Source organism: Parambassis ranga, chromosome 16 (assembly GCF_900634625.1).
Source record: "Parambassis ranga chromosome 16, fParRan2.1, whole genome shotgun sequence".
Lineage (NCBI taxonomy): Eukaryota > Metazoa > Chordata > Actinopteri > Ambassidae > Parambassis > Parambassis ranga.
The window spans coordinates 17,154,671-17,438,159 of NC_041036.1; the positions used below are offsets into that span (position 1 = coordinate 17,154,671).

Genomic DNA, 283,489 nt, shown 5'->3' on the forward strand with positions numbered 1-283,489 from the left:
TAACCATCTTTTTACAAGCCATTAAACCGAAGGACATTACCACACGGCACAGTCCCTTAACGAGGACTGACATATGCAAGGGAGGCAGTTAGCACCTAACATTAAGACCCAGCAGCCTACTGATGAGATGGGACATTGTCCATGGGGGAGGTATCAGCGTTAATTAGAGGATAATCGGCCGTGTGCTATATCTCCCCTCGCCACAATAACCACCACTCTCTCCCCCCATCCTGAAGATGATATGGTAAAGAAAAAAAGGAAAGATGGTATAGTTCATTTGTAGACAGTGTAATTTGCTGCTGTTATTACGGTAGAGACTGGTACTCCCACTCACTGCAGGAAGGGAAAAGAACCAGCTGGCAATACCAACAAGAGGGTGCATCGTGCCAGGATATGTCGTAGAAAAGGCAGTACATTAATCAGTTTCCTGCTGCATTCCACGCCAGTCCTTCTTGGATTCCTTACATCAGGAAGGAAAGGGGATTTTATGAGAAACACAACAGCAGTTCTTCCGTTGTTCACGCACAGTATTACACAAAATCTCATACCTATACACATACATAAACATAATATAAGTGAGGACAAATATAGTTAGCAACCCTAAAAAGCACTTTTTACAGTGATTGACAGTGAGGGTAACACACTGCTAAAGCAGTGGACTGGTCATATATGATGTAAGCAGGGCACAAAGGGCAAAGGTTCCCAGGCCATCTACTCTGGCCTGCAGGGCATCCGGGGGCAGTGAGAGAGACAGAATCAGGCTAAGCATCCCACGTGCTCCACAGTTTGGCCGATAGCACTTTATGTCACAATGGAGAAACAAAAGAGGAGCACATGCTAGAACGCACACCGTTAGCACATATGTGCAAGACAGCATGTGAAGTGTTGGGGAAGGAAGTTTGTGAGAGAAAAGGACACATGAAAGTGGCCAGACAGCAGGAATCAGAACGCATGGCATTGTCAGAACATGCTGGAATAGTACAGTACATGAGGACTTCTCATCCAAAAATTATATTGACTTCTCCCCTCTAAACCAATGGGCTTTTAATCGAAATCACCGGTGTTAACTGGACCAGGATAACATGCTGCTCCCCCTTTAACACTTTGCCTCTGGGGCACAGTGATGTACGGTGCTGGACAGGCCAGAATCATGCCTTCCAGCAGAGCTGGCCAATCAGGTTGAATTATACTCTCTGGGCGCCAGAGCGACATGTCAGGGGATATTCGGGTTGGACACAGCGAAGCTTCGTTCGTGTGGTCAGTCAGTACCCTGGAGACAAATGCCTCAGCCATCTCTTTGTATAGCCACAGGTAATAGATGGGTGCTGGGGATGAGAGTGAACAACTGTGAAATTTAACGTCTGATGTTATCTGTACTTTGATTGGATTTATCACATGATCACTTTTTATTATGTGTGAAACCTTGAGGTATAGTGCTCCAAAAAAAAACACTTTTACACATACACATACATATCTTAGTTTAATTCCAGTTGTCTGCATCCACTATGTGTTTATTTACAGAACAGAAACTTTTCCCATGCTGATTTCCTACGTGTTTGAAAAATGTTTTAATGTATAAGAAACATGCATTCAAGGTCTTCCCAGTGGAGTACATAACAGGCTTTGTGTGTGGAACAAAAATGGATGGAAAATCAAGTGTATTAAAAATAAAGGCTCCGATTCAGCCATGCCGATTACTCACTGTTTTATCCACGCACATTCCAGGAAACAGAAAAAGAGGCGAAAATAGCGGAAAGGCATGGTAATTAAGTGAGACTAAAAGTCAACGATAAGCAGTGATTAATATTTGATTAAAGCCAGAGGAATTTCCTTTCAAAGTAATTAGGCGTTTATTAATCCGATTTGTAACCACAGAATTGTTGCAGAATATACAGAATGCCAAAATGGAATTGGCTCGACACCATAACAATCAAAGAAATTTTTCACCACTGTGCCATTTCTCAGCATCTCATTCAGCAGCGAGACTGCCGACAGATCAGAGGAAGACAACTCCAACAGAAAGGTCTGACCACGTCTATCAGCTAAGCACCAACTTTTCACACCAAGGTTTTTAGTTTTCACACAGCACAATAGAGCATCAGGCTGGGGACTGAATGACATCCTGTAGCACCTTGAAGCAGACAAAAACAGACAGACAGAATCCATGGATTCTGAGAGAGAAGGAACAAGGACATGTACACATTATGTGCCTCAACACATTATGTAGAGCTCGAAAAATCTAAGAGACTTTAGAGGACATTCATTAATACTTCCAAAGAAATGTTAATGGATTTCTTCTAGCGTCAGGTGACTGGACATATATAACAGCTAGTGGCAAATGGTTGAATCTATTGATGATTCAACTTGGTAAATTATTAACTTAACTACCTACGATCAGTTGATGACTAACCTAACATTAAGTCTGTGGATGTAAGATGAAACAATGACATGATTACCTGATAAGAAGTCACTGTGACAGTGCAGACAGAGCGCTGTGATCTGGACACACGCACACGTCTGCTAATATCAGTGATTGTTGGACTGGGGGTGGCTCTAGTAGCATGTACACTGAAAGTGACTACTCTTAACAGTTTATCAATCATGATACACAAGTGTCAGCCTTGAGTAGGGAGAAGCCTATATTGGACCTTTAAACCAGCCGAGCAAGCAGTATCGTAGACAAACAACTAACAATCACATATGGAAGAAAGTTTTAGTTAGTTAGTAGTTAAAGTCTATTAAATGGTCCTGAGATCTAGTGTATTCACTTCCTGGGATGTATGCTTTTGCCCTGTCAAACACTAACTTCACCATACTAAATCATTCAAAAACACCATGAAAATGAAAACATTGGCAGAAACTTACAATAATTTGACACAATAATAGCTGTGATATATAAATATTGATACAGTGCAGACAGTGGACACAGGAAGTGCACTACAGAGGCTAACCTGTAAAGAGATAGAGAGCCTATAGCCCAGTTTTTCCTCTTTTGCCCTTTAATCCCTCTTTGCCTATTGTAATATGTGTGTGTGTATGAGCGTCGTCTGTGTGTGGTTGCACAATGCGGTCATGAGGCCTGACAGGGCACTCCGGGGGGCACGAACCAGTGCCATGTCCATCCGCTTCTTTCTCCACAATGCCACACCACGTCCTGACAGGGTCCCGCTACCTCCTTCTGCGTAATTTAACACTACTTTCCCAAGCTCCCTGAACAAGTGAAGGCCAGACACACTAGGACATGTTAAACACTGCTCATATGTCTTGTCGAGTCTACTCTGAGATATTCACTGCCTGACCCTTTATGTTCTCTTACTTTAAACGGCTTTCAGCTGATGGTGGTATACTGATTCCAGGAACTGTTTCCACACAATTGTCTCCTGTAAACTGATAATAAATGTATGTTTAACCTTATGTTTAACCAACTTTCTCAATTTAAGCTCAGTGGGAATAATTTGGTGCTAAAGTTTCTATTTCTTCCCTCAATTGATTCTCTAGTCATATACTATCTCAGGCCCTTTTTTCTTCCTACCTTTGACAGTTTCTGTAAAACAACCTGATCCTCAGCCTAAGCCTTCTGTCTCTGCTTCCCTGCCTGGCCTCCATCTCCAAGCTCCCTCTCCCCATGGCTCTCTCATCTCTCTGCCCTGTTTGACAGCTTCATCTGATCCACAGGACTTTCAGCTAGTATATTTGGCATTCTGCCCTACCCACAGGACTCTAAATCCCACAGTTCATCCTCTTAGGGCAACCTTCCTCAGCTTCCTCCTCCCACTGGCTCGCAATGTGTGGCAAAGAGCTATCGTTTCACTCCTGACTAGAGCACAGGTAAGGCTCTCAGGGGTTAGCTCGTCTGTTCTCACAATCCTGTAATACTGAACACACAGAGTAGAGGCAGAGACTGCATCCAGGAAATGTTGCATCTTCATGTAAAGCGACGGAAAGCTTTCCATGGCGTCTTCATGTGACTCATGCAGTGCTGTGTCTATTCATAAAGGAACTGTGGCTTGTCAGGAACAAAATCCATCTGGACTTTGTTGGCACAGACAGGAATATACTTGGTGCACCAAATGAGTTCACTTTGTTTGCAAGTCTAAACTATGAGTTTTCATAAAGCCATGAGCAAGAATTTAACTTGAAAGTTTTTGCTATTTAGACACTGACAAAGTGTTTAATATTTCTGACAGAAATGTCTTCTTTGTAAAAGTTTTCAAAAGCTGAACTTCAATTATCAATAAAATCAGAAGAAAAATCAGAAATGGTGTTATGCCAAACACATTTGTTAAAGAAACATCTACTATCAACAAGAGGAACGAGTAGCATTGGCAGAGTGTATTCTAATGTGTATTAAACATGACGGGAACTGATACAGGCCTCAAATCAAAGACACTTTTTATATATAATGAATACATTGCTAGAACATGGGTTTAAGCATAAGTATTTAACATCATAGCCAGAAAAGGTTGTGTCAGGCATGTGTTGTGACATTAATTACTTTCTGGCAGTCTCAAATCAGGAATTGAGTCAAGTTTGTTTTTATACTCCAAAATCTCAGAATCAGAGGGCTGCAAAAACAGCTTAGCATTACTGGCCCTGGAGAATCTTTCAACACAAAAATCCAATATAAAATAATATACCAGGAATCCAGAAATCTTAAAGACAACACAGACCTATGTCTAAAGAAGCAATGATACAAAGATCTGTCAATACAGAATAACACATAAATAAGGGTATACATTCATATTCATGAACAGAACTTTTCATAAACTTTAAAACTTCCTACATTATCTGCAGGAGGCAGCAAAAGCATGAGCACTGATGCATCAACAGCAGGGATAACATTACCAGGACTCATATAGGGCTGACCAACTCCTCCCCCTTCTGGTCAGCCACACATACCCCTGATTCCATCTAAAATCTCACAGACACACTCTCTCCATCTTCTCACGTTTAAACGCAACCACCCCCCACCTCCCACAACCACCCCTTATTTAGCCAGACAGCATGGGTCCCTGCTGCCCCTAAGCCCCTGTTAAAACCACTCCTCACCTCCCATGTCACTAGGCCATGTCTGTCATTTTGAATCCACCCATCCTTTCCCGCTCTTGCACAGAAGGCCAAGAGGTTAATAGGGACCGAAACAATAGTCCAGCCAGACACAACAAACAATGGCCCGTGGGAGCAGTTTGCCTATGGGCTGCATCGTCTCCCACCATCCCCTGCATGTTTCTCCATCTGCTTTTCCCCCTCTTTATCTGCATCTTTCCCTCTTCCTCTTTCCCTCTATCCCTCGCTTAGTCTGACAGTACCTGTCAATACCCTTATCTCCTGGACAGTCATTTATACCTATTTGCAAGGTTAATTGCCATTTCATTGGCTGCTATTTATATTTTAAAAAGGCTTGTTAGGAGACTAATAAAGTGACTGTGAAGATGCTGCAGAAAGGTAATTACCACATACTGTTAACAGTCGGGTGGTGTAAAGTGAAGAGGATGTCGCATTGTCATTTCAGTGGCAGAGTTGAGCATAATTGTTTCTCTCTGCTAGTGCTGGAAGGGTGATAGGAAAGGAAAAAAGCTGTTAAATATCCAGTTAGACAGGTGCGTGAATCAATGTGGAGGGAAGCACACGGCCCTGGTCGTGCAGTGTTTTTTATGTGATGTGCCTGTACATGCATGTTACACTACTCCACTGTAAATGCCTTTTTACCCTTATTTGATTTTAAAATACAGTAACAAAAGTACAGCAGAGAAATATCAGTGTACCACAACAATTATAACACCAATTATTGAATAGCTTATTGCAATAATTGACAAATTATAGCATTGTAGCATAATCAGTGTGACTGTACTTCATGCCGCAGTGTACTGCCATTATAGTTAAATTGAGATAAATCGTGTTAAATCAGTGTGTTTTATGCATTTGTCACTGTGTTTGTTAATTACAATTTTGTTAATCCCAAAGGAAATCTTTGTGCTAGAGGACTTTTAAAGAGCAAATTACAAATTCCTAAAACCAAATATCTACTATTAACAAATATATAGTGTTTATGGTGTAATGTGCAGAACAGTGCAGATGCTAGATGAATAGATAGCTAGATAGACAGACAGTCCCAACAGCGTGCTTAATCTAAAAGAGCAGCTGAGTACAGTTGTTAAGTAACAATGGTAGAAATGACCTCCAGTGGCGTTCTGTGGTGCTCCTCTGTAGTCTGCTGCTTGTTTATAAAAGTTCCTTATCATGGTTCTACCAGAAAGCACGTCATTAACTTAGCTGTTGTCACACTAAATGAACACAGAAACAAACAGCTGAAAAAACACGCAGATGATTTACAGACACAAGTCAGTTGTTTTCAGAACGAAAAAAAAAATGTCTATACCTTCCTTTTTATATGTAAGACTCAAAAAGGGGCTGCCAGAGACAATGACATATTAAATGTAATGCCTTTTGCGCATTAGCAGCAGCCCTCTTCCTTCATCTTTTCCATTTTTTTTTTTTTTTACGATGACTTCACTGCTTTCACATTATAGGACCAGACAGAGCCCAGACGTAGACAGTATGAGAACAGCAAAACACAGAGAGGGGAGAGGTGAGAGAAGGAAGATGGAGACGAATACAATGAACTGGCTTAACAGTCTGAGGCTTCTCAAATCCATCTATGCGGTCATACTAAGGCAGAGAAAGAGTCAACTCTTTGCCTTCTGTTTGCTCAGCAACCCAACCCGGCAGGGAGGCAACAGCGGGAGAAAAGGGGCAAACGTGGGGCGGATGGGATGGGAGGCTGGGGTAGGGATACAGACGGGGGTGATGGAGGTCACATTGCTGGCTTCATTCTTTATATTTTGTGAGCTCTGCTATTCCAAGTACCCACATCCACTCTTACACAAAACTAAGGCTAGTCTTTGGAGTCATCCTGAGTCTGTGTGGCCTAATTAGTCAGACCAGTTTTCACCAATTGGATGCTGCTTGGTTTTGAAGTTCACAACTATGGCAGCAAACAGAACACAAAACTAGAGCCAAATACAATACAGAAAGAGATGAGGACCCATACTCTTTTCCTGTGTTTTTGTTAAAAGGCACATGTCACATGATGATTGTTCTCCATATTTGATGTTTCTGTGAGCTCTCCTGGGTATGGAATCATGATAGTAAATTTCATTTTTGGAAAGAGCAGCTGTGTGGGGTCACGGTAAATGGTCTAGTGTGTGCATTCAGATAAAAATTGGTTGAAACTGTCCCCATGTCTGCGGGATCCCACATTTTTTAAAAATTGGTTAAGGTCTGAAAATCATCTAACCAGTGTGTAAATAGCCTTACTCTGCACCGGCTAACCCTTCAAAAGGCACATATACCAACAAATCTATGGAAATCCCCAGAGAGAAGGGATCGGGGGGGTGTCCCCTCCAAACAAGTCCCCCCAATCTCCCCACCACCCCCTCAACTTGTTTTGCTCTCCCCATCCTGTTTTGTCAGAGTCAGCAACAAAACGGACGGTCAAGAAAGAAGGTAGGGAGAAAAAAAGGGGAAAAAAGACTATCGATTAGCCTTCAGAGCTCCACGTGGGCCACTTTCATCGATTAGGAATGAGAGAGCAGCAAAGCACCAGCCATGTTCCTTCCCTCTCTCTCTCCCTCCCTCTGTCTCTCCAGGGTCCTTTGTCCATGAAGAGAGCGATATAATGGCCCTTTGAGAGGGAGTGAAGGAGAGAGGCAGGAGATGGAGGAGAGGCAAGGGACGAGATGGAGAAGGAGGGGGGAATGAGGAAGACGAGGAGGAGTTGGTGGGTGATGGCTGTGGCGTCTAGAGAAGGATAGGAGCGTTCAGGCCTTGCGGCATGGGGGGAAGTGTACAGAGGGATCGAAGGGGGAGGGAGGAGGGGGGAGGTAAAGAAAGACACCAAGGCGAGAAGAGAAAGTCTCAATGACAAAAGGTCGGGGCAGCTGGGCTTAGGGCGACAGGGACCAAAGGGAGCAGCGGGATAATCTGCTAAAGCCCAGAAAGGAGAGATTCAGCATGCGCGCCACCCTCGTAGGGCCTAAGAGCAAATTTGCACATAAATAAGGAGCCAACTTTGCTTTGAACGGGAGGTCGAGGGGGAAAGCGTCAGAAAGGGAGAGAGAGTCAGAGATACAGACTGAAGTGCTGGAGCCACAGCTGCCTGCTGGCTGGTCGCAACCGGACCTAGACAAAGTTCAGCATTTCAAGCTCCGCAAGGGAAGGTTTTTTTTTCCCCTTATGTTTGAAAAAAGTAAGCAAAGATATTTATCATTTATTCCCCCCCTCCACCTTGTATTTTCTTCCTTTCCTTAGCTCCTGGCCCTGAGCTTTCTTAGTTCGGCCCTCAAAGACTCCTCTGTCTTCTGAGTCGACATCCGTGGACTCAGGGGACAAGTGTGTGTGTTTTTGAGGGCTGCAGGCTTTGTTGTGACTGCAAAGCACCTCTGAGATGCCAAGCTATTAACGATGACATACAAGCACATTGCAGAAATTCAGTCATTCAAACACATATGAAAAACAGAAAAATATGTTACACACACAAAGTGTACAAACACTAACCTATATGTACAAATTATTCATTTTATTTTATTTATCTGGAGTAGCTTAAAATCAGTATCCCTAATGTTGATTCAACACTAAACATTTGACCACCTAACCTTTAGCTACACTCCGTCTTCGTGATTCAGAACAGATTTAAAAGATCAAAAACCACACCTGTCAATGCAATGATACAAGTTAAACTTACACATCATCAACAGATCAGAACAGAATGGATAGTTGCTCAGATCCTTTAAGATCCATGCACAAATCACCTGTTACTGTTTCATTCACGAAATTCGTTTAATGTGTTAATATGTGTATATATGCAATAGTTAAATTGTGATTTTGTTTTTCCATCAGGTATGCTGTGTCTAAGGTGGTGTTTCTGAGGGAGGAGTTCCATACAGAGAAGAGTGATTCAGGAATGAGTTGAGCCAGCCCATGTACTTATCGATCAGCCTTGGAAGTTATGAACTAGCTGTCATTTCCCTTTCATGAACAGCTCAATAGGTATTGACTTTAGATGAAAAGCGCGTGCAAGTACCGCCAGCCTTAAGGACAGGACAAAAAGAAAAAACAAGGAAACCCTGTGAGGACAGCATATGGGACCCTTGACATGCACGGCCATCAGTGCACACAGATGGACACACAAAGACTGACCTCAGACAATAAATCTGCACCCATGCACTGTACTTCAGTAGCTTATGCACAGCCGAGCCTGACACGGATACAGAGGCAAACACTGAAACCCCCTGTAAACACACAACACATCCATTGGCACATACATCTGACTAAGTGGCCTAGTGCGGTTTGAGATGTGATGAGATCACAGTCAGAACACATTGTCATGTGGAGGGGGAACAGGAGGGGAGATAAAGACTAGGATTTGGAAAGGAAGGCTAAGAAGGGGGAGCTTGGTGGACGGAGGTGTGTAGATGAGCGGCACTGTGGGAGAGCAGGGGATTTATGGCGGTGGCGTGTGTCCATGTCACTGTGCAGACCCTGGGTTGTTGTGTGTGCAGTTGGTGGACATTGACAGGCATGTGTCGCCTACTGAGCACCATCCAGATCACAGACGCCCTACAAGGCGCAGATGAAGGGAGGGCTTTGGGCCTCCCTAATCCCTGCTCATCCGTGTTCCATGTTCCGCAGCTCTCGACCATGCTTAGCAGAATTTCACGGTGGAGTCTTGCCGCAAACCTAAAACCAGTGTGCAACACTAAAGGGATAAGGCCAAGAGGCAATAGGATGAGCAACCTTTTGTCACTCACCAACACTTCTTGGTCTTGTTCAGCAATAGTGAATCTTTTTCTAGTCTTAGATCTCAGCCTGCTGTATAAACTTTTGTGTTTTATTTCATATCCTTTTTCCAATCTCACTTCTGTTCACTAACACTGTGTATAGCAACAAGACAGCTATTTGAGCAAGGATGAGGCACAGACACACGGGTGGGGGGTGGGAGGAGAATTTTTTTTAAAAAAAATCAAAAAACAAAGAAGAAATAAAGGATGGAAGGTAGATAGCAACCTCAAGCAATCTACTTTGCTCAGCAGGAACGCCCACAGAAAAAGAACCAAGGTTTGAACTGCTGCCATCTGATGCCATCCCTTTCCCTGAGACACAGGCACATTGCTGCTGCGGGCGCAAAGGGAGCAAATCCACACCAGAACTAAGTCTCACTGAAGAATGGCAAAGCAGGAAGACAACAACTAAGCACGTTAGTTTCACCTCCACGAATATGTATGTGTGTTGGCAGGGGAATGAAAGATGAGTGGCCTTTTGCAAAACCTAGACAATTACAACAGAGCAACACTGTTGTGTGCCACACAAATAACGCCTCCCTGAGAATCGCTGGTGAAGGGAAGCAAATGTGAAGGCTGCCATTGGTTTTTTTTTGTGACTAAAAGAAGAATACTGGTATTTACTGTATGTTATCTCAAAACCCAAACACATTAGGGGCTATTCAACACATAGAGGGGTTGAATCTTACAGCCCATTCATACTGCGCATTTTCATCATTCTGTTTGTTTTTAGGGCAAATTATCCTCTTTAGATTAGTTTTGATTCTAAGCAGTCTGAGAATCTGTATGATGAAATATTTCACGACAGTTGAAATCTTATAATGAATAAGATTTAAATTGTTGAGTTTCAAATTGTCCATGTATGTACACAGCAGAGGTATACAAGATGAATCCAAATCAGGCTGATCTCACACAGAACACTTCCCCTTTGTTGTTTTGTACGCCTGAAGTTACCTCCCTGTAGCCTACTTACACATCCTAATTACAAGATAGATAGGCCTATCCTAGCAATATAGTGTGATCGCTGGCCTGTCTCCTCCTCTGTGCTTAGGCATACAGCTGACTGCTGAGCAGTTTACTTCAGCTTTGATAGCAACAGCATCAACAGCAGGACCTAATGGGGTGCATGACCGAGAGATCTGAGCTCAGGCCTTCCATATGCATCTCCCCACTGCATCACAAATCTCATGCAGTATTACCATGGGCCTAGGAGAGAGGGGTAAGCCACGCTACGCTAGCAATGTTCAGTCACGTAACATCACAGTAAATGGGATTTTTTTTCAAATTTGTGTGTGTGCCTGTATATGTGGTGTGCTTAGCCTCTTTGGTTTTGTAATTTGCAGGGACTGTGAGGAAGCTCCACTAGTGTGTGTGTGTTTGAATTTCTTGTGAGTGAATGCGGGTCTGTGTGTGGAATATCATTATGCGTATGCGTGTTTGTAACCGCCTCTCTGCAAGTACATGGTGAGATGTTGTTTACTGCCTCTTCAGTGGCTAGACTGCATGACGGCATCCAACACCGTGGGGGTAAAATAGCGAATGGGTGAGGGGAGACAGCGCCAGGGTTATATAGCGGCTAACTGGGGAGCTGTTTAGTTTTATGTTAATTGAAGGGGCTTACACAGAACTCTATTGACAGTTAACATGCCCTTCAAGGTGTTCTTTGTGGTTCAGCACTTCTGTCAAGACAGAGGCAGTCATTTTGCTTCACCTTTATTTATATGCTTGACTACTCAGAACATTATGGAACACTGTGGGGCCCAGTAATAGATGTGGAAGGGGGGCAGGTGTGTGTATGGGAGGTCAGATGCCTCGCAGACGACCCAACCAGGTGTCTGGGCCCTTCATGACTCATCCAATAGGGATGGCTGTCCACAGCAGGGTAACTAGGGCTAAAGGAAGAATAGAAAATAAAGAATGAATCACAATAGTTTTTTTCCCCAGACATTATGCAAACTGGACAAGGCAAGAAGAGTTTTTTTAAGGTTGTACATCTTGAAAGGATGACAATTGAAATGGAACCTTTTTTGACCTCTGCAACAATCATCATACATGTTCTCCTAGATACAAATAACACAAGCCAGATTTCACATCCATGTTTGAAGCAAAGAAGTATGTGTCATTTGAATTCATGAACACACTTGAAGACTGTTTTGATAAGTGGGGTGTGAGTGTCACTGCCATTTCATGTCTAATTGGTTGGGCGTACATCTCTAGACAAGACCAGACAGGGTTTCCTACTCCAAGATCAGAGGGCTCAAACAGCAGCCCAGTCTTCCATCACACCACCAAGGTCACCTGTCACTTAGCAGCCCTCGACCACTGTGCATGTTTGATTTGGTTGACACATTAACAGACAACTGTGACATTTAGTTGTGGATGCGAAGAAGACTATGCCCTTTAAACTCGATCTTCACACTCAACAACCCTGTGATTCTGCCAAAGCAGCAACAGGCCGTGTTTTAAAAGTGTAATCACCAATTAGTAGGTGATTAAAAATGCATTGAAATCAATTAGTATTTAACATAAGGTGAAGTTAAACCATACCGCAGTAGCCACTGTTGCTGTACCACCACTCTACACCCTATTAATCAAATACACGCAAAACTCATTATGCAACCACTAAATTAGCGTCAGCACTTCTGTGCTAAATGGAAACAACGGGGCTTTGATACAACAGACAATGTCATTTTCAGTCAATAAAACAAAAAGACCCCCCAATAAGGACAGTGATAAAGTACAACAGGAAAGAATGAAGTCATTATGTTAATATTAGCTTGGTTGAGAAATGTCAAGCTTGTGAGAGGTGCTACATGTCTACAGCTAATCATTTAGGTTAATTGAGGTTTCCGGATAGCTAGGTCTTGTAGATTCCCCCATCTTGCCTTCATGTGACTGGTCCCCCACAATGTCTCAATGTGCCAAGAGTGAAAGGGAGGTACCCACCCTAATTATGTAAACCACTATTATCACAGTATGACCTACAACTAATTGGAGCAAATACCACTTGATGTTAAACGTTAAGGTAGCCAAGGTTAAATATTTTTCGCTCAGCCCTCCCTTACATATATGAATAAATGGATCGCTATCACTGACTTTAGTTTTGTGAATGAACAGTAAAGTTGTCGATGGGACTACAAAATCCCTCTAATCACTGGGCCTCTACAGAGTCTATTTTGCTACCACCTTGTTCACTTATCTGCTCAGGTTGGCAGATCAATGACAGAGAGGTCAAAACAGCTGTCTGTGCAACCCTAAGGTGGCTGACCAGTGGGCCTTACATACATTCCACTGTGGCACTGGGCTCTGAATACATACACAAAGCTGCTCATCTGCAATAAAGATGATTTAGCACTGTAACTCTACCTGCCCGCCACCAGTCTCAGGTTTGTGTGCCTTTTGATTAATCATGGGCCACAAGGGATTTATTGTATGGGGGATATTTGCCTCAGCGATTTAATAATGGTAGAGGAGGAACACAATTAATCAGAGGGGGTCCTACTCATGCCCCCTTTCTAAAAAACTTGTAGAATTAATGACTATGAATATGTATATTTATTTGTTTGCAGCGTACAGTATGTGCATCTGATTTGCAATAGTGCATATAGTGCTCAATAGTGCTGTGTGAACAATGTAGTCCATTGTGTGCTTTGAATATAGAGCTATCTCATGGGTGGCCAGATATCCCTGTAGTTGCATGGGTGAGTGGAACTGCTCATTATTGTGTTCGGATTCAGGATCTACGGGTCCATCTGATATCTCAACTTTGTCTCTGTATACATATACATATAAACAAACAGCTTCTTCCACTGTTCTACAAATATGCTCACAGGCTCATGCAGGTATGGGAACCTCCCTCCTGCTCTAGTAATCATGTACGAACAGCCTGGCACTATAGAAAAATAATGATGTGCCGTCCTGTTGGCTCATTTATCAGCATGTTTTACAACAGGCGCCGGGTGGAAGTAATTAAACTCTGCCATCATTACAATGAGCCAGGCCCCCCTCTTAATAGACACCCAATGAGACACTAGAGGCTTGCCTGGTAATTGTAGCTCCAACTATTTCTATCTCTCTTTCAGTGTGTGTGTGTGTCTACAATCCCCTTGTTTCATGTGTGGTTTTAATTAGTGAAGAAACAGAGCTGATAAGCAATTGAGAAAAAGAGAATGAGCAAGAGAATTAGAGAAAGAAGGTTATAGGTTTGTGCTCCCAAGTGTAATTTTGACCACCTTTAACAATGGACACGTAAAATGAATCCATTAAGTGGAAAATGTGGATTGCAAGTTGACACAAAGAACTGTATCAGGAAACCAACAGTCAGCATGTGCCATATACATGTCAATGAATACTGTATATAACCCTATCCTGCTCTGACAAACAGATGAAGACATAAAAGAGGAGAAAAAGAGTTTGTAATTTCTGTCATTCGATAAACAGATAAATATCTTCCAAAGATAATCCTGCACTTACAAGATTTCTGCAATAATCTAATATAAGCGCAAATTGATCTTCTCTGGGGACCAAGCAATTGCAGAGCAATATAGAATGCATATACTCAGCACAATGTGAACTCTCCTCTACTTTTACGGCAGCATTCTCTCTCTCCCAGGCTTACAATACCTTTAAAGAATACTTTCTTGTGTAACACAGAAACCCTGCTAATACAATAAAGAACATTTCTTCGGTTCCCAAGACCAAATTGAATAACCCAGGCAAGTTGGATTGAGATATTTTAAGCTCCTGTCGTACTGAAACAACGATTGGTACTTTTCTCAAGGATACAACAGCTATTAAGATGCCTGATTGGAGAATTACATCAGATCACTTGCCAGCTCACTATACACATTGGTTGCTTTACCATACCTGCACCATTTAGTATCACTTACAGCTCTAATGGTACAATTACCCTTCACCACCAGCACTAATAGGGCTCTAAGAAAACCTTTTGACGTAGGGCTGATGTTATGACCCTCGTACATACCCCTTCAAACCCCCATCTAGCTCTCACTCCAATGTCTGCACTCAGCTCCTCCAAAGCCCCTGATCGCTGGGGGATATCGATTAGGCCCATGACCCCAACTTCTACCCCCAACTCTCTAACTCCAACCCTCCTCCTACTTATTAGGCCCCTTCCTTTACTATGCTCTCTCCTCCCACCCTAATCCCATGATAATCAAATAGGGCCAGACTGACTCTTCAGCGCTGTACCAATTAGCTGGTGAGCAGGTCTGGCGCTAGTGATAGTGGTACCAGCAGAGGCGGCAGACACAGTAGTATCCAGGGAGGCTGTAAACATCCATTAGCGGTTAACCGTCCCTACTCATTTTTCCTTCCCATAGCTCTCTCATTAGTGCAGTGAGCCCTGACAGGTAAACAGCACTAATGGGAATGGCCTATCAATAAACTTGTGTGTTAACAGGAAGTACTAGCAAGGGTGTCTAACATACATACCAACAGCAGTAAAAAGGGAAGACGGGGGAATTCTCTGATATAAACAGCGATAAACACAGGGAGGCAGTACATTGTTAGTGATAGATGTTGCGTTGCAGACTCTGATTGTGTAGTTGGGTTTTTTTTCTTAAGTGTGGTGTGGCTGTTGCAAAAAAACCTAAGCAAGAGATGTAGAAGCAATTTTGGCCAAAAAAAGATCAGAGAGATCATATTATAAAAAATGATCAAATATCTATTCAAACTCACTTTGAAGTGACTGTGGCTACCAGGTGCTTCCATGACTATGTTTTTGTGGGTAGTGTGAGCTGCACAAAGTGTAACATTCCTTTGGTTGATGCTTATATTTCTCACATGAAAGAGTGAGAGAAAACTGCAAAGGCGAAACAGAGAGATTTAAAAGAAATAAAGACAGAAAGAGAGAATGAGGGTAGGAAGAAAGGCTAAGGGGGCTAGGGAGAGATGAGAGAGAGATGTTATTTATGTTTGGAGCAGGTTCACTCTGAGTTCACCTTACCATGAGACGTCCCCAAGCGGTGACAACCACACGGCTGCTGATCTGTGTGTCTGTGTGTGTGTGTGAGAGAGCTCATGTAACCGTTTGTGCATTTCTTTTCTTTTTTTAACATAAACATGTGTGCATGGGAGTGTGTGCATATGTGTGCCTGAACTGAGGGTCAACCACTGAGCAGTAACATTTCATACACAGTGGACACAGCGCATGGGGTGGATGCACTACATGGTGTACTGTGTGTGCCCTGTGTGTGTGTCAGGGGCCCATTACTATGGCCGTGGAGCACTAAATCAGCAGTGCTACTGCAGTGGATAAAGCCAATGATACACGGATTACATCCACACTCAGTCTCCGCTGCCCACATTTATCCACAGCCAGACAGATAAAGAGACGGTGCGTGCATGTGTGTGTCTCTGGGTGTGTGCAGAACTTGCCCTGTGCCTATAGGCACTGTCTATGGGTTTGTTCATTTTGTATATATACTTTAGAATACAGCTGTGTTCATCCATGTCTGTCATGCCAGGCACCACACACATTGTTGTGATTTTGATTTAAGTGTGTGTGTTATATTTGAGTGAGAGATATAGAAAAGCAGATTTACAGAGAGGGAGAGACATTTAGAGCAAGAGTTAACTGCCATTATCAAGCAGGACCCTGTTTGAGCAGTGTCTGTAGCCTTGGGTTGTATGGACTCTAATCCAACCCCAACCCGCTCCAATAAACAGCACCTTATCCGTGTCTTTCTGAGCCCACATTTACTACATCAACTCCTACAGAAACCTACTGGCACAGCACTAATTTTGTGTATAAACACTTGTATAAACATTTTTTTCAGCTTACCATGGGGGAAAACTGTCATAGCTCCCGTGCAGGACAGATCCGGTAATTCTGAAATTAAAAATGAAATCAAGAGATTACTAAAAAAATGTAGGTGACAGTGTTGACAAAGTTGGCAAAACATTTTTAATAATTTTGCAGTTTTTGTGTATAATGTCCAGGTCCAAGTGCAACACCATTCTTCTACACCATTCCAAGCTCCAGCGTCCTCCAGCACCACTCCTGCCTTAGACCTCCTCTGGTTTAATTACACAGGCTGACCTCCCACAGGTCGCCTGAGTAAAGGCCCCCTAAAGATCAATATTCATTCTTTTAGATCTGTCATCCACTTTTGACACTATCGACCATGTTCTCTCTCTGCTCTCCCCCTCTCTCTTCCTTATTCATCTATTTACCTCACCCCTTTTCCAGCCCCTACATCAGTGTTGAATTGAACCTGTTCTCACATGTATGAAGAAATTTGGATTTTCCTCTGCATGCCTACTGCTGTAATAAGACATTTCAGCTGCACAAAGCAAAACAATAAAGTAATAAATAATTATTCTTTTTAAATTTGTCATCACACCATGTAACACAAAAACTAGATTTTAGTTCAACATTTTTATTTTTATGCCACGCAACTTGTTACAAATTATGTATTTTTATTCTTTTGACATAAGCAGTTTGGGGTTAGAGGGTAAACGTCTAGCACCCTGAGCTAATTCAAATACTAGCCTCTCCACCTGTAGTGCATCGCTAGTTTTGGCCAGGCCTACTGGCCTCATATTCTCCACAGCAGTATTATTGTAGATAAGCACCACGTGGCTAATGAACAGAGAGGGGGTTTGTTGAAGGTCAGCCTCTTCATTTAAGGGCCCTCCAATGAGCTGGCCCATTCTGCATGGTTAAATGCATCATCATAATAATGCCAAGGACCTACCGTTTTAAAACTCTTGCATCTTTTTTTTCTCCCCCCAACTCCCCCAACCACCTAACATTGCCTGGCATACTTCACTTTACGTCTCCGGTATTCCCCTTCATCTGAATTATGTTGATTTTCCTGTTTCTTTCTGAAAGGCTTTTAAAGGTCTTGGCAATTATCCCTTTGTGGATGTGCTTAGAGAAGGATGCTGTCCATCCAACGTCTGCTGATGATAGGGAAACATGATTTAACACAATCAGAGATGCAAAGTAAGTCTGGATAAGGGTGCTGATGTGACCGGGTGCCAAGGCTGGCCAAGGTCATGTTCATCTGCATGATTAAGGGAGATGAATTCTGCCCTGACCTCTAGATTATGCCTGAACAAAATACTGGAGTGTGTATGAGTTTGTCTATGTGTGTCAATGGCTGGTCAAATGATCATGTGTCTCTTTCATGACCTAAACCTTTTGATAATCCAAACATTTCCAAACATTTAGAGAGTTCTCTTACTTGTATTTTTAAGTTACATGTTGTCTACTTTGCTCTCCTTTACACTAAACCGCTGGATATGGTGAGGTGTGGACAGTCTGTTCACTTTTCTTCTCCACTCTCTTCCTTCTTTTGGTGGATAAAGGGGAGATAATTGTGCTCTCTGCTCTCTACTGTCCCCTCCTGGTGGCACTAGGCAGCTTATGTTCACAAACTGGCACCTGCCCATTAAACTCCAAATGCAGAGAAACGTGTTGAGAAGGCCCCTGCACTTGCATCAAAATGTAAACAATACAACAATACAACTGTGTGTTGCTAAATGCTGCTTCTTCTAAGATAAGAAGAAAAATATTAGAAATGTCTTTGTCACTTTGGTCAAAGGTCTCAGTGCAGGAAATTTCACTGCAAGAACCCAGAGTTTAGTTGCATTAATAGGAAGTGGGAAGAAAATCCGGTGTGCTAAACTTATATTGTCTTTTGATTATCAGAAGTGAACTGTTTATTTTTTTTACCGTGTGCTATTTTAATCTACCCACTTTATTGTCCTTCAAATAATGACATGTGAGTACCATACTGCAGATTTTTGTTGAAAGCATTCATTTAAAGGATATTTTGTGTCTGCAATCAGGAAGGGTGGCAGTGCCCCCTTTTGCAGAGTACTGTATATTAAGGCACAGTTTCTCTTCTGCAAGGTATATATTAAATGAAGGCTACAATTCTCTTGTCATCATTGCTGTTTCTTCCAGGTACCCACTTCTTTTTTCTCTAAGTTTCCAAACCAGCCCCAGTATGCCAGCTGATTGGGGAAGCAGCCAGTACCCTTCTAAACACCCATAAAAATTAATACTAATATAGTATTGTTACCAGGGCCACAGTAGACAAAAGGATAGGCTAATGGGAAAAAAGGTTGATGAATAACAGAAAAAGAGAGGAAAAGTAGATGGCTTTCATTCCTTCCTCCCAGAGATGTATACCGGTCATTCAAAACCCCAGTGGACGGTGGCTGGAGAAAGGAGGAAGCAAGGAGCAAAGGCAGGTGATGGGAAAGGAGGAGAACCCTCCACAGCACAGGGCCAAATGTCAATCATCTCCTCAGGTGGGCTTCACAGACACACACACACATGTGTATACCATGCAGCATTAATATCTTGGGGAATTAAAAATACACTAGCAAAGAGCTGAAAGCGGTGCGAGAGAGAAAAAGAGAGACAGTGATGGCAAAAGAGGGAAAAGGAAAAAAAAAAAGAAGAAGCAGGGGAACAAACGGGACAAAGGGGATGTGCAGGGGATGCAAAGGTCGGAAAAAGAATTCAAAAAGCCCAAAGTAGATTCAGTGAAAGTCATTACCTACCACAAATTACCTGGGCAACAAGCTTAAAATAAATAAATAAATCAGTTTATATCAACAACAGAGGGGAGCGGGGTAGACTGGGGATATGCAGGCAAATTGCTGGTGTATATGTGTGTGCGTGTTTGGGGGGAGAGGATGAAAAGGAGGCAAAGGGGGGGCAGTGGCAGGAGAAGGATAAAAAATCGATGGACAAACAAGTGAGAGGGTGCTCGCAAAAGGAAGCCAAAGGGGGGGAAATTAAGCATTTAAAGAAATTCTGTTTTGGTGGTTGTGGAGGAAGATGAGAAAAAGGAGAGGTGGGGGAGGAGGTGGGAAGCCGAGAAGCACAAAAGCGCCTGAGGTAGAGGGGTGTGAGTGTGGCAGAGACAGGCGGCCCACAATGCCCTGCAGCTCGATAGGGTTGAGTGACCACATCAGGTCTTGAGGCAAGCGGCGAGACATGGGCAAAACCCAATGGCTTTAAGTCAAGAGGATTAGATTCAGGGTCTCTCTCTCTCTCTTTCTATAACCCCCCTTTTTTTTCTTCTCGCACTCTTTTCATGTGTATTAGCTGGACTGCCCCAGTGCAGTCCATCCAATCAGTAAAGAGAAGGACCAAAGTATTACTAATAGTCTGGTTTTAATGTTTCAAGTGGTAAACCGGAGAGTTGGCCCCGTATGCTCGGCACCAAGGTAAACAGGTCAATAGTATTGATCCTAATTCTGACTCTCTCACCTCTCTCTCTTCACACACACACACAGCTTCTCAGCTCAGAAACATGGAATGCATTAGAGGCTTTCTGCATTGCACCGAAGTTGAGGATGGTGAGTTGACACATACACACCGAGAAGAATGCAAACACACACACACACACCTTTTTTCAATATTCACACATATAAAACAGTAAACACGACCTAATACTGAAACCCCACAGGCCTCAACACACTTAAAAAACAAATAGGTACACAAAAACACATACTGACTTCCTGATATTGTTATGTCTAATTTCACTCTGTCAAACAATACAATAAAGTATGTGGTAGGTGGCAGTCTTTGCAGGAGCTGCTGCACCCAAACACGAGGGCACAGTAAATCATTTGAATACAGATTCCTATTGTCCTTCTTATGTCAATAAAACTCAGCAGTGCTAAGGAACTAGCGTGGTCAGCAACATTATGGGACCAATTAGCATTTTCTTCTTTCTTCTGCTGGTTGATCTATTTAAACAAGCCTGGGGGGTCTGCTGTACTTACTGTAATTAAAGCAAAAGGAGCGACTCTTGCTTGAGAGAACGAACACATAAAGGCTTCCTCACTAGGGGGACCTCCAAACTGCACAAAGTATCCCAGAGTGGTTTTATACAGAGAGATACAAGGGGCTGTACAAAAGGTAAATGTTGTGAGAATGCTGTGGTTTGTGAGTTTGGAACCAATGGGACCCACATTTGTTACTCAATATGGCCATCCTCATCGAAAAATACCCTGAATGATACTTACTTAACCCCCTAGCAACTCCAGGAGCAAAGCAAAGTTGCTGAAGCTGCAATCAAGCCTTGGCAAAAGAAAATTCCTCTTCGGCATTGCATAAAGATTTTGAATGGTGATAATGAAAGAATCTGCAATAAATAAAGAATATTGTCTCTTCACAGTTTTTATACTAATCCACAATACTGGGTCAAATAAAAAGTATTAAAAAAGCAAGTTTTGGTATATGTAGGTTTCATTGGTGAATATGAAACCTTCACTGATACTGCTCAAACTCTTCTAGCTTTGGGCCATGTTAGCAGAATCACTGAGGCATTAAAAGCACAGCAACGACAAGCAATGTAATTCAGCCCTTGTGCTCAAGATTATGACACTTAGCATGGATTGAATAACCCTTATTAAGGCATTCATTTAAGCTAACATGAGATAAATTATAGGCTGTCATGACACAGATACCCTGGCTGTTTAGACAAGAGCTGACACTAAGGAAGTGCATGATTTAGCCTGATTGATGCAACAATTTCTCTAATGTGACGTTATCTGATCTGATGGATATTATTATATCACGAGTCTATAATTATTTTCTGAGAAGTGTTATTTTAGAATGAATTGTCCACAAACTTCATTTTTTTTCCATAATCATTAAATCATGCCATGTCATTTACGGAAAAACACATGCAAGGAACGTCTTGAGACCAAAAAAAGAATCTTTTCCTAATGGCTCGATGCTCTTAGTCTTCCACGTTACAGCTCTGTTCCTGCCCAGGAAGCCTGGCAATAAGTGGCAGCACCCTTCAAGCAAAAGAACACGCCAATGCTATTTCTACACAACAGATATGCACAGAAATATAGATCATTTGTTTGGCTATTATACTTCTGTACTAGTTTATACTGTCATAGTTGACAAATCATAATGTTTTGACAATAGAAGTCAAACTTGTCATTCAATCAGCTTGTGACATTTCTGTAAATACCTGTGTACAATGTTGACTATCTTTATGTGTCAACATGAGGAATTATGAGTATGCGTATATACAAGCTGTGTGTTTTTGTGATTGTACAAGCCCTAAGGACAAACGCTGCCTGAAGTTGTGTAGGTGACAGCGAGCCATCCTGCCAGATCAAAACCTGTCAGCCATGCAAGCCCAGCCCCATCCACATCCCCAATGTTTCTCCTCCTCTTTATCTTCCTTGTTTCCAGCCTCAAACAAGCACCAGCACTTATCAGCCAGACAAATAATTGGGAAGTCTGCCGCCTGCAATACACTGGTCCTCACCTCAGTCCACCCGGGTTGCGTCAGCAATGTCAGCTCCCATAAGGACCAATGCTGCATGCCAGAGCACAAGTCTAACTATCTCTATCATGCATATACTCCATGCATCTTTCCACGTTTTTTTTTTTCACTCAGTCTAAATCAATAACATATCTAGCTGTCCATCTATCTCATAAGAATAAAACTTTATATTACACAGTAACTGCTTTACATAAGCATTTCTTTCTCCCCTCTTTCTTGGCAAGATAAAGTAGGAGAGAGGGCAACATGGATCTTCTCCCTTTAGAGAGGGATGTGTAGTGGACAGCATTGGTGATACTCTGTGCAGCTTCAGTACATTGTCACTGTCATGTCACAAGGCCACTTGAGCATCTCGTGTGGACAAGGTAGCTGGCAAGCAAGGAGACAGAGAGATAGGTCCAAGGGGCCAGCGGGAGTTGATGCTGATGTTGCACCGCTGTTGTAGTGGATATGTAGTGGCATGTGTGCAATGTGTGTTTGTGTGCATGTGTGTTCCTACACTGAGGAGCCATGACAGGGACAGCGGTTCAGCTGTCATTTTGGGTGCTACGATGCGATTGGCCGGGGCTGACAGGTCAGAGGGGTCTATGTCCAACAGAGCAGCGTGTAGGTGCTTCTGTGTGTGCTCTGAAGTGAACGCAAGGGAATCACCTCCCAAACGTCACAATCACTGAGCTGTGTCGCTCTACCTCTCCACATAAACCTGACATGCTGTGACCGTACCCAGCCCTCTGGTATTTGCGTGTAATAACCTTTTATTGATACACAGGGGAGAGTGGCATAATGTAAAAACAGTTGTTACACACTGAAATCCAGTCTATTTACCTATGAAACCCAGGGGTAACAGGCTGCATATCACCAACTATAGCTACACAAAAGCCTCTAGGCAGTGTGAACTATATGGCCCTTGATTTATACTTTATTTATACTCAGTGATGTCCTATAGGACCCTTAGATGGTCACAATGAACCTTACATAGTTGACTCTTGCATAAGCGAGGGCAGTTACTAAACCTCTGACCCATTTCTGAATACATTACAAACCTAACTACTACTCCCACGCACGTGTCCCCTAATGTCAGGATACCATTTTGCCCTTGAGCCACTCTCAGCCTAAGCTTTCCCAGTGCAAGTCCAGGCAGCCACAACTGCCTCCTGCAATGCACGAGGTGACATTGAGAGGCCCTCGAGTCTCTGCGGATTTGGGGTATCCATCCAGCTGCTCGCACACAAATAAATAATGCAATGGCCGGCTAATGCAGTGGGCCCTGACGCAGTGGCTGACGTTGCCTGCAGCTACCTTTGGGCTGGAAAATAATTACCATGCAAAAGAGGGGGGAAAAGGCCCCCATACATAGTGTAATGGGCTAAAATGGGGTGATACAATGCAGCTGCCCTCCACACTTCGGCGGCTCTCTCCTGTTCTTTCTTTTTCTCCATCTCAGACACCCTCGAACTCTCTCTCTCCCTCTCTCCCTCTCTCTTTTACAATAAACAGCAACCAGTGCCTGGCCAAGCAGTGCTGTCCATTCCTCTACAGAGCTCAAATACATGAGCACCTGTTAGTAACACCAGACTGTTGATGAATCTGGGTTTTTCACTGAAACAATGTCACCTGTATTGTAGTCAAGTCTATTTAAAGTAAGGAGGAGGGTATTTACAGAAATATGATACTTCTCAGGCATTAGATAAAAGCTTTACAGTATTAAGTCAAAGAATTCTCAAGAAATTTCAAGAAAATTGTGAAAATGCTCCTTCTTTAGAGATCCCGGCAAAAACAAAAATGTACCAGCTGTACAACAAGGACAAGAGTCTTGTTTTCATACAACCATACAAACTTGAGCAGTGTGTAGTATTCCAATTAGGCTTTGGCATTGACATTGGCCTCAGTTTACAGTGGGGCAAACAGACGGGTCGGTATGTTGACTAATCCAGTGCAGGCACAGACATGCTGATCATAAATAGAGGGCTGATCAATGATCTGCTGTTTACATAGGCCTGACAGTGTTTACTGAGACACCTTTAAACACAACCCTCCTCCACATTCGCCTATCAGCATAGATACAGGTCCTGACTCAAAGGTTTATTTATACTGCCCCGCAAAACAGACTTTACTGCACAGTTACTGATGCATGAATGAAATGGTAAACGCAAATCATCTTCTATTGTAAATACAAAGTCACAGTGAATAGGTTTTTCCAAAGTTGCATTGCTTCTCTTTTGTTCTGGGTGTGGATTTAGAACAAAAAAACAAATGGAGGGTTGAAAATCACTGATTTTTTTGTTTGCTTTTGTTTTTGGTTTTCTTGTTTGTTTGTTTTTACAGTAGACAGAATTGGCCCTGATTTGGCCCTTGAAACTGAGATAAATTTGTTCCAGGTATGACACTATGACACACACAAGAGGAATTGCAATATAGAAAACTGTAACTGTTATTTGGCCTGCTTAACGACAGAAACGCTATTGCTTTTACACAAAAATATGAAGCATTCAATGTCCAACTGCTCATATTGTCCTTCACACTTCACACACGTCTTTAACCCTCCCATTCAGTTAAAAATGGTGGGATGGGGGTGAGTGCCATGGAGACGGCTGGGCATCCTGGGATTGGGGCATGCCGCCTGCCACCAGGTCCTCTTCACTCTAGGGGTCTGTCAGTCAAAGCAGAAAACTTCCCTTTGAAGCCCTATTAACTCTCTGGAGTGTCTCCCTGCCTAAACCACAGCCTCCCACCACCTACCCCCTATACCTCCATCTCCCTCACCCTCCAATGTGCTCCCCTTCCCTCCCTCTGTTGCTTCTTCCCTTCCCCTTGTGACCTCTACTTGAAATCCGCTACTGCCAAATGTCCTCAAAAGTTATCCCCTTATCCCCCCTTATCTCTGTCTCAAGCTATGCAATCCAAAAATTAAACTGGGGGAAAAAGAGTGGCACAGAAAGAGCTTAGTTTCACTTTTGCAAACCAAATAAGGTTTAAAATGGTAAGGCGTCATGAGAGAGTAACTCTTAAGCCCTGAGACAGACACGCAGGGTGGTTCCCTACGGCTCACTTGGTTCAGTTGTGAGTGACACTGACTGCTATGGCGTATTTTCCCATCCAAAAAAAAAAAAAAAAAAAAAAAAAAAAAAGCCGTGGAGAAAAATGAAACTGCATAAAAAATTCTGGTGCACAGCACTTGATAATTGCTGATCAAGTCATAATTTTCATGCAGATTAGGTACCAGCAACAGTATTTGGTGTTATCAATTAGGACATTGTTGGTTTTATAAATAAAAAAAAAAAGATAAATTTGACTTATCAGCAGCACTGCTTACAGTAGACGCCAAGGTGTGAGAGTGATGTGCTAAGTGCTGATGTTTAAGAAAATGCTTTGAAGGCACATGTATCATAGAGTGCAGCTCTCATACCAGAGCATTAGACTTGCTGATGTCTTGTTTAAAAAGTGATGAAATGTGTATTAGATTTGTTGTTACTCAAACAGCTGTGTTCACACCTCACACTGACTTGTTAGTGTTACCAGTGGATTTCAGATAAGTGCTCACTGACTTCCTTGTTAGCCACACTAAACAACATAATGTATGTGTGAAGGCATGTGTGTCCATGTGTGCACATGTGATCTGAGTCCATCCACGGAAGTGCATTAGAGTATAGTGTGTCACACTTCTGAAGGAATTAATTGAGAAAGAGAGAGACTGATAGCTCAAGCCTGGAGCTGCTGAATATGAAGTCTGCGGCTTAAAGAAAAGTCAGGAGGGACAAAGATAAAGGTGGAAAACTCAACAGTTTTCTCTCAGATGCCTTAAACCTTGTTCATTGAGATGGAACAAACTGAGGCATTATTTTCTCTTACCTCAACAAACCAAGACTGACCAATTAACCAAAACTAGCTGCTAATTATTCGGACTTTAATTAATACCCCCGGCATACCCACTGACATTACCACATTCCTAGAAATCCTCAGTACATCAGATCGGCTTAGGAGTGTTTGACTTTTACTGACATCAACCTCTGGTGCAACTTTAAAATCTTATGTCTATCAGTGATGTCATCCACATCCATAATCGATTTGGGGGTCTAAGATGGACACCTAGGCCATTAGAAAAATGACAAGCATCCATCAACCAGCAGTCTCTATGGGGTAGTGAGTCACATGAAACACATAGTGAGGCATCGTACATTTAACCCTGGGAGTCCATTTGACTGCACAGCTTCTCTTTCTCTGCTCCACTGTGACTGTGCCGAGGTGTCGCCCCCTCATTGCCGACACGTGGCTGGCAGGCCGGCTCATGGCCACGGGGTCTGCTCCTTTGAATAACGGCAGGTTAAGACATAATCATCCTCAGCGAAGAGAAGATTCACTTTGACCTCATCACCTCTCTCCCCTCATTCACAAGCCCTGAGAGAGATGAAGGCAGAGACAGAGACAACGAGAAAGAGAAAGAAAGACGAAGAGAGATAGAGCAAATTACAGTGTGAACCCAGAGGCCAAAAAGAGACAGAGGGAGCAGATGAGGGTGAGGATAGTTAGTCCTTGCCTTTGATGCTTAACTCTCGTCGACAGCGCAAAGACTGAGAATCATAGAGATGTGCACAGAAAAACCTCTCTGTGGGTTGCCTCGCTACAACCCCAAGGCTGCACAATCATTCTCACATGTTAATGGGCTGCCATTTGGCTCCTAAATCAACCGAGGGCAGGAGCAAAGCACAAGACAAATATCCAATTCATTATATGAAGCCAGTGAAGTTAAATTATGAAAACATTAAGAATGACATCTGTAAAACTTTCCTATAATAAATAGACATTTCATGAGGCGAGATGTGCATGCATCTAGCCGCATGAAGTAGTGCATTCATAAAAACACACACTCATACTCATGCATGTGGCATAAAGGAGTACACAGTAGGGAGTGCCACAGCAATTGATGAAGAAAATTCTTCTCATGTACCCCGTCCCAGTTTTAGACTTCAAATTCACTCTCTCAGTTGCTCTCTCTCATGCCCCATCTCTCCCTCTCATTCTTTCTCTCCCTCTCTGGTCCACTAACCCAGTTTAAAAGCAAGCAGCCAGACACCTCCTCCTGCAGTGTGTCTGGGACAGTAGACAGCTCCTAGTAGAACTAGGCTTCTAATGAATACATACAGACCAATGTGAGTGTATGTGTGTGCATTTATGAGTGTGCACTCATGTTCACTGTTTGAGACCTCAGTTTACACACACATTTAATTAACTGCTAACTGAAACATACATACAACATGTGATACAAACATAGTTGTAGTAAAGATAACTCCTTATAACACCAATCATTTGTGTTACTGACTGCTCTGTGGATTCAAACTGTGGACTACTAAGTACTGCTAAACTAATCTAAAGGATCTCTGCATTCACAGGAGGGACCAGGGTTGTAGATGATGCCAACACAATTGCTAATTGTTAAGGAGTATTAACATTCCTCTGATCCAAGTCCTCACCATTCACTCATGAATACACACCAGCTAAGCAACACTTAGAATTCAAAAGACTTGACATGACATTTTATGTTTTAATTGTCCGCAAGCAGGAGGTCAATCACCCTCAAAACCTTGCAGCTTGTTGGTGTTTGGTTATTATAGGTAAACGCAGCCACGGACCTGATGGAGTGAACAGGCACACGTGTGGTAATTAATTTTTAAATTAATTGGTTTTTATGCTTTTATTAATTTCCTCAGCTCTCTCCCTCTCTCTGTCTTTGGTTTCATCAGCAGTCTGTCAACAGTCTTCATAGCCACACTCAATCTTTTATCACCTCAGTAACACCTCAATCAAATCCCTATCAGTCACTCATCAGCACCCAACTCCGGCCAAGTTGTACACACAAACAGATTCAGATGATGAATGAAAAATGCAGACACATTTTACATTCACATACACCTTTGTTGTAACTAAAGACCCATCAGCCCATCAATAAATCTTGTGATTATATAATCATCAGCCTAATTAGAGTAATACGATTAGTTCCTGTTTTGACAAGGTGGAGACAGAAAGCAGCTGATGATTCATGGTGCAGACATTTAAACACACTCAATGTTTGTTCCTTTTACAATTCTATCTGATCAGTTTTACTAGTTATGAGTAATGAATGCTTTATTCTTGCACAGGAGTGCTTAGGACTGACATATAAAACTGTACAGGAATATCCTAATAAGACTAAAGATCGCCATATTCTTACTCATAAGTATCACAGAATTTAATGACAGCTAAACTGATGGTAACTTGTTCATAACTTTCCTATTTTTTGCCAGTTCAACCGATTGATGCACTCCCTCTTTATTTCAGTATGTAAATACATCTTACAGATTTAAGGGCGTTCACTCGTCTCTCTCCAGTTCCCACCTTCCCTCCTCCCTTCCTTTCACTGCTCCCTCTGTCTCAACATGTACTAGACACAGTGCCTCCCCTTGTATGCAGCCCCACCCTTGTCCAGCTCACAGCTCCAGCCAGCATCCACCAGCCCTGTTTTGTCATCATTAAACCTTCCCTGCTTGCCCTGCTTTCCTTGATATATGTCACCTGCATGGGGTTGCCACTGCCAGCAGTGGAGGGGTTAACTCTATTTTGTCCAGAACCCCATGCCTGTGTGTGTGTGTGAATATGCGAGTGTGTGATTGTGCGGGTGTACCAGTCCGCTTTGTGTACATGTCCACATAGGCATGTATTGCTGTCCGTGTCGGCCTGTTTGTTCACTTGTGTATGTGTGTATGTGTCCATGCAGGACCCTGGTCTGCTCAGTGTGTGTGTGTGTATGTAAAGGAGAAATTTGCCTGTCCTTGCCTAAGTGAATGGCTAGGATTAAGCTGACAGCCCACCTTAGTGATGGCGAAATAATTGGTTGTTCAGCTCTGTCCTTGTCAGAGCGCTGACAGTTCTGCAGATGTCCTGTGCGGTTCTCCAAAGGTTAGGCTCAGCTGGGGCCGCCATTCATTAATCATTCCGCTCTGACAGTGCACCGAGCAGCCTGCAGCTGCCACCCCGTCCCCCTCAATTTCTGTCACCGCCTTGCACCAACACCACCAATACCCCCCCCCCCCCCATCCCCCTCCTAGGTCTCCCTCCACCCCCATGTGTGTGTATGTGTTTGTGTTCCTCATCGTACACACAAACAAGTATGCTTAAACATAAATTTGCATGAAAAGTCAAGGGATGTATACAAGCAACAGCATGCCCCGTACATGAGATTGTGAACTGGACAAGCAGTAAGGTAAGGAGGTAAACAAAGCGCACAACCTAAGGAATAAGTCTTCTCAGCTAATGATCTAACTTGCTCTTTTTTTCAAATGCATTGCTCACCACAGCAGCCAGAAAATGACCGTCTCTTGTGTGTGCATGTAAGCATGAAAATCCTTCTGTAAATCCAGGCACGTATGTCGTTCTCATAGCTTTTCCTGACGTCACAAACACAATATACAGTCAAGAACTACATTAACCAGTATTTACCCTTATCGGCCATTAACTAAGTAATTCATCATGGATAATGACATGCTGCTGAAGCAAATCTGCCTTTGAAATGTCCAGAATAAGATGCAATGGCAACTGATGTTTTATGAAATATAAATAAGGGCCATGTTTTTAACATGCATGTCAACTTATTCAATTTCAAAGGCCCAGCTGAAAATTACTATTACAATCTTGGCGAGGTCAGACACACACTCGAAAATTACCTCTCATATGCACTAACAGTTCTGACCGTGTCAGCAACATTGTTCTGACCCCTTTCCCTTGCTCACTATCTAACGACCCTCTCAACCTATTTTGTACCTCGTTCCAACCCATTCTCCTCCGCCTCCACAACTCTCTCAGGAGTGGTGTTTCCATCATGGCCTTCAGTATAGCGGGGTCTGAGTGGAAAGGGGGGAGGTGACTGAAAAGAAAATGGAAGAAGGCACAGAGAGCATAGTGTATAGAGGTGTCCACTGGGCACTAAGTGGTGAGAAGAACTGAGGTAAATCTCCCATTATGGTCTACCTTCTCCTCAGCATTGAATAACACCTAGCAGGAGTGGCCAGCTACCATGAAGAAAACTCAGTGTGGTCAAAACCGCCATGTTTATCAAAAATGGGCATAGTGTTAAGAGTTATGTGTAGCACCATAAAATATGTTCACTACAGACTGCACACAAATATGCTAGTTAAGCCTATGTTTAGCATGCTAAGGAGACAATGTATATCAATGCACATAAAACAATCCGGCTCTTCAGAAGCTTTATATAAAACATGTACATAGCAGGTAATGTCCAAGAGCCTGTTAAATGTGGGATTTGTGACAGTTTTCTATGGTTAGGCAGCAGAAGGTCAGCTCAATAAATGAAAGAAAAAACAGGTCCAGTTGCAGCCTTGCCTATTTAATGCCCATTTATTTCTTAGAGAAACACCAAAGAGGAAATGGCTTAAGAACAAGGTCTCCTTTAGAACCATGGCCTTTAAATAAACACAGGGTGTTTACACTTACACTTTAACCTGGAGATATTCAAATCAATTATTACCATAGGCCACTTGCATAAATCTGAATGTAAATATTTCTGTTTAGTTTAAATAACAAGATCATTCAGGAGCCCATATTGACCCTCAGCCTACACATCTGTCTATTCTTTGAATAGCAATTGTAGCCCAGGATAGGGAGCTACGTGCTGACATCAGCAGAGAGAGGAGTGGTGTTAGAAAGAAGAGGCAGGGTGCCCTGTTGTGCAACTCTGAGGAAATTCCCTCTCTCTCTATCAAAACAGTTTTTCCCCCCCTGGAGACAAAGGCTACTGTGACTGTACGCACATGCACAACAGCACAGATGTAAATATAAATGTCTGTCAGTGAATAGGAAGAAAACAGTACAGTGACAGCAGACTGCCTCTCCCCAAAAAGTTCATTTATAAGAGATGATGTTGGTTATACTGTTGGCCTGCTGGATATGAGAGGAATGGAGATTTATAGCATTAATATTCTATACATTATGATCATGCCAATGGGTGATATTCTGGCAATTACACTAATGAACTCTCAGCACAGTGCCCCATGTTAACATCACAGCTTGAGGGTGGACAATCTTTCAAGCTCTAATCTACTATATCTACCCATGCCTACAATCCTGTATCAATTCACATCAGTCATTGGTTAGCGGGATACACTAAAAACCCCTGTGCAGGTGCAAAGACATCTGAAACTGGAAGACATATCACCTCGACCAATAATGGGCATGCAAAAACGACGAATTCTTCTTGAATTCAAAAGGAAACGTATAGTGGAGAGTGTCTTTGATTTGCCCCTCGGAGATTACCTATGTATCATAACTGTATGTAGATCATCCATACCCACTCTACCCCAACCCCCATCACCACCCCCACCACCACCCCATGACTCCAGTTTGAAATAGGAGCAGAAAGGGGAGGCACATACAGTAGATGACGAGCTCCAGTCACGTGGTAAAGCCCAGGGAGGATCTCATCAGCCTGTATGTAGATGCGTATGCTGAGTGAGTGATTGCCCATGGCTGGAAATTGGTGTAGAGGGTTTCACGGGGGAATTGGAGGGACGGGTTTTCTCTCAGTCTCTCTCTCTCTCTCTTTCTCTTTCTCTGTCATACACACAGCACACAGCAGCAAACACACACTTCCAGAGAAATGCACAGAAATACACACTTATTGGAAAACACCCACTGCAAGACATGCACACACAGTGTGCTCACACACAAATCTCCCTATATGCACATGCACACTGAGCCAGGATGATTAAGGTCCTATGCAGAACAGATTCTGAGTGGTACTGTGCCGTGGTTGCCTGTTTTCCCTGCTGAATACAAGCCACTAGCTCAGTATTCTCCAATGGGGAAGAAACCCGTCATCACAAATGCAAGATCAGGGGTAATTACGCTGTAATATGCCACATGAAATATTTCTTTGTAGCAGGAATGGGATTCCCTTTACTTCAAATTTAGAAAAGATATATTCCACACAGCCTGGCTGCTATTTTTTGCCACCATGTATTTAAATTTGCTACTTGTATTTTTAGAACAATTTAAACTGCTCATTTGCAAATGTTTTACATCTCTGCAACCTTCCTGTGTCATCACTGTCATCCAGTCCTGCTGGCACGTGAGATCAATCCTACTTCAGTATTGATCAATGATTCCGATCAGGTGAGATTATAGGTATTGCAGAGATATCAATGCAATGATGGATGATTGATAATACAACCCACGGCAAATCGATCAGTGGGATATTGCTGATAAGACTCTAGCTGTACAGTGTTGCATGGCAATTTGCATTTACTGCAGCAGACTCTGAACATATCATCCAATTTTTACATTTGGTTTATGTTAAAACTACAAAACAAAGATGCACCATTGTACTTGTTTGGTTTTGTTGAATACTGCACAACACAGTTGTATATTATATTCAGACAGCATTTGAGGGAGTATTACCAGCATTTTTTTCATCCCAGATAAGCCTACATATTTGATTCCTCAAACCTATGCATCTCTGCCGCCACGTATTGTGACCATTGGTCCATCACGCCTACCCTTGGTGGATTAGGGCAAGGGGTGATTTGTTACCCTTTTGGGAAGCTGTCTTGGACGCTCATTTTCCCCTGCTGCATATTCTGCCCCTCTGCTGCCATGCCCCTCATCACAACCCCCCACCCCGCCTTTTTGATGAATAGCCAGGTGCATGAAGGGGAGCAGCCGATCTCACCACCAAGGTTACCGTAACCTGGGCCCCACATCTGGGGGCTACCTGCCTCCAATTAGCACTGCAGAGAGAGAAAGTAAGAGAGGCAGGAGGAGGGTGGAGGTCTGTTGTAGTAGGGAGAAGGAATAGTCCAAGGATCTTCCTTTATAGGCTTTAAATCTGCATGGCAATTTCTGGAGACTGGTGTTGGATAGGTTCCCGATTACTCCTCCTCCCCTCTCTCCCTGTCTCCCCCGGCAGCAGGTTGATGTCTCCTTGCCTAGTTTTTGTCACTGATCACCCAGCCCCTATATGCCCTGATTACTGGTTGAGCAGCAATATGGATTGCTCTGAAGGACAGGGGGGACTTATGCCAATGAATCTTTTTTCTGCTTTGGAGCACACAACGGGCTGGATTTCAGAAGAGAAATTTTAAATACATATTTGTCGAATCATTGGATAAATTGGAGATTGGTTTATCAGCACATTTGAGCAATATCTACACACAGACATTTGAGTGTGGGAACAGGGCCATTACTGTTAATGAGCTGTGTAAATGCAGAGAGAGCATTCATAATATATCTATTCTGATACATAATACATGGTAAAAAGTTAGAATACCTACACCAAGCCACTTCATAAGAATCCACATGTACTGTGTAAAATCTCAAAGAACATTTATTCACCAATTATGAGCTACAATTCTGACACTTCTCATGCCCTCCTGCAGCCATCTTCAATAACCAGTGAACCCCTTTTGCACTCCACGCCACCCCTACCTGCTTTCTCCTCTTTCTCACAGCCACTGGGTCCACAGCGCCTAACCACAAGTGGCCAACAAATAACCCTCATATTACAAAAAATATAATCCATATCTAGAACAGGAGACTGAAAAGATTCTAACTCTGACACTATCTCAGGCTCCCGCTTTTGTGTGCCTTTATATTTGCACACAAAGCCTGAACGCAGCAGTTTTCCTTCTCTTTGTGCGGATGTCGGGTTTTCAACATAGTCCAGCACCACTAGAGAACATCGCCCAGCGATTAGAGCCTGAGGTACAAGAGGGCCACTTCACCTTCACCAAGATTAGAATGAAACAAAGACTGAATTCTTCATATTGTGCCAAGAATGGTTACAGACAGGAGAAGAGAAAGCCAAATACAGACATGCTGAAGAGCTGACTGGGGTGACTTGGCAAGATTTTATTTTTTAAAAGAGATCACGAATAAGGCAAACAACTCAGTGAAATCTTTCGAATTTCACTGCAAAATGTTTTGTCTTCTTGTGTTTAATACCTTCCATCTACCAGACTGTAACTTCAGCATACAGATCACACTGCTACACCTATGGCCTTTGTTGCCGTCGGCCAGTATTGTAGATTCAAAGCACTCAGCCAACAGGGTCAAGGCCTTGCTGTGTGGAGAGGTGAAGGCAACATGACCCGCCTCTGCCTATTCCACTGCTCTCCACCGCAGCCCGCCTCCTCCTGCTGCTCAGCTCCATCATATTTACTCCTGTGTGTCTGTAACTGTATATGTACATGTCCATGTTCCAGTTTCTTTCTCACATCTTTTGCTTGCTCAGTCAACAGGCTCTTGGTTGCCTACCACTGGCTGCTAATTGCTGCTGACATTATTTGGTCTCTCGCTGCTTAGTTTAGGACAAACCCCTCATTCATGTGCTGCGGACAGCTCGTTAGGGCCGACCCCCACCTTCTACATCCCTCTCTCTCTCTCTCTCTCCCTCTTTTACTGACCTCCTTAATTAACTGGTAAGGCGCTGCTGGGAAATTTGCACACAAAGGCCTGGTGTCTAGCCTGTTAGCCTCCCACTACCCAAACACCCCTTTCCACCTCCATTTCCTCCCTCCTCCTCCACATCCTCAACCTGCTACTGTCTTCATCCTGGCCCCAAACAGAGGTCATTGTACAGTTGCAGAAAAACAACGATGAAATGAGTCCACACACAAACAGCATTCACACACATTGACCAATTCTTTCATTCCTTCCTTGAAGACTGCCAGCCCGTTTTTGCCTTTCTCTTCTTTCCTTTTCTGTGTTAATAGTGGGCCTCATTAGAAAGGCTTGTTTGGAAGTAGTTCACTAGTGATACTCTCTGAAGTTCTCTCTGTTTGGCTGCTTTCTCTATTTAGCTTTATTGCTAGAATTCCAGTTCTATCTTGCTTATTCGTCATGCTCTTTCCTCCCTACACTCCTCCCTCTCCTTTTCAGGAAGCCCTCTGAGGCTTCAGCTGTTTTTTTGTGGTCCCCGTGGAGGGCTCCCAAAGAGCAGTTAGCTGCCTGTCAGCAATGAGGCCCAATAAGGGGCCAGCTGAAGAATGCTTGGGGCAAAAGAAGTGTAAACAGGTGGAGCCTCTCTATTATACGGGACCCCTCTACACTCTCTCACTCCACCTTCAATTGTCTTTTTCTATGTAGCCGTCAACACACACACACACACAGTAATGTGCATTCCACCACCAGCAACTGCCACTTTGTGTGCTACTGTTAGAAAGTCAGGTCTGTGCACAGTATCCCACATCTTCCCAGAAAGCCTCTTTTCACCTAAATATTTTGTTATTGTTTCTATCCTTGGGCTCCACGTGTGATGGAGTGCATGGATAAATGTGCGTGTGGAGCAGGATTTGATGGCATGCCAAGACCCATTTCATACTCATTTTCTGGTTGCTCCTTCTTCTCTCACAACTGCTTTTCACTCTTAATTTGCCATTCAATTCTTTATATCTTTATTGTTTATTTATTGCTTATTTATGCTCATCATACTGGACCTTTCTTTCTGTGGTAACCAAATTCTTTAAATATTTTCTATCTCTCCTCACTCTGTCAATTGTTTACACATCCATGCATCGTAATTTCTCTCTCTGCAGTTTTGTGTGACGTGCACTCATATTTGCTTGCCCAAACTACTGATGATGGAATCCTTTACGGCAGGGGTAACAGTAAAAGAAAGAAAAAGAAAAAACTAACTTCTGTTCGCCTGGGGAGTACTCTGCAGTCCATCTGTTGAAATTGCTCCACATATTGTGACCTAGATAAAGAAAAAAACTTCACTCTTATAGGTAGCACTGGCTTTGTTGTTTGACACTTGTCTATTCATTTTACTGGTCTAGTTGTCTCAAAATAGAAGATGTTTGCATAATTTTCACCTTTACATATGATTTCAATACATTGGTATTAGAAGGATGAGCTGCTATAAACCTAAATCAAATTACATTACAATTTTTTTATTATTATTATTATTTACAGGCTACTTTTTATGTATTGAAGGTTTACATTTAAATGTTTCACAATGAAAAAAGACTAACATAACCAAAAAGTATATTACATTCTAGAGACGTGTACTCAAGCAGTCAACCTCTGACTAGCCTAGATTGTATTGCCATCTTTATTCATTCAGAAATGTGTTGCTATCCTTTTTTTCCTCTTTTCATGGTTTTCCAAGGACCCCCATCATTGTCAAAAGAAGATGCGCAGGGTTTTTGTAATTGACGTGAGGATAGAGAAGTGGGGTGAAAGGTTAAAAGAGATATCCTTTGCCTGAATAAGACAGTAAAATTGACTGCAGGAGTGTCTTTCAGAAACTCTAGCCTGACCTTGAAGGAGGACCAGTAGGAGGTTCCTATTCTCTTATGGACCGAAGATGGTAGGTTAAGTGGGCTGTCATGGCCACACAATTCCACATACACATACTGTAAATGCACACACAATTAGAAACACTGCTGAGAGGCTCCTATTGTGCACTTCTCTGACAATATTATGTTTGGGCAAGAAGAACATTCATTTGCCTTCTTTGAAGGAAAGTGCACTTCTCGGCCATCTTCAGCCCACTTGAGCTAGAATTGAAGTGGAGCCCCACCCTCCTCTTAATCCTTCCCACCACCACAAACCCACACATTGTCTCTACAGCTTCCCCAAATTGGGGCCACCCCCATGTCCCATGCACTCTAAACGGAGGAGGGCATCAATGATACAAGCAAGGCAAGCTCTTAGGTAGGGTACTGCAAGATGGACTAACACACCTGTTCCATTTTCTACTATTGTCAATAGTGGGGTAAAAACCTATTGACAGATTAAGGTATAGTGAAAAGTGACAAGTCAAGAAAAAAGAATGATCAGAATGATTGTGACTTTCTCCTGTGGGGGACTAATAAAGGATTATCTTATCTTATCTTATCTAAATAAAAACAAAAAAACATAGTCATCTACTCTCTCTCTTCTGTACATGTAAATTTAACAGTCTGTCTCCCTTATGAAGATGTCAGTCTGGCCTATGCAGTCCTTTAAGCTAATTGCCACAATTATACTACAAGACATGCCCCTGGCTCCCCTTGAATCAAAAAGTACTTCCCGAGGCCACGCAAAGGCATCACCTCAAAGAAGGAAGAACAGGAGACATGGTCATAAGCACGGCGCCCTATGCCGCCTTCTCTTTGTCAGTCGCCATGTACCAACATTAAATTTTAAGTGTGAATGTGATTATAGCATGGCATTCATTTTTAATGGGCTTTGCCTCTATGTGTTTTAGCATGCAGCAAGGCCCAGCAAACGGCTGACTCAGACTCTTTTTCTGCTGATGGCGCATATATTTCGCATATATACATGCACTGCTTATTCCTCCTTCTCATCGAACCCTCATAGTCTTACTTTTCCTATTGCTCCTCTCCTTCATCTCCATCCCTTTATCATTCTGGTGATAGGAGATGGGCCAAGGGGACTGAGGGCGAGGCAGTGCCTTGGAGGTCTAACTATCCAATACGGTTGGCCAATGCTCTGTGTGTGTGTGTGTGTGTGTGTGTGTGTGTGTGTGTGTGTGTGTGTGTGTGTGTGTGTGTGTGTGTGTGTGTGTGTGTGTGAGAGAGAAAAACATCATGACTATGTTATCCTACACAGAAATTAACTAGTAAGAAAGTCCAGCACCTAAACTATTAATGACCAAGGTTGCAAGCAAAAGTTAACTTGGCCATATAAGTGAAAATATATTTGTGAAAACTATTCATTTTGATTCTCTTCTTTTCTCTATTCTCTAATAATCTGTCACCATCTAAATCTTGGCACACTATCTGACCCGACGTGCCCTTCACCCAATCTGTCAAAGAAAAGATGAAGCCTGACTTGAGGATAGATGTGGGGTCTGTAATGAGTATCCCTCCCTCATATAAAATAACCACAGAGACTGTAAAAACATGTTACATATACTCCTACACAGACTTAATAATGTCTGTAGAAAAAAAGAAAAAAGAAATAAAGGAAGAGTTCACGTGAATCACAGAGGGAGCGATAAGGCTTTGAAATTAAAACAGATATATAGCCAGTCCAGTATGGAAATCAATAACATATTATTAACTGAGAGGCCACCAAGATAGATAGGTGAGGCCTAAATGCATATATATTCATAATAACAATATTGAGATATATTATAAATAAAAAGAAAAAGGGGAGTAAATACCAAGCTGGCTTTTATTAGCTGCCAGTCTCCCTGCCAATATGTGCCGTGACTCTGCTGTCCAAAACGGTAACTGTCCAACGCCGGATCAAATTAGAGAGACTGACAGGCAATAAGAAATTGGTGAAGTTAAACGTGATTCCCACAGTCACGCACCCGGAGCTCTTTAAATATTAGAGCGAAGGTGTCACAGGGTAGCAGAGGAGGGGGTTGAGGTTGCATGGAACGGGGGAGACAGAGCTGAGGTAACTCCTGATAAAGTTTTATTAAAGCCATGTGCATTTTTTGTCCCGCTTTTCTCCCTCCATCCACCCCTTCCCTCCACACATTCTTTGCCCCTAGATTCTGATAAGCCTTGACAATGACACTGGCATACCAAGGACATACAAACAGCTCACTGTCACTCAGGTTCTCTTTGTGTGCTGTGTCCACATTGAATGTCATGGCTGACTAGCATAGCAGGAAAATTCATTGACTTGGTAAAATTCATACAATAGATTTTAAATCAAAAGACAGTTAAACAATACAATTAACTGTAGAAATGTTTAAAGAGCAAACATAAAAAGAACATGGAAAAGAAGTGGTGGGAGCAAAGACAATACATAAAGGTCTGAGGTTTAGAAGCTAGATGTGAGAGGCTTTCGCCGTCACTAACATGGCAGTCTAAGTCCTCCTGTCATAGTTATTTCAAATTCATTCAAGCCCCAGCCAATAAATCAGGAAGGTTGGGATCTAAAATGGCACAATTAGGTCTTTAAGAAAAAATGTAACCCTTTTAAAATTACCCCTAAATGACCCTTTAACCCTTTAACCCTAATATAAATTGTTTTATATACAAGACTAAAACTAAATTTGACCATTTTACAATGGAAATCTTCGGCATTATGGGTAATTCAATTCAATTCAATTTTATTGGCATAGCTTTACAGGTGCTTTACAGAAACCCAGAGCCTGACCCACGAGCAAGCAGACAGTGGCAAGAAAAACTCCCTTTTAACAGGAAGAAACCTTGAGCAGGACCCGGCTTGTAGGGGGAGAACCTTCCTGCTGACAGCCGGTCAAGCAGAGGAGGAGAAGAAGAGGATCGATAGGATACAGTCCTTCCTCATTGTATTAGTTTCAGCCAAGGAGGTGGTTACTTGGTGAGGAATTGCTAGAAATAATGTTAGAATCATCTGCCAGGATAGTTAGAATCACAGCAGTAATCAATCATGTATCCCCTGCTCACACTCACTCTTTCCCACCGGTTCTATCAGTCCTCACATCCGTCTTTAATGACTTTTAGCACAGGGCCACACATGGAGAACCAGCACGCATTTTTTTGAAGACCAAGACAAAATCCACTCCACACCCAGATGCAGTTTGACTGCTGCTGCCTGTGCCGCACAGTTTGTTTTCAAATGAATAGCTGAGAAAACTCGGTGGCCTTTTGCCCAGCATATATGCCAGACCCCCCCGCCCACACACACTACTACGCCTGCTATACTTCCCAGCAGGTCCATCATTCCCATTCTGTCTTTCACTCTCTTCCTCTTTCTGACTGGCTCTTTGAACCAAGCATGGGGCCCGGTGCCATTGTAAGACATGCCTTCTTCCTTCCCAAGTTTTGTCTGTATGTTCTTCAGCCCTATTGAGGGCTCCCCAACCCCTTTTCCAGTGTACAGCTCCTTTGTAACCTCCAAAAAGGCCGTCATCTTGCAGTTGTTTTCGTTGAGCCCCCACCGCCAGCCCCCCACCCCCCCCCCCCCCCCCCCCCCCACTCCTTTTCTCCTCTCCCTCCCTTTGGAAAATGACAGGAAGTGGATGCAGATGTCAGACCCACCTGAGCTCATTGCTCATTCTCTTATTCTCTCTCCCACAGTCTCTCTTTTTTTCCAACAGACAATCACGGCTGGACAACTTTCTGCATCACACACTGAACAGATTGCCATACTGAACTTCACAGTGGAGCAGAATGCTTTTTTGTTGTATCCCTGCCTCACTGTATAAACCTGATGCAATTACATCTAGGCAGGTACATGTTCTGTCTTCAGGTCAAGACTGGCAAAACAGGGGGAAATACTTTTGTGAAGTGACACATTTGATTATTGGATGAAGTGGTAAAGTTAAGATCAAGGTCAAAACAGATCCTTTTACAAAAGACATGCTCACCAAAATAGTCATTTCTGCAATAACCCACTCTGCAATTTCTTGGTAAAAGATTTACATAAACTTATTTACACAACCGCGTTGTGCAGTGCTAGCTATGTAAACAATGCAGTTACCTTAAAAATGCAATAATTACTGTCATTTTCCTGCAGAGGGCAGTCTGTGAAGATCTCAGAAATCATCGCAAGTAAAGAAGAAGAGAAGACGCCCACAGCAGGGACATTACTGGATGGAAAAAGGAAAAAAGCACAAAACTAGCCTCTCTGTTAGGATTATTCCATGTTGGCTTGGAACTGTCACGCAACCACAAAGCTTCCTCAAAGCACATCAGTGTGTGTGTGTGTGTGTTTGTATGTACATGCAGGAAATATCTATTGCTTGGCACCACACAGTCTTTGGCATCTTCCTGTGAGGAGTACCGGACAGTACCTGTACTGCCCCAGGGATCAGAGCAAGAGGGCATGCTGCCTGGTGCAGACACATGATGGGCGTCTGGCTGCTGTCACGTTGCCCGCTGCCCAGGCAGGGCACAGGAGGGAAAGGGTGCTGGCACGGGGCTCCGACAACTGGTAAAGTTGGCACTGGGGGCACATAGCATTCTTTCACATGCCACTGTGGCATTCAGGCTGGGCCATTTTTTGGCAGGAACCCCTGGCTCCTGCTTCTGTTGTAGTTTCAGGCAGTCCCTGGTTCCCTGAACTGCAAATGAGCCTGGAATTTAGCAGGCCATCTTTTAGCAATGTGTTGCCATGACTTCTAATGGAGGGTAGGACTGAAGGGTCAACAAGACTTTTGTGTTACACAGATTTAATTGAAGGGCAGAGTCAACAGAATTGTACTGCTAATTGGCATCTCTGGACCACTATAGACTACAACTCCCAAAGAGACTGGCAGTAGATATGAGCCGTGAGTGTTAAAACAGGACTGAAGAATGAACCTGATCTTGTTCCCTTGAATACAAAGACAGACAAGCTACAAGTAGTGTGGGAAACCTCCACTTTTAAGCACCAGTAAGCTGCATTCAATATGGCAATCTCTATTATTATGTAAACATAGTCATGACAAGAGGAAAATTATTTATATCTAGTGTTTGTTACTATGACTAAGAATTTGACCACCCTCTAAATAAATTCATATTTGTGCCACTTTTCACACCTGAGCTTTCCCATGAGACACTGCTGTAACAGTAAGAACTGGGCTGTCTGTGATGTAAAATAAATACTGGTAGAGGATAGCAAGAGGGGGTGGGAGCCGCAGAATGCCAAGGATGGGTGCGAGGGAGAGGGGTGTTTTTGAAAAACTGAAAGGAGGAGAGGAAGATTGTGTACATTTGTGTGTATCAGAAAAAAAGAGAGAGTGAGAAACAGCAAAGAGAAAGACAGAGCGCATATTGTGTGTGTTTGTGTGCAAGCTCACATGTGTGTACTAGTACAGAGATGGATCACCTGTGCTTGTATCTTCTCCGTGGCCATGCCTAGCAGCACATCAGCGGCAGCCTCCATTTACATTAGGGAGATTTAAGCTGTCTCAGGCAATGGTGACAAGTCAAGGTGTTTCACTTTAATTACACTGGGCAAGGTCACCCCCTAGCAGGCTCACCCTCGCACAGGAGAAGGAGGAGGACGGCTATACGGGTAGGTGATGCGGGGGTGGAGGTGTGGGGTGTTGGGTGCCTGTATTTACATTCTCATTTTCAGCACCCCACCTAAACCACCAATCCTTTAATACACTGCTACCGACACACCGTGTAAAGGATGCTTTATGTGTGCACACACAGCTACGCACAGCAGACACATATAAGAAAAAAAAGGTTGCAATGGATTTAGAGAGAGAAATATCCTTAAGATAATATACATCAGCACACACACACACACACACACACACACACACACACACACACACACACACAGAGTACATCTACAATAAATTTTTCAACACTCACACAAAAAAAATACAAGCAAACATTCCCTAGCAAGCTTGTTTGTTCCAAATAATCCCAAGTGACAAAATAAACAGCACGGTGTATGAGGTTATAGCCTTAATGGGCCATACGCCATTGAGGTGACATAGTGTATTACACACCCTTAACGTGACACCTACTGCGCACTGCACTTTGAGCCAGGTCTCCCTTCCTTTATTTTCTCTTCAGCTCCCCACTCAAGCTTGTGTGTCCCAGGGCAATGGTGTTGTACAGTGGAACTGACAGATTAGGAGTACACAGAGTGCATTTATGGTGTGAGTTATCCCTGTCCTGAGACGCCCACAGATCCTGGCCACGAGGGAGGAAGAACCACACCATAAGGATGTCAGCTTTAGAGTTTCACTTTTCATTTCTTAATCTAGGATTATTTGAGATTAAATAATTGTACTAAACAATTTTTTTAAATTAAGTGGATATTTTGAAAAGTTGGCAAAATAATCAAAATGCTATTTTAGAAAACACACTCCCTAAGCCTCTACTGGTAAGTCCATTCATGCTCTTAATGCTCTACTGATATGTGTGTACAAGTGTTTTTTGTACAGATTTGATGTTGGGCTGTCAGTTACAAGAAGCCTTACCTTTCTTATCAGCATCACAGCTTTACCCGTGAAAACTGCAGTCATTTAAAAAATAGAAGGAGCAGGAGGGTGGGAGGGAAAGAGAGAAAGGGGGAAAAAAGAGAGAGGTGGTAGAAAAAAAAAAAGAAGGAAGGAAGTGCCTTCGGGGGAAGTTATTAAAGAAGGTGCAAGCTGGCTGGCTTGGCAGCAGTTCAAAGGGGTGGATCCCCTTGCCTCCCTGCACCCAAATGGCAGTTGCTGGCACCACTGCTAAACACACAATGCCTTGTGGCAAAACTGTGTCTTTCATTGACAGATGAGTGGGGAAAGGCAAGGAAAGGAAGGAAGGAGGGAGGAGGGAACACAAAATGCTGCTATTTGCTCTATTTTTTTAAGGTGGGGGGAAAAAAGATTTAACCTGAAAGAGGTATAGTGAGGGGCAGAACTCCCCTCTCTCTCTCACTCACACACACAAACAACAAAATGTGTAGAAGCATGAGTGCAAGTGTGATGAGAAAGTAGAGCTAACACTCTCTCAAGAGACATAAATAATTACAAATATAACAAAACAATTCAGTTAGTAACGGTTCATATTCATCATGGGTTACAAAAAAAATCTGATAAGCTTGAATGTGTTAAACTGTACTGAGGCTTTCTTCATGACATTCAATTTACTGAACAGATGTTAAAAAAAATTTCCCCTCTTCCACTAGGTTGGCCTCCATACTTCCTCACAGGCACAAGGTTAACAGATTTTATTGGCTACAGGCCCTTGAGCTTCGATCAATGCTGCTGGTCAATAGTTCTTATTAATAAATGGGTTTCAAGGGATTTATTTTATTCACCAGAATGCCAAACATTGCTGTTAAATCATGCCATTAAGCAGGCATTGCAACCAGCACATGGGCCTATACTGATACAGAGCTTTGGTTTTGGGGAAGATGAAGAAGCACACCTTTAAAAGAACAGGTGTAATCATCTACAACAGTCAATAAAAGACAAAGAGGTACATTTGTGGCCACACGGACACACACACACACACCTGCACTCGCAGTTTCACCATTTCCCTTACATGGCCATACAAATATGTGTATGCACCGACAGTTAGATTTATGCATAGATATATAATAAGCAGCATATATGCTAGCCCTGACCCTGCAGGGCAAGAGCAAGGCCAAATAGATGCATCTGAAAAGTCTAAACTCTAAAAGCATTAATAACCTGTCCTATTGACCACTGAAGGAGACACAGTCAGAAGGATGGCTGAATGCAAGAGGGGACTGGAGGTGTGTGGTTTACTGGCCACTGCACTAAAGTCGTGCCTTTACCTAAGACATGATAGGATATGACATTATAGCACACAAAATTAAAAAATTAATGTGTGTTTCTAGAAAAAAAATACTTGCTGAGGAAACTATATATATATATATATATATATATATATATATATATATATATATATATATATATATATATATATATATATATGTGTGTGTTGTTTTCCTTGTGGGTTATACGTCTTGCAGGATGCAGAGACCGCTTTTGTTTTTGCAGGTAGATGAAAAGATAAATACACCACCACACTAGAAACTAAAATGGGTTAACAGAACATGAGGCTACACTATCTGTTCTCCTGATATAAATCCGTTTAAAGATCACAGGGTAACAGGATACACATTATAGCTGTCACGCAGAAAAACATATGACAGCAGGCAACATACAACAGATTCACAAGATAATGGTACAGTATCTTTACTTTAGTTGGCCTCACACAACAATGTCTGCTGTCTTTGATTCTATTCAATATTTCTGGTTAACGTCTCTGGGAGACTGAACTAACCGACACAAAGGCACAAAGATTTTGCCCTTTGAGTGTTGATAGTGACTGCATATCCTCTCCCAGTCTGTGTGAAACAGAGACCGTTGTCAAGCTGTGGCCAACTCAGTCACGCTGCCACTGAACTCCAAACAATGACCTGAATGTAATGACAGATGACACATAAAGAGTGGATGCAGCACAGACGAGAACCAAACTCCATCTGTTACATGTGCACATACAGCACATTTTCTTTAATTTAGAAATGTATTTTTTTGATGTTGGTTTGGTGATGAATTAGTAAGTGAGGAGAAAAATCAACTACATAACACAGACAATAAAACAATATTACCAAAGGTGAGAAAAATGTGGAAGTATAAGTATCTTGAAATAAATGTAACAAAAGCTAATGGATACTTTTCTTAAGAAATGTAATAAAATGTGTCTCACAGATATAACCATCATGTCTGTATTATATTAGTTAGTAAGTCTGCATGTCAGCACATATAAAAAGTTGGTGAGGATAGCCCTTTTTGGAGGTACACATGCAGTTTAATATTTGAAAATCTTGTACAGCTGCTGTAACAACATTCTTAAAACTTTCATGCCCGGTCAATATTAAGTGCACCAGGTGCAGTGTGTTGAACTGATAATTTAACTGTGTACAGAGGCAGTGAAGACAACAAAGCTTGACATACAGAAGACATAACACATTAATTCTACCTCCACATACTCTATACTGCTGGAAAACAACAAACATATGACAAAGTTATGATAATTATCCACAAGTCCGTCAATCCCACTGTTTTCCTGCCATTGCTGGAAATTATAAAGTCACACAGATGATCCAGCACTACATACATGTGAGCCTTTACAGCCTGTGCAAACACAACTGACTTTGTAAGAACCACTCACCTGACAATGAGTCAATCCATTGCAACCTGCAACAAACTTTGATGATCGATTTATTGTATTAGATAAAACCTGAAAAGCCATAATACTATTGTGCAATGGTAATATAACACCTTAACTGTTTTCTCCTCATAATTGTTTGATACTGCCTTTTCTGAAGGACTTACACAAAAGACTTTTGAGAGTAACAAAAAAATATTTGTGAACATTTGTATGTGTGTATATAAATGTACACATGCATTTGTGTAGGTCCTACCCTGAAAGACCTGTCATGGGTGAGGAATTTTTGCCAAATCGGGCGAGATGAGAAGCTTTCTACGAGCACAGCTGCTGGCACAGGAGGCTGAGAGGGAGGGGAACAGTGGCTGTTTTAAATGTATTTTCTACAACACTTCCTCAATTAAGGGCCCTTTTTACACATAGCACTCTGCTAATAACATAATGGCGAGTAGAATGTCATTGAGTGGTGTAATGTACCTAAATCCTTCACCAGCAATTTTAATGCTTTCATAATTGGAGCCTACTTTGGAACATAGTGGCACATGGGAGGCAGCGGTGGAAAGGCAGAGAGGAATGATTTGTAAAGTTGTCAGCAATGGAAATAATAACTAGCCTTGGTGCTAATGTAGGGCTCTTTGCAAAAGGGAAGAAAAAAAACAAGCTGCTAATTGAGTTTGCCTGAAAAAAGACATTTAAAACTCATCATTTCATTTTACGGTCCTTTTTGTGGCACATTGTGTTTAGAAAGAGAAAGGGGAACACTAGTGGCGTTTCACATCCATTTGGAGGTTAATGGTCAAGTTTCAGGCTTTTAAATGTGGTAAAAACTACACTGAAAGGATTTACTTTAATTAATTGCAAAGTGTGATTTTTTTTCCCCAACGCTCATGAACTCTTGCCATTCAAAACTTACCTACAGAAATCCTTCCACTTATGCAAGATAAATAACAGTTTTGGTCTTTTTTGAGTAATTCGATCATTTCACCAAAACATTTGGTGTGTAGTTACAGATATTTTTGAATAATCAACATATTATTTCCTACTAAATGAGTTCTGAAATCTATCTAAATTGCTTTCTGCTTAGACTTTTGCATTTTAAACCTCCCAGTCGTTATCTCTCTTTTTCCTTTGTTTTCTAGAAGGAAAAAGCAATAGACTGCCTCTGATTTGTGAGTCCATCCTGAGACAATACATTAACTTCCACTACAATGACCCCCTAGCCCTGTCTAAACACAGGCCCTAATGACTCATGGTTGGTGGGCACACTCCTTGGTTATAGGGCTCCGCAGGCTGTGGCCAGGGCAAAGAAAGGACACTAGGTAACAGGATTGAGTGGACTCCACACAGACATTAGTACCCTTGCTTCTGGGTTGTATTGCATCAATGTCAATGGGTAAAAACATGTCCTCTATCTTCAAAAACCACACCCTGAGGGATGAGGAAAGCACCTGCAGACCCCTTATCTATCAAAAGATAATGGCCAAAGTCAAATCAGTCTTTCTCTGAAAGCACTCAGCTGTTGTGTTGCAGCAGGATGTGGCAAGTTGTACAAATTAACCGTGGCCCCTGTTACTCATGGATAAGCTATTGTCCTGAAAGAGCACTACATCCTTTTTAGCGATCTCTGCTTTTTCCACTAAAAAAAAAAAAAAACAGGAAGTCTACAGCACAGATATCCCCCTCAAAAAATGAAACGAGGAAAAGGGAGCTCGAGGTGAGGGAGCAAGGAAATCATTTACGGTAGCATGATAAAGTGTCTGTTTCTCCAAGGCACAAACAACTTAACAGGTGCCTTGTAAGAGAGAGTTGTCCTATAATCGTAAAAGCTTTTCTGATCATTTAACCTGCACATCCACTCAATCAGCAGTGAAAGCAGACCCACAAGCAGCTCGTGCAGTAGCCACACTGCACAAAAGAAAGTCTATTACACAAAAGGTTAATAGCTCAGCGACAAAGGCTGAGACATACAGCACACAGCAACCTAGTCTGTATATACTAAAATACGGTCTTTTATCATTCTTTTATAATTCTTTTATAATGATGCACACTGAAAAGCCACATATCTCAGTCCTTAAAAATGAACTTTAAACTATTGTGAAGTTTGATTTTGCTGCAGACTTCTGCTCCCTTTGTCCCTTTGTACTAAATGGTCTTAAATCAAAATTTATATGGTTGATTTATCCTTAGTCAAAGAAGCAAAGTGACACATTAAATAGAAATAGGAGGAGTTGTAGGAGTTCTGACAGATGAGCCTGATGGCCCTGAGAATAGCACAGAACCTCACCAGCTGGTAGTGGACCTGGCGCCAACTGCCCATCTAGGTTGGCAGCTTGCTCTAACATGCCAGTCGAGACCTGTGAGGGCTCGGCTCACGACCAGTGTAATGCCAGAGGGTATCAGATGCCAAACCTTCACAGTCTGCTCTCAGATGGAGCAAGTGAGGCATTAAATCTAATGAGAAGGAATTAAAAGTCATTCAAGATAGAAGTAATAAGAAATAATAGAAAAATAAGCAGTTTTACTAGAATAAGTATAAGATTTATAAAAAAAATGTCTTTTCCCATTTAGGAAGAAAATTATTTCTAGTAATAGTTTCTAAAAGAAAAGAGAGTTACGTTCGCAGTAAAACTATTATGACCTTTAGAGTAATAAGTAATTACATTAAATAATTTTTAGTGCTACCAAGGAAAGAAATGTCAAGACTGAGGTGAACAAATTAGCCCTAATTAAAGGATACTTCATAAGTCAAGTTAACATAAGTTAATACACATCAATTTCACATTTGTAGACTCACTGTACTGCAAGACCGACATAGACACACACAGGCAGCAAATCCAGTGCGCCTCGAAAAGATAGACAGATCAAGAATATCAGGAGTAGAGAACCGCAGCTCAAAAAAGAGAATGAAAGATCCACAGACATGTCAGTCATGGCAATGAACACTGACAAGCCAACTCTGTGGATAATGTTTCTGTCACTGAAGCACTCTAATCACAGTGTTCTTAGTCAAAACCAATCCCCTCGTATCTGAACACTGACGAAGTGCAAGGATGTTTATAGCAAACAGCTGAAAGAAACATAAAAAGAGGGTGTCAAGACAGGCAGGCCCACTCACGTCTCTGCCATTGTCACCAGCTGTGGGTAGAAATGCAGGGGAGAAGACAGAACGAGAGAGTTTGTGAGTGAACACCAGAAAGAAAGAGAGAAGCTAAAAGATGCCAGTTTTAAACACACCCAAGCAGGTAGTGCCTGTCAGAACACATTGCCATCCTCTAATTGGGTCATTTTTGATACCCCCTACCACACGGTGCCAGCGTATTGATAGGGAGGTGTGAGGATGCCAAGAGCCTGCGAGGCCTCACTGGCACCGAATCAAAGCAGGCACAAACGCTGCCCGCAGACAATCTGGCAAGCCCGAGCACACACAGGCGCAAGAACATCCAAAAACATGGCCCCACAGCTCCCGCCTGTACCACCAGGGCGTAATTGGTACATGGGCATTCCAGAGCATTTTCAAAGGAGGGAACTTAATCCACATGTGTACTATGAAATTGGCTATTTTGTACCCAGCTCTCCCCCCTCTCTTTTGCTCTCCCTCTTGCCCTCCCCCAGTTTGCAACCCTACCGCTGATGTAGGAATACAGTATGTCTTGTTTCGCTCACATCCTCTCCATCAACTATCAACTGCAGCTTCGTCTTTCTCTCTGAAATTGCCCCAGGTTTGACCACGACATCTTAGGCTGTGAAGGCGGACAAGGATGCCTAATCTTCACTCGGTGCTCAGCTTGACAAGATTTCACTCGTCTCGAGTTTGTTTGTGGTTGCGTTTGAGCCTGTATGTGTGCATGTTTGTATGTTTGTCTGCACTGTAAATATGCAGATCTGGGGAGCCTTAAACAAATTAGATTTGTTCATCATGTGCTTGCTCATAAAGCTGTGGAGTTGGGTTTAAGGGTGTGGGTTGTGGACTGATGCTTACAGTAGGATGTGGGTGAGCCAAAGCAAGCACATCCCACTCCTCTTTTTAGACTTAGAATCTTAAAATCTGAATACTCCCAAACAGGAACATCCTCTCGTGTGTTCTGTACATTCCTACATTGAAGAGCAGTGTCTCATCTCCTCTTCCTTTGTGTGGTGGAGTGTGCCTTCCAGCCAGGCTGGCACTGACTGGCACACAGAGTAAACCGACTCCAGCTGCTTTCTGACCAAGGGGAACTTGTTTAATTAACCACGCTCTGGTTCCAATGAAAAGGTTGGTTTTGCCTCCAGCTGTTGACCAGTCTGTGGCACCCCAGGGCCCTGATGGAGACTGGTATATCACCCCTGGTCCGGTCCGATCCACGTTTTGCAGACAAAGATGGACTCTGCCTGTCATGCCAGAATGTATCACGCCTGAGTCCTCCTTCATAAATTAAACATGAGATCTGGAGGAGTTCTTTTAAAAAAGGAAAAAGACCCAGAGGATGTTTCTCTGCTCAGATTCACCCACGCTGTTTTTCTTTCCTTTTTTTTTCTTCTTATGACTCGGACTCACTCAGACATGGAAAAAAGGGAAGAATGGGGAGAAGGTATAAACAGGTGCAGAGGTGAATTAGAAAACAGTGCCCTCAATGACTTTCTGAAGAGTGCGTTTGTGAATACTTGTGTGTGGGTAATCCATGGTGGCCTGAAAGAACATTTCAAAGAGCCTTCTGATGCTTGTCTGGCCCTTTCCATGTGCTTTTGGGGACACACTCATATGTACGAAATAAACTCAGCTTTGAAGCATTACTCATTCTAGGTGTTAAGACTCCAGCTCCAGAGCAGTTGGACGAGTAAATGTAGAGTTTCACCTTGAAATTCTTACTCTGGTATTATGACCACCATGCCCAAATTTGGAATATAAATTATATTATACATTTGAAATTAAACTCAGACTTTAAATGCATAATTTAACATTAAATAGCACACAAACAAAGCATTGTGAGTAACATGGACTAAACATGCAGACAAGTGGCTAAACTGACATGTACCCTGGCAATGACATGCATGTAACTTACTTCAAAAAATGATCTGGCTTGAAAGTAGCTGCCACTAAATGCCCCAGTGTTATTCAGATACTTTTTTAGACATAATTTCCACTTCGTTCTGCTTCTGGTAAGTGCAGAATCTTACAGTGCTAATTGTTCTGTCAGAAGGTTTCTATTCTGTTCCCACCCCTGTCCTAAATAAATTCAGGCATTACAAAAGAAGGCGAATGCGACACTCTGAAAGGTAATGTCACCACCCAGCCATCCTGGAAGTCTTTCTAAATCAAGTGAGAGCCAGAGTGCCACCCAGAGAGCTCATTTCACCAGCATCTGGCTGACAGGTCGTACCATCGTCAAGCACAATTGTCACCCTTACAAGTTGTCATGCTTCTTGTGTCCTTGATGCTGTGATAATGCACACTGGAAGGGTTTCATGTCATCACCTGCACTCCTCAACTCATCACGTGTGAACACAGAAATGAAACAAAGCCCATTATCACCCAAGAATGGGCTGCGTCTTTATATATATTTAACATTTATTTCAAACATCTGCAGAACTGCTGCAAACAGTGCTGTGACTTTTAATGATCCATGAATCTAAGCCAGACTGGCTTTTTCTCCTCTACCCGATTGCCCAGCTCACACAGCTTCCAATCCTCATCCCTGATCCTCCCATGTCATTTTTTTTTTCTGTGAGTCCATGGCAGAGTCCACGGGAGCCCCATTTGCCGTGACATATGGTGAACAAGGCAGGCACTGCGAGCGAGTGGCCCTGTCTGAAGCTGTGACTTAGTGTCGTCCCTCAGTGCCTCTGGCAGCACAGGGACAGAGGGATGAAGGGGATGGAGGCAGAGGGAGAGGGAGGTACAGACACAGAAAAAGGGTGGGAGTTGGGGCAGAGGGGGGATTCAAGCCAGAGTTTTTGCCCTGGAGACACACTGGCAGTCCTAAGATTAGAGGGGTAATCAATCTCAGCGTGGAGCCGGCCAATCCCACCGCCCCACGGCCTGGCAACCTGGCCTCTGCAGGTGGGGGCAGGGCTGTGGGGAGCAAAGGAACACTGATGGGGGGACAGAGAGGAGAAAGAGATGAGGGGAAAGAATATGCTTTATTAAGAGTCATTTGTCCTTTAACAAGCCTTGGTGGTGGACAGGTGATGAAGCATAGCACCGCAAACACATATGATTACTGTCAACGTTGTTTACAGGCTTAGCTGCTTCTGTCACCTCACTAGGGAAACCTTGTTTTGGGTGCCCTGAGCTGTGCCAGACCACTCTTGGACTGGAAGTGAAGCCCTAACTGTGACCAAAACAAGCAACACCACTGCATCAAGTACCATTCAATCAGATAAAACTTAAATACAATTTAAAACGAATTTAAAGAAAAATATACTGTAAATTATCATTTACAAGAATATCTAAAAGATGTCTTTTGGAACACAGTGTGCAAACAAGCACAATAACAAGTAACATCACGTCATTTGTTAAAAACTACAGCCCAGCAGCCGCCTGCAGTCACCGTTTTCTTTCATGCTTAAGCAGAACATCAGACTGCAGAACTACAGTATAAGTGCTTTAAGGAGTGGAATAAGTGTTGGATGGCTTTAACAGCAAAAACTTGATAAAACCCTTGCAGATCTATGTGCAAGGCAACATGATTTAGTTCTACTAATAAGGCCGAGGAGAAAACAGTGCATTTATTTTGAAGGAATGAACAAACATGAAAGAAATCCTCCTTCAGTATGTACAATGCCCTTCCTAAGTTTGTGAGCCCTTAAGAATTTTCTCTATTTCTGTATAAATACAACCTAAAACATCAGCCGTTTTTCACAAGACTCCTGAACCCAATCAAACAAATGAGACTGAAATATTGAATGAGTGGCAGGAGTACATGAACATCGTTTGCTTTTACTACTTGTTGTAATCCCCTGCGATGCAATAGCAACTAAATGCTCCTGATAACTGCAGCTCAGTTGTATTTCAGTACAGATCAGCTTCAGCTCTGAGATGTTGGTGGGCTTCCTCGCATGATCTGCTTGTTTCCACAGCCTTTCTCCATGCTCTGCCATGCACACCATCGTTGTTTAGGATTGTCCTGATGGTGAATTCATACACATCAAGATTAGCCAATGTGAGAGAGGCCTTTAGTTGTTTAGAGGTTACCCTTGGTTACTTTATGTCTTGTCTATAGAGTAATCTTTGTTGATAGACCGCTCCTAGGAAGGGAACTGTTTTTATTTTAATTTTAAGAAATCCACTTTGATCATGACATGATACACTTCCACAAACATATGTGGTGGATATCAGACTTTGATAGATCATTGTTGTTAATGTAAAACAGGACACTCCCTGATTACAATAAAAATGACATACCGAACATTTTTAGTTTCATTTGTTTGATTGGGTTCTCTGTTTTACTTTCAGGAGTTGTTTTGGGTCATATTTACACCGTAACATAGAAAATTCTAAAGGCTTACAAACTTTTGAACAGCACTTTACAAAATGTGCTGCATCACAAACAAGATAGACACATTTGACTTTAAGCAGTCAAAGTTAAGATCATAGCATTTATATGTGAATGTGAGTCTACAGAGCATAGCTTTAGCTAACGAGCCACATAGGGCTGCTAGATAGTTTGAAATGTTCACCTTTACTAATTACCGTCCATGTGTCCCAATCCAGAGAATGCATGCAAATCAATTAAAGTCCTCAAAGTGCTCAGCAGAGATGAAGTAGAGAAACAGACGCAATATAATGCAACAATAAGAAGAGTGCTAAAGGTGTAAAAGGAGATGAAAAATGAAAGTAACAGAAGAAAACATCCTCACGAGGCCTTTTACAGATAAATGAAATAATTAGACACAACTCCCCAGTGGCTTTACCATTTTATTTTATTTCTAGGGAAATAATTAGAGTTTTTTTTTTTTCCCGAAAGCTTCTGTTTTTTCATGTTTAATCTTTAATCAGAGCAGAACATTTCCCTTTGGGCAGCAAGGTGCTTTATGGTAAGATATAATATTGTGTAGTTATTCAGGGTTGCTCTGCATCATGAGGAGGCAAGCATCATGTATCAACCAGTGTAAATGCCACTCTGCTTTAACCCTCTATTGCATTTATATATGTAACAAAGCAGGTAGTGCTGCAGTAGAAGTGCTTGTTTTAATTGGACCAAGAGGTCTGCACTGAGTCCCATCTGTGGTATGGTAGGGACTTAATTATAAGCAAACATGGCTACCTATCGATACACCACAAGACCACAGCAAGAAAGAGGGTTAAGAATAATCTTGACGCCCCGCGGGTCATCGCACACTGTAAACAACATGGATTTATCCAAAAACAAAACAGAGAAGAAACAGAACATAACAAGTTGTATGAAATCAATATGAGCCAAAGCAAGAATCAAAGGGAAAAATCAGACTAAATTGGACTTTTTGTTGTGCTTGGTCAAATATATTGCAGCTAGAGATGAACCTCAGGAGAGAATGGCAATAACAGAGTAACACTTAAGGAAAGACAGAAGACCCACATAGTCAATTCAGGTCCTTATGACCCTGCACTGTGGACAAACGCATAGATTTGAGGCACACTCTTACATGCCTCTCATGAGCCCATAAAGCCATTTTAAAGTGGAGACAACCATAAGTGCTAAGCCAAGAGATTGAGGGAGAAATTCAATGTCTCAGCGTGTTGTTCCCCTGCAGTTGTGGTCCACAACATCTAAGGCTAGCAGCTTGGCTCATCTGTGATCCATGCTTCCAGGCACTTGCATTAATTGAGCTCGTAATTGAATAGTTGTCTTCATTAGTTCCAGTCGCCTGCTTGCGAGTCTCAGTTACGGATTACTGGGGAAACGTTCTAAGAAAGCTTATAAGAAAACATTCTTCTCCTTCTTTTCCCCATTACCGTGTGGTCATGTCACTGATGAGAAACAACTGTCACTCACCTCTGACACAATGTGTCTTCCCCTAGCAACCATAGCTTTTCAAGACACCAAAGAGATACAGAACAGCAAGAGGAGCTTGTTGAAAAGAAACAATCGACCAAAGTCATTAATATTCTTGTGGAGGATCAGGCAGCAATACAAAAGCATTACCTGCTGGAGGGCTCTTCTAGCAAATGCACCACCCCAGCCAACTCAACATTAGTCTCATCATCAAATCTAAAAAATAATTCACAATATGGAACATAAATACATAACATTTGTGATTTGAATTCAACGACAACATTTTACACCTATTATACACCTACTGATGCCACCTACTGAAAGAGGCACATGAAAAATGATCCAAATATAATAGAGGCATGGGCCAAATTCTGGCAAGAAAATTCCATCCAGTTTGATTGAGAGGGAAAAACAGGTACACAAATAAACAGCATGCTGAGAGACGGGCCAGACATCAGAACTGTGATGTGCTTGAGGTCGTGCTGCATGGTAGAGAAGATAAAGGGAAATTAAAGGAAAGGTCCCTGACCCTTTCCGATAGCTCTAAATGCCTTGCAATTTTCCACAGGAGACGAAAATCCTCCTCCACAAATGAAGGGCTGCGTCTGACCTCTTCCAAGAGCGCAGGAAGTTTAAGAGAGGTTGACAAAAAAAAAGAAAGACTCAAAGAGAGGCGAAATGGTAATTTGACTTGCGAACAGACATTTCTAACCCCTTTAAGGTGCATTTTAATAAATCCTCAGCAATTTGCATCCCCTGCGCTCAGCCAATTATTATGGCATGCGTCAGATTGAGGCAACATCTATAGAAAGTCTGACACTGTCAAACAGGCAAACAAAATGAAGCCTAAAAAGGTGGCGTCACGGCAAGCAGGCCCAGCTCTCACGCAAAGACTTAAGGACAGTTGTTCCCCTCATTAGAGCATCATTTGGCAATAATTATCTTTAAGTGCTCTCAAACATCTTGGAGGTGAAACAAACTGTGCAGAGCTCAGAGAAAAATTATGACAGGTAACTAGAAAAAGCAACAAAAGTGGCTGTCACACATGTAGTACATTGACTGTCAGAGAAAATCAACATCCCCATGGTACTGGCACTGAATGACATACTAAACAAATTTAATCAAGTGAAATTAAGGTGCAATTTGGGTAGAAGTGCGGCTGGTGATCAAGACACACTTTAAATATCTTCCACAATCTGCCACAGACACCTCACATATGTCTACCTTAGAGCACAGACACCTTTCTCCTCTCACCAAAACGGATTCACCCATTTCCTGGTACCTAACAGCTTCACAAATAGGAAGTGACTGTGCCGCCCTGGAACAAACAACGCCCGAAAGCATCAAAAATTGATCTTATATGAATATTCAACAAGGGAGCACAAGAAACTGAATTTCTCATTTTCACCTTCTTCCTTTCCACCATTACAGCTTTTTCTCTAACTGCATAATTAATGTGTGAACAGCAAAGTGTGAATTTGTTTGTATTGCAAAATAAAAAATAGTAGGAAATTATAAAAGGCAACTCTATTCTTTTGTACACTTAGAAACATTAGCGTAATCAGAGATGAAGGAGGAGTGGATAATCCACTGTGGCTGAAATTAAAGGATGCATACTTCTCACAATTCTTTACCTTTATTATCTAAAATACATCACATCTAAATCTCTCTGTTAGGATGTGTGTATCAGCAGCACACACACACACACACACCCCAACATTACCCTCTCTGCTTGTTAATGGGGACAGCTCATAAAAATGCCGAAGTGAAAAATCTCCAGCCCATTGCTCAGAGTTGTTCCCCTGACATCGGTGGTTGATCCTGCAATTTTTCCCACCTTTTGGGGTTTTTAGCCTCACTCATTGACATGCTATTAAAATGCAGGTGTACCATTTGCCTCCAAGTATACAACTGGGTATACGCACATAAAACAGAAGAGAAAGCCTGGTGGTGGTGGTGGTGGTGAAGAATTTGCAAGCTGATGTTTTTTCCCCCCAAAGGTGCACAGATACCCTAAGGAATAGCTTTACTGGCCTAGAATAATCTGTCAAAATCTGATAAATTCAGAGATTAATCGAGAAACTTTTTGCATTTGTGATTCCTCCCCATATGTGTGTTTTCTGCGACTGTGTGTGGTGTGTCTGAAGTGGAGGAAGTTAGTATGCTGAAGGTAAGTCAGTAGGCCAGCAGGTAAAGTAGCAGAGAGAGAGTGAAGTAATCAGGCTGTCCATATCCTAGTAGCACAGAAAGCACACAGCCCTCCAATTGTTCATTTACCTAATGATCCACAGAGCAGCAAGAGGCAGGCATCCATGTTTGAATGGAAGACCTCTGCCTTAACCTCTTGCAGAGGGTAGCATTACTAATGACATTGTGTCAGTCTTACTGATAAGTTTGAGTCATTTGTAAACTTTTTTTGTCATTTGGCTTTGCTAATATTTATTTAATAATAAAACTTAAAACATAGTCTCTGCACTAATCTACCACAATGGCAATTAACACCCTGTTACTCTTTAGCAGCAAGGTTTACAGAATATCAAATTCCAAAATACCTTATGATCCCAACTCTCAATGTCTCTCTCCTCACTTGTGTTGACAAGAAATTCTCTGTAAATAATTCTGGGAGGGGTAGAAGAAAAAATAAAAAAAAAAACTTTCACCCACCCCACGTTTAGGCAAATATCAGGACAGCCGTGGAGGCGAGGTGGCCCTAGGTGGCCATTAGGATGCAGCAAGCAGCGTTTCCATGCAGACACCATCTCCACATGGAAAGGTCACCTCTCTCCCTTCGTGGGTAAATACACAGACATATACAAATGTGGTTGCGTGCTAAAATGGCTCACCTTAAGAAGGCATTAGGCTCTCTTCCACTGAACTTTACATCTCTTTCTTCCATTATCTCAACCAATGGCATTTCAACCTCTTCAAAAGAAGTGCACTGCTCCTAAACTGCGCAAAGCCATTAAGTCTGTATCTTCAAAAAAACAAGTCCAATTTATTGAGTAAAATTGGTAGCACATGGGTGTATGTGATTGCATGATAGCCACTGGTATATGATTTCCAGCAAGTAGACCATTGTATTTCACAACATTTTATTGAAATTTTAAAATTACATGCACACAGGCTATTGAGTTGTCTGTTATTGTCATTATGCTGTAAAGCAACAGGGAGTGATGCTGATTGACCAACAGTTCATTCTGTTCGACTTGAGATGTGACTCAGTGCTGTTAGTGCACTTTTTCCCCTTTAAGTCCTGTGCGCTTTAGGTTGACTATAAGGCCTTTAGCATCCAACCTGCCAACTGGGCCCTGCGAGCATTAGTGCTGTCAAGTTGAATCTAGCCAGGTGACTAACCCATGCCGTCAGTGCCCCGCATCTGCTGCCAACACACCTGAGCTGGGGCACACTTTCTACTCTAGCTCCAGGCATAACTAGGCCTCTAGTCAACACAACATTGTGCAGAGGACTAACAGAGTTAGGTCATACAACGGGAGGTCTAGTTTTAAAGAAGACAGGTAGGGAGTGGAATATTTTAGAGAAAGGATTGGCATCTCTTCTTGTTTTGGGATAATTTGTCTGTTTTTGTTTGTATCCTGTAATAAATGTATATTAAAGTGAGACTCATTTACAACCCTTGCACTGATTCACTTGGTGTTTTTTTTTTTTTGTCCAAACTTCCGTCCTGGGCTATTGTTCTGGTTCTTTTATAAATATTTATTTATTTAGTATTTATACTGGAGGAATATTATTTTATCTTCAAAATCTCACCCCTTCATCTTTCCGCTTTTATCCTTTGGCTGCGATCCTTTCCCCCTTTTGTCACCGATGTCTTTTCCTTTTTCCCTTTTGTTGTCTCAATCTCACCATCTCTCACAGTCCCGGGGGATGACCATCTTACCCCTGGCACCAGATCCACAAGAGCCCCACCACTGCTGCACTACAAGCAACTCTTAGCTCCATACGCTGCGCCGACTCTTGTTCCCGCGGTGCAGTTTCCCAAAGGGAATTCCCAGCAGAGACAATGGGCAGCTTATCAGGGTAAACAACAGCCTCAACCATGCCATCTTGCCACAAAGGCACAGACAGGGAAAAGGGAAGAAGAAGTGCAAATATAACACAACATTGTGCCGCAGCAGAAAAAACAACACACCACACATAAAGCCGATGCATCCCTCTCAGTGCTTTAGACACTTGGAATCAATGGCAACACAATCACACACAATATGTAATTGTGGCTCCAGCTGCCTGTTTGATTTAGTCAAACAATTCCTTTAGTTTGCTTGAAAAATCAATAAAAACTAATTTTCAGTATCACCAAAAGGTAGAAAGAAAGACTCATCAAGAAAATGCAATGAGTTATAGCACAGTTGGATCTCAAGTGCAGTAAAAAAAAAAAAAAAAAAAAAAAAAAAAAAAAAAAAAAGTCAGGCTGTCTGATGTCACGATTATGTCAAAGTGTTTGTGAGAGGGGCTGATATAAAAGGATGGTTTGGTCCTGAAATTCATATCCACTTACTGCCAGAGCAGGCCTGTATACCTCTCCAAGTAATGGCTGTTTACAAGATAAAAGAAGAGGAAAAATAGCCACTTTTCCCTGCTCAGACATGAAATCCTCTTATGAAATTAGGCTGATAAAAGGGCCTTGTGACGTCGGCCATTTTTCCCCACGTCAAGAAAACCTTGCGTGTGAGCATTATTAATGGCATCCTTGTGGCATGTCATTTTTCTACATCTCCAAAGCGCTCCTCACAACAACAGCAGAGGGCTGGGCCTGTTAGGCGGTTTGTCAGAACACCACTAGAGTCACCACGCAGCCCTGTCAAGTTCCCTGAAGCAGGCAGAACCTGGGAAGAGCCACAAAACACACTTTGCTGCGTGCATAAGAGCCAAGGGTTAATTTTTGTTGGTTCCCGGTTGCCTTCAGAGAAGGTAGGGTGGAAAAATGAACCGAGGCTGAAACAAATAGCAGCATCGGGAGATACGTGTGGCCTTCACTTAAACAGAGCCATAAATCAGCCGACTGACACAAGAGAGAGGGAGGGAGAGAGTGAGAGAAAGAGCAAAACCAAGAGTGAGAAAACATCAGCATAACATTACCGACGTTTAGCCACAACAATCTACCAGACCAATCACGATGCGCATACACTTCTTTTTACTATATATTTTTATTTTATTTTCATGTTTGTAGGACTACAAGCAGGTCATGTTTCCCCTTATGTATGTGGCCATGCTGACCCTCTACCCTGTGTCCAATACTGAAAAAAGAGAAGCAACTGTAAACCATAGAAAAACTACATATGTGCACATAAGTCTGTTCGTTATGGTACAAGTATGTGCATCTTCTTGTATTGTTTGTGTGCGCTCACCTGGCTGTGCATTTGAGCACCTTCCTCTACACAAGCGAGAAATAACAAGCCTCTTTGGAGCCGCAAAGCAGGAGGTGAACATGAATGTGGATCATATAGTGAGCATTATCTTGCTGTGATGCTTTTAATGAAGTCCTGTGTGTTTAAACTTGCACATGAAAAAAAAAAACATCCCACACCATGTAAGGCTCTAGCATACCAGGCCATAAGGTTTGCCCAGTTGCTAATACATGCTGGATCTGTCCATATAAGCCCAGGTAGGAGCAGAATCTCGGGGATATCGTATGCACAGTCGTGCGTGTTCCAGCTGCGACCCACCCTGTGTCCCTCATTTTGTCCTGACTTGTGAGGGATTACCGCAGTGTGGGCTTGTGCTGAGCTGGCAAAATAGAAAGGGATAAGAGAAGGAGAGGAAGCTATACCAGGCTGAACGTGCTTGTGTTTTACATACAGGGCAAGTCTCAAAGAAAACCTGTAGCGGTTTGATTGGATCCTGCTGTCAATGTAGCATATGCAGATACAAAGAAAAGAATTGTGAGACAGAGAAGAGGGATGATTTAAGAAACATGTAACGCATCTGGTTCAGATAAAGTTGGAGACTTCAAACAGGATAGTCACAGGTTTTTCAACTGTATGCTTTGAAAGTGAGCCTAATATTACATCTTCAGTAACAGAAAAAGGAGATTTGGTGTGTTTGTGTGATATAGCAAAGCATGCAATTGCCTTCTGGATTTCCACAGTTTAGGCGCAAAGTATGTGCAAATTATTTCATTCACCTGACACCAAAGAACAGCGGTCGCCTGGCACTTTCAGAGAAAATTAAATTAAGCGCCCAGAAAATGTTAGAGGAAAACTTGGAGGATATAGAATGGATTTATGGCTTTAAATCTGATGGAGCTTGATACTAATGCGGTATAAATCCTTGCCTTTCATTATAGTATTATATGAAATGCATTGGAATGGAGCGATGGATCCTATTTGACATTCCGTTACCAGAGCAGTTGTGCACAGCTTCACACTTAAGCCCTTTAAAGCTAATACATAAATGTAACATTACATATAGCTGCAGAGCTCAACAGCAGTTTTTTTTCTGACTGAATCAGCAAACACATAAAATTATTCTCCCAAATGGTTTAATTACTCAAACAGATTGAGGAGCGTAATGATGTTTTGCCTCTCCAATGGCAACAATGCTGCTAATCGGCTCAGCTATTATTCTGACAATGAAAATGAATCATAAGATGCCTGTTCCTTTTTTACAATATGTTAATGTTGCACACTGTAGTCAGCTGGGCTTGCAGAACAATTTAGAGGCAAGCGCTGTGCAATGAAATGTGTTCCTAGAACTGTCACATGTGAAACCAAGATCAAAGAATGGCTGCCACAATCTGTCTTTTTTTATAATTTGAGGAGTTGTTGGAAAGGGCAAGAGAAAGGATTCTGTTTGTATTTTTTACTTCACAATCAGACTAATTTACATAGTCTAAATTATGAAGACTAAAAATAAAAATACTGATTACAAGACTCTTTTTAGAGGACAGGATTTTATGTTGGCTTTTAAGCATCAAGCAAAAACTCCAAGCTGAACACAAAGAGTCATTCTTCAGTGCAGGTTATCATTAAAGCACCCAATTCCTAATTTGTCTAGGGTGGGCCACTAAGGGAAAACTGGGCTCTTAACAGCTGATTTGCCTGTACTGCAGGTGGTGGGTGTTAGATGGGGTCCATTTTGTCCCATGTTGTTTGGTGTGGGGGGACGCCACAGATGCATTGTGCCCTATGGCGTGGCTGTGGCGGCAGCACGTATGGGCTCATTGTGCTGCGATTATGTAGGATGAGCACGCTGCCTGCTAATCCGCCTGTGGGAGGGTGCATGCCTGTGAATTATTGCACTTTGGGAGAGAAAAAGGGAAGGAAGAGAGAGAGTGAGGGAGACGAGGAGCAGAAGAAGAGGAGGAGGAGGAGGAGCAAGAAACACTGGGAGTGAGAGGGAGAGAGAGAGAGAGAGAAGCCCCCTTGGCTGTGATTATGAAATGGTCTGTCACAGATTAAGGCTACAGGGATGCAGGCCATGATGAGCCAGAGCCTCCCACAGACACACTGGCTAGTCAGGCTGCTTCATTGAGCTTACCTGGGGTTATACACGCCTCGCATCCATCGATGGATGTACAGCGCGCACACACACTATGAGGGAGGAGAGGGAGGAGGGGAAGGGTAGAGGAAATGAGAGGGAGGGAGAGATTGAAAATCAGAGGAGAAAGCGTGAAAACAAACATGCTCCAAATAGGCTTGCAATTGAGAGAGAAGGGAAGAAAAAGAAAGAGATGGAGAGAGAACTGTGCCCAAGGAAAAACACAAGAAAATAAAAGGTAAAAGGGAAAGAGGGAGCTCGAGAAGGCTGGCAGCCACAAAAGGCAGTGACTAAAATAAGACCTGTGTGGCTATTGTCTGTTTGCAGGAGGGCTTTGGTGATAAAAAGCCCACGCTATTTGTCTTTCTCTTGCCTTGCCCTCCTCGAGAGCACAGATACCTGCAGATGTTTTTTTTCAACCACAGATACAGTGTGTCATCAGAGAACTGAGTGCACCATGTGTTCACAAAGTGGAGAACTGGGTGTCTTCTGCAGGTTTGTATAATTATGCTGGGACTCTTTATCCTAAGTATCTATTATTTTCACGCCTGGCAGCTTCAGCGGTGTGGAGCATTGTGAGAAGGGTCAGAAATACTCAACTCTTCACTGACTGATTGACAACTACAGCCTGCACAGTTCTGTCCAATCACACGCTTCACTGTCAGGTTGATTCTTCCCTCGGCTTCAAATGGCAAAGAAAAGCTGTTGCCAGAGTTTGTTACAGCAGAAACATCCACATTTGACTGGCAGGCCAGCCTTCTTTCAGGACAGACGCAGCCAATCAGCTTAATTAGCCCTATGGTATTTCCAGGTTTTGTATCTACAAGGCTGGGATTTGTGAGTAAGGATTTAAGTTTCAGCCTTTTGTTTAAAGATTCACTGGGGTTTCTCAGACAGGAAGAGACATACATCAGACAAGCACTGGTAGGAGTTTCATCCAGGTGTAGTCAGGGTTTTTTCTTCCAGCTGTGGAGTCTACTTATGTGCTATGTAGAGGCCAGAAATGAGTCATAAGCCTGCCTACAACAATGCCTGTCTCACACAGCGTGATCTTACAGGAGTATGTATCCTTCAAACAAACTCTTAATCAGTTCTTTAAACAAAGTTTGGATTGGTAAAAAAAAATGTAACTTGTAATCCAGCAAGCTTCTTCACATCACATGATTGAAACTCCAGCACATTTTTTGTGCCTTCCAAGCGTCGACCTGAGAGTCTGTGGTGTCGGATCACATGTCATGTGTTTACTTGCTTTATTCTGTTCATAGAGTTGTGTTCCATTTGAAAGGAGAAAGCAAAATATTACACCGGGAACTCAATTCTAAATGGTGCAAACGTTTCTGCAGAGCACTGTGATGTAAATACTACTCCTTACCCCTCAGACCATGTTAGATGGGGATGGGATAACCCTTAGAAAGTGGTGAGTTATTACAACAGCTCGGCCTGACATGGCTGTGACAACACAAGCTGATGCCAGATAATTGCCCTTGTGCTCACCACTTAATGAACATAATTACCACATTCTTCTGCGTTCACCCCGTGATTAATTGTTACAACATTTCTTTGTTGGGTTCCGACAAATTACCCCTTGTACCACCATTGCCATTTTCACATCAGGCAATCATAAAGTACGCAAGCAGGCACTCATAAAGACAGCCTACAGCCACTTGAGAGCCATATTGGAATTACTGGAGGAGGCAAGGGGAAGTTAAGGACTCACCAATCAGTCAATTATAATTACTGTAGAAAAGGTTTTTTAAGCTGTCATTTCATCAGGAGAGGTGTTGGGGGGGGGAGGTCTTATAGACACTGTATCCGGCAAAAGCAAAATGTGTCAGTTATCAGAAATGAAGCACCATATCCAAGCACACACACAAATGATATTAAAGGCAGGTTCTAAATAACTACAAATGCTTCAGCAATCATTGGAGCGCACACACATCACTTTGAGCTCCATGACACCTGTCAACGCAAACTAAAACATGTCCATACAAGTCAAACGGAATAAGTTCTAATCCAATTCTCAGCCTCATGTTTGGGGGCAATTAGCTTGGGCATATTTCACAGACGACCTAATTGAGAAGCTGTCACCCAGTTAAGCAAGGCTTGTCTTAAGAGCATTTGCTTAATAAGCCATGGCCTAATGCAATAAGGTGCCTATTCCCAATCAGCCATGACAAAGTTTAATTTATGCCAGGCCAAATGAGCAAGAGGAGAAGGAGTCTAGGGGCCACGTAATGATTAGGACCATTGGAAAGTAAGAAAAGAAAAAGAGAACCAGTTTGAATTATGAACACCTGTGAGGCCTCTTGGTAAGGGGAATGTGCTTCTTTTAATGGCTTTGCATCCCCATGCACATATATTTGTGTATTTATACACACAAACACAGTTTCATGTTCAGACACATACAGACACATGTATACAGTACACACAACCCACAACGCTTCGGCATGATTGATTCAGCGGAGCATCAGATCGCTCACTGTGACAAATAGCTAGCTGACAGCCGAACACAAAAAAAGCCCACACCCTAACACATAACCTGTGAGGGGAGTGGGGGCAAGGGAGGGGGCTGACCCAGCACAGCGGTCTCCATCATACCTTCTTTTTTGCTTTCTTTCTCACAAGCCACTTTCTCCCTCTGTCTGAATCACTTTTTCTTCCTCACTCTCCGCTCTGTCTCGTTTTCGGCTTGTCTTTTTTTACTTCCATTTTTTTCTATCCTTCTACTTCTGCATCCTCGTCAGTATCTCTGTGAGGTATTCTGTTCCTCCCTCTATCTCTCTCTCCCTCTCCTTCACAGGGAGTGATAGATTCCCCCTCAGTTCATTTATCCTGGAAGCGGAGGAGACGGCAGTGTGATGTGATCCATCTCGCCGGCGATGGAGGGAGCGCGGCGTCCCTGATCACAGGCCCTATCAATCTCACTCATAGGGGCCGGATCAGCGCTGCTGTCAGATAGCAGACACACATGGCCTGTTTGAACGGCTAGGACTTCCTACTGTACCTAGTGCACTAGAGCACTCACCGGGGATCTGACTGTAGCTACGGCAGGGAGATCCACAGAGGGGATGTTGCCATTTCTGAACTCCAGGGGAGGAAAAGACTTATTTCCTACTACAGAGGAAGCTGGCTGGACAGCAACAGGGTTGGAAAATATTGGAAATGGCAACTTGAAAAAATTAAATAATCAAAACAAGTAACCAATATCTTAATTTAGAATCAAACATTTTCAACTATTAGACATTAACTATTCATTATATGAATCTTCAAGTTTACATTAGTGCTACAGCCCGCATCAAACAAATAACAATCAAATTAGAATCATTTGAGATGATAATATCATTAATGATCAATTGATAAAATAACATTGCACATCACACATCAAAGGATTATCCCCAAAAAAAGCATTTTAGGGTGGATAACAATTTCTCCAAGTAATGAATATAACACTGAGATAACTGTTGATGATTTAAAATTTACATTTTTAACCTAAAAACAGATTAAATTAAACATACATATATGAAACAAATAGAAGAACTGCTCAGCAATTACATTTATTGTTTATCATAACACTATCACTTTGAGTTTTGTCAAACATGGACAACACTGCCATGTAAAAAGCTGCATTTTGACACGCCGGGCCATATTTCCTAATGTACTTGCCATACACTGTATCAAAACACATCAAACTCTCCTTGACACTCAAGTACACAAAATCACCCTCGCTCGTGACATAAACCACTCTTTACACACACTCCCCTTTACGCACTCTGACACCCCTCAAAAAACACTTCCCTGCTGACGTGTAACACTCTCATGCACTCATCCTCAGACACTTCATAACCTGACATGCATCACCCCTGACATGCACACACATGCACACATCCACACACATCAAAAGCAGTGGGCTGTAAAGTGCTGTCCCTATCCACCCCAGACAACGTCGACCAATCAAATTAGGCCTGATCAAAACATGCCATTCAAAGCCAGGGCTGGGGTGGGAGGAGGGCGTGCAGGGGTGCGGAGCCAATGCTCTCACCTTGGGAGCAATTAGCATGACCAGAGAGAGAGTGAGAGACAGAGACAGAGACTGGGAGAGAGAGAAACTGGAAGAGGGGGTCTGAGCAGAATAAAGAAAGAGGCAATGCAAAAGCACCCCCCCCCCTCTCTAGATCTGCAAATAGGGGATAGAGCCCTCTGAGGGCTCACTCAGCACAAGGCCCTGGTCTTACCAACCTCCTCCTCCTTCACAGCCTCTCAAACCAAGCTTCTCTAAGTCCCCTGCCACCTCTAAGAGTTCCCAAGGTCTTCCCCCTGAGGAAGCTAAGACCTCATCTCTGTGTCTTTTTCAAACTTGCTCTCATTAAATCCTATATGTCACGTTTGATTTTGTAGATCATTAGGTTCCATAAGGTTGCTATATGTCTGAAGTAAAATAAAAAAAAAACATCACGGTGAGTTTTTTGCGATTATGGAGCTGTTTTGATCATTTCAAATACAGGGTAAATTAGCCAGGAGTCCAGTACTGAGTCTAAACTCTCTCGATGCAAACCCCCTCTTCTGCATTTACATCAATTGTCCTGTAACATGTGAAAACATCAATTTAACTAATCTACTTTAATGTTAAACAACAACGGCATTAAACGTTGAGATCTGTTTCAACACCTCCCGTTTCTTGTTAAAGGCTGCAGCACTGTTGTTATCATTTGCCCACTGTGTTTACACAACTATATATTCCTCCTGCATAAGAACGGCACTCCTGACACTCTACCCGAATCCCTGCAGCTCCCTCCGATCTACCTGGGAATCTAATTTCAATTGACTACCAGACAGAGGAGGTTTGAGGTTACAACCATACAGTAAAAAGGCTGGGCAGGGATGCCTAAGAGGGGTGCGCAGGTTCAAATTGTTTTCTATAAGTCACCTCTACGGGGGATTTGTGTTTATCCCTGGCCATTGATTTGTTGCTGGGGTTCATTGGTAAGTGGGGGGGAGACGGAGAGGTAAGGTAGGCCAAATGGGGGAATCCAAGAGAAGCTGACAGGGGGGGTGTTCGTCCTTCTGTCAGATCCACAGAGAGGTGAGGTGAAGGAGGTGCAGAGTGAAACCATGTTGTATATAAGGGTTTTATGTACACTGTAGTTTATGGGATTGCATGTTGAAAGTATATATAAGTACTAAAATATTTAAGATGCATTATTAAGAAGAAAAAAAATGTCAGCCATGTATAAGGATGACTGTAAGATGGACATTTGTGCAGCTTTTGTAGGTTTGTACAAGAATAAAGAAACATTTATCTTAATAATATTAAATCAATATTGTAAAGTACAGTAAATATAAATATTTAGGTTTGAATAAAAACCTGCAAGTAAAACCATGAGTTACAATGTGAGTTTCAGTTTATACATGTGCGAACATGACACTGCTTTGAACAAACAACAAATAAAAAAACACCACCAATGAACTACGCCTAATACATAAACAACTTTACGTGTGCCATTTTCTGTGCCTTTTTCCTTTTTCAGCTTTTACCTAGATCTCCTAAATCTTCCACACAAGTTTAAACCTGTGTCTCTGTGTTTTATAATATTCATGCACGTATGCACCTACAAACATCGTGCTCTCATTATGTTATGCTAAACACTATGGCATCAATCCGACACAGTGGTATTATTTTCTTCTTTTCTTAATGTCTATTCTGGTTTTGTCTTTCTGGTACAATAGGATATTCCTGATGGGGGGATTTCCATTTCCATGCATTGTTCTAGCAAGCTCTTGTGATTCTGCATCTGTTGTTCTCATCTCATAATGCTGCTTTGGAACTCACCCCATGACTCGCCTGTTTCAGTTTCACTTAGTGGCTTAATTACCGCTGAGCGTCTTTAATGCAAACGATAAGAGACAAATGGAAAACAAATACAATCAAGACACTGTCTTATTAACCTGGTTGTCAGATCCTCCCCAGCACCTCTTCTGGTAGACAATACGCTGTCTCTATGTGTGTGTTATGGATATGACGATGCACTGATGTGAAGCAAGTGTAAATACAGGTTTGCATATGCACACAGTGTAACTGCGCCTTGTAATAAGGAAAAGGTAGGGATATGAGGACTACAATGCAAAGTGTTGTTAGGTCAATCAGCAAAGCAAAGAGAAGAGCACCCAAATGCACTTTGGTGGAAGGTGTAGTCTAGTCTGTAGTCCGTATTTTGTGTAAAAATAAATAAAATACCAAATGTTCTGAAATAAATGCCTCTCATATAAGGTTCATCATATAAACAATGTGTACACATGAAGCGTTCTACACTCTTATTTGACTTTAAAGATTATTTATTAATTAAAAAAATCCATAGATTATTTAGTTTTAACCTTTATATTAAATTCCACTGTACAACTTCATTTTATAAACCTATTCCTGAGTAAAATCAAGTGTAGCATTATCGAAAATTAGATCTAAATATCAACATTCAAACCCAACTGAGTGGTGAACCATTTATGGATGTGTTTTGGTAGATGCTTGATCAGTCATGCATGTTGTGGATTTCGACTAGTGTGTATTCATTTGTGTTTGTATAGTTTGGGGAGCAAGCCTCAGCTTGACAGTCATCTTGAGGGGCCTGCTTGCTATACCCATAAACAAGACGGGTCCAAATTAGCCGCTAAGAAAGCCTGTGGCCTTGAGTGGTGCTGTCCTACCCCCCAGCTACATTATTGAGCAATGCTAATGATCCAAGCTCTACTCATTTACTCTCTCTTCAACAGCGTTTCACTGGCTCTCAAATCAGTTTTAGCTCAGCTGACGTTGCAGCAAGCTTTACCATTTTTGATTTCACCCCACTTCTTTTTTGGGGGGGAAAAAAAAGCCCAGAAAAAACACATACCCAGTGGGAGCGGGACTCTTCACTCTGACTATTGCTGACTGACTCTCTCTCTCAAGGTTTTGGTAAGCGCTGCTGCTCCTCCAGGTTTTAATAAGCAGTGGAGAAGAGGGTTTGTGTGTGTGTGTGTGTCGTTTGTGTGCATGCATGGCTGTTTGTACGTGTGCCAGTTTGAACAGCGAGCCAGTAACGAGACATACACCCTGTCTACCAGCACCACAACCAACACTGTTTACTCTAGCAAATCCTGTACGAGGCCGCGGTGCTCCGAAGAGAGCTTTGCTCCTGTTAATTGGTCATTAAAAGTAGTGGTTTGTGGGCCTCACTAAATCTTTAAACAGGCCATGAAATAATAAAAGGGGAGGTTTGTCACCGCTGTTAGCTCCCCAGAGCAGGCAGTGAGGGAGACAGGGAGAAGAAAGAAGAGCAGGACTAGGCTTTTGATCATTATCTGCAGAATTAGCATGACTGATAATAATTGCTCTGTTCATTTCAGACCTTGTAAATACATTGTGGATGTGGGGCTGCACGTCGGCAGATGAAAGGAGGTTGTCATTGATGTGTGAGGGGGTAGAAAGAGGTGAGCTGGAGGGGAAGATTGTGGCAGTAATCATGATTAGTGAGAAAAATACAAAAGTCTTGTTAGACACAGGTTCAGGCAGCGTTAGCTTGTTGTTCTTCACAGAATCTACTGTAATGCATATGTTTGACGCTGAGTACTTAGTGGAGATGTGTGCAGCTCAATTGTTAAGATTCATTTCAGTGACAGGAAATGTCACTGCGCATGCTCAATGAGAATACCCTCCTCTTAACAGCAATGATATCAAAGTCCGTTTAAAAAGTGAGACCAGCAGGATGGAGACAACAGGTGTCAAAGGCACACATGAACACACAATCGCTTGCTCACACACACACAACCATACTGTGTATTGTATCTTTCAAATCCCTCCAAAGCCCTGTGAGAGTAATGATTCTGTTATACTTGCATGGCTTCTCATATATTGATTTGGACCAAGAGGAGGCCCCTCCCGAAGGGGCCCCATTTCTCGGCTCCCCACCCGGTTCCCATTGTGCCTGTGTGTGCAAAATACCACCAGTTGGTGTGTCCCAACAGGCTGTGTGTGTGTGTGTGTAGATGGATAGACGAAAGAAATAAAGAGCGGACTCTGGATCTTCCTGACATCTTTAAGAGAATCAACTAATCCCCTCACAACTTTGTACAAGCACACACACAAACCAGAAAGTGCACATACATGTACACACAACATATGACTGTGCACACCATCATTGTTTGGGTATCAGTTCAAGCCGTCAATAATGGCTCAGTGGACCGTGAAGGGACAAGCATGACCCAGACTGCCCATGTTGTGGAGTATATAGATGGGAGTGTGTGTGTGTGTGTGTAAGGTACTATACAATCATGCACGTGCACCAAAAGACACACACATAGATTAAGAAAGCCTGATCGCTGACCTACATGACCTTTCCCTCCTTGCACCCTCCTTCTGTCTGTGACAGCTCTGAGTGTGTGTGTGTGCGTGTGTTGCACTATCCCCCCACGTCTCAGCCCTCTCCTCACTCGTCCACCGAAACCTCCCATTGTTTCCTCACCTCCCCTTCATTGTCTCAGCTGAGAATGGAGGGATGAACAGCCGGTAAAAGAAGGATGCTGATGCAGAAAACTGTCTGCTGGAAGGTTCATCAAACATAGTGTGGCAAAAAAAGGGTTTGCTGATGTGTTTTTGCCAACACTCAACTTAGAAAAGTGAGATTGCAACAGTGGGTAAAATCCATTTGGGAGCAAATTACCTGCATCACTACTATTCATTTTTTTCCTTTTAATTGAAAACAAATTCACACTTTATTTAATTAGGAATTAGCATAACTCCTTTGCCTTTTTATTTAATGCACACAGACCTTGAGTAATTTTCATGTTTTAAGCCGCTTCACTCTCACAAGTTTTACATTTTCAGCCCTGAAAGTGTTGATAAAACGGCAGACATCCTTAATTTATTTTTGGCTTAATCATACAAATTTTCTGTCTCTTGTTTTTATTGTAGCCCCTACTATACTGTCACCCATCACCCATTGTATTTTAACATCTTTTTATTGCAATACAGTGTAAATGCATGTCACTTAAAAATAACAAAGCTTCAATTTATCTTATTGCAACTTTGGCTGCTGTATTATTAGTGGTATGAACACATGCAGGTAAAACATGATTCTACCACAGAACATCTGTTTGACCTGTGAAGTAATATTTTAAAATTGAGCCTGTAAATTCTCATGACAGCTAACTAGGTTTTGGCTGCCATCTACAGGCTGCTGCGTGTATTACCTTCACAACATGTACATATGATTTCAAACCCCTACAGCTAAACATGGTGATTGTTCCTTCATGAAAATTAGACATCCCCACCCCTAATCTCTTTTAATTTCATTCAAGGATTTATAGAAGCCACAACCCTTACATTACACATAATCATTAAGGGTGGCATCTGTTTACATAAATACTAATCATCAGTTCAAATTCTTTTAGATTTATACATCTTAATCATTTTCCTCCAAAGCATGAATGTTAATGTCTAAGAAATGAACAGCAGAACAGTTGCTCTATAAATATATGGCATGCTGAAAGCGAAAATAATCACAGTTGTTATAGCATTTGCAGAGATATTCACAGAAATAATTACTGTGTTTCCTGGTACCTTTCAAACCAATTCAGCAAAGTTTACAGTTGGAACAGCTTTGGACATGTTTTTTTTTTTTTACATACAAATCTATCTGGAGCATTAGATACAGTGAAGAGAAGTGTGCTCCAAATCATGCTCTGAACCCTCGGGGAGTTGGGGTATTAAATAAGACCTACATTTGGAGCATTAGTGGAATTCAATATGTGCAATGTAATTATTCTGCTCAATAAGCCACTGGAGGAGGATATTCCATTTACTACAAGCTCTAAAGCAGGTAGCTATTCAGGTGCTATTTTATGTTCACACAGTATAAGACAATTTGCTATAGAAAAGTACACATACATTTTTAACAGTTTTGCTTGGTAAAGTTTATGCACTTTACTCTGGGTGAAGTTAAAGTAATAACCGATAAAGTATGGTATGTTCAATTTTATGTCATTGACGGATTTACTGACACCGATTGCTAAGGTTTCGGCTGTTGGTTGGACAAAACAAGCAAAATCAAGTCAAAAGAGAGTTACAGGCATTTTCACAAACAACAAATGGAATATAAAAAGGAATGTGGCAAACATGTCATTGTGATTCAAAGGATCAAAGCATCACTATAGCTCATCTGCAGCATCACCAACCCAAAACATGAAGAGCCCAAGTTAGAAAAGAGTGGGAGAGGGAGGGAGAGAGAGACAGAGAGGAGGGTTTTTTTTTGGGGGGGGGGGGGGAGTGGGGGTGTGGGGGGGGGGGGGGTGTTCCATGCTGTCCCAGTTGCCTAAAGTGATTCTCTCAATAATGTATTAGAGTACTTGTTTATTATTTACTGTTTACACAGCTCAAGTCATGCTGCTTTTGTGGAGTGACACTCTCACCCACACCGTCTGCGCAGAACAGGCGAAACAACAAGCAGCGCACAGACAAGCTCTGTCCCGCCAGCCGAAGCAGGCAGCCAACCAACCAAACCAGGCAGCCACCCGCTCCACGCCACGCTCAGTTGATGCAAAGGCACTGGACTGAGAAATAAAAGACATCTCGGTTCATAGGAGCCGTTGTACATGCATCCTGACGTTGTCAAAGAAAAACACACACATGCACAGAGGGGGGGGCTGGAAAAGGGTGGGGGGACAGGGTGGTGGTGAGGGCTCTGGGTGGGGGGGGGCGATATCAATATTTATGCAGACACCTTACTGGTCACCACCTCACTCATCTGTTTCTTCATTTTCGCTTTAAGTGGTGTTGTGTGAATTAAAGAAGAGTGCAAAACAGTGAATCCTGCATGATAACAGGTACACAGGGTTCTGTATCTATACACAAAGAGAGGGTGAGAAAGAGACTCATGAGAGTATAATTTTTTTAAAGAGTTAAGTCGGGCAAAATTAGTTAAAATAACTTTTACTTTGTTGCACATCTGAAAACAGCATCATTTAAAAGTCCTAAAACCCCACCAACACCACTAAACAAAAAACTTTTTACAACATAAAAGTTCATGTTTTCACTTCCATTTATGAAAAACTTTAAATTATGATCTGCTTAAAATCATTACCATGATCCCATTTGTGAAGTTTATAGGATCTGATAGATGAGAAATCACACAAGTAATTAAAAGCACTAGGGCACTAACGACGCATCATGTTTAATTACCTGCCTCAAATAAATAACTATGTCAAATATACAGTAGAACCTCTAATTATCTTTTCATACATTCATTGCTGGCACAGCCTTCTCCTCACAGCGCATGGAAACGGACTATCCACACCAATATAAGTCTGGTACTTGCAAATAACAATGTCTATCTGTGGTCATAGCAGACAGCAATTATATTGTCTAGTGCAAACATTAAAGTCGATCAGTTCCCAGGCCAGTTTTTAAGAAAAAAAGAATGTGGAAGTAGGTATTTGTGCACAAACACGCACTTACTGTACCCCAAAAACAAAAACAACCACATGCACTCTCACACACATACAGCATTTTCAAAGTCATAAAACGAGGGGACTTCAAATGCTGCTATTTGTTTGGGGCCTGTTGTCGTGGGAATAGGCAGAGCGACTGTGCTGGTTCATTAGAATTCCTTTCAAGTTGTGGAGTGCGGCCTCCCTATGTTCCTCTCCCCATATTCCCTGACCCCAACGCATCTCCATGGGGCTGAGGTAGGGCGGGGCAAAGGGAGAGGAGGGGGAAGTCGGGGTTGGAAGTAAAGCGTAGTACATTGCACAGAAAACGCACACAAACACACTTTTGGATGTAAACATACAATGAGATACAAAACACAGCCTGTTTTAGAAAGACATACCAGAAACTGTTCTCGAATGCTTGAACTGGATGTAAAGCCTCAATAACTTGAAGAGCCACAAACACATACTCACACTCCTTTTAATGCAGATAAACAAACATACAACTCACAGCTCTCCTCCCAAACGGTGTCACCTCGCTGCATCACCCTCTCAGGGATGCAGGGGGGAGGTTCGCCTCAGCAGGCATAGCTCAACACTCGGTCACAGGAGAGACGGCGATGTTGTGTTTTTGCCACCAGAGATGGTGGCAGGGAAATTGTTTGTGTAACGCACCTGGATCTTTCTGGCACACTAATAATTAGTCCTCTCATCTGCTGCAAGAGCAGCTTAATGTTGCCCTAAAAGTCCTCAAAATTATAATACATTTTGATGAATCTGCTTGTGATGGTGATAGAATGTGAGTAACTTTTCAAAAATTACCTGCATGTGTATTAAGATTTTGGCTAATGGGAAAAAAAAAAACATTGCTGACGCTTGATCAAAATCTATTTTAAATTTATCCATTGAGATCATTTAATCTATTTACAATGCAAACTCTTTTAACACTGCATGTGTAGACAATTTCCAAAAGGGGAAAGATTAGGAGCTACTGGCAGATCACATAAGAGGGAATATAATGTAGTATAGGATGTAAGTGAAATAGTGAAAAGTAAAATACTAAAAGCATCACAGATTATAATTGAACTTCAGAGCCTCTTATGGTCCTTGGTAAAACAGAAAAAAGGCACAAAGCCATAAATTAAAACTGGAGGATGTTATTTTTAAAATTATTTTAAGAGAATTCAACACTATCAGAATATTACAAATATTTTTTTTTTCTATTACAAGGTTTTCTTTTTGCATCGTTGTCCAGTTTGCCGAATGAAAATGGTTTGGACACCCCCACACACATTTGGACTGAGGTCACTTTGGCAGGCTGGGCTCCCGGACGAGACCCCAGCGGGTGCCAGACTGCAGGGAGAGGGACGCAGAGCTGCTGCCCGTCACAGCCCAGTGGTCACCTGACGGGCCCCAAGGCCTGCCAGACTGACACCACCCCCGGCCAGGCAGGAGGCATAGAAAGGGCAGGGGAGGAGGCCAGGAAAGGGGTGCATGGAGGTGGAGGCTGGCATAGGGGACAATCAGTATCCAATGCATTTATCTATTTCATATACTGAGGTAGCAGTGGAGGTGAAACTGAGACAAAAGGGACAGTCAATTGAATGCTACGGTGCCCACTACTGGTGAAGGGGTAAGGGCAAAAGACAGCAGTTACTCGGCATATAATAGAGAGCAATACACAACAACCTTTGCATCTGGGTGAAAAAAACTGTAACTGATAAAAAAAAATATCTGCAAGAAAAACTACAGAACAAGATAGAGGAGAGAAAAGATGAAGGAGAATGAAAAACTAGTTGTGTGTGTCCCAGCATGTGTCTGAGGCTCACATGGAGGAGGGAGGAGGGCAACACTCAGAGAGTCTCTCAGGCGTGTCCACAGCATGAGCCAAGTACCTCTACAACGTTCAAATACACACACACACACACACACACACCTGCTCTCTTTTTCACCTCACACATACACAAATGCTTAGAGTTTATGGCACTGACACACACTCAATCCTTTAACCCGTATAGCTGATCCAGGAGGAGACAGGACTTCCTCTAAAATAGTTTTCCTCATTCCACAGGTCCCACTGGTGAGTAAACACAAAGACGGCTCTGATGTGTTCTAAAGCTGTTATGTGCTAATGTAAACCTGACAGTTTTCACATTCACAGGAATGCTTATCCAAGTTAGCATTGCACACTGCTTTTAATATACAGAATATCTTGTACTGGAGGATGGAATATCACACAGGGGAAATTCAATATATATATATATAGACATGTAATGTGTAAATTCATGAGTGCAACTTTTAATGTATAGTCTTCTATGTGCACATAATAAACGCATGCACACACGCATGCACACACAAAAACCAGCAGTCATCCTTGCACATGGAATGAAAAAGTATCAGATGAGGAGAGCAGATTAAATCTTGTCAAAGAGCGATCTATGTTCTACAACAGAGTGTACACTGTAACTTTGCAATTAAATAGTAAACGAATCAATGTTTGTATATGTTTGTGTGTGCATGTGTGTGTTGGGGGGCCTCTGGGGCCCATCCTAATGAGCTATCTGTGTGCATTTCTAACAAGAGCTTGGTGCAGCGCCCACGGCACTGTCATCCTGGGCCGCGGCTGACCTTGCTCGGCTGCTAGGCTGTGTCGTTTGCTATATTTATGGCACCACCACCACCTTGCTGTGTGTTTGTGTGTGTCTGTGAGTGTGAGAGTGTAAATTCACCAGTGTGTGCATTCCAGGAGGGTGGGAGTGGAAGGGGGGGGGGTTTCACTCAGGAAGCAAATACTGTGTATATCAGCATAATGAATCAAGTGGCAGAGAAAGAAAGAGAGAGAGAGAAAAGGAGAGAACATAGAGGGAGGGTGGAATGAAGGAATGGATGGAGAAAGCCATTTTCCCTCTGCTGTTTTCTTTCCTCCGGCAACCAACCCCTGCGGTGTCTATTCCCTCTATTCGCTTTATTTCCTTTTTCACCCCTACATTCCTTTTTCTTTGCTTGGCTTTATCTGATTGCTGTCAGCACACAGCATTAACTAATCCATTCAGACTTTGCAACTTATTTGATGACCCCTCTTTTTCTGCACTGGACATACAGCACCCCGTCCCCCCCCCCCCCCCCCAGAGCACAACAGTATACCCAAAACAAAATATAAGCTTGTAGCATGCATCAATTCATGTTAAACTACTGTGCATGCAGCTCTGTGAGTCTAGCACCAACCAAGCCAGCTGAATCACCCATGGAATAATAATAATGCATGTGCATGGAATCATCTGGACCCCCTGTTCATTTCTGGACAGGAGAGACAGGCAACATGTGCATGAGTGCGTGCACACACACGCACGCACACACACACACACAGATACATACACGGCTTCAATATGCAAAGCTCCCCTGTTCTGGGTTAGGGGAAAGGGGCTTGCTGCTGTGAATACTCATCTGAGCCTGGCAGAGGGAGCTGTGTGTATCCCCCCATAACCTCAGGGCGAGGGGCAGGGGAAGGCACTCTATTTGTGTGGGACACACATACACAAGTAAAAATACACATCTGAAAACACTTTGCCATACACATGGACACAAACCGAGAAGTCAGACACATACATGCTCATACGCCAACACACACACATTCGCACATGCAGGCGATAAGCAAAGAGAGCACTATGGGGAGGGGTGCCGTGACCAAAAGTAAAGTTTTAATTCGGTCCTCGGGGACACTGCTTACTCATCCAACTCCCCCAAGGACCGACTTCCTCTGAAATCTATTCAAATCACATCTCTCCTCCGCCTTTTATTGCATTTCTCATATCCCCCCATCACAAAGTGACAAATCACCACACACTTCACAGAACCAACATCACTTTCTCTCCATTTTAGGGGACAGATAGATTTGGGGGATTTTTACTTTTAAACTGATTACAGAAACTCACTCCCTACTGGTATTTCCATTATTTTTCAGTGAGTGTGACTGTACATGACTTGGACTGAAGATACCTTTAGCTGACAAAAAAAAAACATGTCGTTAAAACACCTGGAGTATTTTAAGGAGGAATGATTATTTATCCTACAAATATGTGGCTGAAACTCTCCCTACTATGCACAGGCTCTCATAATATGTGGTATTTGTCGAACCACTACTGTCAAAGAAGCTCACACACTTTCTCTCCCCCTTAAATGCACATCAGACACTAATTTCATTGCACACTCCTTCCTGGACATGCAAACACACAAGTGTAGGAACACACTCTGCTACTCAAGTCCCACATTTCCTGCTAGTGTTTTCCCCTCCATTCTCAATAAAGCAGGTGATGAGAGCGTCGAGGTCTAATTAGTTTATGCAGACGTATGAAGCTGGTGGGACAGGCAGTATTGTTATTATTTCTCTGCCAGCCCACTGCAGATGTGCACACACACAACAACAGTGACACTTACAACGTCGCCTGCCGCATCCCCGACCACGCTCATCGAAGATGGTTGAGGGGGGTGAAATGGTGGGGCGGGTGAGACTGAATGAGTAAGGGGGTGCCAGCATGAGGAGAGCCGGTGTGCGAGCAGGAGAAGAGAGGGAGAGCGCCACTTGATATATTCGTAATGTTCCTTAATATTTTCATTTTGATGTAATTTGTGGCCCCGGTTTTTTAAATATCCGCTCTGTAATAATGTTTAATTTCAAGGGTCAGTCTGCCAAGGAGTATATTAAAGCTGATAAAACTCATTTTCCACAGGCCCAATATCGCGCCCAGATCAGGTTAGGAGGCCAGCCTCCCTGAATATTTCATCTTTTATCATGCCGATAATGGGAAGATGACAGAGGCGCATTATTACAATGAGAGAATTGCTCATTTTCCTGACGGGGAGGGCTGCCTGGCTGCTTGGCTGCCTGCTTCCCTGACTGCCTGCATCAATGACTGGCTGGGGCTGCCGAGAGCCGAGGGCTCCACAGAGTGTTTGTCGCAATAAAAGCAATTCTTCCCCAGGAGAGGAGAGGTGACGAGTGGAGAGGAGGTGCAGGGAGGAGATGGAGGTAGAGGTAAGAAAGAAAGTGAGAGAGAGAAAAGCAACTTTCTTGAACCACCTCACTTATTTGATTGCGATGAATAATAAATGTGTGGGCTTGGCGTTGGGGGAAAGATGAGGGTGAGCAGTGGAGCAACAGCATCATATGTGTGTGTGCGTGTATATGTGTGCTGGTGATGATGTGGCACGGAAGGGGGCTAGGTGATAATCACAGATTTGAAGAGGGTCCCCATTCTGAATTAACCCATTTAATTGAGCTATTAGGAAAGAACAAAGCTGGGGCTATGGGGTGAGACGGGGGTGCAGGTTGGAGGGGGTTCCAACTGATCAGCAGCCTTGGGAATGAAACCTGCCTTGCACGCAAATCACTGACTGGACTGTCTCTGGCGCCAGAGTGACTAAATAAATGGACCCAATCAAGGCTGTTCTGGGGACCACCTGTGTCCCGTACAGGTCAGAACCATTAGACCCACATTAGAGAGCCATGATAGACGCAGGCGCCACTCCAGCCACCCCAATAATGAGGATAATAAGAGTACCATAATGGCATATTTATAGGCTGGCAAAGAAAAGACTGGCTGCTCTGTTTTACTTGATTCAGAGAGGCAGGGAAGAAAAGGGGAGTGTGACTCATAAACAGGTGACAGTGAAAGGCTATATGACATTAAGAACTGCACAATATCTCAGCCTGTAATTTTAATTATCAACACTTAATCCTTTACATAAAAATAACCTGTAATGAAAGAAGCAGCAAACAAGTATAACTAGGGGTGATCAGAATACAATTACTCGCAAGAGACCTAGTTATGAAACATCTACATTTCCACGACATGCACTGTGAGAAAGATCTGTCACACACCAGGTGGGCCTAACTTGGCATTTAATATGTTAATCTGTAATCTCTCCATGCAACTATTCTAGTACAGGAACAGCAATGAAGAAAAATTATCCTGTTGTCTTGTTCTCTAGTAGTCTAACCTTAAGAGTTTTCACTGCGCCGCAGAATGAAAGCAGGGAAGCAAAAAATAAATCATTTTCAAATCTTGATTAACTTCAAAACTACTAATTGGTTAAAGTACTCCTGTGTAGTTTAATGTTTTGAAATTGAATTAAAAAAGGAGCTCGGACTAGTGAATATGTTATGTTGGAAGGACAGTCTGCCAATGATGTATGTGCAACATCCTATTCCCCGTCTATGAGAAACAACTAAATAAACAACCAATACAATTATTCTATTATTTCTTTAGTTTGAACAGCTCATTTCCTCTTCCCCTCTTGGTTGCCAATTGTGCTCACTCTCTGGTTTTCATTCTCACTTCCCATTACCCAGCATTTCTGCAATCAAAAACATGTTTTCAGCATGTTTTTAATTCCTCATTAATATACCTAAAGCTGTATAATAGCAGCAAATATCCACTGTTTCGGGTGTTTCAAATTATAACCTAATAGATGTAGTGCTGTGAGTGTGTGTCTGTGGCTACTTGTTCAGATAATCAAAATGCCTGCTAAATAGAGGACCCCAAGAAATTGTTCTTGTTCCTCTGATAGGTGTGTCCCAGGGTATACTGTATAAGCTACTGGTATTGTAAGTAATATAATAAACTACAGTTTTTCAGGTGGTGGAATACTTCTCAAGCACAACCCACTCTTCCTTAGCCACCCTCCAAAAAGGTGCCAGACACTTTGGGTGCATCCCTGTAGAGAGGAAGAGGAAGTGATGAGGACCCAAAAGGGCAACAGAGGTCACCAGTGACCAGCATGACTGCCAGCAACCCCAGGGTAGGGTAGGATGGAGTCAATGTGTCTGGACCCCCGCCCCAATCAAACACACAAAAATCTGCCACTGTGTTGGGAGGGGTGAGGGTAAGGTGGCGGGCTGGGCCTAGGGTGGGGGTTAAGGGGAGTGGGTGATGGTGGGTACCAGACTGGGGCACCTCGGGGGACTTTTAGGGAGGAAGAGCCATGCACCATGTCTCCTGCTACCAACCGTTGTTCCCTCATTTGATTGTGAATCCATGAATAATGCATAGCGGATGGGAGTAGTGGGGGGGTGAGGGTGGGGAGGGGGACCTCAACCTTAAAGGGGCCCTGCCACAGTGGGAGTCATTACCGATGAACAACCACACTGATGAGCCAGAGAGAGAGGGATGGGAAGAGAAAACGAGAGAGAGAGAGAGAGAGAGAGAGAGAGAGAGTAATGGAGGATGAATGGAAGAGCAAAACAAACAAGAAACAAAAAAACAGAAAGAGGGATGCCCATAAAATCAGGCTTCTCAAACCTTATAAACATGCCGCTTATTGGCTGTTTTTCCCCTCCTCCGTTTCATCAATGTAGATGTTTTCACTCTGGATAATACTTAAAACCTTCTTCCTTTTGTTGTGGATCTTTTTATTAATTTTTATCTGTACACAGGCGTGTGGGCAGGAGTGCTTGTACAGAAGAAACTTGACTAGAAAACTGTTAAATACTGAGATGAAGCTGATACACAACTGGAGAGGGATGTTTATCACATATTAATGTTTGGTTGAAAGTCTTGATCTCCATCATCGATTAAGCATACAACACGCAATCGACATTTTCTTCCCCGAGACTATTTGAAAAAGTAGTTCACAAATATGATAAACAATTTCTATTCCTGAAATTTAAATCTGAGGACTGAACTGCTTGAAAGCAGTTTGAGAACATTAGCTTTGGCTCTTATAAAAATGATTTGTATATAGAATATGTAATATGAACTTAGTAAAAACACTGACCCACAGGCAGACGGCACAGTATACCCACATAAGAAGATGACAAGTGAAAAATAAAACAACAACACAGAACACAACAGACAGACTCATACTTGAAAATCCACAGAAACAGAATTTATCTGTGCATATGCACATTGGGGAGGGGGGGGCTAAGCAGAGCCATCCAGCAGTATTGCTGCTTCTAGCAATGTGTGTGTGTGTGTCTGTGGTGCAGGTGTGAATGTTATCTTGTGTGTGTTTGAGTCGTTCCCGCGGCAGCAGCTAAGGCACTGTAGCAGCACTAGGTGTTATCACTCATTCTGATTCCGTATTACAGCATGACGGATGGGCCCCCGCGGGCCGGCGAGCGTCGCCACACGCTTATTACCGCAGCTCTTAAGTGGGAGTTGATTTAGCTTAAATAGGTTGTTTCATAAGGAGAAGACACCGGCGCTGTCACCACTGCTCTGCTCCTCGCTACAGCAAACCACCGCTCTAATTGAATAATGCTTTCTCTACATACCTATTAGGGTGCTTAGGTACATAGTGTGCCCCAATAATTGCTTATACAACCTGGCTAATTTGGCCTTCACCCTCTGTGTGTACACGCACCCACAACCTCCCTCTCCCTAGTGTGTAATATTCATGTCTCTAATATAATTCACAGTATGTGTTCTTCATGTCTGTTAGTGTTTTACAGTATTCTGTTTGAAGATTGTTGCTATTGCTCAAGTGAATTAGAAAAAAAACAAAACAAATAATCTTATATTTTAGTCATAAATTCTGATTTGATACTGCATATCTAATTTGATATTCCTTTAACCTGAATCCAAAGGAATCACTGGATTCTGAATGCTATAAAAGTGCAAATAGACCTACACTCTAAAGGATTAGTGTTTCATTAGCATATCACAGGGACATATTTGAGCATGCATGTTCCAATAATACCGTGGTGCCATGGTGTTTAAGCATGGAGGTGGTTACAATGGGAGGAGGCTTGGATAAAAGCATTTCGATTAACGAAACGTTGATCCATTTCCCCGTCTCTGTTGGCTTTAAGAGATTATTGCTGATGTAACAGTTCAATGGCATGTGAATTGTGTGCAACTGTGGAATGGAACCTGTGCCAACTTTCTGTAAGTGAACAAGGCTCCGTGGATTTTTGCCAGCGACAACATACTCCCGGGGAAGCTAAAGTTGGCCGTCAATCATGAGCCCTCAAATGGAAAACACCCTCTTCTCTCTAGCCTCCATCTTACTCAGTTTGTCAGACAAACACACAGATATTCACTCACATGCAAGCTAACAAACATACATACAGAATCAAAATGAGGGGAAATACAGGGGGGAGCAAGGGGAAAGTTTGACCAGATACCAGAATGTCTTGATTAAGCCACAGCAGCTGTACTAAATTATAAACTAGGATTTCAAGACATCATGAACAGCATGGGAATTTCAACAGCTCCCCTGCCTTGGGTTAAAAGGGGTATCAGGTTAGAATTTGATTTGCACCACTGGACAGAATTACAAATACTACATGTAGGAGGTATCTGTTAGACATGCTGTATAAGCACCCAAAACCATCCTTACTACAATCCAGGAATGCAATATTATTTTCAAATATATTTAATTAAGAGAGTTTTGGTGCATGAAAACAAAGAGATTACATCACACTGAATGTGGCGTGTTTATCTTTGATTCCAACTTTCAAAAGGCCAGGCCTCAACAGTAAAGAGTAACTGGCTGCAAGCACATCTGCTGCTGTTTTGACAGGATGGGGATGGTAGTGGTGTGATTACGATGTTCTGTACTGTTCCTATTATTACTAGACAGGTGGAAGCATTGTTATCAAGCGAGAAGATGTGATGCTTCTATTATACTATATATATATATATATATATATATATATATATATATATATATATATATATATATATATATATATATATATATATATATATATATATATACTATATTACACGAGCACAGTCACAACAGTTGTTTCAGTCCCATAGCATCATCATCATCATTATAGCCATATTCAAGGAAGACAGTGTCAAATATGGAGTCTAGAACTGGCAATAACATGCATTAAGTACCCCGCGTACAGACCACTACTCCTTTTTTGTTGTTGTCTATGGTGTAAAAAAAACACAGATGTTGAAGTTACCAGATTTGCTTAGTCTATCTGTTGAAAGGTTTAGTTATGTGTGAATTACAAATAGATAACAGACACACTTGAATGGTATAAGCTCTAAAACAGAATGTCATATTATATATGATATATAATATACACGCATCTATACACTTTTGTAGTCACAACATGCTCCTGATAATAAGAAACAAGCAGAGAGGTGCACATTCACACACAAATATTTAGAACAAACTATAGACAAAGTAAACATTTGTGTGGCACACGTGCTCACACATACACACATAAACCCTGTGGGTGCTTTCATATGCCACTCTCCCATGCGTGCTTGCTGTGCCCTCTGGTTGGTGGTGATTGATGATGGCCATGGCAAGGCAGATCATTTGGGTGGCCCCATCTACACAGGACGTAAATCAAATCAGCTTTGCTAATGATTCTCAAATGCTCATCTGGCTGCTGCGGCCAGAACCCTATCGTATCTTCACAGAGGGACAAAAGAAACATCAATAAGTCCTGGAATGATTTTATTTGACCATCCGTTCCAGGGATTGACGCCTAATTCCTCAAAGATTACTGGGTGAAAGAGAGGCACCTCTGTCTAGGAAGAATCAAAGCATCATCGTATGAGGCGATTTACAGCTGATGCACGTGTGATGTGTGGGCCTGTGTGTGAAGCTTTATGTATATGCATGCATTTGGATATGATGCAAGGTGAAGTAACGTTGTAGAATAGGGAGAAGATTGCTTCATTGCAATCTCAGCTCTCATCTCAAACGTGATAAAGCAATCAAACAGGTCTCATTGCAATTGAAGAGAAATAAAACTCAAGAATGAAAACATCAGCCTCCAGACTATTCATACCATCACTGAAACAGTCTTTGGGTCCAAATCTGTTGATGGCAATCATGTGATGGATAACCCTGGCAGGCGAGAGGACCTCAGCCCTCAGGCCTCTGGGGTGACCCATTACAACTTTTCATTAAAACGTCTGTCCGATGCGCCGCCTTGATTTGTCCATAATTTATGATGCCATTACAAGCTAATTAGTGCCAGGATCCCCCTGCCCTGCTCAGCATGCCAGGCCCTTGGCAGTTAGAAGAGGGCACAAACTGCTTGCATTAGCTGCACAAGTACGAGCAAAAGCTACTGTCAAAAGTCAAGCCTCAGTTTCCCTTTTAATTCTGTAGTCACAAGGTCCCAACACTGACACAACACAAACTGAAATCCCCATTGGCAGTGCTTTTATATTAATTAATTAATTAATTACTTAATTTGGATTTGAAGATAAGCTGGCATTAAGTTTAAACTATTTTTGTAAGACGTCATAATCAACTGTCCTTAACAAAATTTAAATTTAGATTCTTCTCCTGTCTTTTATCAGTTATTTGACCTCTGGCAGCGAGACATTGTAAACTTCAAAATGTGGATCATCTGCATACAGAACAAATGTTTAACAGCAGCCTAGTGGAGCAGAGAGTGACTGTCCTCAGCAGCTTGTCTATAAGATTGGAGAAGAGGGGGGTCTCATCAAAGCCAGTGCACCCATGCATGAAAGTCAATCCACTGCTTGTGTGTGTTTTATTTATTCATTAGTGACACGCGGCTTGAAAAGGAAGAAGAAAAAAGGCAAGAAAGTTCCATTCAAATAAGCATGCCATCCCCGGAGCAGAAGAAAGGAGGAAGGGGGAGAGATAATGTGTGTGTGTGTGTGTGCGCACACACATGTGCCTGTAAAACAGGGTGCAGGAGGAAAGGAAGATGAGGGAAGAGTGGGATGACTTCTTTTAATTTGGGGAACCCCTCGGGGGAAATCGAGCCCATGAACACACAATTATGACAGTCATCAGTGAACCGCGCACGTGAGGAAGTGGGGCGTTGAGTGTAAAAAGAAAATATCAGGGTGGAGAAGGAGGAAATGAGTATTATTATCTCAAGTCTCAGCCACCCCACCCCCACTGATAATCAGTCAAATATACATGCACGTCTACAAGCAGGCACACACGTCCATGTGCTTCATTTTGGAAATGATAAATGTAACTAATACACAGGTAATCTATTACAATTAACTGACAGTTTAAAGAGTGGGGGATGGGCAACACTATCATCATTGGCCAATTATCATCTTATTATGGGTGTTAAGTGGCCTTATATTAGGGTCAATGCCCCTCATTTCATGGGAGAAAATAATTGTTAACCTCTGTAATAATGATACACAGAAACAATTTAACACACCCCAGGGGGGATCTCTAAAGCCTCGTACACACAAAACTATGTCAGCACATTAGCCAAAAGTTGAGATGGCTACATGATTTAAAGCTGGGGGCACACTACAAGATTTTTTGCCAGAGTTTACCCACAACCCCTGGGTGGGCAAAGGGTGCTCCATTGTGCACTCGTTGGGGACAGTCAGCATGGGTAGCTCCGTTAGTGTGTGAGGGGAACAGACCCAACCCGACCTCAGTCGCAGTCAAACATGTTTGAATTTTTTTGAGCCGGATTTCATCCATGTTTGTCGTCCACTTCCTTTTCTTTTAGTTTGTTGCCAGTCGGAAGTTGTGTAGCTTTAGTTTCAGGCTAACCACGTCAATGTGAATCTGAAGTTATCTTCTGCCTCCAACTAATCAGACAAAGTTTATATTTTCCATTGTTAACACTGTTGTTATTAAGTTGAAAATCATAAATATTGCCCAAAAACACACTCAAACTCGTTGTTATGTCTTCTTCAGTTGTACAACCTCGTGTAACTGCATTTACTTGATCTACTACACTTTTAAAACCATGTACTAACCCACATGTTTAATTAATCTAACACAAGATACAGACAGAAAATAATGTAAAGAACCAAATGACTTTGAGTTGGACATTCACAAGTGCTGACAATACAAAAAGTTAAAAGTAAGATTAAGCACAATGCTGTTAAGGTAATCACATTTTTGTGAGTCAAGGATTTGACAAATTATAAAGTCTGAGATTTGGCAGCATCTTTAGAAGTTGATTTCGTTTTAATATTGTATGTGATGAAAATAAAAAAAATCCTCTAAGGGTATCTGAAGCGCTGAACCTCCCCTAAACAGCCCACAGGAAGAGACAAGAGACTCTGGAAAGTGTGTTTTCCAATAACTTTTTCTTTCGAGTCAGGTGAAACCAAATCCATTTAGTGTGTAGATAACAGTCAATCTTATATGAATGGCTCTGCTAAGTCAACCTGGGGTATATGATTTTAGGAAATCGCTATTTGCAAATAACTTTCAATTTCTTTCCGGCTTAAATCAAGTTTTTCAGGATATTCTCTTTGTGGTATATTGCATCTGGCTGAGTGGCCTTTATTGTACTGGCTCTCAGGTGGGCTTTTATATAGGAAGGCTGGACTCCGGGGTCCTGTGTCGCCTCTGGCTTATATTGAGACAGACACCGGAGTGACGATCTTCCCCAATAGCCTGACTCCCTCATTCAGCGAATACTCTAAGTGAGTTACCTGTCTAGGAGGGTGGCTTAGATAGAATGAAACACTCACTTGTCACTTTTATTAACCCTCTTATACCCCCTTTTCCTCCCCCTTCTCAACACCTCCCACAAACCCCCACAACCATACACTATCGTTCGAACCCTCTCTTCTCACCCAACAAAATCCCCATTTTTCTTTTCTTTTCTTCCCTACATTAACCCACAAGTCTCCCTATCACACCCCCTCAAGCCAAAGTCATCTCCATTTTGCATAATGCTCCATTTAAACTGATAGCATTGACATGAGCAGAGTGAGATGGAGAGAATAGGAAAGTCATGAAGCTTTGTCCTCCCTCACTTTCATGCACTCTGTCAGTGTCCCTCTGCGGCTAGCTGTGACCCGTGCTGGCAGTTATCATCTACAAGGTCGCAGTTGGTCCCTTGTCCCATGAGCCGGATACAAACTCTTCCTAATGCAGTCCCCAAACAGGCCCACCACTGACTGAACCACCACTCCTCTTTAGCTGACAATGTACGTATGAACACACACACACAGTCCCCTGCCCATCCATCTGCTAAGCTCCACACCCATCAGCTCATGTCTTGTGCTAGTAGAGTGCACTTCCTGAAAGCAGGAGATCCAATGTAAGGCAGGAAGTCCCATGCCATCAGTGTGATACTGATTCTTAACATTATGAATGTGTACTTTACTTGTGGGTTATTTCAACATAGTACAGTAAATAAGCCTAACATTCCAAACTCCAGGGTAAAACAGTTTTTAAACAACATCATTTCCAATTTGATCAATACAGAAAATGCCACTATTGCATGTTTTCAAACAGTAACTGTCACTCATTTTATACAATGTCAATATTCCTACAGACAAATGCTCTGCAACCTTATCCAAAGGAAACTAGCGACTAGCCAGCAACTCCCCCAGCTGTCCTTACTGTGCACTAAAATGGGCAAAACTGTCCTATAAAGAGCAAGATGACCATTCAGACAGGAGACAAGATTCATATTTCTACAATTTTTGTCTTTTCTTGTGAAATACGGCATGCTGCAACCCCACAAAAGAGTTCTGAAGACAAGTGTGTACACATTAAGCTAACTAAATACTGTTAAAAAATTCAAGACTTCCTCCTGGTCTGATTGCTACAGACTACTGACTCAACTGTTCCAGTTATGTTGATTTAAGATGAATGCCTTTATCATTAAATATTAAGCTTTGTGTAACTTGGACTGGATGATGGCACGCGCCAATAAAAATATGCAAACACAAACTAGATTTTGGATGCATAAGCTTTTCTCCAATTTGTAAATAGAGAAAATACAATGTTGATCCTAAATCAATCAGTCACAGTAGCTGTCAACATTCATTCTGATTATGTATCACATATTACCAAGAAATGTAGTAAAAATCAAAAAAAGACACTGGGACAGAAAACAATGAAAGAGGCAAGCACTGTCGACATCTCTATCTATCTTTCCTTGTGTGACACATTCTTAAATATTCCAATCGAGAAGTGGGCAGACACACAACACAACCTCATGAATTCAAATGCTGGATGCCCGGAATGCCAATAGTTTCAGTCTTTCCTGCTGCTACCAATTTATATTTTCCATATGGGTCCTTAAATGGCAAATGGAAGTCAGTCTGTGCCCTTTTTTCCCCTCCATGCTACCCCCCATGGGACAATGGCGGTCAGAAGTCAAGGAAATTCTGATTCCTTAGCACAGCACACCAAGGGCACCTAAACACAAACCAAACAGCTCCCACAATGCTTCAGTGTTGGCAAACCTGAGCTCCCTCCCTCAGAGATCTGCTAGTATTCTAAATGGTAATTATTACACACATACATACACAGCACCTGGATGGTACAGATGAAATGCAAAAGACAAAGAGGAGAAAGGGAGGAGTTCTGGAAGAGGCAGGAAAGAAAATAAGTAGTAAGGGGAAACATGAAGAAAGGGAGACAAGAAAAAAAGAGAGAAACTAAAAGAAAAAAGTAAAGTGTATGTAAATGCAGAGTCAGAGAGTTCAGGAGGAGAGAGCAGGTTTAATGTGCTGGGCTGACCTGGGGGCCGGGGGGGCTGAGTGTCCAGGGGCCAGTGTGGGACTGTGGCCAGATCTCTGTGGTTATCATTATGTTGAGGGGGAGGTCTTCTCCATCCTTTCCTCAATCCCTCCCTCGCTTCCACCGCAGACTCCATTTCTCTCCTAGGGCAAAGGTGAGGCGGCCTGGGGAGCAGAGGAAGGTGAAGGGTAACACAGGGCAAGCTTGGGGTCGGTGGCTGTCGTTAGCGACGCAACTTGACCTGCTCACCCATAACTTCCAAGTTTTACTACAAGTTTTTTTTGTCATGCAATATCTTGTTCTCTCAGCACTGCCAGACCAGGCTGAAATGGATAAAATGTCCCCCTTAGAATTTTAATAGGTCAAATGTTTCAAATGCAAGGGAGCTTGGTGAAAAAGGCTGCAAAGTCAATCTTTCAATGAAATTCATAGAAATGACAATTCTGGATTTAATTTAATTAATTGAGGTGAATATTGTATATATATTTATGTGTTTTTGCATCATTGAAAGTATGCAGTAAGACACAGTACTGTTGTATCCCCTATGTATCTGCTGTCTGCAAATCTGTGGAAGGACTAAACGGTATTTTGTCATTTATGGGTCAAGTCACTTATAGCACATTTAAAACACAACATAATGTTTTTAAATAGAGCCCAAAAAACATTTTCAAGTGTGATATGAGATCATACAAGGACCTTAACACCTTAGATCTATGAGATCAAACACACGCACACCTGTCTAAAACACATGGCACTTTCTACAGATTACAAATCATCCAGTTTACAAAAGCTTCGCTCCACAAAGCGTGTTTTTTTCAGAGACATGAGGCCATCGGCGCAAAGGAGAGCCCTAGGCTCTTTCATTGTCAAGCTCTTTCTTTTCTTCTCTTTGTCACCAACAACACTATCCTCTTTATCAGTGCAATTACAGCACAAACAGACTCATCATTGGCCCAACTGTCCTCTCCTATCACCTTTATTTCCACAAGCAACCTAATTAGTCCTAAAGAGAGAAAAGCCAATAAGCAGAGGAGAGTAGAGAGGTACAGAGAGAGAAAAGACCAGCTATCATGTCGATTTGTGTGGGTCTGAAACCACAATTGTATGCGTTTGTGTGTGTGTGTGTGTGTTGGGGTGTATTTTTTTTCCACTCTGTTTTTCCATTTCTTTTTGTTGTTGTTGTCCTCACTCTTTCTATCTCCTTTTTTCCATAGAAAGAAAGCCTTCAAAGGAGCGATTGTGCAGAGCGGCTGAAGTGGTCTGTTGGTAAGCGGACAGCAGAGCAACACAACAAACATGGCTAGGACTAATCAGGGCCTGGGCTAATGTAAACAATGTCATTTTTTGCCCTTAATGAGCCAATTTTCCGCAGATACGAGAGGGCTAACAATTGGGGCAGCGCCTTTGATGTGATTCATCTGAAGGTTTGTTTGTGATCGCTTGGCACTTTTTGTTGGAAGCCCTGCGCCCAGCTGCTTTCATCTACCCCTGAAAAGAGAGAGCCACGACTCACTTGGGTACTGAGGGAGGAGGGAATAAAAATAATAATTTTCTTTCCCCCCTCCCTGTTTTTTTAAAGACAGCCTCCCCTTTTTATCATAAACTAGTGCTAATCAGCTGACCAGCCCCCTCCTTCTTCTCTCCCTCTCCTTTAGCCCACACACACCCACACACCTTTCTGAACATTCATACATGTACAAGAGTAAAGCAGCATCATCCATGCAGGATTATAAAAAAAACAAAAAAAAAAAAAAAAAAAAAAAACGACCATGGTTCATGCCGGGTGTCTATAGTGATCAAATAGCGAACTCATTAAAAGGCGCCCCGGTGAGAGCAGTGGACACTGACAGGGCCTTCATTAACATGGTGCTGACAAAAGGTGAGGCAGACCAAAGAGGCAGCCGGCGGGCCAGGTGTGTGTGCCGCGGCACCTTTCAAGATGGCACCATAGCCAGCGGCAGGCAGGCTGGTATGTACACCCCTTCAAACCACATACTGACCAAGAACAAGCTGCTTCCGGTGTAGAGAAATAAAGACGGACACAGACAAATAAATAGTATTCAGTGTGCACTAAAGCTTCTACATTTCCTGTGCGCAGGACATTCAAGTCAAGTCATTCCTGAAATTCAGCAATGATCCATTTCACAAAGCCTTGAACAGTTCCTAGATCAGTGCTGATTACCATAATAAACTCTTCAAAGTTCAGTCAAAGGCCACAAGCACAAACAAATAACAAAAACAAAACAGGAAAGAGGAGCAAGAGAGGAATATTGATGTAATGAAGGTAGTCAAAGGTAGTGACCACAGGCACTACATCGCCCCATGTCCAGGCCTATTGCAATCAATCACTGGAGCTGAAGTGAAGTCAACTCCAGGCTAGTCAGTCAGCCAGACCCCACAACCCCAGACCATATACATATAAACCAACACATACACACCTCCGCCTGCCTCTCTGGCCATGAGTCAGGGGCCCTCTGGGGCCAAACACACACACTCCCACACATACACGCACAGTGCACCTGCTGGGCCCTGCAGTTACCAGCTGTCAAACCCACGTGTTCTGTGCCGTCTGTTTTGAGAGAGAGAGAGAGAGAGAGAGAGTGTACAAGCCTTTGCTGGAGCAGACATACAGGAGCAAAATATGTAGGCCTTCAAGGGCATTTAATTGCATTCAACAAATGTGTAAAGGAAAGCAACTCGGTCAATAACAGTTACATACATTAAATGAACTTCATTATAACATGAAACATATCACACAAATATTAAAATAATTTACTAAGCAAACAACCAAATCAGACACTATAGGATATGATCGGCTGCTTTTCTTAAATCTGGGAGTTATTTGGAGATGTTTCGTAAGTAACCACTAGTATTGTTTTTCCCTTTTTAGAAAATTATGTCATGTATAATTTGTGCAAACTGCATGAAAAACTTTCCATTTCACCATTACTTAAGCTAACAATTGATGGGTTTAGCAACAATAAATTCAACCATTAACCCAGCAAACAGATAGTTCTGGTGTTAAAAAAAAGACACATTACAGCATTTACCTCTAGGCCATGACCTTAATCCTGAGCTCCCTCCCCACCTCTGTAAGGAACAGAGTGATAGGAGGCTGGGTTCAGGCAACAATGAAAAACGTGTCTGTTTTGGGGGAACAAAAAAAATCAATAATGTGTTGTGATGTGAAACCGATTCCCACTGGATTCCACTGTGTTCTGTGCAAGCCTATTCTCTGTGTGGCCCTGAGGTAAATAGTGTACTTTGTTACAGTGTGTAGCAGTAAGCCTTGGAGACCCATGCAGCGATTAAGCCGTACTGGAGCACATTAGCTCAGGCCATGTCATGGCAGACTGAAACAGGCCTGGCATGGAAAGGAGAAGGATGAAGAAATGGGTACACCAGAGGGATGTCGATGAAAAAGGGGATCAAAAGAGAATCAAATGGAAAAAACAGAGCAGTGACAAAAAGAGACAGCGAAGCTAAGATAGAAAAAACTGTAAAAAAACTGAGTCAGAGAGATGACATCCTTCTGTGGCTTCATGTCATGAGGTTTGTGCATCGTTATACAAGATTTTATCCCTACATGGATGCATTTTCACATCCAGAGAAAGACACGACGTATAGCAAACTCAAGACACTTCATGGTGTCACAGCTGACAGTAAAGAGAAATTCAGTAGGAGGGCTAGCAGGAGTGATGGCAAGGTGGAGAAGGATGGAGGGTGGAAAAGAGAAACAAGACAGGGGTGGAGAGAGTGACAAATACTCTGCTGATGACTATTTACAGGCTATTCGCCCCCCTCACCCAGAAATCCAGGACGTCAAACCCCCGTTCTCATTTTCTCCCCTTTATTTATCCCTTTCCTTTGGTGCTATACACTAGTGTGGAAGTGCTGGTAGGAAGGGCAAGATGAGCAACCCGAGGTCTGACGAGCAAAGTGGGGCTGGTAATGGAAGAGAGAACATAGAAACATACAGGAGCTGATTGTAGCAATTCCTTCCTCAATATACGACGGGGAAAAAAATCTCTGACCACCATCCTGAACTCCCAACCCCCCTCTCTTGTTTTGTCCCCCTTTGCCCCCTGTCACCCACCTCTTGCCTCCATCACTCCCTCTCATAAACCAACCCTCGTTTCTTTCACTCTCTCCTTTCTCTCCTCTGCCTCAGCCCACCCCTCCACCCCCCTTGTCTCTCCAGGAGGCAGTTGTCAATCAAGTGCGTCTCCCACAATCCCTCTGGAGCTCATTGTGCCCGCGGTCGCTGGCGGAGGCAGGCGTTGCGAGGCGGCGGAGAGCCGCAGATGGAGGGAGCGCTGTCAATCATTGTCACTAATTATTAATTTCTGTCACTCAGGCCCCCGTGGCAGCCATGTAGCGGGGGCCTCTCACTCTCTGTCTCTTCTCACTCCCCCCTCCTTCTCCATCCTCCTCCTCTCCACTCATTCAGTGAGTTGGCCTGTCCCTCCCATGTTCAGTCCCTCTCTGTCTCCCTTGTCCCTCGTTAAAGTGTCTACCTCTCCTTCAGCTCTTGCATTCAGGTCACCTGATGTTTCCATTCCTCCTTCCTCCCTTCCTCATGCTGCCGCCTGTGCTCTCTCTCACCCCCATTCCCCCACTTCTCTCAACACTCCCAGGGTGAGTTGATTTGGTATGCCACCCTGGCCACAAAAAGTTCAACCTTTCATTATGTGGTGCACGTGCACTCAGAACTGCCCCGTCTCCCCTCCTCTCCTCTCACATCACCAGGTCAGTCCCCTTGACTCTCTGCTCCCTTTTAATTGTATTCTGCCCTCCACCCTGCTCAGACTCTCACCCCCCCCCCTCTGACCCTCACACAACAGATGATGTCCAACTCCTTCAATTTCTCAAGATCTGCAAGACATTAAAAGAAGAAGCTAAGCTGTTTCCTTCATGACTTTTTCAAGCTCGGACTCGGCAGGTCTTTGCTGAGGTTCTGATTTGACTCGGTGAACTTCATGTTTTCAATTTGCACACTGCTGCTTTGCCTGTGATGGTGGCTAATGAGGGAGGCCTGACCCGCATGTAGTTGTCACTGAGGATGGGGCCGGTCCACTAAGTTAAGGGTTCTGATCCACTCCTACCATCACCTCATTACCAAAGGTAGTAGGGGTTGGAGGCAAATAAGAGAGAGACAGAAAGTGATGGAGAGAGCAAGTGAGGAAGTTGGTGATTAGGAGTATGAGCGTGCACACACACACACACACACACACACACACACACACACACACACACACACACACAGCCATTAATGAAAAAAAGCACTGGATAGACACCTTAATATTCTCATACCATACCCACACACACACACACACACACCAATTGTGTGTGTGTACACCCACCTACTTCACATCATTATGCATACACTGAGGTGAAGACATTTTATACACAGTATGTAAACATATATTCATACTGCAGTATGCCCACAGACACATGTTAAGTCACAGACAAGAAGAGGCAAACACATACCAGACATGAGGCTACACTAATATCATTAACATACAATTCACACAGGAGTGCTTTCTGGTCATTTCATCTAGATTTAAATAAGCACAAACATGAATGATATGACTAAGGTGTACTCATTACAAGCTAAGAGGTTCTTATGACATGCTCCCAAACTTTGTTCAAACCCCAAGTTTTGAATAAGCTGGCTTTATTTTTAAAAGTATACAAAATGATGGTCAAGATATTTTGAATTATTCACAATATATATATCAAAGATGCAAATTTAGGTTGCTCAAGTTAAAAAAAAGACCTTTTAAAAGCTTGTGTTTGAATATTTCTGTTCTGCAATGTAAGCTTTATTTTGATTGGATCACATAGGTTATTTTATCACAGTTAAGGGGAAAAAGGAAAACTTAAAGCAGCCACCACATGTTCTCCCTCCACTCTCCTCCAGGATTACTATTCACAACAGACCTGCGCGTCTCTAATGAGGGGCTGAGGAAGGGGCTAGCTGGACACCACTGATCCTTCACCACCCTCCCATCACTTCATCTGTACCTCTCTCTCTCTCACACACACACTCCATCCATCCACACACACCTCTGCCCCCACAAGCCCTTGCAAGCCCCACAGTCCTGCTCTGCATACAGCTTTAATGCCCTGTACCCCTAACCTTCTGCTTCCCTGCACCCACCAGGTCCTCCTTCTTCTCTGGCTGCATCCTTACCTCCACCTCCTCTCTTTCCTGTCGCTCTCTTTTCCTTGGCACCTGTCACTTTTCCCCTGTATTCCAATCTCAGTTGTTTTTCCCCCCTTTCTCTTCCTCCGTCTCCTCTTTTTCATCTACCCCTAACTGTCACCCTGTTTTTTTCTTCCTATCTGATTGTCTCTTTACTCCTTCTATCTATACATCCCTCTCTCTGTCTGTCACCACCTCCTTTCCTCTACCTTCCTGTGTGTGTGTGTGTGTCAGCATTCAGCACCTCAGTGGAGACAGGGTTTATTGGGGTAATGCATTTATCACTGCTGCAACCCAGAGCCTCACCTCCTTCTTTGAGCCAGTGAGTAATGAAAATAGGATCACTTCTGACAACACTCTGCAACACACACTTAGACGCACACAAATGCACTCCCGCACACACACAGCACTAATACACATATTTGTGCTTGTTCCAACAAAAATCATTTAAACACAGACACAGATAAACACCAATGCAAGACAGAAAATAACCAAACTATGCAGAGCTTTGTGCACAAACTCAGAGATACACTCAGTATCAATTTGACAAAAACTAGTTTCTAACATGTAGTATCCTAATATGGCCTTTTTTATATCACTCATTTGTTTTTGAGAAATTGCAGTGATCACTCTGTAGTCTGGATCTAAGCAACTAATTATCAGCGTTTATTTAATTACACATGAATGAAAGGCACAATCCATGGAAAGCTGTAAATATTAAGAACTGCCTAAATATCAGTGATGAGAAATATTTAAATATGCTCTGAAATTCCCTAGAGTTTACACTGGCTTCTTGACTTCAAAGATGTGTTTAATATTGATTTCTTAATCATCCCTTTCAAGGGCAAAATAAAACAAAACATACTCTATACTCTCAAAACAATGATGATCTGATCTAATACTGGACACAGGTCCTTGAAAAAACTCTTACACTGTGCCCCATTTTCTCTGTGAATGATTCTTATAAACCCACGCTGCAACACTGTCAGCACAAATTAAATCATTTAAGTACAAAAGATCTAATCAAATACGAATACCTTTATAAAAAACACAACAGCTGCATTTTACCTGGTTATTTCACTGCATCATTTGACCACACATTTGAGTTGAAATAACGTCTTTATCTACAAATTTGTCGTGGGATCGAAAAGCAACATGTCCAACTATTTCAGCCATGGTTTTCCTCGGGAGAAAGAAATCAGGTAAGGATCAAGTGTTAATGGCCAGGGGTGCCTGTCTAATCCCATTTGGTCTGGTAGTGTTGTGGAGGTTGGGGGGGGGGGTTTCACCAGTTTAAAACGATACCATCACCACAGGTATTCCAACTAGGCTCAGATTGCCCTTGACAGAACAAAACATCGCCGCAGCAAATGACTCAAGCACCTCCCACTACATCAAACTCAAAAGGACAAGGTCAGATCAGCAGTGACGTAAAGTTTAATCTTAGAAAACAAACTTCTCTTCACACTGCACTCTTAGGAGCAGTGTATCTTAGTGGGGGAAAGCGTCGCTAATACACCTAGTAGTGCGTGGAGAGCCTAAGTCAAAGGACTGCTGACTAATGTGCCGAAATGGTTGAAAATACTCTGTGGTATTGCAGATGGCAGAGGTATTTGTTATTCATATGGCCCTCAAGGTGCATCCACAAGGCTTGCGTGAAAGTGTGTGTCTCGCACGTGTGCACGTCTATGTGTATGCTTTTGTGTGTGTGTGTGCGTCTCGTGCTGTATCCGCAGTGCTGAGGATGCCATTAATGCTTGCTGCTGATCGCCCTCCCACATTTAAATAACAATAGTGCAGTCAGAGAAAGCATCGGTGTGAATCCAACCCGCAAAACACCCAGGAGCTGAAGGCCCCACTCCTGCTGTGTGTGTGTGAGTGTGAGAGAGTATGTGTGTGCAAGTTTAGGTGCTCTGGCTTGTGTTCATACATACATGCGAGTCTGAGAAAAGATACCAAGGGACTGGGAAAGGGAGCGAGAGAGAGACAGAGAGACAGTCAGGCTGCAGAGGAGTCTAAATACACCTCATCACTGTGTTGTGCAGCTATGAGAAGTCCAGGAAGCTTCCCCAGCACGCTTAGCATGTCCTGGTGGCCCTCGTTCCCTCAGTGAATAAAATGAACACAGCAGCACCAAAGCCAGAGATGGACAGAGGGTTACAGTCTTGGTTTTTCCACCTGTGAACTATTAAACATTTCCTGCAGGGTGACTGAGGGCGTTACATCAAGAACAGCAAGTGTAAGATAAATTAAATCACTGTTATTGTCACAAATCAGCAGCACAAGAATGAGGATGATCAAATTACACACAAACTTGAGCTGCTTCATCCCAACAACAAACAAACAAGCAACACAAGAGCAATCAAATGAATTAGCTAACACTTTTGCAAAAGGCCACTTCAAAAAGTAAATTAGTCCCACGTTGTAAACATAGAGCTTGGTTATTTGAAAAAAAACATTAAAGAGAGAAGCATAACTCGCTGCAGCCTGCTGGTGAAGCTAACATGTAATTTATCTCAAATTAAAGCACCGACAAAAAAAGGAAAATTAAAAAAACTCACCGGTTGTTGAAGCTTTTCAGCCGCAGCTCGGACGAGTTCGCTGGGTTTTCAGCCACCAGTTGTAGACCAGGTAACTATATTTAACAATATTTGTAAACAGCAGGACACCTTACGTCCTCTGTCCTGCGTAGTCGGTCAAGTGGTTATTTAGCGACTGAATAAATATTTCATGGTAAATAACCGAGTTTTTAAACAACTACTGAATCAACAAACGACAAACTTTTACTCCAACACACCTGTTAGCGTGCAGAGTAACTGCGGCTGCGCAACATCCAAGATGGCGGACGATTGGTGGATCATTTCTGTTTTTCAAAATAAAAGCAAATATTTGATCGTATTTCTGCCCACAATTCAAATTAAACGGTAAATAATAACCAATAAATTGTACTAACTAACTTGCGAAATTTGAAACAAGGTAAAAACGTTAATATCACGAAATGAATTATTATTATTATTATTATTATTATTATTATTATTATTATTATTATTATTATTATTATAGACCAACCAAACTTTTGGCTTTAAAAATAAGAATAAAATAAATAGAATTAGTTGATGTTTTTTATCAGTCTAATTTAAAATTTGTTCAGCTTCTAAATACAGAAAATAAAATGCCAACCACTCTTTTTAAATTCAGGATAAGCTGAATTATTGTATTATTGTGTATTTGGTCTATGCCAATCCTACAATGCTGTGCATGTCTTATTTATATATTTATATTCTCAGACTAACTTAATGTGTGTGACCATGTTTGCCTTCCCCATTACATCTAAATCATAAACCTCCTTTTTCTCTGACCTTTAGATTAAAGCGATGCAAGGTGCATTGATTTAATCTAAAGGTGACATATCCATCATGCCTCTGCACTTCATACAATACAGCCGACTCATTGTTTGTGTGGAGCAGAGGATGCAAGAAATGTTTACACCCACTCACATGGAGCATTTTTAGCATTTACAACACAACCTGTTGTAAACCTTTGAGTCACAGAAAAAAGAAATGCAAAATAAAACTCTAATATTTTCATGATGTCGCTTTGTTGGCAGCCAGCCAATAGTTTAAGACTTCTTTCTTCTCTCTGCATGAATCTTCTTTTACTCATCTTGTGATGTACCACAAATTGATGCCTAACAGTCACAAGAGCAAAGCACACATGACAAGTAGAGAAAAGAAGTAAAGAGCGGGGAAGCAAAGTAAAAGTGGGATGCCACGGGTGTAGATAAGTTGAGAGGTTCCGCAGGCAGAGACAAAAAGAGTGAGAGGCTGAGTCTAATAAGAACCAGGAGACGGCGTGCTGGTGTCTTGTGGCGCCATTTGAATACGGGGCAGCAGCAGCTGGAGTCTGTGTCGAACAGCTCTGCACTTCACACAGCATCACCATCAGGAGAGCATAGCACTGGTAGTACTCTGCTGGAGTCTTGCGATGCTTCACACACCAGCCTGTATTAGTGTGTGTGTGTGTGTGTGTGTGTGGGAATGACTTGGAGCTCTGTGGTTCTCATTACTCAGCCACTATAATGTGCTCGCCTTTCTAGCTCACCGTATTGGTGTTGGTGTTCCCACTGTTGGCTTACAAAAAAGGAAAGGACCAGTCTCACCTCTTCTGAATGCATTAGCACACATCACATTTTCAATCTGGACCTCAGCACAGGATCCCAAACAGGTCTACTGAATAGTAACTCAGGCTATGTATGCAAGCGTATATATGTGTGTGTGTGTGTGTGTGAGGGAGCGAGAGAGAGTTTAAAAATACCCATACTCCTGGTCGGTGTTATGAGAAACTGCCAGGGCAGACAGTGGGGTCATTAGCAAGACTGCCAGAAAGGAAGGAGGAAGCAGGTAAGGGAAGAAGGAAGTTAGGGAAAGTGGGAGGAAAGTCAGAAATTACAAGTTTCCAAAGTTTTTTTTCTGACATAAGTGTGCTCACATAGTCCAAAGACAAATATAATCCTCTGACCTGTCACTCTGTCTCTCTCAGCCACCTCCACACTCTGACATCTTGTTTCTTTGATCATCTGCCCCCTGCAACGTCCACTGATTCCTTGATGTTCATAAAGGTATGCCTTCTGTTCATTTTGGTATCCGTGTCTATTGCTGGTGCTGCACAGGGCCATTTTCCTACTTGTACTCACTGTGGAAGAAACCATCGTTGTGTGTGCATACATTTCAACCATGTATCACCACCATCTTTCTCCAATCCTACCTATGGTGTTGTCTATTAGAGACCAGATTTTAAATCCCTGCCACAGCTCTTTATGTGTGTAGATCTTTGAAAGCAGTGAGTCTTTATGACCAACCAAAAACAGAAGTAGGTCATCAACCTGTTCTGGGCACTATAAAAACTAGGACTCCTAATACACTTAATACAGGTACAACAGCAAGACAAAACGTCACCACAACGTCACAACTGTCTGGTTTCTTCTCTAACACTAATGAGCAAGTGAGGAAGATGGAGAGAGAGAGAGCAAGAGAGCGAGAGTACCCTGATTAGTCTGCCAGCATCAGTGTCAGACACTCAGCGGGGCATCCACAGCTCTCTGTGTGTGTTATGTGTATATTCAAACACTTGTATGGATGCCAGTCTGTGCTGTGTGTGTGTGTGTGTTTCATGCTATCCCTCTCTTCCTCACTTTATCTTCTCCCTCTCTCCCTCTCTCCCTCTCTCTCTCTCTCTAAGCTCCAAGAACTCTGATCCTTGCATTCGTTCAGTCTGGCAAATGACTGCAGGGGCTGACAATCCACTGTCAGCATGCACCGCCACAGTCAATAACGCTGTCCCATGTCACCGCACTACACTGGTTAAAGCTCACATTTCTTATCCCTCCCAAAAACTGCTGCTTAACAGCCCTACTCTGCTTTTTGCCAATCCTGCTAAAAGCGTCACCAAATCCCCCTTCTTGCACCCCTCCCTTTCCAAAAATAAAAAAAGAAAAGAAAGAAACCCCACCCTGACACGTTTTTTGGTTGTCCAAATGACCAGAACATCCTTGGTTGGAGTGAACGCTGCATAATCTAAGTCTAAGAGGAGCACCCAGAGAAATTTGGAACTAAATGTGATGTGCTTTTTTACGATGCCCCTGAATTCTAAGTAAGTGATGGGTGACTGATCCGGCTGTCTTGCTGTAACAAAACGAGGTCGTAGGCTATACTCAAATACACACGTGAATTGCATACGCGCACGCATGCAGCAAAGGTGCAGTGGAGCTCAGAGTGTTACCAAGAAATTGTAGTCACCACGGTAATCCACTTCTCCTCTATCGTGTTCCATTAACCTCACACACATGCTCCTTCTCTCAGCCCACCCAGGCCCTACACACACACACAAACAGAGACACACACAGACACACACAGACACACACAGACGTGGACGTCTGTCAGTGTCAGGGCCTGTGTTGTCCAGCTCCATTGTATCTGCATGAGGCTGAGATAATGGCATCTGTCGCTGCTCCTTTTGTCAGCGCTGTCCCCGGCCTCTGCTCACTGCTGGTCCCCATTAGCTGGCTGCTGGCCTGCTGGCCTCTTCGCTCCACGCTCTGCTGCCTGACCAGAAAATACAGGAGACGGCTGTCCCTTCCTCTAACTCCCACTTTCGTTATCGTTTTCCCCTCCTCTCTTGTCCCTATCCAGCTCATTTTACCACTGCAAACTGAAGATATGTAAAAACCTAATGGCAGGTTCTAAGAGAAACCATAAAGCAGTATGTTAGTAGGACAAATTATTTGTTCTGACACCATAATATCACAAAAAAGTTCCTTTTTTTGATTGTTTAAGCAAGCAGATAAGTTGACACTGAGGCATACTCACATCAAAAACGACATCACGAAGCCAAATTGCACTTCATTGACGCAACAAATCTTTACTTATCCATGTAATTATGTTTATTCCACTAGGCAGGAATGATGCTCTCTCTATGTAAAACCACAGACATACAGTATAGAGGCAGGCATTAGCAATCAGCAAAATAAGAAAGAAAGAAAAAACAGGAATGTTTTCAAAATTTCAATATTGTGCATCACTGTTATGTCATTTTGTGAACACATATCTTTACCCTTGGGCTTTTTACTCAGTATTTGCATTTGTACGTTTAACTCATGCATCACACTTACAATCCAACTTCTAATATTTTATGCAGTGTGCAACTTTATAAGAAAAGCAGTAGTGCTACCCATGCTTCTGACCCCTCTGTGTAGTACACCAATAGCCCCAACCTGCCTCGTCTGTGCTGCATAATTGCACTCACCGGAGCAGCATTATAACAAATGTAGTCTGTACTACATCTGACACCTATCTGAGATGTCTTACTTAGTTACGTCATTCTCCCCTCATCTCTCATAAGCACGGCTAATAAAATGTAAAGATGAGAGATAGCAAAGCCGCTGACTGAGTTTCATTAAGGACCCTAATAGCAATATCACGGCTGTAATGATACTAAGAGATCTAAGATGAAGGGGCTGGCTGGCGTGCGGAAGTGAGCGTGACATCACGGGCTAAAAGTATGTTCTGCTTGCTCTATTTCATTATTGGTTAAGCCTCCTTAATATGGGACAGCAGTGTTAAAGTTGATAAAGTATGGCAATTTCAGCAGTGCTAAATTGCAGTTGTACATCATGCAACTTGCTCTCTGCTGCTTTCTAAACTTCCATGTGTGTGTAAATAGATAGATAGATAGATAGATAGATGTGATGTTGATCTCCATGTTGCCAGCACTGTGAAGCAGAAAGATTGTCAAAAGAGGAGCTGAAACAGCAGACAACAGCCCCATCTACAGATGATAATAAGTCACTGTGTTATTAAGTGGACATGAATTGATGCAGTTGATTCAGCGTAGTTTAGATGTGATTCTTGAAGAGAATTTTTTACGTTTCTAATCAGCTTTCCTGGGGTTACTAGAGCTGACTTTTTAGGTGAATCAACAATCAAGTCAAAACAGTAAACAATGCTATAAGATGCATTGTTTTTTTTATACTGTAACTGTAATTTGAGCTGCTAACACCGCAGACACTTTAACAGCCAGACAATTGTGTACCCAAGTGCCATTTTTTTTACTAAAAAAAACGATTTTCTTGGCAATTGGCACAAATAAGTATATTATATATATTTTTTTGAAACCTTTATTAGTCCCACAATGGGGAAATTGCTTAAGGCAGCCCAGCAAAGAGCACCATACACCAGTAAGTACACTGGAGGCTATACGGGTAAAGTGTCTTGCCCAAGGACACACAACAGTGACTAGGGAGGAGTTGGGATCGAACCACCAACCTACCGGTTACTGGACAACCCTGATTGACTCAGTTTCTCATTTTTCTGCTGCTGAGACACTTGCATTTCCCAGCATGAAATCTATAGTGGATCTTATTTTTCTCATCTCACCTCAAAAAACATTACAGTACTTTAACATGTCTATTTGATTGACTTCATTATGGGCTGAGGTCTGACAAGAACAGCCCCAAATGACCTTCAAAAACATCATAAACATGACCTCGGACCCTTCTCTGAATATGAAATGACTTGCACATCAACAAACCATCAGGTTGACAGGCCTAACCTATCTGCCATTAGCCCGTTGAGGTATCACACTTTGCTTTAATTCACCATCTTTCAGAGTGTCACACTTTATATTCCTTGGCATGGGTAGGCTACATGCGGATGCATAATTTATTTCAAATTAGCGCCTATTTGAGTAAGCATCAAAGCAAGGCAGCTAAGGTTGGAGGAGAGCTTAAGGAACCGCAGGGAAACCATCGGCAGGATTAATGCGGGAGATTTTTATAAGAAATTACTGGCTTAATGAAGTGGATAAAAAAGCTGTCAGTGTTTTATTGCATCTAAATTGTGTGGAAGTGGTGTTTAGCTGTCTCGCCTACTCCCCACATAATGGGTCGTGACAGTAGCTGTGAGGCTTATTTAACTTAACTGGTGAATAACTTGCATGGCGAAGCTATTCACAGAGTTGTTTTTATATGCACTAAACCAGGAAGGGGGTATTTTCTTTCCCCACCTCTTCTCAGTTGGTATAATGCAATCCGAACAACAGCCAACTGAAAAAAACGACAATTAACATTTCAGAAAAACACTACAGACTGTAACCAAATTAACAAAGGTCATTCGGATTGATAAAACGTACTTATAAATTTGGACAGCGAGTACAGTGGTCAAATTTCTATTGTGCTTTTATACTCAACAAACAAAGCTCAAACTGTCAGTGTCACTACAATCAGTGCTGACGTTTTTACTTCAACAGGCTGTATAATTCACCATACAAGTTCAGCAGCTGATGCAAGTATGGAAGTGGTTACTAGGATTGAAAACACACACACACACACACACAAATAAATCTATGTGGCACTTAAGCAGTCCTGCAGTGCCATCTTGTGTTTGCTTTGCAGAACATCAGCAACAGCGTGCTTCTTACTGCTGAACCAAATACTACAGAGACAAAAGTAAAATTCAAATCTTCATTTATTTCACACAGTATAGCATCACAATACATGAAATCAATCATCCGTCACAGTTGTGATATGCAACAATGAAGTGGTGACTTATATTCAGGATTCTGATCTTTTTTTTTTGGGCCCGTTTCAAGAAGCAGGTAAGCTGGATAACTTTGCTGAATGAAACCAAGATCACTCAGGAATGTTATCTAGATAGCATAATCCTGGGTCAAGCTACTGGTCTCATCCCAGATACAACAAACAGGCATGAACATTGTATGTGTCACTGTACTAGCAAGAATTAAGTTTGGTCTTTTTCCTCTCAATTTTAATTTCACTCTTACCTCTAAATACAATCAGCAGTGAGGACAGGACAAGTTAACAACACACTGATGTATGCATGCTTGGAATGAGTTGTTTTTTTTGGCGATTCCTGAATCAAACTAAATTAACATTGGTTCATTTTGGGTATGGCTAAAACTCTTTGTAGAAATGCATGCACGTTTGCAACCAGTTTATGATATAATTTGAAAATCTTATAGCAGTCAATCTCAAACTCTCTGTCCTGCACCTCAACCTAACTTTCCTGCAGTTTTAATCACGGCAAAATTTAACTGGCTCCGATTCATATAATCATTTTGGCAGTGCTTTTGCAAAGACCATTTTGTAAATTTCCCAACACAGCTCACTTTACACATCCCATCATAAAACCTGAATTTCAGTAAAGCACACTCAGGAAGTTACTTTAGCTGATTGAGAAGAGTTTAATTATGCTAAGCAGCTGTTATTGAGAAGTAGAACATAAACTCTTTCTGTAAAAGTCCTTCACTAACACAGGCATGGAGCACAGTCTGCGACCTGATCAGAACCTTTCATACACACTCACTCATACAGACATAGATACCAACATACACACCTAGATGAACAGCACAATCCCTTTTCAGTCTGCTCACAAAACCTTGTTTTCCCTTCACGAGTGAAACCAAAAAGCGAGTTTTGGGCAGCATTCAGGTAGGGTGAGGTGAATGGTGGTGAGAGAAAGCTTGCGCTCTTGTCAAGCTTTATCTACATAAGGCCATCTCTGAACAGTTGTGGATTAAGATGAGCAGTCCACCATCTTTTTCAGCACAGAAGTGGTCGGGATGGGTTCATCACTAAGCTGTAAGCTGATGTCACAGTTTGTCCACATCCAGAGGTTATGACGACGGTTATTTTTTTCCTTCTCACATTGTTTAGAGGAACCAGCAGCTGATAACTCACAGCCTTTGACTGCTTTAAGAAATCCAGAGACAGATCCACAGTGGTCCAGTTCCTCACAGCCAACACAGTGCTTTGCATTCACCTGAATTTTCCTTGCCTTACCTTTCCTCTGTGCTCCAGTGCTGCTCCCACACTCTCTTGGCTCGAGGTATCTCTCAGTGCATTGAGTGCTGGGAGCAAGGGATTGTGACTTGTGCACCAGTGAGCCTCAGTTTAGTAGTCTCTTCTCTACAAGCTCCCTGGCCCCTCTCTATCTTTCCTCTACCCTCTTTTTGCATCTTTTTATTTTCATTTTGCATCAGTGTTTAGACGGTGTTACGTGGTGTGCCGTTGAGTGTGACGGCCTTGGAGCAGGGCGAGCCCACTGCCTTGGGGCCCACTGGACGCTGGGTGGAAACGCCGACCTCAAATACTTCATGGATGGCCTTCCGGAAACAGTGGAAGTTGTAGTCTATTAATCCTGTGAAGATAAAGAACAAATAAAGTACTGATCAAAAAAACGTCTGACATTATCTGATCAATCGTGTCGATGAGTCCACGACTATATTCAAGACCAGGGAAGGTCATGTCACCTGCCATTGTAATTGCCTTGAAAAATGTGCGAAATTAAACCACCACAATTTGCACACAGATTTATTTGACAGCTCACCTTTTCGCTCGAAGCTTTCCTCTCGCAGGATGCAGACAAGGGCCAGGAACTTGGTGACCTCTTTCAGGTACAGCACAGTGGTGTTGTTAAGCTTGATGATGGCCATGGACTCCTTATCATAGGCACTGCCGCTGCCATCCTCCCTCAGACTAGTGCAGCACAACACAAAAACATTTTTTTTTTTGGGGTGGGGGATATGGGAAATTATTTGCAGCTCGTCTATGAGTCCATTAATTATGCGTAAATTAAGTTATGCTTCAATGAAAGCACCAACACATGGGTGAACTCTACATCTTACAACATTAAGAAATTACAGAAGTTAATGTTTTGGTGTTTATTATGCAGATTTATTCAGAAGGTTAATTCAAAAATTCGACTATAAACAGTATTGACAATGTTCTTATTTTTTTCAAATCCATTATTATAAAAGTTTATCAGCAGAGAGCACTCTCATTAATCAATCTCTGACCTCTCTGCTACTTTACTAATGTACAAACTCACCCGTAGATGCAGGAGACGTCGATAACCACATCAATCATATCGCAGCACAGTTCGTAGGACTGCATGTCTACAGGAGAGCTGTCTGTGGCGATGTAGATCTTACTGACCACATCAAACAGAAAGGCCTTCTCGATCCCTGAATTCTGTTAGTGACAAAAAGGGAAAAAAATGGGTGTTAGAAAACAGTGGATGCTTGATATTAACACCCTAGAGCAGGGCTGTGAGCCTGGGCTAAATTCATTCCAACTGAGATCCTATTAGAGCTACAACCAATAATATAATATGTATGTTGTTTTTTTCACTAATTCAGTTGTGAGGTCTAAATTAGACGTCACCTGAGGAAGAGCTGTAGTGGGTGGAAACATATACATCCTGAATAAAAGAAAAGGGAGCTCTGATTCGGTTAGCATCAAAGTTTGTTTTTGTTTCCCCACTGAGGTTTTGTGGAAGACTGAAAGGCTGACATCCTTCCTGCATGTTTTGTTTCCATTAACTTTCTCAACAATAGACGACCACCGTTAATGTAAAATGGTGTCTTGACCTATGGGAGGTTGCTTGACAAAAATCCTCTTGGCACATTTGATCAGTTTGCTTGTTCTTATATGGGGTGTGGACACACACACAAGCAACAGCAACTGTGCTTCTGCTACAGGTGTAATTATTAAAAAAAAACTTCAAAATGTTCATCATAAAACATAACATCCACACTAAGACTCAACAGGACCACAGAAATACACAGAATACAATGCAAACAAGGGAACATGGAGGGCCGGAGCGTTGGAGGAACTACTAATAATTATGTGAGTTTAGAGCCAGGAGCATCTCACATCGTGTAAAAGGCTTATTCACAAGGAACTGGTTGGTGTTTACTTACAGAAATGAAGATGTTTAGGAGGTTCTCCAGGGTGGGGAGCTGTGGGATGAGTTTCTGCACTACTTTACTGAAGGCCTCAAAGATGGAGTGGTCATAAATACTCGTCAAGTAAAAGCTGAATGGGACAGACAAAAAGGGAAGTGAATGTATGGTTTACTTGTAGGAACCATTTCTCACTTCCTCAAAATGCATATGAAACCAGGTAACAGATGCAGTCACCAGATCACATGACAAACATGCAAGGCTGCAAAAAGGAGTTCTGGGTGAAAGCGTGATTAAGCGTGATTTAGACATAAAAGTTCAAAGATAAAGCAAAATGTTAACTTGGCACAAAAACTATCTCCCAATGACTGCTGTAAAATGGTGCACATGACTTATGGACTTTGGTTTCTGTGATACATAAATAAAAGGTCAGTGTCTGAGGAAGGAGTGGTTTGAGCCAAATGGATCTGTCTGCATACACTTGGCAAAGGATCAACTCTACAATACATCACAGGGAAGAAAGAACCAGAGAGCCACAGGCGGAGAGCAAAAAAAAAAAAAAAAAAAAAAAAAAGGCCTCACGGCTACACTATATATCCAGAGCCGCTCGGGCTGTCTAACCGGAATAAACAACAATCTCACCCCACATAAAACAGTCCAGCATGTGCCAACCTTACAGCAAAGCTGCTGCAGAGCCAGGACAGACTGTTTAATGTGCTACACAGCACGTTTAGACTTTCTACACTGCGTGTCAGAGCAAAGGTTGTGATTAAAATTAAAACATTAAAAAGTGTATATTAATTAATTTTTTACTGGTGCTGCTTTTATTCTTTTAAGAAATGTAATTGTATTTATGTTAGCTGCAACTAACACTTCAAAATCCTCAGTTTGATACTCATGGTGCTTTGTTCAGATTATATATTGCAGCAGGACTGCCTGTACTTCCCTCAGAAATTCTTGAACCAATAAAAGTGAACTTTATTTCTGCTGACCTGAAGCTGTTCGCAGTTTCTTCATTAGGAGGACAAAGAGGAATCTCACAGGAACTCTATGACTATGCAGACTATTTAGCAGACTCAACACAGAACGTAAACAGCATCAATAATAACCTTTGCTGTTTCACAAACACATTTCCTACTGCAGCTGCTGAAAAAACAAAAACAAAACAGAATGAGCCATGTTGGCCCAAAAAAGGTCATGTGTGTAAAGGCCCAAGAAATTGTTGTGAAGTCCAACTTTAAAGTTAAGGACTGAAAATTGGAGGTCTGTGTCTGCGTTTTTGTAAGATTTGCATAACTCTGTGGTGCAAAACAATAGCACCTTTGTGTGTGTTTCCCATGTATAACGGATATGTGTTGTAAGTCATAATGTAGTAGCAGCGTGCAGCTTCACTGGACACTGACTGTTGATCCATCTCTCTGCTGCAGTGTGTCAGTGTGTGCTCATATTTAGCAAAGAAACTCTTTTTCTTCCCAGTTTTCTCAGCTCAGTATTATGAAATAAATGTCCTTAAAGCTGACAATCATTGAACATTACCGGCAGGCTTCTGTGACAAAAAGCTGACTGGATGATATACAACACTGCAATCAGTTGGGTGGATCACACAAGCTTTCACTATTGATCCTTTAACATGAATTGGGATAAGTTCTTTTCTTTGTCCAAGAGAGCTTAAACTTTACTGCTGATCTTTGTTCTGCTTCATTCATCTTTGAGGGAAAGCTTTTGATGAACTGATGCAAGATCTTGTGATTGCTCCATTGATGCTGCACAACCATGGGGTATTTTATGAATCGGCACCAATTGGCAGAAGATAGAATCATGATTTACATACAGGTAAACAAAAGCACACCTAAGGTATTCTACAACATGTACCTGAGATGTAGCTTCTCTAAGCTAGCATCTGCCAGATCATCGTTGGCTCTCTGATGGATGTCTCTCTGGGTTTCAATCTTGTGATCATCTGATAATCCGTCCACTTTGTGAATGAACACCTCAAAGTTGATCTCTGGATTGACCCTGTAGGCCCGCGACACAGTGAGGTGCAGCCTGCCCAGAGCCTCCACATAATCATCCTACAACAAGGAAAATGACGCATTAAGAGACTATTCAGACAATAAATATTTGAAACTTAAATTCTACTGAACTCGTTAGAAGAAGACAAAACAATTAACACTATTTATATTTACCTCAACAGCTTTACCATTAAATGGGGTGAAGCTGCTCTTCCTGTCAAAGGAATTACAGTGGAGAGACTCCTCTGTCAGCTGAGCCCAAAGCTATCATGAGTAACTGCTCGAGGGCAGATGGAGGTGTACATTCTCATCAGTTTGAAACCAGGCATGAGGAAATGAACCTCTGCACCGTTCCAAAACAGCAGGAGGAAAACAGCACTCCTCTCATAACCCTCTGTAATCAGCTGCTAAAACAAATTGAATCTGATGTACTTTGAGCACAAACAAACTATGCAATCACATCAGCTGTGGCTTATGTTTTAGTTGAGATTACTTCTTGAAAGCACTTAAAAGTCATGTGCTAGCACTGGCATAAAAGCCACAGCATGTAATTGTCTTTTATCTGAGCCACTCTGGCTGTTCATCATAGAGTTCATTCTGGAAGGGCTGAAATGGGATTCTGCTTTGGCTTACATTAACAGTGAGAAGTGCAAAAGGTTTTTCTTTATGTCTGATGCTCCACTTTAATATATGATAGTATGAGAGTGCTTCAGTATATTCCTTTAAATCACCTGAGCATCAATGACAAATATTAGAGCTCCAGTTCCTCTGAAGATCATCTCGTAGTCAAAGGTGGGGTCAAAAAAGTCGACCTGGCCCGGAAAGTCCCAGATCTGGAAGTTGACAAAGGAGCTGCTAGAGATGTCGTCCTTGTAGATCTTGTTGGTGCTCTCCAGGAACAAGGTTTCATTGGGGGACATTTTGTGAAACACCACCTGAAATTAGAATTGTGATCATATTTTAGAAGAATAAATGCAGCCTTCATGCAGGGGACACTGACGTTATACCACAGACAAGACAATCAATCAACATTTTCTGTCATGCAGGAGGAATTGTATGGACTGCAGGCTGAACTCTCAAGATGGTAAAAGCTCAGATTGACCAAGTTATTTGATCCGTTTCAGGGTGTATTTTAAATAGCTCACATACAACTAAATATTTGAAAACAAAAAAAAGCCAAATTACTGTTGTTATCATTAAACAGATCATTTCAACAGTTTTATGATGTATGCCGCCACAGCCGAGGCATCATCCGGATGTCACATGTACAAACAAGTGGAAAAATTACCAAACACTGCAGACTCACTCATCTAATGTCACACACTCTACTCAGCATTTCTTCAGCTGTAAGCCACAGACAGAAAAAGCCTCAGCTGTAACAAGAAACTGTAGTTTTCTGGTAATCAGAGTGCCTGTATAATGAGTACTGTGGGATTTAGAAAATGAGATTCAGTGGTTGATGATATAGCATCGTTTGCCATGCTTCTGACTTCCAATCAATGTGTAGGCTGCTGAGTTCAGGGGCCGATGCACCAGCAAAAAGCCAAATCACATGTTCTTCAGGCCAAACTGGAGGCTTAATAGGGCAGTATTAATCTTGGACTCGAGGGTGTGTGTGGATTAAAGCAGTACACTTCAAGCACAGAAAATAGCTAGTCGTTTATTGCCTCTGTTTCCCCAGGCTGTGTGTGTAAGACAGGCTCTTGGCAAATCACGCTATACTTGAGCGTGATTTTACACATAAATAATACAATATCACTGAATGCATTTAATCTATTATTTAACCTCAGTGCCAGTCTGAAGTGGCAGGTTCGAAGAATATATTATGAACATACCTAGTTACAGGACCACCGATAGAAAAAGTTGTAGTTAGTCAAATAAAGACACCTACAAACCAACTTTAAAATCAGGGTGTCCTGCTGTTTTTGAACAGCTACACTACTTTTGGTTGAGCGAATGCAAAACTTTTAATGATTATGTTTTGATTTTCTCCTACCAAAATGCTCGGGCCCTAAAGGGGCACATAAGCACCCCACAGGAGGAGTTAGTCAGGATTAACAGGGGCCCAACTTCTCTTTTACCCTAGCCCTCACCTGCTAACTAGTTAATCCGGCCCTAGCTGGTGAGCACAGTAAAAGAGGATGTTGACCAAACTGCATGTGCTGCATGATTAAAAGTGTTATGACTTGCAGAATGAAAGGTGTGGTCGGGTTGCTGTCATGTGAAAGCCACACATCAGACAGGCTCTATGCATCACAGCTGAGTGGAACTAAGATACGTTTATCATGTTGTAGCTACACAGTCACATGCTGCATGTCCACATATCAGTGAGGATGCACCGAGCGTCCAGCTGGTTAATAATTCACTGCTGCAGTTACACACATGTTAGCTAACACTGACAGCTAAGTGGTCATTAGCCTTTAATTGCAATTCACCCACTCTCCCAATAGCCAGGCATTTAATTTTCTAGTTGATAGCCATCATCACTTGCAACATGCTAAGCAAACCAACTAGCTAGCTAGCTGTTTGGGCTAATGTCCCGTGGACTGGCGTTGAAGCAGAGGAAGGCGGCGCTCGCCACGAAAGGCTAACAGTGTACAGGCTGCCCTACCTTCTGTATCGAGGATTTGCCACTTCTCCTCAAACCCATGAGCAGAATTCTCGGTTTGCTGTCGGAGGACGCCGGGCTATCCTCGATGTCGGCCTCTTCTTCACCATAACCGAAATCTTTGGGGAACGAGTCCGCAACCCCGTAGCTGTCAGCCAGCTGTTCTACCTCGTACTGAATCGACATTTTGACCTAAACGTCGGTCGGTTCCCCGGTTCCCCCCCTTAGTAGTCGGTCACCACACCCGTGTTTGTTCCGTACGACGGGTACGCACCGCAAACTAACGTCACACGATGAAAATAGTTTGTCAATAATGGCCAAGCTACTTGGAAACACAGAGCGTGATCCCACACATTTCCTTAGGATTTCCTCTTGCTTGAAAAAAACTCGCCTGTTGACCCCGCCCCTTAGTTCTGATTCGCTGCTCTGAAGGCATGTCGAAAATGGATTGGCCAGACAGTCTGTCACTCTTCTGAGGTTTGCCACTGTCACCTGACTAGTACTCAGACTTGTTTTGTGACCTATCACCCAAATGCAAAGCAAACAGTTTCAACAACATTTTAAAATATGAAGTATTTATATCAATAAAATAAATTCTGTTTGTTGTGACATGTGAACACTTAATGAAGCTTGTTAAAAACGAACCAAAGAGAAAGTGGACAACAATGGTCGTTAATACGGGACACCAGCAGATGGCGGTAGACAACTACTCCGATAACGCTGTGACGTTCACTGTCATCATAAAATGTGGGAATTGAGTTAGAGAACTGCCCAACTGTGTCATTTCCACGATGAACGCGCTAGGGAGAGCAGTAAAATTTACATAATAATAATAATAAATTTAATAATAAATTTGCCTCAAGCTTGCGATTTGTAATTTAGATTTATTTTGTGAAAATACCAATGTAATTTGCAAAGCACAATCTTACTTTCACAAGGAACACCTGAAGGCAGCATCAATCAGAGGCGCCGGTGCTTGAGGAAGGTGATAAACGAAAGTTAACTTGTTGGACCGCACCGGCAGTTTATCGGCTTCTCAAAATCAGGCTCCTTGTCATCAAGCGGGCCACACACGTACAAACAGCTAACTTCAAGAAAACATTTTTACAACCCACATTATTATGACGCATCACAGAGTAAGTGCTTTGTTTTGTTGTCGTTTAATATTGTGAAGATGTTCCTGGAGATGCTAAGCTAATATTAGCAAGCTAGGAGGCTACAAGCGCTCCAAGTTGAAATGTTAGTTAAACTGCTGCCTTTTGACTAACTATGTACATTTCAACTGTGTAATAAAGGTAACTAGACCTCATAGATGTCAATGTTGTTATTATTTTGTTATAAAAAACATTTTTTTCTTCTCACAGGGTCCAGACTCCAAGAGGGAACAGTTTCGGAGATACTTGGAGAAAGCTGGTGTTGTTGACACTCTGACTAGTGGTATGGTGGATTTTATCTATATTTATTTATGTAAACAATTCAGAAATGTTCTATATATTATGGCAGACTACCTTTAGGGCAAGGTGAACTGGTACTAGAGCTTTACTAATAACATCTTATCAGTTTTCTATATAAAACTGCCTTTCTAAATAATACAGTTCACCTATCGTGTCAAGCTTAATTGCAGTGCATACTTTACATTTAACTTTGGAGATACCAAAACAATAAGTAAGCAGTATGTGACCAAGCAATTTACTGAAATTCTATTTGTTTCTCTCCCTTGGATTTCAGTTCTTGTGACTTTGTATGAACAACCTGAAAAGCCCAGCAATGCTCTGGAGTATCCTTTCCAATACACAGTCTGGAGAAGTTGGTTAAATTAGCAGTGAATTACTTTAAAATCACTTTAAAATGAGAGCAATATGCAGACCCAATTCTTTAACTGGCTACTTCTAGATTTGTCAAGCAGCACCTTGATGCTGTTGGCAAGACATCTGCAGACACGGAGGCTCTGCAGCAGGAGCTGATTGACCTGAGACAGAGGTGTGTGCGTCTAACCGAGGAAAATAAAGAACTCAAAAGAAGGGTAAGACGTTTGGTGGCTCCCATCACAAAAGTTGTGTGTATATTTTGTCTTAGAACTTTAGTGAAAATGTGTATGATTTAAAGTTCTTACACACCCTCACATTCATGCAGATGCAGATCTGGTGTGTAGCAAAACTTATATTAAAGTGCTAAACATTCACTTTAGTGTTTGTTTTCTGCTCATGTAACACAAATACAGGTATACACAAATAAATGGATATATACTCACATGCTACTATTTAATCCTGAAACTAAATCCTGCACACCACACAGTAAGGACTATGTTGCCAGTTTACTCCACAAGGGAGCGCTTTTCCCCCAGTTCTATTCATTTTCTATACAACTAGCATTAACCGGCTTTAGCACAGTAGATGTTTGGCTTTATTTATAATAAATACACAACAAAAACATGTTGGCAGATTTCACCCACACCTCATTTACTGGGTTACAAACACTGTTCTTTATGTGAAAGCTTTGAGCTGTGTGGGTCTGTCTGATGTTTGTAATGTCTTTGTTGTTGTGACAGTCTGACACAGATGTACTTTCCTTTCTGTCTCTCTAGCTGCAGCAATATGAACCAGCGTTAAAGGATGGAAGCACAGCTGACTAGACACCCCAACAATGCTGTGTCTATATTTCTGTCACTTTCAATTTAGTGACAGCCCTTTGGACATTGTCTAACTATTTTGCATATGTATGTTTTTTTGTGTATTCTTTAGTTTAGACTTCACACCAGAATGTCTCCCCTACGTGGCTAGAGGAGTGGATGTGTTTCAAGTTTCTTTTTTATATACAGCTAACTTTATTTTTCCACAATCTTGGCTTAAAGTGGGACAAAGATGCACTTTATTTTATTTATTTCCACCACAGCTGTAAATGAAAGTTACTCCCAAAATAAAGCACAATCTTGTAATTATTGTTGTATGACTGATTGAACTGATTTGACACAAGCCCTTATGTTGGAATGATAGAGGATATTGATACTGTGCCCTCCTCCGGCTTGTTCCAGCTGTTTGCTGTCGTTACTTGGCACACATAGCTTTGAAAGAAAGAAGAGCACATTTTCTTCCATATTTAATCATTTTTATTGATCTCTTTGGGGACAAACAGAACGTTCACACGGGATGGAAGACAGTTTTGTTGTTGACAGATGCAGTAGTTATTGATATGCTCAGAAATCAGTGACAGTGATGGTGAGACATGACACATTTTTTTCAATATATAGCTGTAACAGAGATGACTTCCCTCCATTCAGGTAAAAAGTATCGTGTCTAATTTATTTAGAAGTTGCCCTTGCGATGGGGCAGACAGTTTGCAGCAGTCTGAGGTGTGATTGCATCTATAAGTTAAAAATGACAAACCAGGCCTCACACCTATAGCATGTGTGGCTATGTTGCAATAAGCTAACAGTGAAAGTTTAGACGTGCAGGTCTGGTGCTCGCCTGCCGCTTGCGTTACTTGCCATTGACGTTTTGCAGCTGGAGGATGGTGGTCTCTGGATGTTCCTGGATCCTGAGCTGGAGTCCTCCATTGACTCTGGTGTGGATGGCCGATTTTGTTGTTGAGCAATTGATTTTGAATGCATTTGGATGCAGGAAGGTCCACCACTGGATTTGGAACCTCCATATGAATCCGTGTCAGAGCTCCTACCTTCCAACACTGTGGAGCATTTGGAGGAGCCGTGAGCCTTCCACGGCCTTCTTGATACACTCACTGGCAGCGTGGGGAAGGAGGAAGGATGAGGTGCTTTCTGTGGGCATTTGGATGAATCTGGACTCTCTATTTCACTGCTGTCATCCCTCTTACTGAGTTGATGAAGATGCATTAAGTCCTCAGCCTCCTGCTTTGCATTAATCGGGGAGCCACAGCCTGGTAAACAGGGCTCATTTGTAGTCAAGGTGCTGTCCGGAGGGTTTTGAGCCGAATGTCTAGACTCATCCAAATCCTGCTGAGTGTCCAGCTGGCCCTGAAGAGGTAAAGAAGTTGCAGGTTTGATAAGGCCTGGGTGGAAAGGTGTGCCCTGGACCCTCTCCAAGTAGTTGTAGTCGTTCGTGACAGAGACCAGCGTTGGTTTCCTGGTGCTTATTTGCACAACAGATTCCTTTTTACCTCTGTTGGCAATGTAGTCATCAATATCATCTCTGTCATCTCTTAAGTGAGGGTAGAAGTCCAGGATGCCTTTTTTAATCTTTTTGAAGCCCAGATGCAGGATCTCCAAGATGTTTAGGAAGAGGGAAATGGCAGCAATGCACTGCATAAACGCCATGAAGACACTTTTTTCGGTTGGCCTGGAAACATAACAGTCTACAGCATTGGGGCATGGGTCCCGCTCACACTTGAAGAGGGGGTAGAGGTGAAAACCATAAAGGAGGTACTGGCCTGTCATGAAGGCCACTTCAACCACAGAGCGGGTGATGATGTGAGCCACATAGGTTCGCAGCAGAGAGCCCCTCAGGGGAGCTTTGTTTAGCTTTCCCTGATCTACCTGTTTCATTTCCCGCTCAATCCTCTTCCTGGCTTCTGCCAACTCCACGTCCACCAGCTCCAGCTCTTTACGTAGGAGAGCTTTCTTCTTTTGCCGTGCCTTCTCCATTGCCCGGAGCCTGTACAGAGCGTGGCCCATGTAAACCAGTGAGGGTGAAGACACAAAGATGACTTGCAGCACCCAGTATCGAATCAGGGAGATTGGAAAAGCCAGATCATAGCACACATTCCTACATCCAGGCTGTTCAGTGTTGCATACAAAATCTGACTGCTCATCGTTCCACACATCCTCCGCCGCCACTCCGAGGACCAGCATCCGGAAAATGAACAGGATGGTGAGCCAGATTTTGCCAACCATAGTGGAATGGATATGCACCTCCTCCAAAATCCCCCCAAGAAAGTTCCAGTCTCCCATCTTCACTCTGCCATTGTGACTAATAGAAAGTCATTAAGAGAGAGAGATAGAGAACATTACACTGCAGTCATACAGTTATGAGCACAAAGACAAAACGAAAAGCCCTGTAATAAACTAACAATATGAAGAATATATTTCAGCAGTGATGATAGTAAAACTGTCAGTACCTCTCAACAGGAAAAATGAAAACAAATCAAGGAGAAAACATGTGAAGTAAAAGAGCTCCGTCACATATTTGCAGGACGACACATTAGAAGTAGACCTCTGCAGGATATCCAGACATATGTTCCCTGGACTGCTCAGCTATCCAGTTTTGTCTTAATAAAACCATTCCCCTCCACCACGCCATTATATATATACCAGGACAGCCTGTTGTGGAGTGTAGTCCATTTACCTTGCAGCGGCATGGATGGACTGCCGGTGATGACTTAAATCTCCTCGGGTCATGCAGTCCTGACACGGTCACCAAACCAAAAAGTTTTAAAAATCGTTAATGCCCTCCACGAATCCCTGCACATCACCTAAACTCTAATGACCCGCCTCTGTAGCACGGCTGCCAGAAATTAAGTGGGAACAACACAGCAACTGAGGGAAGGGTGCCAACACTGACCAAAGGAAGTCAATAGCAGCGGCCTGACTGATGCATTTAGATCATGGCCTCAGAGCGATGCAGTCTCTACACACATATTGACTTTAAACTCTGCGGGCCAGCTTTTTCACACATCACTATTTCAGGCATCCAACAGCAAAGATGGCAAACAGAAATAAACATAAGTCAGATGTGCTCAAATTGTTGATGCTTTGATTTGTTTCAGCTTTGTGAGCACCAATTACTCAAATCAGTTTATGTCTAAACAGAACACACAATAGTCGAGTTAGAATCCACACATTATCAATGTCAGCACACACAGGCCCCGTGCAATCAATAGTTTTTGACCATATTCAAGTAATCAATGAGTCATTGTGTCCGACTTGTTACTCTGCTGCTCCTCCCTCCATATAATTAAGTTTACATGCTCCTGACACATTATTTTATCCCATTCACAGCACATCTTACAATGGATAAATGCACTGCTGCCACGTTCACTCTATTTTTTAAATGTGTTTAAATTGCCTGAACTTTTACCAATCTCTACATGGGATGTTTGGATAGGAGCAGAGAGCAAATAAAACCATCCTCTTTATTTCTTCCTTCCTTATTTCTACCCGCACTGAGATCAAAAATGTGCTTTTGAAGAGGGCACCGACTAAGACAAGGACAAAAATATGAAGCTACCCTCAAACCATCTGACCTGAAATCTCTTCCCTGCCCAGCAGAGCAGGATTGATTCAATCGAGTCTGGTACAAACACATTACGGGTGCAGACGGTCACATTGGGGTAACATATTGGGAAAATCCCAATTCCATTTCCACCCCTTCTAAACCATGACAGTCAATATTTATTTGAGCACCAGCCCCTATATTCACAACACATGGTTCACCAGTTTCACCAGCTGATCTGTCATCAGTAAATTAGGGGGTTGTACTGTTATTTTCAATATTTTAATATTCAAAGATTTCCATGTGTCTATTCCATTTATCCCAGGTTGTAAGTGGAGTGATTATTTAATACCATAATGTGAAGCTATAGAACTACAGATCAGACTCAAATCGACAAAACACATTTTAAAAAATACATCAACATTTATTGCTTTTTGTCATAGATTCAATGGTAGTCTCAGATAAATTACGAACACATTTTTTAAAAAATAGAAAATGGTTCTGAATTACAACTATCCCAAAAATATTAAAACATTTTCTTTAGACTTAAACAACCAAAATGTAAGACTATTATAAGACTATAACTTAATTTTTTTTAAGAAAGGCACACAGCCACGATCCATATTGACCACTAAGTTACAGTAGATGGTGTAGCCACCAGCTGAAATGAGTCACATCCTGTTAGCAGGCTGCATATCGCGGCATCACGCCACAGCCTGGTGGTAATGAGCTCTGGAAGAATGGTACTACTTTGTCAGTGTTTTCATACAAACAATATCTGAAAATATGTAACAAATGTGTAGTGTTTTAATGTGGCTTTATCTGTTTTAAGGCACGTTTTGTGAATACTAGAAGACCATCAGAGTTGATGACTCAATAGAAAATAACAGAGGAGGTTCTTCTGCGAAACATTAACACTATTATTTCCTAAAATACACCCAGTGTTCAGTAACTTCCTGTCCAAAAGACAACAGGAAAGACAGTCTCTGAGTTAAGACATATGAGGGACTCCTCATTTTGAAGGCACGTTTTGCATCTGCAATGCTACACAATAACAGTAGGAGGCGCCCTGCCGCTAGCCCTTTAAAAAAAACAAACAAACAAACAAACATCTGAGTCAAGAGAAAATAAACTTTGTGTCCCTGAAAAGCAACTTTGCCCTGAAAGACATTGGTAAAACTGAAAAAGCTGAGTGAGTGCAGCTTCCTGCACTCTACGGTGCTGGAGATAGGAAGACGTTAAACAGCACTGCAAAGACCACAAACACGAAATAGCCCACTATACAAATCCAGAAACGAGGGTCTCTGAGCAGCTTCTTGTTGTAGGCGCTGAAGAAGACGTAGCCTACGGTCATCCCGGCCACAATTCCTCCAAAATGAGCCACAAAGGACACCTAAGAGGAGACATGGTGCTGTCAGTTAAACTGGAACAAAGACCCTCAACCGCCGCCTTGAAATGTGAGTCAACAAAAAACAAAAACAGGCAAGACCAGTTTAACAACCACAAGAGAAAATGTGGGGGAGGGGAATAAAAAACCAGGGTTTTAGAATCTAATAATTACAAAAACACTGCTTCCAGGCTTTAAATCTGAATCTGCAGGACTGGGTCAGCATTTAAACATACTGAATAATGGAAGAGCAAGCTGTATGGATAGCTAACAGCACAGAGAGGTATGCATCTACCTGATCTATCAAGTCCCAGCAAGAGCTACTGATCTTGTCTGTAGCCACAAGCAAATAAAGGTCATCAGTGCTCTCAGGTTGGGGGAGGTTAGCTGGATAAGGAGGAGTGGCTCCAGGCCCTTATTTTCATTTTCTGAAAAGCTTTGGTTGATTTTTCCAAGAAAGAAAAGTCGTACCTGTAAACCTTGCTCGTGTTTGATAAATCGTCTGTAAATGGCAAATCCAAAATCGGCGCCAACTGGAAGAGAAGGACGGAAGTAAATTTAACCCTTCCTTTAGCAAAAGAGCCAAAACCCTAACAGTAGAAGAACCTACCGATGATCACTATGACGAGGATACGAAACACTCCGAGGAGAGGGATCATCTCTCGGAAATTCTGCAAATGGAAAACAGTTGTACCGATTTAGCAACATCTTACAAAAAAGCTATATATTTATCTGACAAATTCAACAGGTCCAACTTCCAAAAACACATGTCTGATGAGTTTATTGACCACAAAGCTACTGAGTTATAATCAGTCTGTTTCCAAATTTTCGAAACCTGTCTCTTTGCTGTTTACTAAAGCAGCAAAGTAAACAGATGGCACTTACCACCACTGCATTCATGAAATACCCTCCCATTAGGGCGTAAACGCCCCCAGAGGCCCCCACCAAGGCACTGAGAGGATCAAAGATGGAGCTGGCCAAAGAGCCTGAGGGGGAAACAGCCACAGCTTCAGCACAAACAGGAAAAACCGGCACCAAGACCAGTCAGCTGTCCAGATGCAGCACGTTCAACAACACTAATCATCTGTTTTAAAGGGAGACGCTGGGTGTTGACGCTCACCTGCGAGGACGCCGGCGAGATAAACCATTCCCACTTCAAATCCTTTGTGGACCAGTTCTAATGGGATGCCCAGCAGCAGCTGCATCAACAGGTTGCCCACGATGTGCTCCACACTAGAAAGAGAGAGGCGAAATATATACAAGATGTGCAGGATGATGGACAAAATAACAGACACGCTTAGCCTGCAGCACAGCAGTAAATACATGTGTTGATTAAATGTGATGGCTTTGATAGCCGCACTGTAAGACGTGTAAGAAACTGCTTTAAGAAAGCTAACAATGGCTGCTACCATTGCTAACGACATCCATATCTGCCCATCTTCACAAGGACAAAACAAACCACTGCTAAGCTACGTTAGCATGCCAGCTGATGTCAATTGTTGCTGTTTTTTTTAGGATTATTCATTAAAATGTTTCATGCTGCATACTCACAGATAGTTTAGCCTCTTATTTACGGTAAGTTAGTTGGGATGTCCCGATCCGATCACATGATCGGAAATCGGGCCCGATTACGTGATTTCAGACTCGATCAGAATCGGACATTACCTCCTGATCAGGACTCGGATATATATTTATTAGGGCTCTCAAAGTAAACGCCTTCTGTGCAGGGTGGCCCTGTGTCCTGTAGTGTAGGGGTATGGGTAGGGCAAGAGGTCCTGGTTCGAAACCTTGATGAGCTGCAGCGTGGCGCTTTGGACACACACACACAGACAGGTTTTGCTGCAAGTGAGTTGCTATTTGCCTTTATAGAGAATCGGATTGGGACATGGTATCGGCAGATACTCAAAATCAAACGACTCGGACTCGAGGGCTAAAAAACCTGATCGGGACATCCCTATAAGTTAGCTTAGCTCTTATCCAATGGGCTGACCCACAGAATGTCAGTGTATTACACCATATTCTGTGTGAGCCATCAGAGGGGAGCTGCTGTAGACATTTACCATGTGCACGCTGAGATTGTTTGTGTAATTACTCCACACTGCCAGAAGGGGGAGACTACAATTCTGCACTGTAGCTTTAATAGAATGTCAGAACAAACGCAGACACAGATACAGTAATGTTAAAGAGAGAACAATGTCTGTATGTGGGAATGATTCAGAGCATGTGCTCATTATAATTAACAATGTCACTCATATGTGTTCGACCAGTTCACTGTTAGTGGTTTCTGGTCTTTCTATTGGTTACACAACTACAAAACATCACAGAGCGTCATTCCTAAATGATCCTGCAGAGTGTCTTTCAGTTAGTGCTGACTGTGTCTGTGGTTCTTTGCTAATGCAGTTTTCCTGTGTGGTCATAACGTCCTGTGTTCTCTGACATGTGACTGTGCTTGACACTTGCAGTGTTTTTACAGATGTTCCAGCATTTCTTAAAATGACTTCCACATATAATTCAAGGCTAATTCTTTGGCTTCATATGACTCATGAAGTAATAGTCTATGGTCACAATCTACCGACGCTAAAATGACCACAAAGTCACAGCATCCATAGAAAAGCCACAATGATCATGAGCTTTACTGCAGGGCCGTGATGCTGCTCTGTGGGATTTTTTTGTTGTTTACACTGACTGGAGCTCTTCTCTTATAATTAAGCCCCGCCCATGCTTACCCAGCGTGAACAAACATGTAGGAGAAAAAACGCCAGGCTTCCTCCCTAGATTCAGGCTTGTAGGTTAGAGGGCTTCTCCAGATGCCTTCATCCAGGGTCACCCACTGCTTCTGAGGCTTCCACACAGCATAGTAGATAAACACTGCCAGCTGACGAGAAAGACACAAATATTTCATTCAAATATACATATATCAGGGTACACCTCCCAATCCAAAACAGCTGTGAAAACAATAATGGGAGGAGCAGTGTGGATCCCATCCCCCAGTGTGATCATTCCATACCAGCCTGTAAAGGACTGTATGTTTGGATCTGTGAGAGGATAAAGCAACAACACACAGTAAAGGGGCTGGGTGAGAGTATTCACAGACATTCAGACTGTTACTGACAGCAGACATCTGTGGCAGCAAAGAGTGAGCTGTTCATGGTGAGTGATAAGAAAGAGAACAGTGACAGCCTTCTTTGTATGACTTTATAGCAGATATCTATAAAATGTTAGCTTTCTGTCCCTTTAAGGTATTCATATATACTCAATACAGCGAGCCATCAGGGAGACCAAACCACCTGAAAGGCTCCTCATGTGATCAGACTAGATCAGGTTGGATCTAATGTTCCTGCTTCAAGAAGTGACAGCTCATTAGCTGCCTAATTTGTCTCACCTACCGATGGGTGCCATGGAAACAAGATAATCAATTCCCTCCACCTGACAGAGTGCAACTTATTGGTAACAAAGGCCTTCCTTCAGCTAATACTAAACACAGTGAGTAGCTATTTCAGCCTGTCTTGCAGTGCTAAGACACTTTGTAAGCAGGACCACCACCTTTTCTATAAGATACTATATGTGTATTTATCTCAATCTCACAGTGAAAGGCTTCATGTTTACACACTCAGCAACAGTATCCTAACAGTCAGCGTCCCCTGAATGTGGTCTAACCCTAAAGCTACTCCTTATTATAATGTGGTTTTGGCTGCCTGTACTCCATGAATCAGGACATTCAGAGGAGGCGGCACAGAAAGACATGAACACTCACAAAGGCTGCTCAGTGTGGAACTGCACATTTTCTATCTACCAGTAATAATACCCGTTTGTCAATATTAAACGATATCACATCCAATCTTCCACGACTTCCTTTCAAATGCTGCTCTACTAAATACAATTACAGTAAATCTATACAGTAATTAACACCACGGTGGAAATACGACAAAAGTAGGCTGAGTGATTTATAATTAGCAGCAGAGGATCCATACCGACTGCCCCGGTCCCCCCTGACCCTATGTGTGTCATCATGAGTGCAGGGCAGACCTACCTCTCCGATACTGATGAGGATGATGAAGATAGGGGGCGGGCAGCAGTTGGCTCGCTCTAGGTAGTCTTCGCGTACGTCCTCTGGAAGCATCCACCTGGAGACAGAGTGCTGGAACTTCTCACAACAGCCAATCTTCCTCCTGCTGCCGTCCAGCTGCTCCTCTTCGCTCCTCAATGGCCGCCCGTCTCTGTCCACGGGAAGCGGCTCCTGCTGCTCCAGGTCAATGTCGTCCATCACTGCGGTTGCAGTCCTAAGGAGCAGAGTGTGTGAGGATATTCACCGTGAGATGACATACACAGCAGGCAAAGGGTTAATAACTTCTGTATGAGGTAGCTGCACTGGTCTGAAACCATTTTATGATCATTTTATTATTAACATACTGCTTTAAATATACTAAAATCAATTGTCTTTTCCATTTCTTCTTCTTATCAACTGTAGGAGCAAGACACAAACATGTGTCATACTCATACTTGTGTCACACGAATATGTGTGTGTGCTGACGGTGTCATTTTAGGACATCTATGTGGTCATTGTTAGTCTCATTGTCTCATCTTTTACATCACAATAGTAGTTCAGCATCTATCTGTGTCCCCTTGCATCACTTTGTGGTGGTTTATCATCAATAACGTAACATGGTTTGACTACACAATACAATAATGCAGCATTCGTTTCTATTATGTCTTGCATCATTTGGGACATTTCACTGTTTATGGTAAATTTGTTCTTATTTTTAGGTGCCTGCAGAGCTTCTGATCCAGCAGGTCCCTGGAGCCTGCACTAACATCACATTCCCTGTAATAATCCATTCATGGTAGTAATCTATCTGTCAGAGTCTGAGTGGGAGGTACAGTGTGTGTGTGTGTCTGTGTGTGTGTGTGCCACCCTTAATGTTTACAACGTACCTCCAACAGGCTGGATAGTGTTACACAGGTATGAGTGATACAAACATTGCATTGCTGGGTAGCCAAGAACATTCACCTCCTTATTTTAACTTCTGTAGACTTTTTTTACAACATCACAAGAAGCTGGTAGACTGTAAGTGGCTTTGAAATGGGGAAATAAGATTTTAAAATGGCACCCTTCTCTTGTGACCACAAGTGAATTTCTCTTCTTTACGTCTATAATCAGTACACACAAGTCACCACACAAGAAAACTTCACACTGTGCTGTGTACTGTAGCGTTCCCTGTTGTTGTTTATTCTTATTTAGAGTGTTGGTGTTTAGACAGCAGCAGAACAATAAATGAAAATAAAATACAGTCTGATTCTTTCTCCTGTTTTCATGTTTTCACGGCTCATTTAGATAAACAGTGGCCTACTCACCTACAGCTTCAACAGTAAGATGGCTCCCAGCGGCTCCAACACGCATAAATACTGATCCCACTTAATACAATCGTTAACTTTTGAACTGTGAAAAAACAGCATGTATGAGTCCAGCGGCTGTGCTTGGATAGAGTCTGTCTGTTAAAACGGTGTCTCCATGTTTTCCTTCAGACAAGCGGCGGAGTTCCTCTTCTGACTGGCCGTCCCTTTGAGACTGAAAGAGGAGGAAAAGAAACGCAGTCTGAGATAATTATAGCCCTTTGATTGTTTTTCCCTGCATCAAACTTCCTTCCTCTGCACAAACAAACCTCTGATGCTTCCTCTCAGCAGCACTGAAGACCTTTTTTAAAAACGCGGTCTGGACTGGATGAACGCTTCCACCCCGCGCACTGCAACAGCCACCCTACCTGTTTCCCGGTGCCACACCTGGGGTTCTGTGACGTCACGGACACAGCAGAGCCTCTTTGCAGGCTATTACACACACACACACACACACACATCACAACACACCATGCTCCACTACACCACACTCATAATAATAATAATTTGATAATAAGAAGAAATATTACACAGTCCAATTCAGCAAAGTGCACCGAGGTCCATTTTAATATTAAAGTTGTAGTTACCTATATGTACCGCAAGGTGGCGACAGAGTAAGCAGTTTAAAACAATGGACGGGCTTTAACCCTCAGACCCAAATTTAGAAGAACCTTTTAGATGGTGTCATAGGAAGCCTGTGATGCACAAGTCAGTGATCTTTTTTCCCACTTTTGACATTTTAGTAAGTTTTTAGTGAAATCTTGAATGGAAGCAGAATTTCAGTGATATCACACACATTCTGAAAACACATACAAAACCAGACGGGGTTCATTTGCAGTCCTAACTGTTTATAAAGCCTCATACTACTAGCCTATATATCTGTAAACTCATAATCACACCAAAGTGATACTAATGAATAAATTGATAACTTTTAAATTATTGTGTATACTGTACTGTACTTAAACAGCATTTACAAATCCTGAACAACTGAATAAAAACTTCTGATATATTTATAGCCTCATTCAGTTCAAAGGCAGTTCTGTTCCTCTGAGTAGCAACGCTGGACATTACACCTGCTGCAAAGTATGCTGGTGTAGCATGATGTCTCTGTCCTCTATTAATTGGGAAATGTCCAATCATGTCCTTGCATACTTCTTTTGGTGGGTTTACATTTGTATTTCTGCCTCACAGAACCTTTGGAGACACTATTAGCGATATGAGGTCGATGAAGATTCTCAGTCACCCAGGTCATTTTCATTCAAGGCTAAAACAAGGCAACTGGACTTGTAGTTTTCTTGAGGACGTTCCGCTGCTCCTCCAAGCAGCTTCATCAGTTTCCTGAACAGGACTAAGTGATATCACACACACACCATGATCTAGTCAACTCTGATGAATCATTTTAGTGATAGTCAATTATAACTACTCTTACAGATTTGTAAGAATCCACACATTGCAACAAACAGGTAAACAGTTTATCCGTATGTGAACTATGCCGGTTCTTAAACCAAAAGTCCAGTAAAACTAAAATTTAAGCAACAATACAGCCTAATCTAATCCTCTGATGAACATTGTCATTTTATAGTTATATCAACCTTAAAAAACAAACAAATCTCATTTAAAATATAACAATCCAAGGCAACAGGGTTTTAGTCACAGAACTTTTATTTTTTTCAAAAGGGAGAAAAATCCACATTCTCAGGTTGTGAGGAGGAAAGGAGAGGTGAGTGGGACAAGATGAGAAGCAGGAGCCATTAAATACAGCTGCTGGGGGGTTATACAGAATTATCACGAGCCAATAAGCTTTTTCTACAGCGCCAGCGAGAGATTTGACAAACATCTGCTTTATTCAGGATGTCTGGAAAGAGCATATCAACAAAAAGAAAAAAATGTGGGGAAAAAGAGCAGGCTTCATACATATGTTTCTCTCCGATTCTTCTAACTTTTGGCCAGCAGCAATAGTTTTAAAATAAGAAACCAACTTTTAAAAAGTGGAGAAACCATGGCACCCAACAGTTTGGAAGGAGGGGAGGGAGGGAGGGAGTAGAAGAAGGGGGCGTATTAGGGAAATAAAATGTAAATCAAGACGGAGAGAGGCAGCAGAAGAGCAGCCATCTTGTGAGAGGAAACTGGGATCTCATGGATGGGAGCTCAGGAGACATCTGAAACAAAATGATGGGTAATGTAAATAAGAGGATCCTTTCCCACAGACACAACATGTGTATGTATGTATAATGTAGGAAATGATACTTACAACTAGCAGGTCGGGCTCCGTATCTTCGCATGATCTGGTCTTGTGTGAATTTCACAAAAGATTCATATTGTTCTGCAAAGACATGAAGGAGGGGGCGAGACTATGTAGTCAGTATGTGTGACCGTTTTAAAATGCAGTCTTCAGATGAAAATTATTTACATACACACACATTTCCAAGATTTTTATCCACAGCTTTAAAGAGTGGTAGCTTAAAAAAAAGTATTAACAGTGCAGCCAGACTCATAAAACACAGCAGCAGTTTTTGCAGACACTGGCTCTTTGTGCTGAACATTGCCCACAAACATCTGTTTATCAGTCAGTCGTGAACTACTGATCACTTATTTCACAACTGGGTAGTCGTCTTACTAATGGGATGGGTTGGCTTCTTTTTTAAGTATGTACCGTACTCATTTACTCAGTGGTGCAGTCTGATGCATGCTGCATGATTTTGTAAGAGCGCCAACTTGATGTTAGTACCGTCATTTGTAGACCCTGTTTAAATTCTGGATTTTAATGTGACAAAAATTGGAAACCAAGTGTGAATGCAGGTCTAAAAATCGGAATAACAAACTGCCCGTTTTTTAAAAAATTTACTTTAATATGGACACAGAACAAAGTTGCTTCAGTTGCTACACAACACTGGACTTGTTGACTTCATCTATAACAGAATCTCATTTAATGTCTGTTTACAGTCTTGGCATCTACAAGCACACATAAACTGAGGAAACTCTGAAAGGATGTTTCTCATTATGCAGTGACTACCGTACTTCACTGCTGACAAAAAACATAATGTTCTCATGACCAGCGGGTCTTAAAAATGAAAGCACTGTGGGTTTAAGGAAGGGGGATGCCTACCTGCGAGTTTTGTGTTAAGGATCTGTTCGTACTCCTCACGGATCTTCTCCTCGTGGTCTTTGAGCAAGCGCTCGCACAGGTAGCTCACTTGCTTGAGCGTAAACGAGGGCTGGTCCTTCCTTGAGGCACCTGAAAAAGTCAACATGCAGATCAGCTATAAACAGGCTGAATCACTCATGTCCCTAATGCAGCAATAAGTCACAGGGAGAGGTGGGAAAAAAAGGTGCTCAGTCTGATGCAAATTTACAGCTTTGCTTTCTGTCCTCTATCACCTCTGCTAGACCAGCAGGGTGAGCGTGTTCCGAGTCTCCCCAGTGCGTCGGACAGACTGTGACTGGAGCCAGCTTTAGCTTGGTGATTCATTACCCAGCGGTCTTTGAGGTCTGCTATGAGCCGGATAGACTAAAATGTTTGTAAATCATAGTGGAGGATGGCAGAAGGTTTAATGTCAGCCTCAGAGACATAAGGAGGCTGGGTATTAGGGAATGGTCCAGTCATTGTAATATATGAGACCATCCTAGAGAGAATCAAATGGTGCAGGAGCCCGAGGGCCTCCAGATGGGCGTACAGCACACACATTAACAGGAAAACTGTCCTTAACACATCACACTGTCCTGCTGTTACTGTGGCACATAGAAAATAGGATCAATGTACAAATCAATTACCTTCTGTTTTTTCCATACACATACACAAAAAAAGGCTGAAGAACCAACACAATGCCAGCTGGTAAAGCCTGCCTCCATGGACTGCCATTCAGAAAAATGTTCTCTGAGGATTAATCATTGCCTGTCTGGGTTTAGTCTTAGACTTTACTACAAACAATATCTGGTTTCAGTTTAAAAAGATGAGATCTTATTTCATTCTTCATCTTCATCTCACATCTCTAAAATCAAAATAAAGGCAAGTCATGACACTGGTTTTAATTTTCTGTTATGTTGATGCAGGAAACTATATCTCAATAGACAACAGATTCATTACATTAAACACTGAGAACATTACAATAAATACATGTTCACATGGGAATGACCTCTCCATTACACATGCTACAAACTAACATCTGGAATTGCACTTTGTCCGATTGATTTATTGAGCAGGAGCAGCAGCCATCCTCTGAGAAATGAGAACCTATTTATCACTTTGTTTTTTTGTGTGTGAAAATTAGCCCTAGCAACTGGATTACTAAATGTTTGTTTGACGTTGTTAATGTCAAATCATGGACAAAATAAAGCATGTTTGACCACATTTACCTCAAATAACTAGAATTCTTGCACACAATTACAAAAATCTAGAAATCTTCTTGTCCAGTTGGCCATACAGAATACAGTAATTGTGGTTCAGTACCCTTTACATTTGCATGGCACCGAGCAACATGTTCACACTATGTTCATAGTGTGCATCCACACACAGCATCTATTGGATGTGTTTACAGTCTATGGTAGCATCTCCTACCTGGTGGGGAGCTGGGAGCATTGAGGGAGGAACTGGGGCTGGGGGCGTCACTGGAGCTACAGGCCTCGGTCTGGTTGAAAGCTCCTTCCAGCTGCCGCCGCCTCTGGATCCGGCTGTACTCCTGACGAAGGTTCTGGAAGATTTGTTCTACAGAAAAAAAAAAGAAACAAACAAAAACAGGAACAAGGTCAAAAACAAGCAAGGACATTTGCTCACATGTGGTCTAACCACTGCATGGAAAATGTGGTAATATGAACTGCAGTCCCAGTGGTCTCACAAAGAAAATGCATTCCAGGCACTGGACTTCTCTCATGTAATGAATAAAAAAATGCAAACAAATGTGCTGTCAGAGTTTCAACAGAATCTGACTCAGTGTAATGCTCGGTCGTGAAACACTAACATTCGAACAACCGCTTCCTGTCCCACAGTGCAACCCACAGCACAGCAAACACACCGCTGAATATACCCCAGCATGAACAAGGACCATTACAGGAAGGCTCATCACACAGCCTTCTTCATACAAATTACTACCCTGCTCACTTCCTGTGTGTTCTCTATCACAGCCTGACTAGCAACAACAGCTACTAATACAGCTGAAACACATACGCCCACAGCTGACTTAATGCTGATCTTGTGATTGTATCACTTTCACTTCTCTTTTAAAGTCCTCCATGATGTCAACACAATGCCAAGCTGAAGCTGGTGGACAGACTGAACCATAAGCTGAAAGCATAAATCACATTCTCTGCTAGGCTGTAACAAGTCAAAAGCCTTACATGTATCTAAGGCTTGATACCTGAGGACTTTGTGGATATGCTGTAAACAAGCTGGTGACAAAAGAATTAGTCGTTTTAGATAAAGTTATGTGTAGATACATGTGTAGATATAACCCTGCAAATCCTGACAATTCATATTATAATTGAACTTAAGTCACTGTCATCCTCGCACTTTGTAGTTTTTTATTATTTCTTGATGAATCATTTTTACTGCAGGTATTTGTGTGTAAACCCTGTCAATCCTCATGGTAAACCCCATGCTGGCCTGTGTCAAACAGCTTAAACATGGGCCAAAGCTGCTCACAGATATCTAATTACAAGGTTAAAAGGGTTCTGGGAAAACACAAAAAAAACACTGTGGCCTCAGCAGCTGATAACCAAATGCAGAAGGGGGACGTTATCTTGTTCGATGTACACAGGCAGGAAAGTCTGTGTACATGCTGCACCTCAATCTGAGGAACAGCGCCTCATTTATCTTGGGTGGGAAGAGAGATTGAGAAGTAATGCTGCTGTGTAGCCTGCTCACCAGTAAGCTTGTTTGGACGGGGAATAAAGCAGGATTTTCACCACAGGGAAGTTTAAGGTAGTCATTTTACACATGATTGCATGTGATTTAGCTGATGCCCTGACAGAAACCCCAGCTTCTACCCCTCCTCTAACTGGAGGTGGCCTGGCCTCTAGAAACTTAGTATTATCAACACACTACCATAATCTGACAGGCTGTGTTTGTTTAGGTAGTGCTGAACAAACCATTCGACTGCAGAGAGAGAACAACATCCAAAAGCCACACAGGGCTGGAATTCATTGGTTGTCTCGTAGACTGGCAGTCAATCAGAAACCGTTTAATTAAACAGAAAAATACCACAGTTCTCAGCTTCTGTAGTGTGCCAGTAATAATACCTACCAAACAGGCTTATGACAGTGCGTACAAACAGTACTCTGACACACTAGTCTAAGCTTAATTAGGGTTAAGAATGACAAGCTAGAGCTGCCTTTTACTTCACCTGAGGTAAGACGTTGGATTTATATCCTAATACTAGTAAACACATGGCACCTGCATCTGATCGAAGTTTGAGAGCTCCTCTATAACCCTAGACAAAAGCTAATGAACACTTTATCATTCTATAATCCGGCAGTACTCTTTCCTCCACCGCTCATGTCTGATTATCAGAGATAATAATATAAGAGAAAGAACATATTAAGGAGATTTTTGTGTCTGTAAGAGACACAGGATGCTACTGATCTCGCACCTCTGTTTACCTATTTCCTAGGGGAAACCCTATGTTAGAAAAAGGGAACTCAAAGCCGCTGTTTAAATAAATCAAGTATGGCAAGCATGACAAAGTAAGCTGGATCAAGGCGCAAATAAAATCTAAAATCTTTGGCTGGTGTAGCAGTTACATTTAATTATAATAAAACTACACTGGCAGGTTTTATTTTAAAAAAAAATCGTGTTTCCTGGATCCATCTGAATGACAGGCAAAAACCATCTCCTGCTGCATGTCACTTCCAGCTTTGCCAACTACTAGTAGCTCAACAGAGGGCGTTGCTTGGCAACAATGACTGTGCCACAACCAGGCCAAGCAATCAATCACAGAGACTTCCGGGAGCCAGGGGAACATAGTAGAGAAAGCCTCGGCTAAAAAGCTTAGGGACAGGCCAAACAGTGAATACAACAGGAGATTGGCTAGATAGATTGGACATGGTGGTAGAGAAAAAACAAAGCTGACTCATTTCATTTCACCCTCCACTGCTAAAGGATTGTGGGGGGAGGTGGGTTTCAAATGTCCCAAATGCCAGGAAGTAGGCTGTGATGTATTACGGGTCAGTTCAAGTTGCCCTTGAATTTAAAACTCACAACTTTTACTTTAGAAACAGCAGAAACAGGACGACTCTTTACTAAAGAGATTTCTACAGAACAAATGCAAATCATTTTCAGATTATCTGATCAAATCTGGTGGGGAGATGTAGGGATCAATAATAGCCGACAGCCTCATCGAGACTTTGGGCCTTAACCGTGATCTGTAAACCTTTCAGTCTGAGCTGTATACCTGACACGAGACAGCTTGTCCAGCCTTTTAGGCAACATGTGCCTGGAAAACACCAGGCTCATCTGTCATCTGGATGGATTTCACTGAGACACGAGCCCAGACTGGCAGGCCAGAAATTGGGCAGATGACCATGTGAATCCATCCACACTATGAAATAATTACCCGAATGTACCTTGACCGTCAAATACCTGTTGTCTCGCCAGCACACAAAGCCTTGCTCTCCCAAGAAAACCTGACAAGCATGTGTGGGTAGAGCTGGGTGGGAGAGATGATAGCTGACCTTTTGCTAAATACAAAACTGCTTTCACTTGGCAAACCACATTAGAAAGACAGGCACGCAGTGCCACTCCCACAAGGGGGCCTCTTTCGGTGAAGGTGAGCATACTATCAGTCAGGTATTTGGACCTCATGTCTGAAACGGACAAATCTTCAACCTTGCAGCTGCTGTGCTTTTAATTCAGACAGGCTGATATGCAACACACAAGGTGCCTGCTGGATTCCTAACATAAAGTTCAAGCGAGCCGTCAGGCCAGAGATGATTCATTTTGTGTGCTAACATGCAATACAGTCTAGATTTACTACTAAGATCAAAATAAGAAAGTCAGGTCATTACAAATCCCAAAAATAAACACTGTTTAAAGATGCGGTGATAATGTATTTTTTTACAGTGTAAACTTCAGAACAATGAGTGTAAATTTAATAAATGACACAGGGACAACATTTAAAATGGAGGAAATCAGACTCCTTACAGTGTACTGTACTGTGCTACAGCCAGACTTCTTATGATAAGTACATGATGCACACAGTGACTAGAAGACAGCATCATGGTACTGGAAGCAGAGCTCCTACTTGTAATACTTGTGTTTCAGGGATGAAGGAATCCATAACTTAAAGACCATTCAGCATTTTTTAATTAGCATTCGAAAAGCAAGAGGATTAGACCTCAGTGCTGTCCTGCTGCCAAACCTTACTGACTGGCATATATACAATAACCCACCACACAGCGGTGGAGACAGCAATCATCTTGTCTACTTGTGCGCCCCACACCCGTCCGCTCACTGTGGTGCTGCATTTTTAAGTAAATGGCAGAGAAGAGAGGGGGCATAAAGGAAGTGAACAATGCCTTCCAGACCCCGAGGAGGAAAAGGAATGGCTGTGGTGCACAATGTTAACCCCCCACCACCTCAATGCAAGACAATTATGGCACTACAGCTAAGGGACATTGCCCAGCTCCTAATTAACTGCCTGCTGCTGTGATGCCATTTGTCTGGGAGAGCCAACAGGCTGGGTGATTGTTACCAAGGTGTTGAAGAGAAAGTAAAATCTTTTGTTTATTCAAATCAGTTTGTAGATTCAACTTTAATTTAAGGTATTCCTTCATATAAGTGTCAGGATCATCCTTATCATAGATAAAAGATGTTTGCACAAAGCTAATGAGGTCATGTGTATTGTTAGAATGCTAGAAACGGTCCTTGATATAACTAAGCAAAGAATTACTCTTAAATATTTTCATGGGCAACATTAGCATGTGTAAGCTAGCTCAGACAAGTATGAAAACAGTAAGTGGCGAGAAGCCATAAGCGAATACTTACAGAGCCACTTCCACTTTAAAGCGTGTACTAATTTATTGTGATCAGTAATATGATCTGTGAACTTAGCGCCGACATTCCCCTTTCTAGCGTTAGCTTAGGTAGGCTAAGGGTTAGCTTCCAACCCCCATTCTGATTCTCTCAAGTAGCTAGCTATCCATTCCATTCCACTCCACCCAAACCCCCTCCCCCATGACACCCACCCTGAAACGCAGAAAAAGAACGTCAAATTCGGGGTACATGTATACCTGGGGTGAGCCGGTGTTCCCCTCCCATGGCCGGAGGAGACATCGAATGCGCCGAGCTGTCGACTGGGGGACGGAGGTTGCATCTTTGCGGGGACGGAGTGCTTGGAGTCCCCGGTAGTGGATTGCACCTTCTCCGCTTGGGAGACTGGGGACTGAGGAGGGCCTCAAACTCCATCGACCGCTTTAACGTTGCTCCACAAGCCATGTTAGCTAAACAAAACGGAACGAAGTAAGTAGGAGAAAAACGACCCTCAGAGCTGGGGTTTAACGCCGGCAGTCTGCGCGTTGCTCGAATTTCTTTTTCGCCTTTCTTCCTCTCCACAACAACGGGTCTTCTTCTCTGAGTAGGAGCCAACTGCCGACCCTGCCTGCTGAATTTTTAAAACGTCACAATGGCAGCGCCTACCACTGCAGGCCTGAGGGGGGGAGGTTCAAAAACATTTACAACGAGTGTTTTGTATTTATCGCGACGTGACTTGTTATTTTATAGATATCTTCTTTTTAATACAGAAACTAATCTTCAGCGTAATAAAATGTGGATTCTGAGGTATTTTTCTACGAGTTCGTAGAGTGACTTCCGGCCGCGCACCCCTATTGTTGCTGTTGATCGTTTACTGCTGAACTCAAATTGTAGGTTCACGAGACGTCTGGTGGCGGTGAGCAGGTAAATCAAGCAGATTAAAGCTCAGCTCCGCCGCGATGTTACACTTTAATCTGCTTTAACACTAAAACAGATCTTCGACCACCGAGATTCATATTTTATTTTTGCACTTAAAACATAATAAACGCTGTGGACATAACATTATGTTAGCTAGGTACAATGGAACTGGCAGGAAACAAGAGTCCATGCATCAATAAATACACACTCACTCACTGGGCTACATGGGTTTTCGAAGTGGCATTGTCTATTATCAATTACCCATCATTGCTCCTCTGGTTAAGACTGTTGGTTTAAGGTAAAATAAGTTTTTGCACATAAGAGAACCTAATACACCGCATGTGTATGTATGGGAATAAGCTTTTCTCTTTTGATATGAAATATGAACAGCAGATGAGTAAGCAAACAAACACATAAAGACTCTGAATCAAGTCTTACAGTTGAATGGTGGAAAAAAAGTTCTAACAGTGAAACATCAACAGGTGTTTTTGAACTTTTTGTCTCCTGATGTGCACCTGTGAGTATGAATGCATGCATCAGTATGTGCTCGCCTGCAGCTGCCACCATTGCAAAGATTATTCTAGTGTCTGAGCTTGTTCTCTTCCTGCTGTGCCCCATTCACCTCAGCACACTGCTTGAATTCATGCGGTGAGCATTGTGTGACATTCTCCTGTGCATGGGGCTTTGTAGGGGTCCCATGGCATTCATGTGCACAGAGCACAGGCGACCCATGAGGTCATCTGCTCCTGCATGCTTGTACAGCTTAAATGTAAAGAAGCTTACGAATAACAACCTAAAAGTCAGCAATTCGGTGTAAAAGGTATTTTACATGAGGCATCGAAGTAATTCCTTAGAAATGATCCGTCCTTATACATATCATCACAAAAATGGTGCCTAATAAAACGCCTCGTGTGCTAATTACGTTCATACATTGCAATAACACAATTTTAATAGTAACATTTGCGATGTTCTAAATAATCCCTAATGTTTTTAAGATTGAATGTGTAATGGTGCCGAACTAATTCTTCTTCCAACACTGTTGTAATTGCACATTAAACCCAATATGCTGCACATTTAGACTCTTCAGGCTTAAATGTTTTTATTCCATAGTTCCATGAGTTGTTTTCTTTTGTGAAAAGACAAGCTAGAAGCTATGCTAACACTAGTAATTTAAGGTCACTGAGTTCCCCCATCCCCCTTTATGTGTTAGAGACAAGAGACAGCTCACACTGAAATAATATACATATATACATACATATACACACATTTTCCTGTTGTCTGTTTATGTGTGTGATGTATTTATGGGTGGTTGGATGATATATTTCTAGGAAAGAGACAATGCTATTGGTGCATTCAAGGTCCATTCTTATCTATACTGGAGAAAAGGCAGAAGTCTCAGGGGAAGGTCCAGTTTTGGGGTGAACTTTCCATTTACTTTTGGTGATTCTTACATGACAAATGTAAAAGTTTCTTAATGTTAATGTCATTTAATGTCTGTAAGTTGATGACAGTTCACCGTTTCTGAGACGGAACTAAGTCGGTTCGTTCTGGCTCTGGGCAGCTCCTCCTCAGTGAAAACAGTCCAGTTGTTGTTTTCTGTAGAGGGTGGTCCAGCTGATAGGTTTGCTGTAGATTTTTTACATCTCCCTATTCCACACAGCCTTTGTAGTAACTGCTGGAGAGCGACTCTTAGCTCTCGGCAGCGCAGGGCATACAGGAGCGGGTTGATTGCAGAGTTGAGCAGGCAAAGAGTGCTGCAAAAGGCGAAGGCCCTTTGTTGGGTATGGGTCAGGAGCATTGAGACATCAGTTAGCATGAAGGAGAGCGCAGGAAGCCAGCAGCCCACCAGTATGAGCAGGATGAGGCCAAAGGTGCGAGCCAGCCGGATATCCATCCTCATGCGGGCCTGCCCTGTTCCTGCTGCTACCTGGAGGATGGTCATGGAGGATTCATGGCGGTGTGCCTTCCACAGGATGAGGGCGTAAGCCCCTAAAATGAGTGCTAGAAACACCAGGATGAAGCTGGTCCAGCAGGCCAGGTATGCTTGGCTGATGTAGGGAAACAAGCGAGAACATGGTAGGTCTAAGCCAGTGGGACACCTCCAGCCCATCAGAGGCAAAAAGGAGATGAAGATGGTGGCGCTCCAGAGAATCAGAAGGCTTAGCAGGGCTCTGCGGCGCGTCAACAGCACCTTGTAGCTAGAGGCCTGGTGGATACACAGATAGCGATCCAGAGCAGTCAGCAGTAAACTCCCTACTGAGTTAGTGAAGGCCATGGTGACACCCCCGAGCTTGAAGAGGTAGGCTGTGGGACCGTCACTGTGGCGAAAGAGGTGGAAGTCTAAAAAGCTGGTGGTGAAGAAGCAGCTGGCAAAGACGTCAGCCAGAGCGAGGCTGCCGATGAACAGATAAGAGGGCCGCTGTCGCAGAGAGCCCGTGGTGACGATCACACTCAGCACAAGAGCGTTTTCCAGCAGTGTGACAGGACCTGCCAGGAAGCAGATGGAGCCAATGGCCGTCTTCTCTGCTTCAGTCAGGACCATGTAGCACTCTAGATTCTGACAAGACATATTACCTGCAAGGAAACACAAACATATATCAGTCTTAATATACAAGTGACCTGAAATGTTTATTTTATATTCTATTATGAAGGCTACATACCCATTAGTGATGAGGAACTGCTTATGGCTTCTGTTTGGCCTAAAAAAGTGGAAACCTCCGAATCCTCCATTTCAACTGAAGATTAAGATTAAATTAAAGTATTTAAATGTGTGGTTCTTTACAGATGGTTATACATGGACCTATACTTGGAGGTGTTTCACTTTAAGTACAAGAGACGGGTAACTTCCTGTGGAGAAACAAATAAAGTATAAAACTTGTCAATATTGATCCTGGAGCTTAAAAGGAACATGGACATCTGTGAGTGAAGACAGAACGTCATTTAGAGATCTGGGCAAACAGACGATGATCATTAGATGATGATACTGGAGCGACCTGCTAGATCGCACTTTAATGCAAGCGACAAAAAACACTTCTTCTTAGATAGATAAATACTTCTCTAATGCCTGTGGGGACCTCAAGAAACAAATACTGAGTGTAGTTCAGCCCCACCTTTCATGTGAATGTTCAGCTTTATGAACAATATGCAAATAAACAGGAAACTCCTTTATTGTCATATGTAACAGGATGCAGACTGCCCCCTGTTGGAAACAAATGGGATTGTATTTTAACAGCTGATGAGAGGAGTGAAGGTCACAACTGAGCTGAACACTCGCCGTAAAGAGCACGCATCACTGGTATGCAATCAATAGATTGAAGTGTGATGTGAGAGGCTTTGATAGGAGTAAATAATGATGTAATAACCTGCAGTGACAAACCTTCAACTGTTTGGCTTAATACATGCACCCAAACACAGAAAAACACTCAAATTAAAAGCATCTTAAAGAGCAGGAGCACAGAGGAAGCACTGGAATAAAAATGATTAGGAAACAATATCATGGCTTTATAGCTTACATCAATTTTGTTTTAAGTCACCATTATTTCTGTTTTTCTTTCATTACAAATGTGACACTTTCTAGAATCTTTCTTATTGACTGGAAGGACAGTATTTCTCAGTTGCACTACAGGCCATACGTGGGGCGGCTCAGAGGATATTACAGCACCTCAGGCGCTTTTTAGAGAACTGCAGAAATCCGACAGAGCTGATGGTGCTCTGTTTTCACTGTTAAAATCTAGTCACCTTTACAAAAAATGAATTTTCTAATCAAGCAAGCAAGCAGCACTTAAAGCTTTTTACAATAAAAACAAACGTCCATTTGTCTTAATCTTAGTCTTTACCCTTAACAGGTGCACTGCAAATGCAGATACAAGTGTTTCTTCATACCATCTTGTTTCAAAACTAACACAAGCCTGTTCTCTTTTAAGCAATTTCACATGTTGTAATAGAAGCAAGTAAAAAAGAGCCGTTACTCAATAGTTAAAAAAATACAGTCTTAGTTCAAAGATACATTCAAAATAATAACATTTAAAAAGAAAAGAAATAACCTTTAAAGAGCTTACCTTATAGAGAAGCTTTGATTTACTGCTACTTTCAGCAGGAAGCTGCAGAAACACAAACCTGCACATCTGACTAATGGCAAAGAGCGCGCATGAGAAGATAAGGAGGATGGCAGCGACACACACACACACACACACAGAGAGAGAGGGAAAGAGAGAAAGAGAGAGAGAGAGAGAGAGAGAGAGAGAGAGGAGGGGGAGACTAACAACAGGGGGATGAAAGACGCCCAAATGGTGCTCTTTTTGAAGTGTCATGACCACAGCTGGAATCTGAGTTCGCTTTTTGTTCCATCACAAATTCACACATTTCAATAATAAAAATTAACCGAGTGCCCTTCATGAACAAAATGTTTCAAGCAGGTGCATCCTGTACAGATAGATTTCAACCACAGCAATTAACCACAGTCTGTGAAGTCTGTAGTGGTTGGTTGCACTCTGGATAGCTCAGAGGTGTGAAAAACAAGTCAATATAAAAGCAGAAGTCCACAGAGGATATGAAGTTATGTGCTTTCTAGCGGACATCCAGTTACATCTAACGTGTTACTCCCCAAGGTCAAGAACATAGTTCCCTGTTGAGGTACAAATATCTGTTGCGACTGTTTCATTTCTGTCGGTGCACCAATTGTTTTTCCTTCCAGCTCTTTTGCTAATTACTTTCCATTCATCTTCATTGGAGAGACAGTATCTCCAATCACACACACACACACATGTAGCACACATTCCTTCCTTGTATCATTGGGTTTATGCTATTTTTAAAACAAATTGGTCCTGTTGTCACAGTAAATTTGCCTTGATTATTTCACTTTTCTTCCTACATGCTCACCCTGTTTAGTGGTGATCCTGGTGTCTATATTAAATGTCTTGCAGCAGCCAGACATATTTAGCAGCAGAGAGTAATGAAGTCAAATTTAAAATGTCTTTTATTTTCCACTGTGCCGCTCAGAGTGTAATACTGCTCGCAGTCCACAAGAGGGCAATGCTGGGCAAACCCGCTTCATTGGATTTTCACCAGGGACCCTGCAGTGAACATGAAAGTTTATTATTCTTCATAGATACAGACTCAATAAGCCGTCTGCTCAGCAATTAAGGTCGTCTAATTTAGACTAAATCCCAGTGGTAAAAATAAAGAACATCAGTTCAATAACAATATAATCAGGTCACAAAATGACTATGTACCTGAGGCAGTCTGTGATGAATTAGCAACCTATTTCATCCTGCTAATTTAAAAAAGAAAAAAGAAAGTGAGCCCAATTACACAGCATCATTAACTGGGACTAACAAATATATTAAATTACACAGGATGGGAAAAAAAAGGTCAAAATGGGGGGTTTGATATTAAAAGTCCGATCTGCCTATTACACTGGTGGACTGGCCTCATCTTCTCCTCCTCTGACCCGATAGATCCAGCAGGCCAGAAGGCTGCAAATGTGATTAGGAGCAGACGGTGCATCTTCAATAAGATTTCTTCTCAGTCATTGCCTGTCCAGGTGCAGCAGAAACACAACAGACAACAGGACAGACTTGAAGCCTGAAATGTTCTGTTATCCTCTGGGTTACATCATCCTGTTACACAATCCCTTTTGTAGAAATCACCCTTTAGACATAAACCTCAGGAACAGGCTTTGCTGCTTCAGATTGATTCGGCTTGAATCCATTAATCAAATTTCCTCCCCTCATTTCCACATTGCCAGACCCTTCAGATGGCAGGATCAGATCACCGATGTGAAAAACATGAGGAAAAATGAACGGATTAAACAGAAATCAAATTACTTTATGCTAGATGCTTTAATAATGATCAATCCAGGCTATTTACCTGACTTCTTACATGAAAAGATTAAATGTTCTCATGTTAAATCAGTTGTCTGAAAACTGACATTTGTTAAATTCCCTCTTACTAAATGAGAAACCGTCACACTTGAAGCATTGTAGAATATAGTTCCATCCTGAAGAGTGTAAGAGAGAACAGGCCTGAAATGTCAAGTCAGTCTTTTTTAAACCCAACATCAAATATCAGAAATATTCATAAGGCATAAAGACTCTTGAAATGAACAGGCCCCGAAAAATCAACAGGGAGAAAAAACTCCATAAAGTCTTAATAAACTCCCATAAAGGACCTGAGTGGGAGTAACAGCCATGTTTTCTTTTAGAAGCTCCTGCAGCCTGAGCACAGGAAATGAATTTGTTTTGTTTCATTTTGTTTTTTTAAAAAAACTGCTCTGATAGAAAGATGTGTGAGTTTGAAGGCCAACAACAAACTGGGTGAACAGCTGTATCAGCAGTATGAGATCTCCAAGGAGAGAGAGAGAGCGGGCTGATGTAATAGGTTAACTGAAGAATTACAATTCTCATGTTTCAAACACATTTATTTTATTTGTGTGCCAGTACTGCACATGTACCCATGGCACCTATGATCCTATCACAGCTTTAATGTATACATTTGAACAGTTAAAGTGTTTACTGCCACAAAGCACGTAGCTTAACTTGTTGCCTAACCTTTTGTTCCGTCACTCCTTGCCTTGGTGTGGGTGTGTTTCACTATTCAAATTCATGTGACTGCTGTGACTGATCTTTTCTTTGGCCCATTGACACCGTATAAACAGCACGAACGACCAATAGCCTCCAGATATCTTTGCCTTCACATGTCTGTGCATGAGAAAAAGTACGAGACACCTTTTGTTTGTTTTTCCATTCCACCTACTGTACAGTCACTGTGACGTGTTCACACTGGTGGCCCTGCTCAACCAGTCAAATATGGAGATCCATTCACCTCCTATGTTCGACCTACAGCAGCTTTCCTGTGACCTACTTTCCATAGATAGCTGAGTCTTGATGGGCACAGCCCCCCATCGAAGGTTGGCTTTGCTGGGGGGGAGTGTCCTTCCGTGGATTTCAGCTAAGAGTCCGGTCTCACACACACACACACTGTGTTGCACAACAAGTTTAAAACTCAGACAAACAAGGGAAGTTGAGTTAACCATGGACTTTGTCTGTTTCTGTTTTTCAAACTTAGACACAGCCATAAAACCTACTGGAGGACATGATCTGAAATAAAAGTACAGCCTACATTTTCAAAAGTAAACTTTTATCAAGTAGAAAATATTACTTTAAATCTATTTAAATCTTAAACCCAGCCTCAGCCTGTATTCTGTTAAAATGTCTTTTACATGTTCTTCTTTAAACAGTTCACATGTAGTCACTAAATTTAGTGCCAGTTAAATACTTTCTTTACTCACTCCCCCACAACATTTGTCCTCAGGACAGTGGAAGCCTGTGGCTCTCGACTAATCAAGCAAAAACATTGGGGGAAGGAAGGAAGGTTGGTTTCTACTTAACGACCTCAAATGATCCAAATGCTGTTTAAAACAAAACCACACTTATATTTCTATAATTGTGGTCTACGTAGTTTGCATGATTGTGTCTGAATAAGTCTTTGTTTCTAAACTCACACACTGACTTTAACATCAGTCCTTCACATTCACTGTAACACTGCCCGTTATATTTATTTTAAAAATGGAAAACTTATACACTTTTATTTCTTTTATTAAAATGGCCGCAGGGTTAAATGAATGGTTAGGGCAGTGGAGATGAGGGGGATGGGCACATTTCACACAAGAGCTGCTGTGTTGTTGGCTGTGTTACAGCCTGTTGCAGCTGTTCTGAAGCAACACAACAGGCTTCAACCTATAAAACCAGGAGCTGTTAACAAAAACATACAGCAGCACAAAACCTGAAACACTTCAACAAATCTAATCAGTGCCGCGACCTGTTAATTGACAATTACATAACACTGACGCTGATGCTGATGCTGTTATACGTCAGACCTTTAGAGAATGTTTCATGTTGTTGTGTTCTTTATAATAAAAGTTTAAATTCTGAGGCTTTAATGGTGGAAAGTGATAGTTTCGTGTTATTTCTCACTTCTCTCGGAAATACCCGAGCCTCCAACAAAGGGAAGGAGAGGAGTGTCCGTCATTGACGTCACCAGTCTGGCAACAGGCTTGAATGCGTCTGCCTCTCTCTTCGCTGATTGGTTCTTCCGTTCGTACTCGCTCCGTGATTGGTCAGCTCTCGGTAAGGACGGAGTACATATCGCAGCTGTAGATTCCATTTTGTTGCAATTCAGAGTCGGGAGGGAGAAGTGGTGTTTCAACGGCCAGTTTTAACAACAGAACAGCTTCGATGGTGACGGATTCGTAGGAAATATAGCTTGCTGTGCTTCCTATAAAATCCGCCGAAGGATTTCAGAAGCTAACCATACATTTATTCTGACGAAGGGCTTCGACAACCAAGCCTGAAGAAGTCGGTAAGAGACGCTTTCTGTGCTTCGTCGCCATATTGAGTCCTGTTTCTTTGTTTTGGTTCTCTGCCAAAGTTGTGTGACCCATATTGATAAAACTTAAAGGTCTTAATCAGTAGTTGGACATTTTAATTAGGAGCACGAAGGTTGTGGTAGATACTCGGTACAGCCTGGTGTTTTATGCCACATTTGACCGAACAAAGCCACGGCACAGCGGCTGCAGTTAAATCCAGAGAGTAGGATAAACATGTCGCAGTCTGCTTATGTAACAGTTTGTAGCAGCACTTGCATCCATAACAGCCTCTTTTATTATATTATTATTATATTATTAATGTGATGAAACGAAAATGTGCAGCTTTTTTATTATGATTTGAATGTGATGACGCACTTGGAAACGAGCATCAGTACATTTTTGTTTCTATTCGACGGAATACTACACCGCTGTGTGATCTTATGTTTATATTTGTTTAGCTTGTCTAACCGACATTTTGTTTTCCTGAAGGCCATCGACTTCTTGGACCACCGTGTGCCGAGGTGAATTGATGTTCAGCTCGGTTTCACGAGACAACAACGCTCATTGGCACATGAAAACCTCAGACCTTGCTGGACAAAAAAGTGCAGCGAGAAGTAGACAGAAAACTACTTCGAGGACCTGGGGCCCGATCGGAGGTGAAAGATTGAAGAGAGATCTCCGCTTCAACTTTCTGACAACAAAGAGGTGAGGTGGTGGGGGAGGGGCGGGGCCTGGCTGTCTGGTGTTCCTGCACGTAGGCCACGCGCTTGTTTTTATCGAACAGCGGTGCGTGTGCGCGTGCGCGCGCTGGACACAAATCTATCCTGCTGATAATGAAAATGTTTTTTCATTAAAACCCAATTATTCATAACGCTGCACTTTAGTAATGATGTGCTTTCATTGTTTAGGTGACACGTAGTGCAGCAGCAGCATGGGAGGTGGAGAAAGGTACAACATTCCGGTTTCCCACCCTGAGCGCCCTTTGCCCAAGAAGAACCACCAGCTTGGAAGGGCTAAGCAGAGAAGCCGTGATCAGAAGGGCGCAACAGGAGCAGTATCGGCAGTGGGAGTAGGGGGCCTTCACCATCATGGCCACCGGAGGAGTGATAAAGGTGCTGCCTACCACAGATCTCCGGAGGCGCGGCAGGCCGTGTCTGCAGAGAAGAGTGCTTCTGTCCGTTTTGCCACCAACTATGATCACAACTGGGAGGGTGCAGTGTCTCACCTCAACACGCTCTTGGCCAGTCCAAGCTACGCTGGGCCGAAGTTCAGCGAGCCACCATCGCCCAGCGTGTTGCCCAAACCCCCCAGCCACTGGGTATCCTTCCCAATGGGCTCCTGTGACAACAGGGAGATGATGGCTTTCCAGCTCAAGAGTCTCCTGAAGGTGCAGGCCTGAGATGCATAAAGCCAATGCCTGGACTGGGACTCTGCTTAGGGACCCACCCACCAGGAACGCCTCAGTGCTGCAATACTAATTCTTTAAACTATTGTTTTAAGGCTTACCTCTTTGTAGGCCAACAGGTTTTCAACATTCATTTTTGAAACCAATATTTTAAACATATTGCAGCCCTGCAGCCTTGCTGGTCGGTGATGTCTTTAGGAGAGTCAGACTCTGACTGACGATGAACTGGATATCCTTTGTATTTTCGTTTTGTTCTTTTTAATGTTGGCTGTGAAGGCAGATTGAGTGTGTTTTTATTCCAAACAAGGGTTGTAGAATAGGTCAGGTAAATTCCCATCACTTATAGTCCATTTCTGTGGACAGACATGCCTTTCATTTCCATAGGTTATATGATGATCCTTTGGAGTTACCTCTGAAACTTCAGGTGCTAAAGCAAGTTCATATTTGTAGCATTTCTCGACAAGGGCCACATTTGTTTTATGTATCACATTACTTGTTTGGACAAGAAAAGGCACTCAACTGCAGTTCTGCAGGGAAAAAAAAGCTATTTACTAGAGATGGTGGGTAAATGCAGATAAAAAGTTTAACCTCAAAGGAAGGGTAACAAGAGACCATGGCACACAGGCCCTGGACCAACAACTTCTGTATCCTTTTTTATTGCGCTGTGCGCACATGCACTATAGGAGTTGAGTGCGTCTAAGGCCGGAAACACTCTATCATAGCATTATTTTGTACAAGTCCTTTATGTTGTGGTTGAAATGTATGAGATGCTGTGTGTAACCAAAGCAATGTTTTGCTGTTTTTCCTTTTTTAAAAATACCCTCTCTGTGTGGTTGGCGATGTTGCCACTGCAGCTAAAATCATGCCAGCCCGAGTGGTGAACAGCTTGAAGCCCCCTCCCGGTGTCAGTGTTCACCCAGTACTCAGTTTCCCTCTCTTCAGGACAATGCTGCAGTTTTAACGTGCGGAAGAGGACCATGTTTAAATGTCGGACTGCTGAGTTTCATATCCTCTCAGTCGTATTACATGGTCCTGTTGGCTGCATGCGTTTGTGTTTCAAGGGGAGGCAGAGCCGAGGAAGGTTTCTGTTGTGGCCCGAGGGGCTCGCAGTGAGGCAAGAGGCTGGCGTTTGTGTTTACAAAATAGGCATCGGAGGCTAGCCATCCCATAATCACACTTGTTTCTGGCTATTGTTTACCCACTTTGCACTGCAATCAGATTTTTCCTTTTACATGAGTTACAGGCCAGGATGCTATTTAAATGATGGAGGCGCAATTGACTATCTTCCTATGGATTCTCTATTTTTGTGATTCAATCTTCTCTTGAGGCTGTTCTTGTTTTCCCTTTGCAGAATTTGAGCGGTTTATAGCCAGCGTGAAAGATGACAAAACAAAGTATGAGAGCGTGTTAGTGTACTCAAGAGCCATGTAAATAATGAAATGTATAAAGTTCTTGTAGCATATGTACATTGGCAGGCCATATTTGCGGTCTGTAAGACAAAAGTATTTTTAGTAATAACACTGAATGTATAAGGCATGCTAAGGACATGTCTTCACTTCAATACTGAAGAATATTTTTGTTAAAAAAATCTGCCTATAGCATTTGTCAGTACCCCGGCACTGTTCTATTTCCAGAAATCTTGCACATGTTTTTTATTGTTTTGTATTAAGCAGTGTAGGGTGACCAATGCTAAGTGCAAATAAGTAAAACTGCAACAAGATAGTAATTGGATTCTCAGGAGACTTGCATATGTACGGATTTGAGTATGAATGTGCTTACGTGCTGTAAGCGTGATGCTTTTAATCTTAAGTTGACAAACTTTGTGCCTAAGTTTAAACCCATGCTGAAACTTACTTTCATTAGGTGGCAATTCCAAAAATTTAACCAAATGTTTTTAATCTGAGCCACTTTCAGTCCTCAGCTTTTCTTCCGCCAGCTGATGACTGAATTTGTCTTCATGCCATTTATGTACTGCCTTCTCTCTCGGTTGTTTTAGACACTTTTCTTGCCCAATTTGAGTCGTACATGGCAATGTCTCCTTGTTCTAAATTTGAAACTGTTGAAAAATTGGCTATGAATTTGTCCCTCTGTTACAGTGTCACTGAATATCCTGAAATATGCCCTGTCTAAGATTATTAATTGGTGTTTTTAAAAAATGAAATGTAAAAGAATGCACTGATTTGATGACAAAGTTTTACAAAAAAAAATAAATCCCCTCCCCTTCCCCCCTACTTTTGTCTGTGCTTCAGTTTCTGCCGTCATAACCCACTGTAAGTAGAGTTTTGTTATTGTCCAAGAAAACCAGGTGGATGAATAAGGATGGTAAAGGTCTTCAATTCACTCACTGAACAATTATACATAAATGAAAACATTTTATCTTGAACGCATCACATAGTAAAATACTGAACACCATATTACATAATACATTCAGAACAGCAACTACGACTACCTCTTGAAATTAAAGTCCACCTGAAAGCAGGCCTATAATCCCAGGGTACGTACTGGTAAGTCTGGCCCTTATAACTTCATTTTTGCTTACATCATAAACCTCAGAACTATGCTAGAGACGGGAGACTCACTGACTTATTGATGTTGATTTTGCTAACTTCAAGTACAAAAATACCACTGGCAAAGCCGAACATCATTTTCGATATCATTACACAAACTGACTGTGCTCTAATGTTTCTTCTAGGGAAAACCATGTATAAAAATGTTCATAGCTTCTGCTGCTCTCGTTGCCTTGGTAACGTATTCCTTAATAATGAGATAAAAAAAATGCAAGCAGAAAGCCTTTACTCTAGTTATCATAGTCAAAAGGGAATCCAACACAGAACGGATCCAGAGGCCCAGTCAAGTCAGTGGCCCCCAGACTTGCGTCCAGCCCATGACCTGGAGCGGGAGCGGGACCGAGACATAGATCTAGAGTAGGAGCGTGAGGGAGACCCCCCTATTAACTGTTTTTGGGAGCTGGGGGCAGGGTGGAGGTCTTCAGGTGGGCTGTGGGACCTAGACCCTCTCTTTTTACCTTTAGGTCTGGATCTTGATGGGGAAGGGGAGCGGGAAGCAGAGCGGCTGCGTGACCCTGGTTCATGGTGAGCTCTATTGTGGTCATGGGGAGGACCTTTGTGCCTGGTGGGAATAACATTAAATATTCATCATACAAGGGCATAGTGAGGGCATAGTCTGTTATTACTGGAACATTGTAGGTACAAGTTAGCTTACTTCTCGTTTTCATGGCTTCTGCTCCGTCTACGTCGACTGTAGGGCCGAGACCTGTAGAATAGAACACAGTCAACTACAACTACTACTACTATCAGCATCTACCATTACAGGACAACATGTAGTTCTTATAATGGAACACTGCGGTGCCATTTTTAGTTTAAGATTCAGTATATTTTCAAAATTGCAAAGCATTCCTTATAATTAAAATCGTATAAAACCACTCACTCTCTAGGGCTCTCAGACCTCCGGGGGCGACGCTCAAAAGAGAGGCTCCGGGATCTGCGGCGATCATAACTGCGGCTCCGGGAGCGTCTTCCGCGATTATCACGGTCATCGTGGTGGGAGAAAGTGCGAGGGGAATGGCGCTCCTTAACCTTCATCTGGCTAGGAGCTTAAAGGACACATTTAGCAAATGAAATATCAAATATCAGGTAATGGTATTTTTTCAACATAGTAGGCTCAATGGTCATATTTATTTCAATATGAAGTGACAGTGACATACTCTTGCGGTCTCCCTGTGCAAACTGGATCTCAATCTGGCGCCCACAAACCCATTTGCGGTCCAGGTTGTGGAGAGCGTCCTCTGCGTCCCGGACATCTTCAAACATGCTGGATTGTTAAGGCCCTTTAATCAGGAGGTTGTATACTTGTGACAGACAGCTGCACACATGCACAACTAAAACAAAAGGCGACAGCCCCAGAATAAAACACACACAGCTATAGCATCAGTGAGGGGAAAAATAAGTCATTTAAGATACTTATTTTTAAAAACTCTTACACAGAATCAATGGGCCCATCTGTGATTTCAAATTGTGAAGACAAGACAAATATCGATGGTGATCAGATCTGGTAGGATACAAAACGTTTGGCTTGTTACCTTTAACATGCTTGACCTTTGACCTTCAGCTTGATCTTTATTTTCTTGGCAGAGGAACTTGAGGTTTGCTGCGTGTCTTTGCCCAATAAACACTTTGCCTTTCCTCCCTTTGGTAGACAAATGGATGTCTGGACGCTCTCTTTTTTTTGTCCTCTTTGCATCTTCATGTTTTCGTTCTCTCTTTATTTTCCAAATTCCACTACTGCTTGTGGCCTGGTTGTCTTTGGCTTGAATCTACTCTACAACCGCCTTTCAACTTTCTTTGATGTGGAGTCTCCAGAACTGTATCTTTACCATTCTAAGGCAACAACAAAAGAAATATTGGTTAGGAATGGACAGAGTGCTAAAAAAATACAGAAACATTTCAATGTAAAAGGGATAAAAACACAACAAAAAAATATTCCTCCATGTCAGGTCAGGTGTCAGTGAACCCACTGCAACCTAATTTGAATGATCTCTTAAAGTAAACACCATCAAATCCAAATGAATAGGATAAAGGATATTGAATGTAAGCAAATCCTCTTGGCCGCCGTGTATAGAAGTCAAGTGGAATGTAGACATCTACAACAGGCCCATAACGACCAAACTCACGCCGCAAATCCTCTGGCCTAAAGTGTCATAAAATAAGCACAATGAGAGCCTGGCTGGAGCCCTGTGTGCACGGTATACATGAGAGCTGGTGCCAACATAAGATATGAACATTTACCAGCACACAAACCCCACTTCCTAAGGTAGTAACATCATAATATCCAGCCAGCCACCATCAGATTCACACAGTCACTGCAGCCACAAATAACATGCGTTCCCTCAGAGTGTTACATAAATGGTAGGTGTTCGATTTGTCTTGTCTTGATTTGTTTATTCTAGTTATTTAATGAAGTATGAATGGATCATATTGTTGAATCAGGAAGACATTTTTTTTACTTTCCACTACACATAGTTGTCATAATAATAATAATAATGTTACATAAACGTTGCGTACTTGAATATTATCTTACTGTTTATGTTTCAGAACACAAACACACACGGCATCCTGTAACAGGAGGAGTAACTTCAGCTACAACAGTCCCGACAGCTTGTTGACAGATGTTAGCAAACATTATGCAGGAGAAATGAGTCCAATGATGAGTGTGAGCAATTCTCCCGAGCAGCCAAGGGTTAAAAATAAGCTACAAGTCGACTCTCTGCTTCTCTGGAGTCGCTCATACCGTCGACGTCACTGAGCTTATTTTGGTCATGACTGATGTTTGCTAAAAACCGAGCTCTACGTTAGCTTCATCATGCGTGCACAGACGCTGTAAGGGTTAAAAGTGACGACATACCTCGACTCGTCGGCGATGTTTCTAACGAACAGAGACGTGTTAGGAGGCCGCAGGTATCTCGCCATCTTCAGCGACACCCTGTTACAGGCTAACAGCTGTTTAACCACACAAGTCCTGACGCCTTACTGCAGCTGACACTACGTGGTCGGCGCGCTCTCTTCGCACTGCGCATGCTCAGACATTTGGGTCCAACAGGGTGTACTCTCACACACACAGTCGTGTTTCTAGGACTTCTGAGGACATTAATAAACTCATTCAGCGAACCTTAAATCTCCGCCTACATATTTATGACATTAAAAAATATGAAATGAATGGATGATTTAATGATGATTTGTTTTTAGGATTTGACATTTGTTCCCAAAATGTTCACTAAACAAGCACCGATGTTTTAATTACATCTAGCATGGGAACATAAACATGTCTTTATGGAACAAAGCATGGCCAGGTGCACACAGTGACGACACACACTAACCACATGTATTAAGCAACACCTTTATTTAAATAGACACTGGTTTCTTCACTGCAAAGCTTACATCTTTCTGCTCTTCCTGATGAGAGTTGTTGGGCCCATGGTCAAAGTCTGAAAAAGGATAAGGAAAATACAGAATTAAATCACAGCCGCGTAGTTTAACCGCAGATGTGTATTAGTAAAATGCACTTTACCTCAACCATCTCTCCACCCTTGATCTCCTGCATGTGGCAGAACTTCCCAGTATTGCAAACCATTTTGCCACCCTCCATATTGACAATGCACTGCAACATAAACGACTTATGTTGGCAAAAGATTTACATTTGATTTATTCAAGAGAAATAGTAGTAAGCAGGGTGAATTGGTAACCTTGAGCTTCTTGCCGTCCATGGTGGTGATTTCAGCCTCCTTGCCGATGGTAAAGGAGTTGGTCACAGACTTTCCAGGGGTCTTGGAGGTGATGACAAAGTTAGTGCCAGTCTGCTTGATCTCAGTAATTGGCTTGATGTCCTTGGCAATCTTGATAACATCTTCAGGGAGTTCTGTTGAGCATAACATGCTTTTTTTTTAAATTCATGCTCAGTACAGCTACAAAAAATATATTTCCTTTATATAACAATCTTTTTCTCACCCATGGCTCTGAGGAACTCCTCGTAGTTCTCCTGAGAGTAGACCTGCCATGTTCCATTGAAGTCCATGTTTTCTAGACGGTCTGAGATTCTCCTTCACCGAGGTGGCTGGAGGCTAAAACAGCTGAGTGAAGCTCAACACAATGTGGAGGCCGTCACCCTGCTGCTGCACCTTCTTATACACAAGTTCAATGGGGCCCAGTGCCATGTATAATGAATAACGGCAGCAATCGCTGCTGTTTGAACAACCTGGAGTTCACTTACTCCTGTCTGGCTCCACCTCAGCTTCCACCAAAGATGAATTCAAATGCTAATTTTTGTCACATATACCAGACATTAAATGGCTTAGATGTGCGTAACATGCAGATATACATGTATTTTTCATATGTGAAATGAACGTAAGGCAGTTTAGAGGTAGTGTTGCAGAGACAATACATGGACAAGGATCAAACCATTGATCGTGAACTTAGAAATCACAGAAGGATCAACACAAGAACCGGGCTGTTAAATACACTTAATATTTATTTAGGGGCTCATTCATTCAATAACGGATCTTAAGTAAATGTCATGAACCGAATGAACGTGCCTGACTAAGTGGGGCCCGGACAGGTTAATGACACTGCGGACCGTTTGCTTGTCTGTGTGGAGCTCATGAGAGTAATATGTGTTATTCATATATGAATGAATGACAAATCTGCTCGGTTAAAGCTCAGGGTTTGTGTGTTTGAGGTTTCGTGCATGTGTTTAAACACACAAGCTATTTTTCTATGTAATCTCACCAATCAAAGTGAGATTATGTAACTGAACTGAAGCCGCAAGAAGATAAAGAGCAGTGCAACAGTAACACAAACACATGATGACACAGAGTCAGAAAACTGGCACAATAATGTCGGTCAAAGTGATATCGGAGCAGGAGTTATCCAGCATGTCCTCACACATGAACACAGGAATGGATAGACTGTTGGTGACAACAATCCAAAACAAAAAAGTTAAATCTACTTGTGAGGCAACAAAGACTGGCAGAGGTCCACAGATGGGGTTTGGGGGCCGTTTCCTGTCACACTGCTGCATTTGCACAATAGTAACTGTGACGTGAACTAATCAGCTTATTAATGTAAGCGAAAACAATATGAAATTGTGTTATATCTAAGTTACATAGTCTCCATCTGTCTCTAGATAGTAGATTTAGAGACATCTACATCTATAATCAATACATTCAAATCACATCAAAGCAAACCTTACTGAATTCCCACCTTTAACCCATCTCCACTGCATTAGCTGGAGGCTTCTCTCCGTGTTTGTAAACACTCACTGTTACATCCACGGTTTCAGAACCATACTGGTTACGCACAAAGATGCTGTACTTCCCAGAATCTGCCATGTTGACAGAGTGGACAGTGATGGTGCTGCACTTTGATTCCTTAGTGATGGTAAACTGAGACTGATTAAAGATCTCTTTGTCGTTACGGAGCCAGAAGACCTCAGGAGCTGGATCGCCGTCGATGAAGCCCGTCAGACACAGAGTCTGAGGAGAGGATGTAACAAAATTACACAAATGACAGACACCAGTGAGGATCAAATCAAATTCCTGCCAACGTTGTACCTTTCCCTCCTCGATGGCTACCACATCAGGAAGGCCTTGTGTCACTTTGGCCCGATCTGGAAAAAACAAAAAAAACAAAAAGCAACCATAAGCACAGCTGAGTCTTTGACTGTGGACAGAATTGATAACTTGTTACTCACTTTTCTCAGCAATGGCCAGTTTCCTGTGAGATAAAAAGAAAGAATAAAAAAAGTCAAACAATAATATGTATTTTAAAGTAAAACAGGAGCCCCTGTGTAAACACTGTATTACAAACAGTTTGTTACCTTTGACTCTTGAGTGTTTTCTGTTAGTTAGCAAGCCATGCTACATGCCTCCTCTGCACATTGTGCAGCACTTACTTCAGCCGCTGGTGTTCCAGTAAGGCATCGGCAAAGGCTGTTCGAAATGATAAACATGTTCATGATGATAAACAGAAAACACTTAAACACTTAAAGAGGCTCTGACAGCGTGTTTTAATGGAATTTCCATATACCTTGTCCAGACAGGTCAAGGGACCGTTTGTAAGTGTCTTTGCCATCAAACATCTCCAACGTGTATTTGCCTTTATCGTTCTCTGTTGGGTTTAACATTTCCAGCCACACGTAGCGCATGTTGCTTCCAGGTTTCGTCCTGGCTTCTTGGTCGACCCTCTTCTCCCTGCATGCAAAGAGAACCTAAACATAAGCCAACTTATATACCTCACTGTACCAGCCTTAGTCCTAAAGATGGCCAATGACTTAAACTAATTTTATTATCACTATGTTCTACACTTAATATAAAATGTCTTTGAATGTTTAGTTTTTTTAGAAAGTTAAGGGAAGGTGCTGCTTTATACTAACAGCAAAAGCATCTCTTTAATTGTGAAGCGAGTGTTCCAAGATGTGCTTATGTATCAGAAATAGTGCAGAAGAGGTTTATAAACTGAGCTCAGACTGGACAACAATATCAACACTATCTAGGGTCATGAAGCACGTCAGCCTGCATTATATAGTTTATTTCTAATGCAGCGGCTATACTCAAAAGCTCCAGCAGATGGAGCCATTAGCCTAACTTAAGTCACCCTCTGTTAGCTTGCCCATGTATTAGCCGCTTCTTGTCTTGCCTGGAACTGTTGTTTTGTTGCAGTGGTCTGTTAGTTTTGTGTGTGTGTTACATTGTGCTTAAGTGACTGAACATAAGCTTTTAACCCACTCAAACTGAGCTGCTCTGATATGACTTAATGTCCAACCAGGAAATACTGACTATTTTCATTAATAAATGCACTGATGTGCTGAATATTTATTAATTTATTTACCGTTCAAATAAACAGAAATATTGAAGAAGCAGTCAATATAGAAGCATTACATTATATCATCATATTCTGCAGCTCTGGATACATCCACACTGCCAGACACTTTCCCTGGCAGACATTCATCTCTGCATCACTATGTGCTGCTACACCCTACCTGTCTTGACATATTCTGTGGTTCAGCTCTGTGACTGGCACTGAACACCAAAATACTGTAATGTTGCTGAAGCCAAATGATCTTCAGCGCCATGTTTCTACAATATGTGCAGTCGGGTCAGAGAGGTGCTTCTTGGCATGTGTTCTTACTTGAAGTGCCAGCTGGTCTTCAGGAAGCTTATATAATATTTGAATGAGCAGTAGAGCTTGAAACCTTCAGCAGTGCTCTGAATCCCCAGCGGTCCGGCTGACAATGCTGCAGAGAGGCAGAGCTTCTGATTATTTAATGCCACATGTCTGCTATATATCAGTTTCCTTGGTAATTTAAAGCTGTGTGTTTCTAATCTAGGAGCTTAACCAGGACACATGGCAGTTAAACAACACAGGTGTGTTATCCACATCCCAACACAATGCATCTGATGTAAAAAAAAAGTAATTATCACATTTCACATACTGTGTGTAACTCACCACACTGTTTACTCAGCTGCTGGAGAAGACGGTCGTACTCTACAAATGAAAAACAAACATTCAGTCTGTGTTGTGGAGCTGGATCTAACCACCTCATTTTATTATGAATAAGAACTCTGAGGCAATGCACATGAGAGTTACAGTGTGGTAAATATCTTTCTTTTAGAAAAAACTCAGGGATTGGATGTTAATTAGATATGTATTATATTTTACAATCCTATGCTATCTTTCACTTGTCTGTAAAAAACTTTTCCCCTCTGGGATAAATAAAGAAATTCTGATTAATAGTTGTCATATATTTGCAGAGAGGAGGTCTCACCATCATTCAGTAACTCCAAGGTGCTGTCATCCTCTCCTCTCCCATCAGACACAACGGCTCGGTATGAGCCTGCATCTTTCATTGTAACCTGAAGAGAAATCATATAAAAATGTAACACGTCCAAAACTTTTCTAATTGTTATTAAACTTTGTTTAATATCTCTAGCAAACACCAAAATACTGTCGATACATACTGCGTTCAAGATAACCTTAAAACACACTCCAAGGTGACACCAGGAACGCCTCAAAGTGAGACTTGTCTAGACTTAATCCTAAAAATGTCATCTGCCTGTCACTGTGTTTTATCTCCTTTTCCTTCTCTACAGCAGCTACAGCATGTGAATGTTGATGCACATTAGCCCGAGCTATTCTTATCTGTCAACGGAACAGGGAGGAAACCTTTAGGGTACCTGTGAGAATGTGAGTGTGCTGTTCCCGGATGACTTCTCATACACGGCCTCATTCACCTCCACACCGTCCTTAAACCATCTGAGAGATGTGTCCTTGTTTGTGTTTGTCACCTGTGTGAGGAGACAGAGGATAGATAATGCTGTTTGAACAGAAATCATCACTGATGCCAACGAGTGAGATAAAGCAGCTGAATTTGTCAGATCGTTAGTTTAAAAATAAGTTGAAAAGATGCTGCAGCAACCACACCCTTACATGATACCACTTTGCACCTCTAGATGGGCCACTGAGTCCACGAGAGTGGAAGATGTAGCACCATGATCTGGGCTTACTGTGGGTACTGCTCCGTTCTGCCACCTTGACTACTACTGGAACAAGTGAGTAACAAATGAGGCCCTTTGCAGAAGTGTTAAATTTGGCATAATTATGGGCATGGCCTCTTTGATTGACAGTCAGTCAACAACTCACAGCGCCTTACCTGTCTCTGCTCTGTCACACTGCACCTATTTCCTCTAAAAAACTATACAGGATGTAGATAGACATAGATGTTCCATCCATACAGTCTATGTGTTGGACACTTGGTAAAAACAAACCCTTGCTGGTCAAGTGAACTAATGTTTGATCTATGGACAATAAATTAGACTATCTCTGACTCCAGCAGCTCAGAGGGTGGGAGTTTTAAAGTGCTCCATCTTTGTTTTCACAGATTAGTGGCTCAGAGGCAGATGTTGCCATTCCTTGCCTTATTTTGTGCTGACAGAAATGCAGCTCTGTGGAAGTCCAGTCACTTCTAATCATAGGAGGAGCAGTAGTAATCCATTCTGTCACGTTTCTGCTTTGTATGAAGTACAGTCTCTAGTGTTATACACAGCTTCTACGTTGATTCAATGGGGCATAGCACATACAAACTGAATATCAGGGACAGCTACATACTACACTGCTCAAAAAATATGGAACACTAAAATAACACCTCCTAGATCTCAGTGAATTAAATATTCCAGTTGAAAATCTTCATTCATTACATAGTGGAAATAGTTGAGTGGAAATTACTCGACACAAGTCAAAATGGCTCAGTAGTGTGTGTGGCCTCCATGTGCCTGTATGACCTCCCTACAATGCCTGGACATGACCTCCTCCCAGAAAGCATCAGTCAGCTCCTGGACAGTCTGTGGTGCAACATGGTGTTGGTGGATGGACCGAGACATGATGTCCCAGATGTGCTGGATTGGATTCAGGTCTGGGGAATGGGCAGGCCAGTCCATAGCATCAATGCCTTCATCATGCAGGAACTGCTGACACACTTCAGCCACATGAGGCTGAGCATTGTCATCATCAGTAGGAACCCAGGGCCCACTGCACCAGCATATGGTCTCACAATGGATCGAGGATCTCATCTCATCTCATCAGTCAGGGTACCTCTGGCTAGCACATGGAGGGCTGTGCGGCCCTCCAAAGAAATGCACCGTTACTGAGCCACCACCAAACCGCTCATGCTGGAGGATGTTGCATACAGCAGGACGTTCTCCATGGGGCCTCCAGACCCTGTCTCCTGGTATCTCCTCCATGCTCTGGACACTGTGCTGACAGACACAGCAAACCTTCTTGCCACAGCTCTCATTGATGTGCCATCCTGGATGAGCTGCACTACCTGAGCAACTTGTGTGGGTTGTAGACACCTCCTCATGCTACCTCTAGGGGTGAGAGCACTGACCAAATGCAAAAGTGATCCAACATCAGGCAGAAAGGATGAGAGCAGAGACATGGTCTGTGGTCAGCACCTGCAGAACCTCTCCTTTATAGTCTTGATCATTTCCACCTGTTGTCTGTTCCATTTGCACAACAGCAGCTGAAACTGATTCACAATCAGTGTTGATCCTAACTGGACAGGCTGATTCCACAGAAGAGTGACTGACTTGGAGTTACATTATGTTCTTTAAGTGTTCCCTTTATTTCTTTGAGCAGTGTATTCACACATCACTCCTAAGTAAAAATTTCAGGAAGATTTCTCTTTTATTATTTGGTCATCACTAGTTGCAGTTTCTAATGCAATGTTACATTAGTTGTGTTATTCCTATTAACAATATGAAATAGTACCTTGCACTGTATAATTAATTCACAATCTTCATTTACACTCCATGACAAGAATTCCTGGAAATAGGGTCCTTGAAAAAAAACAGATCAAATTATTATCCACCTATGTAGAGCCATGGAAAATGGAAACATAATCTGCTGTTATCAAGATAGGTTATGGCAATATGATAAACATAACTGGTGTCTGATGCAGAATTCAAATTAGTAGGCACGTATTCTTCATTGTCCGAGTAAAATGTTCTGTGGACTTTGATTGGTGAACCTAGTGTGAAATTTTCTTCTTGCACAAGCACGCACTGGGACATTGACCTGTGATATAACAAATGAGTTATATCAGGGCTCTGAGCTCAGGCGGGTTCAGTAGCACAGGAAGCTTTTCTCTGCATGTGACTCCATAGTTAGAGTGAGTGAGTGCGGTAATATCAAAAGCTATGGTGAAAATTATATGCACAAGCTTAACTTTAAAAAAGCGATTTTGTTTATTAAAGAACAAATCACCCACTCACTGTGATACAACACAGCTGTCCTATTACAGTGACTGGTCTGACTGCGTTTGTTGTGTCTGAAGAGTTCTCACCAGCCTTTCTCTTCAGGTCACGTCTGTTTCTGTCAGCCAAGCGCAGCGTCTGACGGAACTCTGAAAAACATGTAAAAACACCATGAGATCGATGCAAAATAAACCCAAACAACAAGCAACCCAGGTAAAAACTATTGTAACTGGCTGTCTGCAATGTTTGAAATGTCACAGAGAGCCAAATTACACAGAACAGTAGATCACAGGGAGCTGCTATGGCTCTATTCTTAAATATTACCATATTTATCTATACTTATCAACCTCCTAGGCACCAAAAGACTCATATTTTTCTGTTATGACAAATAGGTTTTGAAGAATAACAACCTCTGCTGTGGGAGGAATGATGCAATTTTTGTTTTGTACATGCAGAAATAATACATTATTTTGAAGCACAAATTCTCACAATACAAAACTCAATTGTAAGTTATTACAGAAGTAAAACATTACTTTGTACTCAGCAACATGGTAGTTTCTTATCATCATTTACCATTATTTTAGTGTAAAACACCTAATCTGGCACAAACAGGTAGACAAACTTACATTTTACAGTCATTTTTCATCACAAATCACAACAGAGTGTTGTTTAAAAACAGTCTAGAAAATCTTTAGGTGGCAGAAATGGGGAGAAAACAGTCTTTACAGACATGTCTTACAGGTGCATTACTATGGTGTGTTTGCAAATAGTAATAAGATGTCATGTGGTTCTCACAATTGTGTGTTTTTCATTCTCTTTAATCGAGCACCCTTTGATTGTCCGTGCAGCCATTCCACCATCAATATTATAAATCAGTGTTTCGTTGCGGTTTACAGTAATGCTGGTAAGTCACTTACTTTGATCCACGAGGACCAAAGTGAACTGGTTCTTGGCGCGGCCGTCCTTCAGCTGAGCTGTGTACGAGCCCTCGTCCTCCTGAGAGAGCTGATCAAACACAATCTCCAGCAGACCTTTGGACTTGTCGAAGTTGATTTTGCGGTGCTGCAGAAAGAGCAAACAAACGTTACCACACATACACCGCACGCCTCACACGGCTCGATGTCACCGCATTGATGTTATTAGGAATCGGCATGCAAAAGCCTCTGGAATGACATGTGCAGACAGTAGATGAAAAACTCTCTTTTCTAACACAAACAAACAGGGACGCTGAGGAAACAGCCTTTGAGCTCATTTTCACGGCTTTTATGTTCATCAAGATAAGTGTATGCCTTGCATGTTGATAGGCCTCAGTCGTGGATGTGATTTGTGATGTATGGCAAGCCTAAGGGCCCTAATCAGCTAAATGGCTTTTGAATTTGCAAACCTCAGCTGTGATCATTTAGAAATAATGGGTAATCAGTACTGTTCAGATGGAACTCTGATACTGGGAAATAATGGTATAAATGAAAATGAAATACAAGTGATGAATGGAAGCTGCTGAATACAAAGCAGCCGTGCGCCTCACACAAACGCGGGCTGATGCGCCGAATGCAGCAGACGAGGGTTGTGAAACCACAATAAATATACCAGACTGTATTTGTTTGTCTCTGTGGACACATCAGTGCATGGTTCAATAACCTTCGCCTCAGCGCTGATTGTTTTAAACACAGTGCCGTAACATGCATCAGTGTTACAGACGTTTGTTCACATTTAGTTTACGCTCTTCAATGATTACCGACTACTGTCGGCTTATTTTAGGTCATCGGAGTTCAAATTGCATATTAGAATGGCTGGACAAATCTCAGTGCTTCTGTTTTGCATATTTCTTGTAGCTAGAAGTAATGCATTATTTTCCCTCAGTAATGGTAGTAATATTTATGACAACGCTTTTTGTTGTAGTTTCAAATAGCTGAGCAGATCCTGAGGTCATTTAAGCCGCATTAAATGAAAGGATGTCTCAGCCTGGGAAATGGTCTTATTATCTCTACATGGAAATCTAAGGGGAATGAGGCACCACCATGAATAATGATGGTTTGAAGAAAGTTGTACCAATTTCTCCCTTTCTTTAGCATACGCACAAAGGTACCCATTTCTTGTTTAGATGTGGGCTCCTCCTCCACCTACACCTCAGTTGACCTTTCCTCCACACTGCTCTGCTGCCTGGCGTACCTGCTCTTCATCTTTGCCAGCAGCCTCAATTTCCTGCTTTACAGGACATTTACTGAAACACCTACCAGCTGTTTGGATTCATTGTGACTAGTTATGATCAGAGATACATCCACCTGCACACTGATGTTATGACAATGACAATTGTAAATGTGCCACTTATTGTACATAAAAAAGGAGATTTGCAAGTTAATTTATTTGATTTGTTGCCTACTACTGCATTTCACTTAAAGGTAGGGTAGTAGATTTTAAAGTGAGAGTCTGCGAGATTTCAAAACTAAACACACGCCCCCTTTCTCTCAGAGCTCACCCTGAAGCCACGCCTCCCAATCACATGGACGTGCATTATCTGAAGACGACATCTGTGACTACGGCCATCATGCACGCACCTCCCTGGTGCGTGCAGAGCAGGAAGAGAGTGACAACCAGCCAATACTCCGCGCAGGGTCCACCTGGAGGATTGGCTGATGTTTTTATTGTTTTATATCTTCCACAGATGATTCATAATCTTCGTTTTAAAGTGAAACTGCCTAATAATTGGTTGCTATCGAATTGTAAAGAGAAGTTACACTAATTTAACAAAAAGTGCATCAGAATGAAATCTCCTACCCTACCTTTAAAACTATATTAAGGCCCACAAGAGTATTTATAGCATAAAATATAAGACATATATTTCCACTTCACGCATCATAAATGGTGAAAAACGGTAGTAGTACAATAATCCATATAATAATTATGCATTTTGTAGCTTGGCCCTAAATCCATGTAGCAGTGCATTTCAATGCTGTAGGCCTTCAACAATCCTAAAATGTTTATATATGGCATGGAAAAAGTGAATGGGCATGCACCAAAAAAAACAAGCACTTTTTTCACAGTCATCTAAAATCATGGTATTATACAGCATCTGACTCAAGATGACACTGATGCCAAGCTGTCTAAGAGCTGACCCTGACGAGAATATTGCGATGTGAATCAGCTCGGATAAATTGTTGTCCTATATCTCAAAGCAGCAACTTTGAAGTCAGCGGCTCAAGAAGTTCACTGTTTGTTGGATCCTTTCTTCCAGACTCTGACAGCACTCATGACCTCCTGAACCTTCTGAGCTAGTAACGCAGGATAACCCGCATCGTGGTTCTTACCGGAGTGCTGGAGATTTCACGGTCATTGAAGATGAGACGGAGCTCAGCAGTATTACTCAGACTCTCCGTCTGAAGCCAAAGACACACACTGCCTTTCTCAGAGACCTCCACCTGCCAGCCAGACTTCAATGCTATCACTGCCAAAGGGAAATGAAAGCCACACTAAATCAGTGCAAAAACACAAGTAGGCATGCGTTGTCAAAGAAATACATGTATATCATGCTTTATTCAAATTTCGGAGAACTTCCACATCGTCTTAGTGGTACCTACGTGGGTTTCTGACTTGCCAGCTGAGCTCTTTGAGCCGTTCAAGGTCTGCAAAACAGTACAAGAAAAGCTGAAGTATTGTCATCATGACTCACTTTTTTACCGTACCAGTGAGTAGAACGATGAATTTCACCTTATTTCTTTTAAACTAGAAAGTTGATTGAGAACACATGCTTTGTTGGATAAGCAACCTTGTGGAAGTGGCGGCACAGAGTATAATTACATGCTTGAGAGAAAAGCTTGATAATGTTAAAAGTAAAGGGGTCTGTATGTTCATTGCTGCTGCAGCAGGCTTCTCCAACACGACAGCTAAAATTTGACAAGACAGTTTCTTTAACCTGACCCTTCTACTCCGCTTCACCTCACTGGTTTCACACGCAGCTTTCAAAGCAACTTTACCGTCAGCAGTGAAATCGTAGCTGGATGACAGATGGGGGTTGTCACTCATCTCCACAGTATAGAGACCCAGGTCCTCCTCAGAGGGGTCTGTGAAAGTCAGGACTGACCTGATTGGACACATTTAAAAACAGATTCATGTGTGCACGTGTGGTTTTTCCTTTTTTGCTGCAGGATGGATTAAAATAAAAAAAGATGAATGCATACTCCTGAATGTTTAAATAAATGCAGGGTTTACATGCCTATAAATAAGTCCCAGCATTTATTAGGAATCCACGCTGGAAATACTCCAAAATGTCAAATTTAAAGAGCAACATAAATCTCTTGTTTGTCCACAATCCAGGGATTTGGTGGCATTTATTTAAATGTGAGTTCCAGAGAGATGCCGACTGATTAACAGCTAGAAAGGGCATTCAATCCAACATTTTTAATTCCTTAAAAGGAGCCCATTTTTTTTTGTTCAAAAAAACACAATGAAGTAAGAATGCTCGGTCCATGCTCCAGCTGAACAACCTACCTGTTCTTTTTGGTCGTTTCTGTCATCCTCTCAGCTTTGATAGCGTCTGTGTAATTTCTGCTCCAGAGGAACTTGCTCTCGTCGTTCATCTCATTAGCCTCGTAGCCCAAAAATATGAAGCCATCCTCATCCACACCGATTTCAATGTTTTGGGTGCCTGAAAGAGCCATGATGTTATCTGAAATATGTTTCTATTTACACTTTTAAAAGTCCTTTAGCACTGCCAGGCTGTATACTTTGTATAGGAGTTCACGTTCTAATGATGACATTAAAATCCAAACTTTTTGCATATTGCGTGTGGAGCAGGGTGACCCTTTGCCTTCTATGTTAGGCCTCAAAAGCCATGATAACTCACCCGGTTGGGTCTGAGCGACAACTGGCTCAGAGGGCAGAGACGCACAACCCACTCCCGCTGCATTGACAGCCGAGACACGAAAACGGTAGATCTGACCTGTGTGTAGACCCGTCACCTGGATGCCATAAGAAACACATCCAATATTTACCAGTTGCTGCCGTAACTCATTATATTGCCTTAACATTTGAGTCCACAGACACACAAAAACGAATGATGGGTTTTTAGACTAATGATGCATTTATACTTTATACCCACCTTGTAGTGCGTATCAGACGTTGATGTGTCATTCAGAGCGGTCCACTCCTCCGATTGTTCACCCTGGCTGATTTCCAGCAAAAAGCCAGTGACGGGGCTTCGTCCTTCATACAGCGGGGTCGCCCAGAGCAGCACCAGGGAGTTGTTTCTCACCTCTCTGAGCTCCACGTCATAGGGGCAACCTGACAGAAGGGGAGTAAAAGCACAATTTTACACAAGACAAACACTCATAGTTGAACCTAAGCAAACAGTTTGTCACAACAAGACCTGCCAGAAATAATTAGAGTCAAAAATGAGCACAGTGACTTTTCTTAATTTACCCGCCCGACTTCATGCTGCCACATGGTAGTTCATTTGCTTAATGATTTTTGGTCACTTTTGAATTATTAACGGCACAGAGGAAAGTCCATTTGCCAAGATTAACGAGCTGCGCTTTTAAAGTGGCATGTTTGAGAGAACCTCCCTCTCTCACTTTCAGTATTAATGACACGTGAAGCTAATGTGAGCAGGGCCAGAACTGCTGGGCTGTATGCACTCTGTCCTATGACAAGTTTTTAATATGACAGGAGTCACAGGCATACTTATTATATTCGCTTCCTTTACTACTGGGCAGACACCACAGCTCAAATGAGAGGATGGAGGTTAAGAAATGTCTGTAGTTTAAATGAGCAGGAACAACCCATTCTTTAAGGACACGTCGGCCACTGAAGCTACATGGAGGCTGCCCTCATGGGGAATTTCTTCCTGCAGACATTTCCAAGAGTTTAAATCGAGGAAACTGGACTCAAGGATTGTTTTTTAAAGACGTTTCGCCAAGTGGCGAATGAGAGCATCCACAGATATTCCTGCAGACAGTACGCAGGGCTGGAAACGTGCATTCACATCCCAGTCTTTAATATTCCTGGCTCCTGTGAGATAGGTGCACACATTTAAATGGTGTAATTTAAATTAAAAGCAAACATGGCAGTGAGTAGTGATGGGTTCTGCGGTTGATGGATGGTGTTTGTTTCTATCTCACCTCCCTTTCCAAGCCAGGGTCAATAAACAGATAGCCACAGCTAAGGAAGTTATTGATGGAGGCTGAACCGCTCTTAAATTACTTTGATAACTGGTTTTTAAGGTGCCCGTTAACACATTTGTTTGGTTTGATTAAAACCAACCTAATTAAAATGAATTAGTGCAGTTTGTCTGAAGCTGCCATCTGATCGTTGATGTGGAAACAAGTACCAGGATGCTAGGCAAACATAAACTAAAGCACACATATTTTGTTTGTGTTTGAACCAACACAGCATCTGTAATTACATCCTTTCAGCTCCCCTTCACTCAAAAATAGGTCGCTTAATTTGCTTGAGTTACAGAATGATGACTATTAAGATGTCTGCTTGTGTTCTGAGGAGGGGAACGTTTTTTTTTTTTTTCACGCTAACTTTGGTTCTGATTTTGAAGTTTTGGTCACCTGGCTCAGGCTTTGTCCACTTCTCACACAGGAAGGCTTCACTGGCTTCAGAGGGTTTCCCAACACCGGCCACGTTGGCAGCAAACACACGGAATTGGTAGAAACGCCCACTTGTCAGGTTGCACACCTGCAGAAATAGATCAGGATCAAAAATGTTGATAAGAAATGAATGTGGCTGAAGAGACGACAAAGAAATGTAGCAGAAAATATTTTTGTTTCTCTTTACAAAACATGAAATATATAACACATGTTGATATCCTATCATACAGAAGTGAAACTCCTCTGCCTGTACCGTTACACCTCTTCTGACTCAGGCAGGTATTTTAAATGTATTATCTCCACTGCTGCTGCTGCTGCTGCATTTCAGAGCCCTTGGGACACTTTTGCTTTGGGAAGAGGAGGGATTCAGCCTCATTGATCTATTCATTGATCTTCCTATTCAGAGCCCCTTAGACCTTAAGGCCCTTATCACCTCTGTGAACAGTTGTGTACCTCTGCTCCTGCTTTCGGCTCCCTCCCTGTAACTAATTGACACAACCAGAGGGAGCTTATTTCACAGTAACTATCTAAAAACCAGGGCCTCACACCTGCCTCCCCCGTCATTATCTCTAACCACATCTGATACGACATGCTTCGTATCAGATCCAATACAGCAAGAAATGCAAAGGTGGTCTGTAAAAATAAGTTCAGGAAAACACAGCGTTCGACCACTAGATGGCGAACAGGGTGCATTTGATGATTTTGCACAGCAGGTTATAAGAAAAACATCAGCAAACCTGTGCTTCAACTTCACAACACAGTAAAATGGCTCTTTAGTACAATTTTGCCTTTGCTGGAGTTTTCTGCTATTCTTCCCTTCATGTTAGAGCAAAATATTTTAATACAATATATTTATCTGTCAGGGTATAGAGATGTTAAAGGGTGGTGCTGTCATTTTATTTTGTCATGTTGGAACTTTGAAAATGTAAAATTATACATTACATAAAAAGCAGGCTGGCTAATATTTATTTTCAAATTGTGTTAAACTGTTTCCTTCCATGCTTATACTTTTCAACACATCCCACACTAGGGTGTGGGTGTGTAAGGGTGAGCAGGCTGTCTCTGTATAGTTGGAGTGTTGTTTTGTTTTTTGTTTTCTGCATGTTTATGTCAAATTAGAACTGAAAGACATTTCATTGTAATCTATGTACTGCTTGACATTGAAAGAAAACTACAAAAGGTTTACAATAGTTTGTGGTCCTATGAAGCAGGATCACTGATAGTTAAACTAAGGAATCTTTCATGCCAAAGTACACAACCAACCAGGAAGAGAAAATCAACAGAGCAGCAGCACAATCAATGTTCTAATGACTTGATTTGCATCCAGGAAGGCTGCACCTTGAATAAAATGACAGCTTGTGCTGAAAATAGATATTGTGATTCTTTGTCCATGTTTTTCCACTTCTGCTGCATGTTCTACATCTGACGGTTCCTCGTAGATGTCCAATCCTTAATATGCGCTCCACACCATGCAGGGCTAATCTTGATACACAGTGGCACAGTAAATTTCCTTCTAATTGGCTTTGCCTTTGTTTTTTCCAGGAGCTAAAAACAACCACTCACACATAACACATTTGCACAATGTCTAATTACAGAGCACCTGTAATCTCTCAGACACAGGTTAAAGATTTAACTTTCCTCTGAGTCTCCATGGACACTGCTGGTTGCCTAGTGACGCAGCCAGTGAGGATGAGGGAGCTTTAGCCATTATTGCCATTGTTTTGAGGCAACTGCAAAATTGTATTAGTAGAATTATATTTAAAAAAATCCTTACAGAGCTAGTGACCACACATCTTTTGTGTTGCTAACTGAGGAATTTCTGTGGATTATTTTCACCTTGTTATTAAAAGTAGCTAAAATATTTTTTCTCATGCTGCGCAATGGAAGTGACATGAAGCTCCATGTGTGTTAACCATGTTTGGGATGTTAATCTAACCTCTAATACCTTGTTTCTATTTGCTAATCAGTTCAAACACCGGCTGACTTCTGGCAGACATGTCAGTACTTATGTGGTTATTTTAAATGAAAAAACTGGACAATTTGAACCGACGATGGATGGAAGCTGGACACAGTAAAAGTACGTAGCAACAGAAATAACACGCCAGGATGCAATTACTTCTGTAACTGCGGTTGTGTCCATAGCAACTGCATAAAATATAGTCAAAAGGTCATATATTTACAAAGTTCAAAATTTCATTTCCAGTAGCTGTTGGAATATTTCATTAAAAAAGACAAATAATGACCTAGTCCTAGAGGAAAGGGACAACCTAAAGTTGGTAGGATACATTGTCTGTAAACCAATGTCAAGACATTTTAGCAAAATCACATTTCCAGCCTCCTGGAGATGCCAGAGGAAAAGTCACTTAAATCAGAAAGTGTTCCTCCAGTAGCTAGAGCTTTACCTTAAACTGCCTCTCTTTAGCAGCCTTCACGTTGACCTCTCTCCATGTTTCGGTGCCCTTTTTGCTCTGTTCCAGGTAGTATCCACGTACAGGGTCTCCCCCATTGTAGGCGGGAGCCCTCCAGCCCAACACCATCTCTGATCCGGTGCACAGCAGCAGGGCGATGGCCGAGGGAGCAGAAGGAACATCTGGACAAACATTAAAAAAAAAAAAAGCAAGAGGTGATAGAATATCAGCAGGTGCCCAATCTCGCTAAATAGACCAAGAAATGATGTCTCCCTGCCTCCCTAAACTACAATTAGTGCCCAAATTTTCAAATGGATGACTCTGGGTCTATATTAAGCATTCTTAGATCAGAGTGAAAGAAATATTGTGCTCATATTCTATTCGATAAAAATGTATTCCTTAAAGAAAAATGGAGTCAAGCCATTATCCTTCAGGTAATGGCACAGAGGCAGAATAGATGTGAGATTATTCAGGCAGTGAGTGGCAAGTAAAATGAGTCATCACCGTACTATACTGCAGGCTGCAGAGAGCATATTATGTGAGATGGCAACACAGGAAATGAAAAGGGTCAGCATAACTTCTCAAGTATAGTCACTCATTGCCTGATTTGGTGGAGGCCAGCATGACAACTTGACCGTGACACCAGCAGCATGTAAGAAGCTTTTCTTTTTGTACAACTTGAGGAAACTGCTTTTTTTTGTTAGAGCTGCAAAATATGTTGAGGATACTTGAGTGTTCCCTTATGCTAAAAGTCCTGCTTTATGCTGATAAACATGCATTCACCGAGAGGGGATGTGAAGCTTGGAAAGAAAAACATTAAAAATGTTTTGAACGAATATATTTAAGGTCAAATCAAAGCTGAAAAAGTTACATTTGTTTTGTATTTCTTGTAGCTCAAAAACAACAAAATGGATGTGTGTTACAGACAGTCCTTCACATGTGAGTCTTTTGTGTCATGGGAAATGTAAGTGCACTCACAAATGGCAGATTTGACCAATATGGGAGCAGACTCGTCTGAATAGCTGCTGTTTCCTGCTCGGCTCACAGATTTCACTCTGAACACATATTCCCCGCTTGTTTTGAGGCCATGGATTGTAAACCTGAGGAGAGAAGACATCCATGTAAAAACTCGAAGTATAAAAATACCTGGAAAGTTTGGGAAAGAAAAAAAAAAAAAAGCTTTCACACCTGGTTTCAGTCACAGGTTTGTTGTTAACAGTACTCCAGTCCCGATTCTCTCTTTCACTGTAGTACAGGTAATACCCCAGGATGTCCTCTTTGTGTTTGGGTTCTTGCCAGAGCAGCAGCACTGAGGTGTCTGTGTCTCTAATGGCCACGAGAGAGTGAGGCGGGGCTGGCACAGCTGATGGAAATTATGGTCGAATGAAAATCAATCACAAAGACAGAACTCATCCTGCTCATTCAGTTATTTAAAATGAAAGATTAATGAGATGATTGATTTTACAGATTATAACAGGTTTAACCAAACACATGGTGTAAGTGAATCGCTGGGTGTTTCTCCATTAGGGCAGACACGGGAAATTTCACAGAGCACCTTTAAAGAGGCATCACTTCCTGTCAAATACAAGCTATAAGAACTATTACTATGATTATATGGACTATTGAAATTAGCAGATTATTTAGCCGGTTCCTGAAGCTGTAAAAAACGGGTTCAGATTACTTGTGATGATAATTCAATAAGCTGGAGTGAACCACAATATCAGACGTGATTCTGCATTACAGAATTGGGTGCACAGCTACACTGAGTACAATACAGTACAAAAAAGAATTTCAATCTTTCTGACCTTTACAACAGGCTGAGTAATACATGAGCACATAACACATCCACTCTCACCTTGTGGCTTTCCGAGTGAGATGGGTGCGCTCGGCTCAGAAGGGTCGCTGACACCGTACTTGTTGATGGAGCGGACTCTGAAGCAGTACTGTTTGCTGTTGACCAGGTCAAACACTGTGAACCTGGGAGAGTTTACCATCACGTCCAGGCTGGCCAGCTCCCAGCTGCTCTTCCCTACCAGGGACTGCATCAGAAAACACAGAAAAGTTCAGCTATGAAGCACTACTTCAAGGACAAGAGTCTCATTCAGAAGAACCTTAATTGTTCTGGACATGTGATTAGCTTCTGCTGCCAAATACACCTTAGACAGTGACATAATTCGTTTTAATTTTACATCATTGCTTAAGAAGTTTTGGACCAAACCACTTCATGTACAGCCAAGGGCAAGGAGGCAGTTTAGTGTGGTAAAAGCTTTTAGACAAAAATAATACCAGGTCCTTCTATAAGACAGATGGATGTGATTACAGACAAGCAGTGACCTCTTTTATGATCTTTTCCAATTAGCTATTTAGGCTAATGATGCTCACACCAGCTGTCTCTACAGACTCCATTTACTTTTCTATTCTTCTGCTCTGTATTACCATTATTTCCTCCTCAAAGGTTCTGTTTGAGGTGGGAAAACCTAACAATAGAATGGGTTCTGTCAAAGAGATCAGTGATTATAAAGTGCTTGCTCAAGGGCGAAAAGGATATTTGAATGTTCCCTTCATTATGAAAGCGGAAGTGAAGCAGCAGACTTTAGTAATTTCAGATGCCTTTGACAGATTTGACAGTTTTATTACCTCAGTAACTTATAAGGCTTCAATAAAAATCTATTTCCTGTGGCACTTTTCTGGTTATTGGAGCCAGAAGCTGTTGAGTGTGTGGGTTGATATTGGATATTTATTGTTTTGAAGAACGGACAGGTCGATTGTCACACTTTGATGAGTTAGAAGTAAACTTTTGGCATTATTTTGAACTCTTGATGACCAAAAACTAGCAGACAGACTCTCTCAATATTTTTTAATATATAAAAAAAACTGAAATTACAAAACCAAAACAATCATAAAACTCAAAGAGCAAGTGCAACGTTCAAACCCCTGATGCCAAAGCACAAGGCACTGAAGAGCTGCTTGCTTTTAATGAGTAGATAAATTCCCTGTTAAACTGACAGCACAGTGTTATAAGTGCTTTTTTTTGCTCCTCCTGTCTCTTTAATTAGTGCTGTGGTCAGGGGCCTGCTGCTAATTTGGCTCACGTTCAAGCATCACGCTCCAAATCCAGCTCATGATGCAAGAACATTGATTCTTGTGATTCATTAGAAGTGAAGCTAATGCTAATCGCAATTGTGGTTTGGGGTTCAATATGTTCACACTCGTACAACCTTGTTCCAAACACAAGCCGGGCTACTATCCACTCAATTTTCAAATTATTTAAACCCCATATTCAATTGAAAAAAGTACAAAGACAAAAAAATGTTTAAAGTAAGAAACTTTTTCATTTTTTTCGGAGAACATGTGCTCATTTTTAATTTAATACCTGCAACACATTTCAGAGGAAAGAAGTAGTTTGTGCTTTGGGACTGAGAAGACACGTTGTTGCCGTTGCCCTCATTCCTTCTTGCAACAGAATTTTTGTTTGCTAACAGTTCAGAGTCTCCTTTGTCATGGTTTTAGTTTTTAATGATCCAAATCTTCTCAGTGGGTAAAAAGTCTGGACTGCAGGCAGTCTTACTTACGTTCAAACACAGAGTGATGGTTGCTACATTCAGTTTACTATAACCTCTGTTTTGCTCCACTCTTGCCACCTCCTGGGGGACACATCTGGCCCCCTAGTCGCTACCTCTGAAAGCTGTTTGGAGTGAGGAGGTGATGTACACTGAGTTTAATCTTAATGCCAGCTGCAACCAAAATGTTGCTATGAGAACAGAACCAAAAACACTGAGCTGCTGTAAAACTGAAGCAATGAGCTGCAGCACTTCATAAAGCAGACTGGGCTGAAAAATCTGCTGGCTTTTCACATTATACAAAAGTCATACTGTTAATGTACATGTATTGATTGAAGAAGCTTTAACTCATATTAATCGAAATTCTACATCTGCCTACCTCCAAACAATGCAATAAATTCTTGAGCTGATTTGCTAGTGTGCTAATGTGGGCTTATCTCAGTCATGCTGCTATGACGCCTTAGAAACCTGATCCAAAACTCTTGCAGGTCTCTGCAGGTAGATTTTTAACTGGCTGCCATGAACATATCACACTGTGACAGAAAAAGGTCAGCAGCGAAGTGCTTCATGTATGACTAGGATCAAACTAATTATGGTTTAGGTAAGGGGCATACATCCAGCTATGATCCTGGGAGCTGCTTGTTGCATGAATATTTACGTGTCTAAGCAGGTGTGTGGGAGTAAAAGACTGACCCGCTCCACGTAGAAGTGTAGCGGCTCCCTGCCTCTGGGTTCAGGCTCGATCCAGGCCAGCACCACGTAGGTGTCGCTCAGCTCACAGGCATGGACGTTTGTGGGAGGGAATGGAACTTTGATCTGACCTGTAGAACAAGGAGAAGAGGAGGAGGAAGAGGAGGAGGGCGAAGGTGAAGGCAAGCTAGCAAAAAGGTTATTGAGAAAGAAAGTCCAAAAAAGTGCTGGCTGACACCGTATTCAAATCAAACACACCACTGGAAAAATGTATTGTAGCTTTCTTCCTAATACCTAAGTACAGGATAACATACTGTCAGATGGCTCAGATGAGTCAGCAGTTTCAGTGACTCTCCATGTGATCCAAGGGCACTGGGAGTGGTAGGATTTAGCAAGAAGTCTTCTTTTTTTGTGCCCCTCTGTTCCTCTGCAGTCTCTCTGATTGTGGCCCCTGAGAAACTGCACAGTGGATCATAGAGGAAATCCACAGTATAGATTGCAGTGTGTGTGCGGGTGTCTACACATTTTTATGCACATGTCTCTCTTGCAGAGAACACGCAGCGTCCAGTAATGTGCAAACAATCACCTAAAACATTTTTGATGAAGAAGGCATTAAGATATATTTGTGAACTGCTTGATGACTAATTAATTAAGTGCATATTGTAGATGCTGGGATTAAAATGGCATATAAACCTTATTTTTATTTGTCGGGTGACAGTCCTGTGCCTCAAACACAGATGATATAGAGTTGCAAATATATGTGCAAAGACCCATTACACAGCTCTATTAAAAACAAGTACTTTCCATCATGATGAACCCTCACATGTGCTGGATAATGAGCATGAGATGGTGCCTTCAGGAGGTTTAAAACTTAACGCCAGCACAACAAACAGCAGAAAGGTTGGTTTTATTCCAGAAGTGGTCAAATTATTAAATAGAGTACATAAAATGGATGGGGAGCACCCTGACCTTTGAATGCTACATTGTGTGCTGCTGAATGCACTGCTGGATGTGTTGTTTCTCCTGAGGACCCTGGGATAAATCCAGTGTGTCTCAGCACTCCAGCACACTGTATATGAGCTGTAATTATTATAAGTAGGACTTTAAAGGTGTTTGAGCTGTGGTTAAATTAATACTGTGTGCTTTAAATGCAGTTTTAAGATCAAAGAGTAAAAAATGGTTATGACCATGCTGCTGAAACAGTCGGTTTAGAGCCAACTAGTAGAAGGGTCCCTGGACTACATCTGACTAATCATAGATTTTACCTGCTGTAAAAAGTAAACAAACATCACATCAACACACAATAATATGCTAAATACACACACACACACACACACACACTGGGCAGGATTATTAAAGCAGAGTTATTCTGTGTGACAGGTTTTGATTGTATTAAGCGTGTCACTGGAGCTTATTTCAACTCGACTGGGATAAATCAATGACTTAATCTTGAGCTCCTTGAACTCCTCACAAAACGCAGTTGTCATTTTCATCGTTCTGCTAACAGAGCAAATCATGCTGGATGGAAATTTCTGAAAAGAGAGACATGGGAGGAGATGGTGTACCAACTAAAGCAGCAAGAGGACACATTTTCTGTGCTTGTCCCGCCTCTGAGAGACATAGGTCATAAAATGCATTGGAATGCAGCTATATTTTTGTTTGTCTATCTTTTATGACCTCCATATGCAACATGTTTCGCTCAGTTCAGCAGGTAACAGTAAAAGTATGGGAGGTCATACATTGCACCAAGCAGAACAATAAGAGTTGTTGACGCAGGTCAAGCTATAGCACAGATTGTATGCAGAACCATAACTTTGTTTCCAAAGCAGTAGCCCCATAAAATGTGTACATTGCACACTTCCTATTCTTTTTTTGAATTCTAATCTAATTGTTTGTGTTTGTATGATCAACCAAATGTGCCGACGGAAGTCAATTTTGCAGGATTAACTAATTCTAGCTTGAAGTCTATAATAAAAGCTGCATACGCACGCAAGCTTTTTCTTTCACATATGTATGCCTGCCTTCTATTCTAAAGCTTCATGAGAGCCACATGAATAATGTAAGTAATGAATGCACTCTTTTTGCTACATTTATTTTCTGGATGCCTCCTCAAACACAAATTCCTCATACCCCTCTCTCTTTATCTTTCTGTCTGTGAGCAACATCTTACATTGCCAAGGTTATCAGCCCTCTTCACAGGCTCACACAATACCTCAGGCCATTATGTGCATTTACCAGGACACCACCAGGGACTGTTCAATCTTTTCACATCTGTAAATGGAGCAAATGCTCATTGCCACAGCCATACAATTACTGCAGCTCATTGTTAAATAGAATATGAAGATGCATTAAGCCACAAGCTGGAGGCGAACTACAGGCGAGGAGGCGGCACTGTGTGGGCCAGTAAAACTGAAGAACTTAAAGCTGCTTCAAGTCAGGGGTAAGAATGTCAAATGTCTTCTATTTATGACACAATTATGCTTTTACATAAAGAAGTATTTCTCACCTTCCAGTTCGTCTTTTGTAATTGTGATGGTCCATCCTGCGTCTACTTTGACCACTGAGAAAGGAGGAGAGACAGAAAGAGGTGGGTTTGGATGGGTAGTGGAAGGAAAAGAGGGAAGAGACATCAGGGTAATGAAGTTATATGAGAGCCCATGATAACACAATTATTGTTAATGTTGGAGGAGCAGCCACGGGTAAAAAGAGCCAGGCGCAAAGAGGTGGGAGAGAGCGACATGGAAGGATGGAGAGCAGGCCGGAGGCAAGTCAACCTTCTGTCTGTCCTTCATCTGTGTTTAATGGTCCACAGCATCTGACCAGAGTCCATCTGCCCCCCCGTTACACACACCACACACACACTCACACACACTCCATGGTCTACATTACATCTAATTCATCAGCCTAATCCCTTTGAGTTTCTGAACAAATCGCAAAGCTTTAAAAGTCATAAGGAATGAGATCTAAATCTGCACATACCCACATCTACATGCAGGTGTAGCATGGCAAATGAGGAAGATGAACTGAATAAACATCTGGAATGAGCTGCTGATATAGAGAAGCCTGAAGGGGACTCTATTACAAATATAAACTTAAAATAGAAATGCAATTCCACATCATTTGCAGTTGTGCATGTATGACACAGAGCACTAAGTTTATTGTATTTACATTTACAATTAAAATGCTGCAGAAAAGAGAGATAACACAGAGAAATATAATACATTCATATCCTTCTATATGAGACACAAGGGGTCATGGCTTTGTGCAAGTAAATCACATTCTGTGACCTTTAGATCAGATTTTAACTGAGTTGAGCACTTGTCAGGTATATTTTATTATTTTATGATATTACCGTAACTGATTTTAAGGGCATCAATGCTTTTCATAATGATGGATGATGAAGTTGGCATGCTAACCATATTAAAACCTTTCTGTTTAGCAAGGTGTATAACTAGTCCAAACGATAGTGTGTAGAGAAAATAGGTATAGATACAGTCACTAGTTGACATGGCTACAGCCACAGGTAGAATAGGGCAGATAAACCCTTAGCCTTTAGCATAGCTATAGCTATATATAGGCCTACGCTGTCAGGGGACACAAACATGATTAACTGAGCAGTTCCCCGCCCCCTCAACCACTCTTACCTCTCCTCTTTTCTCATTAGCCTGATACATACTAGTGATTCATGTCATTAACTGTTTGCTGTCTTCTCTCTCTCTCTCTCTCTCTTTCTGCAGGTCTCTCTGCCTCCAGACCTGCATGCTGACCTGCAGTCCGGCCCCCGACCAAACCAATGCTTACTGCCTGCACCAGTCTGTTATTCATCTTTGTTTTATTAACTCATTATATATTAAGGGCGTAGTGTAAGCATGGACGGAGTTGATGCGTCCCCACCATTGTCCAGCGATTACTAAATTGTCCCCACCAATAATTTGATCCCCTCCAAACAAAAAAACAGCACCAAACACATGCGAGAGAGCGAGTGCGACAGTAAATATCAGAGAGAAGGCAGCCAAAACAAGGTCTACATAAGGAGCTATTTTGTAAAGAAACCTGTAAGTCTTTAGTCCTAAGTAAAATGTGGGAGTAAGGCGGAGTACCTGGAGAAACCCCACGCAGGCACAGGGAGACATGCAAACTCCACACAAAGGTTTTCAAAACCGCAGCACTTTGTCACACGGTCTGTGTGTGGCGCCGCCATGAAGCTGACCCTTCGTCAACTTACAGCAAATGGATGTATTCGTGGCTGCATCTCCCTCATACTTCATCCTATGTGGATGAAAAAAATCTGGCTTGCTGAGCCTGTCATTCTGATATAACCATATCATGTGTGCATATGTGGGTGTGGCCACATGGCTCGGCAGCGCCCCCTAGGATTAGATTTGCGTACCACTTTCAACTACAGACACGAAAATCAGTACACATATGTATCTCCTCTGGACGAGAAAAAACATCTCTTGGAGGTACCCTCTAAAATGTACACGAAGTCCGCCATTTTAAAAACCTGCACCATTTTGTGTTATGCTCCTGCCATACTTTTATGAACTACTCTTCGATAAATTTTCCCATTGAAAAATTCGCCCCGTGGCGCCGCCACAAAGTTGACCCTTGACGCACAGGAAATGGATGTTTTTGTGGCTGTATCTCCCTCATACTTCATACTATGTGGATGACACTTTGCAGTCATGCTGAACATCTGAGTCTGCACAGATTGACATGCTGATATTCTACAGCCACTGCACCACCTACTGGCTGGAGGACCTTTTGTATATGTGTGTGTTGGTGTACTCTTCTGCCCTGCAGACCACAGCTCGTGCCGGTACCGGGGGGAGACAGGACGTGGGACGATAAGGGAGGTGGCAGCTGCTGGTCCTGCAGACTGCAAGGAGTGCGAGGGCCTGTCATCGCTGCTTGCAGCTTTAATTGGTATTGTTTCTTGCAGATTATGTAACTGTTAACTTTAAAAAAAATACAATTAATATAAAACTACTAATTGCTCTATTGTTATAGAATAGAAATAGAAATAGAAAAATGATGTAATATGTCATCATCAAGGGGATATTATTTTTTTAATTTTTAAATATAATATAATGTTAATATAATGTAAATAAAATATACATTTTAATATAATATATAATCTTAGTATAATTTTTAATAATACAATTATTAATATAAAACTACTAATTGTTCTATCGTTATGACATCACATGACATCTTATAGTGATGTCATGTGATGTCGTCAAAGGCCATTAATGATGTCATTTTGATATCATACTAAGGGTATATGCCATGTACCAGGTACTTGCCCACTATAGGAGAATGCCTGATTTCATTCCTGATGGACATGATGCTACGCCACAAGAGCTGTTTACTGTTGGTCACAGTAATCCAGCTTTCATTGCTACCAAGGAAGCATTCTCTATGTGGGCACGACGTAAAAATCTGAAGGACAAACTATTCACCGGACGCAGAAGAATCTCAGACCTAATAATTACTGAGAACGATGAAACGATGCCAGTGATCATCGGGACATACGACTACAGAATCCTGAGCTTCAGTGCCGCTGGATTGCCAGTGTGTCGGGCAGCAATTCGAACACTGTTTACTGTTGGTCACAGTAACCCGGCTTTCATTGCTACTAAGGAAGCATCATCTATGTGGGCAGGGCGTAAAACTCTCAAGGACAAACTACTCACCATGCGCAGGAGAATCTCAGACCTAATTATTACTGAGAATGATGAAGCTATGCCAATCCTGAGCTCCAGCGCTGCTGGATTGCCAGTTGTCTGCCTACCAGCTTCAACCGACAAGCACCGCCGCAGAAACCTGGATACAGCATGCAACAGCGGTATCTCCCAGGGACAGCCACCACAGCAACCTTCAAAGTACCAAGGGTTCCGCCTTCCAAATAACAGGCGGTACAAAAGGTCAAAGCTGCAAGCTGCTGACCAGCACAGAGCCACACACCAAACTGCTGTCCAGTGCCGCGGTGATGCCCCGAATCCCACGTGCACAAGACAAAGTATGAAGCACAAGAATCACGAGAGTCGCCCTGTCCACGAGAAGTCCAGCAAGCCTTCCAAGTACCAAGGGTTCCGCCATACAAATAACAGGCGGTACAACCACCGATCCACCAGTCACCGTTACATGTGGTGTTACACTGTTACATTTTTATCTTTTAACCCATGCATGCTTCTTATTTCATGTTAATTGTTATACGTTTTATGTACGCACCAATCACTAAGGCAAATTCCTAATAATGTGAAACCTCTTTACTTACATGGCAATAACCACGATTCTGATTCTGAACAGGTCTCCACCACAGCAACACAGGTCCAGACAGTGGCGCCATCCAAATAACCGATGGTACCACAGGTTTGCACCACAAGCTGCTGATCAGCACAGAGCCACAGATCAAAGGGCAGTCCACTGTAGCAGTGATGCCCGAGATCCAAAATACACAAACCGTAGTCAGTACCAGGGATACTCAAAGCAGAATCCCCTTACATACACTAGCTTTGTCCGATCAGAAAAGAATGACACAAAGAAAACCCATCATCGGAGGCATCGTCCAGTCCACGAGAAGTCCAACAGATTTTTCACACAGAGACAAGACAACAGCCATGTCAAGAAAAACGGCCATGACAAGAACAAGCGCCATGACAAGAACAAGCGCCATGACAAGAACAAGAGCCAAGTCAAGAACAAGAGCAAGCGCCAAGTCAAGAACAAGAGGCAAGTCAAGAGCAAGAGCCAAGGCAGTTCACAGTTACTAAAGCTGACCGACTTAATGTCTAGTTTGAACCTCTATCTGTAGACTGAGATATTCATATGAGATGTTTTCATCCTGTCTTCTGTTTTTCAAATAAACAACATAAAACACGTATCTGTGTATTAATGAACATAAGAATATAAAATGTTACTACATTATGGTGATAATTGATTCATTTAAGGTAATTTCTTTCCTCATTAATGTACACACAGCGCCCCATATTGACAGAAAAACACACAATTGTTGACATTTTTGCAGATTTATTAAAAAAGAAAACCTGAAATATCACATGGTCCTAAGTATTCAGAGTCTTTGCTCAGTATTTAGTAGAAGCACCCTTTGATCTAATGCAGCCATGAGTCTTTGTGGGAAAGATGCACCTGGGGGATCCTCCGTCATTCCTCCTTACAGATTTTCTCCAGTTCTGTCAGGCTTTTAGGTCTCTGCACAGATGCTCAATTGGGTTTGATTTAATACCACTCCTTCGTTATGTTAGCTGTGTGCTTAGGCTCATTGTCTTGTTGGTAGGTGAACCTTTGGCCCAGTCTGAGGTCCTGAGCACTCTGGAGAAGGGTTTTGTCCAGGATATCCCTGTACTTGGCAATTCATCTTTCTCTTGATTGCAACCTTATTTCTCACCATCTTGGAATCCTTTAGGTGTTTTTTTAATGCAGGCTTTCATGTGTCTTGCACTGAGGAGAGGCTTCTGTCGGGTCATAAAACCCCGACTAGTGGACTTAAGTGACTTAAGGTGAAACGCGGTTGCGGTTGAGATAAACTACGTCATATGACAATAGTCACATATGAATAATAACATCAAAAGCCGTTTTATTAATCAGTTAGTTGCCTTTAGTAGTTCCATATATCTGATTATAGTATTTATGCTATTAATGTATTTATGTGGTTATATCACATTATTTATTTTAACCTTTATTTTACCAGAAAATGTCATTTTACAAAACAAGAACAGGCTGATATATGAGGTCAGTGTTGACTTTATATAGTGAAATAAAAACCTTCAGCTTCAGATGTTTTTGTATGTTTTTGTGGCCCTTTGCTTTTCTAATGGAAGTCTATGTGGCCCTCGCAAAAAATAATTGCCCACCCCTGCTCTAAAATGTACAGGAAGTCCGCCATTTTAAAAACCTGCACCATTTTGTGTTATGCTCCTGCCATACTTTTATGAACTACTCTTCGATAAATTTTCCCATTGAAAAATTCGCCCCGTGGCGCCGCCACAAAGTTGACCTTTGATGCACAGGAAATGGATGTGTTTGTGGCTGTATCTCCCTCATACTTCATACTATGTGGATGACACTTTGCAGTCATGCTGAACATCTGAGTCTGCACAGATTGACATGCTGATATTCTACAGCCACTGCGAATTTTCCCATTGAAAAATTCGCCCCGTGGCGCCGCCACAAAGTTGACCTTTGATGCACAGGAAATGGATGTGTTTGTGGCTGTATCTCCCTCATACTTCATACTATGTGGATGACACTTTGCAGTCATGCTGAACATCTGAGTCTGCACAGATTGACATGCTGATATTCTACAGCCACTGCACCACCTACTGGCTGGAGGACCTTTTGTATATGTGTGTGTTGGTGTACTCTTCTGCCCTGCAGACCACAGCTCGTGCCGGTACCGGGGGGAGACAGGACGTGGGACGATAAGGGAGGTGGCAGCTGCTGGTCCTGCAGACTGCAAGGAGTGCGAGGGCCTGTCATCGCTGCTTGCAGCTTTAATTGGTATTGTTTCTTGCAGATTATGTAACTGTTAACTTTAAAAAAAATACAATTAATATAAAACTACTAATTGCTCTATTGTTATAGAATAGAAATAGAAATAGAAAAATGATGTCATATGTCATCATCAAGGGGATATTATTTTTTTAATTTTTAAATATAATATAATGTTAATATAATGTAAATAAAATATACATTTTAATATAATATATAATCTTAGTATAATTTTTAATAATACAATTATTAATATAAAACTACTAATTGTTCTATCGTTATGACATCACATGACATCTTATAGTGATGTCATGTGATGTCGTCAAAGGCCATTAATGATGTCATTTTGATATCATCCTAAGGGTATATGCCATGTACCAGGTACTTGCCCACTATAGGAGAATGCCTGATTTCATTCCTGATGGACATGATGCTACGCCACAAGAGCTGTTTACTGTTGGTCACAGTAATCCAGCTTTCATTGCTACCAAGGAAGCATTCTCTATGTGGGCACGACGTAAAAATCTGAAGGACAAACTATTCACCGGACGCAGAAGAATCTCAGACCTAATAATTACTGAGAACGATGAAACGATGCCAGTGATCATCGGGACATACGACTACAGAATCCTGAGCTTCAGTGCCGCTGGATTGCCAGTGTGTCGGGCAGCAATTCGAACACTGTTTACTGTTGGTCACAGTAACCCGGCTTTCATTGCTACTAAGGAAGCATCATCTATGTGGGCAGGGCGTAAAACTCTCAAGGACAAACTACTCACCATGCGCAGGAGAATCTCAGACCTAATTATTACTGAGAATGATGAAGCTATGCCAATCCTGAGCTCCAGCGCTGCTGGATTGCCAGTTGTCTGCCTACCAGCTTCAACCAACAAGCACCGCCACAGAAACCTGGATACAGCATGCAACAGCGGTATCTCCCAGGGACAGCCACCACAGCAACCTTCAAAGTACCAAGGGTTCCGCCTTCCAAATAACAGGCGGTACAAAAGGTCAAAGCTGCAAGCTGCTGTCCAGCACAGAGCCACACATCAAACTGCTGTCCAGTGCCGTGGTGATGCCCCGAATCCCACGTGCACAAGACAAAGTATGAAGCACAAGAATCACGAGAGTCGCCCTGTCCACGAGAAGTCCAGCAAGCCTTCCAAGTACCAAGGGTTCCGCCATACAAATAACAGGCGGTACAACCACCGATCCACCAGTCACCGTTACATGTGGTGTTACACTGTTACATTTTTATCTTTTAACCCATGCATGCTTCTTATTTCATGTTAATTGTTATACGTTTTATGTACGCACCAATCACTAAGGCAAATTCCTAATAATGTGAAACCTCTTTACTTACATGGCAATAACCACGATTCTGATTCTGAACAGGTCTCCACCACAGCAACACAGGTCCAGACAGTGGCGCCATCCAAATAACCGATGGTACCACAGGTTTGCACCACAAGTTGCTGATCAGCACAGAGCCACAGATCAAAGGGCAGTCCACTGTAGCAGTGATGCCCGAGATCCAAAATACACAAACCATAGTCAGTACCAGGGATACTCAAAGCAGAAGCCCCTTACATACACTAGCTTTGTCCGATCAGAAAAGAATGACACAAAGAAAACCCATCATCGGAGGCATCGTCCAGTCCACGAGAAGTCCAACAGATTTTTCACACAGAGACAAGACAACAGCCATGTCAAGAAAAACGGCCATGACAAGAACAAGCGCCATGACAAGAACAAGAGCAAGCGCCAAGTCAAGAACAAGAGGCAAGTCAAGAGCAAGAGCCAAGGCAGTTCACAGTTACTAAAGCTGACCGACTTAATGTCTAGTTTGAACCTCTATCTGTAGACTGAGATATTCATATGAGATGTTTTCATCCTGTCTTCTGTTTTTCAAATAAACAACATAAAACACGTATCTGTGTATTAATGAACATAAGAATATAAAATGTTACTACATTATGGTGATAATTGATTCATTTAAGGTAATTTCTTTCCTCATTAATGTACACACAGCGCCCCATATTGACAGAAAAACATACAATTGTTGACATTTTTGCAGATTTATTAAAAAAGAAAACCTGAAATATCACATGGTCCTAAGTATTCAGAGTCTTTGCTCAGTATTTAGTAGAAGCACCCTTTGATCTAATGCAGCCATGAGTCTTTGTGGGAAAGATGCACCTGGGGGATCCTCCGTCATTCCTCCTTACAGATTCTCTCCAGTTCTGTCAGGCTTTTAGGTCTCTGCACAGATGCTCAATTGGGTTTGATTTAATACCACTCCTTCGTTATGTTAGCTGTGTGCTTAGGCTCATTGTCTTGTTGGTAGGTGAACCTTTGGCCCAGTCTGAGGTCCTGAGCACTCTGGAGAAGGGTTTTGTCCAGGATATCCCTGTACTTGGCAATTCATCTTTCTCTTGATTGCAACCTTATTTCTCACCATCTTGGAATCCTTTAGGTGTTTTTTTAATGCAGGCTTTCATGTGTCTTGCACTGAGGAAAGGCTTCTGTCGGGTCATAAAACCCCGACTAGTGGACTTAAGTGACTTAAGGTGAAACGCGGTTGCGGTTGAGATAAACTACATCATATGACAATAGTCACATATGAATAATAACATCAAAAGCTGTTTTATTAATCAGTTAGTTGCCTTTAGTAGTTCCATATATCTGATTATAGTATTTATGCTATTAATGTATTTATGTGGTTATATCACATTATTTATTTTAACCTTTATTTTACCAGAAAATGTCATTTTACAAAACAAGAACAGGCTGATATATGAGGTCAGTGTTGACTTTATATAGTGAAATAAAAACCTTCAGCTTCAGATGTTTTTGTATGTTTTTGTGGCCCTTTGCTTTTCTAATGGAAGTCTATGTGGCCCTCGCAAAAAATAATTGCCCACCCCTGCTCTAAAATGTACAGGAAGTCCGCCATTTTAAAAACCTGCACCATTTTGTGTTATGCTCCTGCCATACTTTTATGAACTACTCTTCGATAAATTTTCCCATTGAAAAATTCGCCCCGTGGCGCCGCCACAAAGTTGACCCTTGACGCACAGGAAATGGATGTTTTTGTGGCTGTATCTCCCTCATACTTCATACTATGTGGATGACACTTTGCAGTCATGCTGAACATCTGAGTCTGCACAGATTGACATGCTGATATTCTACAGCCACTGCACCACCTACTGGCTGGAGGACCTTTTGTGTATGTGTGTGTTGGTGTACTCTTCTGCCCTGCAGACCACAGCTCTTGCCGGTACCGGGGGGGAGACAGGACGTGGGACGATAAGGGAGGTGGCAGCTGCTGGTCCTGCAGACTGCAAGGAGTGCGAGGGCCTGTCATCGCTGCTTGCAGCTTTAATTGGTATTGTTTCTTGCAGATTACGTAACTGTTAACTTTAAAAAAAATACAATTAATATAAAACTACTAATTGCTCTATTGTTATAGAATAGAAATAGAAATAGAAAAATGATGTCATATGTCATCATCAAGGGGATATTATTTTTTAAATTTTTAAATATAATATAATGTTAATATAATGTAAATAAAATATACATTTTAATATAATATATAATCTTAGTATAATTTTTAATAATACAATTATTAATATAAAACTACTAATTGTTCTATCGTTATGACATCACATGACATCATATAGTGATGTCATGTGATGTCGTCAAAGGCCATTAATGATGTCATTTTGATATCATCCTAAGGGTATATGCCATGTACCAGGTACTTGCCCACTATAGGAGAATGCCTGATTTCATTCCTGATGGACATGATGCTACGCCACAAGAGCTGTTTACTGTTGGTCACAGTAATCCAGCTTTCATTGCTACCAAGGAAGCATTCTCTATGTGGGCACGACGTAAAAATCTGAAGGACAAACTATTCACCGGACGCAGAAGAATCTCAGACCTAATAATTACTGAGAACGATGAAACGATGCCAGTGATCATCGGGACATACGACTACAGAATCCTGAGCTTCAGTGCCGCTGGATTGCCAGTGTGTCGGGCAGCAATTCGAACACTGTTTACTGTTGGTCACAGTAACCCGGCTTTCATTGCTACTAAGGAAGCATCATCTATGTGGGCAGGGCGTAAAACTCTCAAGGACAAACTACTCACCATGCGCAGGAGAATCTCAGACCTAATTATTACTGAGAATGATGAAGCTATGCCAATCCTGAGCTCCAGCGCTGCTGGATTGCCAGTTGTCTGCCTACCAGCTTCAACCAACAAGCACCGCCACAGAAACCTGGATACAGCATGCAACAGCGGTATCTCCCAGGGACAGCCACCACAGCAACCTTCAAAGTACCAAGGGTTCCGCCTTCCAAATAACAGGCGGTACAAAAGGTCAAAGCTGCAAGCTGCTGTCCAGCACAGAGCCACACATCAAACTGCTGTCCAGTGCCGTGGTGATGCCCCGAATCCCACGTGCACAAGACAAAGTATGAAGCACAAGAATCACGAGAGTCGCCCTGTCCACGAGAAGTCCAGCAAGCCTTCCAAGTACCAAGGGTTCCGCCATACAAATAACAGGCGGTACAACCACCGATCCACCAGTCACCGTTACATGTGGTGTTACACTGTTACATTTTTATCTTTTAACCCATGCATGCTTCTTATTTCATGTTAATTGTTATACGTTTTATGTACGCACCAATCACTAAGGCAAATTCCTAATAATGTGAAACCTCTTTACTTACATGGCAATAACCACGATTCTGATTCTGAACAGGTCTCCACCACAGCAACACAGGTCCAGACAGTGGCGCCATCCAAATAACCGATGGTACCACAGGTTTGCACCACAAGTTGCTGATCAGCACAGAGCCACAGATCAAAGGGCAGTCCACTGTAGCAGTGATGCCCGAGATCCAAAATACACAAACCATAGTCAGTACCAGGGATACTCAAAGCAGAAGCCCCTTACATACACTAGCTTTGTCCGATCAGAAAAGAATGACACAAAGAAAACCCATCATCGGAGGCATCGTCCAGTCCACGAGAAGTCCAACAGATTTTTCACACAGAGACAAGACAACAGCCATGTCAAGAAAAACGGCCATGACAAGAACAAGCGCCATGACAAGAACAAGAGCAAGCGCCAAGTCAAGAACAAGAGGCAAGTCAAGAGCAAGAGCCAAGGCAGTTCACAGTTACTAAAGCTGACCGACTTAATGTCTAGTTTGAACCTCTATCTGTAGACTGAGATATTCATATGAGATGTTTTCATCCTGTCTTCTGTTTTTCAAATAAACAACATAAAACACGTATCTGTGTATTAATGAACATAAGAATATAAAATGTTACTACATTATGGTGATAATTGATTCATTTAAGGTAATTTCTTTCCTCATTAATGTACACACAGCACCCCATATTGACAGAAAAACATACAATTGTTGACATTTTTGCAGATTTATTAAAAAAGAAAACCTGAAATATCACATGGTCCTAAGTATTCAGAGTCTTTGCTCAGTATTTAGTAGAAGCACCCTTTGATCTAATGCAGCCATGAGTCTTTGTGGGAAAGATGCACCTGGGGGATCCTCCGTCATTCCTCCTTACAGATTCTCTCCAGTTCTGTCAGGCTTTTAGGTCTCTGCACAGATGCTCAATTGGGTTTGATTTAATACCACTCCTTCGTTATGTTAGCTGTGTGCTTAGGCTCATTGTCTTGTTGGTAGGTGAACCTTTGGCCCAGTCTGAGGTCCTGAGCACTCTGGAGAAGGGTTTTGTCCAGGATATCCCTGTACTTGGCAATTCATCTTTCTCTTGATTGCAACCTTATTTCTCACCATCTTGGAATCCTTTAGGTGTTTTTTTAATGCAGGCTTTCATGTGTCTTGCACTGAGGAGAGGCTTCTGTCGGGTCATAAAACCCCGACTAGTGGACTTAAGTGACTTAAGGTGAAACGCGGTTGCGGTTGAGATAAACTACATCATATGACAATAGTCACATATGAATAATAACATCAAAAGCTGTTTTATTAATCAGTTAGTTGCCTTTAGTAGTTCCATATATCTGATTATAGTATTTATGCTATTAATGTATTTATGTGGTTATATCACATTATTTATTTTAACCTTTATTTTACCAGAAAATGTCATTTTACAAAACAAGAACAGGCTGATATATGAGGTCAGTGTTGACTTTATATAGTGAAATAAAAACCTTCAGCTTCAGATGTTTTTGTATGTTTTTGTGGCCCTTTGCTTTTCTAATGGAAGTCTATGTGGCCCTCGCAAAAAATAATTGCCCACCCCTGCTCTAAAATGTACAGGAAGTCCGCCATTTTAAAAACCTGCACCATTTTGTGTTATGCTCCTGCCATACTTTTATGAACTACTCTTCGATAAATTTTCCCATTGAAAAATTCGCCCCGTGGCGCCGCCACAAAGTTGACCCTTGACGCACAGGAAATGGATGTTTTTGTGGCTGTATCTCCCTCATACTTCATACTATGTGGATGACACTTTGCAGTCATGCTGAACATCTGAGTCTGCACAGATTGACATGCTGATATTCTACAGCCACTGCACCACCTACTGGCTGGAGGACCTTTTGTGTATGTGTGTGTTGGTGTACTCTTCTGCCCTGCAGACCACAGCTCTTGCCGGTACCGGGGGGGAGACAGGACGTGGGACGATAAGGGAGGTGGCAGCTGCTGGTCCTGCAGACTGCAAGGAGTGCGAGGGCCTGTCATCGCTGCTTGCAGCTTTAATTGGTATTGTTTCTTGCAGATTACGTAACTGTTAACTTTAAAAAAAATACAATTAATATAAAACTACTAATTGCTCTATTGTTATAGAATAGAAATAGAAATAGAAAAATGATGTCATATGTCATCATCAAGGGGATATTATTTTTTAAATTTTTAAATATAATATAATGTTAATATAATGTAAATAAAATATACATTTTAATATAATATATAATCTTAGTATAATTTTTAATAATACAATTATTAATATAAAACTACTAATTGTTCTATCGTTATGACATCACATGACATCATATAGTGATGTCATGTGATGTCGTCAAAGGCCATTAATGATGTCATTTTGATATCATCCTAAGGGTATATGCCATGTACCAGGTACTTGCCCACTATAGGAGAATGCCTGATTTCATTCCTGATGGACATGATGCTACGCCACAAGAGCTGTTTACTGTTGGTCACAGTAATCCAGCTTTCATTGCTACCAAGGAAGCATTCTCTATGTGGGCACGACGTAAAAATCTGAAGGACAAACTATTCACCGGACGCAGAAGAATCTCAGACCTAATAATTACTGAGAACGATGAAACGATGCCAGTGATCATCGGGACATACGACTACAGAATCCTGAGCTTCAGTGCCGCTGGATTGCCAGTGTGTCGGGCAGCAATTCGAACACTGTTTACTGTTGGTCACAGTAACCCGGCTTTCATTGCTACTAAGGAAGCATCATCTATGTGGGCAGGGCGTAAAACTCTCAAGGACAAACTACTCACCATGCGCAGGAGAATCTCAGACCTAATTATTACTGAGAATGATGAAGCTATGCCAATCCTGAGCTCCAGCGCTGCTGGATTGCCAGTTGTCTGCCTACCAGCTTCAACCAACAAGCACCGCCACAGAAACCTGGATACAGCATGCAACAGCGGTATCTCCCAGGGACAGCCACCACAGCAACCTTCAAAGTACCAAGGGTTCCGCCTTCCAAATAACAGGCGGTACAAAAGGTCAAAGCTGCAAGCTGCTGTCCAGCACAGAGCCACACATCAAACTGCTGTCCAGTGCCGTGGTGATGCCCCGAATCCCACGTGCACAAGACAAAGTATGAAGCACAAGAATCACGAGAGTCGCCCTGTCCACGAGAAGTCCAGCAAGCCTTCCAAGTACCAAGGGTTCCGCCATACAAATAACAGGCGGTACAACCACCGATCCACCAGTCACCGTTACATGTGGTGTTACACTGTTACATTTTTATCTTTTAACCCATGCATGCTTCTTATTTCATGTTAATTGTTATACGTTTTATGTACGCACCAATCACTAAGGCAAATTCCTAATAATGTGAAACCTCTTTACTTACATGGCAATAACCACGATTCTGATTCTGAACAGGTCTCCACCACAGCAACACAGGTCCAGACAGTGGCGCCATCCAAATAACCGATGGTACCACAGGTTTGCACCACAAGTTGCTGATCAGCACAGAGCCACAGATCAAAGGGCAGTCCACTGTAGCAGTGATGCCCGAGATCCAAAATACACAAACCATAGTCAGTACCAGGGATACTCAAAGCAGAAGCCCCTTACATACACTAGCTTTGTCCGATCAGAAAAGAATGACACAAAGAAAACCCATCATCGGAGGCATCGTCCAGTCCACGAGAAGTCCAACAGATTTTTCACACAGAGACAAGACAACAGCCATGTCAAGAAAAACGGCCATGACAAGAACAAGCGCCATGACAAGAACAAGAGCAAGCGCCAAGTCAAGAACAAGAGGCAAGTCAAGAGCAAGAGCCAAGGCAGTTCACAGTTACTAAAGCTGACCGACTTAATGTCTAGTTTGAACCTCTATCTGTAGACTGAGATATTCATATGAGATGTTTTCATCCTGTCTTCTGTTTTTCAAATAAACAACATAAAACACGTATCTGTGTATTAATGAACATAAGAATATAAAATGTTACTACATTATGGTGATAATTGATTCATTTAAGGTAATTTCTTTCCTCATTAATGTACACACAGCGCCCCATATTGACAGAAAAACATACAATTGTTGACATTTTTGCAGATTTATTAAAAAAGAAAACCTGAAATATCACATGGTCCTAAGTATTCAGAGTCTTTGCTCAGTATTTAGTAGAAGCACCCTTTGATCTAATGCAGCCATGAGTCTTTGTGGGAAAGATGCACCTGGGGGATCCTCCGTCATTCCTCCTTACAGATTCTCTCCAGTTCTGTCAGGCTTTTAGGTCTCTGCACAGATGCTCAATTGGGTTTGATTTAATACCACTCCTTCGTTATGTTAGCTGTGTGCTTAGGCTCATTGTCTTGTTGGTAGGTGAACCTTTGGCCCAGTCTGAGGTCCTGAGCACTCTGGAGAAGGGTTTTGTCCAGGATATCCCTGTACTTGGCAATTCATCTTTCTCTTGATTGCAACCTTATTTCTCACCATCTTGGAATCCTTTAGGTGTTTTTTTAATGCAGGCTTTCATGTGTCTTGCACTGAGGAGAGGCTTCTGTCGGGTCATAAAACCCCGACTAGTGGACTTAAGTGACTTAAGGTGAAACGCGGTTGCGGTTGAGATAAACTACATCATATGACAATAGTCACATATGAATAATAACATCAAAAGCTGTTTTATTAATCAGTTAGTTGCCTTTAGTAGTTCCATATATCTGATTATAGTATTTATGCTATTAATGTATTTATGTGGTTATATCACATTATTTATTTTAACCTTTATTTTACCAGAAAATGTCATTTTACAAAACAAGAACAGGCTGATATATGAGGTCAGTGTTGACTTTATATAGTGAAATAAAAACCTTCAGCTTCAGATGTTTTTGTATGTTTTTGTGGCCCTTTGCTTTTCTAATGGAAGTCTATGTGGCCCTCGCAAAAAATAATTGCCCACCCCTGCTCTAAAATGTACAGGAAGTCCGCCATTTTAAAAACCTGCACCATTTTGTGTTATGCTCCTGCCATACTTTTATGAACTACTCTTCGATAAATTTTCCCATTGAAAAATTCGCCCCGTGGCGCCGCCACAAAGTTGACCCTTGACGCACAGGAAATGGATGTTTTTGTGGCTGTATCTCCCTCATACTTCATACTATGTGGATGACACTTTGCAGTCATGCTGAACATCTGAGTCTGCACAGATTGACATGCTGATATTCTACAGCCACTGCACCACCTACTGGCTGGAGGACCTTTTGTGTATGTGTGTGTTGGTGTACTCTTCTGCCCTGCAGACCACAGCTCTTGCCGGTACCGGGGGGGAGACAGGACGTGGGACGATAAGGGAGGTGGCAGCTGCTGGTCCTGCAGACTGCAAGGAGTGCGAGGGCCTGTCATCGCTGCTTGCAGCTTTAATTGGTATTGTTTCTTGCAGATTACGTAACTGTTAACTTTAAAAAAAATACAATTAATATAAAACTACTAATTGCTCTATTGTTATAGAATAGAAATAGAAATAGAAAAATGATGTCATATGTCATCATCAAGGGGATATTATTTTTTAAATTTTTAAATATAATATAATGTTAATATAATGTAAATAAAATATACATTTTAATATAATATATAATCTTAGTATAATTTTTAATAATACAATTATTAATATAAAACTACTAATTGTTCTATCGTTATGACATCACATGACATCATATAGTGATGTCATGTGATGTCGTCAAAGGCCATTAATGATGTCATTTTGATATCATCCTAAGGGTATATGCCATGTACCAGGTACTTGCCCACTATAGGAGAATGCCTGATTTCATTCCTGATGGACATGATGCTACGCCACAAGAGCTGTTTACTGTTGGTCACAGTAATCCAGCTTTCATTGCTACCAAGGAAGCATTCTCTATGTGGGCACGACGTAAAAATCTGAAGGACAAACTATTCACCGGACGCAGAAGAATCTCAGACCTAATAATTACTGAGAACGATGAAACGATGCCAGTGATCATCGGGACATACGACTACAGAATCCTGAGCTTCAGTGCCGCTGGATTGCCAGTGTGTCGGGCAGCAATTCGAACACTGTTTACTGTTGGTCACAGTAACCCGGCTTTCATTGCTACTAAGGAAGCATCATCTATGTGGGCAGGGCGTAAAACTCTCAAGGACAAACTACTCACCATGCGCAGGAGAATCTCAGACCTAATTATTACTGAGAATGATGAAGCTATGCCAATCCTGAGCTCCAGCGCTGCTGGATTGCCAGTTGTCTGCCTACCAGCTTCAACCAACAAGCACCGCCACAGAAACCTGGATACAGCATGCAACAGCGGTATCTCCCAGGGACAGCCACCACAGCAACCTTCAAAGTACCAAGGGTTCCGCCTTCCAAATAACAGGCGGTACAAAAGGTCAAAGCTGCAAGCTGCTGTCCAGCACAGAGCCACACATCAAACTGCTGTCCAGTGCCGTGGTGATGCCCCGAATCCCACGTGCACAAGACAAAGTATGAAGCACAAGAATCACGAGAGTCGCCCTGTCCACGAGAAGTCCAGCAAGCCTTCCAAGTACCAAGGGTTCCGCCATACAAATAACAGGCGGTACAACCACCGATCCACCAGTCACCGTTACATGTGGTGTTACACTGTTACATTTTTATCTTTTAACCCATGCATGCTTCTTATTTCATGTTAATTGTTATACGTTTTATGTACGCACCAATCACTAAGGCAAATTCCTAATAATGTGAAACCTCTTTACTTACATGGCAATAACCACGATTCTGATTCTGAACAGGTCTCCACCACAGCAACACAGGTCCAGACAGTGGCGCCATCCAAATAACCGATGGTACCACAGGTTTGCACCACAAGTTGCTGATCAGCACAGAGCCACAGATCAAAGGGCAGTCCACTGTAGCAGTGATGCCCGAGATCCAAAATACACAAACCATAGTCAGTACCAGGGATACTCAAAGCAGAAGCCCCTTACATACACTAGCTTTGTCCGATCAGAAAAGAATGACACAAAGAAAACCCATCATCGGAGGCATCGTCCAGTCCACGAGAAGTCCAACAGATTTTTCACACAGAGACAAGACAACAGCCATGTCAAGAAAAACGGCCATGACAAGAACAAGCGCCATGACAAGAACAAGAGCAAGCGCCAAGTCAAGAACAAGAGGCAAGTCAAGAGCAAGAGCCAAGGCAGTTCACAGTTACTAAAGCTGACCGACTTAATGTCTAGTTTGAACCTCTATCTGTAGACTGAGATATTCATATGAGATGTTTTCATCCTGTCTTCTGTTTTTCAAATAAACAACATAAAACACGTATCTGTGTATTAATGAACATAAGAATATAAAATGTTACTACATTATGGTGATAATTGATTCATTTAAGGTAATTTCTTTCCTCATTAATGTACACACAGCACCCCATATTGACAGAAAAACATACAATTGTTGACATTTTTGCAGATTTATTAAAAAAGAAAACCTGAAATATCACATGGTCCTAAGTATTCAGAGTCTTTGCTCAGTATTTAGTAGAAGCACCCTTTGATCTAATGCAGCCATGAGTCTTTGTGGGAAAGATGCACCTGGGGGATCCTCCGTCATTCCTCCTTACAGATTCTCTCCAGTTCTATCAGGCTTTTAGGTCTCTGCACAGATGCTCAATTGGGTTTGATTTAATACCACTCCTTCGTTATGTTAGCTGTGTGCTTAGGCTCATTGTCTTGTTGGTAGGTGAACCTTTGGCCCAGTCTGAGGTCCTGAGCACTCTGGAGAAGGGTTTTGTCCAGGATATCCCTGTACTTGGCAATTCATCTTTCTCTTGATTGCAACCTTATTTCTCACCATCTTGGAATCCTTTAGGTGTTTTTTTAATGCAGGCTTTCATGTGTCTTGCACTGAGGAGAGGCTTCTGTCGGGTCATAAAACCCCGACTAGTGGAGGGCTGCAGTGATGGTTGACTTTCTACCACTTTCTCCCATCACTTTGACCTCATAATCCTCATGTGCTCTAACATGCGCTGTGAGCTGTAAGGTAGATATATATATATAGACAGGTGTGTGTCTTTCCTAATCAACAACACAGCTGGACTCAGATGAAGGTGTAGAACCATCTGAAGGATGATCAGAAGAAATGGACGCACCTGAGTTCAATATATGAGAGTCACAGCAAAGGCTCTGATACTTAGGACCATCTCATATTGCAAAAATGTCAACAATTCTTTTTTCATTTTATTGTCAATAAGAGGTGTTGTGTGTACATTCATGAGGAAAAACGAACTTAAATAATTTTAGCAAATGGCTGCAATATAACAAAGAGTGAAACATTTAAGGTGGTCTGAATACTTTCCGTACCCACTGTAGATCAGGATCAATCCTGTATATATATGTATAATATATCTGCATGTGTTAGCAAACATAATAAACAGTGTGGTGACAACCTCAGTCTTACAGTGAATGGGAAGTGACATAGTCACTAGAGGCATGAAGGAAGAAATTAGCAACAGGGGTGGTCTTGATGTACTAGCTATTTATTTTAGCGCCTTCTGTTTACAGATGCCTCTTATGACACTTCTCAATTATAATGATTCACCTCAGAGGGGCTGAAAAATAATGCTCCGCCCGAAGGGAATCCCTAGAATGGACAGGCGCTTATTAATGAAATGCTTTTATGTGACTTAAATGACTTAGAAAATGATCACACCCGCATGAATGAGGTCAGCACAGAGAGCACACTTTTCTGATGAAAACACTTAGTTTACTGGGTCATAAACAGCACATTTAAAAGTGAGGGGATATCTGTATTACTTGGGAACACTCCCAATACACCACCATATATTTAATAAGAAAAGCTTCAAGATTGATAAAGGGACAGCCAGGATGCACGGTTTGGATTTTACATTTAGCTAGGGAATGATAACAACTTATTGTATTTTTTTTATACAAACCTTGCTGGACACAATAAAATACAAAAAAGGGATAACAGCTATGAGCAGGTCATTAAAGCCTATGTTACCCTGACAGGGTGCACACAGCACTTTGTGTCAGTGTCTTCATTATTCTGGACAGGTCACCAGTCAATCGGAGGGCAACATATGCAAACGACCATATACACTATACAGGCAATTTAGAGTCACCACTTGGGTTTACTTGTAGTACCTATCAAAGTACAATGGGAGGATGAGCCTTTAGCTATCAGGCACCGCTACTATGGAACGAGCTTCCAACTTGGGTTCAGGAGGCAGAAACCACACTACATCATATATACAGACTGCATCATATATACACACTACAACTACTACATCCAATGTTTCACAGCATGATTCACAGATCACTTTTGATGTGCACTGATCTCTCTCTCTCTTAGATTAGAATTTTCACACACACACACACACAAGTTCATGTTAAACTCACTGTGGTGGGGCAAAAAGCAGAAAATTCTCTGCTTGTCATATTTTAATGCCAAAACTTTGAAGTCAAACTCAAGACATTAGTGCAAACAAGCTGAACTTATGTTCTTCAAAGTTGCAGGTAAGCAACATTTTACAGCTTTTTATATGACAATATTGTCTATTTAATCTGGTACCTGTTGTCCTGGTGTGTTCCAGAGGGTCTCTGGTGAGAACTGGTTCTGTGGCTTTGGAGGGGCGTCCCGCTCCAGCCTTGTTCACAGCACTAACTCTGAACTGGTACAGAGTTCCTTCTTTCAGCCCAAACACTGGGTAATGGCACATTTTCTGAATACACAGATTGCAGCGCACCCACTCACCCTGACTGAGGTCATATCTGAGAGAGAGAGAGAGAGAGAGAGAGAGATGATCACAAAGACAAAAGAGGTGTTGGAATAAGTCATATAAAGAATCAAAGGCATTATGTTCAATCTATTTTCTGAGCCCACTGAAGGGCGCAGCATTACGAAACCATTTGTGACACATCTGAACACTCACAGCAACAGTCTGTGTGGACCCTGCCAAGCCCAATCACTGGTAAGCAGGCACTGTCTTGTGAAAATAACAGGCCTCCAAACACTGTGCAAAAATGATTTTTATAGCAGAATCAAAGCTCAGATTATACACAATTGATAACAAACCGTTGCCACTTGCAGTAAACAAAGACAGAGAGGAGTGCAGAAGGGTGTTGCTAGGGAACTGGGAGGTATCATCATTTTTTCTTTGCTCAGTGACCAACAACATTAGAGAATTTCTCTTCTTTTTTTGTTTGTATTTTTTAATTTTTGTAAAGACCTACAAGAGCAAACACAACAATCCACAGAAACACACACTCAGACTTTAATGATAAATGCAAAAAAGAAAATTGATTCTCAGTCAAACACACACACACAAACACACACATACAGGACGATTCTGATTGACTGGCGTTCATGATAACTGCAGCACCTGCTCTCCTCTGGGAGTCTTTGCCTTTACTGTTAACATAGCCAAAAGGGCTGATAATCACCATGTATACAATCCGTCTCCACTCAACTCTGCCAAATGGGTATTACAATACAGTCCAATTTCCTCACCAGCAGCACACAGAGCAGGTTTAGCTGTATAGTCTTACTGTGGGTCTATTGTGGACTTGGAATAAAGGAAATCACTGGAGGTACAATCTAAAATAAGCCTTTTAATGAGGACTAAATCAATGTGACTTCACTGTAAGAGATTTAATCTTTGTGATAGATATTCCTGGAAATACAAAATCTTTTAATCAATACTGTTTTACCTAATTCACCTCCACAAAGTGTTTTCCTTTAGCAGAAGGACAGACCACTATTCTATTTCATTAAGCAATTGATCACCTGATAAAATAAAATAGACATACTGGGTACAGAGCAGATTATAAACATTGATGTTGTATTGTTTGCTTGATCACATCTTTGACTTTCTAAGTATAGACAAATATTTACGTGTTAAATAAAGTAGACAAAATCAATTATGGAATGATACAGCAAATTTTGAAAAATCTACGACCTATTGAAAAACACAGCTTCTATGGGGTTTTATATATGTTTCTTTGGCCTCGTCGATGTAGGATCAATGCACGTGAAGAGTGAACACTTTTTGGAGGCTGGATGAGACAATACAATTCTTGATATCAGTTTTTCAAAGCATTTTTTCAGCCTTACATTATATACCAAAAATTTTTTCAGGTTGTCAGAGAATTACAGAATAACTACCTTTCTATACTTTTTTCCCCAACTTCACTGTCCTCACTTTTCAATTAGTCTCCAGATGTTGTGTCACTGATTAAATTTTCCACTATTATTCACAAAATGGTACATTGAATTATTTTTCAACACCTAATTTATTAATCAGATGCAGAAGAAGTGACAAAGGGAAGAAAATGGAAATTTGAACCACATTTCCATGACAACAAGAAGATATGATATTAACCAGCTTCCCCACACCAAGTACTAATTAAAACTGTGGGGCTGTTTGAATTGCAGAACAAATGTGAGACGGGGGAGCTGAATCTACGCGTATCCTCACCTTTCCACATAATAACCCTCCACAGGTGAAGCTCCATCAGCGCTGGGCGGCTGCCAGGTCAGGAAGACGTAGTCCCTGTTGACGTCAGACACCTGCACTGCCAGAGGAGAGGCAGGACCTCCCTGTACTACAGCTGATGCGTCTAAAGATGGATAGCAGAGGCCAATTAGTGAAAGTACATTCTCAAGAGTGAGATGGAAACACTGATCAAACACTTCAGGTTAAAAATGTATGAAAATCTTGAGATTGGACACTTTAGAACTCAAAAAATTGTAGTATGAATCCTCAGCTATGATCACAACCAGTAGATCTTCTGACACAGAGAAAATGTAGAAAATAAAGGGAAGAAATTATAAGCAGGTTAAAATGATAGGATGTGACATGTTCCTAAAATTTTTCCCAGAGGCTATTTTTTTTTTTTAACATCAAGCACAATTCTTTGCTGTTTTAAATTTGCATCCCCACATTCCCTCTCTCCCTTCCCTCCTTCATTTGTTGTTGCTCTCCTCTATTTGTAATTCAAATATGAAGGCTGAATGATGGAACAAACACACATATACAGGGAAGTTCCCTGATTCACTAATTAGTACCTCCACCGCTGGTAAAGAACAAGCTGCTTAATAAAAGAGAAAGAGACCTCAGCTAGGACTCTGAAATGAGCACTGTGTGTGTGTGTTTTTGTGTGTGCGCGTGTAGAAGCTTATGAATGATTCAGACCACATTGCACTGTTATTGTGGCATTTAAGGAATCATATATACAGGACTGAGAGCCAGGAATACATTGAAATATATACTGTACAAGTGCCAACACCCCTTCCAGGGCTGCCCGGATATCACGTTGAGTGTGAGCAACTCTCTGGTTTATTTGCATGCTGCAAAAGTAATCACTGAAAGAAAAGCACAGAAAATATATATATATATATATATATATATATATATATATATATATATATATATATATATATATATATATATATATATATATATACACACACACACACACACACACTCCCACTGAACAAAGTTAACAAGTGCTCCACTGCTGAACAGTTTGATTGATGGTGCAATTTCCCTGTATCCATCAGTGTAGTTTGGTGACAGGAAATGAAAATAGAACCAAAATCTGGGGAATAAAATAGTGTTTGGGGGAAGGTTGCAGCCAAAAACACTATTTATCCAGGTTGGCACTACAAATAATGAAATGATAACTCTACCCACACCCAACACTTGTATTCTGAATGCAATGCGTCTCAAGGTCACTCCTACACATTCGTCATTTTTATAAAGATCATAGACATATCTTCTGAAAAGTGAGCTGAAGGATTGTTTAAAGAGGCCACTAAGCTTATAGCTAAGAGCTGTAAGCATGACACAGGAGAACAAGTTGTTCAGTACATACTTGTAAACATTAATTTTAAAAATGTTAAATATGAAATACATAAAACTTGTTCTGGGGCTTTCAAGTGTTCATCTCTACCGTGGATTTACAATTTATTACATTCATCCATGTGTTGTGTCATTCTCACCTTTGATGTAAACAAAAGCACAGTGTTCCTGGACTCCTTCAAATGTCCTCAGTCTGGCAGTGTAAAGTCCTTCATGCTCCTTGTGTGCAGCCGTTATAGTTATGGTGGCCTTGGCGTCAAGTGTTTTAATGTCCACGTTGCTGGACCGATGCAGACATATGCCTGGTGAAAGACACAATGAACAACTGAAAAACCTTCAACACAAATCCAAGCAGTAAACAAAATAAAGACTTTAAATTTTTACCATCGCGAAACCAAATGACATCCTGCTGGAAGGGTAGCAGAGATGTGGTGAAAGCACACTCCAGGGTGAGGCTGCTGCCCTCCTTCACCCAGGTTGGTGGAAAGGATGGGCCAAACTGGGCTTCCTGTTGAATCAAGGCTAAGAAAGATGGAGATAACATAAGAGTGAGAAGGCCTGATTTGGATGCGAACAAAAGTAAGAAAGATGACAACTAAAGAGGAGAATGGAGGTATGTGGCAGATAAAAAGGCTGATTCCTGATGATAAGAAATGAGAAGTCATTCGATCATCGTCTGAGCTCTGTCACCAAACATGGTCAAAAAGGCTTTGATGTCTCTGTAACTGCTAGTATGTCAAATCAGTTTCTCATTATTCTCTGCAAGACAGCAGTAAGTCAATCTTACCATCCACCCTTCATTTTACAATAGGCGTGGAAGTAAAAGAAAACACAGCTAACCAGAGAGTCACTTCACTAAATAAAAACGCCATCTTATGCATGCTGTCACGGCTGTAATCAAAAAGGACCTTCTACATCCATGACAGAGAGGACAGCTACAAGAAGCGTCCCCCTGCAGAAACAACAGGACAGCAGAAAAGCTGGAGATGTGACAAGCTTCTTTTTTTTGAAAGTGAACAATTCCTGACAATGTATTCCTTCTGCTACCATCCTTTCCCTCGCTGTCAAAGCAGCAGGGCAATCCACTCTGGAAGTGAGAGATATGTGTGCCATGAGGTCTTGTCAAACCCCATTCTCGGGGATGATTCTGGAAGACTGTGACATGTTTCTTATAATGATCTTGTTCTGCTTAGCAGTCAAGCCTATCACAGGAATATTTGTAGCATTATTAAAACCCACTGCTTGGATCTTGGCTTCCCATCATTCAAACAGTTCACTTCCCTCAGTGCAGTGATGGTAATGATAAATTCAACACAGCTATGCTTTTGTTTATTGAGCGATTCATGTTGGAAAATATGATCTGCTCCGTATGAGATAATCAAGTATCAGTTACACAAAAATGGCTGCATGCAATTCTTCAGCACATTTTCTCTGCAAGCGGCCCCTGATGCCATTACAAGCTGATAAAGCTTCATTCAAAATGATTGCCACTTAATTTCTGAGTGTGCACTACACCTGCAGACGCAAGGCGGTTCTATCTAAACGTAAATTTCATTCTGATGAGATGTACAGGTTGACTAAGGATCAGATGGGTCATTACTATTTGGCCAATCTTTTAAAAGTTTAATACATAATCATAGTTATATCTGCTGTTTAGTACAACTAGACAAACGAGACAATAATGACACCCTTCTCAATGCTGTGTGTCCACAGCTGTCTGCTAGGCATTGTAATCCCAGCTTGTCGTCTGGTTGTCATAATTCATACAACCAGAAGAGGTCCTTGTCAGATAAAATATATAGTGCTGCTCGAAAATTTGTAAACCCTGTAATATTTTCCATAGTTTTGTATAAATATTATACAGAAAGTAGAAAAAGAGAACCTAATCAAATAAATGAAACCTTTCCCTATCATTTATATATTGAATAAATGATGCAATAATGTGTGAGTAGCAAATGTTGGCAAACTTTTTCTTTCAGTATCATCTGTGACCTCCTTATGCAGCAATGACAATGAGTTGAGGTTTTAATTATATGGATTTTATTCTGGCCTTCAAGTAAACTGCTAATCTTCGAGCTTTACATACGTTTGCCAATTACATATATGTAATATCGGATCATTTAAAAAAAATTTTTACACGACACAAAGTAAAATATTTCTCAGGATGTGTGTGAAAATTGTCTGATGATTCGGGTCATATTTATGCAGAAATGTAAAAAAATTCCAAAGGATTAACAAACTTTCAAGCAGCCCTGTAGTTTGAACATTTAGACAATGTATCAATGTTGTTTTTTTAGGGTGAGTAAAACACCTTCTAATCACAAGAACAGTTGCATGGCAGGCTCCATGGACACATATGCAACTCCATCACACAGTGAGTGTAAAGTTCTGGCTGAAAAAGTTCTGAGTCCTGATCCCCACACACGGTTCAGGCTAATCTAGGCCAAAGAGTGCCAAAGCTAATATGAGATGCTCCACAGCTTGGAGCAAAATGGGATAAATCTCCCTGGAATGAAATACACATGACTGTCCTTACAGCAGCTATCCCACGACCAGTCTTACTTACAGCCCTTCACAGAAAACAGACACCCACATAGAAGCATAAATTCCCCTGATAAACAAACGCCATCAATACACCGCTTCCTTTCAATCCAGCCATATCTGCCTTTAAGAGGAGCAGCCTGCACAGCAACTCCCGGTGTTGTGTCACACAGCCTTCAATGCCCCCCAGTCCTCCCTCGTTTCTGGTGGAGGGAGGAACTTCAAAGGGTTGCAGAGAAAATGAAAGGGGACACTTTTCATTAGACCCTGGCGTGAAACTTACCGGCGGTCTGTGAGCTCTCCAAACCAGCCACGGCTCCTTGATATGCTGAATCACAGAGTGGCAGGGCGGCGGAGCAGGAGAGATTGGAGGATGGCAGGGCCGGTCAGATGTGGAGACAGAAACACACTACGATATCGTGAAACTGAAGGAGAAAGAGGCAGCAGACAAATCAAACCTGGCAATGCCACCGTTATGCAAGTCACATCTAATATTCTCTTTAACGTAGGCTGTTTTAAAAACTGAAGAAAGCCTGTGAAATGTAGATGGCAAGAAGAAAACCTTCAAGTGTCTCATTAAGGCCCTGATCGTGTAATTGATCTATGATATAAATGCCAGGCATCCAACCTTTTTATGAAAGAGTAGGTCATTTAAAAGGTGCAAAGGAAACAAAGCAAAAAACATTTTCTGTAAGGCAATAAAAGCTCACCACACCCACGGTCTCATTTTAATTCATTATGCATGAGTGCTGCAAGGGGATCTGTGTTTGTGTTCACTTTAGTCTGCTGTTGACTCTCTTACACATATCAAATTTATATAGAAACTTCTAATAAGGACACAAAATAACACTGTAAACAAAGAAGAAAATACTATTTGAACTTGAACTTTCTTTAAAAAAAACACACAAACAAAGGACTTCATAGACTTCATAGATCCATGAAGGAAGGTACAGCTGGTGAGTGTAACATGAGGACACTCAAAATGCCATCACCACTGGCAACGATGAGTAGTTCGGTCTGAGGAAGAAACTACATCTCTCCAGATAAAAAGACATCAAACAGCAACTGTCTACAACAAACAAAAGCTCAAAGGTTTTCTCCGGTTTTTCAGCTCACATGAAAGCAAGAGGACCTCAAAGTAAACAAAACTATAAAAAAGCACTACTGAGAAAAAAAGCCCACAAAAATCTTTTAAAAGGGAAATGCCTGCTTCATGATGAACTGGATGGTATTCTATGTCTGTGCTGAAATGTTACAAATTTCAAGAAGCAGGGCTTTAAGAGCATCAGAGTAAAATGTAAAAAGAACTGAAGCATACTCTTATTCTACATCTCACAGGCACACGAAGAAACAAAATATAGTGCAACAAGTGATATGGATTAACCCATGTGTCTGTACTTTTACTGTTTAAAGTGCCATAAGTTGGATTCGTTTCAAATCAGCATGGAATATACTACCTATGATCAGAATGTTCCTCTAAAGCTGGTCACATTTTGTAGTATGAAGTACCTTACTTCTGGATTTTCTTACCCAAAATCCTCTGTAGAGAGGAAGCTGAGTCACATTCTCAGATAACTCTACTTACAATATTTTAATTATGTGACCATGAGGGTCAAAGTTCAAGGCATGTTGTGACCTCAGAGTGTACCCAATTGTACGCAAACGGCATGCAGTAGAAGAAAGGATCCTGCACCCCCATGAAGCTAACACAGCTAATGTCGAACAGGATGTTCATAGCGTCCTCACAGTATTCGACATGTGCTCACCTGAGATTTCACTTTTACACTCACTTTTACTGGCAAGACGAACACTACTGTACTGACTAATGCTGTCACAGCTGGTGATCTGTGGACTTTACCTGCATGAGCACTACTGACTGAAGGACACATGCTGACTCCTTCATGTCATCTAACAGTGAATAAATGAGGAAATTCTGCCTTTTCAACACTGGCTGTGCTGTTTTGACACCTCGTGCATCTGCCTGTTCTGGGATTGTTTTTAAACATTGTTGCTATCAGTTGTGTTGACCTGTGGATGGCAGTGTGCTGTGTTGTGTGTGATTTCTGCTTTATCATTGACCTTGTTGTTTAAGCTAGTTAGTGTCCCAATGAATATGAAACACATTTTAATACCGTTTTATATCGTGGTAAATTAAAATATCAAATAGGATCTTATCAAACTATATTTATTTTACAATTCTTTTTTATATTTTTATAGATTTACAATAATTCAGTGTTCCTATGATTGTGAGCAAATGTGGCGTTCCTACCACTACACAACTTATGTAAGCCCTCATTTCCTTTAAATCACTTGATTTGGTGTCCTTTGGATGGCTTCAAACTTCTGTTTAGGCCTCATTACTTTTTAAGAACAGTTTGTCATGCTTTTGCGGCATTTTATCTCTCTAAAGTAACAGAGAGATCTTGCAGTTTGATGAACAGGACATGTTTATTTATGTGGCCTTAGGTTGACCTTGGTAATGTAGCCACTAGGAGGCAGTGCCATCAATGTGTAATTGTGCGTGTGTGTGGTTTCATGGAACAGTTTTAATCCTGTATAATTTGGAGAAGGAAAAGCCTTCTGATGGAGGCGATCCTGTGATGTAGCTTTTTTTTTTCCCGGTCAGCTGCGTACTGATGTCTCCACTAAGCTGGGTAAGACCTGAAACTAAACACTATGGAAAGAATAGTCTATTATAATGCATCTTTGTATTTGTGCATAATGGTTTTTGATCAAAGTGGAGCTGAAATGAAACAAAACACCACTCACAGTTTACCACTAGTGTTGCAAAGGTCGTAGCTTCTCCCAGGGGACTCTTGGCTACCACTTTATACCCGCCAGCATCATCAGGAGAGCACCTTTAGTGGAAGATATAGTGTCATTTGTTTGGTAAAGATGCAAGTTGATGTGCAACTCACTGCTCAGGTTGACGTCAATATAAATGGCCTCAAATAAAGAGGAACCAGCACATCTATGCTGCTTTATTTTTTTAACCATAATTAGGGATTTGTGTTAGTGACCCACCTTCTAATCTCCAGTGAGCAAAGACCAAATTTTTGCTGAAGACTGTAATTCCACGGTTGAAGAGACATTATCAGTGGCTTGCCATCTTTGTACCTGAGGAAAAGTACATTTTTTTTAATGTCAAAGAAAAGTGAACAACAGGCAGCGCTTGGGTGGTTCATGCTCCCTCCTGTTGATTATTTATGTACAGCTTTCATAATCAATGTTAGTTTGGCTGAATCTCTAATAGCTGGAGGGGCCTTTGATCTATCATTCTGTTTTGTGCTGGGCACTGTCGAGGGCAGCCCTTTGCAGCTCATTGGGCTTGATGGGTCCCATATGGGAAGGTGAAACTTATAAGCCACAGGTTATCTGAGATCTGGAGGTCCATGAATACACAGTCTTTTCATCAGCTAGTCTCACAGCAGCTCGAGTATCAAGGTCGACAGTTTTGGCACACTGCCTGAATTAACACAGGTGATTTCATATTAATACTCGGTGTGGTATTCAGCTCGGGGCTCAGACCTGTAGTGATTCTTGAATAATGATTTATGAGTCATGAATCTTGTCCAACTATGAATGTACAGCTTTACTTACAGCTTCTACTGATATTCAGGCTACATCTATAAGCACTCTGTTTCTGATTTTCTATTCCTCCTTGACTGAAAGACTAGACAGGAGAATGTTGCATCCAAATGGCCATCAAATTTAAAATGACAACACCGTGGAAGGTATTAAAGGAATCACCATAAATCAGTTACAGCAACACCATGGAGTTTTTTTTCGAGAAATTGCTTGCGGGGTCCCTCTACAGTCTGATGCTATTGTCTGCTACAGCTTTTCTACACGCACATTTGTTGACTAGCAGCCAAGGACACAGGCAAATGCCTTCGAAGATGGAGCTGTGTGCTCAAACCTCTTGGCAGCCAGTGTTTACTTGCTGCTTCAGACATGATTTAAAACTTTGCTGCCAAATAGATGTGAGGTATGTGGTAAAATTTCCTAGTGCCAGTGCAGGTGATACAGATGTTCTCAAGCAAAAACGGAGGTGTCATACAATCTATTGTGAGCTGATGTATCAGAGTGATTAAGTTAATACAGTTTGGAGTCTGAAAAACTGCACAGTGTTGCTTTAAAGTCAATCGGATGAGACAGATGTTCTTACCATGTAACCTTTGGGGCAGGACAACCCTGGAGAGTGCAGGAGAGTTTCACCCTCATGCCCTCCCAGACGGTGTGAGGCCTCAGGGGGATTGGGAAATCTGGGGCCTTCTGACTCAGCTGCTCCAGATATTTCATGTGGGCAGATGCTTTCTTTTCTGCCTGAAGCATTAATAGATCCAGGAAAGTCAACAAAATGTTAATAAGTACATTTTTTTTAATAATTAAATTTTGTTCAGAAGATAAAATTAATATGCTGATAAGTGTAAGAACTTTGCAATGTAATGAAAAGAAAGAGAAATAATCTAGTCTTTGTATTGCCAGTGACTGATAAGATAATTGTACCTGTCTGCGAAGTGCCATTCTGTCAACTCGAGTCCGTAACACACGCTGGTTCTTGATCACATCTATCTCCACTTTCTCAACCTCATTCCCAAATGGCGTCCACTTGTCTCTTTGATACTCTTCATCAGCATCCATTGTTTCCTTTAGGATTTCCCTGGTGGTGTAAAGCACAAATCATTGCACACTTTTATATTTTGACATTTTTATAATGTTGCAGATGAAACGTTACATTAAAACCGTTGGCCAGATGTCCTAATTATAGTATGTTGCTATGCTCATTTGAAGCGTTTTATTTCACCTGAAAACATTTTCCACCAGGCCAGACAGACAGTAATTACCTCCATTTGAAATTGTGAATAGGGTGTCAAAACATCTCAACCTTCAACAGAGGAGTGACAAGAGTAGAGACAGCAATCCAGGTAAAGTTTGGAAAATGAAACCATTTTCCTGTTTTGGCACATCAACATTTCACTCCGTCCCTTTTATAGACAAATACTTGTTTGGTTACGAAGTAGGTAGTTCGCTGCTCCATTTGTACCTTTGTGTTACATGGGCGACATTTCTCAGCCATGTTCAAAGGTTTGGAGCCTGAGTATGAGTGGAATATGAAGCCCAGCTGCCGCTGACGATTCACATCACTGTGAAGAGAAGCTGTGGTGATGCTACCCTAAAATACTCTCACATCATGGCGTGTGACACATCTTTCAGGTGTGGACAGTTCAAAGCGATGCTGTGTCGCCGACTGTGTGACATCCTTGACTCTCCTTTCATCAAGCTAGTTGTCATGGAGATGAAAAGCAGTTGTGATAGCGTATTCACTTAGAAGAAACAAATGTTATATTTCTTTTTTAGGCAGCAAGGTGACAACAGAAATATGGCATCAGTTACAGGTGAGGATTGATGTTCGAGCCTTGTTTTTTGTTCAGATATAATGCTTGTTAGTGTGACCTGTTCTCTGAATTCTTTGTAAACATACTGAAGAGATCCAGAGAACATCTCTGATTCCCATTTACAATCTGTTATACATGTATGGCACATTGTACCTGTAGCATATATGTATATAGCATTGCGTATCACCTGTGTACAGTCTGCTAATCCATATGCATGGATGTGTACATACTCCCAACACACACAAACACACAATCACAAATTGAGCCTGGCTCTTAAATGCTGCGTTTTAACACTCATCTCTCTTCACCACAGAGGTGTGTATCCTGAAACATCTTTTGATTGACGGTCCCTGGGGCTTAATTATTTGAGCGTGCACTTCACACACACACTTCACACAAACACATTGCTGCAACAGAATCTTTAAATATTCACACAAACACTTCTCTGAGCATTGATGGCCACTGGAGCATGAATGCCCCTACAAATGGTTGTGATAATTTATCAAATTACACAAACGGCATGGATAAATTATGCAAATAAATACACTCACAGACAAGGGCGTACACACAAACCAACACTCCCAGGTGTTGAAATGACTAGTTTTGACTTTTGCTGCACGTTTATTTTACTAAGTGCATGTTGGTGTTTTTAATCTTCGTGGGCTCACAGATTTTAAGCCTTGTGGGTAAGAAACCCTGCATCATATCAATTCAGTGGGCAGGAGGAGGGTTTTATGACTTAATTATTGCTCCAAATGGAAATTTTAACATTGCTTGTTGGTGCAAAGAATAGCAAGACCTTCCTGCCAAGACAAACCTAGCATGCGTGAGTCAAGTGAATAATTTATGTCTTATTACATGTGGAGAAACCATTATGTAAATCCCATAGCAACATGAAATTGGAGCCACGCTTGCCAACATGCAGTGATCTAGGGCATTCATTTCCACACAAATCACAACAAATGTCATGCTCTTCCATCCTCTGATGCTCTGGCCCAGGTCTAGAAATAGAGTGCCAATCCTCAAGAAGTTTTCAGCTGCATCCTGCAGTCCTTCCACTCTTTGTCAATCATCTTCTGAACAAGTAGACCCCCCGCAATATATCCAAACACACCGAGTTCATCTGTGCACCTCAGGGGAGGACACACAATTCTGCTTCAGAGGGAATCATTGTTGCTAATTCAGGAGGTAGAACTCAGTGGAAAACTCTGCTGGGGAGAAAAGACAGATGGAATATCTAAGCATACAAGCTGATGGAAGAGACCCTGTTTTGTAGTGGTGGCATAGGAGAGGCACACCTAATGAGATGCTAAGTTGGCAAGGCCACATCCATGCAGCTGAGGCTCATTACTGTCAAATGTGTTTTGTCTTTGAAGAGGGTGTTATTTCATCCTCAATGACTTCCCAGCCTTTTTCACTCTCCCTTCATGGCAACTCTGTCTTCTAGTATTTCTAATCTCCTTTAATATCCACTGTGACCTCTGTTTACTCTTGCTAACAATTTGCCTGCCAAAGCCTCCTTTCACAGCCCCCCCCTCCCCCCAGAAGATAATATCTGCGTTATTTTAGCATTGATGATAAAGTCTGCATACACTGGAGACGTCAAATCCTTTTTGACACAGGAGTGTAATCAGGTTCTGGATGGATTGGAGAACAGCAAAGAAGCTGCTGTTAAGCCTCCCCAAATCTAAAAGAGCTATTGAATCCCAACACAGACACTACGTGACCCAGACAGGACAAGGTGCCCCTACAGCGAGAGGGACTAAGAGGGATTTCGGTAAAGTGAATCAAGTCACTAGAGGCAGCAATCCTCTAGCCTCCAATCTCTGTGACATCTCTTTATGACAGCTGGGCACTAATTCTGTTGTAGCAACATCATTTTCTAACAGACAGAATATTAAAGATGGCTAATGATGCATTCCATTTACAAAATCCTCTCAGATTCTGATGCACCAATAAGACTTCTTGTACAAGAATATTAAGTCTAGCCATTTTTTTTTAGTATTTTTGATAGTTGACACATCACAAACCGTATGATTTGAATTATCAAATTAATTTGGAGTCATGCTTTATAGAAGTCTTACGTTTGTCTTCAAGGTTAACATTAATCAGTTCATCCATTGTATCTGTCACTACTAGGACTCAGTGACAATGTTATGCTTAAGGTTTTATTAGCTTTAGGTACAAAAACAACAGTTTACAATTAAAGCCTGTGCAAATATTGTTGACAACTCACAGACTGTTATCACAGTAATCAAATGAGATAGTGGAGAGATCACGTGATCATGCTTCTACAAACAATGTTCACTCATCCATGCATGTTAAACAGAGTTGATCCTTCCACCCTCACTTGACAGGTGTGTCAACGCAACATAACTCCAAGATGATGTCATTATATGACTTTATTTTCCAACACATCCTCATGTCCTCAAACCCAGATTGCCAGAATGACACAGCTGGCTGTGTGGTTGGTGTACACACATAAGATGGATAATAGATGGATACATAAGTGGATGGTGGCTGTATCTATGCTTCAGCTCTTCACCCCATTAGGTGGTGTTTTCTGGTTGGTGTTAATTTAGTGATGATGACACCCTTTCATATTTAAGTAATAAATTATGACCAGAAAATATACGGTCTATTTGTTTGGGGAATGGTTTCAGTTCATTCATGATCATCGTACACTCAAACCACTCTTTGTTATGTTTAAAATGGAATGCATCATCTTTCCTCTTTTCCCTCAGTGCACAAATGCAGAGCTTCCACTGCATGACTCAGTCGAATGATTGCAGCTTATTGGCTTCATGACATCCTTGAAACAGCAACTGAACGGACCCAGCTGGCCTTTTACAGACAGACAAGAGTAGAGGGGGAAAAAGCACTGATTTCCGTTGTTTATTGAGACTCTCTGTTGGCATAAAAGCTCTGTGCTGTTTTAGCTCGCAGGGCAAAGCATCAATACAACTTGACCCAGTCATCTTTCTCAAATAAAGTGGAGAGAAAGAGCAGATGTGGTGGGGACTACTGATGGAGAGGCAGAGCTTGATAACATGCAGAGATCATCCAGGAAGGAAGTCCTCAGGAGGAAAGTGGAGGCTTGCTTATGGTTTGAAAGAAAAAGAGATTCACCCACAGTTGTTGCCATATTGACTCCACAAAAGACTCTCTATTCTCTACTCATGTGATGCAGATGGAGGCTTGAATTTCCTCCGTATGGGCTATGTAACAATCATTTTGCATGTGTTAAAGCCAGTGGCGGGACGTGCACATCACATCTAGGCCTTCAGTGACATCCCACACTTGATTTCCTGAGCTTTTACAACCAATAAGCACACATTATCAATTGGGAGTGGAAAATTAAGATCACGGATACTGTCAAAGTCCAAAATAAAAGGCGATTTTTAAAGAGATAAAAATAAAATGCTTGCACTCACCAACACGGACCTCCTCCACAGTGCCTGCTTATTTGAAAGTAAATTCCATACTTCTTTCTTTTCCTCGAGAAGACTTCAGTCTATCTGTGTGTTTCAGTTCCATCATTAAGTCCTTTTCTGTGGACATGGAGGCTAATGCTGAGAGCTGCGTGGGCTCGGTCGTGTTTCTGGCGTAAGTTTTAATACGCTTTAATGCAGAATGACGGCTCAGCAGAGAACAAAACACGGACAGTCACAGCCGAAGAGGAGGCCAGTCCTTCCCTCTGCTGGAACAGGCTAGCTAGCTAGCACGGTAATTGGCCAATCCTCTTCTCGCAAGATGCAGCTTTTCGTGAAGGTCCGTCTTAAAAATGGCGTCCCGAGTATATCTGTAACCACATATATCTCTTCTCCTCCCTCAGCTATCGTGGATTAAAACACATCGAGCCGTAGTTCAATCGGGTCTCCGGGTTTAGTTCAGACATTTTGCAAAGTGCCGCCGTTTAGGCTCTCGCGAGTGCTTTATCCAATCACAGGACTCGTTCATGTCTAATTCAGCGTAAGGTCTTCTTGCTGCTGTTAGGCAGATTTCATAGAACCTGGCAACGGAAGCTAGCTGAAATATGATTGGATAAAAACTCTACTATAATATACAACACTGGAAGCAGCTCAACCGAGTATAATGGACATGGCAGAGAACAGGGGGAAACAAGTATAAACAACTATATATATATATATTAGATTTAAAAAAAATGTAAAAATCGTAATCGTATATAATTTTTTTTTCTAGTATGCTTGGCCAGCAGAGAAGGCCTTGCAGGCCCTGACAGGGCCCACCACTGGTTAGGGCTTTTTCTGACATTTGAGATGAGTCTGTAAGGATTTTTATATGAATTTCAGCTGGGGTTTTCTTACCTGTCCCAGGTTTAGCTCTGTGTGTTATATGTAAACCATTTAGGCAACAGTTGGCCTTGTTGTATGCCACCTAAGAAGCTTAAATTGCAGGTCAGAGAAGGAAACGTGCCAAAAATTATTGCATTTTAGGATAAATTGCCAGAATGATACATTCAAAGAATATCCATGTGACAACAGGGTGGTGCCAGATTGGTGTCTCCTTCACATATTGACTCCATCTTACTTGCTTCTGCAAGTCTTAGGCTTAATCATAAACAAAAACATAACAATGTATTATTGTGTCTCACCATGTCCTGTGTCGAGGAAAGTTGCCCGTGTCGAGGATCTCTTTGACAGACATCAGATCAGCGGGTATGATGGGATAGTAATCAGAGTAGGAGGCTTCCTCATCACTGTGACATCCAAAGCATGTTAAAGAGGGGAAAAAAGCAAAACAAAGCCTGATTAGCACATATCTGGCATATCATCCGATGACACAGGTGAAAGATTATAAAACAGATATCTTCCCTTGTCATCCTTCACAGTTATTTAATCTGCTGATAGAGGGGCTGAGTGCTCACATTAGCATGCCTATTCATTTTGTCATGGAATATGGCACATTATGCAATCTCAAGTTCATCACCCATTTTTATCCACTGCCACTAGAAAGCAGCACCGTCTCTCTTTATTGTGTGTCAGCAGAGCAATAGAGAGAGAGCTGCGGTTAATGTAGACAAGTGTAATGTACACATAGGTTTGTTTAATCAGGGACTCCAGGGATTCAGGTAAAAACAGGCAAGTCTTATCTAGATGAAGACTGAAACTATAGTATTTACTGCTTTCTCTTCGTGGTATGAAGAAAAGCAATGACAAAGACAAAGAATTGAGGCACAGCTGAAATAGTCCATCACCCTCAGCTTAACTATAACCTATAACCTGTCCCATGGTCAGTGTGTAAATTGCCTCATATATGTCATAAATATTATAACCATAAACTGCTGCTTCTGTTCTTTGAAGGCTTTGGCTTTGTTCCCCTTTTCATGGCTGCACACACACACACACACACACACACACCAACCATTGTCTTCACTGAGTTTATGTAATCAGGAGGAACAGGGCTTGCTGTTGTGTTTGCACGCAAATGTTAACAGTTTGGTTTTCATGCTACAGTGGTACATTTAATTGTGGTGGCAATGCGGCACCCAATCACCGACAGCTCTCTGTTTACACAGTGTTTGTGTCAACTGGTGGCACAACTGAGCCGTTTCAGTTGATGAACCGGAACACAAACTGAACATGATGAACCAACAGCATTCGTCTCTGGACAAATAACAGGGAACTGATAATAATCAAAAGCACACCCTGTGCCTGTCTCTTTCTTTATGTTATCTCTATCTTTTTAGGCACAGCGCACACGTATACCAAAACAACACTGCATGTAGAGCAGCAGCGTTTAAACTGAGATGACCTTTTTCTCTGTGCGCTCCTATAAACAGGATGAGCACTGGTTGCTGGTGACAAGGTCACTTGTGGCAAAGGCATGTGTGTAACAGGAGAGGCATCCACAGATGAGTGCTGCTCTTTATACACGACTGATTACAAGCACAGCGAGGAGATATTCACACTTTTTCTTGCGTAACTAGATCTATGTTTAGAATAAAACACATCAGTGCAGCACAGATCCACAGAAATAATGCACACATCTTAAAGAATCACATCTTTGTGTACCAGAATTCTATATTTACCCAGGTGTGTATTAAGCAAGCACCCAAGTACCGTTGCTACTAACATGTAGCCTCGGGCACAGCTTTCAACCAGCCATCTTACAAATGGCAATGCAAATTGATATGACTTCTCGTTTTCTTTTGTTTGTAAGCTGGGAAATTTCCCCATTTCACAGTGCTCGGAGGACAACTTCTGCTTTTGCTGTCTTATTTTTCTCTTTTCTCTTTGTTTAGGTTCCTGTTAAACGCAGGCTGAGAGGTTTTGCACCGTTGAATAATGTAGTGCAGGGCCCCAGTGCAGCTGGGGCTAGTATCACTCGAGTACAGCCCAGAGATATGTACACACGGGGACACGAACGCTCATGCATATAAACAGGAACATGCGTATGCATGGGCTGCACCACACACACGCCAAAGGATGTCACACTTGTAAATGCACATGTTTGCAAAAAGCAGGCTTCCTCAAAATATTAACTTTATGTATCTAAAGGAGGAAATAAGAAAAAAAGAGGAAAATTATGTGGCACTGCATGATCTGGTTTTGTAAACATAACAACTTGTGCGAATAAACAATTTTAGTCCCATATAACATGGATATTAAAATAAGTGTGCTTTCAGCAAGGTAAAATTCACAAAGCACCTTTTCTCTCTCTCTCTCATTCAGACGTGTTCCTAATGTTCACCTGAACTAAGGTTGATGGTATAATTGCTTATTTTCATTTTCCCCAAATGTGAAAGATGGGCCCATTTCCCTTTAATCTGCAATCTTCATTGCAGGTTAAATCTAATTTAACAACTCGCTTGCTGAGACTATTATCAGAGCAGGCCTGGAGAGACTTTCTGTGGATCTCTGTGGAATCAGGTGGGATCACCGCTGTGCGTGTAGCGATCCCAGGTGTGTGCAGGTGACAACGCTCTTCTTCAAACTGGAGACTTATTTTAACGTTTTTCGATGGTTAAGTGTTGTTTCTAAAACTGCAGACATCCCTTTTCTAAGCAGTGGTTTGGTTATGGTTAGACAGACAGCTGTGGACAAGCTACTGAGCCATCTTCCTTTTACACTACAGTACTCTAGTCTGTCATGACTATGTGAGTCATACAGTCCAAGCTGCACTTTTCAATATAATATCAACACGTCCTCACAAAAGAAGACACTTTTGGTCAATAATATATCCTCCAGATATGACACATGGTTAAGTTTATAGCTGAAATGAAACATGTGAACATATTGCCTCATATCATCTATTTATGGGATCCACAGAGTTTGGAGGCAGGTTGGAGGTGGTGTTACAGACAGCGCCGTGGAGCTTCTCCTAGGACTCTAAGGTTCGCATCCCCCTGACACTGCTGGTTTTGTTTTCACTCACTGTTAAGTCATTCGTGGTTCTGGTTGGGTATTAGTGTAGTTTATAGTTTTAAAGTAGTATAATGTAGCTCTTCCCCCACTGTATTTCCGGCAGGACCAACTACACCCTACATCAACATGCATCATGTTAGCTGGCACCTAATGATAAGATGGAACTATGTAGCACCCTTAGGAAGGTCAATAAATGGTGTGAAGAAGTGGCCTGTATGGCAGTGTGTGTGTGTATGGGGCAAATGAATAACACAGCTAAATGTGTATATTTGTGTAAAGTGTGCTGATCCATTACTATCTTTTTGATGTTATGCTGTTTTAGTTGACCTCTCCTCAGTTTATGTTCATAAGCCATGTTATTTAAGTTACAGAGCAGTTCATCTGTGAACAGTGTTGTTTCCAAGACACACACTTTTCCATCAGCATGTAAATAAATACACATTTATTGTATCTATTATGCTGTTCCAGATGTCCAAACGTATTCACCAAACTGTTCCCATCTGCCAGTTCCATGTTTGCTTGTTTCCTTGTGAGTATGGGCTTTTAACACTTTATCCTGGTCTTTAATTCACCCTTCAGAACCTCCTGCAAAATAACATCTACTACCTAATAATATGTTAGCAACTGTATCTCTTTGGATCAAGTTAACAATGCCTAAGCAGTGTGTATACGGATTGTGTAAATCAACCCAAACCCAAAACGCAGCTCTTACTGGTAATACGGTAATTATTAAGGCTACATACTATATTTCATTTACTCTGCGGTGCACAAGCATTGATTGAAGCGTTGATTGTATTTTAAGCACATTTGCCCTGAAAAATGTTGGATAATATGTCCTAAATGTAAAGTAATACTGTGGATGTAAACATTCATTTTTGATAAAAACTTGAATGTTCTCTGTTTCACAATTTCATTACTGATCACCTGTCATGGAGTTCATTAGACACTAAGCTAATGCTAATGCTGCCTGTTGCTAATTATAATCAGTTCATTGTTTTATAGCTTAGCATGAGATCTGCGGTGGATTAGGACGTGTTGTCACACTTGCTGCTGCTGTATTCATGTTTGTCTAGCATGCTACCTGGAACACCTCCTATTACCCACTTGAGCTAATATCCGTGCTACTGTGACACTGATAACCACCACTGAGTAGCTGGACTGAGTCATTGTAAACACAGGTGTCTTCAATTATTGACCATCTCCACCTGTAATGTGTGCATAAAAGTGTGTGTGTGTGTGTGTGTGTGTTTATCTTCAGCCCCACAAAACTCCTGGCATCTAATGTCAGAGTGACTTTTAAATAAAAATACTCCTCTATAACTCTTTAAGAATTATTGTGTGCATAAAGCTTGATGGGAGTTGTGTTCATTGTCACTTGTCTGTTCACATCCCCGGCACCTTACCTCCAGACTCGTCTGTGGTGCAGAGGTTCTCAGCGACATATGTTTTGTGAATACTTCATGCGAACGTGCCAGCAGCTAACAGCACTGGCCCGCATGGGTACACTTGTGAGTGAATGTAATGTCTCACTGTGCTCAGAATAAACAGGCTGCCATATGTTTTCTATAATAAATACTTAATATCATTTGTCAACTGAAAAAAAACAAAAAAAAAAAAACAAATCACTGGTAATTGATCAGGACATCTATGCACCCACCATAATACAAATCAAATTAACCTGCTTCATTATTTATAATAGTTTTCGACTGGGAGACCACAGCGGAGTTGATTTTCTGAATCATGTAAAATGTGCTTGTGTTGTTAAGAAATGTGAGTTCTTTAATCCTATATCACAGTTTTCTAAAAACTAATGAAAAAATCTGCCTGTGGTGTGAGATGATTTTATCTGGATCCAATATTAATCATTTTTTTCATGAATTTTAAATGCCACTTTCCTCATACTAGAGCATTAAGTTTTGCTTATTTCAAAAATAATAATTTCTCAAAGCTGCCTGAAACAAGAGACACTGAATTATCTATATAGCCCATTGGCAGACTTTTCCTTGTGTTTTAATTAGAATCTGGATAAGGGCAGCATATGAGGCTCCATAACGTGCCATGATGAAGTTTGTTTTTTATTTTTAGTTTGTATTTTTGCTTGTACTTACAACCTATCTGATGGAAAGACCAAAGCTAAAAATATTATGACTTGTCTGTCATGTCTCGTGGCTGTAAGCCCATTTGTTTCTGTATGTGAACCATGAATATCATGAATATATAGGACAATTCTCAGCCAATATTATTCATACAGAAAACAGGACGTTTGTCAGAGACCAATTTCAGCTACACAGTAGGAGCAGTATGGAGCATTAGTAGTACAAGACTGTTCAGAAAAGTGTGTGCAGGATGGACTTGAAATAAACCACAGTGCTATATGAATCATAACGAAGGAACGTGTCATCCAGTGCAACCATGTGGCCTGTTGAGTTGTCATTATCTATGGCACAGAGGAGGCTAATGCTATCAGCTATACTTACAGCTACACTTATTTATCATAATTCTCATTAAAAACTAAGTTTCTGTCTGTAGGTCAGTAAACATTTTGCACCTTGAAGTGAAGGTCTTCTTCTTTATCTGGGATGACAGCTGCATGCTGTGTGACATCTTGGACGACTGCTCCTCCTGCTCACGCCGCATCACCATCCTGGTTTCCATGGTAACCTCAACACTGCTGGCACCTGTTGTGGGAGGGACGATGAGGGGAAAGGAAGAATGAGCATGCAGAGGTCTGTAGTGCACACACACATATTACTGCGATAGTCAGACACTAATGGAACTGTACTCCAAAGCTACAAGTCCAGATGAACTGCAAAATCTGCCATGTTTGACTCCCAATACCTTTTAGCATCAGACCATTGTGTATCAAACCAAATATCAAATCAATGTGGACAAAAAAAAATTCCATTCCACTCCCTCTTTTTTTATATTTGGCTTACATCACAATAAAAAATAGACCCAAACAACAACAAGCCACAACAAATTCCTGAATGTCTAGAAAGAAACCAAAAACTGTAATGGGCACAGATTGAAATTCAAATCAGACCTACATGAAAAGTTGAATCTTCCAATGCCCCAAAGAATGGAGCAAAAGATATTTTGAAGTCTTTATTGTGAAACTCATATATTTTGCACCAACATTGTTGAGTTTTGGAAGGACCCAAATGCAGACGACACAGAAAACCAACAAAAAAAAAAACAACAAAACTCCAAAAAGCAGGACATCCCAAACTAAGGAGAACAAAGTACAACTGAAAAACAGAAGTCAACACAGGAAGCTGGTGGAGGGAGACATCACTGGGACAACACAGACTTACATACACAAGGGGTAACAAGACACAGGTGAAATTACTAAACACAAGGAGGAGACACACAAGAGGAAGAGACACAAGGAAACATACTTTCAAAATAAAACAGGAAATCCAACAAAATCATTCGCACAACACCAGAATACTAAATAAACTATAGGATTTAAATGAAAACAAAGCGAAACAAAGTGGAGATCGTGACAAACATTGCTCATACACATCTTGATGTGCGGCGATTGCGGTATGCACAGCAGCATGCTAGCTGCTAGGAAACGACTCAGTGGGTTGGGCTAAACTTGAAAAAAAAACATGAATAAAATAAAATAAAATCTCATTGAGTATTGCTTGTCCAAAACAGTCTTAAGATATAAACTCCTTGTTTGTGAAGTTTGAAAAAATAATATTTTGGGGGCATTTTTAACTTTAACTCAGCACAAAAGTTTTCCCGGAGTGAAAGCTCAATCTGCTGTGTGTGTTTATATATTACATTGTCCACTTCAGTGTAGTTGCCAGTGTTGTTGTGTTAAAAAGCTGTGTTATGGTCCCATGTTAAATGAATCACCCCTTTGTGGGCCACTGAGACACTAATAATTCATCAGTTGAGGTCCTCCATGCTGCTGCCCACACTCTGCCCATCATTAATCATGTGGCTGCTCTGGGGAAGCGAATGCAGAACGCACCCAACAAACAGAATCAGGTCGCGTCTGAGTGATAGCTTCATTCAGCCATTCCCACTAGCAACCATCTGTGTTAGCACCATAAACAAGCATAATGCGTTATTTTTTCTCATCTGCTTCCATTACATTGCGGAAAACAGCGCCGAGTCAGATAACAGGCTAATATAGGCTAGCGGGCCGGCTGATTCCCCTGTTGCTTTTTTTTGTGTCTTGCTTTCGTGCAGAGGGAGAGGTCTGTTTAAACACTGTTAATGGCACGCTGACCTCTGGTACATTAAAATTGATCAATCTCCATGGGCAGGCCTGGATCCAAGGACTCTGGAGGGAAAGTAGCAGAAGCAAAGTGGGGCTGTTTCCACACACACAGTGCAGTCCTTAGTCTCTGGAGAGAAATGAGATCTCAGTTCTCAGGTCTGCTAATAAAAACAACTGTATCAACAGAGGCAGAGTGATTTACTGTTCTGCTCGTTGAAGGGGAAAAAAGCACTGTCTGAGCACGATGGGAGCTCGCTTTATGTCCTCCCCAGAGAGTAATTAAAGGCTACATCCAAAGAGGTAATCAAAAGGCAAGAGCATTAGGAAGTTAAAGTCACAGGAGAAATAAGCAGACACTTAGGAGAAACAACCAGAGTAAAGAAGTGTCCCGATTAACAGCAGATGTACTGTAGGGGTGCAATTTGAGGGGGGGTCAAATAAAGCTGTGTGGAAGCTTTCAGGTGAAGGCTGTGTAAACAGAAAACCCACTCACGCTTTCAGGTGATGTCCTCTGTGTGTCAAAGATCTGCAGGACGGATATATCCCACTTCCTTTCCTGTCTGCCTGTCTGTCTCTCTCCTTAAAGATCTTGTTCAATCCTGTTGTCTCACCTCTCTTTATTACCTCTGACTGCCTGCCTGCCTGCCTGTCGGCATCTGCTTCACTCTCACTCTTTCTGTCCTGATGAGGGTGACCCTGAACACAAAGTGTCCTTCTGTGCCAAAGTATGTGGTCAACACAATGCTCCCTCATTCTTGGTAAATATAGACCAATGACATCTCTCACTGTACGCACACACATGCAACTTTACACAGCACTTAAATGGACAAACAAACACACACACATATTGCAACCAGATCGATTTAGCACTGTGGACAAGCAGCTAAGAGATGACACAATGTCTCCCTGTTCAAAAAGACTGAAGCAGCTGAAAGGAACAGCTGGAATGCTCTCAGGAGAACTGGCCGCAGGAGAACGACAAACTGCCACTGAAAGAAATATATATATATATATATATATATATATATATATATATATATATATATATATATATATATATATATATATATGTATATATATTTAATGCAGTCCTCTCAGCACAATCCCACCTGGGTACAAATGTTAGAGAAATGAAAGGCTGGGAAATGACAAGGTGAGAAACAGAGGTGGCAGGGAGGGAAGAGAAGAAGAGAGAGGGCACCATAATGGGAAGCAAAGGGGGAAAGAGCGAGTCTGCTATAAGCTAGAGAGGGAGTCAAACCTGTGGCCATCAAACTGTACAACACCTCCCTCTGAGATCAGAACACACTGTCTTGTAATCTTATCCATATTGGATTTATTTAGACAAGTTTTTACTGCACATGGTACAAGTTGTATTACATATGACTTTATATGACTTTAGTCTTCACTTGCCAGGACTTGAATGTACATTAATGTTTATAATTTATTAGGTTTTTATCTTATATTTTTTATCTTTATTTTTTACGCTCACTACTTTACCTTATTAGTATTTCTGTCTTTTTGAGTATACATGGAGCACCTGGAACGAAAACAATTTCCCCCCGGGGATCAATAAAGTATTTCTGATTCTGATTCTGATTCTGATTCTGAAACCATCTGCTTCCTCATTATGAAGAATCTGACCTTTGACTTTGTTTTTAAAAAGGAAGTGGTTAATAATGGTGGAAACAACACCCGAGGCTTTAAATTTTCACTACCAGACTGAAAAATCAACAATTACTAAAAGCTTTGAAGCAGCCTCTGAGTCTGAACACAAAACTGCAGTCCCTAAAATCGCCACTTGAGGCTACAAAACGACAAAAAGTCAATCTCCATAGATACATATGTTAAAATGCTTAACTTAATAGCGTTGATGACAACCGTACAAATTTATTTTCATCTAACCTTCAATAATTAAGTCCCCCAGGTGGAAAAACACCTGTTTACTCCACATTTAAACTGGGCCTGCGATAAACATCTAATAGATCGGCTGGGAGTTAAATCTGACCATCTTCACCCCCTGAGGTTTAAATGTAATGCTTTTTTTGTTTGTCCCCATTTGTTTGATCAGATTGATTAGATAAAAATAAAATAAAGAATATTAAACACAGCAGGGCCTTGTTTTAGTGTTGCTGGATGAACATGATTAATCTTTGTGTCTGTGGTTTGTCCTATTAAAAACTCTCATTAGATGTTTTTCTTTTCATTACTCTGGAAAAATCTCTTCTCTGGTTGCAGTATTTTGCATGCATTCCATTTCTCTGCTTGTATTTTATTAGTGTTTCCCTGGCTGCATTATTGTGTGTATTTCTGTATTTGTGTGTCCAGTGATGATTTGACTGACAGGTGACTAAAAGAACACAGGGGCTGCAAAGAAAGAAGGCATCACTCAAGGCCGCAGCATTGTATGGAAGGATGAGGGGTTATTTATAAGCTTTTAGTGGACACACCTGCCTCTGGAATATCAACACACACAATACAAGCTCGGGTTGCCAGGCCTCCTCTTCTCTTCAGCGGTGACTGTCAGACTAAGAATAACCGCTGGGACAAAGCAGCTGAGGGCCACCTTTAATAGAAGCCTCCTCAGCTCAGAGTATCTGTTTCTTCATTGTCTTTAATAGGAAGGTTCCTTTTTTTTATTACTAAGAAGCTGCCTGAGTACACACTTCAATCCAAGTGCAGCTTCTGTCAGTTTAGCGCCTGATTTATTTAGATCACTTATGCAAATCGATTTGCACATTTCCAGAGCACCTGAAGCACAGATTTGTACATGCGACAGGTGAAACATGTATGCCAAGCCAAGAGGGAATAAATATCTGCAATACCTTTCGGAATGACTTTATTCATAATTAATGCTAATTTACTATTTATGCTTGCTTGGTGCTTTTACTCGCATAAATTATGAATAAAAGCCAGAGTCACTGGGACTGTGTGGCAAACATTTACCCCCCGGTTGGATGCTCTTACAGAGGATATCATAGCCTTTAATGTATGGGTTGCTTTGGAGTGAATGTGCTTAATGTCACTATGAGGTCACTTAACAGAAAACGTAGAGAAGGTTGAAGCAAGGCGTCTGGACTTGTAGAGTTTTCTAGAAGACGTTTCGCTGCTCATCCAAGCAGCTTCATCAGTTCTAACTGTTTGGTGGGGAAACATGGTTTATATGTGGTTACAGACCTCAGTGGGTGGGTCTGGGTAAAACTTAAAAAACTTAAAAACAATAGCACTAAATGTTTCCATACTTACCTGTGATGTTCTGGCTGACTGGGCCAGGTGTGTCTAACGACTGGCTAACGACTATGAAACTGCCGGAGGGGGACTGGTTGACAGCCCTTTGTTCTTACTGTGATTATGTGCAAACTTCCTGGGAATGGATGGAATCACTGCATTGTATGTGGTAGAAAGATGATGTCTGAGGCCACCACCTCTGTTAAGGGAAGGTTTTTCCAGCTTAACATAGATGGCTTCCTTGACTCCTCTTTCATACCACCTTTCCTCTCTGTCTAAAATGTGAACATTGTTGTCCTCAAAGGAGTGTCCTTTGTCTTTGAGGTGGAGGTGAACAGCTGAGTCTTGTCCTGAGGAGGTGGCTCTCCTGTGCTGAGCCATTCTTCTGTGGAGTGGTTGTTTAGTTTCTCCAATGTACAGATCAGAACATTCCTCACTGCACTGGACTGCATATATCACATTACTGTGTTTCTCCCTGGGAATCTTATCCTTCGGGTGAACCAGTCTCTGTCTCAGTGTTGTCATAGGTTTGAAATGGACCGGGATGTCATGGTTGTTGAAGATCCTGCGGAGTTTCTCTGATACTCCTGACACATATGGAATGGAGATGTTCTTTCTCCGCCTGGTGTTGTCCTTCTTCTTGTTGTTGGGGGGTCTTGTTTTTGTGGCTTTGATGAGTGCCCACTTCGGGTAGCCACATGTTTGCAGGGCCTTCCTGATGTGGTGTTGCTCCTTCTTCTTCCCCTCTGAGCTGGTGGGTACAGTTTGTGCTCTGTGCTGCAAGGTCCTGATGACTCCCAGTTTGTGTTCCAGTGGGTGGTGTGAATCAAACAACAGATACTGGTCTGTGTGTGTGGGTTTCCTGTACACTTCCACATTGAGGCTCCTGTCCTCCTCAATGTGTACTGTGCAGTCCAAGAAGGCCAGATTGTTGTCCTTAGTGTCCTCGCGAGTGAACTTGATGTTGTTATCCACTGCGTTGATGTGTTCTGTGAACCGTTCCACTTCGTTGGTCTTGATTTTAACCCAGGTGTCATCCACATATCTAAACCAGTGGGTGGGGGTGGTTCCAGGATAGGAACTCAGGGCTCTTCTCTCCACTTCTTCCATGTAGAGGTTGGCCACAATAGGAGACACAGGTGATCCCATCGCACAGCCGTGCTTCTGTCTGTAAAAGTTCCCATTGTACTGGAAATAAGTGGTGGTCAGGCAGAGGTCCAGCAGGTCACAGATGTGGTCTGGCGTTAGGTTGGTTCTCTCCTTGAGTGTGCTGTCTTGTGTGAGGCACGTCCTTACCATCTCTGTGGCTTCTGATGTAGGGATGCAGGTGAACAAGGATAAGATTCCCAGGGAGAAACACAGTAATGTGATATATGCAGTCCAGTGCAGTGAGGAATGTTCTGATCTGTACATTGGAGAAACTAAACAACCACTCCACAGAAGAATGGCTCAGCACAGGAGAGCCACCTCCTCAGGACAAGACTCAGCTGTTCACCTCCACCTCAAAGACAAAGGACACTCCTTTGAGGAGTGAACAATGTTCACATTTTAGACAGAGAGGAAAGGTGGTATGAAAGAGGAGTCAAGGAAGCCATCTATGTTAAGCTGAAAAAACCTTCCCTTAACAGAGGTGGTGGCCTCAGACATCATCTTTCTACCACATACAATGCAGTGATTCCATCCATTCCCAGGAAGTTTGCACATAATCACAGTAAGAACAAAGGGCTGTCAACCAGTCCCCCTCCGGCAGTTTCATAGTCGTTAGCCAGTCGTTAGACACACCTGGCCCAGTCAGCCAGAACATCACAGGTAAGTATGGAAACATTTAGTGCTATTGTTTGTAAGTTTTTTTAAGTTTTACCCAGACCCACCCACTGAGGTCTGTAACCACATATAAACCATGTTTCCCCACCAAACAGTTAGAACTGATGAAGCTGCTTGGATGAGCAGCGAAACGTCTTCTAGAAAACTCTACAAGTCCAGACGCCTTGCTTCAACCTTCTCTACGTATGATGACCTGGATGACTGAGAATCTTCATCAACATGTTAACAGAAAACAAGAAGAAGAACTGGCTGGAGAGCTTACATTAAACTTTTTTATGAAGTAAATATTTTATGAAGTAAAAAAGCAGCATCACTGAATCACAACTGATTGTGTTTTATTTATTATAATTGGCTGATTTTTTTTAATCTCTTTAAACTACTGAGTGTTTACAGTCAGAATTGTCCGTTTGTGTGAGTGCTGAAAATCCACATATGCATACATGTCTGTTATAAGAGCTGAGAGGCCTGTGCTGAGCTCATGTTTACAGTAAATCTGGCATGACTCGAGCCAGAGGCAAGGACATGAAAGGATGCCAGATGTTTTTTTTTTATTATTGTGGACATGCCGTGACTTTCTTTGATGTGAGACTCTACATGTTTTGCCAAGCGATGATATCACGTCTGTATGTTTTGATTAAAAGATCTAGTAGCAATTTCTGTCCATCATCTTTATCTTTCGTGGCCTTGATTTAACGACAAAGCAGCTTTCATTTGTGAATTTTTGGTTGAGTATTAGGAAGCTTAGATTAAAAATTCTAATTCTATCTGTCAGTTACAAGTGATTTATATTCCACTGGCTATTGTGTTTAAACTAAACTTTATTTTTTGTTTAAAAATATCTTCTCACCTACCAGTGACTGGGCCCAGAATAGACCTTAACGGACAGTCTCTGAGATGATCCATCACTTCTGGGCCAGCCTTGACAGCTGTTTCCATGCCTTTTTTCTAATCAAGGGCCTGTTAAGCTATAATTAGAATGTAAAAAAGGAAAGGGAGGGGGCGAAGTGATTGCATCCAATTACACGCAGGCCTCAATTCATCAAGTGATCTGGTCTGGGAAACAGGTAGGAACATTTTCAAACAGGATGGCAGGAGATAGGCAGCACACAAGTCTGAGCAAAAAAGCACAATAGAGTTGGATGCCCAATCAATAAAAAAGACATTTTGTATTCAAGTACACTCTTCATAAGATAAATCATTAGACGGATAAATAAGCCTTTCATTAGACTGCTGGCTTCTGAACATACACCCACATGATTTGAGAGACTTAAGATTAATAATGAGGATGTCATCTTCCTTGATGGATAAATACAAACTGCATTTGTACTTTTCAATAACAACACAACCTCATCAAGAAGACATATGACATTATGTTTTCATTACATAACACATGATGACTGATGTCATCTTAATAGGGGACCAAACACACAAAAAGTTTGTTGGTACCCAAAGAGGCAGACAGAGTCCGAGGTTCGAGTCCTGAACAGCTGTTCTAGTTTTGCTTGTCCTTAAGTTTTGTTTTTGCTCACAAAATTAAACATGTGTTTAATTCAACATTAAACACCTTTTATAAGGAAAACCTCTCCTGTGTGGTTACCTTTTTTAGCTCCTATAAACATGACGCAGCCGCTCACATGTTCAGGTCAGGTTACATTTTCCTGGTGAGGATGGACTGAGAAATAACTAAAACAAATATAAAAGGCTTTTTTTCCCCTTTATCATTTTTTTTAAGATTAATATATTTCCCCTATACAATCCAAGTCTGTAAGTGTAAGTGACTGTTTGTGTTTTTTCTAGCTTCAAGTCAATTCAAATAGCACAGAACAGCTCTAAAGACTGCAAAGGTGACGAATAAATAAAAATAGATTTCAATGTGTGAGAAAACTTTTTTGGCTTCAGTGTGATGTACTTCAGGTCTACTCCACACCTACAGAGCCATCCGTCTGCTTTGTTTTATACATCTTGTGACCTGTCAGGGGGGCATCAGGTCTGGGCTGGGCAAAGACAGTGATGGCATCATGACCTCTGTCCAGGAAGAAGTGTAGCGTGAGCTGTATGCCTCGGCATGAAAACACTTCCTTGTTGCTGTGACTGTGAGAAAGTATTAGTACAAATGATTAGACTATAAATACTGTGAAACCACAGAATGTACTTTGAATGTTGGCTTTAACAAGAACTTTCCCTCTAGCTATCACGCACATGCAGTACACCATGTATCTGCTGGAGATTTTTGAGTTTGGTTTCAAGAATTTGCATATTCTTTCACCTGTCAGTCCAAAATCTAAATACTTTCCATACCCACTGTTCAAATTTTACCTGAATCAGGAAATGCAGTTCATGCAATTCATACCATAAATGGTACCTGGATCTTTCCCTTTGCTAAATTAGCAGCACATGCTAGAGGATAGATGTGGCAGTTTCTCAGCAGCCACATGTTTTCTTTCTGTTATCTGGTGAGTGTTAATGAGAAACGTCCAAAGAAGACCTTCATGGTGCTATCGCTCTTTGAGATCAGAGGACAGAGTTATTAGTGATGAGACATGCATACATTTCAATGGACCCAGTTCAATCTACGCAGCTTATCAGAATATAGAAAAAACAGATGGCTGCAGCTGAGACAGGGAATGTTGGGTGATCATTCAGCATCTTTAAGCAGCTTCTTTCTTTCCAAGCTGGAATTTTACCACAGAATGTAATAAATTAGGCAATCATAACTATGTATATATATATATATATATATATATATATATAAAAAGGCCTTCTGAAATTGAAACCTCAGAGGAGCCATTAAATGTTAATGAGAATCTCCCATAATATTCCTCACCAAGGAAATAAAAGGATATGTTGCAGCATGTGCATTTCTAAAGAAGAAAAAGAATCAAAGTGTATATATATTCCTGGATTCCCAGCCAGCCTTTCTTTTCTTTCTTTTCCAGCTTTTCTGGCGGTGGTAGAATCAACCTGAACACTGGTCAGATCTGGCTGCCTCAGTGTGTGCAGTCAGTACTAGAAATGTCTTAAGTGGCCAGGACTCTTATAGTCCATCATTGATCCGGGGGCAGGCACACACCCTCAGCGCTGATTGAAATTCTATTTGTGCAGAAGCATTGGGTTCATCCGAACTACTATTCCCTGTTCAGACTTCTATCATAGTTGTAGCACTCTAGAGGGTTTGCCCTGCAATCTCTCATTCGATCTTCTCAGGACTTGCAGAGTTGAAAGAGGGGAAAGACAGCCTTGTGCTAGAAAGGAAGAATTGAACCTGTCAGTGCTGTGAGTCAGCCAAAGTTTGGTCTTTTCAAACAACTACCCAAAGAACATACAGATAGAAAAGCTGAGGGAAGGAGCATGCCTTGTGCCGTGTGTCTTCTTTCCGAACACAGAAGAGAAAATTCCTCACTCAGCTCTTATTTACATTGCAGTGTTTCATCGAGAGGGATCGGCTTCGACTTAAAATCCTCTATTCTTTCTTTTGCACACTCTTATACACCATCTCTCATCACCCACATCCATTTTTCCTGCTCATTCCACATATTCAGTGTCATTTTTTTCCTCTCCGTCCTTGTTAAGTTATTCTTTACAGTCATGTTCAAGTTGTTTGAAAAAGCTTGTATAAAAGCATAACGCAGCTCCCTTATTCATTTCACTTATGCACAGCCCTCTTAAGTTGCCATGACAGCGTTTCACTTGGCATGACGTCTGGACTTGAACTAGACCATTAAAACCTTGATTCGTTTATTTTTTTTTTAGCCATTCTGATGCAGATCTGTCCTGTTATAAAACCCAGTTTGCACTAAGTTTAAACATTTTAAAACAGATGGCCTCAAGTTTGCCTCTAAAATACTCGCAGGAGTTCATGGACGACTCAATGACTGCAAAACAAGCCCAAATCCACAGCTCTGCTTGACAGTCTGTATGAGGTGATTCTGATGAAATGCTGTTTGGTTTTCATCAGATATGGTGGTGAACATAAGGCCAAATAACTCCACTTCCTTCTGGCAACTCAGTGAGGCCTGTAGACTCTGACATATAGCTATATATATAGTTTTTTTCACTTGTGAATAATCTTTCTTACTGTAGAACGTTGAACTCCATCCATCCATCCATCCATCAATCCATCCGTCCATCCATCCATCCATCCATCCATCCATCCACCCATCTATTCACCCACCCACCCACCCACCCATCCATCCATCCATTCACCCACCCACCCACCCATCCATCCATCCATCCATTCACCCATCCACCCACCCACCCATCCATCCATCCATCCATCCACCCATCCATCCATCCATCCATCCATCCACCCATCCTCCATCCACCCATCCATCCATCCATCCACCCATCCATCCATCCATCCATCCACCCATCCTCCATCCACCCATCCATCCACCCATCCTCCATCCACCCATCCATCCATCCATCCATCCATCCATCCATCCATCCATCCATCCATCCATTTTCAACTGCTTATCCGGGGCCAGGTTGCAGTGGGACGCCCAGACTTCCCTCTCTGGTGGACACTGAACTACAAATAGTTGGAAATGGTTTCAAAAGTCTTTTCAGATTGCATTGCTTCTCTAACACCAGTGTATGTCTTTCCCTCTTGACGCCGTGTTAACACACACCTGAACGCTCCAAACCGTCAGCAGCAGTTCACCTAATTTAATCACATGGAAGCAGTAAGAGGGGCTTTTTTCCCTTTTGGTTTCATTTTTGCTAAATAAACAATGGCACACTGAAAAAAGTTTTATGTTGTTATTCATTTGGAGTAGTATTTTCCTAATACTAAGACCCACTACAAACAGAAGCAAATTAAAACCAATAATTGCATAAATAAATAGAATCAAAAAAGGAGGTACTAACCTTTGAGCATGACTAGTAGTCTACCCTTATGTTGAGAACAGCACATGTGATCAAATATCACAACGTGAGCATCGTATTCATTTATGGTTTGTCTTTTAAAGGAGGTCACGGAATGCCCACAGGCTACAGGATGTAACACATAAAATACCTACTCTGTTTGCACGCTACAGCACATGTTAACAAAATTAAAGATTCTTGTAAAAGTTGTGGCGTAACCATTAAATAATAAAAAAAACAAATGAGAAAAAACCTATTAAAACCTGATACCTGATATAATTTGTGTAATACCAGTTTTACACAGTTGGTCATTGTAAAACTGTACAAGGTATAGGCCTACAGTATCTGACTAGATAACATTCCTTTGTTTAGTAGGTGTCTATGTGTTGTAGAGCATGTTAAATGGTCTATTAGAAAGAAGCATGAAGCCAGTTACTATGGTACACTGGTTACACTGGAAAAAAACTTCACCTTGGTGTACAAGCAGAACATTTTATGAGCTCCATGTGAACTGAGACAGATGCAATTTATGGCTTAAAGTGCAAAAAGCCACTGATAAATGAGGAAATTGTCGATGCACCAGGTGTGTCACATTGGTGCCAATTGTAGCAGGGTCAAATCCTGAATCATTTGACCCTGGAGTGTGAAACATTCCTGCTCTGGACCAAAAAAAAATCAGAGTTAAGTCCATAAAGTGTGTGGCCATGACATATTTTGTTGAAATGAGTAAATGTTTGTCACTGTTACACAACACAGTGTTGTTGAGTCTTTGACACTGAAGCATAATCTGCTACTCGTTTCTTTGTTACCTGTGTATATAGGCCAGACTTCTACTGTAAAATCTCTTTTGGGTGTCTGGTAGCAGCTGAATAACAGAGCACACAATGGGTGTTAAACGTGAGATCCATGCAGGCTTATATAACCCCTTGTGAAAGGTGCAGTAGATGCAGATAGCTTCACAGTTTCCCTCCTCACTAGGACAGTTCATGGGAGGATCACTTCCTTGTGTGGCTGCATAGAAAAGGTACAAAAGGATAAAAAAAAATTATCCCTGATACAAGAGCAGCTCCTGCACATATGTTGCTTATTAGTCCAATTACGTCAATCATTTCATACATTCATGTATTTTTTTTATTAGAATTCCTTGTTTGTAGCTTTCTTGACTGAACACAGACGGCGCTTAGCAACAGGTTGTCGAGGTGTACTTTGGATTTGTTGTGCAACCCAGGCACAGTAAACGTGTACAGCCTGCACCTAGTATGTAATAGGGGGAGGTTTATCACTCATATGTTGTTTACCTGATAGGCTCCAGCCCCCCTGTGACCCTGCACTGCAGGACAAAGCGGGTTCGGATGATGGATGGATGTTCACCTAACCTGTGATCGGTTTAATCCACAAAGCTAAAAACTACTCTGGAAATATATAACACAGAAAACTATTTCCACTGTAGTAAAAACAAAGATTTTTATACAATACAAATCTGTCACTTTAACAAAATGTTGACATAAAATGCAATGTGATGGTTTCATTTCTCATCACAGAATACAGCTCAACTTTTCCAATGTAAACATCATGAGTGTTTGGTTTACTTGCAGAAAATTGTTTTTCTTAGTGTGTTTTTTTAAGATGTACAGTATATTATGGAAACAAACTTACAAAACATTTCAGCGCACTAATGTAAATGTGCTCATTGGGTTGGCCAATATATGCTTCAACAGTTTGGTTGATTCTAGTTTACGTGTGAACACACCTGAAAGAAAACCAACAAACTGTAATCGTAAAATAAATAAAAGTTGCTACATTTGACATTTTATTCATTCACCAAACATCTGGACACACATCATGTGTTTCAACACACCTGACATTATTATTTTACAGCTATATATAAAAGATTGCACTCAATCTAGGCTCAGCTGTTATCAGTGTGCCAGTGCTTGCACTATGACCTCACCTGATAATATATATTACACTTTTTTTCTTCCTCCGAAAGAACAGCAAACAATGAGGACAAACAGAGTTCATGAACTTTGAACTTAAAAAAAATAAACATTGCATTCTTTTCTTATGTACAAATGAAACAGTGATAATACTGAAATATATTAATTTGTAGAAAATATTCAGTCATATGTGACAGTAGTTATTGGATTTGGTCTTTTGCTTTGTTCAGCCACGATGCAATCAGATGTGTTTTTATCTAATCTTTAAGGCTGACTGTCCATATTGTAATTTTAAAGGTGACCAGGCTGCATCTGTGTATTTCGGGAGCATGATGGGCTGCAACAAAGTGTTGTCATAGTGATGGCCCACAAATGCACAATGAGTGCAACATTTTTTTTTTTGCAGCCAATATGAGGCATTTGGGCACAGGGCTAGCACTCATACACCATGAATATATGAAAGTTTTGCTTTAGCTTTAACAATTGAACATGTTGTAGAACATGAATTTAGTTAAAATGGTATATTTTGTTGAACGATGAGTGGACAAAGCACACATGCAATTCACAGTGAATGTCTTTAAATGTTACCCTGCCCCATTCGGACTTACTGTCATATATTTTACAGCTGCGGATAAATACATAACATACACTGTACAGCAAAGCGTAATGTGTACTGTAATCACATGCAGGAATGAAATGTCCATAGAGGGGCAGAAGTGGTTTTAAATGTGACTTTCAGTCTGTCTCTGCATCATCACCAACACAGTAACCACTTGTCTGGCTGCGTTCAGTCCCATCTGCAGCAACTAGGGACCTTATTCTGGAATTTGAACTATCCACTTTCCCAGAACAATTTGGTTGGATTTCCCATCTCCTCCTCTGCCTTCATCTTCCTCGCCTTCCTCGTTTTCCTCCTCCATTTGAGAAGCAGTCCAATTCCAAGGAGAGTTTGTCCTTCTGTATTCACAGCTGTCTGTGGATGAATGTCCACAAAGTATTGCAGGCATCCAGTTTTGTTTGTAGCCTGATTCAAACGCACCATTGTTAGATTGTGTCCCTGAACATCCCTGGTGAAAATAAGGTTGAGACGGGTGGTAATGGGAGTTGCAGTACTGATGTGTTGGAGTGTCACAGTCGTCACAGCCGGAGTCTGAGCTGTCAAACCTCTGCAAGGGTGCTAACGACGGCTCGTCAAAGGAGTCCAAAATGTCTGATAACAGGGGTTTCCTGTCTGGGGTCAGTGGTGAAGCTGTTTCACCGCTGCCGCTATGAAACTGAACAGAGAGTAACGGCAACACGAGTTGTCCTTTGTTGTCCCGTACTGTGTTAAGCAGCAGCGGCCTGGCTGAACTACTCTCACAGGGATCAACATCAGGTAGTGTCGGTGCCTCCGAAAATGTCAGCTGTGGCCTCACCCAACCTGTATCCCAGCTTTCTCCACTGGCTGCCCCTGGTTGACTAGTTTCTCTGTGTTCAGTGGTAGCCTGCTGAAAGTCTTCCTGCTCTTCAGCAGGGATGTGGTTAGCCACCGCAACATAGATCTCAGAGGACTGGGCGCTCGTGTCCTCTACTTGCGGGGTTGTAGTGTGAGCACCTGAGCCCACGCAGGAGCCAGAGCTGTCTTGCCAGGCATGGCAGGGGATGTCCTGCGGGGAATAACCTCCCGACCCAGTGGAGGACACATTTGCCATTGCCTGAATTTTGGCATAGGTTATTTGGTCAGTTTGAGAACCTTGTGCTATTTTGGAAATGATGAGATTCTTGTCTGGAAACAGTGGTACTTTATGGGTCCCAGAGTGGATTTTCTGTGTGGAGGAAATAAAGACATGTCAATCAACTAGACTGTTTTTTTTTTTCTTCATTCGAAGGCATCCACAATTATTATAATTACAGTCATTTTACTGCCTCATGTTAAAGAAACAAGCATAATAAAGATGAACTAATGAGCCAGTGAGCTTGTTTTTTTTTCCTGTAAGGCAACATTTCCTTGTTGCATCACAGACACACCTAAGGGCAGTGAAGAAAGGAATAATAATCTTACCAATGCTTGTGGTATGTCTTTTGACTTTCCACCCTTCACATATCTGCATGCACAAACAACTGACATTATGACGACAACTCCCAGAACAGTGGCACTCACGAAAAGCACCTGCCAAAGCATCCGGGAATTGTCTGAAGGAGGAGAGAGCTGGCGTCACAAACACGTTCAGGAAGTAACAACACATCTGTTAAAATCAGATACCCTCAAGCAGTGAAAAACGGTGAACATAAAAAAATTCCCATAATGACACGCACATGCTTAGGCATGTTCTTAGAGTAGCACAGTGTCTGTTGGATAACACAGATTCCTGAAAGCCTCAGTACGTGTAAGTACTTCAGTACTTTCCAGGGCCTTATATCAACAGAGACCTATAGAAGTGGATTTCCCCATTCAGGATACACTTGTGTACCCACATAGTAGGCAAATGCAGAGAGTGCGTAACCTAAAGTGAGAAGAATGCAATGGTTGCAAGAGAACTGTGAAATCTAATATCCCGTCTCATCAGTTTGACAGTTATAAGGGAGGCAGAAGTCACAGCCAAGCGTATTTATGAGAACTGTTCTTTAAGAAGCATGGGTTAACAGTGTGGTCAACAAAAGTCAATGGCCTTAACTTATACTTCACTTTACTGTGAGAGTAAGGCCGGGTGGTGAAAGAGAGAAAAGAAGCGCTGATTTACAACAAACTGTCTTCATTTATTACCAAACACGACACTGTTTACAAATGGCTGCAATCACTCAAGGAGCTGAGCACATGTTGATTACAGTAAAAAGTAGGAAATGCCGCATTTTCAAGTAACTTAATTCTTGGATTTTCTCAACAGCAGGCGTGTCCTTGAAAGCTTCCTAGGAAGTTTTTCGAGCCCTACACTGCCCCCCCCCCATTTTTGTAAATATTATTAACTATATTACTATACTACTATTAACTATATTGCTGCTTTCATACATGTTTTTAAAGTTGGTGATGTTATCCATTTAAATGTTGTATTAAACACTCCATACAGAAAAAAAGGCGTGTGCTCACCCTGCATTACACAGAACGAAGCCTTCTCACTCGCTGAGCGACCCCAGTCAGTAGACGGCCTGTAGACCACAAAGCCACAGTACTGTATTTGGTTGCTCTTTAGGTTGATGACGAACTGCTCACTTTCGCTCTCTATGGTCTGGAGGTGGATAACATTACATGTTCAGTCCATTGCAGGTTGCTTTTCCAAACAAACAGTATATAAATACAATACTATCGGTTAAATTATGGAATGTATGTATGTACACAAAAATATCCTATTTTTCATGAGCTGAACTCAAAGATCTAAAAGGTTTCTGTGTACACAAAATGCCTATTTCTCTCAAACACTGGTCACAATCTGTCTAAATCTGTGTTAGTGAGCTGAGAGAATCCATCCACCTCACGGGTGTGGCATATCAAGATGCTGATTAGACAGCATGAATTATCACAGGTACACCTGAGGCTGGCCACATCTCCTTCACCCAGAGTTGATCAGGTTGTTGATTGTGGCCTTTGGAATGTTGGTCCACAGGTAGCGGATGAATGACACAGATACGGGCCTCAGGATCTCCTCACGGTATCTCTGTGCATTCAAAATGGCATCAATAAAATGCACTTGTGTTCGCTGTCCGTAACACACGCCTGCCCAGACCATAACCTACACCACAATGTCGACAACAGCAAGCCGCTCACCCTCATGACACCATATACGCTGTCTGCCATCTGCCCTGTACAGTGAAAACCGGGATTCATCCTTAAAGAGAACACCTCTTCAAAGTGAATGTGAGCATTTGCCCACTGAAGTAAGGAGTGGGGGTTACGACTCCTAACTGCAGTCAGGTCGAGACCTCGATGAGGGGCCATGCAGCAGTATGCAGATGTTTGTGCAGTTTGTGCAGAAATTCTTCGGTTATGTAAACCTACGGATACATAACCTGGATGTGAAGGTCCTGAGCTGGTTGTGAGGCCAGTTGGATGTACTGCTAAATTCTTTGAAATGCCTTTGATGACAGCGAAATGAGAAATAGAGAAATCAGCATGCCAATTACACACTCCCTCAAAGCTTGCGACACGAACTTGCTCTGTGATGAAACTGCACATTTTAGAGTGGCCTTTTATTGTGGCCAGCCGGCACACCTGTACAATAATCATGCTGTCTAATCAGCATGTTGACATGCCACACCTGTGAGGTGGCACTAAAAGCAGATTTTTGAGAGAAATATACGTTTTGTGTAGAAAAACATTTTATGAGTTTAACTCATGAAAAATGGGAGCGTTTATATTTTTGTTCTGTGTATGTTTATGTGGTGGTCGTATTGAAAATATAGGCCTGTTCCTGTATTAAAAAAGGTTAAACTAATATGCAGCGTTACTGTGTTGATCCCTACGATGAGGTACAGCTTCAGTGAAGTGATTTAAATGCTGACTCACCAGAGCAGCCCACTCTGGGCTGGTGATTTGTAGGGTATAAAGAGGTATAGTTCTGCTGATCCCATTTTTGCTCTGTGCTATGATGTCTGAGATGGGCACTCCGTTTGGCCCTGTGGGGAGGGCGATGTTGACATACAGGGTTGATGCTGTTGTGTGCGTAGACAAGATGGGCGGGCCAAGAGTAGCTAGACAAAAAAAAAAAAAAAGTGAATCATTAGATGTGGAAACAGGCTTGGAGCAAAGAAAAATGCATGAATCAGTGAGGAGATTCTTACTTTCTGCCAAAGGTCTAAATCTGTTGGTGTGGCCTACATAGGAGCCATTAACCAACACCTTAGCAGTGTAGTAAACGTCATAGAGCGATGGCGTTTCTTCAGTCAGATTACAGAACAGGTTGGGAATGTTTTGACACTCCTTCTTAATCTGGAATGTTTGATTTTGATCACTGTAATAAAAGCACATAACAATACATTTATGCAGATTTATTGGTGTAGGTAGGAAGTTTACAAAACCAGTATGGTCTGTGGTTTAACCTGCAGTAAGTTATTAACCCACACAGAGATCATCCTGACCACCCACCATTATTCTCAACACACATAAGGAAACAAATGACAGCAATTACTTTAACAGGCTGATATAGAGTGTAGTTACGCCTGCCTTTCTTTGCAGCTGATTTGATGCTAGAAGTGACTCCAGCAATTCAGATGGCAGTGACTAGGAGAAAAGTCAATAGGATAGTAGTAGCACTTGACATTTGTCTGGTATACTGCGTCATGAGTAATTAGATGAGATGACATTTCCACTTAGTTCAGGCTGTTTTGTAGAGACTGTGTAAATAGAAGGAAATACAATGAGGGCACATTGATCTACAGACTAAATGGAGATGTAACAGTGCAACAGTGTAGTACTGTACTGTACATACTAATCACTGGCAAGCAGCCCTATAGGTAGTGATGCTTCTAAGCCACTGGCAGCTGAGGTGAATCTAAGCAAGGTAAGTAAGCATGCAGGGAGAAGAGAGAGGCAGAAAGAGACAGTAGGAAAAAGTCGAAAAGAAAAGCAACAAGAAAAGGTAAAAGATATTCTATTTTTTTCAGTCCATCTCTCTCTATTGTCCACATGTTACATTGTGTAATAAGTGAAAAAATGGCCGGCCATTACAGCAAAGACTGCATAACACACTGGCCCTACATGTCATTCTGATGACAGAAACCTTTAGAAAACCTGCTCTGATGACCAGTGCTGTGCTCCTAATTAGGCTCAGTTACATAATGCTGATTTTACAGTACCTTGATAGAGACATTGAAGCAAGGGGCCTAAATGTTTAACCTGCAAACACATTTTTCATGACCTGCACATGGAGACTCAATGATAGGGTTTACGGTGTAGTAGTGATTCATCCTGGTCTCACCTCCGGTACTCGACAGTGTAGAGCACCTTTTGCCCAGGAAAAGCAGCCTCCACAGGTTCCCAGTGGAGTACATTGTAGAAGTTTGTGGACACAAAAAATACATTGCGGTCACCAGTCGAAAGACAACCTGTAAGACAAAGGGAAGAGTTTTTGTTCATTTGTTCAACCTGGTTTATTTTGTGTGAAATTCATCAATCGTTTAAAAAAAAAGAATTATTTCTAAGTACAGCAAAGGACTCCGTTTTGTTCTACTTTTTAAAGAGCTCTGATTACATCTTGTTTTCATAAAAAATGTTCAATCAATGTGTAACCATGAAACCATTCGAGCCACAGTATCCTCACAGTGACTCAGATCTGACACTGTAACAATAGAGCATACACACACACACACACACAGGCACACTATATCTGGGACTCCAAAGGCAGACTTGGTTTCTGAAACTTAAAACTGGGCTCTGTTCCTTAGCTTTGCACGTCACATCTGTGATACAAGGAAATCATTGCCATCAGGCAGAGACAAAGGGCAGGGATGCAGGACACCATCTTTTAATGTACGGAAAGTACAGTCTCCTGTGGTTCATGTATATGTGGGCTGCATTTTTGTGACGTACTCAGATCTAGATCAAGTTTACTAAAGTTGTGAACACACACACAATTAGCAATAATATTAAAAACTGTAAACTGTAAAACTGTATCACAATTCCAGCCAGCATTTATATATATATATATATATATATATGGGCCCCACATGGATTAAGAGTGCGCTGCCATTATGGGCCCTAAGTGGTTTGTTGGCAGGTTCCGCAGGTTGCCCATACGAGCTCTGTGTGGGATCTAACATTCAAATAGGGGCCATGTGGGGCCCACATGTAAATGCTGGCTGAGATATAGTCAATATTAATTGAACCAGACTTTTAAATATTTTCTTTTTTTCCATCGATCACATCAATTAAAATAACTATTGTGTTTTTAATTAGAGCAACCAAGCTTTATTGCTTTAGCGGTATTATAAAATTCTCTCAACAGGATTAACAAATAAATAAATAAATAAATAAATAAAACAGCCCATCTAATGTTTGACTGCCTTTTAACACCATCTGTGAAGCAGCTGTACTCACCATTGCAGAATAGGAGAAGGATCATAACGTTGGTATACCACATCTTCATCAGAATCCCAAAATAGTCCTACTCTGTGTATCTGCTAACGGATTCAAAAGCAACATATGATACACAGCGCTAAAACCAAAACACACAATCTCAGAAATCCTTCCTGGCAAAACCAGAATCAGTGTGTAAAGAGCTGTAAAATATTAATGCTGTGTGAGGTATCAAAACATTTTGCTGTGCCGGCTCCTCAAACATCTCTGTACTGGGAGAGGAGTGGCTTTACTCAGGTGTGCAGGTGTACTTTGGCATATGTTGTCACTTTGTTCCTGTTTTTCTGCTTACTACATGCACCGCCCATTTCTCTGTCTCCGTAGAACGGTAACTTCCCTTTTCCTCACACCTTCTTCACCTTGAATCAGGCCCTCTCTCTCTCCCTCTATCTTGTCTTACAGGTTTTTCAGTTTTTTGAGGCTTACTGGAACTGACCATGACTGAAACTTAAAAAAAGAGAAAGTGAAAGAGACAAAGGTAAACGTCTTAATGTGTGTTCACAGACTGGTTCAGAGACTGTGACACCATTGAGTACATACTGGCCTGATGTATGAACAATAACACACAGATAGGTAACAGACAAAGGAACAAAGGGACAGAATAAATGAATAGGCACATTATGTCCCCTGCTGTAACTATATGTGTAATGAGAACATTATAGAATTAAATCATTCTAAGCACTGTCATTAAACAGCAGAGAAGTGTTGTAATGTCTCAGCTGCCTTAGGCCTTTTAATGAGTATCCTAAATATACAGGTACTTAGCTTACCAGAGCATTGCGAGATGTTGGCTGATATTTACTGTACAATTTATTACCACATATCAATATAATAACAGTAGCACTGAAAGATGGTTGGTGTTTCAGGTCATACCTACCAAAGTATCAGGTGAGTCTTGAAGGTGTCTTTAACAGGACAGGTATTAAGCTCACAGCAATCCTCTGCAAAGAAGCACATGTTTGTCTCAGCAGACATGTAATCTTAGATCTGGTGGTGTGTTTCTAAATGGGTTAAGCATACATGTCATAGCTCCTGCACGGGAACGCCTGTAAGTGGAATGTAGCCATTATTCATGTAATATTAGACACACCAATGTAAGTGGGAGCAGTTCTCACAGCCATGGGATGAATTCCTTTTTCAAAAAGACATTTTATGGACTATGCCTTTGATGAAATGACAGTGAAAAGAGCGGGGTTGAGAAAGGAAGGCCGATGTGGAGCAGGCCGGGGTCAATATCCTCAGTTTATGGCATGTCCGCACCTAGATAGCTCAGGTGAGCTATCTAGGTGCCTTATACGTGGCGTTTGGTAGGGTGACGTCATCATTATAGACTACATTATTCAAATTCAAAGAAACAGGCTATGTGTAGATGGCGTGGATTACATTCACAGTGTCCAGTGTGCCTATTATAAAAGAGTTAGAAGATGTATGTTTTGTGTGTGTTTAAAGGAGGACCCAAATGCAGGAAAAAAATAAAACAAAGTGCAACAAAAGGTGAGCTTTTATTGAAAAGCCAACATCACAAAACTCAACACAAAGTCCAAAGCTCAAAAAAATATAAAAGGCAAGGAGCAACATCAAAGTCTAAATTCCAAAGATAGAAATTACTAACCAGACCAAAATAAATCCAAGGAGGACAGGAAGACAAAGGACTCAGGAAGCAGGAGGAAGCAGGAGGACTAAGAGGAAGCAGGAGGACCGGACGACAGGGTTGGCAGAATGGACGGGCTGAGGACAACACAGAGGTGAGGCAGGTAGACAAGCGACCACGGCACAAAGGCACGAAGAACAATGATCAGACGAGGACAAAGGGAGCACAGGACTTAAGAAGAGGAGGAAGACAAGACACAGGTGAAAACAATCAGGGAGGAGCAGGTAATCAGAGAGGTGGGAAACAGGAGGAGGCAAACTAACAGAGGAGACACAAGGTGGACAGGACTTCAAAATAAAACAGGAAGGACAAGACAACACAATGAACACATGAAGGAGGTAAGGAAGAGACACAAACAAGAGAGGGCAGGGCAGGGAGGATAATAATACAAGGAACCAGGATAAATAAAAACAAGAAAACAAGGCACAAAGTCCAACACACAACACAACCCACAACAATTTAAATACTATAAAGCAGCTTAATCTGATAAATAAAAGCTAAAAACTGCAGCAACATAATTTTCAGATTCACCACACACATAATTACATAAGAACTTCCGGCCATATCTCAAACAAGCCAGACTGAAAATAACAATGTTGTGTTAAAAATGTATCTGTAACAGATTAGTGAATAACATGTAAGCACAGCATGGTTTGTTCCACCAATGCAAAGGCAATCTAGTCCCCTTTCAGATTATATGTTCTCATCTCTGTGTACACAATCTGCCTATCATCAGTTGTCACCTGTTGTCAGTGGGGTTATGGTCAGCGACACCTTATTGTAGACAAGAACATCCTGCCAGTGATTTGCTTTGACTGTTAATTTTAATTAGGTTGTTGTTTGACTACTCTCCTGTAACCAGTGTCATTACAATATGCCACCTGGCTGCATCGTGATAAAGGTCTACTATAAACCTTTGCAATAACTTTTAGTGTGTAAAAAAAAAGTGTAAAAAAAAGTACCATCCTCACACATGAGAGTCTAATCATCTGTTCTTTTCTGTTTATCTGGGAACAATTTATTGAGCCATTGCTATTAAAATGAAGACACTGACTGTGGTTTTGTGGATAATGGACAGGTGGTAACAAAAAGTCTCATCATATATCTTCTTTGTCCTTGAAGTTTCTAAGTTCTCTTTTAAAACTCAGAAAGTCTTTGGTTGCGAGCAAAAGCACAATAATCAATGAAATCAGTTCTTTGCTGCACAGCTTGACACTTGCTTCCAGTGCAGCAGCTTGTTCTCTCTCTCGCTCAGCTCCAGGATGTTTTATTGTGCAAGAACCTTTCCTTTTCCCCTTGTCGCCAAATGAATTCACAGCGGAGGTATCCCTGAGAGCGGGGAAGCCTTTGATGTAGTTGGACACAAACGGAGAAGGCATGATGTAGTTCTGTAGGCTCTTGCACTTCAAGAACATCATCAATGAATCATCTTTTGCGCTGTCACAGTAAATCAGATGTGTCTTGCATCTTTTACCTTTACCAGCTTGTTTTGAGTCACAAAGACTGAGCAGAACCTTTTGATCTACCTCAGTAAATACAGTACGGGCCGGACAGAGTCTGGCTCTGAGTCAGGTTTCAGGTGGGAAGGAGAAGCTGTGGAGACTCTGATTTTTATCTTTGCAAATGCCTCACACACCCATCTTTGTAAGTCGTGTTTCATTTTGGAAATTCGCCAGAAGTGGCCTAGACCCAGACACAGAACAAATGTAATGTAGGTTTTGATTGTAGGAACACAATCACACAATCATGCACAGCCACTTACAGTTATAATGCATAATCCTGCTAGCTGTAGTTCAGTAATGCACAACATTGCTTATTAGCTCAGCCTAGCGTTAAATGAGGCCAAAAACATTAGACAAAGATGAAATTTTAATACCTTCTCACTGACCTTCTGAATAGCTGCTCCTGCTCAGCTGCGGCTCCACCCAGCATTTGTTAGAGATGGTGCAGCGATAGTTGGAGTACTATGTTTTCAGGTTGTCTGTCCGTCCATTGTTAAGAATGCCTTTAATGTCCCCTCTCAAACGGCAAACAGCCCGATGCCACCTCAGTGTGCGAAAAGGCAGACGCATGCAGTTTGTGTCAGAGTCTCGTGCAGTGAGTTCTGCTGTGTGGGCTCGCACTTTCACCTTTAGAAGTCAAATTTAGCAGGGACTACTTTCACTGCCGGCTCAGTGGCACTGCAAAATGCAGCTCCCTGTGACTGTCCCTGTGAACGGGCCTCCATACTCAACTCTATTGTGACAATGGTGACAATTACTAAAATACTGACAACTTATAACTTATAAAACCTGCAACAGTAACAGTAGCATTGACATGTCATACCACCGTAACCTTTATTTAACCAGGAAGTCTCTTTATGATGCACAGTATCTTTTATGAAAGAAACTGAGCCAAATGTGTAACATAAGACAGGTGTTAGATACAGTAGTGTCAACCTATACAACAGAGTAAACAACACTGAAAAAATGATTCAAGCCTCTCTTATGGCCTTTCTACACTCTATAAGACCATTGCATGACACACTATGCGACGTGAATCTAATAAACTTTGCCACGATCGCCAAGTTTGATGCATGCACATTGTACTATTTACTGAACCGCAGGCGACCACAGGTTACGTCGTACATCAACATGCGAGGAGGAGGAAGACGTAGATGCGGGGTGACAGGTCGTAGCAGCTGTCACACTGTGAGATAGTCATCCTAAATTTCTGACACCACTAGAATTTTATCTGGGTTTTATTTGGGTCGCAAGACGCTGACAACAGCTGTCGTGGAACCTGTCTCACAGTGCGACGTAAGATCACCGATTTAGAGCCATGACCAAAGATATCTCCACGATTCTCCTACAATGGTCGTCTTTCGTCTGCGACAGCCCAAAATCGCACAGTGTAAACCAGCCATTAGAGGTGACACATTAATCTATTGTTTTCCTTATGAAAATATATGGATTCCATCCATCCATCCACCCATCCACCCATCCATCCATCCATTCAGGGTACACCCTGTCACCAATCCATCACAACATACACAGACAAACAACCATTCACACTCAATTGTGTTTAGAAGATGTAACAAAATGTATTTGCTGTGACACTTCTGCCACTCTCAAAGGTGTTCGACAAACTGAAATACATTATAATGCATAAATGTGCTTGTTTTGACTTGGGGCTACACATAGTTCATCCAATGAGTCATTTTTTTGAGTGGTGCTAAACTAAAGGTAAAAGTGAGTTTGGTATGTGAGTGAGCTCTGACTCACCCTTTGCTGCCCCCATTACTTTCCCTCAACTACCTCTGTGAAGCGAAATTGATCAAAGCTTATAGGAAACCATGTACACTTGACAGAATGAGCCGCACTTTTGAGCAACAAGGAAAAGCTGTCTCATGCAGTGTTTCGTGGAAGTCATCGCTGATAGGCTGGTCACAAACAGACGGGCAAACAGATGAGCTACATAGCAGATATAGACAGGCAGAATGAGAACGAGATAAAAATAAAGTTCTAAAGACAGACAGAAAACAGACAAGCTGGCAGGTAAACAGATCACTCCGCAAAGAGGGAATTTAAATCAAGGTGATAATCCTTGACAACACAGATGTTGATACACTTCCATTATAAACACAGCAGAGACTGCATGGGCAACATTAAACTATAAAACTATAAACTATAACAGGAGGTCATTATAATGAGACGGATTATATTATGTGAGCTGTGTACATGTTCTGAACTGTTATAGAAAAAAGATTTTCTGAACAACACGCTCACTAATGGATGTATAATGATGGTGTTGTGAAATGTGCCCTTTTCATAAATTAATGAGGACTAATTTTTTTCCATGTAAAACTCATCTACAATCTGTCTTGGGGCTAAGACCCCTGGTTTGATCAGTAATGTGGTTCTTGTGGTTCATGTCTGGCCTCATGCCACGACATAATCCAGACCCATCAATTAATATCAGATCATTACCATGTTAGCATGAGGTGGAGGTGTTTGTGAGGGCAGAGTGTCAAAAGGGGAAACTGATGGATGGATCAGCATCAATATTACTCAGAGGAGAGAGGAATGGCTGCTTTATATTACAAGTACACAATACATTCTGCCTCTTGGAGTTTTGCTCCAGCACCAGATTGTTGGTGTGTATCTGAGTTTTTGATGTGAATTTCTCCATCTTTTGAATAATACATCTCTGCTCACCGGTAGTCATGAATGAATCTAACAGTACTCAGCAATTAAAGGATGATACTAGTTACAGTGTAATACTGTTGGAAAGTCTCTAATAAACAACCTGAAAGCAGGCTATTCTCAGAGGAAGGAAAATGTAAGGTTTTTTTTTTTTATTAAGGGAATTAAAGAAACTGATGTTTTCACAGTGGCGGCCTCATGTGGTCATATGAATATAGGGCAAATGTCATAGTTGAAATGTTTAGGCTGTGATTATCACTTTATAATAGGCAACAAAAATGTGGAGAAGCTTCTGCAGATGATTTTATAAAAAGTCTAACAACAACAACAACAAAGCACCACCCAGAGGAACCAACATGATTAGCCATGTACGTGCTGTTCTGTCAATCGAGCCCAAACAAGACAATAGGTGACAACTGATCTTATCTGGTATTTATGCATGAGTACATTCTGTTCTTTTGCAACATCCTTAAAATAAATGTAACTGTCCATGACAGAGAGTTTCCACAGTGTTGTTCATTGCAATGCATCAATTTGGACAATTAGTCTTCACAGAAATCTGCACTCCGCCACCATGACCACTCACAGTATGCAGTAAAACTTGTTGGGGTGGCATCCTTCATGTGCTTTTATGGTGAGTCACATAAAGCTGAGGGATTAGTAAAAATAACAATCTACTGTTTTCTTTCTGAGGTCTGACTCATTCAGGCACAGTGCTGCCAAAACAAAACAATCACTTGACCTGAACATAATTATCTGTACCTTGCTTGCTAAAGCTTTTTGTTTTTACAGAAACACAGAGATGACCAGGTCAGCACTCTGTCAGTGCACTGTGATGTGATCAACACTGCAGGTTGTGGAACTCCTGCTGTTTGTCAAAGCATAAGACACATAGTTTGCTTGCCGCCTTGTCTGAGCAGGTGAGTGGCAAGCGGGACCCGGAAAGCTCAACAGTGACAGCTGGTGGGCAGGTGAGGAATAGCAGATCCGAAACAGACAGTCATGTGTTGTTTGCGGAACAGAATATAATAGAATAGAAGTACTTTATTTAGCTAGTAAATGTCACCTTTACAGCAGCAATATACAGGCACTCAGAATTCTGCATGATGTTTATTGACTTCCTGCATTTAAAAGGGAGAAATTTAGAAAATAAAAATAATAATAAAACACCACCCAACACCTGTTTTTTTCATTGTAAATTGCTCTGGCTCAGCTAAATGTAAATGTGCTGCATATTAATGCCTCAGTCCATGTAGAGCAAACTTTAATGTGTTAAGGCCTTGAGTAAATCAATAATTATTAGAGTACAGACAGCCAATCTGCAGCCGGCCTAGCTGTGAGGGTTTTAATGGCAGCCTTGTCATTTTTAACTCAACATTAGTGAGAAATGGGCATCTGAAGCAGCCACCTTGGAGAGCTGAGGATGATACAGACTAGTGACAGAGTTTACCGCAGGCTCCATGCGTCATCCTTGGTTGACAACCCCTATCCATCTTTCTTCCCAGGGAAGCGAGCATATTGGACGTGGATAAAAGACAAAATACATCACAACAGAATAATGCGTAAATGAATGCAAGTCCCCGTTGGGCTTCTCTAAGGATTCACAAATCAAAATGTGACAATCCAAAGGCACAATCCACCTCCTTATATCCCCGTTGCCTGTGTAATATGTTACTGATCTGCACTTCACCTTGGGAATTGAATTATAAGGGACTCATAAATGTGTCCTTCAAGAGCTGTAAGGTGTCCTCCAAGTCACAAGTCCATTTGTCCCTATTATGGCATTTACACTGAGGACTCTAATATTCATGCGGCTGGCTGTTTCTCTTCCTCAAAAATCAGAGTTGTCTTTTGTTATATCTTTAGCTATATGTCTGGATTTGCAGAATATAGAAATCTATTTCTCAAAATATGTGGTACAGCACAATGACCTTTTTATAAAGTCTGACATTAAACAACTATCACAATTCTTCTAAGCAGACACAGAGGCACAAATCTGGGAAATGTGGCAGCCCCTAGATAAACTAGTACAAATGATGTACTGTGTTGTTGCACAAAAAACAATGATAATGTTAAAATATGATTTTGTACACCTTTATATTTACACGTACCTAAGCACAGTCCTTTGTTATACACATGCTGTCACAAAGGTAACAAACAGAGAGCACACAAGTGGCAGGATGCAGCTATATTATCATTTCTCATGATCTCCAAAAAAACATGGGCAAACCTCCAAACAGTTAGCTGTCAATCAAAGTACCACACCTTTAATAATGCATACATGTTTATTTCTTCTGTTGAGTCACTATAACTATAGGTCTATAGGATGATTGACACCCTATTTGGAGTCAGCCTCAAGTGGCCATTCGAGGAATTGCAGCTTTTGGATACTTTCTTGCTGCATGTCGCCTCTCTGGTCTTTCTGTGTGTTTGCATGCTCTCCTCATGACTGTGTGGGTTTTCTCCGGCTTCTACTCACATTACAAAGACATGCATGTTAATTTAATTGAGGTCTCTAAATTGGCTGTAGCTGTGTTTGCAAGTGTGTCTGGTTGTTTGTCTCTATGTGAACATGTGATAGACCAGGTGACCTATTCAGGGTGTACCACACCTGTTGACCGCCACCCATTGACAGCTGGGATCTAGCTGTGTTCACCGCTGTGACTAAAGCAAATTGTACAACACTAAGTTTGTATTGTGCTACACTAACTTTTTTCCACAATGTCAAGTTACTGATGGATAGTATGTTACAGTCAACTAAACAACCATAAATCTGGTGTTTTCACATTGTGACTAAACTGTGTTTTTTTCTGCCCTTGACAAGAGTCCTTATTTTAACTTTTGTGTTGATTGGAAGACAGCTTGTATGTCCTTGTATCCTCAATTAAACTACACTCACTAAGCTGTTCAGCACCAGGATTATTCTGCATGGCAGTGACATTTTGTGTGTGCCTATATTCCTGGTGGGTTTCTCTACACATTTAGAAAGCTGCTTACTCATTCTGACAGCATGGGCAACTTTAAGCCAAAGCACATAACACCGCTCTTCAAAATCAGTCAACGTTGAAATGAAATTAAATGAAAGATACAGATGAGAACAAAAGGTTCCAACTGGCTGGTGAGAGGAGAAGGTTAAATGAAACTGTTCCATTTCTGAACCGGTGAAAATGGGCTCTCTTTTAAATTGGGATTAAGAAAGAGAGCCTGAGAAGATGTGAAGACTGACAGACAAGCACAGACAGAATATTGATGCAGAAATGGTGTTTGAGTTTAGTTTAGAAACCCAGAGAAATTGATACTCTTTCACATTGTATAGAAGAAAAGTCTCAACAATGATTGGCCATGCTCTGCTTGTTTTGAGTTTAAATCAGAAGTCATCCGCTCTTAAAGTTGCTGGCCACGACATTACTTCCTTACATTCCTTATTTAGCCAACAATAACTATTTAATGTGGATTTATCCCCTTATGACATCACAAGGGGATGAAAAACCTTAATGTTTCCTTTTAAAGATGATGTCCCTTTTAAACTTTGAATCACTCCAACCCCCTTTACTGTAGAATATAAGCTTGGATAAATGCACGCCTTAAACCCATCAGTTACTTTTTTGTAAAATTGTATAATCCTTTTTTCTATCATGTATTAAGCAGAGGTTTGTGAAATGAGGTGGATTCTTTAAAATTTTAATTTGATATATTACATGTAAAATCATTGCCAAAAGGCAGAAGATCCATCCAGTTGCAGCCGAGCCTCTCTGTAAATGAGGCAAAACACACAGACTCACAGCGGCGTGCTTTGAATTCACGACTGTCTCTCTGCATTTCATTAGTTTCTATAGCTGTGAACAATATGGCATGTATTAGTTTAAATTATGTAAATAAGTCACAACAAAGTGAAAATGAACTGCTCATTAATCATGTCTTTGTTTTTTTTCCCCTTTTTTATTTAGACGTGTGTGGTTATGAATCATTAATCTGCCATCCTCAGAACGCAGAAAAACTCCTCAAATGTTAATGTGTTGGTCATAAATTTGCAGTAAAAGTTTCTGGTGTTGCTTGCTGTTATCATTTGCATGACTAATTAATTTTTATATGCGATATTGTTAGCTGACAGTGGACTTTATATGGTGAGTTCATAATGAGTCAATTCACAGTACAATGCACAAATAAATACTGTTTACTGCACTTGATGAATTAAAATAATATCAGGCTGTAGATTGGTCCACTTCACAGGACATGATTGTTAATCTGGATAATGATCCTGTTTCATGATCTGTATTCAGTATTCAAGTGCATGGAAGTGTCCTTTAACGTGTTATATTGTTGTCTAACATGAAAAGTACATCTTAATTATCTTCAGCAGCCCCAGGTTATTGTTATGCATCAGCTATGATTTTCCAAGAGACTTTTTTGTGCATCTGGAGGTTATACAAACCTGTGTCAAACTGGCCAGAGGGGCAACGCCTTTTAATATACTATATAATCTTAGTATAATTTTTTAAAATACAATTATTGATATAATAAACACAACACAAGAGTTTGGTTGCTGGGCAACCAAACTAAATAAAAACTACTAATTGCTCTGTTATAGAAGGCCTTTGATGATGTCATAAGATGTCAACTGAGTGCTGACAGAATGCCTATGATGACATCACATCACATGATGATCACATGATGTGATGTCATCAAAGGCAACTGTCGCCAGCAACAACAACAACAACAACAAATACAAGGGAAGTAAACCTATTGGATCGCATTTGGAAGTATTCACAGTCGCATCAGTTGCATTTGAACGTCGCATTGTTTCCAGTCGCAGCAAGGATGTCTCCTTTTCTTCATGGACACACTTCAGCAATATGCAACAAGCAGGTCTCCAGGTTGTGGGCATGGCGTAAATACGCCAGGTACCAGGTACTTGCCCACTATAGGAAAATGCCTGATTTCATTCCTGGTGGAGCAAAGCTGTTTACGGTTGGTCACAGTAACCCGGCTTTCATTGCTACCAAGAAAGCATTGTGTATGTGGGCATGGCATAAAACTCTCAAGGACAAACTACTCACTGGGCACAGAAGAATCTCAGACCTAATTACTAAGAATGATGAACGCAACAAGCAGGTCTCCAGGTTGTGGGCATGGCGTAAATACGCCAGATACCAGGTACTTGCCCAGTCACCGTTCAATGTGTTATGTGTTACAATGTTACATTTTTATCGTATTTCAGGGTTGGGGCTCGAAAGCGCCGCCTATATGGCCCGGCCTTTCCCCACACTGGAGGGGAGCGCGGGGAGCCGTGAGGGCCAGTGCAGAGAGGATCGGGCAGCGGTCGAAGGCGGGGGCCTCGGTGACCTGAACGCTGGACACGGAGACTGGGGGGGGGCTGAGCTTGTGCAGGAGGCTGAACAGTACCAACTAGCTATAGTTGGGCTTGCCTCCACGCATAGCTGGGGCTCTGGAACCCAACTCCTTGAGAGGGGTTGGACTCTCTTCTATTCTGGAGTTGCCCATGGTGAGAGGCGGCGGGTTGGTGTGGGGTTGCTTCAGTCACCCTCGTCATTGCCATCTCAGCTCTGAGTTTCCCTATACTCCAAAGATTTGATTAATTCATGAGGAAGAAGAGAGACACCAAGTCACCAGGAGTTCACTTTTGAATAACAGTGGGATGAAAAAAAAGATACTAAAACAATACATTACACATTGTAATATTGTATGAAGTATTTCAACAGCAACTGATGTGTATGTCCATTAAAAACCAGTTGTACCTAGTTGTTGATATAAATGATTAAAATGTGATTCTTCACTTCATTCTTCTAAGGTGAGTGCTGAACTTTCTAATCCTTTTTGTTAATTAATCAAATTCTTATCAGGAAGTGAAGGCCAATGGAATGCAGGCATGCTTTTACCCATTTAATTAGTTAATTCTTCCCCTCTCTTTAAGTATTCCACAACATTTTGTAATGCCCCGGAGACCATTTTGCAAAAACGAGTATCATGATTGTGATTTTAGTCTCCCAATAACATTATGGGGTTAGACATAAGCGCAGCTTAAAACCTCGATTATTCAGGTACACTTTGTAGGACAGCTTAATGTATTTCAGAGTGAGAAGGTGCTGTTTTGAAATGTAGACTAAATAAATCACTTGAAACTTACCCATTTTTTTTAACGTCAACACTGTTTAATTGGAGTTGGTGTGAATTTCTTTCAAGCCAAGTGGAATCTGTCTGGTACAATATGGAGACTTTACGATTTGTGAAAATAAGAAAGGAAGCATTTCTAATTTTCTCTGTGAGTCATCACTTAGTAAGCCCTGCAGCTACAGCTTGATTGGAGCATGTAGAGGATTTAAAGTCAAAGATCAGAGTGCCTGCATAGCAGCCTAATATCTTTTCTTGTAAAATGTCCAGTGTAATTGGTAACTCGGCACATTTTCATTAAAGTTGTGTGAAATGTTTCCTCACCGGGGCCGCCCTATTCAACATGTTTCTGGAAATCTAAATGAATAAATGACCACAGAATGTTTTCTTATATATCGTATCTTTTAATCAGCTAATTAAGAGGGGAATGAAAGCAAATGGAAAAAACTCACTGATGTCAAAGATTTACACTATCAGGCTCCATTTGCCCCTTTCCACTGTTTCTGATTAGCAGACTTGACTCCTGTTCCATTAACCTTCTGAATAAAGGAAAGGGCAGAATTTGGACTGTCTCTTGATTAAAGAATTATGCATGCTTTTTAGCCCTGGTTTACTGTTACATTCATTTATTTTATATTTATAGTGAATATTAATTTCTGTTTTGACCTTGGTGCAAAACTGCTGTTTCACTGAGAATTCCTGTGTTGTTGATCTTATTAGAAAGTCACTCGGAGTGTAAAAGCTGCGTTGGATCAATGCTTAAAAATTCCACCTATATGTGAACTTCTTCATCCTTTGATGAACCAAACACCTATAAACTGTCAAACTCAAGGTTATCACACAGCCAATTGTTGTTTATACATCCAGTGTAAGAAGGCAGCAAGGACAGCTTTGCTTTAACACCAGGATCTGCTCAGTAAATGTGCTTTGTGCAAACCAATCACACCTTAGCACTGGGTTTAAGGCGCTGCTGTCACATTAAAGGGTTAACAAGATAAAACATGATGAATTGACTGTCAGACACAGTTAGGTTTCAATTTATTCTCAAAATCTTGAGATAAACCTTTTTGAAACTTCCTCAAAAGCCAAACACCCACTGCATCAACGAAGAGGAAACCATTTGATTATAAGCAGATTTTTAAGAGACATTGTCGATCAAGGTTAGGAAAACATTTGTGTTTTCTTTAAAACAGGAAAGGTGTTAGCTTTCAGTCAGCCAAAAGCAGAAGTCAGTACGGTTTAGGTTACTTTAATCAGAACAGTCAACAAAAGGTAAATCCACAAGGTTTCGGCTTGACGGAGTGGCAAGTTCTTGAAGAATGATCAAAAGAGAACACAAGTTACAGGACAGATCACGAGAGAAAAGCAGTTAAGCTTTACTAGAAACACTGTAGAAACACTGTTTCACAAGATCAACAGAAGCAAAAGCGAGAAGCGAAGCCAAGCTCGGGCTTAAGAGGAGTGAGGAGAGGAAACGAGATGCAGGTGTGCCAGCCTCCAGCCAGCAGGAGACCACGCCCAGCCACTCCAAAACCAAAGGAGGGAAGTGAAACACAAGCAGAACATATAAAACATTTCAAAACACCCCAATGCACAACAAAAGGTTTACAGTGGTCCTCCTCAGCATAATCCCCTAAATCATGCACACATAGTCATTCAGCCATGCAGCATATAATGGTCGCTTCAGTGGCAAGTATTATAGCATCTGGTGGGGCCCTAGGCAATAATTGCAAAAATTCAAAGGGGGCCCCTCCAACCACAGCTCGTCTCCAGTATGTTATACACTGACACCTACACAAATTGTAAAAAAAAGAAAAAGCATTTTCTTTGCTTATACGACTTATACTCAAGGCTGGCCCTGTGACAAATATCTGCAGCAACCAGAGTACTCAGAAAAAGGTCGACAGGAGAACTCGCCAGACTCGTAGAAAAAAAATATTATTACAATTTAATGGTTGAAAATCTGCTGGGCCATGATTTTACTGGAGCTCTCTCTCTCTCTCCCTCCCTCTCTTTCTCTCCTCTTCCTGGAAAAAAGCAAAAACTCAGATAAGATGTGACAGGCTGATAGGTGCTTGCTGCGGCTGCTTTAGAGAGCAAGACAGGCTCGGTTTGTCTGATGAGAAACGCTCTGGAGGAAGACAGACAGGCACGGGAGATGTTGGTCTTGAAAAAGGGAGAGAGAGCAGTGCAGGAAAGAGGGAGGGCTGTACAAAGTGTTGGACTGTTGTGTGTGACCTTTTCCAAATAGATTTTCTAGGCTAGTTGGTTTTTTTTTCTTTTTGGACAACTGGAGGGTAGTAAGTGCATCTACCAGCTTTTTGTATCCTGTTTTTTGTTTGTGCAAGGCAATGATTCCCTCTTTAAACTTTTTTGGACAATTCTAACATGCAATCAGACACCACCATCAACAGTCCAGCAATCTGAGGTGTTTTATCTCAAGCACACCTGATGCAACCAATTAAGTGCTTCATTTTTCTTCAGGTGTGCCTGACACCACACCTGATTAGCAAATGTGTGCTCTTTTAAGAATTCTATTCACTGGGTTGAACAATTTTGAGACTACAGTAGTCACTGAAAGTAGGATATTGAAATTTAAAGTGCATTTCTATTATTATTTTTTTTTTTAAATATCACAGTTTATTTGACAGGTTATTTGACCCTAGGTTGGTGGGTCATTCTTTGTGAGGAGCGCCGCTCCCCCCTCTCATTTGTCTGAGGACCAAGGCATTTCTATCCTGCTGGTGAAAACATATCCTCTGAAAACTCTACAAGTCCAGACGCCTTGCTTCAATCCTCTCTACGTATGATGACCTGGATGACTGTGAATCTTCATCAACATCCTCTGACATGTGCCTGCCTCTCAGGGCGAACTATGCAAATTTTAGTGTTGTTGCAAGAAACATTTTTTTGAGTTTTTTTTTTCCTAGAATACATTATTTTGCCCGCCCCCTTTTGACGAGCAAGTGACAGGCCTGTTAGCTGCCACAGAGCCACAGAAACGGAGAGTCTGCATCAGTGTGTGTGTGTTTTATGTGTCCGTTTTTTGGTGTGTCCGTCTGATGCCTGTACAGCCCAGGCCAGACACAAGCATCACTTAGTGAGGACATTGTCTGTCTTTCTATGTCACTGTGTATCTTTGTGTGTCTGCTTTTCTGTCTGCCTGTCTCTCTGTGTATCTGTCAATCTGTCTATAATTCTTTCTGTACAAAAGCATGGGAAACTGGCAGACGGACTTACAGTGACACAAGAACGTGGAAATGCACAGAATACCTCACACACACAAATATAAATATGAGCACAAACCAGTGCATATAGCAACAGACTCTAACAAAATATGCCGAGCATGTAGGGCAGTTTTCAAAATAAAAGGTCAGGCCTGACAATCATTTGAAAGCATTTTGCCATCTGCCAACCACAGAAAATGCATGACATCACTGAGGAATGAAAGGAATAAAGAAACACAGAGCTTTACAGAACAAGCTCAATGACATGAGCATTCTACCAATATGTTGCTGTCTGTTGTTTGCACATAAATCGCAAAGCCTGTGAGCTTTTGAGCAGGAAATGAGAGCGTTATAGCAGAAAAGAGAAGGTGAGTCCATATAGGAGTGAGACTGTAAAACAGAAAGGAAAGAGGCAGTGCAGTTGAGAGGCGGAGGGATCTAGCTGACATAAGACAGACAGCCGCTGGCTAAAGGCAGCACTGAGGCCGTATGGAGATGCAAATAGATCTGACACCACACAGGAGACAGCTGCCAATCTGTCCCACACGTCCCCCCAGCCTCCGTCTATATGACAGATGATCCATAATTACCTCTTTCTGCATCTTCAGGAGCCATTATAAATTGGCCCATAAGGCTCTGGATCACTGATGGCAGCATGTATCCTCAGGTACTCACTTGTCAAATGCCACTTTTTGTCTGCTCTTATTACATGTTTGACAAGTCGGTGCCACATGGAGGATGAACAGTATGAAATCAGTGAGGCCTATTTTTCCACACATGTGATTTGCACTTAAAAAGTAGGTCAGATAGATGTCAGTGCACACATGGGTTTCAGGCCCAGCTGCAGTCATTGGATACAGTTTATTAAACCTGGTTCATGCTCATGAGAAGCTTCTGGGTAACTGAGTCACTCTGAAGCAAGAATCTGATGTATCCTCATCTCACCTGTTCCCAGTACTCTGTCTGCCCCTGTTCATTTCAAGCACCTGAATAAATCGGTGCGGTTAGTTAAATGTTGAATATTTCAAACTGAATAAGAGCTATAAGAATAACGGACGATGGAAGGTAACTGATGCTGTGGTGATGTTTTTTTCAATCGAGGGAGGAGGATTTGGTGAAATTGTTCAGTATCCTGTTATTTAAAATGTATTCCCTTGACTAACCGATGAACTGAGTACATAAAATGCCCGAAAAGTCAGCTGTTGTCACTTCGAACACATGTCAGCAGAATATACTGCAAGTCAAGTTGTTGATTCTAAACATTCCATCATTATTAGATTGACATGTTTATTATACAGCACATCAGGGGAGTTCTGTTGAAGTCATGTCGATGCTGCTGTCTGAGGCTTTTAGTGCTCTTCCCTCTGTGACACAGCTATCACAGGCAGCGTCGGAGCTGGACCTCCTACTGTTCCACATCTGAGAGTCATCCTGACACGGTCAAATGTGGCATTTGTTTCATTTTTTCTGAACGCCAACACATCAGAGTCTTTTCAAAGTGAGGAGAAATGAGCATTATCTCCAGCTGTGATGTAAGCGTGTCCGTTGGTCTCTCTGTGTCCTTGTGTGTGCCAGACTTAGGAGGAAATAACTGCATGAGCTCAAACTGCTCACGAATCTTCAGTAGGTTGTGCACATCGTCTCCTTCCTGTACTTCATGCTCCAGTTTAGCCCAGCAGATCATCAGGATCAGGGTGAATAATTCATGCAAGGGGCGGTTTGCTGTGCGTCCTAGTTAGCATTTGCTTTGCTGACACCTGCTGGTGCATCTATAACAAAAGCAATTAGATGCACGGTTCTCCAAGGATACTCTGGCATTCTTTCAACTCCAAATACATTTGCTGTGTAGTCGCTCCATCTCTTTGTGCCTCTCCTGGAGTTTCAAGCCCGTAACTTCCCGCTGACAGATTCCCCCATGCTCTGTTGCCTTTTGTTGTTATCTGATTAACTGGAGCGAGAGACCAACCAGGATTCATTTCACTGCTGTCTCTCCTAATTTCATTCCAGGCTGTTTCCCAAACAATGCCTAGAATCTTAAGGCTCTCCTCATACATCTCCTCCTAACAGCATGTGTGTTGAATTTGTAAAGGAGATACAGTAGCTTTACCTTTAAGTCATGCTCTGTGTCAGATATGCAATATAACTCCTGCAAGTTTGTTTTTATGGCAATGCTGCCAGCATGTTCCATTCAACTGATTCAACAGACTGAGAAACACAAAGATTATATTTGTATTACATGATGAACACAAGGACTGTGTCAGCCTAATAGCATATCTGCCATGTTTTGGCCAAATTGAGACAGGCAGATATGCTACTAGGCTGATGATATATAAATATCTGACATATGTCATCATGCTAGCCAATAAAATGGTAGAGAAATTTGCTGCACATGGGAGAGGCCCATGTCCTACCTGTGGCCCAAAAAGGTCATCTCATCAATGATCCTTTATACATTTTAAAATTTTAAATGTGTCATTGTCTATGGGCATTTACTCGCATTTAGAGGCAGGTCAGCTGCAACAACAACTGCAGATCAGACGCTTGTTTTGCCAAACATGTAGGAGTGTCAGGGTTTGTGGGGTGGATGGCGGACACAAGAGCAGGACAGCAGGCAGTTAAAGGTAAAACAAAATCTTTTATTCTAGCAGTGGCTAGTCTGCCAAGGTGATAACCAAAAACAAAGCTTGGCATAGAGTCCATAAAACACTCACGAGAATCCAAAAACAAGGTCTTCAAAGTTCACGGCTTAGCATAGAGTCTAACAGAACATGGTCTTCATAGAACAAGGTTCAAAGGCTGGTAGGGCTGACAGCCCCGGATACAGACAAGGATTCTGACAAGACAACCAGGAGCACACGACTTAAGTAGACAAGGGTGACAAGACACAGGTGAACGCAATCAGGGCGGAGCAGATAATCGCAAAATGCGGGAAACCACAGGAAGTAAAACACAAGGAAGGCAGGACTTTCAAAATAAAACAGGAAGCAGAAGACACATCTACAACTTAGCATAGACCCTAAAACACCACTGAGGACACCAAGATACACTAAGAACTAAACAAAAACCCAAAGTAACAAAACATTAACCCTAAAGTTACAAGGAAAATAATAACTAAACACAGGATCATGACAATAAGGAAAGGTCAGAAAATGTCTGTAAAACCCAGTAATAGTGTTAAGTGCGAAATGATTTCTAATGATATCTAAATAAAAGTGACATCAGAGACAGGCCTGATAAGCTCTTGTTCTAATGCAATGCCCTCGGAAGACGTTAAGCCAGTGTGACTGAGCTAATAAAAAACTGTCAAGATGTGAAATCTCAGAGAAAACCCATCAAGTGCATCTAAACTTCTTAAATCAAATTGATGATAAGATCAGTGAGCTGTAGTGTGGTCCCTGTAGGGCAATAAACATGACTTATCTCGCCATACTTGGCCCAGAAACAATTCCACCGATCCCCATCTGACCCCAGACAAAGCCTCATAGCTGGAAATCACTGCTCATGGGTTGTGAGACTAAGTCACAAAGGCCTTTGAAGGGTCTTTCTGGAGGTCTAATAATTTGGCCCAACAGGGAGGCCTCCATGTGGTTTGAGTGGTGCCTCACACTGAGCCAGAGCCTACAAGGCTTTACAGAGATAACTCAGAATTACTGCTAATAAAGCTCACTGGATTAAACCATGGATTATATGAGTCTCTGTGTGTGAGACTGAGAAATCTCATGGTGTATTCTTTGTCTAATTTATGTGATAGTGTTGACAGATGGCTTACAGTCAGAAATAGCGACATAATATAAGTTCAGATGAAGAAGAAAACAATGTGACCGTCATCAGGCAAACAGCAGTGCGCCTCGCGTTTCACGTGGATTCATCTGTGGGATTCAGATTAGCAGGAACACTCGTCAAGTGGGCTTGATGGCTCAATCAGTGCAAGTTAATTACAGCCTCAGCTGGGAAGATGGAGAAGTTCACCTCGGCGTAGATTGTGGAGCACAGTTTTAGGATCTCCTGAAGGGCACATTATGTGAGTTGGGGAGAAGGAGGGGAACTGGGCTCTGCGGTAGTGACGGGGTGTTAAAAAAGAAAGCAGCAGGCGCAAACAGAACTCCTCATTAGCTATTTGAAACTGCAGGGTATAACTGGCAAGTCTCACACAAACAGAATCAAAGGCAAAAGCAAATGCTAACATCAATAAACAAGCCCTCTATGTGACCAATGAAGAAGTAATTAAATTGTGTTGACGAAGTCCGCTTGGTCAAAGGGACGACTAAAAAGCCAGCAAAGTCTGTGCAGTGTCAGTTAAGAGATGCACATAGAAAAAAACTGGTTCATTATTTTCTCCTCAGCTATTGTGCTGCACATTTTTCAAAAAGTTCTTTAATTCTTGGACGTTTGGTTTTTTGTGGCTTCAAGGAGCAGAACCCTTTCTCATGAGAACAAATAAAAAAAAGTAAAAAGGCCATTTAGATGAAACTGTGTGAAAATACGCTCTGAAAATATGAAAGGTAGGTGACATTTAGATTTCTCTATTGCTTGAGGGCAGCAATAATGTGAATGCTTTTTAATTGGCTGTGTTTTTCCATAGCAGAGCGGTAAAAAAAAATCTGGCATGATTTTTATTTGTAAAGTCAATGTTGGGCTAAATAACGCTACTATCAGCATATAGAAATTAATAGGAGAGCACCAGATGGTCTCATAATTTGATTAAGAGCCTGTCAGAGCTCCCCTCTGTTTACCATTGGATGGGGGATTGTTAAGCTCTGCTGGCACCACTGTGTTCTTTATGTGTTTTGTTTTTGTTTTATCTAATAGTATTTTCCTCATACTATGGTGGTAAATACACACAGTTACTATGATGTTTGAGGTGGCCAAGCTTACAGTAGCAATGTAGCTCCCACAAACATTTCCTTAGTGGTCAGATCTCCCTTTTTTCTGGCACAGAGGCTGTCATAGGAAAAAAAGAGAAGGAAATTCCAGCTGGAATAAACAGTTAGTGTTATTCCATATTTCTTGCTCCTTCCAAACAGATTGGTTGTCACAACAACATATATGTAAAGGCCGACTCTGGAGCAGCTTTCTTCAATGTAAACAAGATCAGACAGCATGGTTGGTTGGTGGGATTTTCTGCAATTCTGATTGTTGATTGCTGCATTGACAATAAGAAGTTTGTAGTGGAGACAGCATGCTGCATTTTAGTTGGAGAATTATTGATGATTGATTTGTCAGCCACCATGTGCTACCCCCATCCCTCCTCTGTGCTAATAGCCTAGCTAAGTTCCTCACAGCCATGTCTAACTGTCTCTTTCATCATTCTTCTAATCATAGTTGCTGATAATTGTGTCTATGCATGCAGAATATTCATGTTGGTCCTTCATTCATCTCAGACGATTGAATCCGATTGAATCCGGGGGGAGCTCAGACTTAGCTGCGTTTTCTCTTCAAATTATACAATGATCAATTATCAAATTAACTGATCGAGTAATTGATTTAATTGCAGCCCTGCAGTGCATTCAAGAATGCCCCTTGCGATTGAATTGATCTTTAAAATGATACAACAGAAGAAGAACAACAGGGGTTTCCTTTCTTCATAACTGTAAATGCATACAGCTCTCCGTGCCTTAAGAGCAGCAGCAGCAGCAGAGTGCTGTGGCAGAGCTCCTCTCAGGCCTGTTGGGAGAGCTCTGTCGCTTTAAAGTCTTCGATCACAGGGAGGATTTTACCAGCATCAGTGCTTTCTGAATCAGCTGCTACTGCTGCGGCTGCTACCATGTCAAGACGACACCACTTGAAAAAAACTGTGGGGCACAACATGAGCAACAAGCAGTATTGATCTTTTAGTCTCACTCTGTGAGGGGAAAAAAGAAAAAAAAATCAACCAGGCCTTACTGTCCCACACACTGCTCAGAGTCTTATCAGATGTCCTTGTACAAAAAAAGGAATTTTGAGAAAAACAAACTTTGTGGAGAATTATGGAGAGTTTGAATTAGACAGCAGAGAATATCTATGAGTTAATGAAAAGTCTACCAGCGTGACCAACTAATTAAAGATGTTTAACTAAGATAATGTAAAGCTATTAAGCCTGCTGCTCAGTCATCTGTGCATGTTTCCTGTCACTGAATTTCCTACATCATCTTTGAAGCATTTATGCAACAACTAATGATGTACAGTACACTGATAGATGAGTGTGCAAAAGAGCGACAATACCTGTCTGTTCCTTCATCAGTATGCCTGTCATGCAGAGTCCTACTTGAACTCGCTGTATGGGACATGTACAGTGAGGAAAATAAGTATTTGAACACCCTACTATTTTGCAAGTTCTCCCACTTAGAAATCATGGAGGGGTCTGAAATTTTCATCGTAGGTGCATGTCCACTGTGAGAGACATAATCTAAAAAGAAAAATCCAGAAATCCCAATGTATGATTTTTTAACAATTTATTTGTATGATACAGCTGCATATAAGTATTTGAACATCTGAGAAAATCAATGTTAACATTTGGTACAGTAGCCTTTGGCCTTGCAATTACAGAGGTCAGTTTTTCACCAGGTTTGCACACACTGCAGGAGGGATTTTGGCCCATTCCTCCACACAGATCTTCTCTAGATCAGTCAGGTTTCTGGGCTGTCGCTGAGAAACATGGAGTTTGAGCTCCCTCCAAAGATTTTCTATTGGGTTTAGGTCTTGAGACTGGCTAGGGCACGTCGGAACCTCGATATGCTTCTTACAGAGACACTCCTTGGTTATCCTGGCTGTGTGCTTCGGGTCATTGTCATGTTGAAAGACCTAGCCTCGACCCACCTTTAACATTCTGACTGAGGGAATGAGGTTGTTCCCCAAAATCTAGCAATACATAAGCCCGGTCATCCTCTCCTTAATACAATGCAGTCGCCCTGTCCCATGTGCAGATAACACCCCAAAAACATGATGCTACCACCCCATGCTTCACAGTATGGATGGTGTTCTTGGGATGGTACTCATCATTCTTCTTCCTCCAAACACGGTTAGTGGAATTATGATCAAAAAGTTCTATTTTGGTCTGTCATGTGGTCTGTGGTCAGACCACATGACTTTCTCCCATGACTCCTCTGGATCATCCAAATGGTCATTGGCAAACTTAAGACGAGCCTTGACATGTTCTGGTTTAAGCAGGGGAACCTTCCATGCCATGCATGATTTCAAACCATGACGTCTTAGTGCATTACCAACAGTAACCTTGGAAACGGTGGTCCCAGCTCTTTTCAGGTCACTGACCAACTCCTCCTGTGTAGTTCTGGGCTGTTTCCTCACCTTTCTTAGGATCAATGAAACCCCCTGAGGTGAGATCTTGCATGGAGCCCCAGTCCAAGGGAGATTGACATTCATGTTTAGCTTCTTCCATTTTCTGATGATTGCTCCAACAGTTCTTTTTTTCACCAAGCTGCTTGGCAATTTCCCCATAGCCCTTTCCAGCCTTGTGGAGGTCTACAATTTTGTCTCCGGGGTCTTTGGACAGCTCTTTGGTCTTGGCCATGTTAGTAGTTGGAGTCTTACTGATTGTATGGGGTGGACAGATGTCTTTATGCAGCTAACAACCTCTAACAGGTGCATCTGATTTAGGATAATAAATGTGGATTGTGAATAAATGAGTGGAGGTGGACTTTTTAAAGGCGGACTAATAGGTCTTTGAGGGTCAGAATTCTAGCTGATAGACAGGTGTTCAAATACTTATTTGCAGCTGTATCATACAAATAAAAAAATCATACATTGGGATTTCTGGATTTTTCTTTTTAGATTATGTCCCTCACAGTGGACATGCACCTACGATGAAAATTTCAGACCCCTTCATGATTTCTAAGTGGGAGAACTTGCAAAATAGTAGGGTGTGACATTTTTCCTCACTGTATCTCTGCTTCCATGAAGCTACTGACTCATGCTGGGGGCGAGTGCAAGCTCTGCAATTGGTTGGCATCAACGAGGCTTGCTCTGGGCTCATTAAATCCCCAGATGGCGGGGGCACAGGAGCAGCAGAGTGAATAGTATTATTACCCAGCAGGGTGAGCTATGGACCAAATGGTGTCCTGGTCTGGCTCAGGAGCACTAAACCACCTCTAGCTGTTAGCTCATCTGCTAAATGGTTTATCCCACATAACTTTTGACTGTTGTGAAGAGGCAAAGAGGCAGAATAAAAGATTATTGTTTTACAATAATTGACTCTACATTGACACCTTCCATTTCCTTTTTTAACTTCAGGAAAAAAAACAAGTTTACCCAAGAGTCAAATAAAAACCTTGAGAATCTGGAGTATTGTTTTTCTAGTTTAGTCAACTTTATGAAAGAAAAACCATTTAAGCTGAATGCAGTAATTAAAAACATGTTACTGGCAGTCTTCTGTAACAAGTAAGCAAAGCAGCCTTGAGAAAAAAATGATAACACTTCTTCCAGCAAGCGTCATCTTTATTTTACACAGTCTAATATTGCATAATGTCTTCTTTCCTGGACATAAAGAAATGCAGAGTCTTAAGAATGTCCTCAATGATAATGGGGTAGAATGTGTTTTTCATCCTCCATTGCTGAGAGGACGGTGCATGGTGTCCCACAGCGTTAGGTGCACTCTGTGAACAGTCCAGCTGCTGTACTGCTCTCACAACATCAGACATCCAACATACCTACACTTAGGCAGCTATATAGCTTTAGGTTAAGGGTGATGCTGCACATATGCTGGCATATCTGGTGTGGAACTCCTCCAAATTTCAACTGTGCTACAAGTGACTGGAACGACTCTACTCTCTCTACCCTCTACTTTGAGGATGACCTCCCCTTAGTATTTCATAATTTCATTTCAGAAATTTGCTCAGCCTTAGCACATTTTCAATTTTAGCCATAAGCTCAAGTCCTGACCCCCATGGAGAGGGCCGGCCATATTGGCCACATACGCCGCACAGATGTCCACACTTTCAAGGTGTTAAAATCCAAAATGGTCATCACACAGACAGAGGAGAGACACGTACACAATGCTGTGTATTGTGTCAACCATGTGAGAGAATTCACAAACAGATGTAGTGACGGGTCGGGCTGCTTAAAAACGAGAGCCATTCCAACAGTGCAGATGGTCCTGGCAGGGACAAAATACCATCCAGAAACCCTGCTGTTTCTCACAGCCCAATTCACCTCCCACTTAACACCACCCGCACATGGAACAAATAATAGAGTTGTTCTTAATCAGTGGAGCATGGACTGGTGTAACATGACAGTGATGTTATTGATTTCACATTTAAACATAAAAATATGACTGAAAGCCTGTAAGCAAGGACCTGATTATGAAGACGCCTATAGCATAGAAAATCAAGGAGAGAATATGAGGAGGCATAAAAAAAAGCATCCACTTTGGATAGAGGAGCGACTCATAAAGCAGAAAGAAAAATGTTTGGCGTCCTTATTATCTGTGGCTAGCAGACAGCTGGGGGAAACTGAGAGGTTTATGAGTAATAGGATGAAGGAGAGAGCTGTGGGCCCTGCCTTTGTGATTAGTTATTTTTGCCAGACTTCAGATCTGTCAGGTTAGCGTCCATTTTTTTTTTTTTTTGCATCTCACTATATCACCATTCCACATGGACTCTATATAAGATCTTAATGGACTCAGTAACCCAGAGGAAATTTGTTTCTTTCAAATGTAATCAATCACATGAAAACACTGTGCATTCTCCACGCCGGAGCTTTTGTGAAGGTTTATCACTCTCCTGCCAGCTTACCTATCACTGACGGTATTTGTGCAAGGGCAGTAGGACACTGTGGCCTCTAGGGGGCAGATAAAGGCTCGGTACCACTTCAAAGAAAGAGACTGGGTTACACCAAGGTAGCTGGGTCCTGAAGTTCCATGGGCCTGATTAGAAATTCAACACATGTCAAGGGATGGTCTTTTCATTTTTCAAGCAGGTCCTGAGAGTAATCTGAAACTACAGATGAGACGTCAGCGCACCACTTCCAAGAAGATACTTATGCTTGCTCATTTTTCCCATCTTTCCCCCTGACAGGTGCCATTTTACAAAGGTGTTATTTATTTCATCTGGCTGACCGCTGAATCTTGAACATCAGCAGAGAGTAAGGACAGTATTCTTTCATTATTTCTGTTTGTACTGCTGCATAGACACATCTGTGCTTTTTCAGGTGCACCTCAAAGAATACAAATTTTAAAAAAGTCAAATCTATTTAAAATTTCTCACACTTCCTGATGCATTTTCTGAGCCAAACCATTACAAGATCATGAAAAAAAACCCTCGTCTGGTCGATAACACAGATATAAGATACGACATGGTAACACGGTTACGTTTATGCTAACGGAACATATGATTGTATTTCCTGATGTCATCCAAACATGGGAGTGATACAGCCACAAAAGTCAGAGAAAATAAGAAGGTTGGGATCTGTAGGGTTACATGGAATCTAGGGTTTGAGTCCCCCTGACACCGGGAGCTGTTTTGTTTTTGCCTGCTGTTAAGTTTAATGATTTATAAGAAAACCCATTCCTGCCATATGTTACGTTTTCCTGGTGAGGAGGGGCAAGATGATGAATTTTATATTTTGCCTTTAAAATTGCCTTTATAAACTTTTTGTTTTATAATCCCCTGTGAGGTAAAAACATCACTTCTGTGTTTATCATGGTTCAATAAAAACATTCACACACACTCAACATAACACAACAACACAACACTGGTACAGCTTCCTCTGTCATCATCCAGCAGTGCGATCGCCACCTCGACAGACCGCACTGCTGGATGATGACAGAGGAAGCTGTACCTGTGTTTCTTTGTGTGCCGACCTCTGTGCATTCAGCTCACAAGCTGAGAGTGTTCCTCTCTAAAATCAGGCTGGGTATCTTACTGGCTACTTTTGTAACAAAAAAACTCCCTCAAGTGTTTCTCTGTGTGTGGAAAAACAAGTTTAAATCCGGGGCTGATAAGCAAGTAATTTGAAGTGGCATGGACACTGTTGATTAAATTTGTCGGCTTCAACTTCGTGTCCTTGATCAGTTCAAGTGGTCTGTTGTTTTTTGTTTGTTTTGTTTTTTGTGTTGATGCTAATATAAAGATGGCACATAACCACTTTTAATCAGTACAAAATTATAAACCCACACAAATAAATAAATTACTGTAAGACAGCCTTGATTCTGAAATAAAAAGTTTTCTTTCATTTTGTCTTGTTGAGGTCACACCATGAAGCTTTAGATGTTGTGTTTTGGATGGGAGTGAGCATGTTGGAGGAGCTTGTATGAGCAACCTTTGAAGCTGCAGATGATGATGGAGAAAAAAAAATCTGCCAATGAGATCTGCAGGCTACACAGTCAACTTTCCCATTTTGGAGGTGGAAAAAAATGTGTTTACTGTTTTTTTTTTTTCATCTTCAGAGGTGGACGTGGTCCCTGGAGTGATTTTGTGCATGTACACAGTAGCTTGTGTATTGATGTATGAACCTTTTCATGGAAGAGTGAGGAGGCCGTTCATGTGAGAGGAGAAAACAGCACCTTGCTTTATACCTTGAAAGTCCGGGATGAATAATGAACCAGCCAGGCTGAGCTTCACCCGCACAGACACACAGAAAGAGAAGCCATCATTGTTCATGTAGATTCTTCATTATAACTGAGGAAAATGGGATCAAATGTTTTGGAATTACAACTGACATTATAGGCATAGATCTATGGAGAAACATTCAATTTACTATTATAGATGACTGGTGATCTGTTTCGATGCTAATAATACCTCCTTATTGATTTCATGCCTATTACCTAGCTTTACTTATTTGTCTCTTGGCTCCCTGCTCTTGAACCTCTTCCTCCAAGTAGAACTGAAAACGACCCTAATGATGGAAGACTCAATCGATTTCCAGGTCACATGAGACCAGAGGTTGTGAGAGACATGAAATAAGAGAAATGAGTTCCAGCTACGATCTATATCACTCTCTGTGCACGTCTGTGGAAGTCCTTCAGGGAGGTGGAATTCATCATCAATAACCTGCAACTATTTTAAAGTATATTTAAAGAAAGAAGGCTAAAATTATCTGGTTTTAGTGCTCAATGTCATGAGTCAGCAGCTTTACTGGAAGGAAGGAGAAGGAAACATGGAGGAAATGTTAGCTTATCCTCCATAAATCCTGTCAATAGGGGAGAGTAACCATGTGTAAACACACAAAAAAGCAAAATCCAAAAACAGGTCAGCACTGCAAAATAAAGAAAGTCAAGGGTAAGTCCTTTACAGGTGAAGCAAGAGGATGTCTAATGGAATAGTGTATGTCACTAAGAAAGGTCCTGCTGTTTTGTTGCATCCTTGTTTGTGCGCTCTGACAGTGCTGAGAATACACACAATTCTAAGAACTCTGTCCCTGCTCTGACTCCATGGTTCCCTACAGGCATGGAAGCTGTCCTTCAGTGGGGTTTCATGTGTGGCTCACAACTCTTAAGATGGCCAAATAAAACGAGCTATGATGGAGGTTTTAGGATGCCTCTTAAGACTTTGTGGCTTTAGGCACCATAAAGAGGGACATTTCACACTATTTTAGAAAACTATGATTATTTATATTTATCATATAGTTTTTATCTGTTCATATATTTGTTTGAACAGATATTTTGAAATATTTGTATTATGTTGGCTATTATTTTTGTGATTTGTGAGATAATAATGACAGTATGAAGAAGAGAGTAAATATATGCTGTCAAAAATGATGATTAGGTCCTGTACTGCGGTTCAAACTGATGTGAGGGCATTACTCCAAGTCACTGCTCCTTCATTCACCTCCTCATTTAAAGGAATGCATTTTATAATCCAACAGGCTGTCTCCGGTTGAGATGTCTCTGTCGCCTGACACTGCAAGTACCTGGTGATGCTGGCTACATGATGGGAGCTGGCAGATCATCTTCTGCTTCCCGTTTGCTCGCTGCTAAAGTGCAGCTTCTGCACTTCTGTCTGATGAAACAGCAGCTACGTGGTAAAGGAGACAAAGTGGTACTGATTAGCAAAAGCAGACAAGTGAACCATTCAAACTAGTGTCGTGATGAAGTTACAAATGTTCCTGAGAAGTTTGTGGGCTGTAAAACACTGTTAAACTGTTGAATATTGTTTTAGAAACTAAAACAATATTCAATAATTCATTCTAATGTAGATGAGCTGCTGTGCTTTGGACCATTGTCCTGTTGTATGACCCAATTTCCAACAAAGCTTTAACTGTGTGAATTGTGTGAAATTGGAGCAGACAGCCGGGCTCAGATTTGTCTCAGTGGTGTCCAGGTCCTATCAAGTCCTCCACCACTGTGCTTCACAGGTGTTTCTGCTAAAATGCTGACATGGTGGTGACTCATCTGTCATAGGACATTGTTCCACAAGTGTTGTGCTTTGTTCAGAGACAGTTTTGTGACCTTCCACCTTCCATTTGCTTCTCAGACAGAACGGTCTTTCTCCTGGTAACCCAGAGAAACCATATTGGTTGGGTCTGCTTCTAATTGTTCTGTTAAGAACATTAACATTGAACATGCTCGCCTGTAGGCCTAAAACATTGAACTCCAAATAGTATCAAAAAGTCGTTCTAGATTGATGCGCAGCAACAGTTGCTTCTCCAACACCATTGTTTATGATGTCTTCCTCTCTTGTCGTTGTGTTAACACACACCTGAACGCTCCAGAACGTCTGTTTTTATAGAGGTCTGCACACCTGCTTATGATCAGTGCATCAAGGACTGATGAGCAGCAGCACCTGCAGCCTGCATCACAGCTGAGCAGAGCTTCTTCCTAAAAATAGAAATCAGCATCAGGTGCCAAAAAATTCAAATCCATCAGGAAGCTGCACTTACTATAATCAATTCCAGCTGCATTAATGATTCATTTCATAACTAATCATATTTTTACTTATAAATATGGTAATCCTCAAATCCATGGAGCATTATCTTTATTATCTCAAAGGATTCAAATAAAACTTCAAAAATTCAAAGATATTAAAAATGTAAGTCCTGTTTTTTTGGTTGACCACTGTATGACTGTGGGGTATGTCGGATCCATATTTTGAAAACCAACAGCTCTTTTACCACAGACGTCACGCTTCAGTTGTTCCCACCCCTGATACACATCTGGTGCACAGATATCAGCAAACAACAGACTGAGACTTGTATCGTTCCTGTTCTTATCGGCTGTCTTAAAGCAGCAAAACTGTTTCCACAAAGCAAACAAACATTAAGCAGCACAGGAGCAGACACATTAATCTGCACAACACAGTGTTGCAGACGTGTTCCAAATCCATCTGTTATGCAAACAAGTCAACAACTTTTATAGCACACACTGACCATATGTTATGTTTTGACTTTACCCACACAAAGAAGACAAGGAAAAAATACCAAACAGTCAGCTTCATTAAAAGCAAAGCTGAAAAAATCTTAAACCCAGCACTCAAATGATCTAAAAGATCCCAAAGCACAGCACAGAAGCCATGCAGAGGCACAGGAGGAGACACAGGTGAAAACAATCAGGGCAGGACAGGTCATCAGCAAGGAGGGAAACACAAGTTAAACCCATCCAGATAAACAAGGAAACCAGAATTATAAAATAAGCCAGGAAGGAAAAACCAAATCGAGCCAAAATAACCACAGAACATGGAGCGAAAACACAAAACAAGAACAGTGGTTGTGTTTCCTGAACATACCTTGGGCTTCTTTGCAGTGCGCAGCCTTATTTTTCGTCCTTTGAAAGGTCATCTATAAATGTAGAAATCACCAGGCACTCCTGTTGAGGATCTTTTTTTGCTCTTGGTGAAAGCATACATACATACATACATATATACATAAGCACTGAGCGTTGCCCACACTGTGACATCCATTGGTTTAATGGTTCACTCTCTGTCTGTCCATTAATTTTGTATAGTGTGCAGTTGTTGCTAGGACCTGCTCTGTGCACACAGATAGGAGTGTTAAGAGTGTAGAATCTTCAGACAGAGGTATGGCCTGATGTGGAGGCTGCTTGGTTCATCTGAACGAATCAATCACATTATCAGTTATAGATTGTTGAAGTATTTTGGGAGGTAACACTGGACTGCAGAGTTTAACAAAGTCTGAGTAACTATAAATCCTAACATCTCTGTTCATTGGCACAATTGATTATACGAAGAATAATGGGAGGAAGGTGCAGGCACACTGCTCTTTCAGTTTTATATGATGACACTTTTCCCCACTTTGCCTGATTGCAGATTATTGTGTATTTCTCCCTATTTTTGACGCATCTACAGTTTGTATGCAAGACCTAGATATACTCAGCTGTCCTGATTACAAATTGCTACCTCCTGCTGCAATTCTGATACTGACCTTTGAGTTTAAATGATTTTATTCCCCATCAAAACATCTTAAAACAGTTTGGATGTAACACTGGTGTTACATCCACCATGTGACCTGGCTTCCCAAACAAGCACCAAGTGAGAAAATTATCCAGCCTGTCCTTAGTTTAGGCATATTCCTAGGCGACTGATATGACCATCCTGTGCATATATGGCACCCACCTGTGGTCATATCTGTAAAGGCCATTAGGATGTGGATCCAAAATGGATCAAGCGGGTCATAAAATATCAAATTTGTTTACCGTTTGGAAATTTATTTAACCCAGAAAACAATAATTTCTTTGCCCTCATACAGTAGTTTTAATACCTAAAATTGAATGAAAGGTCATCAACAGGTCATCAAACATACACAAAAGGCAATGTGACACAAAGCCTCCTGGATCAAAGTCTTGAGCGCCTTTAAATGTGTTTATGACAGGCAGCACACGGCCAGAGTGCAGCAGCTGTAAACAGGTTTATTTCTGCTGTTAAACTAAAATGGGATAAATGGGGTTTGTAACCAGCCTCAAGTTGCTATAGTTAGTAACCTCTCATGCTGTTTATCTTCTCTCCTCACTATTGGTTCTTAAGAGACGTATGGATGAATCCCTGGCACCCTTAATTCTAAAGCAGGAAATACTCAGTCATTCACACGCAGCTTGATTTTTATTGGTCTTTTACAACTAACATCATCATCTGGCTAAAAATCAAACACCACCAAGAAAATTCAGACTGCACATAGAGGACACATCCCCGTGTGTTGCCAGCCCTCCCTGTTGACATGGAGGGGCAGGTCTACCGGTTGTTGATGCTGTAATGGTTACAAATGACACCATTAATCATCATTTCATCCTTAAGATGACCAGTGAGGATTGAAACATTGATCCTTGTGATGAGGGTAAATGCTCTTTGGGATGATTGCATCGAAGTGTACACTCAATTCTTCATCTCTGATTTTTTTTTTTTTATTCTGAAGCTCTGTTATTATTGTGATAAAGAAACCTTGACTCTTTCTGCTCCACCAGCAATCTCCACAGAAACAAGTGATTGATGACACATCAAGGTTAAAACTGCCATCAATCTGCAACAACCAAGTACAACACATTAGGGACATTGACTTTCTACACAACTGCCCAATCATGCATTTTGTCTTCCTGGTGATTTAAGTGCAACATTGTTCTTGCACATGTTCACACAGGACTGACTGTCTTTAGCCACTTTTTGTGTCTGTTTTCACCACACACGTTGCTCAATCTGTGTGTCTGTCAGCAGTAATAAGGATTCTGAGGAGTAGACTGAGAACATATTTTCTAGGTTGGAGACACAATTTGGGCAAATTTCTTTGCACACTTATTCTCTCCTATGTTTGTGGCCTCAGCTAGAAGATGACTGAAGTCAGAGCTGTCTGACAAAATGGACATCTGTCTCAGACTGGAGGGCTGGTCAGTGTCAACACAGACAGGAGCCATGACATGACCCTAGTAAAATACAGCATTACATTACTTCAGAGGTCCAATCGCCGATCAATATGTTGGTTGGTTTGCTGGTTTGCTTTGCTGGTTACAAAGGCATACTGAAATTCCAACACTGGTCTGCTTCCTCTAATCACTGACAGCCACCTGTAGGCCTGAAAACCGAAAAAGAATAAACTAAGCTCCCGGTAACAATATATCAACATGTATCAATACATATCACAGTTAAAACAGAAGAGGAAAAATCCAAATAAAAGGTCCACACCTTCCTGCTGAAGGAAAGCAAAGCACAATCATTGAGCGGGTCACACTATTACAGGGGACTACAATGACACATCAGCACAAAAAGAAAATTCAGCATGGGAAGCTTATAACAGCACTTCCACCAACCTACTAATAGTCCAGCCCACTAGTGCACAGATACATACAGATTTTAACTCGACCAATTCCCCCACAAAGATGATGATGTCACGATGAGAGGTAGTCTCACAAACCTATGAAAATAATCAAAGAAATTGTAATCCCTAATGTACAATTAAAAATATTGTGCATTTTTAAAATGTTCTGTTTCATTGACTGCTCTGTGACATTCTGTTACCTGCTGCTGCACCAAGAGCAGCAGTTAAATTGCTAAGTGCTTTACATCAGGGAACAGTAGTGGTATTAGATTTGTTTATCAGGATATAATTAAGTGTCTCTTAGCTACAGGCAGCTTCTCATCAAGAGTAAAAATCAAGCCACACCATGTGCTGAAGACTCCATTAGGCAGCTAACAGGTCATGTCATGGAACTCCGGAGCCCTCGCTGCTCTCTGGCACGTACATGGTGAGTCACATTCCCATGACTGCACCCCAGGAACCAAGAGAGCCTGACACACGAAACATCGACAGTTTGTACACGATTCAAGACAAGTGTGTACGAGTCATGAGACATTCATGTTTAATTCTGCTTCATTTTAGGGTAAAATCAAGGGCTCTGTTGTAACGACAAGAGGACAGCAGATTAAAGTTTGATCACAGTTTAAATGCAATCACAGTTCTAAATTATGAGTTCAGTCACACTTTAGATTTTCTTTAACTTCAGTTTCTTTTTAAATGTTTTTTTTTTTCTCAATTTAAAGGAGTTCAAATAAGTCATTATCTCAACTTGAAAGTTTATAGCTTTCAGGCTGTCGCTTGCCAGTACACCCGTATTAAATCAAGCACTGTACGAAGATTAGAGAGACACAGCGGGTACTGGAGCAGAAAACAGTAGGGGACATTATGGTCAGCAGTCAAATGGAGCATATAATTGCTTAATTGACTCTGCTGAATATAATTTTTGAGACTGTCCAGAACAAGTTATTCTTCATAGGGATTTCAGACATCGTTTTGTTAAGAGAGAGAAGCTGCTGCTGCTGATTTGTTTGTTTATGTTGCAGTATATTATCGCATGTAAATGAAATATGGTCAAGACCTGTTCAATCAGAATCAACATTAAACATCTGGTTGTGTAAATCCTTTAAAAGACATGAAAACAAGAGGTGAGGGCTGCCATGCTGTTAATAAACCTTTATCATTCTGTCAAATCAGCACTAATAAGACATTCTACAGCCCGGACACAAAGCGAAGAAGTTGACTGAAACTGCTGTATGTTAGTAAGCAGTGCCAGTAGGTATGTAAGTATTAACTCTTGCATTTAGGTTTAATGACATGACCACCAGCCTATTAACTCATTTGTGGAAATGTGCGTTGTCATTTTTAGCCAATCCAACCCCCTGTCTTCACCATGGAAACAACAGGAGCTGATTTTTCAAAGCTTTCGAAGCTTGTGAAAATAGTGCAAATACATGCAGCGGTCCTGAAGAAGACGCTTCTTGCAATGAAATTTTGTCTGGTAAAATGTATTTACTGATTTTTTTCCATAAAGTTAACTCATAATTTTAATGCACAGGGATACTTTGGACATTCATAGCTGTGAATACCAGACCTGCAACCAGATTTTTAATCCACCAATCAGGTGGTCATACCAGAGATGACCGAAAATCATGATAGGTCATCCTCTGGGAACTATTAACCTCCTCCTGGTTATTGGAATATTTTGACCTTATGACAGTAATAACAGTGGACCTCATTGTCTGATAACCTGGATTCTCACCACCAGATTTCTTGGCAATTCATCAAATAGTTATGAGATATTTCAGTCTGCACTAATTTCACACTGTGAGATGACAGTAAATGTGTAAAAATCATATTAACTGCCTCATTTTTTTTACATGAACTGAAGTGAATATCTTACCTGGAATGAGGTGGGTTATGAGCTGCAGAATTGCACTTCATTTGCTTTGCGGTGGAGTAGTCCAACATCGGTCCATAAGTGCCATTACTCAAAGTCACTGTGCTCATTTGATTACTCCTGTGTGGCAGATGGGCCCTCTGTAATAAAGAGGAGCAATTATTTATGGAAATGACTTCATGTGCAATTAGCAAGATGTGAGCGTGGGCTCACAGTCATCAAAATAATTTTAATTTCCGATTCAGAGTAAACAATAATGTTTTCCTTTCCTCTATAAAATGAACTTGGAGTGTCATTGCAGGCTGTCAACATAACATGATAACTGACTTGTGTATTTTATGTGTTTCAATCTGACAAACTTCTCTGTTTTATAACACTGACCTACAGGCCTGAAATGTTAATCAATCAGTCCCCTACTCCACTCACCCACTGTATCCAGGAAAAACACAGTGGTTAGATTGTATATTGAAATATATGTTATGGCTCTACAAGATAGATACAAAAAGGGAACTGCTGAAGTAATTATGAGCAGGATGTCCTGAAAATAATATAACAGCATGGATCATCACAGGTCACTGAGCCATATACAGTGCACTGTAACAGTATAGATCTTAATCGAGCCTCTGTCCTATACTGTATTTGGTTTAATCTGTAAGTCCAACATGATCGTACATCTGCTGCTGATAGTCAGATCAATGACTCAATGTCTTTATTAGAGTTATAAACCTTGTTCAATAACCCTAACCCTAACCAGTGTGAAGGCCAAGACAGTGGGATAAGTCCTACCTTTGTTTTGAAGTTTTTTAATAAATATTTTTTCCCCTCTTTCTAAGGTCAGACATTTACTCCCTGTAGATATGAAAGATTTAAACTGGAGTCTCAGCAGCTGGGCTCTCTGTAGGTTGTGCTGTGCTGCGTGAACAGGTCATTAAGACAGTGTGTTACATCTCAATGTGCTTTAGTGCTTTAGGGATGATGCTGGGGTAGATGACTCGACATCGTGTTTATTTTCCCCCCACTAACCATTTATTACGGTCTCCACAGTGAGGCAAAGATCCTAATTTTTCCAAAACTCTTTTACCTTTCACTTACACAAAAGCCAACATAAGCAAACATTGTTTATACTGTACTACTACAAGCTGAAATCATAAGGTCAGGATAAATGTCAGTTTGGATAACGTGTAGGACCTTTGATCAATGTTATGAATCAGACTAAAACCGTAGCAGTTATAGTCACCATTAAGTGACTGTACTGTCATTAAAGCCCGCATGTCTGTTTGGTGGAGATGATGAAACTATTGTGTTGATGATTTCATTGTGAAATGAAAGCACACCACAGTCATTTTGGAAACTTAATTAATTAATGATGTTTAAACTGCAGCAGTTCATATTGCTCCTCTGATAAATCAGTAATCTCCCACCAAACATCTATTTACAGCTGGAGTGGAAGGAGGCAGCAATTATATCTAAACTGCAGCTTTCAGCGCCGGACTGAAAAACTACAGATATTTGGTCACAGAATTTTCTTGTATTTCAGGCGTTATATGTTTCTAATGTTTACATATTTTCACACACAAACACAATGACTGGTGCAAGTTTATGATAAATCATTGTGTTGGCCTGCCATAAATAATATCCCAAATTGTCACCAAATGTCTGGTTTTAGCAGATTGTTGATCGGCTCTGGGTTTCAGCCTTCTTCTTATCAAACTATATTTCTCCAAACACACCAACCTTTCAGAGTTACACAAAATTCTCTTCAGTGACATAAACAAACGCAAACGTTCAGCAATTTTACCAGGAGTACCTCTCTCGCAACGTGCAGCCTAGCTAATGACAGACGTGGCTCACTAGTATCAAATAAAGTGCTCACACTTGAAATAAAGCATAACTGCTGTAAAAACGTCTTCCTGGACATCACGAATAATCATTTTGGCTGCATGGGTAGTTTTAGTTTCGAACACCGCTCACCTGTCATTTAGGCAATGAAGGCAATATGGCGCCTTCCGCAAAATTACAACTACGGTGTCCCGGAGGGACATAAAGCGCAGTCTGCTAGCTGCTTTCTGACCAAAATAGCTGCCCCACTGCGCCACCTAGTGGTGACTCCTGAACCACTGCTTTACATCACATTCGCCCACATGGTAATTTCTGTTAACTGTGTCCTTGTGTGACAGAAACTAATCAGTGCAGCTGTTTATCAGGGGATCACAGCTTGTTGTCTGCCGCACACTTTAAACAGCTCATGAATCTGTTCACCGGTTAAAATAGAATTGTCTCTTTAATTATCAATGTCTTGGGTGTTGCTTTCTAAATGAACAGAAGGACAACAGGAAGGAAGAGTCCTTGAAGGATCATACTGACATGATTAATGTCAGTGTAGTTCTTTCATCATGCGGTGCGGTGCAGGCAGCTCGGAGGCTCAGTGTGGGGCTGGCACCCCGCCCTCACTGGGTATATACCCAGTGGGGCTGTGACTCCGCCAACTTCGTCTTTTGCTTCCCAAAAAAATCTGGGAGCCCTCCCTGTAGAGCTGAAGATGCACTGGGGACCAAGGACGGACACGATGATAATGTTTGTGTCGACAAAATATGTCTTTAAGAAAAGACTGTCCAGGCAGGTTTTGAGCAGTTTCCAGGCGTGAATGTGTCTGATGGTAAAATAAAATGTAAGGAAAAAATAAAAAAAAGGCTGTTAAATAACAGTTCAACACAGAAGGAGAGAGAGAGAGATAGCAATGGAGGTGAATGAGGAACACATTGCTGAATTTGTCATCCTCAGCAGTGGAGGAGGGCAGCTCCAGTTTCTGGAGCATGATAGAATTGTTTTGGGAACTCGTGCTTGAATTATGTGTAGTGTTTACATTGTGATTTATTGCATTTGTAAACACACATTTGTGGTTACATTGTGTTGTTTTTGTGGCCTTGCTGTGTATAAATTTTCCAGCTTCAGAGTCCCACATTAGTATTCTCCATAACACATCCTGCAATTACTCCGAGTGTTTTCATGTGTGTACGTATATGAGAAAAATTACAAAACAAAAAACATTCAGCTGCTTCTTTTGCATTTTGATTGACACCCACCCAAAAAAACAATCTCAAAATTCCATACTAACAATAAAGAAAATAAGCACTACACAAAATGTTGTCGGTTAAACCACTGCTTGTCAAAATAGGCTTGAATAAAGCTGTTTACAGGACGTAAACAGCTTTTATATGCAAGACATCAAATTATAAGAATTTCTGTCTCCTGGGAATCAAAACAGAGATCATGATTGGTGGTTTTTCAACAACAGATTGGAAATGCTTCAAAAAGAGAAACAAACATACCTCTTTAGAACAAAATGATTAAAACAGGAACAATAGCCGCACACCTGTGCTGCGGACCAGCCAGAATGCTCCCGCTATAAATAATCCTCAAACTTTGCCAAGCGAAACTTCAACAGCAGAAGTGCGTGCATGCAGCCACAAGGACTCACACATGTCAGATGGATTATCTTGTTACAACGAAGAACTGACACTAGCAGGTGCCTGCTAGTGTCAGTTCTTCATTTTAATGTGTTTGTACCGGGAACAATCACATTTTCAAGCTGTGATAGGCAGGCTGCTGGGTCAGAGCATCCCCACTCTGACATGGTTGCAGATCTACACTTGCTCATTCGATCAGGTGTGTTTGTAGTTGTACTTGTGGTTGCTTAGGTGCAATAAATAAGCCCTTTACAGCAAATAGTTGACTAAAAATGCACTTTGCTGTTATCATTTTATTTTATTTTACTTATAGCGCATTTTACAATCAGAATTGTCTCAAAGCACTTCAGAGACCCAGAGCCCTGGACCTCCTTAAGAGCAACAGTGGCAGGAAAAGCTCCACTTTAACAGGACCCAGCTCATAAGGGAGAACCTTCCTGCTGACAGTCAGCCCGATGGAGAAGAAGAGGTAGACAGGACAGAGAGGATGAAGGAGAGAGAGAGGAACAACATGCACAATCAGCACTGCTAGTGTAGTGGAGATTCCCATTCTTGTGACCTGGGTTCGATTCCTAGGCAATGCAGGCTTCTTTGCAAAATTTCCCAGCTTGGGATTGTTACGACCCAGACTCAGGGGGTAGCAACATGACAGCATAGCAAGTGGTTTAAAATAAGACTTTCATTTATTTATAAATTCATTTAAAAAAGAACTAACAAACTAAACAAGGTGGTGTGGTGTGGCTCTGCTCCTGCTGGCTGAGAGAGAGAAGAGTGGAGGAGGGGCCTTCTTATACCCTCAGCAGATGACCAGGTGCAGCTGATCAGTAGAAGGTCCCTGTTAATTGGGCATCTGAAACAAAAGAAGAAAACAAACCAAAAACAGACACCCCAGTGGACGTAACATTCCCCCTCATAGCTCATGTTTTCCATTAAACATTCTTCCAAATTTCAGCCCCAGCAGAATTTTTAACTCAGTTCCATCACTCCAACACCACATCTAATGAATTTACAAAAACATATCAAAAATACTTAGCCAACAAAACTTTAAACCACACTGACAGTTTTTATTGTCAAACTGTTTTTACACACCCAAAGTGTCTGCACGAAGTAGTACTACACCCAAAGTAGTACAGCTACACACAAAGCGGCAACATCATGTGCTCTCTTCACTAAAGATACTAAGAGTGCTTTAGACCAAATGAACGATACAAATAGGTTTCCTTGAACAAATGGCATAATTTCCTACGAATCATCTTTAGATGCACACAAAATGAAAACCCACAACACTAAAAGAGCTACACAAATGGGTTTCCTTGAACGAATGGCATAACTGCCCATGAATCATCTGAAGATGCACACAAAAGGAAACCCCAGCTACACAAAGTTCATTGGTAGAAGCCAAACAAAACTAAAGCACCATAATGAAGTCCCTGCCAAGTTGCAGACACTCAACAGTTCATGCCAGCCACAGTCCTCCCAAGAAACAAAACTCAAAAAGGTAAACCCCAGCCCCTGACAACTTCCAGGACTACCTTATGCCTAACCGTCTTCTGTGAGGCGTGCCGGGCTCGAGGCAAAGGGCTACACAGTGTGCGGATAGTCTTAAGCAGCCACACTGTGCAACATACCCCCAACAGGAACTGATGTTCCCACCCAGGATTACCTCAAAACAAAAAAGGCAAAACAATAAAGTAGTGAACCGATGGAAGAACTGATGGATCAGTTCAGCTGGTTCACCTTACCAGGGTTTACCACAAAACACAAAGGGAAGGACAACCTACACACCACACCACATTAAAATAAACTCAATAACACTTGCCATGCCTCAAAAAGTAACAAAATGGTTCCAGAATATCCCGGACGAGCTCCCAATTTATGTTACAACCGGCCTAGGGGAAACCTAGTTGTAACATAAAGTGACTCTTCCCTCCTGTTCGACTCCCAAGGTAGATATGAAAAATACCAACGACGAATTAAATATTTACAAATGTATTTACAATCGAACCGAGGCAACAGAAAACTTCAGGGTGAGCAATGCCAAAATAACAAACAAAACAACTAAGGTTCTCAGCTCCTGTCTTTCCTGAACAAAAGAAAATAAATTCAAACAAAAATACAGGTGACTTCCCTGACTTCCTAATGAAAAAACAGGAGAAAACGAATAAATAAAAACGGATTCTCACCCCTACTCAAATGTGCCTGGTATGTAATAATAACTTAAATTCAATTACTCTAGGTAAAGCCAAAATTAAATGACGAATCTAAATTACATAAACTAATATTCACAATCTAATGTCAAATATACAATTGAAACTCGAGCGCAGACTTCTTGAGATGTGGAGAGGAGGGCAAGAGCATCGGGTGGCTGACGTAGAGGGTTTTTAAATTCTGAGCCCGTCTGCGTCTTCCAATCCTCGAGCTCCACGTCATCCAGCTGCAGAACCAATAGTATGCTCCCCCCTGTTGTCATAACAGGATGAATAGGCTAGTATTTCTATTGTATTCTATACAAACATCATACATTACAGAGAACAAATATGATGGTTGTTCATGTTGTCATGCAAGATGAAACAGTTGTGTTTATATTATAGTTATATATATAGATATATATCGTCAGTTAATAAATAGTAATAGCAATTTAATAGTAATTAAAGCTGCAAGCAGTGATGGCGGGCCCTTGCACTCCTTGCTGTCTTTTGGTCCCTATTGGGCAAGGGCACCAAAAAGAAATTCCCCTAGGAGGAGTTCGCAAAAGTGCTGGGAGTGGAAACTGGAACATGGTATGGTTTTTTTCACAATGGCGCACTTCCTGTACGTCATGGAATTTTCTTCCAAGAGGCTTTTTTTCTTGTCACATGGCGATACATCAGTGTACCAAGTGTCATGTCTGTCCTTGTGGTCTGCGGAACGTGCAGCCGTGGCCACCCCTATCGTCTTGCAGCCTCTGTCCCCTGTAACCGGCATGAGCTGTAGTGTGAAGAAAAATAAGTTGCAAGTTTAGTACATGTACATGGGCATGTACATATCTTACACAGACATGAAATAGTTTGTGTGAAGGTCAAAATGATGGACTGGGGCAAATAGAGTGAAAAGGCAAATTGGATGAAAAAAAGCTACTTTTTGTCCGAGTTTCTGTAACAGTAAATAAGGGATGTGGCTACAATCAACACATACATTCCAGGAGTAAATGCCATTTATTTTATATAGTCAGTCAATTATTTTATATCAGTCACTACTGAAAAATAAAACTAACAAGTTTGGTTGCTGCAGCTGAAGCATTGCTTTGAACGCTGATGTGCAGGATTGCTCTGTATTGCTGGATAATCAGAGCAATTCAGAGCTTTGTATGCCTCTGTGTGTCAGCCTGTCACCATGATAACAGCAGAGGAGACCTCAAAAACCACTCAAGTTTGAGAGCCTGGAGTGCGGAAATGATTCGGAATAAGAAAATTCTGAATACAAGTTTGATAGAGCAGCATCTAATGAGTGTTTTAAGACTAAAATGAAGTCTGTAGCTTGAAATTTGTAGGAGGAGATACATTTGGCAGATGACCCTCGTTGAAGGGCTCCCTCATAGACTCCTATGTTAAAAATGACGACCAAATTGCCTAATATTTGAAAAACTACAACTTTTTGAAAAAACTTGAAATTGACCCTGAATGTCCTCTGTGAGATGAACATTTTTAGAATTGAATGGCTGAAATCGGTCAATGTATGCTGAAGATATGCTGTGCCAAAAAACATACGGAAGAATAAAAAAGAAGAAAGAGGGTGAAGAACAATAGTTTGATTGCCGTTGCTAGGCAATCAAACTAATAAATATTAGTTTTCCAAAGTTTGCTCCTCCAAAGTGCTGGCATAGGACAGATAAGGTGTATAAAAAGTACTTATAAAGCCACATCCTGTTTTCTTTTTTAAGACATTTTAAAAAAGTTGACTTACAAAAGTTTTGCTGAGCAAAAAACACAATGCACACACAATGTTTCATATAAAATTTCTAAACTTGAAAAATAAACATGTTTATATTTGTTTTTAAAATGTTGCTAAGACGATGACATTGCTTTTGGTGACACAGGATAGAATGTTTATTTCACCATAGAGATGCAGTATCTGCAAAGCTTTAGTCTTTTCAGACACAAGTCATCAACCTGAGTAGTCCCCACTGTTTCTACTTGTTGTTTCTACAACAAGTTGCGTTTTTCCTGCAAGAGATGGATAACAAAGAATCTCCTCTCACCTCTAAACAATCCTCGACATCCTGCTTCACTGCAGAAGTAAGTAACAAGCTCTTCTTATCTCTAAACCTCCGATGTCCAAACTTCTTTTAGAGAAATAAACATGAATAATATACATTAAATCACCATATTATGCAGATTATTTGAATTCTATATTTAACTCAAAAACAGCTCAGTTGCATCTGAGAAATGTGATATTTGCTCATTTTGAATTTGTTGCTAGTAGAATATAAGTTTGGAGATCAAATCTGGTAGATCATCTCATTTCATTTAAGTAACAAAATAACAGAACACATTTCTGTTGTTTCTGTTAAATAGTTTCTTTTGTTTTAATAAAAAATCAAATAAAATGAACCACTGATAAATGTGTCTTACATGATTTTATTGCTATAGATTGTTTTCTGTTGGTCCTAACTTGTTTTATTGGCTTGTCCCACAGCAAACTAGAGGCCAATGTTACCTAAATCGTTATCTGGCCACCACAGAGTCCCGCATCATGGACATAGAGCGGGCTGAGCGATCAAAAAGGGCATCGATATCTGATCAAGCAGATCGAATGTACGCATCAATTAAAGCCCGAAATGATGCTGTGCTGGAGAGACATGGACTCTCATTTAAGAAAGAGATGGACATAGAGCGGGCTGAGCAATCAAAAAGGGCATCGATATCTGATCAAACAGATCGAATGTACGCATCAATTAAAGCCCGAAATGATGCTGTGCTGGAGAGACATGGACTCTCATTTAAGAAAGGGATCTTGCCAAAACCACCTGCTACTCCCAGCAGAGGGAAATCCCCCTTCTACCACAGAAGGAGATTAAGCACTCTTTTAGAGAAACCTCCAAGAAGATCGAATGAAACATTCAGTGACCACAGTCCAGAGGTTTCCATCAGTTCTGTGAGCAGCAGCACCTCTGCAGACACACACACACCTGATGAGCTGAGGGCCATCTCTCACATAAGAAGCCCCGTTGATGAAAAACCAGCTCGCTGTCCTGCAGCCCAACCACCCAGGAGAAGAGTGTCTCGTATACCTGTGAATACACTGTAAAATGTAATTGTAACATTATTTAAAAAATATCAAGTGGTCTTACCTCATATGTGCTTACTTTGTTGACTCTACTAAGTTACATTTAGTTAATAAAACAATCTAATATAGAAAGTATTTAGAGTGTCTATGTCTGTTTTATGTAATTGAAAAGCACAATTTAGGACTTGCTGCACTCATCCAGGAATGTGGCTTTGAACAATTAATCGACTCAGCTGATTTGGAACCCTCAGTCTTCTTTCTTCCCTAGATAAAAAAGTGGAATGCTTGCCATTCACTCACCACTAGCAGTGTATACTCCTCAATGGTGTGAGACCTCGCTTTCTGCACTGACAGGAAGGCCCTTGATACATTTTTCCTGCCTTTATTAAGTAATTCCTGCAGAGATTTGCATGTATTCTGTTGTATAAAACCCCAAAATCACTAACAGTAATGATAAGAACAGGACTTAGAAAATACCAGCAGTTCTTCATTGGTCTTCATATCCAGTGTTTCCTGGCTAGAGGTGACTGGAAGGTTGGCTGTGTTTGACTGAGACAAGAGCACAAAGACACACTTAGACAGAGGAAGCGCATAGTATAAAGTGAAGAACTGTGCGTCTTTACCTCAGCTTCAAATTCAGCCCAGGCATCTTTGCATTCAGCCTCACTGAGCTCCTGCTCTTCTTTGTGGTCCAGCAGGGATTCGTGCTCATGGTAGGACACGATTTGGTCTTTACAGGTTTGTAACAGCTGTGCAGGATATCAAAAAAACACAGAAAAAAAACACATAAAGGCAGTGACATCACCTTTGGCAATACAGAGGAAGGTCTTTTGCTCTTCTTAAAGTTCGGGTCGTGGAGCAGATCTGGCTCCAGTGTGTATAGTTCAGTCAGTTCATGAAGGGTGGAGTGCCTCTCAATCTGTTGCTGAACCCGGTAGGACAGAGACTGCTTGGTCACCTGACGATCATAGATCTTCTCCTCCATGGTGCCCTGGAGACGACAAACAGAACAAGCCTTACAAAAAAAAACAATAACACCATGAAGTGAAGTATCAGATGAAACACAGCAATACTGTCTTCAGTGATAAGACTGGTGAGTTTACCTGAGCCAAGAAGTGGTACACAAACATTTGATTGAGCTGAACAAAGCGGTACACTCTCTGCATGTCATATGAGGGATTCCAGGAGGCTTCGAAGATGATCGCCCTGTTAGCAGCCACCAGGTTGATGCCAAGTGAGCTTGCTCTTGTTGAGATGAGAAACAGCCTTGTCCCACTTTGGTCAGTACAATAGATTTAACAGTGACATTTTGTACTTTGGCAGAGAGACCTAAATGCCTCTTTTAAAGGTAGGGTAAGAGATTTCATTCTGATGCACTTCTTGTTAAATTAGTGTAACTTCTCTTTACAATCCGATAGCAACGCATTAGTTCAGCAGTTTCGCTTTAAAACGAAGAATATGAATCATCTGTGGAAGCTATAAAATGCTAAAAACATCAGCCAATCCTACGAGGCGACCCTGCACGTATAGTTGGCTGGTTGTCACTCTCTTCCTGCTCTGCGTGCACCAGAGAGGTACGTGCATGATGGCCGAAGTCACAGACTGGTTGGGAGGCATGGCTTCGGGGTGAGCTCCGAGAGAAAGGGGCATGTGTTTACTTTCAAAATCTGGTTGACTCTCACTGAGTTTTCAAAATCTCCTACCCTACCTTTAATGGAAAGTTTCATAGAAAACACAAACATTCCCATTTAACCGCTCATTTTTTCATACTCAGAGGTTTGGAGACTGCGGCTGTCACTGCAGTAAAATAGAGAAAAAAATAGCATTTCATTGGTGGAACTGTGAAAAGCCCTATAGCAGCTGCGTTGCCAGTAAAATGTGCCTTAACAGAAACAATGCCACAGATACTCTGAATCAAACCTTACCATTGCTATCCACTATTTGTATACATCATATCAATAAAGACACATTTATACATAACTACGCATCTTAGAGACAAAACAAAATGAAAGTATACATCTCAATGTTTCACCTGCTGTAGGACTCCCTGCAACTCTTCATAGCTGTAACTCTGTGCAGAGAGGTAGCAGTAAAGTGGTGTGTCACCACCGCTCACAAATGAATATTTATGATAGTCAGAACCATAACAATTAGCATTAGCTTTCATCAAGATTCTGGGTTAAATTGCTCCACTCACGAGGCTCCTTAAAGCCTTTTAAACATTAAAACAATTAATTGACAGGGAGGACGGGTCGCTACAAAAACAATCACTCCGCGTGGAGACAAATCAGCAGGAGTGCTTTAAAATAGTGAGTCATTCATCACACGTATTATCAAATATTCATATCATAAACATGGCACACTTACTTTAATTATTTAAAAATTAGCGTGCCCATTATTCATCCTTTAAAAACAAAAACATTTTTTAATCTTTGAAATTATCCAAAGGACATTTTGTTTTTTTACATTTTATTAAAACATAAAATGCTTTTAGCTTCAGTAATCACATTATTGTGATTAAAATGTTTTCCCAACCAAAAAAACAAAATGTTTTGATTGTCCAGGAACTTTCTGTCTAAGCACCATCTGCTTGTTTGGTTTCCAGCTGTGAGTTGCTCCCTTGTTTCCTTTGTGCGCTGCATGTTGTTTAGTCACTTTAGTTTGCATACTTAATGTGTTTAAATCATAGGGGAGCAAAAGAGGAAACAAAGTCTGACTTTGTTGTCATCCTGTTGGATTTCAGCGAGAGAGAAAGTTACAGATGCGAGCTGTCACACTTGGGCAGGTAGTAGGTAGGTTTGGTTGTGACAGGCGTTCATGTTCCCCAGAGGATTCATCCTCATGATTTTTTCTACCTCTACCATGACTTTTAAATGTGAAATATCTTCAGACATATTGTCGTTTCACTGGATACACATATTCACGACACCAAGGGGATGACGTTTCTTCATCCTCTAACTTTCCCTCTAGCTCCACAAAAACTCTTTTCACATGTTGGATGGATGTGAATTATATTATCATATATAAATATTAGCAATACCATTTTATTAAAAATGCATCCTTATTGTTAGCATGGTTTCTGAAGAGCCATTTTGAATCTCCGTCACCATGTTGTCACTCTGCCTAAACTCCCAATACAGGCAAAGAGGTGGAGCATGAGTGCATTTAGATTGAGATTTAGATTAGAATGTTGACTCTGGGACATTTTTATTCCATTAAATTCATTAAAGTTGCAGCCCAAGAGTACTGCAGCAGTTTAAAAAGCTCTTGTCTGACATTTATACCAAAAAATAGCCTCAAACAGCGTCTTCCCACAGCACTGGGTATATTTTTTATGAATGTCTACCTGTCAATTCTTAGCCCTCCTACATCTGACCCCCCTGAGCTCAGTGTGTTATTTTTAGAAGTATTAGCAGCTGATTATGCAGTGGCGTTCCCTTCCGGGCACTAACAAGGTGTTGGGGCAGCAGATGAGGCCGGCCTGGCAGACCTTCAAGAGCTGGCAGTGCCGAGCAGCACAGGGTGTTCTGACAAGCCCAGACCGGAGCTGCATAGTACTCTGTCTGAGAGCTGAGGCATCTGTTCACTGCACACATGGGTGGATCTATACAGAAGAAAAAAAAATCACTACACACCTTCCAAGAGCTTCACACAGCCAGCCAGACTGCATGGACTCAGTCAATAAGTCACTCAGCATTTAGAGTACAATCACTTCCAAGATTTATGAGCAGAAAGAGCAGCTTCTAGCATCACTATCAGTAATTGTATTAGGATCTATAATTGAATATGAATATTAAATGAAAGCATGTCTGGACTAAAGGGTATCATTACCATAAATCAGAACCTGATAATGATCACATGTTTTAATAATGATAAAACTGGATAAAGACATGGCGAAAATATGGCCTGAAATAAAATCAGTCCTTTTTTTATGTTAAATGATAACTTTCTGTAAAACTAGAAATATGAGACAACATTACAGCTCCCGCTCTCTCTGTGTATAAACTTTTCAAAGTCAAGGATGTTCTAGGGGAAACAGATACTATCTGTTCTCTAACAAATGAATTGTGCGTGCTGCTTTTCAGGCCCCCCCCCCCCACCCACCCACCCACCGATACCAATTTGTCTGCATCTAAGAGAGATATTTCAGTTTGTTCCAAAGCAACTATCCAGCTGTCATTCCCCTGAAAATATTAAAGAAAAGATAAAAAAAAAGAAAAATCAATTTTTAGTTCATTGTGCAGAACAAATCCTTTCATATCTCCATGTCCTTGGGGCATGATGGACAGCGAACTCAGTGTGAAGCTGCAGTGTGGTGCTATAAAAGACCAGGATGAAGGTGGGAGACAGTGCAGCAATTAACTCAGCATTTACCAGTTAAATGTTAACATTTGTTGTGTTTTTGTTTTTAACCGAAAACAGCATCCTCAGAGGTAACATGGAAATACCAGAAATGCAGTTCCTCAGGTGACCACTAGAGACCCCAAATTGAGTAAATCCCCATTAAAACATTTTAGTCTGGATCATTATAATTTTGCATAATTAGAGACCCAACCCTTGTCTGTACTTTAAATATGAAATTAGCTTAGCATGAAAAGACGGTAGAACCAG

At 41.6% G+C, this 283,489-nt stretch overlaps 11 protein-coding genes and 1 long non-coding RNA gene across 18 annotated transcripts; 2 read left to right on the forward strand and 10 right to left on the reverse strand.

The window, feature by feature from the left end:
* Positions 1 to 16,639: 16,639 nt before the first annotated feature.
* LOC114449010 (uncharacterized) lies at positions 16,640 to 98,043 on the reverse strand. Its single transcript, XR_003671939.1, has 3 exons — positions 97,800 to 98,043; positions 89,031 to 89,194; positions 16,640 to 16,692 (listed from the first exon to the last, which is right to left on the reverse strand). It is a non-coding gene; the product is annotated as an uncharacterized LOC114449010 (long non-coding RNA).
* Positions 98,044 to 104,240: 6,197 nt separating this feature from the next.
* rragca (Ras-related GTP binding Ca) lies at positions 104,241 to 112,497 on the reverse strand. The gene is made up of 7 exons (XM_028426188.1): positions 112,120 to 112,497; positions 110,240 to 110,443; positions 109,369 to 109,568; positions 107,515 to 107,629; positions 106,641 to 106,783; positions 106,140 to 106,288; positions 104,241 to 105,950 (listed from the first exon to the last, which is right to left on the reverse strand). Exons 1-7 carry the CDS (start codon positions 112,300 to 112,302, stop codon positions 105,796 to 105,798), a joined length of 1,149 nt encoding a protein of 382 aa, XP_028281989.1. The 5' UTR covers positions 112,303 to 112,497; the 3' UTR covers positions 104,241 to 105,795.
* A 595-nt stretch (positions 112,498 to 113,092) lies between these two features.
* On the forward strand, positions 113,093 to 115,051 carry LOC114448210 (c-Myc-binding protein-like). The gene is made up of 5 exons (XM_028425006.1): positions 113,093 to 113,252; positions 113,481 to 113,553; positions 113,845 to 113,893; positions 114,010 to 114,139; positions 114,701 to 115,051. Exons 1-5 carry the CDS (start codon positions 113,238 to 113,240, stop codon positions 114,746 to 114,748), a joined length of 315 nt encoding a protein of 104 aa, XP_028280807.1. The 5' UTR covers positions 113,093 to 113,237; the 3' UTR covers positions 114,749 to 115,051.
* Positions 115,052 to 115,242: 191 nt separating this feature from the next.
* On the reverse strand, positions 115,243 to 117,230 carry gja9a (gap junction protein alpha 9a). Its single transcript, XM_028425005.1, has one exon. The coding sequence runs from the start codon at positions 117,035 to 117,037 to the stop codon at positions 115,556 to 115,558; it is 1,482 nt and encodes a 493-aa protein (XP_028280806.1). The 5' UTR covers positions 117,038 to 117,230; the 3' UTR covers positions 115,243 to 115,555.
* Positions 117,231 to 118,699: 1,469 nt separating this feature from the next.
* rhbdl2 (rhomboid, veinlet-like 2 (Drosophila)) lies at positions 118,700 to 125,479 on the reverse strand. Of its 2 annotated transcripts, XM_028425007.1 has the most exons (9): positions 125,346 to 125,479; positions 125,038 to 125,251; positions 123,716 to 123,965; positions 122,412 to 122,560; positions 120,806 to 120,918; positions 120,571 to 120,671; positions 120,296 to 120,356; positions 120,157 to 120,218; positions 118,700 to 119,691 (listed from the first exon to the last, which is right to left on the reverse strand). In XM_028425007.1, exons 3-9 carry the CDS (start codon positions 123,947 to 123,949, stop codon positions 119,512 to 119,514), a joined length of 900 nt encoding a protein of 299 aa, XP_028280808.1. In that variant the 5' UTR covers positions 123,950 to 123,965; positions 125,038 to 125,251; positions 125,346 to 125,479; the 3' UTR covers positions 118,700 to 119,511. The 2 variants fall into 2 exon arrangements, with proteins under 2 accessions (XP_028280808.1, XP_028280809.1); XM_028425008.1 differs by having other exon boundaries at positions 125,038 to 125,448.
* Positions 125,480 to 126,896: 1,417 nt separating this feature from the next.
* Positions 126,897 to 134,658, reverse strand: akirin1 (akirin 1). Its single transcript, XM_028426171.1, has 5 exons — positions 134,296 to 134,658; positions 129,632 to 129,778; positions 128,183 to 128,311; positions 127,328 to 127,399; positions 126,897 to 127,235 (listed from the first exon to the last, which is right to left on the reverse strand). Exons 1-5 carry the CDS (start codon positions 134,498 to 134,500, stop codon positions 127,225 to 127,227), a joined length of 564 nt encoding a protein of 187 aa, XP_028281972.1. The 5' UTR covers positions 134,501 to 134,658; the 3' UTR covers positions 126,897 to 127,224.
* Positions 134,659 to 135,384: 726 nt separating this feature from the next.
* cnr2 (cannabinoid receptor 2) lies at positions 135,385 to 139,134 on the reverse strand. 2 transcript variants are annotated; one of them, XM_028425770.1, is made up of 3 exons: positions 139,012 to 139,134; positions 137,614 to 137,688; positions 135,385 to 137,527 (listed from the first exon to the last, which is right to left on the reverse strand). In XM_028425770.1, exons 2-3 carry the CDS (start codon positions 137,681 to 137,683, stop codon positions 136,437 to 136,439), a joined length of 1,161 nt encoding a protein of 386 aa, XP_028281571.1. In that variant the 5' UTR covers positions 137,684 to 137,688; positions 139,012 to 139,134; the 3' UTR covers positions 135,385 to 136,436. The 2 variants fall into 2 exon arrangements, with proteins under 2 accessions (XP_028281571.1, XP_028281570.1); XM_028425769.1 differs by having other exon boundaries at positions 137,614 to 137,800; positions 139,012 to 139,123.
* A 3,981-nt stretch (positions 139,135 to 143,115) lies between these two features.
* On the forward strand, positions 143,116 to 146,954 carry pnrc2 (proline-rich nuclear receptor coactivator 2). Its single transcript, XM_028426142.1, has 3 exons — positions 143,116 to 143,311; positions 143,808 to 144,023; positions 144,227 to 146,954. The coding sequence occupies exon 3, from the start codon at positions 144,250 to 144,252 to the stop codon at positions 144,715 to 144,717; it is 468 nt and encodes a 155-aa protein (XP_028281943.1). The 5' UTR covers positions 143,116 to 143,311; positions 143,808 to 144,023; positions 144,227 to 144,249; the 3' UTR covers positions 144,718 to 146,954.
* A 121-nt stretch (positions 146,955 to 147,075) lies between these two features.
* On the reverse strand, positions 147,076 to 150,295 carry srsf10a (serine and arginine rich splicing factor 10a). Of its 3 annotated transcripts, none has more exons than XM_028425443.1 (6): positions 150,145 to 150,295; positions 149,326 to 149,430; positions 148,448 to 148,551; positions 148,171 to 148,336; positions 147,949 to 147,996; positions 147,076 to 147,852 (listed from the first exon to the last, which is right to left on the reverse strand). In XM_028425443.1, the coding sequence occupies exons 1-6, from the start codon at positions 150,207 to 150,209 to the stop codon at positions 147,579 to 147,581; spliced, it is 762 nt and encodes a 253-aa protein (XP_028281244.1). In that variant the 5' UTR covers positions 150,210 to 150,295; the 3' UTR covers positions 147,076 to 147,578. The 3 variants fall into 3 exon arrangements, with proteins under 3 accessions (XP_028281244.1, XP_028281243.1, XP_028281245.1); XM_028425442.1 differs by having other exon boundaries at positions 147,946 to 147,996; XM_028425444.1 differs by lacking the exon at positions 149,326 to 149,430 and adding an exon at positions 148,804 to 149,120 and having other exon boundaries at positions 147,946 to 147,996; positions 148,448 to 148,543; positions 150,145 to 150,282.
* Positions 150,296 to 150,620: 325 nt separating this feature from the next.
* On the reverse strand, positions 150,621 to 151,465 carry fabp10a (fatty acid binding protein 10a, liver basic). Its single transcript, XM_028426158.1, is given in 5 exon segments — positions 150,621 to 150,724; positions 150,808 to 150,897; positions 150,983 to 151,155; positions 151,245 to 151,329; positions 151,331 to 151,465. Coding segments are annotated over 5 exon segments (519 nt in total). The 5' UTR covers positions 151,451 to 151,465; the 3' UTR covers positions 150,621 to 150,673.
* A 128-nt stretch (positions 151,466 to 151,593) lies between these two features.
* myom3 (myomesin 3) lies at positions 151,594 to 217,664 on the reverse strand. 3 transcript variants are annotated; one of them, XM_028426155.1, is made up of 37 exons: positions 217,492 to 217,664; positions 215,310 to 215,439; positions 209,989 to 210,093; positions 204,484 to 204,637; positions 204,143 to 204,300; positions 202,999 to 203,091; positions 202,744 to 202,832; positions 200,258 to 200,302; positions 197,818 to 197,955; positions 197,574 to 197,735; positions 196,048 to 196,189; positions 194,142 to 194,341; positions 173,799 to 173,852; positions 171,296 to 171,423; positions 168,898 to 169,081; positions 168,231 to 168,405; positions 168,021 to 168,142; positions 167,037 to 167,224; positions 164,596 to 164,722; positions 163,140 to 163,321; positions 162,885 to 162,999; positions 162,530 to 162,686; positions 162,016 to 162,122; positions 161,620 to 161,664; positions 161,350 to 161,486; positions 158,962 to 159,106; positions 158,134 to 158,193; positions 157,560 to 157,627; positions 155,468 to 155,578; positions 155,059 to 155,146; positions 154,740 to 154,778; positions 154,422 to 154,527; positions 153,321 to 153,484; positions 153,187 to 153,223; positions 152,986 to 153,008; positions 152,846 to 152,901; positions 151,594 to 152,767 (listed from the first exon to the last, which is right to left on the reverse strand). In XM_028426155.1, exons 2-37 carry the CDS (start codon positions 215,414 to 215,416, stop codon positions 152,498 to 152,500), a joined length of 4,281 nt encoding a protein of 1,426 aa, XP_028281956.1. In that variant the 5' UTR covers positions 215,417 to 215,439; positions 217,492 to 217,664; the 3' UTR covers positions 151,594 to 152,497. The 3 variants fall into 3 exon arrangements, 2 of the variants coding, with proteins under 2 accessions (XP_028281956.1, XP_028281957.1); XR_003671928.1 differs by having other exon boundaries at positions 152,709 to 152,767; positions 153,112 to 153,223; XM_028426156.1 differs by lacking the exon at positions 173,799 to 173,852.
* An 11,548-nt stretch (positions 217,665 to 229,212) lies between these two features.
* ifnlr1 (interferon lambda receptor 1) lies at positions 229,213 to 236,135 on the reverse strand. The gene is made up of 7 exons (XM_028426177.1): positions 235,857 to 236,135; positions 234,739 to 234,865; positions 233,603 to 233,772; positions 233,328 to 233,512; positions 231,915 to 232,053; positions 230,892 to 231,022; positions 229,213 to 230,655 (listed from the first exon to the last, which is right to left on the reverse strand). The coding sequence occupies exons 1-7, from the start codon at positions 235,903 to 235,905 to the stop codon at positions 229,666 to 229,668; spliced, it is 1,791 nt and encodes a 596-aa protein (XP_028281978.1). The 5' UTR covers positions 235,906 to 236,135; the 3' UTR covers positions 229,213 to 229,665.
* Between the last annotated feature and the right edge of the window lie 47,354 nt (positions 236,136 to 283,489).

Coding starts and splice junctions, on each gene's coding strand:
- rragca (XM_028426188.1), bottom strand. CDS start 112,302: ATGTCGATTCAGTACGAGGTAGAACAGCTGGCTGACAGCTACGGGGTT. Junction 109,569..110,239: donor TATTTGTCATTGATGCTCAG/GTGATTTAAAGG, acceptor TCCTTGTTGTAG/GATGATTATGTGGAGGCTCT. Junction 107,630..109,368: donor TTAGAGAAGCTACATCTCAG/GTACATGTTGTA, acceptor TGTCCCATTCAG/CTTTTACTTGACGAGTATTT.
- LOC114448210 (XM_028425006.1), top strand. Junction 113,894..114,009: donor AAGCCCAGCAATGCTCTGGA/GTATCCTTTCCA, acceptor GGCTACTTCTAG/ATTTGTCAAGCAGCACCTTG. Junction 114,140..114,700: donor ATAAAGAACTCAAAAGAAGG/GTAAGACGTTTG, acceptor CTGTCTCTCTAG/CTGCAGCAATATGAACCAGC.
- gja9a (XM_028425005.1), bottom strand. CDS start 117,037: ATGGGAGACTGGAACTTTCTTGGGGGGATTTTGGAGGAGGTGCATATC.
- rhbdl2 (XM_028425007.1), bottom strand. CDS start 123,949: ATGGACGACATTGACCTGGAGCAGCAGGAGCCGCTTCCCGTGGACAGA. Junction 120,357..120,570: donor ATTTCATGAATGCAGTGGTG/GTAAGTGCCATC, acceptor TTCCATTTGCAG/AATTTCCGAGAGATGATCCC. Junction 119,692..120,156: donor AACACGAGCAAGGTTTACAG/GTACGACTTTTC, acceptor GTCTCCTCTTAG/GTGTCCTTTGTGGCTCATTT.
- akirin1 (XM_028426171.1), bottom strand. CDS start 134,500: ATGGCTTGTGGAGCAACGTTAAAGCGGTCGATGGAGTTTGAGGCCCTC. Junction 129,779..134,295: donor GGAACACCGGCTCACCCCAG/GTATACATGTAC, acceptor TTTTTTCTGTAG/AACAAATCTTCCAGAACCTT. Junction 127,400..128,182: donor CCTTAACACAAAACTCGCAG/GTAGGCATCCCC, acceptor ATGTCTTTGCAG/AACAATATGAATCTTTTGTG.
- cnr2 (XM_028425770.1), bottom strand. CDS start 137,683: ATGGAGGATTCGGAGGTTTCCACTTTTTTAGGCCAAACAGAAGCCATA. Junction 137,528..137,613: donor CAGTTCCTCATCACTAATGG/GTATGTAGCCTT, acceptor GTTTCCTTGCAG/GTAATATGTCTTGTCAGAAT.
- pnrc2 (XM_028426142.1), top strand. CDS start 144,250: ATGGGAGGTGGAGAAAGGTACAACATTCCGGTTTCCCACCCTGAGCGC.
- srsf10a (XM_028425442.1), bottom strand. CDS start 150,209: ATGGCGAGATACCTGCGGCCTCCTAACACGTCTCTGTTCGTTAGAAAC. Junction 148,552..149,325: donor AGAGGATTTGCTTACATTCA/ATATCCTTTATC, acceptor ACAATCCAGCAT/GTTTGAAGATGTCCGGGACG. Junction 147,853..147,945: donor AGAAGCCATGAAAACGAGAA/GTAAGCTAACTT, acceptor TATTCCCACCAG/GCACAAAGGTCCTCCCCATG.
- myom3 (XM_028426155.1), bottom strand. CDS start 215,416: ATGGAAACCAGGATGGTGATGCGGCGTGAGCAGGAGGAGCAGTCGTCC. Junction 163,000..163,139: donor CGTCTGATACGCACTACAAG/GTGGGTATAAAG, acceptor TATGGCATCCAG/GTGACGGGTCTACACACAGG. Junction 155,579..157,559: donor AATTAATTATACAGTGCAAG/GTACTATTTCAT, acceptor CTCCTCACACAG/GTGACAAACACAAACAAGGA.
- ifnlr1 (XM_028426177.1), bottom strand. CDS start 235,905: ATGAAGATGTGGTATACCAACGTTATGATCCTTCTCCTATTCTGCAAT. Junction 233,773..234,738: donor TACACTGTCGAGTACCGGAG/GTGAGACCAGGA, acceptor CTTTTATTACAG/TGATCAAAATCAAACATTCC. Junction 232,054..233,327: donor GCCCAGAGTGGGCTGCTCTG/GTGAGTCAGCAT, acceptor ATCCACCTCCAG/ACCATAGAGAGCGAAAGTGA.